This window comes from Ictidomys tridecemlineatus, chromosome 10, assembly GCF_052094955.1.
Source record: "Ictidomys tridecemlineatus isolate mIctTri1 chromosome 10, mIctTri1.hap1, whole genome shotgun sequence".
Classification (NCBI taxonomy): Eukaryota; Metazoa; Chordata; class Mammalia; order Rodentia; family Sciuridae; genus Ictidomys; species Ictidomys tridecemlineatus.
In genome coordinates, this window is record NC_135486.1 from 70,799,989 (window position 1) to 71,022,326 (window position 222,338).

Genomic DNA, 222,338 nt, shown 5'->3' on the forward strand with positions numbered 1-222,338 from the left:
CATAAATTTTCAAACAGAAGAAATATAAGAGTAAGGACCCTGAGCCAGGTTGTTCTGGGCACATTCAGCAAGAGGGCACACATGACAAGAGCAGAATATGTATAGTAGGGAGGAGAGAGAAGGAGACAGTGAAAGGAAAGAACATTCCAGAAGTAAAGAAGGTATAAGGACAGACCATACAGGGTCTTGTAGGGTGTGTGTACTAGTAATCTATTTGATGCATAACCAATGGCCTCAAAATTTAGAGCTCAAGACAGAAATATACTGTTTTACTCACACAGTTTCTGTGGCTATGACTTCAAGCTTTGCTGGGTGATTCTGACTTGGAATCGCCCGTGCAGTTGTGGTCAAGCTGTTGACCAGAGCACATTCATTTGGAAGTTTGATTTGGGAGCAGAAATCCACATCTAACATGGCTCACTCAGGCTGCTGGCAAGTCAGCTGCTGCTTAGCAGAAGTTCCAGTTTCCACGACACAGAACTCTACAGAACTGCTCGAGGTTCCCAGTGACATGATGGCTCACATCTTCCAGAGAGCAAGGTGGAAACCACTGGCCTTAGAAGGCATCAAATATAGGTGATCCATATCAATGTGGGAGAAGAGCACACAAGAGTGTGAGGGGCAGGAAGGGGGATGGATCCCTGGGAGCCATCTGGGAGGCTGCTACCATGCCTTGGATTTGATTCTGAGTGGGATGGATAGAAAGCCATCAGTGGACTTTGAGCAAAAGAGTGACAGGCACATTTTGAAAGGGTCACTCTGGCTGCTGGGCAGAGAAGGGACAAAGGTAGAAGCACAGGGGCCCACTGGGAGCTCATCATGGTGGCTCAGACCAGGAGGGTGATGGTGAAGATGAACATTGGTGATCAAATTGAGGATTTATTTTGAATACAGAGGTGACAGAATTTGCTGAAGGATTGGATGTGAGTAGAGATCGAGGGGTCCAGTAATCTAAGATTTCTGACCAGAGCATCAGCAAGATAGAGTTGCTGGTTCCTGAGATGGAAGAAGAGCCAGTCTTCGCGGGTAACGTGGAGTTGGACGTGGGGTGTGGTAACTTTGCCTTGCTTCATCTTCGGGTTCAAGTGGGATCACAGAAAGAGCCCCTGTCTATTTATTTGGCCCTCACATGCTTAAGAAGACCCTCAGCCCCTACAATTGCCACCTGGCTCACTACTGCCACGAATACTGGGGGATTCACAGGGAGGTGCTGAGATGAACTCCAAGCAAGTTGGGCATTGCCACCAACGTATTAAAGTCCTCCGTGGCAAAATTTTTCTATGTAAATAAGTGAGAATCCTTTGATATCTTTCCTCCAGAGTGAGACATCATGGAGAAAATTCCTCTCTGCCCTTTCTTCCTTGGCTTTCTCTATATAAGATCCTTATGGTTATGGTTTAGATCTGGAAGGTTCCCCAAAGGCCACATGTCAGGGGTCTGTTCACCAGCCTTGGGCACTATTGGGAGGTGTAGAACCTTCAGCAGGTGGGACCTGGGGAGGGAGTTAGGGCACTGGGGGCATACCCTTGAAGGAGATACTGGGAATCCAACATTTTGCTCTCCCATTTTAGCTTCCAGGCCAGCATGGATGCCTAAACCTCTTCTGCCATGTAACACAGCCAAGCAACCATGGATTAAACCCTCTGAAACTGTGAGCCAAAATAAACCTTTCCTCCCTTCAAGTTCACTTTCTCAGGTATTTTGTCACAGCATCAGAAAGATAACCAACACACTCACCCTATCAGTCAGGAGCAGCATCCCCTCTGCCTCAGAGAGTGCTCAGATTCTAGGCAAAAACTCAGAATGAGAACCACCAAAGCTCCTGCTCCTAACCTCCCAATAAGTCTCTTGCTCCCCAACTCAGAAACCGCAGTTTGGAAAGCCAACACTTTTTTATATTCCAAGAATTGAATTATCCAAGAAGGGCTGGGGTACAGCTCAGTGGCAGAGCGCTTGCCTGGCATGTGCAAAACCTGGGTTCCATCTCCGGCACTGCAAAAGAAAAAAAAAAAAGCAAAAAGAGAAGCCACGGGGTGACCCACGATCCAGCTGGCGCCTGCTGCAGGTAGAGAGCTCACGTCTGTTGAGACCTTGTAAGGGTTTGTGAAGGATCCTCCTTAGAAATATCCACCCTTGGTCACAAGTGGCCTATAGGCTGCACCTGAGTGCTCACTGAGCTGGTGTCCCTGGTCTCAAAGGCAGAGGAGCCCCAGGATAGAAGGGGAAATGTCCAGCTTGCAGGAGACAATGGGGTAGGGGACCAAGTTGGAGGGAGTTGGTGAGAACAGCTGGGTAGTGGGCAAGAGGAGAGGACATAAGATGAGTATCCCTGAGGTGTCTGACCTGATCACCTCTATAGTGGGAAAGAAAGCAAGAAGAAGGAGAGAAGGGAATGGAAAGTGGGGAAGCAAATGGGAGGAAAAGCAAGTGTTCTTCAAGGCGGCTGCATGTCTCCCAGTTCTCTTCATCTCTGCTTGGAAGAGTTCCCGTCAACACCTGCCACTGGTGCCCTGCCTGCTCTCCCAGCCGGCCCCCTCCTCCAGTTCAAGCAAGTCTCTCCTGCCTCCTCAAGGCAGGAGGAGGACCATTCCTAGAGCTCCGCAGCACTTTCACTTCACGACTTTCTTTACTCTTGCAGCCAAAAGTGAAGTAAACAAGAAAGGACATTTAATCTCTGCTTCACAGAGGAGGAAGTGGAAGCTCTGAGAGGTTAAGTGATTTGCTCAAGGTCACCCAGCTAGTAAGAGGCTGCCGCCAGAGCCTGGCTGCAAATCCCAGCTGGTGACCTCAGAAGCAAAAGTGTTTTTCCTCATAGAGTCCTGTCCTCCAGGCCCACCAGCCTCCAGCCATAGGGACAGCCCCAGCTCCTCACAACTTCTACGTTCACCAATAGTAGCATTTACTCCTTGAATACATCTATCAGGCCTTTTTTTATTTAATCCATGTAAGAGTGTCATCACAGGTAAGGAAACTGAGACCTGTGAAGGTGAATAACCTTCCTCTGTGTGGAAACGTGAACTCCACATTAGGATGTCACAGTTCAGCTCCAGAGGCCACAACAATGGCCTCTTTCTAAAGTAGAGGCCCATCTGAGATGACTTAGAATGGAATCTTCAGAGGGACACCTTGACCCCTCTAACCAGCCTTTAAGAAACACCCGAGTGCTGATGGCTCCCTTTTCTTTGTTCAGAATTTTATACCTTAATGATGGCCCCAAAGGAATGATTTTGAGCTAGTGGCTTGAAGAATTCTGTACACTTCGTAGACACTTGATAACTGTTGGGTGGATAGTTGGAAATTGGTTGTTGGTGATTGATAGTTGGTGGTTGGATAGTGGGTGGTGGGTGGTTGGTGGTTGGTGGTTAGCTGATTGGTTGAATGAATTAAAGAATGATGTACTCTCAGAAGTCCACCTTCCCCCAAATCCATTATCCACCTGACACAGGTCGGACATTTGTAACGTTGAGGTCTCCAGTTAGAAAACCTGGAGGAAATACAAATATTTTAACTGGATCGCAGAATTATTTACCTGGAAGGTGGGAACTCATACATGAGATAATGGATTATGCAACATTCTTTTCTCCGGTCGTTTTCCCCTTATGACTCCACGGCACCCTTGCAAAGAACTGGCACAAGGTGGATGTTTTGCTGGAGAAGAGGGGAGAAGTAAGAAAAGGTCTTGAATCAAAATTCTCCAGAAAGAGCCTGTTGTGGTGACAGGAAATATCCCCTTCTCCTCTAAGGAGCTGGCTTATTCATCTCTGGACAGTGGCAATCTGTGGACATGTCATCAAAGGAGGATTTCATGGGCAAAGTTTCTCAAAAACATTTCACCAGAAGCTACAGCCCAGAAAAATGGACGCTCCTTCCCCAGCTTGGGGCATGCCATTACAGCAGTCGGTCCAAACCTGGGTTATTTGGGGATTACCTGAGAAGCCCTAACAGAAAGGCTTCCAAGCCAGGCATGGTGGTGCACACCTATACTACCAGCTACTTGGGAGGCTGAGGCAGGAGGACTGCAAATTCTAGGTCAGGTTAGACAACTTAGTGAGACCCTGACTCAACAGAAAATAAAAAGGACTCGGAATGTATCTTGGTGGTAGAGAGCATATGTGAGGCCCTGAGTTCAATCATCTCCAGTGCCACATAAAAACTTACAGGGACCTCCTGGAAGTTTTGTTAGGGTGGAACTGGGAACAGCTCTTTCTAAGAAACCCACCAGTAACTCTGAAGATGAACTAGGTTTGGGAATCTCAGGTGAGGGCCTGGGACATTGTTTGAAGGGTCTGGGAGAAAAGGACCCTGTAGGGCGCCGAGAGCTGTTTGGGAAGCCGGGAGAGGAGGGGCCCAGCACAGCACTAAATTCAGAGGGATGAGGGCAGGAAGCGGCCGCATTGCTTTCATATCAAATTCAGACTTGTCCCCCACCCCCACCATAGGCCACAGGCAGCACAACACAGCAGGCTGGCCTTGGAGGAAAGGGTGGGTCACCAGCTTTGAAGCCAGCCAGGCATACTTCCCCCAGTCACCACTGAGTGCCCTGGGCAGGACACAGGGGCACGAGACAGAGCCTGTCGTGCCAGGCTGTTTCCATCACACACGGAGGGGCAGGAAGCCCAGGCTTGGAAGGGGCCCAGACCTGTGGGAGGTTTTCAGAGCCTGCTCCCAGCTGGGCTGCAGAACCCACTGGGCACAAGGAGGCCTGGGGGAACTTGGTAGAAGGAAGCCAAAATGTCCCTAGGCTTGGAGCACTAATTCTTCATCCTTGACTTTGTCAATGTCTCTCGCTAGTCATTGACCATTCCTGAGCAGAGTCCCAGCCTTACCTTTTAGAAGGCCCAGAGCCTTGTGTTAAGCCTGTCCACAGTAAGTATGGGATGCATGTTTGTTAAATTGAACTGATTACTCCTTTTCCAATGACCTCAGCATCCATCTCTCTTGTTACAGGTTCACTCATGTTGGGGGGGTCCAGCCCATAACCTGCACACAGCACATTCAGAGTGTTCTTGATTTGTTGATTTGCTACGAACATCTAGGATCCTCTCCTCTCCTGGTTGTTGGTTTGCTTCCCATGTGTTCCAATGGACTTTATCCCCGTCGTTGATGCTAGACCCTCTGCCATAACCCCTGCCCTCATCCTCCTTCTTCAACTTCTACTGTAATGCAAACTGTAAATGCAAACAAGTTAGATTTGAGGTGGTTCGTGCCTCCGTCTGACCTGGAGAAAAGCAATGAAATGAGGCATCTCAGTCCTACGCTGTGTGATCTTAGACAAATGGTTCGACCTCTGAGTACTTTACCTCAACTGTGAAAAGGACCTACAAAGTCCACCTTACAGAGCAAGTAGATGGATTAAGGTACTTAAAGCGCATGGAACAAAAACTGTGATTGGTATACAGAAGTAACTATTAGGGCTGAGGGTATAGCTCTGTGGTAGAGAGCTTGCCTGTTGTTCATGAGGCCCTTGTTTCAATCCCCAGAACCACTAGAAAAGTAAAATCTTGCAGAACCAACTGTTACTATATTCTCAATTTGGGAATAGCCCAGCCTCAGGCTTTGTGTCTCAAAGTGTCTCAGAATTGCAGAGCTTTGACTTTCTTACAGCTGTGGACAGAAGGCAGGGCTGAACTCCAGGGTCCAAGCTCAGAGACTCTGCAGGTCCAGGAACTGTGTGTAGAACTCAGCTCTGCGTAAGTAAAGCTCTACTTGTTAATACTGACAGGGTTTAAGCTTTGCTGCATGTTTGTTCACACTCTTACCCAAGTGTGTTTACTATCCTTGCTTATTAAGTGTGAATGGTGTGGTTTTGGGTGGGGATGTATACACTCCAGGCTTGGACACTTGAACAAAGAGCTACTTAGGCCCGGTGCCAGGTCCACATTACAAAAGCCCAAGTCCTTGTCCTTGAGGACCCTGTGTTCCTGAATCACAGCCTTTGTTCTCAGGAACTGGGAGAGGCAGGTCACTGGCCAGCACCACTCCTGAGGTGGTGGAGTTGGAGGGAAGGATCCTTGGAGCCAGATGTATCTATCCCACAAGTATCTATGGGATCTACTGTGTGCCGTGTGCTGGTCTGATCTTCTCAGGTGGATGAGAGACAGTTTAATTGATAACTTTTTTATCATTTGAAGCAAGTCTGTTGACATTTATTAACACAATGTACTGAAAATCAACTCTGGGATTGGTAAGGAGAGGAAGAGGGACTTACACTGGCTGTGACGAGAACTCCAGTCTCAAAGCCCCAGGGGGACCAGATATGGAGAGGACAGCTGCTCCTCCTGATGGCCACTAGGCTGACACACCTCACCACACCTGTTCACACCTTGGGCTCAGGCCAGGGATAATGACGGGCAGCTCATACTCTAAATAAAATCTTGCAGCCTAGTAAGTGCAGTCAGGACGGGGGTTCAGGGAGGAGCAGGAGGGCACCTATGGATCTTAACAGTCCAATTTAGGTCTTTTACCTCCTTCATGCTGTGGACTTAGCAAGGGAAGCCAGGAACAGAGCCATTTGATGAATACCATACTTGTATACAGCTAAAGGCTTGAACAATTTTGTTCCTGATTGTGGCCAGGGATTCCCAACTTTCTCCTTCCTACTCTCCTCCATCCTGAAATTTGATTTTAGCAGCATAAGGGGTTCCTCAGCTTACATCCCTCAGCAGCCTCAGCAGCTGAATGTCCATAGGCAGTTGGAGAGGGAGCATGGCACCAGGGACTTTCTTAGGAGGCCACAGCCAGGATTTCCAGTGACCAGTGTCTGTCCAAGCAGTTAGGGATGCTTCTGCCCTGCAGGGGAGCTCTGAGGGTGTCTGGTACCCTCAAGGCATTCCTGGGTTTGGAGGATGACTGGCCATTGGGCTCATCCTCTCTGTCACTGTCATTTCTCATGCACAAGTACAAGCACATGTGCAGGCCTGGGAGCAAACAGCCCTCAACTCTGTGTGTTGGGCATCTCTCAAACCCATCAAGATCTCAAAGCCACCAGCTCTGCACAGCCCTGGCATTAGGAAGGGCCGTGCTTTGCTTCTCCCTTAATTGGTTCCCGTGGACCCGAGTTCATTCTCCCAGATTCCAGTCCTCCCTTCTCAGGACAAGCACTGAAACACTTCCTCATGTCCCTTCTCGGAACCGGCTCACGTAGTACTTGCTTGGCTTTTGATACAGAGTCTGATAAGTTGTGTCGTGCCTGCCTGTGTTCACCATAGAGAATCTAAAGTTCAGAGGGATTAAATACAACGCCAAGGACACACACAGTGACTGGCCATTGAGTCATCCAGTCTCCCTCGTGAAAGTTATTTAAAGCGGCACAGTCCAGGCTCCTGACAGAAATGAGGTCCGGGGAGAGAGAAACAGGGCAGGTGAAGGGTGGAGCCAAGAATAAATGGTGCTCTCAGCATGGACCAGCCCCCTAGGTGGAACGGTCACTCCATTTGAGGAGATTCCATTGCGTGGCTGGTAATTTCTGGAGCAGGTGTGACAATTCAGCAAGGAGAGGGGCTTGTAGGCCAGTGGACTATCTAGGTTTATAAGTCAGCGTCATCAAGTACGCCTGGTTGGAAAGATGGGGAAATTAATATGCATGTTCAATAGCTCAGCCCGAGAAGGAACTGGTGCCTAAGAACATGACTTGTTGGGAACTTGCCACATGTCAAGATTCATGCTAAGATTTTTCTCTGTGTTGTCTTCTAAAATCTTCACAATAGCCCTGAGGCGTGTGTTCAGTGATTGGAGGACTACCTCTGGCCTTCATCCTGGTCATGACAGCAGATCTAGCCTCTGACATACCTCAGGGACTTCGTCACTGGCATATGGCGCTAACTCTGTGCCTGACATATCCAAGAACAGGGATTTCCTAAGGCTGTGCGTCCACCAATCATCACCCACATTCAGCCCTGAGGTCTGCCAGAGACAGGCTCAGACTACAGGTGGGTGCCTCCGTCCCAGCAGGAGCAGCACAGTGTGATCTAAAGGGGAGAAGATCCAGGCTGACCCCATCTGCTGCACAGCCAGGTGAGCAGGGAGATGCAGAGAGGAGGCTTCCTGAGTCCAGAGACAGGCCTGCCCACCAACTTGACCTCACTCCAAAGACCAGTGAGTGTGGGTTTCTCTGAACCAGTCAGGCTTAGCACAAAGGGGAAGAGAAAAGTGCAGAGAGGTTTTTGGAGGTCACGCCCAGCTAGATAAGAGTCAGAACCCAGGACTTCTGACCAGTAATGGCGGCACCTCTCAGCACTTGCACAGAACGCTCTGTGGGGCATGTGTTGTATGACCATTGACTAAACTGAGTGTTATGGGTTAGACCTTAAATGTCCCTTAGAGACCTTGTGTGGAAGGCTTGGTCACTAGCCTCTGCTGTCACTGGGAGGTGGCAGACCCTTCAGGATGTGGGACCATGGGAAGAAGTGAGGTCATTGTCAGCATATTTTTGAAGGTGGATACTGGGACGGCATCCCCTTCCCCTGTCTCTCTTTCTCTGCTTTCCAGACCCCATGAGGTATACAGATTTACTCTATCACATGCTCTCTGCCATGATGTTCTGCCCTGCCACACACCCAAAAGGCAACCATGAACTGAAACCATAGAGCCAAATAAGTTTTTCCTTCTTATACATTTATTCTCTCAGGTATTTTGTCACAGCAACAGAAAGATGACTAGCACACATATGTACAAAGAAGGTAAACTTCCCAGGGTCACACCAGCTAGTTGAATCTTCTCATCCCAGTGCCATTATTTTTACCCACTCCTGCAAAACTTCTACACCCTTGGCACCTGGTTATGATTGATCACATTCTCCAGGAACCAAAGGGCAAAGGGCTGTGTGCCCAGCTGCTGGCTCACCAGGCATCTGCTGTTTTATGAACAGTCATAAATGCCCTGTGATTGCAAAGGACACAGAATCCTGGAACCTCAAAGGCAAGTCCACAGACGCACAGTCAACCTGTACTGATGCTCAGACACTCCGTTCTCCTGTCCACACTTCTCTCATGGTGCAGGAGCCCCAGAACCACCTGCTACCACTGCCCACCCATGCAGCCCTGATGGCCTTCTCTGCTACACCCTCCTCCAAAAAGCTCCTACAGTTGGTGTTGAGACTAGGGAAAACGACAGGTTCATTCAGGTAAGTAATCATCAAGAAAAGGAAATGGGTAGATAGCACTCCCCATCATCTGGTTGGTAACAACCTCCCTGGGGAAGGAGAAGGATCACATTTCCAATACAAGCAATCACCCCCTGGATGGCTCTCTTTCTGCCCTTTTGGTCACCTAGGCAAAATAAGAGGAGGAGGGGCATGAGAATAAAGGAAACCTAAAACCTATAAAAAGAGCAAGACACCTCCACTCCTCAGGCACCAGCTCTGGACCCCCTTCTCTCCAGAGGAGTTTCTCCTTCTCATATTCTCTCCCCTTCTTCTCTCTCTCTCTCTCTCTCTCTCTCTCTCTCTCTCTCTCTCTCTCTCTCTCTCTCTCCCTCCTAGCCTTTAAATAAAACTTTTTGCTCTTGCCTTGGTGCTTCTCAGTTGCTCATTCTTCAACACAGAAGCAATGAGGCCCTGATCCTGATTTTGAAGACTGGAGGCACCTGCTCCTGAAGAGTCTTCTCTGACCTCCCTCCCATAAGGCCACCTGGGTTGTGATAGAAATGTGGCTTGGCTCCAATCCAGTTCACTAGCCCTGCAAATGTAGGTGAGATGCTTCAGTTCTCTGTGCCTCAGTTTCCCTGTTTGTGAAGAGGGAGACAAGAGTGTGAGAGAAGCAGGCCACAGCCCAACCGGACTCCCTCTGCTCCTGCACTGGGGTGGCACCTGCTCTCACCTGGCACAGTGGGGTGGTCTGTTCTGCTGTGGGGACCCAGGAGGGCAGGACCAAGACAGGTCCTCTGTGAGTGAAGCCTGTTTGGTAGACAGATCATTCTTGATTATCTGTACCAAGTGAGGGAGGAAAACATAAATAACCCAAAATAGAAGATACCGTTTCTAATTACACGATCACTCGAGTTAATCACACTGAGGAAAACAGAAAGGTGCTGACTGCATTCCACAGCTAGAGAGAAGCAATTTTTTTTTCAGTCTTTCCTGGAAGGGTTTATCCTTAGGAGGTTGTTTTTACTCAACTCCCTTTTAAAGTGTGGGGCAGATGATTCACACCCTGATTCTACACAGGATTCCTTAAAGGGAAAGACACCAAAGCTGCTCATTGTTCTCTGACTATGTTCTGGACTTAACAGAAACCAGCTCCTTTCCCTGGGGAGTGCATTGTGGTGACCCCAGAGCAGGAACTGGACAGAGAGACTCTGGATCCATAGCAGACCCTTAACAGATGTTGTGACAGTTTACACTGGGTCACCGGGTCAGCATTTCTCCATCTCCACCTGGTTCCTGAACCACTCAGCAGATCTGTGAACCTCACCTGGGGGAACAAAGGGGCTCCCTGCCTGCTTGTGGCAGCTGTGGCCCAGTTTGAGGGTACAGCTATCCCTGTCTGCCACCTGCCTGTAGGCCAAGACCTGTTCTGCCCAGTGATTCCTCTGCCCCAGTTCAGGGGTCAGTGTAGCCAGGTGGCCTGTGTCTCAACAGGGGCACAGGAGAAGTTCAGGACAAAAGCCAGGTCCCTCTTCTACTGGAATCTGCAGCCTGCTCTGGCCCCTCCTCCCCTTGCCTCCCCAGCTCTCAGACCCTCTCTCTCATTCCCTTCAGTGAGAACAAAGAGGTGCAGGGATGGAGCAGGGGAGAGTGGAGCCCTCGGTCTTCAATGTGCCCATTTGAGTCATGCACACCTCTGTTGGGGCTTCCTGAGCCTTTTCCAGGAGTTGATCAACCATTTCCTCAGAGCCCAGGCCCTGAGCACACTCACCAGGACCTTGAACTCAGGAGAACAGAACATACCCATGTCTGTGCCTCAAGGCTCCCCTGTAACTTGCACATGCCCAGACTCACATCTAAGTGTGCACACACTTGCACACCCACTCACAGGTACACACTGTCACACTCATGAAGACACACTCATACATTCATACACATACACTCAGACATGCACTGACACACTCAGACATACACATATTCATTGGCACACACATTCCACACATTCATACACTAAAATACACACTCCGGCATGCTCACACTCAGACCATTCACAAGTACACATACATACATGTACACGCAGGCACATACTTACAAACTCACACACTTGGGCACACTCACAGACATGTGCTGACACACTCAGTCTCTCTCATATCCCTAGACATGCACTGACATGCTCATGCTCTCACAGGTATGCCCTGACACGCTCATCTGTACACACTTGGCATATACACAAACACATGCACACTTTGTTCCTCAGCATGTCCATGGAGGTAAAGGGGATATATGTGAACCAAGAAAACTACCCTAAGTGCTAGCTGTTTAACAAAATGCCCAATTCAATACACATTACAGAAAAATCAGAAATTATAGATGTCTAAACAGTTATGATCCAAAGCATTTAGTGACCTCCGTGACTCTTTGTCACCCCTCCACTGCCTCAGTCACCTTGCTTACAATTTGGCACATGCTGGATTTTAAAAACTCTGAAGCCCTGGTTGGGATTTACTCATGAACTCACATGAGGACCACCACACCACTCCCTCCCCAGGGCTTGAAGAAATACCTGCATGAGACTCTCTGGGGGCCTGGCATGTTGCCCCTGCTGGTAGAACCTGAGGGCCAGACCTGAGGGTCATTGTTAGGGACCAGTGGAAAGTCAAACTGCAGCCATCTCCCAGCTCACAGGCCTCCCCTTCACCAGACCCTCAAATATTACACCAGCCCACCTCCATCTGGGGCTTCCTGACTCCAGGAAAGGGTGCAGGCTGGTGGGCAGGTAATGGAAAAAAGCTGCCCCACCAGGTTAACAGATGAAAGTCTCTGACTCAAAATAGATCCCGAACTCCCACCACTGCCACTGCAGTGGGACCGCGTGGGCCAGGGAGGCAGGGGGGGACTGTGACTCTCCAGAGGCCTGACAGCATTACAAAAAAAGAGAAAAGGGAGAAACAAGAGACCCTGGTTTCCTTGATCCCTGGAATGGAAATCACATCCAAGTGAGGGAGACACAGCTAAAGGGGACCTTGACGTGTCCATGACAGTCCTTGGTTACAAGAAACGAGATCAAGGGAAGTAGTAGCAGAACATGGGGGTCATGACTGTCTGAGGAAAACCAGAATCCAGGCTGTGGCTGGGGTAAGTCCCAAAGATGTGATGAAAGGTCTCTCTGGAGCATGAAGGTGAGGCCAGCGCTGGGTTTCCATCCCAGAACAGAAATGGGGGGCATGGCCTGGCTCTGGTCACCCTTGACTTATGGTCAGGATTATACCAGTCGGAGAGAGGCGGGCGCAAAGCTGAGGATCAGCTAGCAGACCAAGGGACACAGAAACCAAGGGTGTCAACTGGATTAGACGTCACATTTCACAGTGTCCCCACAGGGGCAGTAGCTGGCCCATGAGCTCAGGGAGGAGGTACATATGCTGTGACCAGAGCACCCCCACCTCCAACTAAAGCAGCAAGAAGGAGAGACAGGGCATCTGCCCCAGGGAAGGTGTGTTCAACAACCACGGGTCATTTTCAACACATTTAAGAGAACTTTCCAGAAAGTTTCTGTTTTGTTACCTTTTTTTTATATTTTCTGGTAACTTTTCATTTTAAGATAATTTCAAAATTACAGAAAAGTTACAAGAAGTTAAAAGAATTCCATATATTTTCACCTAAACTCACTCATTGGTTACATTTGCCCATTAGCCTTGTCATTCTCTATATAGGTACCTTCTTCCTGTATGTGTGGAGGGGGGTATGTTTCTCTCTCACAACCACAACACAATTATCAAAATCATAAACTGCATTTTCAAAAATTATGAATTTCAGCACTGATACCATACTATTATCTAACCTATGACCTATATTTAAATCTCTCCCACTATCCCAATAATGTCTCTCAGAGCTACTTCATTTCTTAGTCCAGGTCCCAACCCAGCTCCATGCATTGCATTTAGCTGTCACGGCTCTTTCTTCCTGTGGCAGTTGTAAAACATGGCCTTGAATTCTTCTGCTCTCCTCCATTTGAGATCTAGGCCTACATCCCCACAATCCAAGTGGACTTGCAGCTGTTTTGAACAATGGAGAAAGTGACACTGTGGCATTGAGGCTAAGAGGAAAAAGGCCATGTGGCTTCCACTTGGACACTAGAATGTTCACTCTGGAGTTCTAAAGCACTTGGGGACTGTCATGATTTGGGGGAGTCCAAGCAACATGGAGGGACCACATGTGGGGTGTTTGAGTTCACCATTGCAGCTGAGCCCCAACCTGGGAATCTTCCCAGCTCAGGCTTCTGGTGCACCCGCAAAGGACAGGCTGGGATTTGCCTTCAGTCATTCAAGTCACCCCCCAACCATTTAAGTATCCCTGGCTGAGGTCCCAAAGTTCAGAGCAGACACAAACCATCTCTGAATTCCTAACTAAAGCCATGAGCACAATGAGATACTTTTGCACCATAGAATTTGGGGGTTGGTGACACAGCAGTGGAAAACCAGACTAGTCTCCTGTCCAGCTCTTGCAACCAGGAGGTGTGAAGCACCTAGAGTTTTCCCACCTGCTCCTTCTGGGGTTCAGTTGCTGTGAGCTGATCAGCACAGTCAGAGTATCCATAGCACGGCAGGCCAAGGGCACCGGGGAATGACCCCAGGTCTGACAACATTGGAGAGGAAGCAAAGCTGGGTCAACGGGGCCAGTATGAGACGCTTGTGACTTCACCAGGGCCTCCCTGACCCGGCCAACTTGTGGGCAGGCTGGCAAAACTTTGTGAGGACCAGTGCCATACTGCAGTTGAAACGGTGACCTGAGGTCAGCGAGAACGACAAGGAGATAAATCTGAGAAGGGAAAGGCATCCCCTGGGCTAGGTTCCCCAAACTTGCCCAAACATGAGCATCGCTTGGGGTGATTTTTCCAAAACACAGCATTTTATTTGCTCTGTCTGAGGTGGGGTTTAAAATCTGTATTCTAAACACAAGTTTCTGAGTGATTCTCCTGATCAGGATATTTTGAGAACTATAAAGTTAACAAAAAGTATTATAACTTCAAGGAATCATTAAAAAAAAAAAAAGCCTGCAAATGGGGTGGGAATGAGAAGAAGAGTACCTATAAAAAGCAAGGTCATGGGCTGGGGTTGTGGCTCAGTGGTAGAGCAGCACTTGCCGAGCATGTGTGAGGCACTGGGTTTGATTCTCAACACCACATACTAATAAATAAAATCAAGGTCCATCAACAACTAAAAAATATATTAAAAAAAAAAAAGCAAGGTCATGTTTTAAGCCTGTGCTTGGACAAGTGAGTTATGCAAGTCTAAACCCCACAGAGGATTCCCTGTGAGATTAGACAGCTAGGGTCAGGCACTGTGGGATGATTGGTACCTTGAGATAGGGCTTCCCTGGACAGGGACAGGAAGGGGCACCTCAGAGAAAAGAAAGGGCTGGGCCCTAAGTATCAGTCTTTGAAGCGAAAACACCCCCCTCTGGTTCTCCAGAATGTAACAGCAACAGTTTACAATGAGCAACTGGAAAGGAATCCACCACAAGACTCCTTACAAAATCACCAACCAGAGAGACTCAAGTCAGACATGGTCTGAACAGGCCAAAGATACTCCCTATGCCATTTAGAGGTCGAGGTACGGAGGCCAATAGCCCACCTATAGACCAGCAGTCACCTCCTCTGGCCTTATTTTCAATTTTACTTAATTTTTTTTTAATTTTTTCAGTTTTTTGATGCTGATGCTCTCACTTGTGGGAAAGAAGAGGAAAGGGAATCCCCAGCGCAGGATGAGAGAAAGGGAGGGAGGGATTGAAGACAGTCAAGTGTGAGGAGGGAACACACACAAAAAACAAAAAGGCTCTACAGGGCCAAGTGGACCCCTGACAAAGCAGACACATAGGAGGCACATACTGGTGGTGCACAGTGGGGTGCTGGATGGGGGCTGCCCAGGCCCCAGAGGGCGGCAAAAGGGATTCACAATTGACATTTGGAACAATCACCCCTGAATAACAACCTTCTCTCACAGTCAACCTCCAACCCTCCCCTCAACTCCTTGACTCCTGAAGGATGGGTCAAGAGCCTCTAGGCTCTTTTTTGTTACCCTTTCTGCACCACTGGTTGCCCTGGCGACCACTGCAGCTGGCCCCTGGACTCCCAAAGCAGGCGTTGTAATGGGAATCTCAGGCAGGTTTGTTCTGCTTGGCCGGTTTTGAGGACAATAGGAGGAATGCTGGCCAAACAGCTCTGGTTGCAGAACCTGTCCCCAGGGACACCCACACACATACCAAATAAGGGGAGAGAACAGAATTTGGGAGGAAAGGTGAGGAAGGGGACAGGTCAGCTCAGAGCGATGCAGAGGAGGAACCTGGACTATGGAAGTTCCCTATGACAAGCTTGGGGGCCAGCAATGGGATGAGCCTGTGGTTGATTAAATCACAGCCCCGGGAGCACTGGATTGCTTCATGTAGTGACCTGAGTGGAAATGGCTGATCAGATCTGCAGATGCCCCAGAGCTTCAAGGGACAGCAAATGTACTTCAGATACATAAAAAAAGACCTCGTTAGCGTGGAACAGTGGGCTTACAGCAACCACTGTAAAAAATGTATTATGGGGAAACTTGGTGGGTGTGACCCCACCGGAATCTAAGGCCCAGAAAGCAGGTGCAATTGGAATAATGCATTTGTGGGCTTGGTTATCATCTGCACCCCCCCTACTTTGCCTAGTGATTGGGAACCCCCTAAGTAAATTATACAGGTCTCAGAAGCAAAGCTGAGCAGTGCCACTTTAACTGTTTCCAGTATTGTGTTTAAAACATATGTACTTACTTATATAACTCAGGGCCTGTATACTGTAGTCAAGAGCAAGATTTTCTAGAGCTAAACTATCTGGGTTTGAATCTTAGCTCTATTATTTATAAGCTATGTGTCCTTGAGAAAGTTACTTAACCCCTCTGGGTGTGGGTTGCCTGTCTATGCAATGGAGATGCCAAGATTACTCCCTCCTCTGGTTTTGGTGAGAAATGAGCCAGCAAAGCACTCACATGAGGAAGTAAAGCCTTATAGTGATTGCTACTGGGGTTACTGACTCAGCTGTGTGCTTTCAAAATGTTGCTGAGCAATTTCATCTGAAGTCCTCTAGACTCTGCCTGACAAGTCTCAAAGTCAAATACTCAAAGTCCTCAGTGTCATTAGGCTGTCTGGCCACTTCCCATGGGGCTATGAGTAAAAGGAACCAGTAGCTGTCTTCCCAGGACAGCCTGAGGCTACAGGCACCATGTTACTCCTGTGGCCCTTGGAGAGACTTCCTGTGGAGAGGTCGGATCCTCTGCTGGCTGGTCCTCAAGGATCTGGTCTTCTGAGGACCTGTGGCTCTGGGAAAGCACATCTTCTTCTAGCAAATCCTCACCAGTAAAGCTGGAGCCATGGAAACCTGGCACTCCGACTTCCTGCTTAGCTACAGACCCCTTCTTCTTCTCACCAGGGCATCTACCAGGGACGATGGAACATTCTATAAACATCTACTTGTCTAGAGGAGAAAAAGCTTGCTTTAGTGCAAACCCTGGAAGATGTGTTGGTAGGACATTCAACACACGACCTGGGACTTCTTCTGGCTCTGGGACCTTGGCCAAGTCTTATTTCTAACTTCTCCTTGTCAATACAGTGGCATTGATTTCAGGAGAGACTGGGAGCTTCCCATCCACACGGACTTGTCTGGGAATGGATTGGCATCATGCTTTGCAAGAATGCAGCCACCATCTCTAGGACAGTGGCTCTCAGTCAGGCAAGATGTAGTCTTTCCAAGCTTTGTACAGTTCCCCAAGTTTCAGAATCACATTCTTTCCCACTTGCCTTCCCCGCAAACCTAAAACAGATTGGAAGTAACAGAAACCATGCGTAAAAGACAACACCCACGATGGAAAACTGCCAAACCTCCTCTTAAAACCTAAATGTGATCTCTTCTCGTTTGTCTTGACCCACATTTTCAATTTTACTTGTGTGTTATTTATTCTGCAAACACTCAAGCATCTGATGCCAGATGCCATTCTACTGCAAACTATGCCTCATTTAATCCTCACAACAGCTCCGTGAAGTAGGTGCTGGTGTTCATCTCCATTTTCAGAGGTGGAAACTAAGGTTCAGCGCATAGTTAGCAAGTAGCCAATCAGCATACAGACCAGGCAGTGAGCACCAGCGTCCATGGTCTCAACCCACCGCCCCAACAGTCACTCTGCTATGCACACGGGCATTTTCCAAATAGACTGGAATCCTCTAAAAGGCAGACACCATGTCTTCCCGAAAATCCTGATGCATTGTGATGATGTTGATGGTCATTAGCTGTCGCAGCAATGCCCAAAAACTCACCTCCAAGTCACTATATGAAAACCACACTGGGAAGAAGAAGACAGCTCCTCTCTGCTGGAGCTCCAGCTTCCTACAACCTGCCCGTCGCTCTCAGAGCCACCAGGGCCACTCCAGGTCTCAGAGAGGAGCCTGGGCCTGGGCAAGGCACAGTCTCAGGACGCCTGCTCCCCAGGGAGAGGCAGCTTTCCCCGCAGTGGTCTGCCTGACCTTCCCCAGACTTGCTCCGCCACACCTCTTCCAGCTTCCTGGACTGCAAAACAGCATCTTCGCTTTCATTGTTCTTTGAGGAAATTTGGCAGCAGGCACAGAACAAATTTCTTGCAGGCCCCCAGCTCTGCACATGAAAGACAGGCTGCAGTCTGCACGCTGTACCCACCCATGCCCTTGTGCCCCGGAGCTCCCGCCTGAGCCTGCAGATTAGGGAGTGGCCCTGTCTCTTTTGTTAGTGTCCCCACCTGGATATGCTGAGTTGGAAGGGAGACAACAGCTGGCAGTGGGCTGGCTGGCTCCAGGATGCCAACTCAGCAATCTGCCTGGCCTGAGCACCCCATGCTGGGGACAGAGGGAAGGGAAGCCAGGAGCACCTCCAAGGGGCTGCAGCTACTGTTCTCAGGAACATCACTTGCTTGATGCCACAGAGGCCTCACATAGGCCATGTACAATGGGAGGGGTGCTCTGGCCTTAATTCCTCTCCTCACTTCTGTCAGGGGATTGGCTTTTAGCACCCGCACTGAGGTGGGTTTTTGTTTGTTTGTTGTGTGAACTAGAGCAAGGTCTGCTCTGAAGGCAATGGCAGCCAAAACTCCTACTAGGAATTCCTACCTTGCTGGGGCTCCTCCCACCTGCCCTCCAAGGCTGGCAGGTGAGACTGAGGCATGACCACACCAGAAAAATGAAGAAGTGACGTGCACCATCAGCTAGCAGGCTGCTATGATACCCGGCAACTCTGAGTTCCATTTCCCCAGATGTGAAGATTGAACCCTGAGAAATGCCCAGGCAGGCGTAGAAATCAAGTTTTATTTGAAAAATAAAAAGAGATTTCTCCCGGGAGAAAGAAAGGGACCGACCCAGAGTTGGTATTCAAAGAAGTGGGGGTGTCCTGCCCCTTTTATACATGTTAGATTTTCTTGGTTCTCCTGCCCTCCTTCCCCTTATCTTGCCTCTTTCCTCTCCCCATCCTGAGTACATAAAGCTGCCAGGGGATGAGCCAAAAGGTCAGAAGAAAACGGGCAGAAGAAGGGTCACCCTGGAGGTGCTTCATTAACAGCCTTTTTTGCAGTTACTGTTCCCTGTAAACAGGTAACCTTGGTAACAGCAGAGGGTGGGCAGAAGGGCTCTGGAGGTATTAGCATTTCAGTCCCCCAGAGGCCATCTCTATCTTCCCAGACCCAGACCAGCTTTCATCTCCCCAATCCAGCCCCATCACCGAGCTACACAAACTGCCTGTCCTTTGTTCTTGCCTCACTGCTTTCTGGTGTTGGACTGTCTCTGAACCTCCTTCCAGAAGCCAGAGGGCATTTTGGAACTGGAGCAGCCCCTCTCGTTCTCCATGCATCATCCGTAGGCATGAGGGTGGATTTTCACAGCGTCCCTGCAACACAGATGGGGTGGGCTTTTATTGTGCCCATTATGCTGATGTGGGAACTTGAGTACCCGAGAAGTGACCTCCAGAATGGTATCTACTCTGTCATCCCCAGTACTTTTCACTTCAACACACTGCCATCAAGTAAGGTCACCCATGCAAAAGGAGAGCAAAATAAGGAGAGTTGCAAGGAATTAGGTAGAAAATATCACAACCCTGGGGGTGGGATTGTCACCCAGTCTCAGTCCTGAGTCTCTCTGGAGTCAGGATAAAGGCAGGACAGAACCCTTTGGGTACCACCAGCCCAGTCATCCCCCAACTCTACTCCTAGGAGAATCCACCCTAAACTTAGCACATGTGTCTTCCCTCTAGAACATTCTATTACTCCCTGCTGCCTGTTCTGCTATAGACAGGAGTCTATTCCAAGACACTCCAGTCAAAAGCATCTTTCCTTAAGAAAACCAAGAGAGACAGGCTGGGGGTGTCATTCAGGGGTAGGGAAGGGCCCTTGCCTAATATGCATGAGGTCCTGGGTTTGATTCCCACCATCAAAAAAAAAGGGAAGAAAGATGAAAGAAGAGAGAGAGAAGAAGAAAGAAGGAAAGAAGGAAGGAAGGAAGGAAGGAAAGAAAGAGAGAGAGAGAGAGAGAGAGAGAGATGGGTGGAGAAAACCAAGGTACAGTTCTATTAGCCCAAGAAGGTGAAGAGGATAGACTCGGGACCCTCAGGGAGGTGGCTGTTCTGGACAAGAAGTGCCTAAAAATAACCATGCACTCCCAACCACTGAGTGACAGCCTCTCCCTGGGCACAGCTGGAACTATGTGGTCCAGCACAGGGGGAGCAAGAGCCAGGGAGACTAAGTGTCCCCAGGGAGCTTAAGCAAGCTATTTGAAGCCAGTTTATTGGGCAGCCACAATGGCTCATACATGCTTTCTTGGTGACCCTCAGAGGCACTTGGTCCGGGGAGATGACAGAGAAGGCAGCTCAGGACAAAGTTGGTTTGGCCAGAGGTGGAAACAAAAGAAGCAGGATGCAATACAGACATGCAGAACGCAGAACAGGCAACAGGCGGCATGTCACCAGAGGCCTGCAGCCAGACTGCAGCACCTTCGGCTGGGAGCTACCGTGGGCTCTAAGGAGCCTCGGGACACCTCCTGCCACTTGAGGGCTTGGCTAGAAAGAGGTTGCCTGAGACTGATTGCTGCAGCAGGTGGGCTCAGTCCCCAGGTGAGCAGGTTCTGCCATGCAAGCTGGACTGAGATGTGCCTGAGGAGACACAGGAGCCAGGGCACTAGCTGTCTTGGAGTACCTGTCCACCCACATCTCTGGCACTGGTGGGTAATTCCCTCCCACTGGCTGAAACCTGTGGCAGTGCCAACTGCCCAACCCTGCTGTGGGTGTATAGAGGTCCCTTGCCACAGTATTCCATAGAAAACCACCGCAGTGCCAAGGTCTAGCCGGCTATCGCCTACTATCTCAGCCAGTTCCTGCTGCCCAAGCCCACTCCCTGGGATTCTGATCTGCAGCTATCAATGAGTCACTGCCTATGACTCCTGTCTATCCCCAATTCGTTGGTAGAGTTCCAGGCCCCCAGATGTGAGGCTACCTCTTTTGAGTCCTCTTTCAGCCCCAATTCTATTGCTTTCCTAAGCCCCCAGGACCTTCCATATTTGAATAAAAAATTCCTATTAATGTTCTGTGTTCTGTGTCCCCATGCGTTGAGTTAGCTGTGACAATGATCAGATTCTAACATCTGTTGAGAAACTATTCATGTGCATGCCCCAACGTTTCAAATGTGCAAGACACGGACCTTAACCAGAATGGATTTCTAGTTGCATAGAATACAGACAGTCAGCCACCTACAATGTTCGGCTTACAATATCTCAGGTTTATGATGGAGTGAAAGTGACCCATTCAGTAAAAATCACACCTCAAATTTTGAATTTGGAACTTTTCCCAGGCTAGTACTCTGCTGTATGATACTCTCCAGTGTCATAAATCTCAGATATGGCGTCGAGTCTAAATCCATGGGCAGTGGGTACTATCAGAGCATAAGGTGGGGCTGGGAATAGGGAGAAGGCAGGAATGCCAAGTGGGGTTTTCCCGGTCAGTCTGGATGTGCGAGGTAGACCATGGAGGGAAAGAGTAAAGGTAGGAGTCACTTCCTGATCAGGCTATGAGCAGAGAGGCGGCAGAGGAAGGGAGGGTGGACCATGGCTTCACTGGACTCAGACCATCAACTCTGATCAAGCAAATCATGCTATGACCCACATGACACCTTCCCCCTGCCCCCATGGTACAGGAGACTGAACTCAGGAGCCCTCTACCATGGAGCTACGTCTCCTTTTTGTTTTTTATTTTGAGGCAGTATCTTCCTAAATTGCCCAGGTTGGTCTTGATTTTGTGATCCTCCTGCCTCAGCCTCTCCAAATAGCTAGGATTACAGATGTGCACATCAGGCTTGGAGTAAGCCACACTCTTCATGGAACACCTTAAAAAGATACCCCACTGACTCAGGAGGCTGAGGCAGGAGGATCTCAAGATTGAGACCAGCCTGGGCAACTTAGCAAGATAACTGTCTCAAAATAAAAAACAAAAATAAAAAGGGCTGAGAATGTAGCTTAATGGTAGAGTGCTTGCCTAGCAAGTGCGAGGTCCTGGGTTTGATTCCAAGCACCACCAAAAAAAAAAAAAAAAAAAAAGCAGAAAGGACCAAGACTGATACCAGGAATTCAAACCTCAGCAAAGGAGAGGCTTAGGGGCATATTGTCCCATCTCATTACCCAGTTCCTATGCACAGGACATGGCAGGGCTGGGATACTGCCTCAGGCCCTGAGGGGCACTGAAGCCCCCTCAGGAAGTAGGGAAAGAAACCCTTCACCTCCACCAGTGGCAGGCCCCAGTTCCCAGCCTTCCATCTCTATGGAAGCAGGAAGGGGAGCTTCCTGCCTTTGTAGAGCTCCGTCTGCTTTCCTGAAGTCCCTGTGTAGAAGGGGGTCGCTATCCCTCTGTTGCAACCTATCCAGGCCTTTTTGATGGGAGTCACATTTTTATTTAAATTTTAATTTAATGCTATGCTGAACTCAATGAGGCTTCCCCCTGCTTTCTGGGATTCTCCACCATTCTCACCATCTGGGTGCCCTAAGCTCTCAACAGCTGCCCCCTTCTCCAAAATGTGCTCCCTGTCTCAGCCCTCCCTGGGCTACTTATCAACTATTTTGTGACTTTCCTTAAACTTCGTCTCCACAATTTCTTTCTCTCCAAAAATGTAATGCAGCTACAGAGAGGTAGAGCACATGGGCACCATAGAGAAGACAGCATATCTGCTGTCCCTCTCCTGGAGGGACAGTGGGTCGGGAGCTGCCAAGGCCACAGAAGGGCTAGGAAACCTTCCAAACTGGTAGAGCAGGTCCCATCCACAGAATTAGGACTGACGTTTCTTGTCACAGCTTTCGGGGTCTCTCCAGTGTACCCCTCCCCCACCTTTATTTCTCCCTGCATGTCAGCCTGCCCTGATGGTGACAAGTCTCTCTCACCCTCGTATGTGGCAAACTTCTAATGTGAAGCTTGAGGCTCTTGACCCACAGATTCTCTGAATTTAGTCAGAATGCTCTCCGTGCAGTTCAAACACAACTGAACTAGGCAAATATTTCTCATAGTTTACTGTTCATGAAGCACCAAGCTAGGCAACTAGAACTAACTCCAAAGGAAGAGGACATGGTTATCCATCTCATGGGATTTCCTTGAAGATTCGGAGGGCGTGGTTGACAAACAGGCCTGAAACCTCAATGCTCTGGGTTGTCCTGATGGTGACAGAGAGGCTTGAAGCCTGAAAATGGAATGTGCTCTTCTGACCCCACAGCCATCAGGGCCACAGGCTCAGCTCCCAGAGGGGCTGCCACACCTGTCCCTGTATTTCAAGGGACCTAAAGGCAGCTTCCCAGGCACAGACTCAGGGGACTTTCAAGGGGAAGATGGCTTTCCCTGTCCATGTGGCTCTGAGAGCCGGCCTCCCACCATGAAATTCTCTAAGCTGGAGGTCGGCTCGGCCAGTATGGGGGTAGCAGGCGTAGCTAAAGGCTTCCTGGGAACAATGTGCTGGGCCTGCTTTCACCTGTTGTTCTCTTCCTGACAGCTGTGGGAGATGAATGAGCCCGAGTGGGGCCAGCAGCTAAGGGAAGGCTGGCTCTAGACCCCCAAGCACGGTCCAAGTGGCCTCAGTGCACGCACCAGGGCAAACCTGTCTTGAAGATGCAGTGGAGACTCATATTGACCTGAATGTAAGGATTCATGGCCTCCAAACCTCAGGAGTCCTCACCCCTGGCATTCATGTGGACTGAACTGGATAGTCCTGCTTTCATTGGGTGAACTTTGAAAGAGATCCCTCTCATTCTGTCTCTAGAGACAGAGGGAAACCCTATACTCTATAGATGTGGTCCTGTGGCTGGGATCAGGATCTGTTCTGGGAGCTCCCTCCAGGCCACACCTGCAACAACTGCTCCTCCACCACCCAGAAGCAAATAGAAACAGGTGACCCGTGACCAGGTGACCCCTGACAGCCATGGTTTCATACCCTTTCCCTGCATGTTTGCCCGCTCACAGGGATATTATCCCTGATGCTCAGAAATCTTTTCCCCATCATATTTGGCAAACTTCACCCCAGATGATTTGAAACCTTGGCCTTATTGATTCTTAGAATTTTAGCATGGAGCTATTTGTCTGGTTGCATTTATTTCTCAAACTTACTATATGCGAAGCACCAAGTGAGGCCATTATAAATAAAGGGAAGATGTTGTATCATTATCCCCTCATGTGGTTTGCTTGAAGATTTGGAGGAGTGTGGCTGACCACTGGACCAGAAACATAAAGAGGACAGCACAAGAAAAAGCATAGCTCAGCACCTACCATAGGCCGGAGGAGTCATGGGGGCCACAGACCAGGAAAGTCTGTATGTTCTAAAGGATGACTGTGGAATTCTATGCAAGGTATTGATATCAATACCAGAATTCAAAAAATTATCTTGCTTTTGGAAAGGGAGCATATAGAATTGTCCAAATCACAACAAAAAGGAAGAAAAAAGGGAGTCACTAACCATTATCCAAGAGCATTTTCTGAATCTGTTGGTATCTCCTCTGGGGCAGGAGAAAACTGAGAAACTCTCCCAGCTCTCTCATTCCTAGTTTACCATTTAGATGTGATCATGAATTTTTTTCAAATTATCTGAACGATAAATGTTCATGGTAGGAAACTTAGCAAGTACAAATACACAAGAAAAAGAAAACATAAATCATGCGTATTTTCATCCATGATGACACACATTCTTCCATTTTCTTATACATATATTTTTGTTAAGTTATAACATGTTGAATGAGAGCATTGGTTTGGGGTATATTTATATTACCTCATGCAATTGCCACAGGTGTACAATGACTGCTTAGACTGGAAAGAGCACATTATTTGTACACCTTGGAATTATTTCTAACCTGGATCTTTGTATGAAGAAAGCTAAGCCCCCCATCTATGGTCTCTTCATTCCCCAACACAATTGTCTACCTTACTAACCCTATTTTACCTTCATTTTCCAACACCGCACGCCTCTGACACATGCTCGTTAGTGGCACACAGGTATGCATGTATAATATTCCTTAAAACTTCGCTACCTTTTATTTAGCCTCTTTGGTTCACTGACTGTCTAAAGAGTCTATCCTCATGACCAGAGAAGGGTACAAAAATATTCCTGTTCTCCCAGAACTGGCTGTGACCTCAGGGGATGGTTGCTCTTGGAAGAGGCAGTCCATAGATTAAAAACAACCATAGAACACATAAAATTAATATGTTCACAGATGTGCACAGAAATGGAGAGAGACAGTGATAAGCTAGTCCCTTCACCACCACCACCACCTTTACCTTACAGATGAGGAAAGTGGTTCTAGAATCAGACTTATCTAAAGGCCCCTTTCAAAGCCTCATCCTGTTTGGTTTGGAGTTCTCCTGTGCTCTTAGTAGTTTGTGTGCCTTCTGATTTGGGTACAGACTGTTCAGACACAGTGTCAATTAGTTCATAGTAAATCACTGGCTCATGCTTTCTTCCTTCAAAAGGCAAAAAACCACCCAGAGAAAGTGATAGGAACTTTCCTAACCCCAAAGGGTTAAGAGGGGGCTGGTGATGTCAGTCTAAGCACACCGCTGCTAGGACAGGAAAAGAACTCAGGGCTGTTTTTCTTTTCTGAAAGCCAATCCCAGTGGAGTCGCTGGGGTTTTTTAAACCAAATGTCTTTACAGCTTGAAATGAATAACTGCATGACCTCAGCCGTCACGCACGCAGCCCCTGCTGTTATACCTTGAGCCTGACTGCACTCTGGGCATCCCGTCCCGTAAATAACCCACGTCTGTGCCGCACATGTGGGGACGGGCTGCCCTCAGAAATGGTTTCAGTTGGGAGGCCCAGAAACTCTGTCTCTGTGAACGCGGCAGTCATCTGGTAGCGATTTCCCTGTCCCCATTAAAGTCAGACACTGAATCCATTTGCATCGTTGCAGACCACCAGAAAGAATTCATTTTTATTGCTTGGATGTGGGTCTCTGAGCCCCATCTCTTAGAGGAGCCCTTTGTGTTGCCGATGGATGAGTGTGAAATGAAATGATGACAATCTTGTTGCTGGGAGAGTTCGCAGACTGATAGGAGATGGAATCCTGCATTCACTGTAAGAAAAGGGGGAGAAACAACACAGATTCCAGGCTATAGAGACAAACTGATCCCCTCAGAATACGAATACCCTAATTCCTATTTGGGTAAATCATTGCATTAAAGTGCAAGACTTGGTTTTAAAAACACAGCAAATCTTTGCTTTGGAATATTCAGACTACATTCAAACCTAACTCTGCAATTGGGACCTGGAATTCAATCCTGAGTTTTGTTTTTTTTTTGTTTTTTTTTTTTGCCAAAGTTACAAAAACAAATAAGATATTGTTGTTATTATTAGTAATAGCACATAAAAAATTAGTGGTTATTAACTAACTTCATGGAGACATTTATAAAACCAGCCATTGTCCCAGCCAAACAGGAGGACTGGATTCTGTCCTAGTCCCTCCCTGAATTTGCTCCAGGACTTTTGCTGTATCATGTAGATTGAGCCTCAGTTTCCTCTTCTGTCAGATGAAGAGTTTAGATTATGTGCATTTCCATGGATCCCTAGGCACCTCTAGGAAGGGCAGAAATAGAAGCATCAGAATATAACTGTCATGTGTGACTCACTGTACTAGAGTGGTGGAGGGTGCAGATTGGACACTCTGAGAGCATTCTAGGAGTATTTTGGTAAGAAAGGCCTGGGCCTTCCCCCAGTGTGCAGATGAATACAACCATAAATGTAATATCAAGAATCCCTGAGCATAGGAATGAATTTGGGCTCTGAACCACAAATGGCTGTGTTATAGAGACTGCTAAGGAGCTGTATTGTGATGCTGTGGGTGCAACAATGTCAGCCTTCAAGGTAGAAAAGCCAGAAAAACAGCAGCAGAAAAGCCAGGACTGTTTATACTGCAGAAGCAGGGAGCCCTGGACAGACAAGGAAAACAGCCTTTTCCTGCAGGGGATTCAAAGAATGGGCTCTACTTGGCCAGAACACACCCCATTTCCCACCCCTTGAGGAGGCTACGGTCCATGACAGTTCCATCAAGCCTGGAAAAAAACGAAAGTTTGCAACCAGAACTCTGCAAACTGCTTTCTTGCTCTTTTTTGTTTTCCATGATTGATGGATGTACTTGTAAGGAAGTTCAGCCTGATAAGTCATTTCCTCCTCCAAAAGAATTTGACTCACCTCTAATTCACCTCCTATGAGTCTTCTCAGGACCAGACAACCCTGGTTTTTTTCTGAATTCTAATATATCATGTTTTTTTTTTACTCAAGCCCCCACAAGTAGTGGGGCCTGTGCAGGAAGCCCAGGCTGGGACTGTGTCCTAATCCTGCTTCTCTGCAACAAATCCAGCTCATCTCTCATTTCCGCTCAAGGGAACAGTAGGATAAAGCTGCTCAGACCCTCAGGACCCTGGGGCCCACATGTCTTCTAGACTACCCCCCAAGTCTTCAAAGTCTTGGAAGAAAGCAAAAATATGTTCCTGTAATGTTTTCTTCTTTTTTTTTCTGCTGGGTGCCTACGTGTATAGAGGAACACGCACACTCACACACACAAATGCACAGGCACACTCACAGGCAAACACGCATGGAGCATGTGCTGTGAGTAGTATCCACCCATTAGCAGACCCATCAGGGTGGGCAGAGGGAGTGATGGATAGAATGAGCTTTGGGAAAGACAGCTCTGCCACACCAGCTCAGCTACATTAAGAGATAAAGTGGCAATTTTGTACCTGTGTCCTATAGAAAATGCTCTCAGCCGGCACAGGGAGGAACTAGCTATACTTGCAGGCTGCTCAACTTTTCACCCACTATTCTGTGAGCCATTACTGACTATCCACAAGGTGTGCCCGCCATGGTCTGTGTGCCCCACAGAGATGGCCCAGAGCAGGCCCAGATGACATCATCCGCCTGCCAGGTAAGTGCTCCCCAGAGAGCATCAAATCCTAGACAAGCAAGGACAAGTGGTGGCTAATGTCATGGAAAACTCCTAAGGCAGCAGGTGATTCACTGAAGGAGAATCAGAGGAGCTGGGGAGGAGGGGCCACTTGCCATCCTTTGGGGAAGGGGATTCTGGGCAGAGGATGGACAGCTTCATCAGGTCCATATCCATATCGGTGGCAGCTCAGAGCCGTGCCAAAGCTTGGCCTAGGGACTTCCTTCTAAAACTCTGCTAATGCTGAGGTCGGTGAGGATGCATCTCACCAACTGAGCCTGCTGAGGAACAGCCTAGGAGTGGACTGTCTGAATGAAATGCATGATGGGTTCTAAGAAAGAAGAGTGGCTAAGAAAGAGAGAGGACCTGGGGGATGCTCTCACCACTGCACTTTAGCTTGAGAGAGAGACTTGGGCAGCCATTGAAGCTGCTGTCCTTGTCCTGGGGCACATGGAAATGTGAACTCTAGAGATGTTTCTCTTCCTGCAGTCTTCCCTTTCCTTTTCCTTCCAATTTTGTACAAAAAATACCAACATTTATTGGGTTCTTACCAGACACATTTATTATTCATCTATTTAATCTCAAGGGAGACCTGAGGCAGGATAGGAAGTAGAAACAGCCTGCTCATTTTTCTGACTTTTGTTACCTAGAACTCTAAGCCCCTGGGAGAATTGGAGAGGTAGAGTGGGCAGAGTCAGCATCTCAAAGATACTAGTTGGGGAGAAGGCTCCACTCCTGAGAAACACATATGTTATTTGTCTTTAAATTTCCAGTGTAACATCTGGTAGTTATTCAATGAATGTTTGTAGAATGACAGTTTGAACCAGAACAAAAACGTGTTGTAGGTGAGGCAGACACAGATATTCAATAGATCAGCACTTCTCAAAGTGGGATACAGGGGCCTTTGAAGCATCCTAGATCCTTTTATAATAATCTTCTGACTATAAGTTGCTTCTTTCATTCTCATTCTCTCATAGTGACGTTTTCAGATGCCATATAATTTTGTAACTGATTGAATATGAAAGGAGTAGAACAACCTCATTGTCTTCTCTTAAAAAGATTTGTAAAATGTAAAATAATGACATTTTTAATTGTTTTGTTTGTGTGTGTGTGAAAATATAATTAATACACTGGTTTTTATATATTTTTAAACGTATTAATATATGCATTTTATTTTTTCTCAGCTTTAAAATGTTTAGTACAGTGTATTTTGACAGATATGATCCATGTAAACAAGAGGACTTGGGGATTATCAATAAATTTTCAAAGTGCAAATGGGTCATGAGACCACCATGTTTGAGAATCACTGATACAGACAAAGACCAACAAGAAAGGGTAGGAAAGAAGGGAGAACAAATTTGCAAGTGGCTCTTTGCCCTTGAGCAAGCCATTCGACAGCTCCCTGGTGTCATCTCCAAATGAAGATGCTGGCCAGATGTGCTCCAAGGTCCATCATCTTTAAGTCTCTCACTCCTGGTTCTTTCCCCAGCAGAGGCAGACACTGGAAATGCAGTAAGTCAGAGACCCTCACTGAAACATGGCTCCCTGAGTACACCAGGGGAATGCCACAGGAAGGGTCCCGTCTAAAAATAACTGCCCTAAGACCTGGGGTCAGAGGGCTCCTCCCTGAGTTAGGAGGAGAGAGATGATGTCAGTGCCAGGAACGGGCAGCATTCCTGGGCTGCTCAGGTCTGTGGCTGACTGCTCAGGAATTCAAGATCCTTTTAGTCCTCCAGAAATGTCACCACTAATCTCCGCCTGAGCCCAGAGCCTGTGCATGTGTGTGTGTGTGTGAGCACACGCTTGCGCACACGCTCCATTGCATTCAAGAAAGTAATCCGATATAGGCTCTGACGTCTTTTCGGGGAAAACTTGCATTGAAACAAAGTTCAGAGCCTTATTTTTCAGAAAGCCACAGCCCTGTTTTGTCCTCCGCAAGCAAAAGTGCTAGGGAGAGGGTGGGGCTGGAAGTCCTGGAGGTGATGGTAACCTGCCCTCCTCCAGCCCCCCTTGCCCTGTCCCCGGCTATTGCTGAAGCCACGCTCCCTTGTGGGGTTCTTGGAGGACTACTCTGAAACACTGTTATAAATACCCAATAATAAACAAACATGAGTTATTTCTGAAATGTACCCAGGAATAGCCAACTGCCCAAATAGTCAAGGTTGTTCTTCAGATCCTGGGAAAGATAGAAATGTGGGTATGGTTTATTTTTCCATTGCCCAAAAAAGAATCATTGGTCATGTATGTCTAATTTTAGTGTTCTGTTACCACTTTTTTAATCTTATCATTTTGGGGAATGAGAGAAGAGGGAGGAGGGAGAGAGATTGGGAAAGAGTTGGGGTCGGGGGACAGAAAATGAAGAAAAGAGCAAACAGGGAAGGAAGAGCCCATAATTCCACTCCAGCACTTGAGATGACATTCAGAAGAACAGGATAGTCTGGGCCATAATGTTCCCTGTTAGTCTGAATTATAAAGACCCAAGATGGCCGGTAAGCCATAGAGGAATGCTATAAACTTTCAAATCCCCAAAGAATCAGACTACAATTGGAAATACAAATAGCTGAGATAAAAAAGAGGAGCCATAGTAAATACTGGAGCTGACTTGGTGCATCAGAAAGTGTTCTCATCTACAGGAAAAGAGCAATGCCCACACAATCCCCACTTTTTGTTTTCCCTTGACTGTTAAGACTCAACATGTTCAGCAGATTTACTGGGGCATTGCCAAGAAAATATTTTCAGTACTGGGTGAGCAAGTTGATACTGGCAATGTTGGCCTTGTTCTTGGGAAAGGCTGGTGAAACACAACTGTGCCCTCCATATCTCAGGGGACACAATCCTACGCAGCTGAAATTCCTCCTGGCCAGGTTCTCCCTTATAAGACAAGGACCCAAGAGTCCTAATACTGGCCAGACATTGCACCATCTTCCTAAGAAGTTGGAGCTGGAATCCTTAAAGCAGTCTCAGGATCAACTGAATCCCCTCCTTTGCTTCTAATTTACTCTCTAGACTCCACTTTCATCCAGCCTGGACCATATCTGGCTATCTCCCTAGCTGCAGTTGGCTTCTGGCACTTTGTGGATTGACTTTGCTTTTGGCCCTCCTGGTCTCAGCTCTCCCCAAAGGATCTCATTGGACACAAGCTTCTTCCTTTCTCCATACCCTCTGCTAAACCAACCCTAGGCAAACAAGCTCTTAATAGAACCCCTTGCTCCTGAAGGATTGGGGTCCTACATCAGTATTCTGCTTTAAGCCCCAAACACGTTATTCCTGTTCTATCCTCTACACAGATCCAACATCTAGGGGTTGACCCTCCTGATGAAGTGTTCACAGGAAGCTCATTCACCTTCCTGGGTATTCTTTGCATTCTGAAAAAGAAAAAAAATTAGTCTCAATGAAGCAAGAAAACATTTCAAGTCTTAACTAAGGCCTTCCTCCGGAGCTGCTCCCATAAATGACACAACCCTGAGCAGCAGCTACCCCAAAAGCTAACACCTGAGACTGCAGGTCACAGAGCCTCCAACAGATCTTGAATTATATGTCCTGACAGGTTGGAATTTGTAATAGATTGTGAGATAATGATGAGCTTGACTTCCAAAATGAAGTAACTGGCCCCTGGTAGAAAAGACAGAAAGAGACCAGATACTCTCATATGATTATTCTTGGACTGGGGATACACATTTGCAAGAGGTCTTGGAGAATTGAGGAAAGAGTCTGTGGTTATAGAGCAAAGTGAAACCAACTGGTCCAGAAAAAATCTCAGACTATGACCTTTGTTCATGAGCCTTTTCGCCACCATATGCAGCCATCTGAATCCCCAACAAGCCATGCAGAGAAAATGTTTTTGTAATACACTCACCTTCTCCTCATCCTAAGCTTGAATGAGTTTGGAGTAAAAGAAATGGCCTCTTCCTAGGACTTATTAATATGATTTGTGCCATTTGTATTCAAAAACCACTCCACTTAATATTATCTACACACTGTGTGTACTGTTTCCCTACTGGCAATTATATGGCTATATCTGGGAGTGGAATAAATCAAGTTTAACACAGACAGTACTTCAGAATATAAGGCAAAGAGTTCATACTGTTTAGGTCGTGGAAGGATGAGTTTGGGACGAGACCAGATAAAAAGACCTTAAATACTGAAATTTGAAAATATTTTCTATGGTCAAGGAGATGATTTTTCTCCCTTACTTAATTTTTAGGAGAGAATTTTTTTCAATAACTAAGCTTGTTATGCTTAAGGGGTTTGCTTCAATTACCGCCTAGAATTCAAGAGAAAAGACAATCCCAGAGGTGAATGGGCAGGAAAAGGCACATGTGATTGCCACCTGAGCCACTCTGCCAGATGTCCATGACAGCCTCCTGAAGGCAGGGTGCAAAGAGAGGCTTTGAGTTAGATCATAATTGTAGCTTCAAATTGGGCAACTAAATTTTAATTACCAAGAGTGACCAGAAAGCTGTGGAATCTGCTCAAGTTCTTGTTGGAGGGGAAGAGGGTAGGAGAGCTACCACTGGGGGCACTTGCTGAAACGTTTCAATGCACAGGTCCCATCATTTGTGAAATTGTTGAAGACTGAAGTGTTCATTAGAGTGTCCATGTTTCTGGGGAAGACCTGGAATGTGGGGCTAACACTGAGGCCCAAGGAGAGAATCAGTATGGGATTTGAACAATGCTCCTCATGCAGCTTGATTCCCAAACCTCAGTTGAAAATACCTCATTAGTTTCCAGAACAGGCATCTGCCACACTGAGTACCATTCCTCATAAAACCTAATAAGCAATACATATCTGCACCTAAAAATAAAATCCAGCTTCAAAACAAGCCTACAGGGTTATATACAGCACACGGGGCAAGGGAAATGGAAAGATTGAGCTCCTGCTCTCTAAAACAAAAACAAAAAACTCTTGCCAACCAGCGAGCATGGACCTTGTGGAGCAGCCCTATAAAGATCTTCATTGTGCTCTTACTGTCTCTTCTGTGACCACAATTTCCCCTAACATAGACCCTAATGATTCCCAGATGCCTCCAGAAGACCTTGCTGGCTTGGTTAATTCGTCTTTTAGCTTCTTCTCTCAAATCCCAGCCTACTTGCTTACAGCACTGAGACTTGGGGAGATCCACACCTGTGCAAACCAGCTCCTGTATACGACATTTGTACTCAGAACTGCTTTAGCAGAAGTTGATGAAGTTGCTCTAAGAATCTTAATGATGCCTAATGGCCTCTCTGGCTTCAGATTGCTTCAACAAATGAGAATCTGTCACATCCCAGCAAAGAAAGCCAAGAGTTAGGGAGGGATGGTGTTGTCTGAGTTGCTTGCAGGACTTAAAATAATGCATATTATTGGAGCCATAAATTCTTTAAAGCATCAAGTATATCCACTTACGTGATGTATTTGTAATGACAAGCCCAGGACTGGCGATCAGAAGACAAAAGCTCATTCAAATTCCATCACTTTCCAGTGTTTATTTTGGGAGTCAGTCTTGTCCCCTCCCTGAGCCTCCATCTCCCTCCGTATAAACTCAAAGGAGAGAATGGGGACCTCTAAGTTCCCTTCTGGTTCTGCCAGTGCCTAGTTGGTCTTCCTGGGTAAATCCCACTCCAGCTTAACTTTTAGCAATGGTGACTTCTGGTGTCCAGTGATGGAGCCGTGTGGGTCCCCACTTCACCACTGCTTCAGTGGCTCCCACTGCCACGGCCCAGGTGTGGGCATGAGTTGCTCTGCTTACGCAGCCTGCCTCCTAATAAATGTCCCCCCACACCTGTAGGCAAGGGGCCTAGTTACAGGCTGTAGCATCTTTTCTTCAGTAGATGATGGGAGTTTTGCAACATAGGAAAGGGGGTTGAGCTGAACGTAGACTGCAGTGAGGTGCTGTTTGTCATTTCCAATCCAAGAATGCAAGGAATGAAGACTCCACACATCATCACCAACTGGGCAGGTGGAGGTTTTCTAAGACTGGGCTCTGAGGAAAATTACCTGTCAGTTTGGTCCTCAGGGTTAAGACTGGTATAAAGAAGCTTTTCTCATGTTTTCCATGGGGAAACTGAGGCAGGAAGGTACTTTTTGACCCTTCTATGGTCACGTGAGCTAGAGTTAATATGTATGCAGAAGGAAAATATCCAGCCCTGCAGGAGGAGGGGAAGAGGTATGCACAAGCAAAGGTGAGCCCATTCCATCCTGCAGGTAGGCACTGGACACCACAGGGGCCCCAGGACAGGGCGAGAAGCTGGACCTACGCCTGCTTTCTTTCCCATATACGAGTTGTACATTTGGACCCAATTCTGACTGTGAAAGGGGGAGTCTTTCTAGAACTGCTGTCTCTTCATTTTCACAAAGAAAAAGTAACTTTCAGGGAAGCCCTCCCTCTCACCCCAACTATCTCTCAAACCCACTTCTTCCCTTGCTGAGCCAGACTTTCAGCCTCAGAAGTTCGGCTTTTGGGGGGCAGGCAGGAGGTAGGGTATTAGCCCCCCATTGTGAGATCTTTCACAAAAATCAGAGTGCTGTGGGAAGGCTATGTATGCGGGCACCTCAAATGTGGCCATTGTGGTAAATGAACCATAAATCCTGCAAGGTCGAAAGGGAGAAAGATCTCTCTGGGTCTTAGATCATTTTCAGTTTTCTTAAGCGTGTTTTTGTTTGGTTTAGTTTGGCTGAAGGCGGTGGGACATCAGAGTACCAAGTGGGGAGAGTTACGGGAAAGGGGATGTGAGAAATTGCTGCTCCTCCAAGAGCAGAAGGAATACAGACAAGGAGGAACACAGTCCAGTATTTCCCTGGGAACACCCGATGGGCCATGCAGGCAAATATCACCAGCGTTCACATATTGGCAATACTGCTTGGGTCCTTCAATGGCAAGTTCAACGAAGAAGGTCTTGTCTTCTAGAAGGTATTCTAAAACCTGTGCAATGAACTCTCCCAACATGAGACATGCTACTTACTGTAAACCCACTGAAATGTATTGGGTAACTGAAGGCAAGAAGCATCACACTAAAATAACGTTTGACAGATAAGGAAACTGAGGCCCAGAAAGAGGACCCCTTACACAAATATCCTCCACTACAGCTCAGGTGACCCTCCCTTCCCAGTCTCCTTGCATCATTCCTGCCCTCTGAAAAGGGCCTAGTTGGGGCAATACATGACTTGATCACTCAAATGTTAGCCCAGGATTTAAGAGACTAGACAAATGAAAAGTACCAATCACCAGGTCACCAGGTTTGATTAGTCTGCTCTAAGATCCATGGAAGTGAACTGAGATTAGAATGAAAAATGTCTTAGAGCTCAAGGGGGGAGCTGGGAAGGGGGGGCCTCCCTTTCCAGGAGATACAGTACCTGCTATCTGCCACTCAGAACTCCTCTCTCCCATTTGCAGCAAAATGGATGGAATTGGGGAGATTATGTTAAATGAAATAATCCAGACACAGGAAGACAAGAACCACATGTAATGCTAAATAAATAAATAAATGTCAACCTGAAAGTTGAATAATGAGTACTAGGGATAGGAAAGGGGCCAGGGATCGTGGCAAGGGAAGATGGAAGAAGGGTGGTTAGATTTGACCGATGCACACTGTATATAAATAGGAACTATCACACTGGACCCCGTATGTACAGTTATGAATTAACAAAACAGATTATAGAAAATAAAGAGAGAGAAAAGTGGGGAGAGGGGCTGGGGATGTGGCTCAAGCCGTAGCGCGCTTGCCTGGCATGTGTGCGGCCCGGGTTCGATCCTCAGCACCACATACAAACAAAGATGTTGTGTCCACCGAAAACTAAAAAAAATAAATAAATAGATATTAAAATTCTCTCTCTCTCTCTCTCTCTCTCTCATCTCTCTCTCTCTCTCTCTTTAAAAAAATTGAATACAAACATTACACCATAATGTAATGTTTGGGGAGAAAAATAATTTCTCTGTCCCTTTCTGTGGCCAATGAGTCACCCTGGTCCCTGCCTCATATCCGGGGCTGCTGGAGTGCCTGATCCTTTCACACTCCTGACCTAGAAAGTTCTAGGTTCACTTATTGAACTGTGTGATCACAAAGGCGCTGTTAGAGCCGTAAGGCAGATGGGAGGGGCTGCTTATCTCATCGCTGTCAACACACAGTTGTTTAGTCACTAAGCACTTGCAAGCACAGGTTCAACAGCCATGACCCACAGCAATCACCAAGGTGTCCCTCGGAGTTGTGAGGGGAGAGTACATGGTCAGGAAGTGTGAGGCAAGCCCTTGTTTGGCAGTTCAGGAATTCGAAGCCAAGAAGAAAAAAGGGAGGGCTTTCTGGCACAGTTTAATATTTAAAAGGTATGAAGGACCCTGAGTCATATCTCAGCTTCCCCTATTTTTCTCCCTTCTGGGAACCTGTGCACGCTGCTCGATTGTTTTCATTCACCTTTGGACAGGTGAGAGAAGGAATGTGGCAGGACTGGTGCATTCTTTTTAAAAGTGAGAAAACCAAGACCCAGAAAAGAAAAGCAGGCCTCTCTCCATACTCAGGGGCAGAGCTGAGCAGAGTCCAACCTCCCCTGCTGGACCTCCACTTACTGCCCACCTAGGGGGCAGCATGGTTTTGCCCGACTCTGAGCTGTTCCTCACCACCTGAGTGACGGCTGGTCTGGCTGGCCATTCCCCATCCAGGACAGGCTCCAACAGTGGAACAGGTCCTAGGTTTGCATTCAGACCTGGAGCTGCATCTCCTAAATCTGTTAATCCTTTACTATATTTTCACCAGGCTACTTTTAGGACCTAAAGAAGCACTCCCTGGTTGATCTCCAAGAACCCATCCATCTCTGATGGATCTAGGTTAAATAACAGAGCTTCTTTCTTTTGGTTTGTGTACTTGGGGAAATTATTTGTGTAAGAACTCGAAATGTGCAAGCTATGGTGTAATGTTTGTATTCAATCAATATACAGATGTGGGCATGGAAGGATGCTAATGTCCCTGAGGGCAGGTACCAAATCTGCCTTGTTCCTTTCTATATCCCAGACCCTGGTCCAGTTCTGCACATCATGGTGAGAGTGCACAGAATATATCTTAAGTGAATGATTGTTCTATATGTGGATAGAACCAATTCAACAGCCAAACAGATTCACTGAGCCCCTAAGTTCTTCGTCTTATTCACAGCCCCTAAGGCATATTGTTAATCAGAATATTTTTGTAGACTTTGGTAGTCTTCATTTCTGCTCATCAATGCTAAAGCCACTTGGGAACCAGGATCCATGTCCAGTCACTTTAGCACCAGAACAGCCCATTGACAAGCCTCGTCTGCACCTCATCTTCACCCTCCAGGCACCCCCCAGGCTCTGGGTGCTGGTTCACCCAGCACCGAGTGAAGGGTGAACACGTCAGCCCTGTGTCACAGGTCTATTGTTGGTGTTCCTGGACTATACATTCTTGTGTGCATGTGGTACTGTGGTACGTGTCTAACACAAGTTCCCAGAAGGCAGCAGCTCTGCCATGGAGAATGAAAGGTCTGCTTCTCTGTGCCAGCTTTGCCAGCGTGAAGGCTCAGTCTCTCAGCCAAGGGAGAGAAAGCAAGAGTCTGAAGGTCCTATCCTCCTCTCTCAGCCTCAACTCCTGACAACTGAGAAGAGACACCTGTTGTCTCTCTGGGTAATTCCCTCTCTCTTGGCCTTCTTTAGTAAATCTAGGAAAGACTCCAAAAAGGAAATCTATTAGGTTTCCAAATAGCATCAGAAAGATGAGAACAAAGAACAGTCTACCTTCACCAGCCAAATTGCCAACCCCCTCCCACCTCCATGTCCCTACCCTGCACGCCCTCTGTGGGCAACTTCTCTGTCTTTCCTTCTCTCTGTTATTTCCTGTCCCTCATTTATTCTTCACTCAACATTTGAGAACTTAGTTTGTGCTCAATTTTATGCTAGTCCCTGAATATACAAAGATGACTAGGCCACATCCCAGCCCTCGAGGTAGAAACCCAAGCCCAGCTAAGAGGAAAAGCTTGCCTTCAAGTCACATTGAAAGGTGGTAGGAATAGAAAAGAGAAGTGGGGTGGAGAAACCAAGTCCATATCTATTTCTTTTTGCACATCAACAGTCTAAAGAGTTGGCCAGTCCCAGAAATCTGGGCTGCTTTGGGGTTTACTTGGAAACATGATGAATTACCTTATAAAAAGAAAAGGTTTATTTTGACTCATAGTCTTAGAGGTTCCAATCCATATTCAGTTGACCTGGTTGTTTTGGACTTGCATTGAGGCAGCACATCATGGTGGGAGCATATGGAAGAACAAACCTTCCCACTTCGAAGCCAGAAAGCATAAAAAAGAGGAAGGCTGGGGTTCCACAACCACCTTCAAAGACACACCCCGAATCACCTAAAGACCTCCCACTAGGCCCCCACTTCTTAAAGATTCTACCACTTCCTACTAGTGCCACACTGGAGACCAAGCCCTTAAAATATGGGCTTTGGGGAGATATTCATAATCTAAACTATAGTATGAGGACTTGAATTTTATTCACTTAAGGTCCTGGTGCCCAACGTCCAAATGTGTGAGGAACCTAGCAAGCTGAGGGACAGGCAGACCCCTAGCCTTGCTGATGAGTAAATACAATGCAAACAAGTACACAACCCATGGAGTCTTGGAAAACCATGCTTATAAGAGGGGCCAGCGGCTTGTGGGTTGTGTTTACAGGTCCCACAGAACTGTGGTGGAGGTCTGCAGGATGGACAGCTCCCAGAGAGACAGTACCTGGTCATTCACAGTCCCTGCACCTGGAAAAGTTCTTCTCCATACTGAGCCCCATAGCAGACTGACCAGGTCTCTACTTCTCCTTCCTGTAGACAGTAAAACAATTCATGCATGTTCACAAGGATCAGTGGAAGGCCCCAGTCCAGGCTGTGACCATGGGGCTGCTTCTGACCTTGTCCTATTCCAGATGAACCCCAGCTGCTGTGAAGGATTGGAGGCTGCAGTTGAGAGACATGCTGCTTTGCCAGTCTGAGTACTTAGATGGACATCCCTGGGGACAAGAGAAGGCTAGGTCACGTCTGTGCCACTCTACTCTCAGGCAAACAAAAGCCTCCACTGGTCTTTCTTCGGAAGCCTTGCTTATCATAGGGAAATTCATCAACTTCAAAGCTGCTGCTTATGTTGTAGGGGGAAGGGAGGGAGCTCATGGCCATTTAACTAAACTTTGGGACCACTTTATGGAAGGTTTTTCAGGAAATGGAGGTCATCCAGGAAGCAGGACCCTGGCTGTGTTTAGCTCTACCCACTGGCCTTGGCAATCATGGAACAATCCAGAAATCCACATAACCGACCCACCCTAAGCTCAGTATTTTGGTTCGGTGTGTTTTGTACCATCTCATCACTAACCCTGTGGTTTTCAAATGCCTCCTCCCTGACTCTGTTCCACTAGGTTTCTCTCTCCCCAGAGGAGTTTGCTGCCTAAAGCCAAAATAAATACTGGGAATTGGAACAGAGGAGGACTTTTCCAAGGGAGTGTCTGCTGGCACCTTTTTCTCCACAGTCCGCACCCCTTCCCCACCTGCACTTCAGCTGCGAGCCCCGGCTAGTACTGGAGTTTCACAGATCTCAGATTTCATAGCCGAAGCTAAGATTCAACTAATGTTCTCCTACGGCAACTCAATGAAAGTACACAATCTTCATAAAGTTAACAGATATTTTTACCACTCTGAGATTCGAATGGCACTCCACTTAGCAATTGGTTTTCATTCTTCTTGGTTGTGATGTTTCAGCTATTTCTTCCTTTTCTTTCATCTTTAGCATGAATATTTATTTTGTTTTTGAGAGTACTTAGATAAGGTGGGTTCCTACAAGCATTTGGTCATTTATTCTCATGTTGTTCAGTGACCACAATTAGCCGGTTCTATCTAGACTCTATCTGAAATCACACATAGGGGGTTTAGTTAGGCCTGTTTTCACTCAAAAACATGAATGTATATGCTAAAAAGCCTTCGGTTCCCAAACAAGTCATTTTGTAATGATGTGGGAAGACTTTGAAGCCTACTCCAAAGTTAATGAAGAAGTGATTCCCAAAGGAGGAATGATAAAAAGCTACCTGATAACATGCAGCATTCCTCAAATGGGCTTTCATAGACACAGCACTAGAGTAAAACTCATTAAATAATAATTAATTTGGCCAGGTGTGTGGTGTCTGCCTGTAAGCTCAGGCTGAGGCAGAACATGGCAAGTTTGAGGCCTACCTGGGAAACTTAGATCCTGGCTCAAAATGAAAGATAAAAGAGCTAGAAATGCAGCTCGTCTGCCTAGCATGTGTGAAGCTCTGGGTTCAATCCCTAGTACTGCTAAAAACAAAATAAGAATAACAATAAGGTATTCAATAATAACTCTATGCCAGTCCTGGGCTAAACAGGTTTATATATTATTTGATTTAGTTCTCCCAATAGCTCCAGTAATTTTTTTTTCTTTCTGTGCTGGGGATTGAACCCAGGTCTTTGCTCATGCTACTCAAGCACTCAGCCACTGAGCTACATCTCTACACCTCCAGCTCTGTAATAAATATTTTTAAACTCATTTCAAATCAATGCATAGGAAGACACAGGGTGACTCAAGGGCATATTCCAGTCTGGCTGGACTACCTAGAATTGAGGCTGGGGCTCTTAACCACTGGGGTCCTGGCTTCTGATTCTGATTCCCCTGGTCATATACTCAGCAGCTGGGATGAATTACTTTTCTCCTAGTAGGGGTGTAGCTCAGTGGTAGAGATGTGCTTAGAATGCACAAGGCCCTGGGTTCAAATCTTGACATTAAATCAGTTCATAATTACTTTTCTCCCATGAGTTCTACCTCTTTATTTTGCAGGAGGCTTTGTTATCAACCATGCACTCAAAGAATGTCAATGGCCTGCACCTGATAAGGTGCTTGGGCAGCAAATAGGAAGCAGCCCCCAGATTGTCATGAAGATTAAATGAGATGATGTGTCTAGATCACTCAGTCCAGCGCCTGGCATATAGTTGGCATTCATTGATGGGAGCTGGCTAGTAACAATAGCTCCTCCAAACCTTCCCGGACCACCCATGGCTGCCAAACTCTCTTCTTCTACACCAACTCCACGACCCTCCTTGAGCACTTGAATCTGTCTCCCACTTGCTGATAAAGTTCAGCTCCGACACACCCTGTACCCATAGGCATCTAGTCAAGTGCTCAAGGCATAGAAAAGACTCAAAAACACTAGCAGGTCAATCCCAAAATGTTCTCCACCGGCAACACCAGGCACCTCTCATCCCCCTCCACTGTGCTGAGTCCTAGTCCCTCTCTTCCTATCAAAGCAAATTGAGACAGTCAGCCCTGGCCTCCAGGTACCGAATGAAATAATTTCTTTTGAACAGCTAGTTCCCTAGCCCCAGTCACTTTTGTCCTCAGGGATTCAAGTATTTTTACAAACCCCTGAAGCTTGATGTCATCAGATGTCAGGGGGACTTTCTCCACTGCCGGTGAGCCAACTTCAGAGCCAAGCTTGAAATCAGAAAATGTAGGAAAGTCGGTGAAGTTTTGCATTTTCTTTGAGCTTAAGATTGAGCAGAGACCCCTGGCCCCCAGTCCCAAGGAGACTTTGGGGGAGTAATGAGATCATGTCTGCAGAGGCCCCCAGGCCCTTGGAAGAAGATCCCTCTGTAATTTTTTTGGAAAAGCCTTCTCCTTCCAGCCATTTCTGCTCACACCGTCTCACTTTTCCTGTCTGGCTGCAGCCACCACCAGCAGCCCGCGGAGCTTGCCAAATTTCCATTGACTGGTTCTCTCGTCTTCTCAGGCTGTTGGGTTTCTCCCCTCGGGATCAGATGTAGGTCTGATCACGTGAGCAGAGTTTAAAATTGTGTGGTCCCCACCAATCATTTAATCCTTCAGAAAACTGTCATAAAGGATGTCTGGGGACTTGGGGGAGGATACATGTTTTGTTATTTTATGCATTCCCTCACTCTGTCTGGATATAAGGATCAAGGGAGGGGGAAGGCAGGTTTCCTTGGTAAGGAATGTACTATGGGGGAGTACAGTATCTTGGACTCTGAGGATCCTTTGTCTGCCCCCAGCTTAGAGGGTTTTCTTTTCCTGGCTTCTCAGTGTACTCAGGTGGCTGTGGGTAGGGAGCCCCAGAGGCTTCCTAAACAACTCTACCCCACACTCGATGGGCCTGGGCTCCAGTTCCATCTCTCCTGTTGATTTTCTTGATAATGGATGGTAAATCCCTTCTCATCTCTGGTTTCCATCACTGATCTGGGAGATGGTCACTCATGCCTGGCCTTCCACAATGTCCAATAGGAATGGAAAATGTTTCTGAAGGGTCACTTCCCTAAAGAGCCACTGGGGCAGGTAGATGAGGACAGCTGTGTACACTGTGAGAGCAGCAAAGGACTGCTGGGGGGCGGGGGGGGGGCAGCAATAGAACAGGAGGAGTGGCGGAGGGTGAGCTAAGCCAGGGAAGACTGGCTTCCCCATGGCCGACACCAGAAGGGACGGGAAACGTAGGCAGGGCCTTTGACGCTATATGAAGGAATTTCAGGTTTACCCTGAAGACCAAGAGCTTTTATCAGAGTATTGACAGAATATGGCAAAAACAGAGGCAGGAAGACTCTGGCAGCTCATCCTACAGAGGTCATAGATACAGAGCAAGTAGAAGACCCAGAGAAACCCAGCAACTCCAAAACCATCAAGCAAGCTAGTGCCCTCAGCCAGGCACGGGGGCACACACCTATAATCCCAGTGACTAGGAGGCTGAGGCAGGAAGATCTCAAGTTCAAGGCCAACCTAGACAACATAGCAAGACACTATCTTAGGGAGAAAAAAAAAAAAACAATTATCTTTTATTTTTTGGAAGTAGGAAGTACAACTATCCCACATTCCTGATGAGGAAGCAGAGCCTCAGAAAGGCTCATCTGGGATGGCAACTGATTTCTCAAATATAGTGGGGAGGTCAGTTCTTACTGAGCCTTAATAAGCAGCTAGTGTTAGAAAGAAGGACAAGAGCTGGGCATGGTGGCCCACGCCTGTAATCCCAGCGGTTCAGGAGGCTGGGTTAGGAGGATCCCAAGTTCCAAGCCAGCCTCTGCAACTTAGTGAGACCCTAAGCAACTTAGTAAGACTATGTCTCAAAATAAAAAGGGCTGGAGATCTGACTCAGTGGTTAAGCACCCCTGACTTCAATTCCCTGGAACCAAACACAAAGAAAAAGAAAAGAGAATAAGAAACGCCTGCAGCCACTGCCTGAGCCCTTGGAGCAGCTGTCTGGGGCCAGTACACTGGGTGGGTGGACTGTAACGGGCAGCTGACTGGGCAAATGCCGTGAAGGCAGAGCCCTGGCTGGTTCTGTGAAACCACAAGCCTGAACTTTTTTGCCACACATTTTGGGAGCTTTAGCATTTCCTCTTTGGAGAAAGGACTCCCAGCACTCCAGGCCAAGGCAGGCGGGTAATCAGTAACAGCTGCGGCCTCTGCTGGCCGAGGGTCAAGGCTCCAGCCCTGCACTTGGCCCTGTGGTTTTGTAGCCTGGCAGAGCTTCCAGGTCCCCATGCACAGAGCCCCATTCTGTTTCAAGCCAGCTGTCTGAAACAGCCCACCTGTCAATCTCCAGAATGAAACTGGAAGAGTGTAGGTCCCTATTCAATGCTGAAATGACGGATAAGCCAGTGAATGAATGAATGAAGTAGGGAGTGAATGAATGAATGAATACATGAATCCACCCCTTCTCCTGTTAAAGGTAGTCTCTGGACAACTTCTGTCTGAACCTAATGGACTTCGCAACACTGTGTTAAGAAGGGACTGCTCAGTTTCAAAGAAGGGACTGCTCAGTTTCAGTACCCAGCCCCAACTCTCACAGATTATAGCAACACAGAGCTGGCTATCGGTGAGACCTCTCCTCCTGCAGGATCGCTCGCTCTCCTGCCCACCGCAGGGTCAGCCTCCACACCATGGGGAGTATAATGTCTCCAAGCCCCAGCACAGGCCCAAGGCCACTGCTGCTCAACACCGCAGAGGAGTAAGAGGAAATCCCATTCAGAAGGAAGCAGAAGACTTGGGTTAGGGAGCCTGGGCCCCACGCGCTGGGACCTGAGAATAAATAGCTAAACTGCACAGGCCTTGAGCAGAACATGTGGAAGGAGTTAACAGGAAAAAAAACCCTGCCAGGCCCTCATCAGAGAGGTTGAGGTTGCCTGGAGGTGAGGAAGGGGTGGTGGGAACAGGGGACTGAAGGCTCGCCTGCCCTCAGCCGGGAGGATGCAGCCTGTTCCTCCAGACACATTTCCTCCCCTTGGAAGGCTTCGTGTGGGAAGCACCAGCCAGAGGCAAAACATTCAGCCCTCCTCCATCGGGCATCCCCTCCCTTCTCCTTACCCGATTCCCATGCCCCTCACGCAGCCCCTTTCTCCTAGGACAGGGAAGACCCCACTGAAGCAGAGCCCCACAGCCCAGGCATCCAGGGCTCTTGACATCATTGCTGAAAGTGGTTTGGAAGTGAATCCACTTCTGGGTTTGTTCTGAGGCCAAGATGCATGTTTTTAGTTTTTTGCCTTTTTCCTTCTCTGTGAACTTGTTGTGACTGGGTTTGGGGCCTGCAGGGGGAAGGAGATTGCGCAGGCTGTCGGGAAAGTGGTCCAGCCCCCTGAGGGGGCTTCATCTTGCAGGGAGGCCTTGGACAGGATCCCTTAGCCTTGTGAACAGGGATGCTGGGGTGGCCCACAGGCCACAGAGTCCCAGGAGCAACAAAAGGAAGGCAGAAGGAGCCACCAAGAAGGCAGGTTAGGATCAGGGTTGATGAGCAAAGGAGACAGAGAAGGGAAAGCGGGAGGAGAGAGGGTCCTGGAGGAGACTCTGGTCTCCTCTTGTGTCCTGGACTGTGCAGAGCTGAGGCAGCATGTCATCCACCTTGAGCCAATAGTTTCTCATTTGCTTGGAATAGCACAGAGTCAGAGTTTAGCTTCTGGCCTCTAGAGCCCACTAGGACAAAAGAAATGCCAGGAGCCCCTGAGACACCCTATGCTTGGTGACACCCACTACCCCCTCCTGGAGGTGACAGCAGGAGCAGGCGGGGCACGTGTGGCCAGGGTTACAGAGAGGCACTGGGGGCACCACCAGCATTCCACAGTGACCGCAGCCTGGGAAATGCCGAAGACACCGCCTCAGACTAAACAGAAGATAGGAAAACACTGGTTCAGAAAAATTGCTATTTTTACATCTCTCTTCCCAGAATTTCAGGGTACCAAGCAGAAGGTGCCACCGAGAAGGCAGGTTAGGGTCAGGGTTGATACAATCTAAAAAAATACAATCTAAAAAAAGAAAGAAAGAAAGAAAGAAAAAGGTAATCAAAAGGATACAGAGTAGGGGGTGGAGGGAAAACCCACTAATAAAAATGATTCATTCCTTCAACACATTTCTACAGCATTATTTTCCCCCTGGGTGACTAAAAGATGCATATTCCACCCCGCCCCAGACCTACAGAACCACTCCAGCATGGGGTGGGTGGGGTGGGGAGACCCCAGAACTCCACAGCAGCACCATGCTGACTGCACCCTAAACAAGGGGCCAGATGTCAAGGCACTGAGAGGTCTAAATGCGACAGAATCCACAGCAGCGTTCTAGACGCACTATAAATAAGCCACTAATCACAACTGCTGGTTGCAATGGCGTCTGAACAAAGCCACCTGAGAGTTATTGTCGGTGACTACAAGTGCTGGAGTGAATGAGTGGAATTTGTTCTGGGGGAAGGGGGTGGGGGGTCTATTCTCCTGCTTTTCTTTTTTTTTTTTTTTCTTTTTTTTTTTTTTACCCAAACTCAGCAGTTCCTCCAGGCTTGGCAGCAGGAAGGTGGAAAGGTCTAGTCTCCAGATTCTGAAGTCACTTAACAGCCTGTGCCGAGTCTCCATCTCCTGCAACAGTGCCATGGAGTCACAAGGGTTGTTGAGGGTTGAGAGAGCAGAGGCCTTGTAGACACAGGCTAGGTCAGCCCAGGTCTAGACAGCACCAGAGCTGACCTGCCCCCCACGGGAGTCCCTTCCGCAGGCCAGGCTGGTGTCCCAGCGCCATCGTGTGACCAAACATCTAAACAACAGGCTGCGTGCAAATCGGGCCTGGGCTGCCTACCAGCTTGACCCCTACCTACACCTTACCCCTTCCCAGGGTCACAATCAGCAACATTAAGGAAGCCTGTACATCAACGAATTAAGACTATAAATTTGTACCTATCTAGAGGCTGTAAAATACTTTGGGATGAGCCTTTGGCTCATTCATGAAAACCAAAGACACAGAAAACCCTGGGTTTAAAGGAGCTTGTTGGCAACACTTAAAAGCTAGCTTTATTAAGGTACAGGGGTGCAGTGGGATAGGAGGAATAATTCCTAATGTTCTATAGCACAGTGGGATAACTACAATTGAGAACATGTAATTGAATAATTTTCCCTATTTACTCAATTAACAAGGTAATTGAATAATTAAGAAATTACTTCTTGAATTGAGTAATAGGAATAGAGGTCATAAAAGCCAAGGGACCAGGTCCCACTATATCATAGGGGTCCCTCAAAGAGCTGTGCCTCCAGCAAGTTCTTATTAAAGTAAAAAAAAAATACATTTCCAGGAATAAGGAGCATAATGAGCCATTTTCCTTTGCTTTGTGGGTTTTCCCCTTCTCTGAGAACAGATCCTGAGGAGTTGTGGCCAGGCCACCACCAGGATGGTGAAGTCACAGGAGAACAGTTGAGACAAAGAGATCCATGCCTCCCCACAATGCAGAAGCAGTGAGAAAGTGGGTCAGGTACAGAGGTCCTCCGCTATACCCACTCTGCCTTAGAATGGAAAGTTTCAGCTCTTAGACCTTCCTGTGTGCAAATTAGGGAAGAGAGCAGCACTTCCCCAATGGGCGAGGTGAGGAGATGTGACACAGTGGGCACTCCAGAGTGGGCACCATCTTAACTGCACACACATATACACACATGTGTGCCTGCATACACAATTTATACCTACACTTGTCTTTGCTGTTGTCTCTCAGGTAGGCCCTGAGCCTCCACCAGTGGCAGGAGAAGCCCCTGCTGTGAGAACAATGCTGTGGAGGTATCAGGGACTGCAGAAGGCCATGCTTCTGACATAAATGTCGTCCCTCTGTCCCCACCTTTGCTGACTCTGGCTGCGGCCTGGTGCTATACCTTCTCAGACCCTCCCTCCAGGCTCTTTGCATCAGAAATCCCAGGCCTCTCTGCCCAGGTGTCCTGGTTGCCCCAAGTCTGAACCATCTCAGGACAGTTACTAATTCACCCATCTACTCGGCACAGTCACTGAAATTCACATTCCAGCTTGAAACTGCAAAAATATTTACCCACTAACCGCAGAAGCTCCTGACCAAGCACTGACCATTGGACCCCTTGGCATCTCCATGGGTTCCCTCTGCTGCCCGCACCAGGTCTCCCCGATGGCTGCATCAGGGCTCAGTGTCCACCTGGAAATGAAAGAGAAAAAATTGCCGAGATGTGCAGAGCCAGGTACAGTTAGAAGATCGAAGGGGACCAGCACACAGCGGGGGCAGCCAGGGACCCCAGAAACCACTGTTCATCCTGCCCCTCATTCAGCAAAAAATTACAGAGCTTGTTCTCCCAGCCAGGCCATGTGCTGGGCACAGGATGATGGGAAGCAGGACCTGGTCCCTATCCTCAAAGCACTCCCAGTATGGAGAAACTTACAGACACATAAATAATTAGAATCAAGTATGAGATGAATTATAGAATTGAAAATCAAGTGCTTTGGGTAAAGTTGTAAGCCCAGGAAGAATTCACACCTTTGAGGAAAAACCTTGGAGGAAAAGTTTACAGGGTGGGAAATGATTTTTGAGCCCTGAAAGATCAAGAGGATTCTCCTCTTCATCCCAGTCTGAAATATTTTTCAAAACGAAATAGAGATGGGCAGTGAACACCTGGACATGTTTCACACCCACAATCCACCCCATTATGTTAACATGATTGTTTGAGAATAGTGTTCAGATTACACTGGAATTTAAAATGTTCAGTCCCTCTAAATTCCCATGTTTTTCTCCACAAATGAGCCCGATTGTAATATCTACCTCATAGCCTCACTCTGAGAATTACTAAAATAATAAAATACAAGCCTCGCTGTTAAAAAAATAATAAAAAAATAAAAAATAAAATGTTCAGTCCCATGACTGGGGATATAGCTCAGTAGGCAGAGTGCTCGTCTCACATGCACAAAGCTCTGGGTTCAATCCCCAGCACTGCAAAAAATAATAAATAAAAAAATGTTCAGTCCCCAAACTCATAAATATCAGAATCAACAGATAAGTCTGCTCCCATTAGGAATTCTAGGCATGGTCTTAGCTAGTGAGTTCCAGCTGCCATTACAAGGTACCATAGACTATGTGGCTAAAATTATAGGCGCTCACTTTCCCACAGTTCTGAAGTCTGAAAGTCCAAGATCAGGACATCAGATCCTATCTGATCAGGACCTGCCTTTATGACCACATTTAACCTTCACTATCTCCTTAAAGACCCTACCTCCAAATTCAGTCACATGGGGAGTCAGAGCTCCAAAAGGTGAATGGTGTAGAGACACAGTTCACTCCATAAAAAACATACCCAGAAATGTAGTGTTGTTTTTTTTTTTTTTAAAAAAGGCCAAGTTGAAAAGAGAGAACATCAGTAAGGAAAGAGCTGGACAGGAAGAGGCCATGTCCAAGACGGGCTTCCCAGAGCGCTGCCAAGATGGGTGATACCAGAAACCCAGAGCACCATCCAGACACCCCCAAACTCAAGGAGAGGCCTGGAGGGTGCAGATCCCTCTTTTCCCTTTCAGTTCTCCTTCACTATCATGCTGAATTGTCCTCAGCCCAGACCCACTCTGGGGATGGGCAGGAGTGATGGGAAAGAACAGAGAGACCACCAGGCTGTGTCCCTGGAGGACTCAGCTCTTTGGGTCTGGGGGCTTACGGACTTCCTACTGCACCTTGTACCCCACAGCACTGGGGGCGGGTATCTGCAGGGTGTCAGCTCTGGTTTGGAAAAAGCAAAGCCTGGGCTCAGAGAAGTCCTGCCTTCTCAGTAAGCACTTCCACATGAAACAGATTAGAGTGGGTGATCAAGAAGCATCTTAGAAACGACTCCCCTAGAAGCCGGGCACAGTGTTACACACATGCAATCTCAGCAGCTCAGGAGACTGGGAGCACACCACTAGCCCAGGTGAATGTCCTGTTTTCCTAAAGGACCAGATGTCCTAGTTTGGGCCAAAGGACCTCTTGAAAAAAAAGAGCATACCACCAAGGACTCACTCCAGGTTATTGCCAGAAGGTAGAGGAACTGTCTCCACCCTCCACTCTTTAGGAAGCAATGGCTTCCCAATATGGGGTGTTCCATCCTGGCGTTCACAGTGACGTGCCAAGGCCCTGACTGCAGGGACCGTTAGCCAGAGGAACTTTTTCGGCAAGTTAAATTTTTCTTCTGCTTCTTAGTATTTTCCCATGTGCAAAATGGAACAGCTCTTACGACTACTGCTCGGGGCAACTTTACAAGGGCCTTGAATGGTTTGGAAATAAGGCAACAACACAATTCAAGGTGGCTTGTCCTCAAGGATTCATAGATATGAGAGAGATTTATCCAAGGTCTTTAGATCTCTCCCATTCATCAATCATTTACTTCAGTGTTCTGAACATCACGAGGAAAATGATTCACACCTGGCAAGAGGTAACCAGCGGTCATCTGTGGGCACAAAGTGCAAATGATTATAGTGTTTGGTTTCCAGGGCTCCGATGCTTGACTGCAGCTGGAAGTCTAACAAGGGGCAACAGAGAGAAACACAATAAGATTCTTTGCAGCCAAGATCTGCAAAGCCCATTTCCAGGGACTCCAGCTCAGGAAACCTAGTTTGGAACAATTTCTCTAGGAAGTAGGAAAGGAAGGAACACAGTCCATAATGGAAAAGGGACCTCTGCTGAGGCCTGACATGCCTAATTCTCTTAGATTCCCACAGAGGGCTCCTTAGAACACTAGACTTCAAAGGCCATCAATTCAAATGAGTCTAGAAACTAAAATGAAAGAAGATGGTGCACAGGAAAAGGCAGTAGATTAGAAAAGTGGTTCTCAAAGTGTGGCTCCTCCCGACACCCAACCTGCACCTTCTGGAACTTACAAGAAATGCAAACTCTTAGGCATCCTCTGAGACTTAATCATTGGGAACTGTGGGGGTGGGGCCCAGAAATCTGTAGTTTAACAAACCCTCCAGATCATGCTGATAATTGGCTTAAGAACCAATTAAATGTTTCTTTTTCTTTCTTTCTTCTTCTTTTTTTTTTTTTTTTTTTTTTTTTTGGTACCTGATATTGAACTCAGGAGCACTGGGCCACTGAACTACATCCTCAGCTCTATTTTGTATTTTATTTAGAGACAGGGTCTCACTAAGTTGCTTAGCACCTCTGTTTTGATAAGGCTGGCTTTGAATTCCATCCTCCTGTCTCAGGCTCCCAAGCCACTGGGATTAGCAAAAGCAGGTGCTCACCAATTCAGTGAGACCCTGTCTCTAAATAAAATACAAAATAGGACTGGGGATGTGTCTCAGTGGCCCAGTGCTTCTGAGTTCAATCCCCAGCACCCCCCAAAAAAATGTGTTGTGGTTCACAAATGGCACCTTCCCACTGTGCCCTTGTGTGACACAGGGCTAGGCAGATTTCCAGTACCTCCTTTATAAGGGCATGGATCCCATTCACAAAACCTCTTCATCACCTCTTCCCTCCCAAAGTCCTGGCCTCCTAATACCGTTGTGCTGGGGGTGAGGGTTTCAACCTATAAGAGCATCACCCCTACCCTGCATGTCCCTGGAGGCAGTATCTGTTCCAGGGCCCACTCCCTCAGAAACAGACTGGGAGATCCTTCAGGGCCGAGAGCTGTTTTATATTTTCACATCCTTAGTGCCCAGCAAGGAACCTAAAATACAACAATGATCAAAAAGAAAACAAAAGAAGGGTGAGGAGGAATGGGAAGGAAAGGAGACAGAGGAGCGGAGTTAACACCCATTCCCTCTTGTCCCTCTTGGCCTCTGTCCCAAGCACAGCGGAATGAGCTAGCTTCAGGGTTCGATTAACACGGAGAAGCAGAAGGAACTGTCTTTGCCAAGAGCTTGGCATACAGACTGGTAAATGAAGGACACATCCTGGCTCAGAGTCAGGGACAAACTCCCCCCAGCTTCAAAATCTCTCTTCACAAGAACCACACACCTGGAAACCATCTTCTAGGAAATCAACTGTTATTTAAGCAAATAAACGTGTGTGTTTGTGTGTGTGTGTGTGTGTGTGTGTGTGTGTGTGTGTGTGTGTGTGTGTGAAAAAGAGAGAGAGAGAGAGAGAGAGAGATCTTTCATGAATCTTTTCTCCCTTTATTATTGTTTGGAGACATTAGGCTTTTACTAAGCACCCTGTTTAGATTGGGCCAACTTAAGACATACTTTCATTCAAATTGCCAGAGATCACAGGACTTTCCTGCCAACATAACTAAGGCCTAGTCATCAAAGCCATGTGGTACTATAGTGGAGAAAAGAGAAAAAGCAAAGGCCCCAAGATCTGGAAATGTTTTCTAGGCCACTGCAGAGACAGTGAGCCGCGCAGAGGTGGGGGCATCATCCGGAGCCTGCCTGCACCTGTGTGGGGCTGCCTGCAGCTCAGCTGCTCCCAACATGAGTGGGCTGAGGAGCTTTATTCTCTGAGCCAGTTATATGCTCACTTTGGTGAATAAAGGAACTCAACCACTTAGGAGGGAAGAGTGTTGCCCCTAGAAAGAAAGCACAAGCAGTCTTCTAACAAAATAAGGGGCAGAAGTGGACATTCTTTTTGTCCTAAGTGACTTCCAAGCTCTCTGCAGACTCATCTAGAAGTATAGATGGGATAATGCAGGTAGCTTTTCTGTAGTCCAGGTAGAGGCCAGACTTCCTCCCCAGCAGACCACAAGCAACCCAGGGATGGGCACCTGGGGCTGGGATCCCATGAAGCCCCTCCCCCTCTCTGCCCCAAGCCTTTTACTTGCAGAGGGCAGGTAGTGCCCAGCCCAGCACTGGCTGGAGACAGATGGTGCAGCTGCGGGGTGGGACCTTATTTGGAGGCAATTTTTGATCTCTCCAAAGGGTAGGTTGTGGCCTTTGTCCAGAACCACATCTAGAAGGCTCCTCATCACCTGGAGGCCAAGGAAGCTAAATCAGAGCAGATGAGGCTGATTGGGGAATAAGACTTCATGCATCACTCTCCTTCAGACAAGCTGAAGGTCATCCAATCACTCTCCAAACTAGATGTTCCAATTTATTCCCCATTAATAGTTTCTAATTGTCCATAAGGTACATCAACATTAGAAAAATGTCAGATCTTTCAACATTTTTTCAAGATGATGGTATATGGCATCATTTTGGTGAATTAAATATTCATTAATTTGCATTTCTTGTGAATGTAAATGTTTTTCTTACCAGCTCAGTCTGCGAGCCATGGGGTATGACTAAGGAGTTTAAAGGCCTCATTTATTTGACAAAGGGAGATCCAAAAAGAGATGGTGGAATAGATCTTATAACCCAAACCACAAACTCACAGCAATAGGAAGCTGAGGGGATTTTTAAAGCAGGATTCAGTTTATAAGAGTCACACAGAGGGGCTGGGATTGTGGCTCAGCAGTAGATCCTGGGTTTGATCTTAGCACCACATAAAAAAAATAAATAAACAAAATGCGGTTTTGTGTCCAACTACTTCTAAAAAATAAATATTTAAAAAAGAAAGAGGGGCTGGGGATGTGGCTCAAGCGGTAGCACGCTCGTCTGGCATGCGTGCGGCCCGGGTTCGATCCTCAGCACCACATACAAACAATGATGTTGTGTCCGCCAATAACTAAAAAATAAATATTAAAATTCTCTCTCTCTCTCTCTCCTTCTATCATTCTCTCTTTAAAAAAAAAGTCACATAGATATCTGTCTCTCTCTTATAAAGACATTTGACCCCTTGTTGCTCCTCCACACATTCAATTTTTATGAAAAAAAATTAAATACCCAAACACATGATAACAGCTCATTCTATTCACTACCCAACATGAACAAATAGCAGCATTCTACCATGTTTATTTATTATCATTTTTTAAGATGGGAATGTTGCAGAGTTAAGTTTCCCTTTGTTCTTATGCATAGAGATATTCCATTCTGACTTCCCAGAGCCAGGACCAGGACACCAGGTGTGGTTTCCATATGTGTGCCTCATATGCATGTATTAGATGCTTGGACTCTTCCAAATTTAAATTTATGCAAAAGGTTCATACTGTAGGAGTTGAAAATGGAGTTCAACCGTCGTTAAGATTACTGTGATCCACTATTCCTCTCCAGTATCAATCCGTCTTCCTCACACAATGATGGAATCTCAAGAGGAATAAAACTATTCTGTGCAAGCTAATCCCTGCTGCTAAACTCTGTTGGCTTTGCAGACATAAGGCAACAATGAGTTCATGAGGAGTTATAAAGCATTGGCAGGCCTGAGCCAACCCTCTCTGAGCATTGGCCCTAATGTTAGCTCTCCAACTCTCCAGAAAACCCATCTTCTGAAAAGACACAGTACAACAAAGGAAGAAAATCCTCAACCTGCATGCCTACAGCAACTGCATCAGACACATGATTGCCTTAAGATTCCTGGAGACTACAGATTTCTTTTCAATGAGCCAGGGTGGAAAAAGAGAAAGTGAAAGCCACATGTTGTGGTCTAGACTAGTACTTCCCTGAACTCAGGAGATTTGCTCCTGGGATTTTTTTAATACATCATGGAGTGAAGACTCAGAACCAGAGAGACTCTCTAAAGACTGCATCATGAAGAGTGGAAGAGTATGGTCATGCTCTGAGATTAAAATAAAAGAGTAGAAGAAATGAGGCTTGATTTCCTGCACCTAAATTTACAAATCAAATAAAGACCCCTTCTGCCTTGAGGAAGTGATAAAACAGGGCAGAACAGCTCGAAGTGTCCTCTGCATGAAAAAACAGAGGAAGGCAGAAATAACAAACCCCTGTTTTTTCATTCTTAATCATTTAAGACTTGGCCATTGAAGCTTTGACTAATCTGTGAAGTAGCTAATACCCCCTAAAAACTCCTGTTCTTTCTTAATGAGGCCAACCTCCTGGAATGAACATGGCTTTCTCCATGTTTTATGCGAAAAACAATAGACCATAGCTTGCAATTACCTCCTAGGAGACTCTGAATGACGAAGGGTTGCCATTTCACTCTGATGATTGTCTCCTTTGCAAGATGAAGATTTTTGGACTGGGTGCCATGGCTCATGCCTGTAATCCCAGTGACTCCTGAGGCTGAGGAAGGAGGATTTTGAGTTCAACCAGCCTCAGCAAAAAGCAAGGTGCTAAGCAACTGAGACCCTGTCTCTAAATAAAATACAAAGTAGGGCTGGGGATATGGCTCAGTAGTGGAGTGCAGTGAGTTCTATCTCAAGTAACACCCCCTTCAAAAAAAAAAATTTGTTTTGGTGTAATACAACTTGTCCTATTTTTGCTTTTGCTTCTTATTCTTTGGGTGTCATATTTAACATGGCTAGTAGATATAAGAGAGATCATTTGTCAAAAGGGTGTAGGCAAATTCAAATTCTTGGTGAATGCAACTGTTATAGAAAACAGCTTGGAAATACCTCCAAAATTAAAAATAAAACCAATATATGATCCAGCAATCCAGCAATCCCATTTCTAGGTATATATTCAAAGGAAATAAAATCTGAATCTTAAAAAGAAAAACAACAACAACAAAAAAAAAAGGTTCATACTGTAGATAGATGTGTGGCAACTTTTTTCATCCACCATTATATTTTTTTTTAGATTTGCTTACGTTAAAACATGTAATTCTAATTCATCTTAAATGTTCCAGGATGTAGACATTATGCAAGTACCTTCTACAACTTAGTCCCCGCTGAACACCATCTTTCACCACGACAAATATAGCTGCAGTACAAATCCTCATGAACATCTCCTTGTGATGTCATTAAGGTATATTTATATCAGAGTAGAGCTCCTGGAGACCTGGGCTAAGCACACTTTTAACCATGCTACCATCCAATCACTCTCCAAAATAGATGTTCCAATTTATTCCCCATTAATAGTTCCTAATTGTCCATAAGGTACATCAACATTAGAAAACTGTCAGATCTTTCAACATTTTTTCAAGATGATGGTATATGGCATCATTTTGGTGAATTAAATATTCATTAATTTACATTTCTTGTGAATGGACATTTGAAGATTCCACTTTCATAAATTCTCTGTTCATCTTCTTCGCTCAGTTTCAAATTGGGTTGTTAAATGTTTTTCTTACCAGTTTATAAGATCTTTTTCTATTTTGATTACAATTATTTGTCATTTGTATTGCAAATGTCTTCTCCAAATCAAGTCAATTGCACACTGAGTTTCAAAATGCAAACTGTAAGGTTTTCTGACACTAGCATCCCCGAAAGCCATAGGATCTATAAACATTAACAAAACCTCAGAAGTCATAGCCACATAATTTTCACACTTGAGGAACACTTTTCAAAGTATCCTTTAATCATCTAAATTCAGCCTCATAAAAACCTACGTGGCTAGCAGGGGCTCATTTCCTCACCTGTGGGGAGGAGGCATTGGTCAGTAGTTGGTCAAGATCCTTTTAATGATCTAGGTCTGACCTGTTATTCCAATTTGGCAGCTGGGACAACCCAGGCCCAAAGGAGTAAGAAAACTGTCTTCCATCACAGCCCTGTATAAGGTGGAGAAGCTATACCTTAGTCATCTGGCCCCTTATACAGGAAGTGAACCGTCTTCATCCACACAGGAGGAAGCCTATCCAGTGTTTCTGCCCCAGAAGAAAAGGGTCACATGAATGCAAGGCACTTTATTCAACCTTTTATTGAGCACTAAGTTTACCGGCACCTGAATATATTAAGATTTATACCATCTGGAGATGATACCAGATTTCATTACTAAAGGGAAGTTTCTATTAGAGATGAAAGAGGCAGAACCCAATGCTTTTTAAAAATTATTATTGTCATTACATGCAGAAACATTGATTTGTTGAGAACAATTTCCCAGTATAAGACAAAGCTTCACCATAACAATGGCTAAAACCTCAGAGATGGAAACACCCGTGGCCACCAGCCTGAGATGCTTCAACAGCTCTGTGGCCTGACCCAAGAAACCATGTGGGCAGATGATCTGGTGGCACCACTGGCCTCACCGTGTCCAGCTCAGTCTCCTTCTATTCCACAATGTGGATGGGAGGCTCAGGCCAGCCTGGAAGTGTCTGATGGCCACCTTGCCCCCATTTCTGGGCATGCTGGCTTTAGAACAGGCATAGCTCACATGAGCATTTCCAAGTGCTGCTTCCTGTTTCCCTAGAAACCAAATATGTCTAATTATGCAAAATTCCAGAGTTCAACTCCTGTCGTACATATTCTTTTTTTTTTTAATTAAGATACAGCATGTCAGCCAGGCAAATGTTATCTGAATACAATACTTAATATTTCACCTCGTAGCCTGAAAACTAGAAGGACTGGTTTCTATTACTATATGACTATTTCACTTTCTTTTCCTGCCTTGCCCCGTGAGTCTCATTCCTACTCAGTTCACAGCCCTGGACCAGTCTTACAGATGACATAGGTTGCATGAGCATCTGCAAGATGAATGAGTAAATAGGTACTGATGCTCTTCAGGGAAGCCACCATCTCCTGCCAGTTTTACTGCTTTAAGGAGTTGGTGAGAAAGGGTAGAAGAATTCATTTGGCAACTGTAGTAACAGTTGAAAAATAGTCCCTAAAGAGTCTCCTAACAGCCCTTTACAATGGGAATCACCAGCCTTGAGAATGTGCATGAAGGGTCTTCCCATCACCTATTGTTTTTATGGCTCATTGACAAATCCTTAGTGTTGCAGCCCATACCTCCTATAAAGGCTCTTCATCCTACATAAACTTTTTAAAAGAGTTGAGACTTAACATTAAAGACAAACTTCCTAAGAAACACTGCTAGTTGGGGGAATTCAAAGCTAGAGCCTTTCCCCACTATGACCCGTATGAAGCCCCTGAGTGGTGGATACACCTGGGTGCAGGTAGGCCTTGGAAAGCGCCAACTGCTGCCCCCCAAAAAAATATCTAGGTGGCAAGACATCACCATAGTGGTCATCCCAGACCACAAGATCAAGTGCTAGGACTTGGAGCTTCTATGGCATGCCACCCAGACACAACAGCATTCCCCGAGTCCCCAGTCCTGCCTGGCCTCCCCTGTCTGTGCTCCTTGAGTCTCCTGTCCTGAGCGAGCCTTTGAGAGAGGTGGGTAAAAAGAGGAAAATTGGACACCTGGGCTCACACAGAGGGACAGCACCAGTTCCAGAGGACCAGAAAGGGTCATATCCACAATTATGACCTGAGACAGGCCTTTCCAAGGCCTTGGAAATCTTCTCTAGGATTTGAGAGAGAAGACCAAACAGGACAGCTGAAAGAGACTCAAAGAATGTTGTTCAATCCTACAGCAATCACGGTGTTTCAGACAAGCAGGCAGAACCCTCTCCAGTCTGGGACTGGGCACAGCAAGGGTGGCAGCCCAGGATAGTGGCCAGCCCACCCCAGGCCATGCTCCTGAAGCTCAGTTGTAGCAGAGATAATCGATGAGCCTGGGAGGGATGTTCAACTTTGCTATTTTCTCCAGTCCTCGAACACCGGTGGCCTTCCTTAAGCTCACTCTGCAGAGTTGTGACAAGGTCAGAGGTGTCTCTGGAAAAGGGAATGAGGAAGTATAGGAGGTTAGTTTCAGCAAGGAGCCTAACGTCCTTCAACCTAAAAGACACTAAGGCAGAATTGGAAAAGCCTCCCTGTCCCCTGGAATTAGAACGTGCCTGCATGCCTCCTCAGCAGAGTTAGCAGAGAGGATGGCCAAGGACTCAAGGAAAGAAGACCAGGAAACAGAATGCAGGGCCCCTGGGGTTTCATTTTGTGGTTTTGGAGCTTTGAGCAGGGTGTTTGTTTTTGTTTTTCTGAACCACTGTGAACATTCTCCACACAGATTTGTCAGCGAAGAACTAATTGGTAGCTGTAGTCCCATTTGTCAAATAGCCAGACAAATGATGCACAGCTTCAGGGTTTATTCTGGGGCATGTGCTAATGGCTGGCAGCACTGCTCCAGGCTCCAGGTCCCAGGCCCTCTTTCCCCAGTGATGCCATGGGCCATAAAAAACATGGGAAGAACTGGTGTGCCTGCACAAAACAGCTGCTGCTGATGGAGTACTCTAATGACATCCCAGAGGCAAAGAACAGGAGCTCAGGACCAACTACTAAGTTCTAAATGGGAGCTCAGGGAGAACTGGCAGACTAGCCTAAGGCCAAGGGTGGAGGTAAGGGTGCCTGTAGGTGGGGCTCACTTTCGTAGTACTCAAAGCACTTGGCTGGGGCGCTGCTGCTCCACGTGTAGTCCGAAGGCTTCTTCCCACGGTTGTCCCGGGCATAGATGTTGCCTCCAAACTGGATGAGCATCTCGATGAGGTCCACATTCTTCACCTTGGCAGCATGGTGAAGGGCCGTCTCATGAAGTTTTGCTGCATTCACATTGGCTCCTGGAGGTCCAGCACAGAGAAAATGTCAAAGGAGAGAACTTGAAGCCAAGAGAAAACTAGCTGGTACACGTGGCACCACGTGCCAAGCAATCCCCACCCAGAAAGCAAAATCAAGGCAGACTCCTCCGTGGCTCTTCAAAGATGCTTTTCAAACTCCAAGGGTAAAATTACTTTTTTTTTCTCCTATGAGAAGGCAACAATAGTAAGTAAAAATAACTGGAAATAGAACCAAAAAGAAGAAAAAACAACAGGCTTTCTTGTGAGTCAACTGTCAGTTCTGATGCAATATGCCCTCAGAGGGCAACAGATGTCTGGAATCTCAGCTGAGCCATCCAAGTATTCTTGTGTCCTGAAGAAGTCACAGTGCTCCCTCCTGGCACGGGCACACCAGGCTCAAATATATAGATCCCCTAGCATCAATAAGTAATCCCTCTAAGTGACAAATTCAAGCCACAATCATAAAATTATAAAATATGGCAGCAGTATGCACTCAAAAAGTATTGAAACATCCTGCTTTCTGATTTAAAATATTTTTAACATCCTAATGAAATTTAAGAACTGTGTTCATGCTGCTAAGAATACAGCAAGCACTCCAATGGGATAGAACAAGAGATGAACACTTTTCCCATTTCTCACAGTCAAAATTCACAGCCAAAATTCAGAGCTCAGGTCAGGAAAAATATCCGTCAATCAAGAAAAAGGCTAGACTAGTGAATTTTTTCCTCCCCAGCATTGGGAATTGAACCCAGGGCCTCATGATTTTTAGGCAAGCCCTCTACTAATAAGCTACATTCCCAGCTCCCCACCCCCACTACACCTTTTTTTTTCATTTTAGTCTGAGATAGGTTCTTACTAATTGTCCAGGCTGCCCTCCAACTTGTAATGCTCCTCCCTTAGCCTCCCAAGCAGCTGGAATTCAGCATGCATCACCACACCTGGTTCAGATGACCTATATACTTAGATTGGCACAAATGAATTACAAAAAAGTATATACAAAAGTAAAAATTAAAGAAAGATTCCCCCTATATTCAACCACTAAGTCACATTAGGGATTTTCTTCCAATGCTTGCTTATAAGAATAAATACCCTGTACAATCATAACTCAAATGTAAATTTTAATGCTAAATGCACACTAAAATGTCCTCAGTATAAGGTCTATAGTATCTAAAGTGTAGGTAGCTTCTCTCCTGTTTTAATTCTGTCAATATTCTTGCCAGCTGGGAAGGAAAGCAATTGTCTCTATTTAACAACGGAGAAAGAGGCACAAGAGAAGCAAAACTATACTCCCAAGGTCAGAGAGGAAACTGATGCTTGGAAAGAACCTAAAAATGATCTCTGCTTGCCATGCTATTTGCCACAGTGACTCCACAGATGAGGCCCAGGTGAAGACTCTTCTAAAGCAGCCTTCCCAAGATATACATTGGGGTTTGTGTTGTTTGGTTTTTGTTTTTCTGCACTGGGGATTGAACCCAGGGGCGCTTAATCCTCAGCCCTTCTTTCTTTTAATTTTGAGACAGTATCTCACTAAATTGCTAAGGGCTTTACTAAGTTGCTGATGCTGCCCTCAAACTTGCCTCAGCCTCCCAATTCACTGGGATTACAGCTGGGTGCCACCACACCCAGCACAATGGGATCTTTCTAAAACGTGCACCTGGCATCATGTGACTGGGTGTTAAAGGAAGAAAGATGAATAAATGAGGAAAGAAGCTGGAAGCCTCAGTGGCTGTTAGAAACACCAACCCAGATGTGCACACAGCAATATGGAATTTGTCTTGAAAACACAGTGCTGGATGGAAAAAGAGACATATATAGCCCCATAGCATTTATGTCCATTAAAGATAAGTACCGCAACTGATAATGTGTATCCTACAAACACACAAAGAGAGAAAACATATATGGATACTCATGGAGGGACAGGGACGGAGGAAAGAAAGAGGAAGGCAGAGAGGAAGGGAAGGAGAGGTTCTGAACAAAGTGACTCTGTGCAGCGCAATAATGATAGCATGCCTTGAACTGAGTAGTATGAGACAGAAACAGAGAACAGGGATGCCGGCAAAACAACCGGTTTCATGTGGGCAACTCTCAGCGTCATGCTTCAGAGAAAGGGGTCATTACCAAAGTCCTGACTTCAAAGCGAAATAGGATCAAAGTGGATTCAGAGTAAGAACCACAGCCGGCAAAGTGAAGGGACTAACACACCCTAGCATGCCACGAGCCGGCACAATTCTGGAACATAAACACAAATAGCTCAATGCAAGCTTTCTGCCACGATAGACGGGAAAAAAATCATGATGAGGACTGGCTGAGAAGGTAGAAACAAAACAGTCCTCCTTTAGCAACTTCAAATGCTTCCAGCAGAGTTAAATATTTACTGGCAGTGCTAAGATCAAAAAATGACATCCCCAAAATAACTGGACTTTCACCCTCACCATTCCTCCTCCTTTGCAAATAGAATCTAGTTCCTTGACTTGGTTGCACTGCTTAACGGAGAACAAAAAGTATATCTGTCTCGGTATCCACCCAGTGCGACGTGGCAGCTCCACAGCTCGGCTTGCTCAGGATGGCGCTGAAATCACAGTGGAAGTGCTGCATGTTCTTCTAGAGGCTTGGAACATGGCTTTCCTTAGATGTTCCAGGGAAAACCAACCCCAACAGTTCAGAATCATACTTTAAGACGATGCAATTTTGAGTATGTAGCAGTATGCTACTGCTTCTTTCTACTTTTCTGTGAGTTTGAAATGTTCCACAATGAAAAACTAGTTTTTGAGGAAAAAAATTATAATAATCCATTTGATCCAAGAAAGGCTGTTAAAGGAGACCATCTGAGAAAATCAGAATGGCCACAGAGGATCACACACAGAGTTGACTGTGTGAGTATCAGCAAGCATTGAGCTAGCACTGAACACTGCAGAGGCTTCCCCAAACCCTGGTCATCTGCAATTTCCCAGGAATATGGAAACTCCCTTTAAAAACTACAGGGTAAGGGCTAGGGATGTAGCTCAGTTGGTAAAGTGCTTGCCTCCCATGCACAAGGCCCTGGGTTCAATCCCCAGCACCACAAAAAAAAACTAGTAGGTAACCTTTTTTAAGGCTATAGTGGACATTATGGTTGTCCCCTCTTCCTTTCCAACTCTCCTCCACTGTGGCCACTTGGCAACATGAAGTGCGGGTACCGGGGTGGAGTGAGAGGACCCACCTAACCTCAGCTGCAGGTGTGAGTGCTCACTGGTTTTATCACCTACCACTACCACAGTAATTAGTTCAGGTGATCTGGACTAGAGCCAATTAGATTTTGGACAAGTTGGGGACAAAGGGATCAGTTCGGGTTTGGACATGGGATCCAGTTTGGGCCAATGGAACACTAGGGGAGGATGCCAGAGACATCTGGAAAGGAGACTTCTCACTCTTCTGAAAAAGCTACCAGAGCTTTAAAAAGTACAGTGTTTAGATATGAAGCCTGAATCTACTACAGCCACCTGACTACTACCCCAGGATATAGCTAATACGTAGGGAAACAGAATTGCAAAACTCAGAGAAATGGAGGTCTTAGTGATAATGTTAAACCACCAAGTCAAAGTGACCCTAGACCTGCTCTTCTTCTCATCCTTTAAGTCCCCTGAGCCAAGAAGTACCCTTTATCATTTCTCCAGTTGTTCCTTGTTTTCTGATTACAGCCAGCTTTCCCTATCCATGGGTTCTACATTCATGGATTTAACCAACCAAGAATCAAAAATATTCAGAAAAAAATGATTGTATCTGTACTGAACATGTAGACTTTTCCCCACCTTCGAAAAAGAGTGAGCCTTTCAGACACGTTGGTAATGGTTGGATTACAAATGATCCATTCTCTTAAGACTACAGACTCCACGTCCCATTTTTCCCTTGTCTCTTTTGGATTCAGACAACAATGCTATCAGGCAGCAACTGTGCATGATTGCCTGTGTCCTCTAAAAATAGTCTTTTGCATTTGATGAGCACCAACCACACACCAAGCACTGTGGAGACATGATTAAGACTCCTCCCAATAACCCTGCAAAATAGATTTTGTTTTTCCAGTTTTATAGAAACGGAGGCCAAGTCCTCCCTAGCAAGTATGAGAGCCAGCTTCAAACCCTGATCTGTTTGACGCTGCTGCACAGCTCTTTGCCAGTCGCAGCATGGCTAAGCCATTCATGCAGGTAAATACTAGCTCAGATAAGCCACCCACGTGGGTAAATACCAGTTCAGGTGATTAACTACGTACGCACCTGCATTGAGAAGCACTTTGACACAGTCCAGGTGCTCCCGCGCACAGGCAACGTGCAGAGGGGTCCCAAAATGGCAATCATGCGCTTCCAGATTGGCCCCGACGTCAATAAGAAGCCTCACACATTCAGAACTCCCTTGGAATAAATGGAAACATCCATGAATATGTGCATTGGAAATAATAAGCATGGCAAACATCAAATGGAACAGATGGCCCTGTGGCTGTGGGCATCCCAGTCCTGCCTCCTGGCTGAACTCATTCAGCCTTTGCCACTATTCAGGTAGCCCAACTTCTTTCTGGCTCCTCTTTCTGTCTCCAATGCAGGTTTGGATCAAGGGCCCTCTGCTCTCCTCTCCTGGCACATCTGCCCCAGACTGCATCTTCACTTTTCATATAATTACCTCTCCATTGTTGGTAGCTACCCAGTTTCCACCTCTAGCCCTGAAACACAACTCCACAGCTTCAACTGTGCTGGCCAGGCTCACCTGGATGCTGTGACCACCACACAGTCCTGTCTCTCCCCTTCCCAGGGGTCCTGCTCCTGGCCAATCCCTTTCAGCCCGCAGAATGGCTCCTAGCTCAAACTTGAGCCATATTTGACCCCATGCAGCTCTCTGTCACACCAAGTCCTATTAATTCTTCTCCAAAACCTTTTAAATAAATCCATCCCTTGCCACATTCCTACTCTAGGCTGTGAACGCTTTACACTGGATCAACTCACCACTCATGCATGCCTCATGCAGCGGGGACGCTGTGTACAGTGGGGGATTGACCTTTGCCCCATAAGACAGCAAGAGCTTCACACACTCAATGCTGCCAGAGGCACAGGCATCGCAGAGAGGGGTGCTGCCGTCGATGTTTCGAGCATCCACCTCAGGGGGAATTAGAAACAAGTGTCAGAGGGCACAGCAAACATGTGCAACTTCTTTCTCATCTTGATGTGCACTCATCTTTGCAAAGACATGTCTTAGAAGCTGGTTTGCTATTATGTACCAAGGCATCAGCCAGACAAAGAAGTTCAAAGATAAAGAGATGCTGTTGGAGGAGGGAATGCCCATCAGCATCCCAAGCACAGAAGTCCTCCCACTGGAGGTTCTTTTCTCCTGGGGCAGGAGAGACCTCTGCCTCACTGCTATCTCAAATAACTAATAAGCACAAAGCAGGAAAGTAGAGGCTGAAGTTGCCAGCTGCGGGGGAGGCAGGATATAAAAATGGGTTTTAGCTGAAACCTCCACTAAAAGGAGGCCCAAGACTGCTTAACATGCCTCCTCTAGTGCAAAAATCATGGGCCAGCAAAAGGCAACTCCCTAAATTGGCAAACTCTACTTATAATTTGTCCAAATTCAGCTTCTATGTGCTGAAACTTGTTCATTGCAAGCTTCTGGGAAAAGTAGATGGTACATCACCTGCACTTCTTTCTACCTGCCCCCCGCCCCTCCCCAAACTCTGAGACCAGAGCCCCACATTCCTTATTAGTCCACTCAGTGGGGGAGGGGGAGGGAATCTGCCAGCTCCCCAGAGCCAGCAGCTAAACAGCCAGGAATTCTGCCAACTGGAAAACGTTGGCGCCTTCAAACCAGCCATCGAGTGAGTACTTACACTAGGGAAGGCACCAAATCAGAATTTTGGTTTTGTTCCTTTTTTTTCTTCCCTCTACCTCCAGAGAGCCAGCCTCTCAAACCAGTCATTCTGAACCCTGGAACCCTGCTCTGAGCCCAGGCCCCCGTTCCTCTCCCAGAGCAGAGCACCCCCACCAACAAACTTTGCTAAAACCCCTCAGAGCAAGATCACTTCCTGGCACTCTGTCCTCAGTGCACAGCACACTTGCTGTGCCTCCCTCCTCCCGAACTTCCAAGCACACCCTGTCGAGTCTTCAGGCCTTTCCTTCCCAGCCTGCCTCAAAGTGTCCTGCATATCGCTGCTTTCCCATCACATAAGGCAAATCCCAAGTCATGTCTTTCCCTCCCTCCAGAGGTCTCCCTATTCCTGCAGCTGCAGCCCAGAGCCACTCACCTGGGCCCCAGCTGCCAGCAGCAGCTGCACGCACTGCGCCTGGCCCTGCAGACTGGCCGCGTGCAGTGGCGTGATGGAGTCCACCGTGACCTGGTTGACGCAGGCGCCGCTTTCAATCAGCTGCTGCAGCTGCAGGCTCTCTCCCCGCTGGGCTGCCTCGTGCACCGGGGTGCGCTCCACCCAGAAACCTGGAGAGGAAATGAAGCTAGCGCTAAGACCCTGACACTTGATCCCTGACAATAAACACACAAAGGACTCCTGGGACCCCCTGACACCCCAGGCAGGATACCTGATCACATAATTGGTCTCAGGACTCTAGTTAAAATTCTTGAGCGATCCCCACTGCCTGGAGGGTGGAGTCCAAACTCCTTGGTGAGGCATATAAGGAAGTCAGTGGACCTCGCCCATCTCTGTGATCCCATCTCCCTGGAGTAGAGCCCAGGTGGCATGCATGCATAGCTCCTGCCTAACGTCCATTCAGCAGCTCATCAAGATGGAATTAATACCCTCTGCTACCATATTCAAAGACAAATAAGATGCAGCAATAGGTAGTGCAGAGTCAGGAGCAAAGAAAATGTAGAAACAATCCAAATCATGGTCACCATGGTAGTGGAAGAACCTTTCAAGTAAGGAGAACTCAGACTTAGACTCTCCCAAGTTCCCAGGGACAGGCAGGGGAAGCATTACAGAGGAGGGGAAGCTGTGGTTATCCAGGTCAAGTTTTGTTTATCCATCTCTGTGTTCCTAGCACTTGTCATGGCCTATGTCTCAAAGAAGACGTCCATGTCCACCTACTTGGTGAAGACTGCATGAACAAATGAATGAATCTAACTGAATTACTAAAATGAATTACTAATAAACATTTTAAATGAAATTTTAGCTTTAAAAAGAAAATCTAATTTTATTTCTTTTTCTTTCTTTTTTTTTTTTTAGCTGTAGTTGGACACATCACCTTTATTCCGCTTGTTTATTATTATTTTTTTTTATTTTATGTGGTGCTGAGGATCGAACCCAGGGTCTCGCACCCAGTGCGAATGGTGCGCTCTACAGCTGAGCCATAATCCCAGCCCTTGTTTCTTTATATGACTTCTCTTTAGAGGAAATGCAACTATTGGTAACCATACTTTCTAGCAAATAAACTTCAGCTGCCCCTGCTGAAGTGGCAACAATTGAGAACAGAGATAAGAAGCAGCATGATAAGAAAAAAAGGAAAGAAAAGCAGAAAGAGAGAAAAGAAAAAAATTTCTCTCCATTAAAGGGCATAGTCAACAAGGTGAAAAGGCAACCCTGAAATGGATAAAATATCTGCAAATCACATATCTGATTAGGGGTTAAAGTCCAGAATATATAAAGAACTTCTACAACTAAACAACCAAAAAGCAAATAATCCATCTGAAAAGTGAGCAAAGAATTTGAAGAGATATTTATTCAAAGAAGACGTAAAAATGTCCAACAAGCATATGAAAATAATCATTAAAGAAATGCAAATCAAAAACCACAATGAGATATGTTCTCATATCCATTAGGATGACTATATCAAAAACAAAAATCAAAAAATCAAAGCTAAGTGTTGGCAAGGATGTAGAGAAAATGGAACCTCCGTGTGCCATTGGTGGGAATGCAAAATGATATAACCCTGTGAAAAATAATTGACAATTCCCCGAAAAGTTAAACACAGAATACCACGAGGTCCAGCAATTACACTTCCTGGTATATACTCAAAAGAACTGAAAGCAGAGATCTGAGATACTGGCACATCCATGTTTATATCATCATCATTCACAGTAGTTAAAATATAGATGTAACCTTAGTGTCCATCAAAAGATGAATGGACAAGCAAAATGTGGTGTGCACATACAATGGAATATTATTCAGCTTCACAAAGGAAGGAAATTCTGACACATGCTACAACATGGATAAACCTTGAAGGCATTCAGTGAAATAAAACAGTCATAAAAAGACAGATGCTGATGTTTTCATTTGCATAAGGCCTCTAAAACAGCCAAAATTAAAGAGTCGGAAAGTAGAATGATGGAAGATTAGTGTTTAAAGGGTCATCCAGTGAGTTTTATAAGATGAAAAGAGTCCTGAGTGGGGGGTGGTGACGATTATACAATATGTGACTGTGTTCATGGCACGGAATTGTATACTTAAAAATGGCTATAATGGTAAATTTTATGTCTTATATTCTTTACCACTATTAATTTTTAAAAAAATTAAAAGAGTAGCAAAAAGATGGAGGAGGACCTGGGGCATAGTGAGGGCAGTCGCCTACTGATGGCTCTCTGCAGGAGACAGCTCTACAATGGGAGTAGGAGGGGGTGCTTTCTGCCTGGGGTGATACCCCCAAGCCACTGGATGGCCCTTCTAGGGTTGTAATGCAAGGGAGAGGGAGCAACTCCCTTCATGAAGACCAGCAGCCAGCAATGCAGAGATGACATCCAAGGGACAGTCCTGGGACAAGGTAACCTTAAATCTATCCCTGAAGAGTAAGCACAAGAAATGTGGCTAACTAATAGACTGACTGGCCAGACCTGACCACAGCCTGGAGTCTGGACCTGGTGTGACAGGATATTCCCTCCTCCCAGCACTATCTCCCTCAGGGAGTAGTGACACCTTGGAAACTTGAGACCCTGCACAGTTCTGGCAAGTTCTCTCTGGGGCTAGATTCCTCCCCTAAATCCCTCTCAGTCACAAGCTCCCTCTCACCCCTCTCCCTCTAACACAGCTAAATCACAAGTTGGTCATGTGGGCCCTGCTCACAATCCTCCAGTGGCTCCTTTCTCCAGCGTAGGACCTGCTTGCTGCTGTGACACAATCCTGGCAGTTTCCCTCCCCGCCCTACTCTTCTCCAACTGAGACAGAAATTTGGGGTTAAAGGAAGATACTGAGTCTCAACTGAAGTGCCCATTGAAATGCAGGAAACACCTAGGAACCACTGAGATGCAGAAAGCAACCAGGAACAATGGCAACCCCCCAGCGACTTGCCCACCGCCTGTGCCCCACCTTGCCCTCCCACAAGAGGGTGGTGCACAAGTACAGGAAAAACTGGCTAAGAATTGTGTCAATCCACCTTGGCTTCACCTCTAGTCGAGACCCCAGCAACTGTCCCACTCTAAATATTGAGACCCCCACACCACCTTTCTACCTCAAGTGTGTATTTCTTGCTTTACCCCAAAGGTGTTTCTCTTGAGGTAGCCCCCCTTCTCCCTTGAATACTCCATCTACTTGCCTAAATAAACATCATTCTGTGCCTTTGACTGGCATGTGCTGAAATTCTTTGCCATCAAAGAATTCCGCTTGTCCAGAGCCACATTCCCCCTTCACTCCCGGAATTCTGCATGATCCTTCTCGGAGGCTTGTCCTCTCCAGTGACACAATATCTCTGAACTCCTTCAGGTTCCGAGTGTCACACAGTGTCAGGCCTCTGTGGTGCTGTTCTTCCGCTGCCTGAATTGCCCTCCCTCAGTCCCCCAGGCCCCAGGTCCACCTTCTTTCCAGCCTAGTGACTAAATTCCTTCTCTACCACTAAGGCCCAGAGGAATGTCTGCACTTTCAAGAAGCCTCAGGAGCAGCGGGTCGTTCACCCACCCTTGCCCTTCATCTCTGTACAAATAGCTAATTCACATTCTTCCCTTCCTGCCTAAGGCAGTCCTTGGGCACCTTGGAGATGGGATCATGGCAGATTGGTGTCCAGCTCCAGCACAGACCTGACACACAAGAATCTGAATGAATAAATATTCCCCAGAAGCATCTTTTACTTGCTGGGCTGAGCTTTTTATCCCTGCAGCTAGTTCTATCCCTGTTCAGCCAAACCACAAACAACTTCCAGCCCCTTACAAATCTACCCAATACCAGACAATAACCTGAGACAACAGGGTTGTACTTGCAGACTCTGGCCAGCCAGCCATACTCAGGAACTGGTGCGTCAATTAAAGAAGAATTTGTGTTGTAACAGGAGAGGAGGCTGTAGCCAGGGCAGGGTGTGATCCAGCTCGGACTGCTGGATTCCAGTTGATTCCTGCCTCTCCCCTTCACTGCAGTTCAGAGTCACGGAGATGCTTACATTGTTCCTCAGGTCACCTGTTGCTTGTAGCCCCACCCCCACCCCCAAAGAATGGCTAAGCAAAAATCTTTGCCTTGAACCTAGAAAGTTCCATGAATGTCATCTACATATCTACTGCCAGATAACTGCTTAAATTCTCACATCTGAGAGTCAGGCCCAGGACCAAGCCTGACCCTCCAGATTGAAAAGCCCTAGCTGAGGATATCAGGCTGCTCAGTCTGCCCTTGGGGAGCTGATGGGTACAGTGACCAGACCCAGGAATCACCCACTGGTGAATTCAGATCAGTCTCTGTCACTAACAACTGGCCCTGTAACCTTGGGCAACCCATTCTTCTCTCAAAGCCTCTGTCTCATCCCTTATAAAATGGAAATATTAATGCCCAGATCACAGGGTGGCCGAGACTGAATGGACTAACACCTGGACATTATTTTATACAGTGCTTAGCCAACTGAAACCACTCAGCAAGTGACAGGTGCTGCGATTATTGAGGAACCCTTATTATCATTATTACTATTTCTGAGTCCTGCTTGGAGCTTGTGTGCCAGTTCTCTCTGTCTTTGTTCCATAACAAGCCCCACCTTGTACTGAGTCCCAGTAACTCAATCCTTGTTGGATCCCCAGCAGGCAACTGACTGAGTCCCTGACCAGTTTACCTGCTCAGTTCCCACCTACTCAGTTTCCGGGTCCCCTGAGATCCAGCCCTGAATCTTTTAAAAGTGATTTTGCTGGGGCCAGCTCCCCAGATCCCACTGCTAAATAACTAGGAATTCTGCTGACCAGACAGCCAGGAAATGAGTATTTATACCAGGAAAAAGAGCAAATCAGAGTTTTATTTCTGCTTCTTTTTCTTCGCCCATCCACACAGAGAGCCAGTTTGCCGGCACCTTGTTGAGTCATTCTGGAGCATAGAGTCCTACTCTTTGAGCCCAATCAGTAACTACTCAGCCCAGGCCAAGTCTACCCTTCCAGAAAGAGCCCTACAAGCAAATTCTCCAGAGATCATCTTCTATGATGTTCTGTCTGTGCCCACTCTGGTAGACCTAACTTGACCATGACCATGATCCAAGCCACTCTTCTCCCAGCTCAGCCTCTTCATGATCAAGAGACCCAAGGACACCTTCAACAGAAAGCTGATCCAGCACTATGGTTTTGAATTGTTTTCAAATATCCAAGATGCACTGTTAAATGTTGTACAGGCTGGGAATCTTGTTCAAAATAAGTCACTAAAGGAAATCTGGGGTCCCAGCAAAAGAACAGTCATTTCAGAACTGAACACAATAAGAGGGTTCTAGTATAAGCCTTCCCCCCACACACAAAAAAAAAGTTCTTGAAATAATGAGGGCTCTCCCACATGCCCCATCAATAAATGTAGTTAGATGTAGTTAGATGGAAGTGGACCCCTAAATGCTGGGAAACCACCACAGAAGCACCAAGATTAAGCACCAGAAACTGCAGGGGATGGCTTTCTGAAAGGTCTCAATTGGCTCATCTTTAGCTCTCAGAGAGAAGTCTGGTATGCTGCAGACATCTAAGTGCTGCAGTGCTGCAGACATCTAAGATCTGTGCACATAAAGACAACTGTTAGGGGCTGGGGAGGTAGCTCAGTTGGTAGTGTTTGCCTAGCATGCATAGGCCCTGGGTTCAATCCTCGACACCACCAAAAACTGTTATAGCTGAGAGGACCTCTGACATCTTTTAGGACTGACACTCCCAGGAAAGGACTGCAAGCACACCATCCTTTCATTGCCACATGCTCCCCAAACTGCAGTACAACAACCATAAAGGAATACAAGTGCAGGTGGGGAGACCAGCCTCTCTGTCTTCATGGATTTAGCCCTGGGCATTTATGGGTTTATCCTCTCTCCCCAGAGCTCAAGGATGACAACACCAACATGGAAGAATCATTGTGGTAACTAAAGACAATATGTGTGCTGAGAAGTAGGTGCTTAATAGTGTTGATCATCATCACCAAACTTTAATCATGCAGTCTGCATTTAAACTTTAACAGACCAGAAATTAGCAGGCACCTTGATTTCCAACGGGGAATTGAACCTAGGGTGCTCTACCACTGGGTTACATCCCCAGTCTTTTTCAATTTCTATTTTGAGACAAGATCTTGCTAAGTTGCCCAGGCTAGGCTTGAACTTGTGACCTTCCTGCCTCAACCTCCTGAGTAATTGGGATTACAAGTATGCACCCAGCTGTCTTTTGTTGCTTTTAAAGATGTTTTCAACCGTGTCTTTTAAAGTGTTTTAATTATGATTCCTAAAATAATCTTTTGTCAGTAGTCTTAAGATCAAATGACCTACAGTATGGTTTTAGGATGTGTTTGATGAGGTTAAAAATATTAAATATTTTTACCTTCTTGGAGAAAACAGTCTAAACTGAATAAGAGTGGGAAAAAGAAAGTGAAACACAGTAAATGAAAGTGAAAGACAAAGAGAAAGGAAGTAAAAATAGATGGCCTAATGAATAAAAGCCAGAAGGAAGGAAAGAAGTTCTCTGCTTAACGGAAAAGGAGCCTTCTACAAAGACCTTGAGGAAAATCCACCTTATTAGACACCTTCATCTCCAAACCTCGCTTTCCTCTCCTCCTCACTCACCCATCCAGCAGCCTGCTACCTCTACTTCCCTTGCCTTTGGCCACCCCAAGACACTTACCAAGAGAGGTTCCCTGTCCCTTGGTTCCCAAGACCCAACAAGGCACACTGAGCCTGGGTTTTGCCTTAGAAAGACCCGAGCTCTGGTCCTAAAGGGAAGCTATTCATTTTAAATCCACTAAAGCCTCAGATTTCTTCTGACTGGCGATATAGTTTCACAGGACCATTTTATGAAGAAAATAAAATAATGATTTACATTATTTTGCCCATGAGAGTGCTCAGTGTTTGTAACGTACTATTATTTCCTTTGATACCTTTTTTGGCCCTAAATAAGTTTTTCTGGCTGTTTGTTAACAAGTTTTCTTTTGAATTCCTATTTTAGAATAAACTTCCTGCTCAGGAGTGGCGTTGTCGCTGGGTGGAAGAGCCCTTGCCTCCCACATGCGAGGCACTGCATTTGATCCTCAGCACCACATAAAAATAAATAAACAAATAAAGATATATTATGTCCATGTATAACTAAAAAATATTAAAAAAAAAAAAAAAAAGAATAAACTTCCTGCTCAAAGTGTGTTTCTCCTCCTTAGAAAATGCCCTGGATTTCTGCCTTATTGAATTCTTTTTTCTCCCCGCCCCCCCCCAGAAGTAAAGAATGTTAGAATTAGATCCCCAAAGATCTCATTCCATTGAGGGCGAAAGAGAAGGTATAAATCCACATAAGCAAAGAAAAATCAAGCAAGTTGGGAGACAAAAGCTGTGGGATGAGTTTGAGAAAATTTGGGAAACTGGACAGCAGACATGTGACAATACCTAAATTCTTTGTGCTTATTGAAAGGCCAAAGTGTAAGACTGTAATCAATACCTCTGTGAGATGTTATATTAAAAATATATAACCTCCCCCAAAATATTTTGCAACAACCAGGCACTGTGGCACAAGCCTATAATCCCAGCAACTTAGGAGGCTGAGGCAGGAGAATCACAAGTTCATGGCCTGTCTCAGGAACTTAGGGAGCTCCTGTCTGAAAATTAATAAAAAGGACTTGGTATGTGACTCAGTGGTAAATCACCCCTGGATTCAATCTTAAGAACAAAAATAAAGTAAATAAAATTATATAACAATAAATTCCTCTATTATGTATAATGTACTCATAAAAATTTTTTTTTAAATGAAAAATCTAAATGTTTGGTTAGAGTACACCACAGATCAGAGAATTTGAGGTCACAATGCTAAAGTGGGTTAAAGCTCCTATGGTGTCCTCCACCTCCACTGGGACAGCAATATTGTTTTGTATCCAACACATTCAGCTTACTCCTTAGGGTTGGTCATTAAAAAGTCAGCAAAATGTGTTTTTAGAGAAATATACTGAATTAAAATATGACACTGTCAAAAACAGCCATGAGTCCAGGGGTTTAGAAATCAGTTAACTAAGAACATACCTTTCTTCTACTGATAAATCCTTTAACTATGCAGAAAACATGCTTGAAGTGCCACCATACTATTTTGAATCCTCTACAAAATAAAATGTGTATTTAAATAGGCTTTGCAAGGAAGGAGAGGAGAAAAGGAGGAGTACTGGAAACTGAATTATAGCAAATCATATTCCATGCTTTTATAATTTTGTCTAAATGAATTTAAATGTTATGTATAACTAAAAAGAACCAATAAAAATACATGGCATAAAAATAAACAAATAAGTTTCAGTGGTTAGCTGTTCACAGCATATTCAATTGAACCAATCAAACACAGATCACGCTGTCAGGGTCAAAGTCTTAAGCCTGCCTACAATGAAATGCCAAGAAAAAACAAAAGTTTTATTAAATGCTTTGACTATTTTGAAGGGGGTTGTTTCTCAAAAACAAATAATATCTGTGCCTTGCTATCTCTGCAATTTCTTTTTCAAATAAATTTACCCTTATGACTTTCAGCTTTCATTTGCATTAGTTTTTACAAGCGTAAAAGTATTTTGGGGCATTTTAAGGCTTTTTTTTTCTTTTCAGGCTTCAAAGTACTTTCTGCGTTTATTTCATTTGCCATAATACTACTTCATTTAAAAAAAAAAAAAAAGGTTTTCTTCCCCTTATCAATGTCCCTTTGCCTCTCTTCCATTTGAGTCTTGAGGGACCCAAATGACAGCGTGTATAACTGATACTCGCTTTATCACCGCGTGTGCTACGGGGTCCCTCATTCTAGAGTCAATTCCCTGCCACAGCCGGCCACGTCCATAGGATGCTTGTGACACTGAAACCACGGTCTCGAAGGCGGCTGGGAGGCGTTGAGGCTCCCACAGAAGGCTCATACGTACCAAGTTCTTCCCCTCACGTGTACAAGGACACCCCACCACCACCACCACACACCCCTCACCTTCCCCAATGTGCGCAAGGCTCCGGTGGGTTTGGGGTTCTGAAACCTCACACTTGGTGCGTCACACGGATGACCAGCCCTTCTTGGGTGAAGGTGCCGGACACATAGCGGAGACTGAGATGCTCAAGATCACCAGGACCCTGCTCTATTCGCGGCCCACCCACCAAACGCCCCTGACCACCAACTCCGAACAGAGCAGGTCACCCATCTCCGGAACGAATGCCATCAGATGCGCCTCTTGGGTCCCCTCTAACAGCTGCTCCCACAGTCCCCGCTCTTTCGCCAGCAGGCGATTTCTTCCTCGCGCCCGCGTCCTCCGTGCCACCCTGCTCATACCCACGTCGCCCAGGAAGCAGTTGTCAGCAGCCTGCGGCTCCATGCGGCTCACTGGCTGGGTGCCGGCACTTCGCGGCCCCGCGACTCCGGGCGCTGGGACCTGATCGCAGACCTGCCCTGCTGCGCCGGGCCACTGGGCGGAGCCAGCCTCGGAGCCGGGCGGTCAGCTGCCGGAGGTGGCAGCGCGCCGGGAGTTGTAGTTCCTACTGTGTTGACGCGATTCCCCACACGGTGGCCACCGCCTGATGCCAACCCTGAGTCCCCCTCCGCTAAGTGCCCCCGCGCTTTGCCAAACAACTGAGGTGTATACTTGCATGTGCGAAACATATCAGTGTGCAAAACACTCGTTCCCGTGTAAACGTTTGCCTGTGTGGAAATTTGTCCATGTGCAAACCGTATGAGTGTGCATGTGCAAAGCATGATCTGCGTGTTTACGTGCAAAACATGCATGGCGCGCAAAACGAGTGTCCATGTGAAAAATGTGTCCAGCTGCCAAAACTCACTCTGAGGCTTTGCACTGATCGCATTCGGTTCACTTTCACGTAACTCTTCCCTTCAGAACTCTTCCCTTTCTTTTGTGTTAGCCACAAAAAGACTGGGAGGATCGCAGATTTCACAAAGCAGCTCAGCACTTTATTCAGGAATAAAGTTTCACGCAGGAGAAGGGGATGCAGGGATGAAATGACGCCATGGTAGGACCCACTTTCCTGGTGGAAAAGGAGCCCCCCAACAAAGAAAGGGCCTGGGCTTAGATAGGTTATTCTCAGAGGTGGTCTACTGAGCATATCAATTTTCTTTGGGCACCCAAGAATTTGGAGTTAGTTCTATCAATGAGTGAAGGAGTCAGTGCTTAGGAATTTAGGGTTTGTTTTACTGGGGAAATTTCTGTAATTTATTGTACTGGACCTGATGGAGGACCTGGGGTCAGTGATTAGTATCTGGAAAGAATTTGTTCACAGGAGGATAATGCTTCGGTCTTTTCCCAGAGACTGTCTTTCCAGGTTTGATGGACACCTCTTCATCAGGGTTTGTTTTATCACGGGGGTGGAGGGGTGGAGGGGTGGGGGGTGGGGGGGGAATGTATAGGGAAAGGATCAATGCTCTCAATGTATGGCTTTCCTTCTCACCCCCCTTTCCCGGGGTCTCACTACTTTGGGGTTTGTCATTTTCCATATAATATTTTATATGAGATTTCAAATCATTCAAGTCTTTTTTTTTTTTTTTTTTTTTTTGTATCAGGGATTGAACTCAGGGGCACCCAAGCCCTGAGACACATCCCCACCCATTTTTAATTTTTATTTTGAGACAGGGACAGGGTCTTACTAAATTGCTCAGGACCTCATTAACTTACTGGGGCTGACTTTGAATTTGTGATCATCCTGCTTCAGTTTCCCCAGCCACTGGGATTACAGGCATGTGCCACTGCCCCTGGTTTCAAGTGCATTTTTAAAAGCAAGTTTTCCCTTAGGAACAGGTTTGAATCCCGTGTTCCCCTAAGAGTCTTAGCAGATGGAACCTGGGACACAGCCTGGCAGAATCTGTTTCTGGTTTGATTCCAAGTCAACATTTGAGTAAGTGAGGTTTTTGGTTTTGGTTTCGTTTTTAAGCAAAGCAGCTTCAGAAGTTTAGAAGATTTAACCTTGCCAAAGTTGGTTGCAGCCTCATGGTCAGATTCACTCACCCTGACCTGTACGAAACCTAAATTATTTGTTTATTTATTTTCAACATGGGGTGCAATGGAGTGCATTACCACTGAGTTACAACCCAGCCCTTTTTTTTTTTTTTTTTTGAGACAGGATCTTCATTAATGAAGGTTTGCTTTCAGTTTCGCTTTCTTATCTCAGAACTTTATCAACATTCCAACCTTATGTCACAATCTTGTCTGCAGGAATCCTGACTACCTTTCCATCCAACTAGTCCATCGCTCTATTTTTATTATATGGAGTTGATCGGCTCTGATGAACAGGAGCTATTGTTTAGTCTAAGCAACTTGGTAAGACACATGCATGAGGCAGGGTAGGAAATAAAGCCACAGAAATTTTCCCTGTCCCCTGAGGGTGATGTCATGACAACCCCTCCAAAGTGAAAGGAAAATACCTGACTCCTCCAACCACTAAGAAAGCAACACAACTCTGAATAAGCTTCCTTGTTTTTTGATGCAACATATTGTTTATTTTAAACGTGTTTATTTTCTAATATAAGCAGCAACTGGCTCTCACTGAATATCATCAGCTTCTCAAAGTGCTGGACCAGGTATGTGTAAAGTTCTGTGGTAAGGCACCACCTTCTTCTGTTGGTTACCCATGTCAATGAAGTTGGAGATTAAATGGATAAAGCCAAAAATTTCCCTCTAACCACTGCTTTTGCTGTGTATTAGTTAACGTTACATCACTGTGATATGATACCTGAGAAAAACAATTTAAAAGAGCTTAAAGGAGAAAAGATCCATCTTGGTTCACAGTTTCAGAGGCTTTAGCCAAGGTTGCTTGGCACACTCGCTTTTCTGTCTACAGCAAGGCAGAAATTCATTGTGGCAGAAGCCTGTGGCAGCAGGGGAAAGCCGCTCAATTTATGGCAACCTGGAAAGAGAGAGAGAAAGAGGGAGGAGTCAGGGACAAAATTATACCCTTCAATGGCATCCCCCCCACACTGCCCCACCTCCTCCAATTAGGCCCTACCACCTAACTTTCCACTACCACACAATAATCATTAAGCTATAAATTAATAAGTAGATTAATCCATTCATGAGGTCAGAGCCCTAATTACCCAATCACCTCCCCAAGACCCCACCTCTGAACACTGCTGCACTGGAATCAAATCTTTTAACACATGAGCTTTTGGGGACATTTAAGATCTCCCAATGGGTCATTGGAAGTGACAAAATTGGGGCCACTTCTTCCATCTCAACCCTTGACTTTCCTGTCTTCCATTCTGGCCTTTTCTGGTTGCAAAGGTATAGAAGGGCCCATCTATTTTGCCCCTAAAACTATCATGCACTATTTGTTTTCTCCGCAACTCCCTTAAGGTTAAACTCCCTTGGCTGCCTCTCTACTTTGCCAGTCACTAGAGTAATTGTGACACCTGGCTTCTGTTACCACCTGCCTCTATTACCTCAGACCCCACCAGACCTATGGATATTAATGAGCAGCTCTGTGACCACCTCTCTTACTGTTAGCACTGAACTACAGAGTCATCACACTTCCACTTTATGCCATGGACAACCCTGTACCTCACAGTTCATTTGGAATGTGCTCCTTCTTGCCATCTGGACAGTGAGTGAACCAATCCTCAAATCCTATACAATATTCTTTCTTCTTAGACCTTTCTTAGTTTTACCTGTATCAGTTCTGGTTCTCTAAAAAAAGAAATAGAAGTGACTTAGTAGGGGGAAATATCTGCAAAGAACAAAGGAAGAGGGAGCAAGCATGAAATGATGAGAAAAATCTTCAGATTGTGGTTCAGATCTGATGTCCACATTTCCATTGTGAATGGAAATGGGGAAGGGAAAATTGCATAGTAAATCTTGGGCTACTGCAAAGTTCTGAGAAAGTCTCGACTAGACTGATGTAGAACTCTGAGCAAAGGTTCTGCATGAGAAGAGGCCTGCTCTGAGCAAGAATGACCCAATAGTAGCATACGACCATGCTCAGTCATAGGCCGGGAACAGCCTGAGGAAAGGATGGCCTCAGCATGAAGTTGTGGTAGACTCAACTGAGTGGCAGTTGGTGTCATCTGTGTTCTCCACAGCAGGTTCTCATGAAGGAGATCAGAGAGGGGTATCTCCATGGCCACCACAGGATGTAAAGCCTATGAAAGAAGGGGGAGAAAATAAAACTGAGCAGGAGGAGATTTGCAAGGCAACAGGATCTCTGCAACAAATTAGGGGAACCCCATTTTGTGCAAGAAATGGATAGCCCCCAGCCCCGAGCCACCACCTTATTCAATCATCAGTAAGGGACTGCCCCCAAGAAGAGCATGATTTCTGCTTAAGAACCAAGGCAACTTCTGAAGGAGCTAATGGCTGGGACATCAGTTAACTAGTTCTTGCACCTGGACAGCAAGTTCTTCAAGGGGGCATTCTATTCCCAACTGGTATGAGTGATTCTGAAACTCACTACAGTACACAGACAGTCAAGAACCACCACTTTTAGGCCATCTACTTACCCATTAGCCTTGCCATTAATTTCAATAATAAGTAATAATTACATCTAGGTCATATTTTTGTTATTGAGGTCATTTTTCTTGGTTGTTGTACTTTGCTTATTTTTGTATTATCTACTTATGTTCTTGTAGACATTTCTCTACATTTGACCAAGTGGTTGTTCTTTCCTTTCAATACTATTCTTTCCTTCCTCCACTTCACTATAGTGTAACACAATATCTAAGTTAACTTTGAGGAGGGAAATTTTATTTGGGGTTCTTGGTTTCAGAGATCTCAGTCCACAGACAGCCAAGTCCATTGCTCTGGGCCAAGAGTGAGGCAGAACATCACAGCCAAAGGGTGCAATAGAGGAAAGCAACTCACCTCGTGGTGGCCAGGAAGCAGAGAAAGAGATGTGGGTGAGGGGCCAGAGGAAACAAGCACTCTTCCAGGGAATGTGACTCCCCACCTCCAACCATATCCTACCTGCCTATAGTTACCACTCAGTCCATTCAGTTACTATGGACTAATTCAATTATAGCTCTTACAATTCATATCATTTCACCCCCAATGTTCCTGCATTAACAAAGGAGCTTTTAAGGAGGGGATATCTTATATTCAAACAACAATACCAAGTTTTGTAATTTGGGCAATGAGTTACTCTTAAAAGAGGTATTATTCATTTCCTTCTTATTGTTTACTAAAAATGACTTATACAGCTGGATGCAGTGGTGCACACCTGTAATCCCAGCAACTACAGGATCCAAGGCAGGAGGATTGCAAGTTTGAAGCCAACCTAAGCAATTTAGCAAAGCCTAAGCAACTTAGTGAGACCTCATCTCAAAATTTAAATTACAAAAAAGGGTGGTGGTGGCTGGGGATGTGTACTTAACTCAGTGGTTAAGTACCCTGGGATTCAGTCTCCAGCAACACCTCTCAAATTACTCAATCCATTTTACTCTACTTCCATTTTCATACTTACACATCTTTTTGTACCTCATCGCCTAATATAGCTCTGTGTTGATATGTGTCTGTTTTGTTATAGAATTTGAAGTTATATTTTTATATATACAGAGAAAAAGTCAGCAAATATCGACTCCATGGAAAACAAAAAATTACATAAAAATTGTTTTATTACTTAGGTACGAATAAAATTAATATAACTATATTGGGAAAATTGATGAAGGCAAATATATATTTTCAGGGTATTGTCTTAAATACCTCAGTCCTCATTTATTTTATGGAATTTTTATCTAAAATTGAGAAATTGAGTTGCAAAATAAATCATTTTTTAAAAGTATCATTTTAAATTGCTTTTTCACTTCTTTTTTCAGGGGTGGCGGTGCTGTTCTAGAGTACACCAGAATGAGCTTTGAATTTACATTAGTTTAATTCAAGTGACATACAAAAAGGCAAATCTGTACAGCTCTGTTCTCTTTTCCTTCTTTACTGTGCTATTGTCATACATATTTGTATAAATATATTAACTATTAATGTTATAAAAACAATATATTGTCATAACTATTATTTTACCATCAGTGTTGCTAACCTTAGCCAAATCAAATATAGTTTTGCTCTCACCTACTTCCTTTGTTACTAGCAAATATTTTACACATATGTAGTTCATTTCCCTGTGAAGCCCAACATTAAATTATATATATATTATTTTATATGACTGATTTTAAAATCAGTTTTGTGAAGAAAGGAAGGAGAATATGTATGTTCATATTTTCATCATTTCACAATCAACTTTACTGATGCTCTTTGTTTTTCACATGAATTCATATCACTTTCAACCTGAAGAACTTCCTTCAGTATTTCTTTTGTTAAGGCAGGTCTTCTAGCCACAAATTTAGTTACTGTTTCTGTGGGACAATCTTTAATTCTCCTTCATTTTGAAACATAGCTTTGTCGAATATAGGATCCTTAATTGATAGTTTTTTCTCTTGAGCCTTTGGAATATGTCATCCCACTAGCTAGAAGCTTCTGTTGTTACTGCTGCTAAGGTAGCTATTAATCTTATTGAAATTCCCTTGTAAGTTACAACTCATTTTTCTTTTGCTGCTTTCATAATTTTTTTTTTTGTACTAGGATTGAACGCACTAATTAAGCATGGAGTCACATCCCCAGCCCTTTTTTTGTATTTTATTTAGAGACAGGGTCTCATTGAGTTGATTAGGGCCTTGCCCAATTGCTGAAGCTGGCTTTATACTCTCAATCCTCCTGCCTCAGCCTCCCCAGCCACTGGGATTATAGGCATGTGCCACTGGATCCGGTTTATTCTTGTTTTTGATTTTCAACATTTTTATATGAGTTCTCTGTTTGTGAGTCTCTTTGTGTTTACCCTGTCTGGAGATTGTTGAGCTTTCGGGTGTGTAGGTTATTTTTTTTTTAATAAATTAAGGAAGTTTTCAACTTTTTTTTCTTCTTTTTGGTATTACTATTACTCCATACTTCTCTGAGGCTTCATTCATTTTTCTTAATTCTTTTTTCTTATCTGTTATCCAGCTTACATAATCTTTATTGATGTATGCTCAAGTTCACTAGTTCTTTCTTCAAACAGTTCAAATCAACTGTTCAATGCCTCTAGTATTCTTTTTTTTTTAATTTTTAGATTTGTTCTAATTAGTTACGGTGGAATGCATTTTGACACATTGTACAATTTCTCCTTCCTCTGACTGTACATGGTGCGGAGTCACACTGGTAGTGTAATCATACATGTATATAGGGTGAAAATGTCCATCTCATTTCAACTTCCTTTCCATCCCCACACTTTCTCCCCTCCCCTCACTCACCTCTGCACAATCCAAAGTTCCTTCATTATTATATTATGAAATCCACGTTTTCCATTAGGTTTTGAATTTTTCTCCTTAGTGATTGTTCTATTTGATGCAACATTTATCATATATCTTCCTTCACTTATATTAATCATATTTTCCTTTAGTTTGGTGAGCATATTTATAATGTTTACTTCAGTCCTTTTCTGTTAAATCTGGCATCTGGTCACATTTGTAGGTAGTTTCTATTGGTTAGCTTTCTCCCAGTGTAGGAGATAATAGTTTCTTGTTTCTTTGCATGCATCATAATTCCTGATTGGAAACTGGAGACTTTAATAAATTGCTCTGATCTGTGTACTACCCCACACACATAGTGTTAATTTTCTGATGTCACTCCTCAGGGAGATAATCACCCAAGTATGACAGTAAAAGTGGGAGGCACTCTTCCTCTGAAAATAGGTATCATCTATAGCTCTACATCTATTAAAATTAAAATCTGTATTTAAAAACCTTTCTAGAGCCAGGAGCTGTGGCACACATCAGAAGGCTGATGCAGGAGGATCTTAGGTTCAAAGCCAAGTCTCTGCAACTTAGTGGGACACTGTCTCAGAAAATAAAAAGGGCTGGAGATGTGATTCAGTGGTTAAGTGCACCTGGGTTTAATCACTGGTACGAAACAAAAACAAAAACAAAACAAAAAACATCCTTCCTATAAAGAAAAATAAAAGCCCTGATGGTTTTGCCGATTAATTCTAGAAATGCTACTAATTTTAATCAAAGTACTTTGGAAACTCATTGCATGAAATCAGAGTTATCTTGATACCCAAGTCAAAGATATTATAGGAAAAACAATACACATTTCAATAGCCTCATGAACATAAGTGCCAGAGCCCTTAACAAAGTATCAGTAATTCATGTCTAGTAATATTATAAAGAGGACAATGTATTCTGACTAAATTGGGTTTGTCCCAGGAACTCAATGTTGGTTTAACATTGGAAAACCAATTGATGTACAGTTCACCACATTAATGGGCTATATAAAATGGGATATATATCCAATTATAAAACACATGATAATCACATACATATATTATATCATCTTGATACAAAGAAAGCATTTGACAAAATTCAACAACCATTTATGAAAATTAGGAATAAAAGGGAAATTTCTAATTTAAAAAAAGGGTGTACAAAATATCAAAACTAACATTATAAATGCTTTTCTTTTATCTGTTATCCAGCTTACAAGGATGTTTGATCCTACTTGAATTAGAAGAGCTTAAATAATGTAAGAAGAGGAGAAATCTAGACTGGAAAAAAAGAAATGAAGCCAGTTTTATTTGCAGAAAATATTTGTCTTAAAAGAGTTTCATTAGAAAACACACAATAGCTACTAGATATATTAAGTGAGTTTAGCAAGTTGTAAGATAAGATACAAGATTAACACTGGAAAATCCATTGTGTTTATATATACTAACATCAAATTTGGGGGGCTGGGGTTGTGGCTCAGTGCTAGAGTTCTTGCTTAGCACTAGCGAAGCCCTGAGTTAGATCCTCAGCACCACATAAAAAATAAGTAAATAAAATAAAGGCATTGTGTCCAACTAAAAAATAAATATTTAAAAAAACCCCAAATTTTTGTATGTTCAATGTCTAAGGTACCATTAAGGACAACATCAAAAAATAAGAAGAGATAAATATAACAAAATGTATGCAAGACTTGTATATTGAAATTTATAAATATACCTAAAAATTTTAATGACCTAATTAAATTTATCATATTTTATATATTTGAAGGCTATTAAGATATTAATTCTCCCCTAGATTTATTTTATCTATGCATTCAGGATAATATCAACAAAAATTCCATCAGGTTTTTTTTTAAGATGAGAAAATGGATAAGATGACTCAGAAATGTATACAGAAATTCAAAAAACTTAGAACAGCCAAAATATACTAGTTGGAGGCTGTCGGAGACCAGCTCCAACAGGGGGTCTCAGGAAACAAACGGATGGTGAGGAGTCCTCGAAAGAGGGTGGAGAAACACCACAGACACCAAAGTGAAGGTATTGATCCTAATCTTTACTTGTGAAGTTGATCATATATACTTTTCATTTTGGCAGGCTCACAGTACTTTGTGGTTACAAAACAGGAATCATTATTCAAAGAAACAAAATGTTACCTAGCTACAATTAGAATAGAAGAATGTATCTTGGCTTATGCATAAGCAAGCATTTGTACTTTCAGTTCACGTTTTGCTTTGAGCTGTTTCTGCTTAGTTAACTTTTAATAATAGTTACAAATGTCCCAAACTATTGGCCTATACCTTGACTATTCTTTCTTGACTTACTGACTGGAACCGGTGCCATGGTTACGGCAAGTGGTTGACTTGTTATTACTTTTAATCAAACAAGAGTAAGAGCACAAACCATTGTGCACAGGAACAAGAACAAATTGCCCAGTACTAAGCACTAATCTGTCTTCTTAACATTAATTTTTCTTCTCTAGATTTTAATTTAATTTCTCAAAAACTTCCTTGACAGGAATACAGGGAGTTTTTCATTAGACATTAACAATTTACACTCCACAGCTGAATCATTGCATTTAGAGCAAACAGATCTATGCTTTAGATCTGTAGTTGCATTAATTGGGAAAGTCATGTTTTTTCCTTCATACTTAATGGTCATATGAGAAATCGCAACTATACTTATTAAAGGAATACAAAAACAAATCAGCCTATTCCCAGAAACATACTTCGCTCCTCCAGAGGATGGACACCTTGCGCCATCCACCTCAGTAGGGCCTTGCCATTGCCTGAGTCAGGGGAGGGGTGCAGCAGGAGGTAATGCAAAGTCAAACCATAATGTACCAAATTAAAAAGCATTGGCAAGGATGTAGAAAAAACTAGAATAAGCTGCTGTGGAGGTGTGGCAAAAGTTAGGCATCATCATCCATAATAAAAACCCAAACTCAGTGGTTTCTGATACAGCATTAATGATCAGACTCATCAATCTTCAACACATCTAACTTTCTGCTAATCTAAGAGTGTTGAGTTGTGATTTGGCATCACATCTATTTCACATAGGGGTTTTTGTTGTTGCTGTTTTTGTACTGAGGTTTGAACCTATGGCTCTTTACCACTGAGCTACATCCTCAGATATTTTTATTTTTTGAGACAGGGTCTCACTAAGTTGCTTAGGGCCTAAAATGCTGAGGATGGCCTCAAACTTGCAATCCTCCTGCCTCAGCATCCCAAATTGCTGGGATCAGAGGTGTGCAACACCACATCCAATTCCACATAGCTTTCTTCTGGAGACCTGGGCTGAAGGGGCAACAGCTACATGAGGCCTGTTTTTGTCATGTGAATCATTTGGGGATAAGAGCAGAGGCAAACTACAAAAATGCACTTAACACTTTCACGTAATGTCTGCTAATATTCTATCATCCAAAGAACTCACTTAACCAAGGCCAATATCAATGAGGAAGAGAATTTGGCCAATAGTGTGTGTTTGAGGGAAAATATTTGCAAAAACAAAAATCCAAATAACCATGTTTAGCATTCCATTAGTAGGTGTATGCTCAACAGAAATAAGTGCACATGTGCTTCAAAAGATATAAATAAGAATGTTCAATATCAGCATTATTTAAAATATTCAAGAATGGAAACAATCTAAATGTCCATCAAAATGCCATGAGTAAAGAAAATGTGCTACATCCATATACATAGTCATGAAAAATGTAAGAACAGGAACACATAAAAACCTAATGAGTCTCATACACATGCAGAAAACTATTTAATTTGTGTTGATTTCAAATCACCAGCAAATACACGATAAAGTTTAAGGAGTCATATTAGGTGGCAATTTTTTTTTTAAGTAAGGAAAAGATCATTAGGTGGAGTCAGAGTAGTGATTAGATTTGGTGGTAGGCCAGAGTGGCATCTTGGCCCATTTTCTGTTGCTTTAACAGAATACAACACACTTGAGTCAATTAAAAACAAGAGAAACTTATTCTGCTTATGGTTCTGGATGCTAGAAAATCAAAGACTGAGGGGCTGCATCTGGTGAAGCCCTTTATGTTGCATTATTACTCGGGGGAAGGGGCAAGTGGGTACATAGGGATGTTATGCTCGAATTCGGGACCCCCAAAAGACCATCAGAGACCAAGATCGATGTAAACAGCAAAGAGGTGTTTATTGCGAGCTAGCTGGGTCCTCTGTGCGAGCACACACACACACACACACACACACACACACACACACACACACACACAGAGCAACCGGTGACGCTGAGAGGCCCCCAGCCCAGGGTTTGCAGCAGTTTTATACATTCTTTGGAGAAGGCAGGGACCCCCCACATACATCATAGCATCTCTTAGCAAATCATCACACACCAAGGGAAAATCAAATAACTTTAAAACATGATTAGCACATTCACTGGCGGGAACAAGTTGGGTAGAGGTGATTGGTTACTACAAAAGGGGGATTCATTTAACTGATTGGTTTAAGCCAACAGGGGTGTTCCTGCTTAACTACAAGGTTTCCCAACGCATTATCAACCATCATAAACTACTGGGAGGGTCATCTGGCATCCCAGGTATTTCCCTGTCTCATGCTGATTGGTGGCTGCTAGGGGTTACTATGGGTCTCCACCTAGCCTGACTGAATCAGGGACACCTGGCGCAGATCTCTCCTGTTATTTGTAGATAAACCACTTAGCAGGGTGGGAATGTGCCTAGAAGTGCTCTGTGGGTCTTTCCAAGGACAAAGGTCCTGTCCCTTCCTTGGACAGGCTTTGCTCTGAGACAGAGGCTGGTTTTTCAGGGAGTGAGAGACCACAGCAGGCATCAGGAACCCATGACTATATGATAACTAAACCTCTCCTGCAACAATCCATACACAAAAGAGTACTTATGACCTAATTAACTAAAAGTTCCACCTCTTCTGCAGGCATAGCGCCCACACCTGTAATCCCAGCAGTTTGGGAGGCTGAGGCAGAACAGCGGGTTCAAAGCCAGCCTCAGCAAAAGTGAGGTGCTAAGCAACACAGTGACAACTGTCTCTAAATAATATACAAAATAGGGCTGGGGATGTGGCTCTAAGTGGTTGAGTGCCCCTAAGTTCAATGCCCGCTACCCCCAACCAAAAAAAAAAAAAGTTCTACCTCTTAGTACTATTGCAATGGCAATTAAATTTCACTAATTCTCAAAGGGAATATTCAACTATTGATTGGGAAACACCAGGGGGAGGGAGCTTCCAGAATATTGGCAAAGTTCCATTTCTTGACCTGGGTGGGGGTTTTATGAATATTTGCTTTAAGATAAATCATGAAGCTATACCTTCTGGTTCTTTGCATTTTTAATACAATTTCATTCTTTACCTTCAATTATTGGAACAAGCTTAATTTCACTTCTCAGAGCCTTTACACTTGCTGTGCCTTCAGGTGTGAAAGCTCTACTTTCAGATCTTCTTAGGATTCACCTGGCCATCTTCATCTTTGATTTTTGAATATCCCCCTTTTCATTGAGATCTTGTAGTTCTTCTTCTGCTCTGGCCTCTGGCTTCCAACTCCATCCACTAGCATTTTCAGTTTGTCTTCACAGAATGTATTATAGGAATTCTACTTCGTTATGGTGTAGGTTTATCTGTTTTTCACCCATCTCTAAATTCGATTATGGCTACGGGGTCTTTGTCCAGCTTGTTCATGGTTGTTAATTCAAGGGTCTAATGCAGCACCTGGTCACAATAAACAGAACTATCCCACCAAGTGATTAAATCTTTGTATTCCCAAACGTGTCAATATACTTGGCTCAACAGCACTTACTCTCTCAATGAGGTTTATCTTGGGTAAGGATACCCCTGAATTAACGTTATTTATGGTCACGTTTGCTCTCCATATGGATTATGGAGAGCTGTTCTAGGGAACTAGCGCAGAGACCGCGTATTACATGGATAAGGGCGAGACTTTGGAAATGTCTTAAGTGGCAGGAGGATCAGGCAGTAGGGAAGGCGAGGAATAGGCGAACTTCACTGGATACCGCACCCAGAGAAGCCACCGCTAGTCTCCAGTCGTTTCCCGCCAGCGTCTTCTGCATCCGGCCGGGAGCCAGTCTCGCGAGATGCGAACTCGCCGTTCTAGCCTAAGACTCGCGCCTGCGCAGAGACGAAAAGCGAGCGCCGCGTGGACGCCAATGGCGGCTCGCGCCTGCGTCCTGGTTTCGCCCCGTGATTGGTTCCCGTCTTCCAGGGGACGCGGCAGTTCAGTTTTCACTTTCTCTCTTTTTCCGCACCCCTCCTCTTTTTCCTTGAGCCACAAGGTTTTACTTCCGGTTGCTGGAGCCCGGCCGTGAGAAAGTCGACGCGGTCTTTCAGGCGGCGGGCGTCCCGGGGCAGGTTGTCGGCTGTGACTCTTGAGGGGAGACCCGGGACGCGGGGAGCGCGGCGTTCCTCTGACGAGGCGCTGTTTGCGCGAGGGCCGGAGACGGCGCCTGATTTCGTGCACACTTGCTGGCCAGCTGGCTGCCAGGCCGGGGAAGGAGGAGCGGACGCGCTGGAAAAGCATGGGAAGAAAAGTGCGCAGTGATCTCAGGTCCTCGGGGCCAGCGGCCGCACCAAGGACAGGTAAACCCCTTTCAGTCCCTAGCGTCCTGGTCGCTCACCTCCGCAGACACCCGGAGAAGAACCGGTCCTGAGGGTGAGCGCACCGCCAGTTGCTCGGGCGTGTGCGCCGCGGCCGGGGGCTGCGTCCCTGGGGTTCTGCGATGATGGGCAGCGGGCGCGTTCCTACCACCTGTTTTCCTTGCGGCGGGTGGGAGGGGTCGGCATTGCTCTGCGTTCTTTCTGCTTTGCCACCTTCCCATGACTGTCCAACCTATGGCCAGTCTCAGTTTCGCCAGCGCACACATCTTAACCATGGCACAGGTCCGTGCAGGGCTTCGAAATTGTTTTCTCCCCTTTTCAGGCAGAAAGTTTGAAACGGTTTAAACATTTCGTTTGGGTTCGCCTTTCAGAAGGCAACTGCATCCTCACGAGTAGGACAGTAAGTTCTTGGCTGTAGTGGCCCTCATTGGTCTGGACTGCCAGGAAATCGTTTCCTAAGGGTTCGTTATGAAGCCTGCTACTCAAGTTTCTTCCTTCAGAGACCATGGCAGTACATGACCTATTTAAAAAAAAAAAAAAAAAAAAAAAGGGCTGCCCATAGGGAAAGTCATTTAAGAACTAGCTGGAATAATGCATAAGGAATGTTCTAAAAGTTGGTCCTTGCAACCCAGCAGTTGGTTTGAAGGCGGCACTAACCAGCACTTTCTGGGAGAACGTGATTGATGAACCTCAAAACTTGAGTTTCAGAATTCTCAAGTTTTTCTTAATTACCACTTGTCTTTTTGAAATTCATGTTTAAACCAGTTTTACCTTTCTTTTTTCTTCCCCTTAGGTAAAATTAGAATGGTAGGGCTTATGAAAATGTGTCTTAAGCTTAAGTATTGTGCAAGTACACGATACTACTTGTAATAGCATTAGTGATCCGAGGCTCCACAGTGATCCACAGTATTCCCCTGAGAAAGCATTGTAAAGGGAGGAGTGTGTGTGAGATAGTCAATGTGGTAGAATCTGAGGCTGGTGTAATTCTATCCGCGAGGTTTATAACAAAGCAAATTAACGGTGTAAGAATACTCTTGACAACCTGCCTTGTAGAAATGGATAACTGTATTATCATATCTCCAATACATCAACCAGGCCAGAAAAAATAAAAGGTGACTTAAGTATCCACAGTTATTTAAAGGAAGGCACAACACAGTATTTGAAATATATTTTCAGGATATTTTCCCAAATGTAATTAATGCTCTTTTAAAAAGATATAAATTATGAGCATATCCTGTAACCTAGACATATTTGCTTAAATGAATTAAAATCCACAGAGTGCCTAAAACCTTGCCTGAGAATATTTGTTAAATAAATATAGTATGATATAGTTAGTATAATTAGACATTGCATGTATTTTGTTTCTCTGCTAGTGGACATTTATTTTCAAGATTTCTTTGTAACAATGCTTCGATGATTGGTTTTGGTTGTTTTGATGCTATTATAAACATGCCTTAAGTGATCAGAGAATGTTTTAGAGTCCTTATCAGAATGATTTCAAATAATTGTATTCTTTTGAGTTCTCAAAACATGTATTAATCTTCCTGCTAGTCGGCAGTGGATAGTAAAAGTATTTCTAAATATTTTACCTATTTAATAATTGAAAGAAAATTCTATTTAATTTTTATCTTCTTTAATGAATAAGAAAGTCAAATATTTTGGCCAGGGCAAAATATCATTTGTGTATGTATTTATTGGGTTCGAACTCTCTTCTTTGAGCCATGTACCGTTTTAGTTATTATAGCTTTATAATATATTTTGGTGCTTTCTTTCTTTTGAAAAAGCTTTGGGTTCTTTTACATTTTTCTTCCAGATTAAATTTAGAGCCATCTCTTCAAGTAAATCTTCTTTGGGATGTTGTTTGAGATTGCATTGAATTTTATAGATTAATTTGAGAAGAGACATTCTTTTGAGTTTTTCCTTCTAGGACAATAGGTATGTCTGTTTCTTCTTCCAAAAAAAAATTGTTTTGTATGAAAAATGCTATTAAAAATATACAGTTTTAAAAAGTACATATCTGTATGTTGTTTAATAGAAAACCACAGGAACCTTAGAAACATTTTGTGTCTGTTCTAGGAGGAAATAATTCCTTGCTCCATCACCATGATTATTATCAATTTTATGTTAATTATTCCCATGTCTTTATTTACAGTTTTATCATGTGTATTTTCTTAACATATTGTTTACCTTCACTTGCTTTTGAACTTTATTTAAATAGAACCATAGTATATGTTCTGTCAGTTATTTTTTATCAAACATTGTTTCTGAAATTCATCCATGTTGAAGAATGTGCCTGTAGTTGAGCAATTCACAAACTTTTGGTCTCAAGATTCCTTTATACTTTAAAACACTATTGAGGATCCCAAAGATCTTTTATTTATTTGGGTAGTATCTGCTGGTAGTTACTACACTAGATGTTAGAACTGACCAATTTAAAATGTATGTATTTGTACCTTTAAAAAAAAGCCCATTACATCCATTATGGATAACATTTTAATGAAACAACCCACCTCCAGTATTAGCAATGAATGGCACTGCTTTACATTTTTGCAAATAATTTTAATGTCTACTAGAATTCTACTTCACATTTTCACATTGAGTCTACTGCAATGTATAGAGAAAAAGTGGTTGGAAAATGGAGAGATACTTGAATATCATTTTGAGGTAGTTGTGTTCTTTTTTGATATTTATCATTTATGTCACTACATTTCATCAATGTAGAATATGGAACAATATTAGTAAACTTCCCTTGCTCTGTGACATTAATATCCATTGGTCTGTATTACACTTTTAGGAAAATATGCTTTTTCTCCTACTCATTTGTCATTTGGAAAATACTGCCTCACTGAATTTTGCAGCTCTTCTGGTTGACAATGCATACCATTATATAGTATTTGAAAGAATCATGTATATTAGCATTATCATCATTTTGGGAACCCCTGTTGTAGTTCATTCATTTGCAATGAAATATAATTTGTTGGTAAGAATAGTCTGAGGGCTGGGGTTATATCTTAGCAGTAGAGAGCTTGTTTCGCACATGTGAGGCACTGGGTTCGATCCTTAGCACCACATTAAAAAATAAATGAATAAAGATATTTTAAAAAAAGAATATAGTCTGTATTTATCCATGTTGGTTATTTCCATCATTAGGCTGTTATAATTAGTGCTGATGGCTCAAAGTGCATATATACAATATTTTTACTCCAGCGCATTAATAGTGGAATTGCTAGGTCCATAGGAAGACTGTGTTGGACTTTCTTAGATGCTATGTAACATTTCCAAAATGGTGGGTTTTGATTTTTTTCTTACATATATGACAATAGTGGAATGCATTATAATAATTATCTATTCATAGCACAATTTTTTGTAACCAAAATGGTGGTTTTGATTTATCATTCAGCAGTAGTGAATGAAACCTACCATTTCTCCAACCTATTTGGCTTTGTTCAACCTATTGATTTTTGCCAGTGTGGTGGAAATGAAATGGTACATTGTCTTTACAAACTATTTCCCTGCTTCCTTAAACAAATTGAAAATCTTTTCATGTGTTTTTTTTTTTTTATTTTTTTTTTAAAGAGAGAGTGAGACAGAGAGAGAGAGAGAGAGAATTTTAACATTTATTTATTTTTTCTTAGTTCTCGGCGGACACAACATCTTTGTTGGTATGTGGTGCTGCTGAGGATTGAACCCGGGCCGCACGCATGCTAGGCGAGCGCGCTACCGCTTGAGCCACATCCCCAGCCCTTTTCATGTGTTTTTAGTCAACCATATGTTTTCTTTATTTAGTCATGTTTATCTCATTATTTCTATAGGGTACTTATTTCCTCATACATTAGGTTGTAGGCATTTTAAAAAATATGTTGCATGTACAAATTGATATATTCTTCTGTTGCTATCCCATGTTTTTTCTTAATATATTTGGAAAACCTCCATAAATAAGAATATAGAAAACATTATATAGCACAGGAAAACAATTTTCCATTCTGTGGCTGTACCAGCTTTTTTCTTTTTTTTTTTTTTTAACTAGGGTACTTAACCACTAAGCCACATCCCCAGCTTTCTTTGAGAAAAGATCTCACTAAGTTGCTTTCAGCCTTGCTAAGTTGCTGAGGCTGGCTTTCAACTTGTGATTCTCCTGCCTCAGTTTCCAGAGCCATTAGGATCATACAGGCATGTGCCACTGGGCCTGGCTGTACCAGTATTTTTTTGTTTTAGCTAGTCTGTAGTAAATGGATTATTGAGTTATATCTAGTATTTTGCTGTTTGTTGGAGTGTAATGTATTTTAATATGCTTCAGAAACTAGTCTTGATAATTGAGTTGCCAAGTACCTTTTCTCTCATGGTTTTTTTGGGGTTTTTTTGTTATTGTTGTTTGTTTTTTAGTAAGCAAATTCTTAATAAGTTGAATTTATCAGTATTTTTCTTGTAAAGGTTCTCTTCTATATTTTCTTCAAAGCCTCTTAGAGATTATTTCACATTTATTTATATACTTGGAATTGTTATTTGTGAACATTTTATTTTATTCTCATGTAGATAACCAATTATGGAATTTGCCATTGAACTCACTTGAGCCTAAAGTATTGTTGGTGGCAGATGTTTAAATAGTAACTCAATTTTTTTAGTGGTTATATTAAGTTATGTTAAGTTATGTTAAGTGTGTTAAAGTGTGGTAAATCAACTTTTCTAGGACTTTGTCTATTGTGTTCAAATTTTAGTACATATCATCAGGGTTGTTGTAAGTGCCAAACTTACAATAGTGCCATCTTACAGTAGTATGATAACTTTAATTCTTATACCAAAGGCAGTTTGCACCAATGTGTTTGAAAACTATATAAATTTCATCTACCAATATTGTTCTAAATGAAAGAAACATCTGAATAAACCAATAATGATGAAAAAAAAAAAAAACCCAAGAGACTAGTCATAGCTCTACTCCCTCTTATAACCTCTTTGTTCCAAATATTTTTTTTTCTTTTTTCCATAATTATAATTGTTATAATATTACCTATTTCATTACTAGTCTTTTCAAACAACCAGATTTTGCTTGCATTGATTTATTAGATTGGATTTTTATTTTTAAATTGGCTTTTTAAAAAATTATTGCTTTTCTCATAAGAAATGTGTCTGCATTGTATACTTTCTGTTTCTCCCTAGTTAGATTTAATAACTTAATTGGAGAATTCAATCTCTTGCTAATAATCTATTTTCTGTACATGGCTTGGTGAAAATAGACCCCATTTAGAACCTTTGTACACCTGCTTCCTCATTAGAAAGAATGTTTAAGACCAATTCCTGAGGCCTCCTTTGTTCAGTTGAGGCACCTCCTTCATCCCTGTGGAAATCTCCTACTTCTTTATGCCCAGGACATTTGGAGGTGGGCTATAATAGTCAAGAGAATCCCAAAGTGGTCTTAAAATGTAACTGTTACTGAGAGAAATTTTTTCTTAGGATTTTTTTGTAAGAGGGATAGTCCACTGAACAATGTCTTATTAAAGGTTTATAATTTAATATTGAAGCACAAATTCATAAACCTAGTTTGATGTGGAATAAGAACAATGACCATTTAACTTTATATAGAAGTCAAAAAAGGTCACCGTACAAGCTTTGAAATGATTCTAATAAAATTACATAATCTCCCATGTAAAAAGTGTGGAGTTTGAAGAATTGGTTGATCTTTTTACAAGAGCATATCAAGAAAAAAAACTTTTTTTTTTTTTTTCAGTACTGGGGAATGAACCAGGGGTCCTCTACCATCCAGCTATATTCCCAGCCCTTTTTATTTTATTTTGAGACAAGGTCTCACTAAATTGCCCAGGTTGGCCTAGGACTTGTTATCCTCCTTGCTATGGCCTCCCAACTAGCTGGCATTACAGGCATGTGCCTCTGTACCCAGCAAGAATAAATTATTATGTGTGTGAGTGTGGTGCTTGGGATTGAACCCAGGGCCTTGTGCATGCGAGGTAAGCCCTCTACCAACTGAGTTATATCCCCAGCCCAAAATAATTTTTGAAAAAATTTTTGTTGTTGTAGATGGACAGAATGCTTTGCTTTTATTTGTTTATTTTTTATGTGGTGCTAAGGATTGAACCCAGGGCTTCAAATGTGCTAGGAAAGTACTCTGCCACTGAGCTACAGCCCCAGCCCCAAGAATAAAATTTTTGATAGGTATAAGATTATAGCCATCAGTCTGATAATCAAACTTTTTAGAGTATTTTGAATTTTGAGAATGTTAAAACATTCAAAAGCTGAGTATTAATTAAACCCTAGAGTAGGAAAACTGCAATTAAATGAAAAAGTCAAGAGTACATAGATAAAATTCATTTTACTCAATGAATATTATCTGAATTTTTTTAAAAGCAGTTTCTTTCCACCAGTTAAATTAAAATATCCTAAGTAAATGTGCTATTTTAAATAGCACATAATTGCTGGGCTGGAGGCTGAGGCAATGAGGATCACAAGTTTGAGACTTACCCGCCTGGCCTGCGACGAGGGGGCTTGTCCTAAGGCCTGGGTGCGGGAGCCAGGGTTCATCTTCAGGAGAGGGTAACTAGTGAAGCCTGGGCAGGGCCACAGGGCAGGCAGGTCTTCGCCATCCAGACTGGGAGTTGAAGGTGTGTAAAGCGCCTCCACTGCTGGTCCTCACTGGGTGGTGCCGTGGTGGTAGGCTCCAAGGAGGACCACATCTTGCGTATGTAGACCTCCCTCCGGTAGTTAAGGCCTCCCAAGTGGACTTTACACTTCAAATAATAGCAAGACATATCTCAGAGTTTATTCTGCTATGTTAAATCTTGACTTCAGAAAATATTTAGATTTTTTTGTATATGGGAGAATTTCCTAAATGAATTTTAAAATTTCTATCAAATTGTGCATTTCTCATTCTGTCATTTAAAGCTTTTTTAATAGAGTTGCTTTGTATGAGTCTGTTTTTTTAACTTGGGAGAAGTACTATTTCTGTTTACATTTTTGTCATTTATGGAAGTTGTACCTTGCTGCTACTTAAAAGCTGTGCTCACAAAATGAAAATAGCCTTATTTCTCCCAAATTATATTTATATTTATGTTTATTTAAAATCTTAGGTAATCCATAAGCTATAAAAATAAAGCAATAAAGGACTTGGCCCACCCAAAGATAACTTTGTATTTTATTATCTGCAGTGGTACTAGGTGGTCTGCTGGAAACTGAGGGACTTCTGTGAACAAGAGGCAGAATTTGTTTCCTTGGATGTTACATTGTAGAGGGGAAGATAGATTGCCCCCCCCCCACCAAAAAAAAGTTAATTGATAAAAATTGCAAGTTATAATATGAGTGCATTAAACAACACCTACTTTAGATGGAGTGATCAGAGTAAGTCAGGGGAATGTGTAACAAGGTGAGGTATAAGAAATAAGCAGGAACCAATTTATACTTGCCCATGGAAGGAAGCACATGTGTTCTGAGGGCAGTCAGAGGCAGAGGGTTTTGTTTTGGTACCAGAGAGTGAACCCCAGGGATGTTTAACCACTAAGCTATATCCCCAGCACTTTTATTTTTTATTTTGAGACAGGGTCTTTAGGTTGGCCTTAAACTTGTGATCCTCTTGCCTTACCTTCCAGAGTTGCTGGGATTATAGGGGCCTCACTAGGCAAATGGTTTTAAGTAGAAATAAATAACGTGTTCGGGGAAACTGATTAATTCATTAAATATTTATTGAATCCTTACTGTGTATCAGGCACTGTTCCAAGTACTGAGAATACAGCATTGAAAAGAGACAACAGCTTTGTATTTTTTAAGCTGATAATCTAGTGGTGAGAAGATAGTCAGATAAAAATATCTGTTATTGATGTGTGTTATGCAGAAGATGACCATTATTGTAATTGTGGTATGTGTTAAAAGGGTTGGTATAGGTACACAATGCTTCTCTTTTGTAATCTGCTTTTCTTTCCACTGAAAAAATTTATTGTAGAACATTTTTCTGTGTTATTAAGTAAGCAGATTTCTAAGATTAAGTATAGTAGAATAACATACACAAAAAATGCTGTGCAGCAATAAAAATTTACATATGAAAAAGCTTCTGCTGGGAAATAATTGTATATTAATTTCTTTTTGACCTGGCAGCTTATAGCTCTTCTCCCTCATTTCATACTGCAATAGCTCTTTTGTGGTTTTTACTTAGTTATAAGTATGGTTAGTTAAATTTATGGATTTACTATTTAGTGGGCCATTTCTCTTATTCCTAGAATCTTTTTTAAAAATATTTTTTTAGTTATAGTTGACACAATATCTTTTTATTTTTTACGGGGTGCTGAGGATCAAACCCAGTGCCTCACACATGCGAGGCGGGCGCTCCACCAGTGAGCTATAGCCCCAGCCCTCCTAGAATGTTTTGTCAGTCAGGTTTTGATATTAGAATTTGACTGCTTTGTGAAAAGAATTGAGAAGCTTTATTTCCAAATTTTAGAACAGATTATTTATCATAAACATTATTCTTGCATTCACTTAACAAATACATATTTATTAAATATCCATTATGTGCTAGCATTAAACTAAATACTAAATAATCCATGGCAAACAAAACACATGATTTCTGTTGTCACAGGCTTTCACTTGTTAAGGAAGAAGACATTAGTTTTTTATATATATTAATCAGCTTTTCATCATAGTGACCAAAATACCTGACAAGAACAACTTAGAGGGCAAAAGTTTATTTTGGGTTCAGGGTTTCAGACATTCAGTCCCTGGTCTGCAGATTCTTGCTCAGGGTCTGAGGTGATGCAGAATTTCATGGTGAAAGGGTGTGGGTTAGGAAGGCTGTTAGCTCTTAGTAGCTGGAAACAGAAAGAAGAAGGGAGAGAAAGAAATTGTATGCATGTGTACAAGAAATGGGGGACAAAATATGACCCAAGGGCATACTCCTATTGATCTGCTTTCTTCAGCCATGCCCCACTTGCTCACAGTTACCATCCAGTAGTACATTCAGAATTCTGACCCATCAAATGACTTAGTCCATGATGAGTTTACAGCTCTCATAATCTAATGATCTCACCTCTGAGCATTACTTTATTACCTAACACATGAGCTTTTCAGGGACATTAAAGATCCAAACATAACATTACAAATTATAGTGAATATTATGAAAAAGTCAATATACTTTGAGAGAATATCATCAAAGATTTACTTTAGATTAATTATACTTTTTGTTGAGTAGTTTTTGATTACATATGCAATACATTTTAATTCATTTAAAATTAATTATATATCTGCTAAAGATATGGTATGTAACTAGGCCAGTGGTAGATACATAAGAAAATAAAATTGAAATAAAATTATATAAGTTGAAATATAAAATGATGACAAAATAATAATTGGCATAGTAGAAGAGAGGGAGAGCAAGGAAAAAGTAAATGAATTCAATAGTTGCTAAACTAGGAAGGAGCTGGGCAAATATTATATGATTTGAAGAATTAGAGAATAGAAAGACTAAACAGGTATGCCAACAAGAAGCAAGCTGATTCTCGCCACGTAATCTTTTGGAAAAGGCTCAACTGGAAGCACAAAATACTTTTCAAGGCAGGAATACAGGGGTGGAAATAGAAGAATTGGTTCTTGGTCTGAAGTAACATCGATGACCTAGTTCTCTTTCTCCACTGTCATACACCCAGAAGGTTGAAAAGCCGAGGTGGAGGTGAAGCATATAAATGGCACTTAGAAATAAGTAAAAATCTCCATGCCGAACAGTGAAATCTGCAACTGTCTTTTGCTAGGTGGCTCCCAGAACTAATAGTCAAGCTTATGTGCCCCTAAATAAAATATTAAAGGATTATTTTCTGGGGAAACTGACTAGCCCATGACAAAATATTTAGCATCACTGAATTCTTTTGCTCAGATTCAACAGGTAGGTTCCCCATCAAATCACCTTGAGATAAGAGATGATGGACAAGAATCGCTGTCAAGCACAACTTTCAGGCAGCTTTTAATGCCTCACACCTAAACAGAAATGTACAGCCAAGATTTACCAGTCCTTCAATAAAAGTTTCTAACAAAAGAGGTCAAATAGGAAATAAACAAGTAGAAAAGAAAAGGAGTTTGGTAGAAATAGTTTTACTGAAGGGAACCAAAGAAACTTCAACAAAATATAGTATCTTTAGAAGAGATTACACTTACGAAAGATGAAGAGGTTCTGATTTTAAAAGAAATTATTCAGAAAATGAGAAATTAGAAGAAAAAAATTTTAAAAAGTTTAGTTTGAGATTTTAGTTAATAAGGTTGTTCTGTCACCCCAGAAAGTTTTCTTGTGCTTACCTACTTGCATCAGTTTTATATCCCTGTCCTTGTCATAGGCAACCACTGGTACCATTTTTTTTAAAATTTTTTAGTTGTTGATTGACCTTTACTTACTTACTTATATGTGGTGCTGGGAATTGAACCCAGTGCCTCACACATGCTTGGCAAGTATTCTACCACTGAACCACAACCTCAGCCCCCACTGGTACCATTTTTATTTCTATAGATTAATTTTACAGGTTTTAGAACTTTGTATAAATGGAATTATGTATAAATGGAATTCTATAGTGTATACTCTTTGTGTCTGAATTCTTTTGCTCAGTATAATGTTTCTGAGACTCATGCTTTATTAGAAGTTTTTTTCTTTATTGCTTAATAGTGTTGTTATGTGAATATACCATAGTTTATCCACAAAAAGGACTGCAAATGAAGTTCAGCACAACATCATACCTAGTAGTCCAAAACTGAAAAACTGCTTTTCCATTTGTTCCTTGTTGCCAATATTTAATATTTTCATTCTTTTTAATTTTGGTCATTTCAACAAATACCATTTTGTTGTGGTTTTAATTAGCACTTCTCTGATAATTAGTTTCTTAATTATGTCTTCTGAAGATCAGAAGGTTTTAAAATTTATTTAGAGCTTGTGTGTTCATTTTTCTTCTATGGTCACTAATTTTGTGTCCTATGAAAACTTTTTGTATCTAACAATAGAGATTTTTTTTTCTGGTAGAGGCTTTATAGTTTTCTCATTTATGTATGTATGTGTGATCTATTTCTAGTTTAAATTTTGTGGTTCACTGTTGCTAAAAATCAGTATCTAGACTCTTCTGTGTTCTGTTGGTCTATATGCATTATCTTTACACTTATACCACATTATCTTGTATTATCTTGACTACCTACTTTGTAGTAGTAATTCTTGAAATTAGGTAGCCTTTTGTTCTTTTACAAAATTGTCTTGGCTGTTCTGAATCCTTTGAATTCTTACACAAGTTTTGGAATTGGATCATTAGTTTCTGCAGATTGTATTATGTTGAATCTATAGGTCATTTTTGTATCCTTCAGAAAAGTTATAAAGCTAAGCTGTAGTATCACAACATACAAGAATGGGTTGAAGCTGGAGGATATAGTGCTCCATGAAGGATGCTTCTAAGAAAAAAGAAACTACTCAGATCAGACCCAAAAAAAAACCCTTCATCCGTCTCTCTAAGGGGATATCTTTAGTTCTCTGGGAAATTTACACATTGAAATAATGATCGATGACTGAAATTTAAACTGAGGCAGTTTTAAATTCAGAAAAAATAAAACATGGCATAAGAGAGTAACTTGACTACCCAGAATGACTCAGCCATGATTGATAATACACACTTAAGTAGTGAAACTTTGAATACTGATATAACAAAACAAGGATTGACAATGAGGAGATAGGATAGAAGCATAGGGAATTTTGTGGGTGGGGAATATGTTTTTCATTAACAGATGTTTAGAATGTATACATGTGTTTTACTGGGAGACAAAGTTTTGCCAGAAGATAAAGCTGAAGTTAAAAGTGGTTGGCAAATGATGCTGGCATATAACAAACACCCAACAAATGGTAACTGTCATTATCATTAATAACAGTAGCTTCCTTGCTGATAAAATACTTAATCGGATATGATTCTGTTTATGTCAACAAATAAAAAAAAATAAGTTACCTAGTGCTTGTGTGTAATGTCTCTGGCATAACAAGCCTTTGTCAGTAGGGCAGTTTATAGAGTCATAATGGTAAAACGGAAAGGAAGTTCAAAGATAGAGCAACTCCAGATAATTGATTCAGGGGCTTAAGGCTTTCATCAAGGATCTAGTTATTATCTGTTAACTTCTATCCTCAGTGTGTTAGCTTATCGGTCCTGACTTGGTTGAAAGGGGTTCAGGGCATAACATCTTGAAATAAGGTTCTGAGACTACATGGTGGAAGCTGGGAGAGCATGCATCTTTTCCTTTTTGCCCTTTTGTAAGAAAGCTTCCCCAGAATTCTGTCTGTGGATGTTGATTTATATCTCATTGTCTAGCATTGAGTTACTGGTTTATTCCTAAAACAGTCTGTAGCCAAAGGGAGTAGAATTACCACAATGAGTTTAATTAAACTTTTTTCAATCCTCTCCTGAAACACAGGATCCACCTATATCTTAGAAATATTATTGTCTTGGGGAAGGGAAGGAAAAAAGGGCATGATTGTTGGAAAGTCAGCAACAATAATTTTCACACCATGGTCCAGATAAAGTTAGAGGTAAACCCTACACTAGAATCCTAGTCTCTTCATTTCCGGTTTAATTTTCCTCTCTTGACATAAGCAATTTATCCTTATTTGCTTAATTGATGTCATCAATATACCTATTTCTAAAAGATCTCCCATATATTCACACAATTCTACTAATAATCTTTTTTGGGGAAAAGGGTATGTTGTACATGCTTCTCTTTTTGTAAAGTGTATTGAAATCCTCAACTAATAATTGTTTAGAACACAATACCCTTATATCTCCTTGGTCTTTTTTTTCCCTCCTCTCTTCTTACCCTCATTAGTCATATGAAGCTACTTGAAGTTTCTTTAGTGTATCATGTTTACACAACTCTGTATATTTGCTCACACTGTTTCTACTATCTAGAAAACATAACACACTCATCCATTCCCTTTTTGGCTTATCACTTAAATATCTCATATTTCAAGTATTAATGACTTCTATGAGACCTTTCTGACTTATCTCCACCTCCATGAGATTATTGGTTTTATACTACTATGCATTCACTATATTATGTTCTGGAGACTCCTACACATTTACCGTACTGATTTCTTTGCATCATGTGTCTTTTGTAGTCTGAGCTCTTTTAACCTGTTTATGTACAATAAACCATTTCTCTGTCTTGATAAATCAAAGATATATCATAGTACTGGATACATAATACCATTAATAGTTTAGTTTAACGAATTCACTGATTTGGGGGGGAATGATTTTTTTCATTGTGTTCTACTTGACTTTGATATTTGGTAAATATTTTTAGTTGTAGATGCACATAATCTCCCTGCCCCCTGTCTTTATAATGTGGTGCTGGGGATTGAACCCAATGCCTCATAGGTGCTAAGCAAGCGATAGAGTGCTTAGCTCTACCACTGAGCTACAACCCCAGCCCTGCTTTTGTTATTTTTAATAAAATAAAGATGTGGTTCTATGATCTGCTTTTCATTTTAAAAGCCCCCCCCCACCCCCCAGTGAGGCAAAAGTGATTCCTATAAGCACAGGAATCTTTCTGTGTACAAATTTTTCATTAGAAGTTAGACTCTTGGAGGAAAATTATTTCAAACTATGCTACTGTTTTATAGGGCAAATTTATAGAGGCACTACTCAAAGGAGGTAAAATTAACCATAGATTTATTACTCTTGCAAATTAGATGCTTGTTTAACATTTATTTATATCATAGAGTCATTCACTTTATGAATTTTTTATTTTTCATTTAGCATTTATGACATTAACAAAGAACAGGACTGCGTCAAGAATTCTGGAGGTATATGTGATATAAAGGAACTAAGACCATCCTCCCAGCTACATTCTCTCTTAGAGAAGATCGAGACAGGGTTCTTATCAGAAAAGAGTGGGTATTAATCTAAGTGCTGTAAATTATTACTTACGAATTCAAAGTAGAATTATAACATTTTTAGTTTTAATTTAGATCATGTAAAACAAAGTTTTCCAAAAAAAATCATTTCCAATAGCTGCAATGTTTTTATAATCATTAATCTAAAATTGATAGGTGGTTAAGTTTTTGAATTACATCATAAAAAGTACATTCTTCTATTTGTATTTCTTCAAAATCATAATTCATTTTTTTCAAAGTTGAGATATTTTAAACGGTGGAAGTAATACATGCTCGTGTAAGAAAAACCTAAATTGGAATAATATATATTAGGTAAAAAATTTAAGTTCCTCTTTTGTCCCCTTCCCAGTTTCAGTAACTATTAATTTAACCAGTATCAACAGTTTGGTTTCCCATCCTTCTATATTTTTTTCTGTATACTTTCAAATACCTAATTTTGCTTACATATTTTTTCTTTTTTGCCAAAATGACAGGTAACATATGTTGTTTCTCTGTAGTATATAATAGATATCTTTGTTTGTTAGTGAATACAAATTTACCTTGTTTTTAATAGTTGCAGAGTGGGGGGACTGGGGTTGTGGCTCAGTGGTAGAGTGCTTTCCTAGCACACATAAAGCCCTGGGTTCAATCCTCAGCACCACATAAAACTGAAATAAAGATATTGTGTCCACTTACAACTAAAAAATAAATATTAAAATAGTTGCAGAGTATTCTCTGTTGATGGCACTTTAGGGTATCTTCATTTTTTTTTTTTGCCGCTAGGGATGCTCATTCAAGGAATGCTCTGTGTGTGTGTGTGTGTGTGTGTGTGTGTGTGTGTGCGTGCGTGCGTGTGTGTGTGTGTCCGTCCGTGTGTCCGTCCGTCCGTCCGTCCTGTTCGCTTATCCCAATATTTCTTAAAAATACATTCCTATACATTGCATGTTTTTTTTAAAGGTTCTGCCAAATTGAACTAAAAGTATACTTATTTTAAACCATCTATCTTTTAGAATCTTAAAAGTAAAGATATAATACATTTTAAGATTAAATGATTAAGGAATGGACTGTTCCCTTCAATTATCAAATGGCTTACTTAGAATAGGTAAGGTTTATAGGCATCATTATTATCAATAGATATAGGTTATTGTCCTTCTGTGGAGAGATGTGGTCATGGAGAGATGTATAAGCTAGTTTTCACTGTGACATACAATTTGTCGTTAGTTTTATCTCATCATTGGCTTTCAGATCAAATTTTCTTTTTCTACCTTTCCCATCTTCTCTTTTGGTACTAGAATTCACACCCAGGGCCTTGTGCATGCTAGGCAAGTATTCTACCACTGAGCTACAATCCCCAGACCAAAAGTTTATATAAAGTGTGCTATGATATAGCACACAGGTAGTTGGTTTATTATTTTCTCATCCCTATTATTAGAAGTTAGAGGTGTCCAAAATCAAACTTAAAGGCTGAGCATGAGCATACACATAACAGAAATGTGCCAAAAGCCAGGTACAACAGGAAAATTCACTTACCAGAACCATTGTGATTGAACTGAACTCACCTTTCTTTGTGTGCACTTTATTGTCACTTAAACATGCCCAATACTTTGAATATTTTACACACAGGCACTTTTCGGTTACCTTCTTAAATGTTATTTTAGGTTTCTTTGTAGAAAAGCCCCCTCTTCATTTACTTAATACTGTAATTTTCAACGTTTGAATAAAGCATGAATATGGCTCAGCAAAATGAGGCCATTCATTTATGAAGTGTTCATGTTGTTCAGTGCAATAGACTCAAGTGAAAATATGTTGTGTGAGGAAAAGCATCAATAATTTTTTCGATAAAGATCTTATTTATAGAGCAGGAAACTTTTGCTCTTTGGAGAGTATAATTGTCATTTTTATGAAATTATGAAAGATTCAAGATTAGCTGTGATTTTCCAACATTCTTTTCCTTCTACTAACCATAAAATTATTACTTATTATCAATATGATGCTGTTCAGATAATGCTGGCCTAAAGGGGAAAGCAATTTTAACTGTAAATAGTTTTAGAAATAAAAATATGTAAGCACAAAATAAATCATTTTAGAGTTGTTCTTATTTGTTTCAAATCATTAGTTTTACTCAAAGCTTCATTGAGAACACATCATACTGATGTGAAATATAGTGTTCTCTGGCCACATGTATTAAAAAGAGCTAAGTAAATTTGTTTTTAAAATTTGCACTACCTCTTGGTTTTCACTGTATTATGGTGCATTATGATGCTTAAAAATGGGAATGTATGTGGTATTCCGTACTTCCCAAACTTTATATCTCCCTGTTAATGTCTTGCAGAATTTGAAGATGTAGATAATCAGAACCTTTATTTCTGAAGCTACTTTTTTTTTTCTTTTTCACTGTAAAAAACATGTTTCACACCTATTGAGCCTCGGTGAATATACAGAAAACTGTTATTTTAACTATTATCTTTGGTGTTTGGCTATTTTTTTTGAGATGGGGTTTCTGGTTGGCTTCAAACTCCTGGACTCAAGCCATCTTCCTCAGCCTTCCAAATAGCTGCGGAGCCATGAATCCTAGCTTAGAATATCCTCATGTTTTACAACACTGGAATTGAAAGAGAAAGTGATTGAGCAAAAGTAAAGCTATAGATCAGATGTGCTAACTTCTGAAAATTCTTAAGTGTTTCATCCTTTTTTTTCTTTTATTCTATTTGCAGCTTTCATTTTGAAACTAGAGAGTTTATTTAAAAAGAATTTTTTAAAATAACTTGAAGCATTGGGACAGTTTAGTTGAAATTAAATTTACTGAAATGTTTTCATTTCCTTTGTAGTATGGTTTTAGTTAATATGTAACAATTTACATATTTTGTTAATTTTTTTTAAATTTTTTTTATTGGTTGTTCACAACATTACAAAGCTCTTGACATATCATATTTCATACATTAGATTGAAGTGGGTTATGAACTCCCAATTTTACCCCATTTTGTTCATAAGTTAATTTTAATTAGGATGCTTCTCTTTAACATCTGAAATTTAATGAAATTGGCAGGTTTTTTTTAAGAGGTGGGAAGCCATTTAATATATTTATTCATACTATTTGACCAAAAATTCTGGTGCAGTATAAATCATTCTTATTTATAAAGAAGTTTGTAAATCCCAGAATTTTGATAAAGAGAATAAAAAGAGTACAAACAAAAGAGAGTAAACAGTTCAAATGGTTAAGCACAGTTTTTGCTGAAATGAAAAAATCTAAAACACACAGTATCATCAAGGAAATTATTGAATTCAAGTAGTAATTCTCAATTAGGAAACATGCTTCTCAGGGAAGGATTATATCACAATCTCTGGGGATAGTGCATGGGTATGTTTTTTTAGAAAACCTTAAAAATAGTTTTATTTTGTAAAATGAAAAAAAAAATTATAGTCCATGGGAATTAAAATTCTATAGATAACTCTTTGCTGATGGGGAGATACCAGAGACAGATGATTTGTATTGTTTGAGTTGGCAATAATTGACCCCTTAAAAAGGACTCTAACAGACTTAGGAATTTGATGAGAGGATAGAAAGAGTGAGTTTATCAGAATGTGACATAGATAAGAGGAATAAAAACCTAAAGGGTAAGAAACATTGACCTAAGCAGTTGTTGACTGCCATCTTGACCCTACAGGTACATCTGCTTTTGGCCAACAGTATTTACAATATAGTGCTCAACTTTAGACCAGAAGATGTAAGGGGTCTGATAGGTCATATCTGAGCTCCTGTAATGAAGTAATTTAGCCTCAGTTGTAATTTATTTATGCTGTTTTCCTCACATGAATGGTCTTTTAAAAATTCATTAAGACAGTACAGATACAGTACCTATACTGCAGTACATCATTAATTTATTACTTATACAGGAAAGAAATAAGTAACATTGAGTGATATTCATTGTGCTCCTCTTAATCCCATCCTTTCATTACCTTAAACAGTGACATTATTTTTATTTGTGTTTTACAGTTTTTGAGACAGTGTCCTTGAGTTCAGACTCTCTTTTCCAGAGGGCAATTTCAGTTCTCCGTACTTCTTACTTGGACTCTGCATCTGAGCATGGTTTTCAGTACAGTCAAGTGACTTTGGTGAAAAATGACATTTTCTTAAATGAGGTGAGGTACTTGGTGTACACTATGTGAGTTTCATTTAGATTTAAAAGAAATAGACTCATTTTTGGTATTTGAGGCTCATACTTCTTGGCTATCATTTTTCAAATGAGGTGAAAGAGCTTTGGAAATATTCACTTACAAGACATTATATTTTAGGGAATAGAAAAAATTTAATTTATTTTTCAGCTGGAGGAGTTCAGATGACACATTTAAAGAATTTATTTGCAAGTGAAAATAGCATATTTATTGCATTTGATTATTCTCTCTTTATACAGTACAAAACCTTTTATCAACAAAAACAAGCAATTAACTATACTCAGGAAGAACTTCAAGAAACTTACGGGTTTCTTCTATTTGAAACTGAAAATCAGGTAAGAGATTGTCAGATGACCAGTTAATTGGTATTTTTTGTTATTTAGTTAAGTGGCAGTATAAATGAAAATGAAAGCTGACATTTTATAGTTTCTCTTTAGTTTTATCTTAAATTTGTAAATTTATGGTAAAAATTGAATTAATTTGGATTAAATGCCCTTTAGTGGAGTGAATAGGCATTTCTCTATTATGAATAATTGTTTACCAGATATTTTCTTTAGAGGCTTTTCAACTTAAAATTACTTGATTTTGAGGATAAGATGAATACTTTTAACGTACTAGTTAATTAGAATTGTTTCATGCCTGTCTTTGAAAATTGAATATCTGTTTTATTTTCTGTACCTAAATTGTGGGATCAAACAAACTTCATAGGATATGTCTCCAAAGATGTGTATGGCTAGTAGTACTACCATCAAAAAGTAATACAAAAGTAATTCCTACGTTAGGCTAATGTTTTATAAAGAATAGGGGCAGATTTGCTTAAAATATAATTGATGTAAAATAAAAAGATTATGTAGCACTACTAGAGGAATTTAATCTCTTTTAACTTAGTCCTAAATCCAAATAAGGTGTGTTATAGGTTTACACTAAATAAAGACATTTTGAATTTAGTGGATTTAAAACTATAATTGGTAGGAGGGGGCACCTTCAAAGGAGTACTTAATTGTGACCTTTGTTTAATTTGGTTTTGCTGGTGATATTTTGTTAAATGTCACCAGTGTAAAGTTTTGTGGAAAACTCTGGACCATTAATCAAAATATAGTTGCTGAACGTGAGCTTGCTTTGTGCCATGAATACATGCAGTGAACAGATTCTGCACTTATTTTAAAGCTTATAGATTATATAGCACTATTTCATTGCCTCTCCCAAGACTAATAATAAGCAACAGTAGTATTTTTTTGTTTAAAGGCCAAATTGGTTTGTCAGCGTGGACTGTGTGTTGGCAGCAGTGCTATTACCACTCTTGGTGATCCAGCCAAAGGTAAGTCTATAAGGAAAAAACAATCTCTTATTTTACAAAAGGAAGTGAGTTTTGTTTAAATTCCTTACTGGGTTTTTGTTCTGTTGTTTTTGTTTTTGTTTTTATTTTGAGGTACTTGGGATTGAACTAGGGCTAGGAAAGTATTCTACTACTGAGCTGCATCCCCACCCAAGATTAGTTAATTTCATAAAATGCTTTTATTATTATTTTGAAAGAGAATTTGATCTAAAGTACATGAATTCCCTGTGGGTTTACACTTCATCTGACCATTGAATTAATGAGAATTGTTAAGAAAGTATAAGAGAATCATAGTAACAGTAAAACACTTATATTAAAAACCAGTTTCATTAATGTCAAACCAATTATAATCTTTAGAAATAAGAACTTTAAGCATAAAAAAAGTTTTTTTTCATAGTACCAAAGATTAGCACTGTCATGAGGATCCCTTCTAAACTATCATAATGGCAATAAGAATGGAGAATAGATAGAACTGATCAAACTTGGCAACTACGGAATGTTAGTAGTAAGAGAGAAGAATCAAGTATAAAGTTTTAAACGTATACTATAGCGATATTACTAGTAGAAAGGAATCACAGAAGGAGAGAAGCAGATTGGTAGGGAAGCTGATGAGTTAAGAGAGATAAGTAATGGCTAAGTCTTCAGTTTTCTCATTTGGAAAATAGATTAAATTACTTTATAGAGTTGTTGTGAGGATTAAGTGAGACCGTATAAAGTACTTAGCCCAGGAGTTTATACTTGTTTTTCTCAGTAAATGAACAGTATGTTAGTGAGTTAAATTTGAGAGATAATGAGCTTTCATAAGTGTTTCTAAAATATAGCTTGCAAGTGGTAAAAAATATTTGGGAAAGGATCAGAATCAGATTTGAGGGTAGGGTATTAGTTGAAGCCAAGATTTTACTTAAGATAGTATAGAAACAATAGATGGCCCACAACAGAACTTTTGGATCATTAATGGGACCAGGGTGTAGGGAGAAAGCCCGTAGAATGAGGAAGGATTGAGAGTAGCCTATTGGGTGGAGAATTGGCAAGTAGAGCTTCACACAAGGAGAAGTATCTCAAGGAAGAGGAGGGTGTTTTGCAGGGTTAAGTGCTATAAGATGTCAAGATATCAGGACTAAGAAGGATTATTGGGCTTCATGGTTGTTTTTTTGCTGACCACTCCCTTTTAATACTTGAATTGAGATATAATTCACATATTGTAAAACTCACCCATTTAGAAAGTGTACCATTCAGTGTGCTTTTTTAGTCTATTCACTATCATTAATTTTAGACCCATTTTTGTCACTCAAAAAAGAAATCCCATGTCAATGAACAGTGACTTCCCTTTCTCCACTATCACCACCTGTAGGCAACCACTAGTCTACTTTCTGCCTCTATAGATTTGCCTCTATGACATGCATATAAATGGAATCTCATATTATGTAGTCTTTTATGAGTAACTTTATTTACTTAGTATACTGGTTTAGAGGTTCATCTGTATTATAGCCTGTCTCTCTTCACATTTTATTTTGGGTAGGGTGCTGAGGATTGAACTCAGGGGCACTCAACCACTGAGCCATATCCCCTGCCCTATTTTGTATTTTATTTAGACACAGGGTTTCTAATTAGCACCTCGCCATTGCTGACACTGTTTTTTGAACTTGCTGTCCTCTTGTCAGCCTCTTGAGCCACTGGGATTGTTGGCACGTGCCGCCAAGCCCAGCTGTACTTCATTTTTTTTATGGCTTAATTTATTATATGTTTATATACCACAGTTTTCTTTATTCATCAATGGATGGGCATTTGTGTTGTGTTCACTTTTTAGCTATTATGCTGTGGCTAGTCTGTGCTATTAACATTTATGTATAAGTTTGTATGTAGACATTATGTTTTCATTTCTTTTGCATATATAACTAGCAGTATAATCACTAGTTCACATGATGACCATAAAACAAAATTATTAGCATTCAACTTATATCTTCTAAAAGATATTGTAAGGGTGATAAATTTAGAACCCCAGGAACAATTACATAAAACCTTTTTTCTTTTCCTCTATTTTTTAACCCCATTTTTTTTTCATTACAAAAGTTCTAACATATAGAAAAGTTAGAGAACCTAAGGCTAACAGACAACATTTTGCATTATGTGATTAGTTTCATTTACATTCTTTTCTGAAGAATTTGAAAGTAAATTACAATAAACGCCTCAGCTTCCATCTCAAAAAATATGAAATTTTTTTTGCATTACTACAGTCGCATGATTTTATTGCTGCTGCTTGAGAGGCTGGCTTCAGTAGACAGGTAAAAGTAAAAGATGGATTATTCTGACAGGAACCCATCCTTCTGAACACATGTAGAGTTTGATAATATAATAACACCACTGCCTTCATAAATTTCCTAGTTTCCGGCTCATATAGAACTGGATAATTATATGTTTAATAGTAATATGTTCTACTAATAGTGTTTCATAGTCTTAGGAAGTATATTAATCTTAAATTTTCCTGAGAATCTGTGGTCTTTGTGTCTGTGAACCAGGCCTACCCTTCTCCCTTGAGGGACTTATTCATAACTGGAAGCCAAGATTCTGTTTATAGATTGTTTTTTGTCACTATAACTTAAGGTTTCTCACCCATTGTGTTTTGTATTTCAAAAAAGATGCCTCATTTGAGTAATATCTCTGAAGTCTGTCCTTTCTCCTTATTTTCACTGCTACTGTGGGGATCCTTCTCTCTCAGTTGTTACTAGAGCTTTCTAATTGTTGTTCTATTCTTTCCTCTTTACTGGCAGTCAGCTTCTTAAAACCTTTAGTAGTTCTCTGCTGCTGAACCCAAAGTACCTACTGGATTTGGGGCTATATATTTTTGGCAAACAATAAATATAACCTTTGCTTTGATAGAATTTGCAGTCTAGCAAAATAAGCTTTGAAGACTGGAACCTTACTTTATTTACTTTTTTGTCACTACTCTCTAGCACAGAACCTACCACATAGACTCTCGGTATTATTAAGTGGGTGTTTATTGATATTTTTTCATAAAGAATAACTTTGAGAGTCAGATAACCATAATATCATAGGCCTTTTGTTTGAGTGATTACACAGAAATCACAAAAGAAGACATTTATGGTTTTTCAAAAAAAATGTGATACTTTTATCTCTTTTTAGTTATTATACCAAACTAGAAAATTGGTTGTCAAACACACATTCTTAACTTTAAGGTTTTGAAACATAGTGATTCTTAAAAAGGTATAAGCAATATCAACATAGCATTTTAAAAATAGACTTTTATCCATTCTTTTTGTAGTATTATTTAAAGATAGTCCTACGTGTGAATTGTGTCTGTTTAAATTGTCTGTTAAAGTGTAAATTAATCTATGTTTTATACTTTTATAGGTATATACATTTCCAAATACTCAGACTGTCTTCATCCAAGACCATGGTATCATGGGAAATCTGGTTATGTTGTAATTTTTAATCTAATTAAGGTAAAGGCCCAGATGTGCTTTTATATAATTTTCTTTTAAAAACTGAAGGTTATCTACTTAAGATATATTTTGTCTTTTGTGTGTGTGTGTATGTGGTGCTGGGGATTGAACCCAGGACCTTGTGCATGCAAGGCAAGCATTCTACCAACTAAACTATATACTCGGCCCCTTATGATATTTTTGTAGAGCATTAACTAAATGTAGTAATTGTCTAAGACAAGTTATTCAAACTCAGTAAAAGAATAACTAATTTTTCTTTTCTTTGAAAACAAATTTTTGTTCATTTAATACATCATATGAACATATTTATGAAAAGAAACTTCAAAATAATAATTAAAAAAAAATGTTTAGTGAAAAGTCTTCCTCTCATCCCTATCTAGCAGAACTCCTTTTTAAATATGGAATAAAACAAGTAGCTGCTTATAAAATAATATGATTACAGTTATGGAATATGGATTTAAACAACATTTATTGTCTGATTTGAATTGTCAAAATAAGAAGTATTTGTTTTCTTTATTTTTAAGACATTCAAAGCCTGTTCACAGCTTCATATGGCACCTTAGTACTAATGTCACAAATCTTAAAAGTCCTAAGTAGTTCAGTTTAAGTGAGGCACTCAATTAGTATTTTCATCCAAATGGCAGGAAATTTGATTTTCTATGTGGGTGGGGTTTTTTAGTTTTACTGACTTTTTAAAAAATATATTTTTAGTTGTAGATGGGCACAATATCTTTACTTTTGTTTATTTGTTTTTATGTGGTGCTGAGAATAGAATCCAGGACTTCACACATATGATGCAAGCACTCTACCACTGAGCTGCAACCCCAGCCCAGTTTTACTGACTTTTTAAAGAGTATAAACTGTTCATATTTTAAAGTTTGTCCCCAAGAACTAGAGGGAAAAATAACACTGACATGATGTACTGTCCTTGCTTGTCTTAAACTTCATTCTGCGCTGTGACAGAATGAAGTTGTAGTTCTGGCAGAAAGTCGGCCTATTAACGCAGATAATAAGCATTTTGGTTTTGATCATGTAGGTTGGTTTGTTGCCAGTGTCTGCTCCCCTGTCTGGCTAGAGATTGCTGTTTAATATTTGCTTAGGTGCTCTCAGTCCTCATTTTATTTCAGAAAAGCAAAAAATGCTCAGTGCCATAGATGTTTCATGGGAAAAGATAGAGGTTGCAGTTATTGAGTAGTATTATTTACCTTTTTTGGCCTCTTAGTATTGTCTTCGGTAGGTCCTATAAGTGAAGAGGCAGGACTTCAAGAACAATAAAAAAAATTTTCTGTAAAAAAATGTAGTTCCAGCCAGATGTGGAGGAACAGTTAAGGAGGCTGAGGCAGGCAGATCGTGAGTTGAGAGCAAGCCTCAGCAATTTAAGTGAGGACCTAAGCAACTCAGAGAGACCCTGCCTCTAAAAGTAAAAATTGTCTATACTCTCATATCTCACATTGGTATGTATGGTGTATATTTCCCCCCATACATATTGATTTCCTAACTCATAAATAAGTTTATGGTTTGTATATTTGCATGCTGATTCTTTTAAAACTTAACATATTATGAACATTTTTCTTATGTCATTATATTATTCAATGTTTTTTTATTGTTTATTCAGGTTTTACATAATTGTAATTCATCATATGGTAACTTTGACTTTGATCCTTGTTGAAGAAAAGTCTATAATGGGAAATACTGTTGGCTGTTCGGTGATCAAGGCTAACTGCCCTACACTTTGCCTAAGCACTTTATACATATTTGTTTGTTGCTGACTTTTGGGCCCTGGCATGATTTACAATTGTTAATACTTTGGTTTGGAAATTCATCTTTTGAAATTTCAAATTTTGTTATATTTTCTGTTATTACTACTAAATAGCCATTCACAGAGTATATCATGAAAGATGGTGGGTAGGGTTGGGGCTCAATGGTAGAACACTTTCCTCGCACACGTTAAGCACTGGGGGTTCGATCCTCAGCAATGTAGATAAAGATACTGTGCCCATCTAAGACTAAAAAAATACTTTTAAAAAATATGGTGGACTGTGTAGTTTTTCCTCTTAAATGTTTTTGTTTGTTTTTTTTTTTAATTTTGAGAATGGATCTCACTAAGTTTGATACTTGCCTCAAACTTATAATCATCCTGTCCTCAGCCTCCTGAGTCACTGGAATTATAGGTGTGCACTACTGCCTGGCAAACAAGATTATTTCTGGTTCTCTTAATTTTGGAGTTATTCCTGTATTCCTTTGATATTGTGATAAAAGCTGTATTTGCCTCTGAAAGATAACCAAACACATAAGATTTTTAAATATAATTTTAAAGGGTTTGTGATAATTGAAACTATTATTGGCCTTAATATATTGTTTTGTTTTGTTTTTCTAGTTGTAGATGGACAGAATACCTTTATTTATTTGAATTTAATTTTATGTGGTGCCAAGGATCAAACCCAGTGCCTTACACATGCTAGGCAAGTGTTCTGCCACTGAGCTACAGCCCCAGCCCAAGATCATTTTTTTTAAAGAAGATAATTCTTACTATAGTTACTGGTGGTGCAAACACAACCACTTCCTTGTTAGGCTTATGAATTCTAGAGTAAATGTTTTTGCTATTTGAAGACATCTGATTAATCTTAATATTTTCATTCCAGGGAAAAGTCAAGTTTGTGTCTGAGAATTATACAACTAACTACACTAGGCCTTCTTTTGGCTATGATTGCCACGTGGCGGCAGATACAAACAAAGTTTCCCACAAGACAAGTCATTTTCGTGCCTTTGAGCTGAGTCAGGTAGAGTCACCTGTGAATAAATAATACCTAAAGTATATTTCTGAATCTAATGTGCTAAATTTTAGGGCTGGGTGAAATAGAGGTAAATTTGATGTAATTCCATAGCACTGATAATATATATATATATATTTTTTTTTTTTTTTTTTTTTCAGTATTACCTCTATGAACTTTCAGGCGACACTGTTATTAAGAGACCAAGACAGATCTGTCCTTATGTAATTGTAGCTTTTCAGTACAGGGAGCCTAAAAAGATGGCAGCACCAGCTCATAATAGCATGTAAGTAATTATATGCATACTTTGTTTTACTGGGATTAACTACTTTTGCCTCTAATAAGAATGTTTTTTTTTTTCTTTTTATAGAGTTGAACTCAGTAAAAATGGTAAGAAATTATTTTATTAGTCTTTCAGTTTTTTGTTTTTAGTAAATGTTTTATTCATAAATAATCAGTTTCCTTTTTTATTCTTATTTCTTAAAGTTCTCTCTCCATGGAAAGGGAGATTAATTATTCAGGGTTGTGTGCTGTGTGATATAACTCTTTGGTCTACTTACGGTACAATAATTCCAACACAGCTGTAAGTATTGTATTTTGTTTCCTTCCTAAATGCTTATATGAAGTTTTATAGGGTTTTTTTTCCCTCCTACTGCTGGCTTTCAAACCCAGAACCCTGCCCATGCTAAGCAAGCACTCCACCCCTGAGCTATACTCCTAACCCTAATTTTTTAATTTAAATTTTTTTAAAAATTCCCATCTGAGGTGTTGCTGGTTGGCATTGGTGTGAATTGCAACAATTATACTTGCTTTTAGATATATTTGAGTAGGAATATAGAGCACAAGGATATGACACAGGAGACCTAAATTCTAATCTATTAATGGGAAAATGGTCTCTCAGAATAAATTACTTTATATTAGAGATTTGACTTTTCCCCAAAGTGAATCAGATTTGCCTTAATAACAAATACAAGATTGTAGCCACTCAATCCTGTTACTAAGTCTTTATTAAGATATGCAGTATCTGCAAGGTGTGGTGGCACACACCTGTAATTCCTGGGGCTTGGGAGTCTGTGACAGGAGGATCACAAGTTTAAAGCCAGGCTCAGCAACTTAGCAAGGCTCTAAGCAACTTAGCAAGACTGTGTCTCAAAAATATAAAAAGAAAAGGAAAAGGGACTAGGATGTTAAGCACTCCCGGATTCAATCCCTGGTACCAAACAAAACAAAACAAAACATAAGCAGTATCTGAGTTTCTAGTTTTTACATGATTCTCTGATGGTGGGGGGAGGGGATGTTAGATAAAGTAGCTGTTACATTTATTTACATTGTAATAAATTATCATAATTAATACTTTCTCCAGGCAAACTGTAAAGTACATCTTATGAAATATTTTCTTTTACCAATTCTTTGTACTGTAAATCATTGAAATATAGACATAGTTGAATTGAAATAAATGGTGAAAACTGGTATGGTATCGATTCAGTTTCTTCCTGTTGGCCCTTTCTTATGAAGAGGCAGAGAGGTATAAATCATAAAATAAGGGGCTGGTGATGTGGCTCAGTGGCAGAGCGCTTGCCTAGCATGTGTGAGGCTCTGGGTTTGATTCTCAGCACCACATATCAATAAACAAAAAATAAAAGTTTCATTGACAATTAAAAAATATTTGAAAAATCATAAAATAAAATAAGAATTTTTTGAATAAATGAGAAGGAAAAATTCTTCCTTAAAATAGAGCACAACTATCAAATGTACAAAAACATGTTGAAGTATAATAATCAAGTGGATGCTAAAAGCAGTAGGTGATTGATTGATATTTGCATATCCCTTTAACTTGCTTATTAATCACAAAAGCGCAGGAAACTGACAAATCCCATCTTAACTAAGGGTCAAGTTAATGTAACTATTAATGGAATAGATGTCAGTTGCTTTCTGGTATAATGCAGAGAGAATGACATTGTATCCCTTCTGTCTGTGGTATTGCTGCTAATATAATCAGGAGGAAGCATTTGACCTACCTAGATACACAGGCATTCTACAAAATGGTCTGTGTTCTTTAAAATATCTGGTTTTTGAAAAGAAAGACTAAGAAATGTTCCAGATAAAAGGAGACCAAAGAGATATGATAACAAAATGCATTGACATCCTGTATAGGAAATTGCTTACTTTTGCTGCAAAAGATCTTACTGAGACTTTGACAAAAGTTGAGTAAGGGATAGGTTAAGTAATAATACTATAACATTGTGAATTTCTTGATTTTACTGATTGGTTTGTCATTGTGTCAGAAAATTTCCTTTTTGAAGAAGTATTTGGGTAAAAAGATATCACATTTGCATTTTATTTTCAAAAGAAATAGAATTAATATGGTTATATAGAAAGGAAGAATGATAAAGTAAATATGGTATGCTGGTGACATTTAAGAAATCTGATGTATATAAAAGAATTCTTTGTACCATTTTTGCACAGTTTAAGCTAGTCTAAACCTTCCAAAAATAAGTTTTGAAAAAGGAAAAAGTAGTTGGGAGGTGATTAAAAAAATCTGCATGTGTAAGAGTTTTCAACTCTTAGATAGCATGATTTTTTAAATTCTCAATCTGCAGTATATATAATTTGTTGAAACATCAGGATATTTTGGTTATATCAAAATTGCATGTATTCAGAAAATGTGAACCAGTTTGCACATTTGGGTCATTTGTTGAAAATCTGTACAGTATATACATATGCATATTATTTAACCTAGATTTTATCACTGTAAGAACTTTTGTGGTCATTATATTTTTGTTTGCATTTATGTTAGAAAACCAAAAATTATGGAACTATATATAATTTCAATATTTATTGCATTGCTTGATATCCTTGTTTTTTTAGACCACAGGAACTTGATTTTAAGTATGTAATGAAAGTGTCTTCTTTGAAAAAACGACTACCAGAAGCTGCCTTTAAAAAACAGAACTACTTGGAGCACAAAGGTCTGTTGAATGTAATGGCACACTGCATGTTCTGGGCTTTTGTTCTTGTTATTTCCCATTTTCTCTTGTAGTTCATGTGCTCTCACACACAAACCTTTCTTCTATTAATCTTAAGAGATTTTCTTTAAGAGTTTTTTGAGAAAGTTCTAGATTTGCCATATTCGTTAGTTCCTTGGAATTCATCCAGAAAATGTTAAAGGTAGTTTATCTAAGATAATAAGACTAGCTTTTAGAATACTGAGAGAATTAAGCAGATATTAAAAATAACTAGAAACTCATAGACATTTCCTATCAAAGATAGCAGAGTTTTTGTCGCTGTTTTTACTTATATTCTTTAAAATGAAAAAAAAAATGTGAGAAGAAAAAATTTTGGTCACTTAGGTTAATCTTTGGAATATTGATGTTTATTTTATTTATATAGTATTTATCTTATTAATCCTATAGCAGTGTCAGTGTAAATGAGCATTGTTTTAAAATAATTATTTCAATAAGTTTACGTTTTATAACTAAGAACACTAAGTGATAAAAGTTTATCAAGAAATAGTCTTAGTTTATCTTTCATTTTTGTGACATACAAAATGAATGAACGAACTATTAAAAAAAACATAAGGAATGTTGTTTTTCTAATTTCCTTTACAGTCTCTTGCCAAGATTTGTGCTTTGATTTGTATGAAGTGGAACTGTCAAATAAACAAGGGGAAAGGATAGATAAACTAACAGAGTACATTAAGAATAAACAGTTGGTAAGAGTCATTCATTTAAAATGTAATTATTTCACCTTAATTGAGTAATTGGTATCTACATATTAGTTGGCTATGCCTAGATTGAAGTTTTTTAATTTGCGAAAAGAATTCTCAATGTGTGGTATTTATTTATTTGGCTAATGGGAATTGAATCTAGGTTTGCTTTACCACTGAGCTCCATTCCTAGCCTTTTTAAATTTTTTCTTTTATTTTGAGACAGGGTCTCACTAAGTTGCTGAGGGCCTCGTTAAGTAACCCAGACTGGCCTCCAACTTATGATCTTCCTGCCTCAACCTCCAGAGTCACTGGTATTACAGGCATACACCATGCCCAGTCTATGGACATAATTTTCATTGACTAATATGTTTTTATCCCCCTTGTACCTCACTTTATGTTGATGTCTCAATAGTTGTTTTTTTTTGTTTTTGTTTTGTTTGTTTTTAATATTGTATGGACATTGGATTTTATCTTTGTTAGGGGTACATTTTTAAAAATGGAAAAGAACTATTAACTTTATGATTTTCGATAATAACTTTTTGATAATTTCTCCTACCACACGAGTGTTGTTTAGGATGTTATTAAAAGGATTCTTCCATTGGATAGTGTTTTTAGTTTCAGGATTCTATAGTAATTGTCATGTGAATCAGTGGGCTACCTGGTAACTTTGCCTTCAGTGGTTTGAAATGGCAACTATCTCAGTGGGGGAAGAGAGAAAAAAGCTTTTTCTGATTGACCTGCTATATAGTTAAGCACTATTATAAACTAACCCTTGCTGTTATAGTTAATATACTTAGAACATGGCCATGATTTTTTTGCTAAGAAACTGGCAATTTCTAAAACTGGGCTCTAAATTCTGTGATTCCTGGAAACATTAACATTTCAAAAAATGTTTAAATTCTTTTGAGCTCAGAATACACTGTGTGGTAGAGGAGAGAGGTGTTAAAGATTCTTTTTTTAAAAAACTTTTATTTTTTGTGTTTTCAGGCAATCATCAAATGCTTAGAAGACCGGGGATTTTTTATTTTACTTACATCATCAGCCTTAATACCAGAACCAAGTAAGGACACTAGTTTTTTGGGGAGAAATATTTTTCAGCCTACTTAACTTTTGTTATATAAGATTGGCAACCTAACTTTTCCTCTTCTGATTCTCATTCTGTATAGATTTGGGAGGTGAGCAGATAGGTCTACATGGGTTGTATTTGTTCCATTCACACCTGTCAACAGGTAAGGACACAGTGGTATTCAGTTCACTTGGTCTGTTGTGTGTTTCCCAGTCCTCTTCTGACTTGACCTCTCAGTAGCACATGAACTATTAAGTGCTGTTTCTTCTTAAATGACTCTCATCCCTTAATTTTCCTAGTTGATCCCAGACCTCCTTTGCAGGCTTATCATTTCCTCTGGGCTTCACACACACATCTCACAATATCCACTGACATTTCCACCTTGATATCTCCAAGGTACTTCAAATTCAGAATGTCTAAAATTGAATTTGTTTGTTACTGAACAACAGTAGCTAGGAGATTGTTTTGCCATAGCCTATCCAGTAGGAGAACTCAGGGTCTTCATGGATACTCTTCTCACTGTTTGGACTATTTTTCTCCATATTTGGCTTATGCATTCTCAGAGTGACATTGAATGCCAAAAGGACCAAAATTTGATTCCTGTGGTGAAAAAATATTTATATTATGAAAACAGATATGTAGTGTATCTTTGGTATTACATTTTTTTTTATGGCAATTAGGGAAAAAGGCTAAGGTGGCTCCTGGGGGAGGATAATGAACAAAAACCTTAAGGAACACTGAACTAACTTATTCATATATGTCAAGTTGTAGTTTCGGTATCAGTTTTATTATAACCTCAACAATGCTTACCATTAATATAATGTAAATATTTACTTGTGTATTTCAATACCTACCCTTCTTGTAACTCTTTTTTTTCTTCATTGTGCTAAGAATGTAATTTAGAGCCTCATGAATGCTAAACACATTATCTACCACTGAGCTATATCCCCAGCCTAGTGCCTGCCTTTTTTATATTATTCTATCTTTAAGGTCTACTGATACCAGAAACCTCAAAAATAATAAATATTTGCTGAACAAATAAATAAAAGTGAATCTTTTTTTTTTTTTTTTTTGGTCAACCTGAAGAAATTCTCACTTGTTTCATAAATATGTGGGGTTTTGTTTGGTTTCTGGAACTAGGGAGCTACCCCAGAGTCTTTTTTTTTTTTTTTTTTTTTTTAAGGAAGGCTTGTTTGTTCATTTATTTATTTATTTATTTATTTATTTATTTTTAAAGAGAGAGGGAGAGAGAGAGAATTTTAATATTTATTTTTTTTTAGTTTTCGGCGGACACAACATCTTTGTTTGTATGTGGTGCTGAGGATCGAACCTGGGCCGCATGCATGCCAGGCGAGCGCGCTACCGCTTGAGCCACATCCCCAGCCCCTATCCCAGAGTCTTATACATGGTAGCTAAGTACTGTACCACTGAGCTTCATCACCTGCCCTACACTGTATGTTTTTTAAACTTCTTTTTAAAAATATTTTTATTAGTTGTTGATGGACCTTTATTTACTTATTTATATGTGGTGCTGAGAATCGAACCCAGTGCCTCACACATGGCTAGGCAAGTGTTCTACCACTGAGCCACAACCCCAGCCTGACACTGTGTGTTTTTTAAACAAAAAATTATGTCTTGAATTTATAAAGCTACAATCATTACAGAAAAGTTTTTAAAGGTTTTGTTATTGTTGCTTGTTTTATTTTTAAAATATATTTGGTGGTGTTAGACAGAATCTTGCTATGCTGCCCAAACTGATCTTTAATTCATTGGTTCAGGTCATCTTTCTACCTCAGCTTCCCAAATATTTGGGACTTATATGTGTATGTCACCATGCCTGACTTAAGTTGATTTTTTAAAACAATTTATTTTTTAGTTGTAGTTGGACACAATACCTTTATGTTATTTATTGATATGTGGTGCTGAGGATTAAACCCAGGGTCTCACACATGATAGGTGAGCACCCTACCATTGAGCTATAACCCCTTAGTTGATTTATTTTTAAATTATAAACTTGGATAAGATCCATTACTGTTTATACCCAGGAACAGCACAAGAATTTTGTTTGAATACTTATTGGGGTTTTGTGTTTCATGTGTTACTCAGGCTCATGAAGACTTTTTTTTTTTTTTTTTTTTTTAAAGAGAAAGTGAGAGAGGAGAGAGAGAGAATTTTTAACATTTATTTTTTAGTTCTCAGTGGACACAACATCTTTGTTGGTATGTGGTGCTGAGGATCGAACCCGGGCCGCACACATGCCAGGCGAGCGTGCTACCACTTGAGCCACATCTCCAGCCCATGAAGACTTTTTTTTAAAAAAAAAATACTAAACCGTCATTCAGAAGTAAAACTTAAGCTATTTGTTTTAAATTGAATAATATTAGTCAGGCATGGTGGCTCATACCTACAATCCCAGTGACTTTGGGGGGGCTGAGACAGGAGGATCACAAGTTCAAGGCTGGCCTCAGCAATTTAGTGAGGCCCTAAGCAACTTAAAAAGAGACCCTGTCTCAAAATTAAAAAGAATTAGGAATGTAGCGCTGTGGTAAAGCACCCCCCAGGTTAAATCTTCCTAGGTGGGGGAGAGTAATATATTGCAGCTAACTTCTCTTTTATAGATTTTTTTTAAAAAAATTTTTAAGTTATAGATGGACATGACATCTTTATTTATTTATTTTTATGTGGTACTAAGGATCGAACCCAGTGCCTCACACATGCAAGGCAAGTGCTCTATGGCCCCAGCCCTCTTTCATGGATTTTTTGATAGTCTATGAGAAATCATATTAGGTTCTGCCTTTCCAAATTCCATCTCGAAATAATGAAATTGCCTTTAAAAGGATACTTTATTGCAAACTGTGTGCTTATAAATGCATAAGGGCTTTTTATTTTTCCTTAATTCATTACTCTTTAAGTGATGAACTTTAAAGAAAGGAATTTTTGTTTCAATATATAGCCACATTTTCCTGTTTATTCTTAGTTATTTTTTCCTTTTCCGAATACTTATTATGTTACTATATTTAACTAGGACTAACTTGGGGTTAGTAATTCTTTGGGTACCTTTTCTTTAAAAAGATTGTATAATTCCTATTTGCAGCTTCTGGCTACTGGAAGTCTGTATATGTAGATTTATATTACTAGTGACTGAAATTTTCCAATATTTTAATAAGCAGTTCAGGGGCTGGGGTTGTGGCTCAGTGGTAGTGTGCTTGCCTGGCATGCATGAGGCACTGGGTTCGATTCTCAGCACCACATAAAAATAAAGACAATAAAGTTCATCAACAATTAATAAGCAGTTCATAGAGGATCTGGCCTTTCCTTTTTCTCACTATTTCTTTTTAAGTTATCCATTTGCTAAAAAATTAACAGAGTGAACCAAGGAAAAGAGGTGAAACACAGGTAATTGGTTTAGTTAATTTTTAAAATTTTGTTTCATTTGATCAGAAAGGTAATGAAATTAGCAACTGTTCTTTCATTGAGATTTGGGGATTATTTAAATCCTTTACTTCTTTCATTTGCATCTGATTTGCATTATATAACTTCTAAAAAGATTTTGATGTGAGTTATATAAGGTACATATAAAATAAGGTATATATATTTTAAAGAAAGAAAATGAGAATTAAAAAGCAGGAAAGCAAATCTGCCCACTGTAATGGCCAGAGCTACTGCTATGAAGGACCAACTAAGCTCCTTCTGAACTGCTTGTCAAGTGAAATGGAGCTGGAGGCAGGGCTTAGCTTATTCATTCTAACCTAGCAATTTTATGTCAAATGATTCTTTTTCAGTTCAATGTGTGCATTTAATATCAAATATATGGACATACTTATTCATGAAGTATATCTGTAAGTCTTTTAAAATTGCTATTTAGGCTGTCATTTGAAACATAGCATATTTAACCATTTCATCTAAATATCTTTTTTTCTTGTATGTTTTATTTAAAGAGAAAAAACAATTTCAGGTTTTTAATATATGACATACATTTTAGGGGTGAAAGATTTGAAAATTGAAGATGATATCTCACTGAAAGTGATACCTGTTTTACCTGCACTTAATTATGCCCTGCTCGAAGCAAAGAAATCACTTCCTGAGGAAGGAACCTGTCCAAGCACATTAGTAAAGCACAATTTTCAAGAACTGTACAAGACAGATAAAAGCCCTTCATTGACGGTTGCTCGGGATGGAATGAAAAAGACTGCATTCTTTGGGAAATCGTCCAATGGTTTTGACTTGGTTCCTCCACCTGAAAAGTGCCCATTACAGTTTTTAACTCAGTTGAAGTCTTATTTTTCAGATCCTAGTGGTTACACTTTGGAAGTTTCTGCTGCTTTGGATTTGTTAGCAGAGCGTCCTCAGTCTCCTTGTATTTCAGATGGAATTTGTGATGCTGGATTTTCTTTAGTTATGACTCCAGATTCTGAATTTCTTGACTCAGAGGTGGAAGTAAGGAAAGAAACTGAAACAGAAAAGAATTCTGAGGAAATATCGACAGCAAAAAAGGGAGTGGTGGTTCCACTGAATCCAGCATCAAATCTGAGAGTGCAGCCAAAGAGAAAAGCCAGCATGCCACTCCTGGTGCAGAATAAAAGGGTTAATCTGTGTCGCCCTCTTCCTAAAAGAACTGTACCCGGAACAGACAGTGGATCGCACTCTCCAACAACCCTTAAATTAGTTAAAGGACAGTTTCCTCAGAAAAGAAAAAGAGGTAAGCATGACTTGTGTGGATTATTACTAGTTAGTTGTATTTGAACACTGTTTCTGTCAAGATTTGGTGGTTTGCAGCTTGGGCAGTGGGTTAGAAGTTTGTTAGAAACACCAACATATCTCCCCAGGTATTTTGCACACATGCTAAGCTTGAAAAGCAGTGACCTAGATAACCCCTGCAAACCCAAGAAATGGGAGAAACTGAGGTACCTCAAAAGTTTGTGTTTCACTTGTGTTTCAGTGGATTACTGAATGCAGTTTGAGAAAAATGGCATTGAGTAATCAATACAAACAAAATATCATTCCTGAGATGGTAACTCAAAAGCTTATGTTTCACTTGTGTTTCACTTGGGCTAGCTTTCTCATCCTTTCTGTGTATCAGAATATTTTAAATGATCACCTGGGTCTTAGGACTGAGCACCTAAAACAAATAAGCAATGACTTAGAAACACATACATTGAAAAAGTTCCATAAGCAGTTTGGATGCCCCGAAAAACTGAGTGACAGGGTCTAGAACCATTTACTCTATTGACAAATATACTTTGGCTAGCTCAGGACAGCAAACCATATGACTTTGGCATAGAGTAATCTCAAATTATGTACAGTATACATTCTCTAAAAGTATAGGAAACTATACTTAGCAAAAGGGTCAACACACTTTACCCAAGAAGCCAGAGTCATACCTGTATCAATCATCTGACTCTTCTCACTCTACTTTGACAGTGTTGAGCAGTCATGACAGAGACTATTTGGCCTTCAAAGCAGAAAATAATGTGCTTTTTGGCCTTTCACAGAAAAAAATTTTTCAGCCCTGTCTGTACTATTTTGAATTAGAAAATGCTGATGCCTAAAGAAGAAACACAAGATTTAGGGATCTCCAAGATTCTGAATAAAACCTTACCCTATGGTTTAATAAATAATAATTTCTGGCCTATTATGGTTTTCTGGTTTGAGAAATGGTGTGGGTGGTATATGTGTATTGAAGAGGGTGCTGGAAAGTATGGCAATATGAAATATTGAATCCTTTTTTTACAACAAGTTTTTAAAATAAATCCCAGGCCAAACATACTGTTTCTGTTCTATGTAAACTAATTTACTTCAACGTATCAAACAATCTGTAATTCAATATTCATTTTTACTGTTTCTCAAACAGTTTGTTTTATAGTCTACCCCAAATTCATACATGACTGAAATGATAATTTCAAAAATTTTGTTTTACGGTATACAATACATTTATTGTATATAATACAATCTGATGATTTCTATTTCATTGAGTTTATTTGACAACCTACCAGTGGATTACTGAGTGCAATTTGAGAAACATGACATTGAGTAATCCATACAAACAAAATGCCATCCTTAAGAATCACCTTGTTTCATTTTTCTTTTTCTTTCCTCAGGACCTGGGTTTGTGAGAGACCTTCCTTTCCTGACTGTGCAAATGTTAGAAACTTTCCCCCTATGTGTTGGTTATCTAATTTCTTCTTCTTTTTTTTTTTTTTTTTAATTAAATCTTAACCATTTTCCTGCTTGATATATTTATTTTGCCTGAGTGCTGAAGCTTTTAGAAAATAACTGGAATGGAATGAGAGAAGTCTTACTCTTGGAAAAGACTGATGTGTTGCTTCATTTCCTGTGATAGTTTAATAGGGAAAAATAATTAGACCCTGGGAAATGTAGAGATTATTCTGAAAGCTGTCTTTAAAGTACTGGTTCTCTAATTCCAGAAGAATAAATGAATCTCTATTTTATCCTTATAATTCACTAATGCCATATAGTTTATTATATAAATACCGTTTATTGTTTCAGTGAGAAATGCTATTTTCTGTATATTATAACTTTAAAATTCTTGACAACATTCGTTTCTGATAATTTTATGTATCTTTGTGGCTAAACTTTCTGGTGGAAACAACTAGATTTATGAAAAGTCCATGGGGAAAATGGAGTATTTATTAACATGTTTTTAACTCTTAAAACGTTTGAAACTTTTATTATGTAATGTTTAGGTGGGCAGTATTTTCCCTTCCCACCTAATTTCCCATCTTAAGCTATTTTCTTAATTTCATGCAAAAAGCAAACAGCATCATATAAGACAGATTTTTGTCTTGTTTTGTTTTTGTTTTGTAAATAGATTTGTAGAAAATTAGGTGCAGATTTTTGTCAGTCTTCCCCTATATTTTCTTAAAAATTATCTTTCAGATGGATTAAAATTTAGATTTGGGCTGGGGTTGTGGCTCAGCAGTAGAGCACTCGCCTAGCATGTGTGAGGCCTTGGGTTCGAAGATTGTGTCTGACTACAGCTAAAAAATAAGTTTAAAAAAAAATTAAAAATTCAGATATTTAGAAACAGTAAAGTAAAATATATAGTGTGGTTCTTTATAATCATACTACAGAGATTGTACATTCATAATTTTAACCATATCACCTTATGAGAGCTGTGTTGTTTTCTGTTTAAATATAATTATCCATCTCCTGGGATTGTGAATTAACATATTCTTATCTGCTACATCAATCAAAAAAGTTTGTACACATTAAAAAAAATTTTTGTTCCTTACTTTTGTAAAGTTATTGGGCTGTATTTTTCTTCTTTACCCAATGAGATTATAAACAGACACTTATCAATTTTATTTATGTATTTTTGTATGTATTTATTTATTTATTTCCAGGAATTGAACCCAGGACTTGCTAAGATTTACCACTGAGCCATATCCGCAGCCCTTTTTTCATTTTTTTATTTTGAGACAGGGTTTCTCTAACTTGCAATCATCCTGCCTCAGCTTCCCAAGTCACTTTTTTTAATGTGAAAACTTTTAGCTCCTTTAAAAAAAAAAAATCTTAATGTTACCCCAAAATATAGTTTATTCCCCTTTAGTAAAGTTATGCCCCAAAATGAAAGAAAGAAAGGGAAAAGCTATGCTAATAAATATCTGGGGCCCCATCCCTTAAAAAATGGTGTCTTTTCTATATAAGGTGCGGAAGTGCTGACTGCACAGTTTGTACAGAAAACCAAATTGGATAGGAAAAACCAAGAAGCTTCTATTTCTAAAGATGTTCCAGTGGCAACGAATGCTAAAAGGGCAAGGAAACAAGAAAAATCTCCAGTCAAAACTGTTCCAAGGGCTAAGCCACCTATGAAGAAATCTCTACAAAAACAGAGGGTAAATGTAGTAAAAGGCAATCAGAATCCCAGAATCAGAAAGCAGCCACAACCTGGTAAGAACCATTCTTCCTGCAAATGTAAACACTACAATACTGATCTCATAGAGATTGCAACATAATATGTTGAAATAATATTAGCAGTTGAAATTTATCAGTAATTTGTTTTATATTCTGACACTAACATAAATAACTTGGTTTCCTAGTGTAAATACACTAGAAAAGGGCAATATTTAAATCACACAATAGACCCTACTTTTTAATTTGCATAAAGTCTTACATAAATTGCTTGTAAGCGTTGAAGTATAAATGGCCTGATTCATGACTACATGCATAAGCAAGTAGTATCTAGCAGTATTTGACTGAGTCATAAGCAGTTATAAAAAGTAGAATATTATAAATTTGTCTAAAGGAATTTTAAAAAGATTGCTCAAATCTGTCAGTAATCCAGAATCCTGTATTTGGTTTAAAAGACATTAATTTAATTTTAAAAGTTATTTTAATTTGCTAATTTTAAGTGGATAGTAAAGTTTAATTACGTGAAGAAAACCGGACTGCTCTACTTTGTATTTGTTAGACATAACCTCTTAACTGTAGAAAGTGTTGTTTTAACTCAGACTTTACCTCTTTGCAACTGAACACACGCCTCCTCTACTTCTGGGTTTGCTTTCCTTCATGACTTTGCTATGTATGGTATGCATCCTCTGTACCAAACTGCAGTGTGGACACTTATATGACCCTTTACCTTTGGTACTGAGTCCTGTTGTAGTATATGTGTTGTTGTTTTTAACAAAGAGATTGAATTCCTCATATCTTGATATTTCAGTTAGTTTTTAAAATCTGATTCCCCTTATTCTGTTTTCTCCCTTATCACTAGATTTTTATGTGTCTCACAAGATAGTGGAAATTCAGAGAAAGTATTGTTTTGTTGGGGGCTGTGAAATTATAGGTCAACTTATTTGTTTTTAAGTTCCTTTATTGTCTTATGACTGAAATTTTTTTAAAAAACTCATCACACCATTTGAAAATGATCCAGTTTTGACTTCCATACCAAATTTGAACCTTTGTGCTTATTTCTGAAGGAAATTCATGGTGTGGTCCTACCATATGTATCCATATTTACTCCAGCTGTTTCTTGACATGTCCCTCCCCTCTTAGTCATCCGTGCCTCTCTCTGTGCAGCATAGGTGCTTTTTACTCTTGTGCACTTCCCCCTCTGCCCCAAGTTTTACACTACTGAGTTATACCTTCACAAAGAGAAGATTCCTTACACTCTCTCACTAATCTCATTTCCTGTTGGGAGTCTCTTACTTATTTGTTTGCAGTAATGGGGATTGAACTGGGCCTCACACATGGTAGACAATCATCCCATCTCTCCAGTAGTTTTTAAGTTTTATTTTGAAACTAGATCTTGCTAAATTGCTTCAGGCTCCTGAGCAGCTGAAATTACAGGTATGCACCACCATGTCCAGTTTCTGTTGGGTTTTAGAGAATGTTAAGGAATTTATCTTATTTTTTATTAAATATATTGTGGTCCTATTGTTCCAATTAGTTTGTAAACATTAAAATGTATTTTTCCTAGCACTTTCTTGAATTCTTTGTACTGAATTGGCTTTTAGATATATATTGACAAATTGAACGGAATTATTTAGTAGGATGGTGACAGAAAAGTAAGCCCAGAAAATTGAGTTTTCAGAATATATGTTTAGTGGGGCACAGTGACGTATGCCTTTGTAATCCCAGTGACTCATGAGGTTGAGATAGGAGGATTGAAAGTTGAAGGGCCGGGGGCTGGGGATGTGGCTCAAGCGGTAGCGCGCTCGCCTGGCATGTGTGCGGCCCGGGTTCGATCCTCAGCACCACATACCAACAAAGATGTTGTGTCTGCCGAAAACTAAAAAATAAATAAATATTAAAAAAAAAAAAAGAAAGTTGAAGGGCCAGCCTCAGGAACTTAGCAAGACCCTGTCTTGAAGTAAAAATAAAAAGGGCTAGGGATGTGTTAAGTGATACAGCTGGTACCACACAGGTTCAATCCCTAGTACCCACCCCACTGCCCCCACAAAAAAGAATGGATGTTTAAAAATAGGCCCACTGTATTGCAGATATTTATGGATTATGCAGCAACATGCCAAATTAAAGTTTTTAGGTTACTACCTTTTAAATTAGTCTCTTAATTTTTTATTTCTTAATCACCTGTACTGATCTGTTTTATTTTTTGTACTTGAAATAATCAAAAGTTTAAGAAGGCAGATAGGATATGGCCTTGCTGACCTCAATTTGAAAATTATTGATGTTATTTAAACTGAGACTAATGATTTTCTGTCCTTTTAAAAGTTTTTGATAGTTTTTTATTCACTGAATTTATTTAGCATTGTCTTTTCTTATCTGTATGACTTACAGGTATATTATGACATTTTATTTTTAATGAAAAACTGTACTAGGTCAATAATTAAGTGACTTTACATGAGACTGTATTTATTTAACTGTATTCTTTTGAATTCAACACAAGTATTCTTCATGTTAGGCTTAACTAATATGATATTTTGTATAAGAGATAGACAAGTGTATGGAAGCCATCGTGTGAACAAAATAGAATGAAATTCATTCTGTTTTATTATCAGTAAATGCACCAGATCATAAAATAAATTGCAAGTTTTAATATACCTGTGGGGATGAACAAGACAGTTCTGCTTTAAGCTCAAACCCCCCATTGGGTTTTGCTATTTCAAATAAAAACTGGTTAGTAATTGATTGATTTCACCTTTCCCCTACATATTTCGTCATTCTGATTGATGACATTATAAGCTGTAGTTTTCTTCTCTTTAAATGTATTAGTTATTGACTTTTGAAGGTATGTTATCAATTGTTTTCAGAAGTACTGCAGTTAATTATAAAGAGAAGCACAGTTGGCTTTTCTGTTCATTCATTTACCTGCATCAGGTAATCATTGCTTGGAATAGTTGTGAACTTTATCCTTCAGAACAGCATGTAAAAGAATGATTAAGTAGTGGCCTGAAAATGCATAAACAAACCACTATAAATTATAAATTTTATGATTAAGGGAAAATAGAGAGATTTCATTATCTATAGAAAGAAAATTTTTCAATATATTTGCTTTTTTTTTGCAGATAAAGGGATAATGTTTTCATGACTGAAGGTATAAGAAATGATAAAATTAGTTGGTGATTCTGAATACTCTGCCTTCATTGATTTATTTTATTCATATTATGACTTTCTAATTTTATATTCATATTACATTTTATAAAGATAATATAGTTTAAAATCATCTCTATTTTGAACTTAGGTGGCTTCTTTAATAAACCACTTATTAAGGGAAATAATTTCTGAGAAAGTTACTTCTACATTCTTACATCCTCATTAGATTGTAAGCCCCTTGAGAGCAAGGACTGAAAGTTTTCTTTTTTTTCTTTGTATATTTCTTGATGTGAGCAGTACACCTTGTGTGTTATTTAATACATGCATTTTGGAGTGATGATTTTTTAAAAATTAAATGTTCTTTAAATTTTGTTCCATTGAGCAACACATTAAAATAGATCTGAGTATTGAAAGAGACCTTAGTCTGATAGCAAACTTCTAATATGCAATCTGTATAATATAGTTTTTCTTGGATTTGTTGGCTTAACCATTAGTACCATTAATTTTCATTAAGACATAGTAATATGCGACAGAATTCTATGAAAAGGAAATGTTATATGTGTCCCCCTTTTTTTTTTTCCCTTTTATGCTGAAGCTAAGGGAGAAACTGCCTTACAGCTTCAATCAAAAATTTCATCAGATGGCCAAAAAGATGGAATTAGTATAAATACAGATCAACCAGAAAGCACCACAGTGGCTCATAAAGATCTTCCTGAAAACTCCATTATGAACTATGACTCCCAGGCCCTAAATATGTTAGCTGATCTTGCATTAAGTTCTGCTACCTCTTGCACCCCATCTTGTGAGCCTAGAATTCTTCCCTGCTCCTCTGAATTGCCACAGAATGATGTTTTACTCTCTAAAGAAAATTCACTGCATGGTACCTCTGACCATGAATATCATAGGGGCATTAAAAGTCAAAAAGGTGTACTGTTACCCAAACTGTCCTCTGATAGAAAGAGTAACTCAGGGTTAGACTTAACAGTTAGCCAGGAAGACGAGTGCTTGGTACCTTGTCAGGCTCCTAATGAAGCCCAATCAGCATCCCCTGAGGAAACAGTAAAGTCTTCAGATGGAAGCCAAAATTCGCTGGTTGCTGTGGAACATTCATATGCCCTGCTCCTTGTGGAACATTCAAAGAAACATCTACAGCCGAGAGGGTTACCAGGCCCTGCTTTTGCCAAGAATGGGACAAAAGGTCCTGATGCTGGAACTCCAGTGGGAAAAGTCATGCCTTTTCGGCATCTACAGAATACTTCCCCTCTTCAAAAGGTTTCTGAGGATTCATTGATAAAGCGCAAAAATCGATTTGTATCTTCCCACCTAAAAGATTTTTATTGCTCCCATAGTGTGCTTAGCTGTGATGGCTCCTTTAAAGTCACTTTCAAATGTGAAACAGAATATTCATTCAACTTAGATAGCAAATATACTAACAATCCACTGGAGAAAACTGTTATAAGAGCATTGCATGGGTAAGTGTGAGTGAAACTTGAAAAAAATGATTGTAACTTTTCTGTTGAGTTACACAAGATATTTATGCAAGACTTTGCAAAGAGAAAGAAATGTGTTTAAAACCAGTTATTATTTGGTAATAATACCAAGCAGATTTGTTTACTGAGTTTAGAGTAACAGGCAGGCTTTGCTAGTATTGGTGATTACATGGAGAGTATTTAAAAATACCTTTAGCTTCATAAATGGCTTTCCATTTTGCAGTACTCCATCACCAATTGTAGTCTTTGAATTATTATAGGTTTTTAGATGAGATCTTTATGTAAAACAGTATAAGACATAGAAATAATGCTTTTTAGGCTAAATTCCAAAAGAGACATTTTTTTAAATTGTTAAGTATTAAAAATTGCTTCTTAATAATAATCAGGTTGATAGAAATGAGTGATTTTTACATAGGCTTGTTCTAGAAATCTTCCTTAAGAAGGTTTCAAGGGAATAATAACAGAATGGTTAGATTTTAGACTAGTGTAGGCTTGCATCTAAGTTCTTTCCATTTATTACCTCCTGTGACCCTAAGCAAGTTTTGTGTTTCTAGACAGTGCTTACAATCTTTATTGTGTATGTAGCTCATTTACAGATCTCACTTTGGTGTTTTCTCTTTTGGGGTGAGGCCTGAGAGGTGGCATTTCTAATAGGTTTGCAAGTGATGTCATTGAAGGATGACAGTGTCTCGGTAGCACTTGTAAGCATGGGTTTAGCAGTAGCTACCTACTGAGGTTGTTACACATATTGGGCTTTTGCACAGTGACTGGGCCATCATGATAAATGGTAACAAATATACTAACATCGCTGTTAGAAGCATTAGGTGTAATGTTTTCTTTCAGTTCACATGTGACTAAATGGACTTTGCATGTATCCGACTTCTTTCCTTACCCATGTTTGTGTATACTTAGGAAACTAGGAATTAGCTATGTTTGGATCAGAGTTCTGCCACACAATGTTGTGATTTGAAAAAACTCACTTAAATGTTCTCACTTCCCTTCTCTTTAAAATGGATTAGATTTAAATTAGATTAGATTTCAAAGGGGTTTGAACTTCATATTTACTCATTTTTTCATATCTATATAATTTTTAAAATAAAAACAAACAGAAACTATAGTTCTTATGGAGACAGTTGTTTATGATAAGAAAATCAAATAACTATTTCAGTTATTTTTTGTTCTTTTAAATCTCAGGCCCTGGAACACTAATTTGCCTGATAATGTGGAAGAAGTGAAGCTTTTACTTCACATGTGGGTAGCTCTGTTTTACAGTAATCAGAACAAAGTCATACGATCATCCCGAAAAGTGGTAGAGCACAGCAACCCAGCAAAGTATGTGTCCATAAATAGCACTTTAGAATCTTTTGAACTCAGTGAAATTGAGGAGTCCTCCAGTGTGGAAAGATGTTCTGTAGAACCTATGTTGGAGTCGAATGAAACATCCAGAGGTCATGCTACAGAAATGTCCTTCCCTGGCCCTAACTGCTTGCTTCCTTTGATTAAACCACCACCTGCCAAAGGTTTGGAACTCAGTGTACAGAATGAACAGAAAGAAACTTTTGCAAGAGAGTGTCATGCAGACACCTCAGAAAGCCAGAATTTCATCTATTCCTGTAATAATGAGGTAAGAAAAACTGAATATTACTAATGTTGGCATTATTTTAGAAGTAATTTCCTCCATTTTTTGTTTGTTTTTGTGTATGTTAAATCACATTCAGAGTAAGGCGTTGTTTTAGGAAAGTGGCGTAAAGGATTTTAATGCCAAAAAATTGATTTTCATAAAGTGTTGCTCTGCATTGTCCTCAGTAGTTTACCTACCATCCTAATTGTAAAAGCAGGAATAAAAAAGATGATGGAGGGGTGGCAGGCAGGTGATCTAGGGGAGCCACCATAATTGTGTCACATACTAATTTTATATTGCTCCAAAGCAAATCACTTGTTTTCACTGAGCGTTTTATAAAACAGGTGATGCTAATACTTATCTAGATATTAAGAATGATACCTTAGTAATAAACCTTAGAAATGCTTTGTTAAACCTTAAACTAGACTTGATTATACCAGAATTAATTTTGAAGATAGATAATTTAATAGTAGAATACTAGCTAGGCCTGTGAGAGGAAAACCATTGCAGTTGATGATTTCTGAAAATGGAAAACAAACTTTTTTTTATATTATTTTTTTCAGCTGATGCTCAGCCAGACCAGATAATCAGATTCTAACTGAACCAATCAAAATGTTGTAACAAAATTCTAACTAAATAGATTGACAAAATACCCAGATTTGTTCTGGAATAATTTTGCATGGGTTTGGCCAACACTTAAGAGGCAGGTAGTGTTTCTGTATCTGAGGTTACTGATCACTTGCAGGTCCATGGTAAACCTCAGAGGATGAATATCTTTAAATCATCATCATTATCATCATCATCAGAGTTAAGGTTTCTGGAGCACTGTGTGCCAGATAGTGTTTCACTGACATTAACTCAGTTAACTGGTCTCAGAACAAACCAGTGAGGTAAAGACAATGAGTAATCCACCATCCTGTAGATAAAGGAAACTTAAAAGACATAGAGAAGTAAGAAAATTGCCTCAAGTTGCATAGTAAATTGTCAAGCCAAGATTCGATTCCAGACAACCTACAAATTACATGGGTATATTTGTGTGTGTTTGTGTGTGTGTGTGTGTGTGTGTGTGTGTGTGTGTGTGTGTGTGTGTGTGTTTTAGGTATGGATGTGCTTTCTTTCTGAAGATGTGGTTCAGGAATTTTTATCTGATTCTTACTACCTTATGAGAAAATATTTACAGTTAGGTGAAATTCCTTTACTACCTATGTACACACTAGTTTCATATATAGTACTTTTTTCATTTTTATTTTAATTATACATGACAGTAGAATGTATTTATGTACTTTGATATACATAGATGGGCTATGATTTCTTGGGTTTTTTTAGTGTACATGTTGCAGAATCATATTGATCATGGGGTCACATATATACATTCAGTAATAATGTTTGTTTCATTCTACTGTCTTTCCTATCCCATATCCCCTCCCCTTCCCTCCTATCACTTCCCTCTATGTAATCTAAGGTAATGCTAATTTTCCCTAGTGCCCCCTCTCCCACTTATTGTGAATTAGCATCTGCATGTTAGAGAAAACATTCGGCCTTTGGTTTTTTGGGATTGGCTTATTTTGCTTAGCATGATATATTTTCCCAACTCCAACCATTTACTGGCAAATGCCATAATTTTACTCTTCTTTAAAGCTGAGTAATATTCCATTGAGTATATGTACCACATTTTTTTTATCCTCTATTGAGAGACACTTAGGTTGGCTCCATAGTCTAGCTATTGTGAATTGAGCTGCTATAAACATTGATGTGGTTGTGTCACTATAGTATGCTGATTTTAAGACCTTTGGGTATAAATCAGGATTGGGATAGCTAGATCAAGTAGTGATTCCTTCCATTCCCAGTTTTCTGAGGAATCTCCATACTGCTTACCATAGTGGTTGTACCAATTTGCAGTCCCATCAGCAACATATAAGTGTACCTTTTTCCCCACATCCTTGCCAACATTTATTGTTGCCTGTATTCTTGATGATTGCCATTCTGACAGGAGTGAGATGAAATCTTAGAGTAGTTTTGATTTGCATTTCTCTAATTGCTAGAGACGTTGAACACTTTTTCATGTATTTGTTGATCAATTGTATTTCTTCTGTGAAGTGTCTGTTCACTTCCTTAGCCCATTTATTGATTGGGTTATTTGTTTTTTTGGTGTTAAGTTTTTTGAGTTTTTTTAATATCCTAGAGATTAATGCTTTTCGGAGGTGCATGTGGTAAAGATTTTCTCCCAAATCTGTAGGCCCTCTCTTCACTTTATTGTTTCCTTTGCTGAGAAGAAGCTTTTTAATTTGAATCCATCCCATTTATTGATTCTTGGTTTTACTTCTCACGCTTTAGGAGTCTTGTTAAGGAAGTCAGATCCTAGGCTGACATGGTGAAGATTTGGGCCTGTTTTTTCTTCTATTAGGCTCAGGGTTTCTGTTCTAGTGCCTAAGTCTTTAATCCATTTTGAATTGATTTTTGCGCAGAGTGAGAGACAGAGGTTTAATTTCATTTTGCTACACATGGATTTCTAGTTTTGCCGGCACCATTGTTGAATAGGCTATCTTTTCTCCAGTGAATGTTTTTGGCACCTTTGTCTGGTATGACATAACTGTATTCATGTGGGTTTGTCTCTGTTTGTCTATTCTGTGCTTTTTACTATGGCAATGTGTAATTACCACTGACAGTGGTAATCTTTGGAATGATTTTTGGCAAACATGAAATAGAATATAAAGAAGAATAAAGAAATATTAAAAACCAATCTCTAATATGTACTGGTTGTGCATATCCTTTATCCAAAATGTTTGGGCCATAGTATTTCAGATTTGACAGAATTTCAGACTTTGGAATATGTGCAGACTTTACTGGTTGAACATTTCTAATCTGAAAACCCCAAATCTGAAATAGTCCAAAAATTCAAAATGTTTTGAGTGTTATAACAGTATTCAAAGTTTTAGATTTCACAACATTCTAGATTAAGGATGCTCAGGCTCTCCTTGCAGAAGTTTTTTTTTTTCTTCTTCTTTTTTTTGGGGGTCATCTTGTTGGATATTGTGGCTGCACCAGTAAAGCACACTTGTATTATGCCACTCCATCCTCATAAGTGGGCACACTGGGATGTGAAGTGTATTGTAGCACAGAAGGCACTAGAAACCAGTAGTATATTGCTTTTAATCATCTAAAGAACACTTTAAATCATCATACTTTATTGTATTTAGACATTATATACTTATAGTCATATATTCATGTGTGTGTGTGTGTGTGTGTGTGTTTTGAAACACGGTTCCTGACTCCAAACACATATGTGCCAAGACATGGTAGGCAGTCTGTGAGCATAATGGTCCAAACGTTGCAGGGTTATGGTAAATTACGTAAATCGGTCCCTTCTACCATATACTAGGTAAGACCATGCTGGAGGCTTTCAACAGAACAAAACAACGTCTTTATGGAGTAATCAGAAGTGTCCTGACATAGTTCTGCTAATATTTTACCTAAGTTGTTCTTTCTATGGTTTAAATCATTCCCTTTAGTTTATAAGTGTAAACAACATTGATAAATTCCCTGTTGCTCTGTGGAATAAGAGGTATTAAAGTGAGATTATCCTCAGGTTTAAACAAAGAAGATATCTCAGGGGTGAAGGACCTTTATTTTACCAGAATCAGTTATTTGGAGTATGGAGGATAATAATTAATTTATTCTGTCTCGTGAAAGTTCCAAATGAAGTTGTATTTACAGTCTAATTTAAAACTGGTAAGAAAAGTTATTCTTAGATTTCAAAGTTACCTTTTGCTAGGTACAGTGGATTACTCCTATAATCCCAACAATTGGAGAGGCTGATGCAGGAGGATCACAATTTTAAGGCAAGGCCCCCCAAAAGAGCAAGGTCCTATCTCAAAATTTTAAAGACACCTATTTAGGGGGGAAAAAAATTAGGTTGGGAATGTAGCTCAGTGGTAGAGCACTTTCCTAGTATGCTCAAAAGCCCTGGGTTCAGTGATCAATACATGAAAAATTTTTAAAAAGTTATTTTTTAATCTCATTAAGAGCAAAGTTGAGTGCTTTTTCTTTAGTGCTATATTTCTGAGTTGAGTCATGCTGTTTGGCAAACAGCATCTAGCTACTTTTCCTCCAAATGGGTAGTTTTGTTTTATTTATTTTATTTATTTATTTTAGTTGTAGTTGGACACAATACCTCTGTTTCGTTTGTTTATTTTTATGTGGTGCTGAGGATCGAACCCAGGGCCCCGCACGTGCAAGGCAAGCGCTCTACCACTGAGCCACAACCCCAGCCCCAAAAGGGTTATTTTAAAAAAATAATGAAGCTGGGTGTTGTGATGCATGCCTGTAATCCCAGTGGCTCGTGAGGCTGAGGCAGGAGGATTACAAGTTCAAAGCCAGCCTCAGCAACTTAATGAGACCCTAAAACAACTTAGCGAAACTGTCTCTAAATAAAAGATGAATAGGGGCTGGGGATGTGCTCAGTGGTTAAGTGTATCTCGGTTCAATCCCTAGTGCCCAAAATTAAATTAATTAAAAGGCTAAACAATTAAAGTTTTGGAGTTCTCATCTCTGTATGGGGGGTACCAGGGATTGAACTCAGGAACACTCAACCACTGAGCCACATCCCCAGCCCTATTTTATATTTCATTTAGCGACAGTTGCATAGTGCCTCGCCATTGCTGAGGCTTGCTTTGAACTCGCGATCCTGCTGTCTCAGCCTCCTGAGCTGCTGGGATTACAGGTGTGTGCCACTATACCCAGCTATATATACTTTTAAAGAAAAAAATTCTGCTCTGGGGGCTGGAGCTCAGTGAAAAAGAAAAAAAAAAACCACATTTGATGGTATTTTAAGCTTAAGATCTAAAAAGAGATGGATTTTCTTGATCACTACCCTGTGGTAATCTTATATATTAGAAAACTCAATATATAAGATTATATATAATCTTATATATTTCTTGTCTCAAGAAAATTTGGTCCTTGACTTTTCCTTTTTTTTTTTTTTCTTTATTGTTGGTCGTTCAAAACATTACACAGTTCTTAATACATCATATTTCACAGTTTGATTCAAGCGGGTTATGAACTCCCAACTTTACCCCGTATACAGATTGCTGTATCACATCAGTTACCCTTCCATTGATTGACATATTGCCTTTCTAGTGTCTGATGTATTCTGCTGTCAGTCCTATTCTCTACTATCCCCCCTCCCCTCCCCTCCCCTCCCCTCCCCTTTTCTCTCTCTACCCCTTCTACTGTAAATCATTTCTTCCATTTGTATTATCTTGTCTTACCCCTCCTTTCCTCTTATATATCATTTTGTATAACCCTGAGGATCGCCTTCCATTTCCATGCAATTTCCCTTCTCACTCCCTTTCCCTCCCACCTCTCATCCCTGTTTAATGTAAATCTTCTTCTCAAGCTCTTCGTCCCTACCCTGTCCTTGTTTACTCCCCTTATATCAAAGGGGTCATTTGGTATTTGTTTTTTAACGATTGACTAGCTTCACTTAGCATAATCTGCTCTAATGCCATCCATTTCCCTCCAAATTCTATGATTTTGTCATTTTTTAATGCAGAGTAATACTCCATTGTGTATAAATGCCACATTTTTTTTATCCATTCATCTATTGAAGGGCATCTAGGTTGGTTCCACAATCTTGCTATCGTGAATTGTGCTGCTATGAACATCGATGTAGCAGTGTCCCTGTAGCATGCTCTTATTAGGTCTTTGGGGAATAGACCGAGAAGGGGAATAGCTGGGTCAAATGGTGGTTCCATTCCCAGCTTTCCAAGAACTCTCCATACTGCTTTCCAAATTGGCTGCACCAATTTGCAGTCCCACCAGCAATGAACAAGAGTGCCCTTTTCCCCGCATCCTCTCCAGTTGACTTTTCTATTCTAAACATATGTAATTGTGTTTTTACAAAATCTGTTTGAGGGCTAAGGTTGTGGCTCAGCCATAGAGTATTCACCTAGCATGTGTGAGGCCCTGGGTTCAATCCTCAGCACCACATAAAAATAAATAAAATAAAAGTATTGTGTCCAACTACAACTAAAGAATAAATATTTTTTAAAAATCTGTTTGATATTTATTTATGTATTTACTTTAATTTTTGTCATTTCAGGTAATTGGAGAGAAAGCCAAACAAGAATCATCAGATCTAGAGACTTCTAATCTTATGCTTTCTGGTATTGAAAGTATGCAAACTAATGGACCTTCTATTTCTGATGAAGAAAAAACCTTTCAGTTAGATGATAATATTAGAGTGGCTTCTTATAATGATACAGTTACACAAGCCACATTCACTACCACTTATAATGGGGCCAATAGTCACTCGATAGTATGTCAAAAGTCTGTATACGACACCCTTGAAAACAAAGTTGATGTAGGTCATGCATCAATGCAGACAAAAACAGGTACTTTACAGGACCTTACCCAGCATAGCAGCCCCATAAACAGTGAATGTCAGTCCTCCTTGGAAAGGGCAGATGATAATATGGGGTATGTGATGATTAATCTGGAACCAGTTACTCCCACTTTTGAAAAAAATGCCTGTGTACCAATGTATTCAGAAGTAAATAGACCTGATAAACCCACAGCCTTTGATACAGAGCTGATGAAACAAGTGTCTCCTCCTGCAAGTCCTAGACATCCCATATCTGCATTGGAAAAAGTACAAACACAGGATCTTGGGGATGTTCCATCTCTTGCAGTGTCAGGACAGAAAGCCACTAACCACCTTTGTGCCTCCTCAGTTAATAGAGAGACACTTGCTCAAGAACTGTGTTCATTACAGAAAGAGAAGCCTCTTCCAGTCTCATCACCACCATCCAATAAAACATCAATAATGGAAGCATTAGCCTTAGTCAAAAGTTCTAGTTATACATTACCCAGTGAAGAAATGAAAGGCTCTCAAGATTGCAGTTTGCAGACTCGAGGTGTCTTTAGCATATCTTCAGAAGAGATTATAGAGCCATCCCAGGTTGAAGTAGTCTCATCATCAGCCTCAGCCACCTTGGGAAAAGGGTATTCTCTTAACTGTATTCCACCAAGAATTACTATGTCAGATGGCTCTTTAGAAATAAGGAAGAATGACAAGAGTAATCTAAATCATGAAAATACAAATGTGGAGTCGTTTACTTCGGTATTTGCCCAACAAATTAGCCCATCTATGGGTAGGGAAGAGACCAGACTGGAATTGTCAGAGGAAGATTCTGATATTGACCTAACTCTAACAATATCATCACCTACAAGTCCCAAGGAAGAAATGGTAGCTGGTGAAATAGAGCAACTTCAGAAGGCCCCAGTATCAAATTTAGAACTTCAGGATACAGCTGAAGAAATAGTTGAGCCAGAAGAGGTAACCCTTGTGGAAAACAGAGGAATTAGTTCAGCTAATTATATGTCAGTGTGTCCTGTGGTACCAGAAGAACCACTAGAAAATAAGGAAAGAAAAAGTAATAGTTTACAGCCGGTTACTTTAATACTTTCTAAAGAAAATTGTACCCTTGAGATTGCAGAAGAAATTAACGTTACTTCTGATTTCCCCTTTGATTCTCTAATTGAAGAAGTGTCACCACCTTCTAGTCCCGATCCCCCAGTACCAACCAAAGAAACACGACCTTCTCAGGCTGTGTCTCCATGTAGTTTAGAAGTTCATGGTATACAGTGTGAGAAAAGTAACAAATTGTCCCAGATTGGTTCAGGAGATTTAGCTGTAACAGAAAAAGAAAATTCTTTTGTTAGTCCTAACCATCCAGTGGGACAGAGTGACTTAACTCAAGTACAACAAACTCAGCTTTCTGCTGAAATGCCTCTAATGTTAACCAATAATCCAGGAAGAAAAGGTAGACCAATTCTTCCTGGTAAAGTAACTGAGGGAACTGTCCCAAATGAGCATAATGAGGGTTTCTCTTTCTCAGAAAAGGTGCAGTGCTGTGATGCAGCATTAGCCAAGTCTGCCTCAGCTGCCAGATACAGAGGTAACTTCAAGCCTTCTGTCGAAAAACTGGTAAAATCAGGAAATCCACTGCAGTCAATTAGCATAGAGAATAGAAATTTGGACTTAAAACATCTTGTCTTAGAGTCCAGTGAACCTCCATTTAGTCCTAAAAAGATTGTTGAAAATAAGTCTTCAGCTGACAGATTGGTTTCTACAACTGTTGTAAGTGGAATAGTAAATGTGTCATTAAAACAAAAGACCAACCCTAAAAGCATTACAAAAAATCTTTTTGACAGTGATTTGAAAACAGATAGTGGAGTGAAGTCCATGGACTCTGCCTCCATTGATAGAGCTGGTGTTATACAGACATACATGCCCCCAGAGAGCCCAAAGCTTGGTTCTTCCTCAGATAGCACTACATTCACCCATTGTACACAATCAGGAAATGTGGAGCCAGGGTTTCAAACACAGGAAATATCAGTAGTCAGAATGGCCAGTTTACTTAAGAATAGTGAGACTAAAGCTGAGTCACCTGAAGAATCAAGTATAGATCTAGGTACTGTCAGCCTTCAGTCTAACTCTACATCTTCAACGAAAGTTGAACAAAAAATCCACATGTCGCAGGATATGGCAACATGTGAGAGAAAGGATCTGTTGAATGGTGGATTTTTTCCTATGTATTCTGGTTCAAACCAGAATGCAGCAGACAACAGTGAAAGTATCAGTAAAGAGACTTCTGCTTCATCTGACTCTCTTGTTTGTGGAATCTCTAAAGAGCATATTGACAATAAGATCCCTAGTGAGGAATACAGGGCTGAGGCTGATTTTGAAACTCGGGGTGGAGAGACAAAGATGAGGGTGAATTCAGATATGCATTATGAACCACTTTCTGGAGACTCTGATCGAGACTTTCTTGATGACTGTAGAAATCCCAAATTAGACATGGAAGATTCATGCACTTTGAGAAGTAGTCACACCAGCAAAAAAGAGGATGTTGTAAAAAATAGTTATGAATCTTTCATGAACTCAAACAATAGTGATAATGAAGCTTGGGGTTATAATAGAGTTCCAGAGCTAGAGACTAGCATTCCTTCAAGAAACAGGTCCATTGGATTAAAGCAAGAAGATAAGTGTGTGCCATGCTATGTCCAAATTAGAGATCTCCATGGTATCCCCCGGACCTATGATAACTTTACTATAACAAAAGAATTCAAAGATACATCTAGAACTTTGCATAGCCTGAAGAGGCAACCAAGTTTTGCTGCAAACTGCAGCCTGCTCAGCTCCTGGACAAGTACTTGGCAAGTGGCAGATGACCTCACCCAAAACACATTAGATCTGGAATATCTGCGTTTTGCACATAAAATTAAACAAATAGTAAAGAAGAAGGAGGATTCTAAGAAACCTGCCTCTTCCCCCAACATCTTTCCAAAGGAATCACCTACCCAAATCATGGTTGGAACTTTACCTTTGACAAAAATATCCAAGGCCCCAGTTCTGCATCCTGCATCCAAGAGCAGAAGCCCCATTCTGGTAACAATTATGCATCCAGATGCCAGACAGCCAAGTCAGCACAGAAGAGGCCATACACCCAATCATATGGACAGCACTTACTCCTTTTGGAAGGAGAGATGTAATCACAACAGAAATCTTACAAATTCTCAAAAGAATCAGAGTGTTTCATTTCACCTCAACAAACTGAAATATAATAGCACTTTGAAAGAATCTCGGAATGATATTTCACTTATTCTCAATGAATATGCTGAATTCAATAAGGTGATGATGAATAGCAACCAAGTTGTTTTACAAGATAAAGAGTTAAATGTGGCTTCTGGAGAAGCCATGTCTCAAGACATGTATCCATCTCTTCCAAGACAGTCAGCTTCCTATGAAGACATGATTACAGACTTGTGTGCCAGCTTGCATGTCAAACTAAAAAGCGTTATGAAAGAAGCTTGTAAGAGTCCCTTCCTGTTCTACCTTGTTGAAACGGAAGAAAAATCATTCTTTTTAAGAACAAAGGTAAAGTTGTCAGCTTATTCTTAACGCATTGTGTTATTGATTGCCTTCTAATTTTAGTTTATTTTAGAACTAGTGTTCAAAATAATGTTTTGGCTTCAAAGAGAAATCATGGTATGGGGTGTTTTTTTGGGGGGGGGTTCATAGCTTAGTCTTTATCTGAAAACTAAATGTTTTTCTACAAGAATATTTGATGATTTATATGTTATTAAAAAATTGGTGCAAAGACTAATTTTCACGTTAGCAGTGTACACGATCCCATGTTCAAATGTATATACAAACATTTCCAATGATAAAATATGGGTTTTTCAGAAATTATTACCTGTGTTTCTCTTAGTAGTATGAATCATTGACAGGAACTTCTTTTGGTTTAGGATGTCTTTTTTTTTTTTTAACATTTTCTTAGTTGTAGATGGATATAATTTCCTTCCTTCCTTCCTTCCTTCCTTCCTTCCTTCCATCCATCCATCATCCATCCATCCATCCATGTGGTGCTGAGGGCCTGTGAGGCAAGAGTTCTACCACTGAGCTACATCCCCAGCTCCACAGGATACCTTTTCAAATTTGATCATAAGGATACCTGTGACTGCATAGTCCTTTAATTTAAGTAATATAATGTTGGTAAAATTCTGATTTGGAAGAAGCCAGAATCTGTCTTGATTACCATTAGGTTTTTTATTTTATTCTTTCAGAACTTCAGTCTGACATATTGACACCATTTATTTTTAAAATAATTCAAAAGTTTACATGAAGATTATAGAAATAGTACTCTTCACCTAAATACTGCAATATTAATATTTCTGAACCATTTGAAAATGGCATACAGTGTTCCATTACCCTTGATATTTAATTTATATATTGGGGTACAGAGTATTCTTCTATATAGTCACAGTATGACCCTAAAACTTGGGAAGTTAGCCATCTGTTCCACAAACCCATTGTAGGATCACAGGTGCATGCTTGTGTCTTTAATCTGAAACAGTTCCTGTCTTGTTCTTTTATCTTTTATGGCCTTGGCTTTAAAGACTTTAAAGCTAGTTATTTGATAGAATTTCCTCTGATTTGCATTTACTTGTTATGTCCACATGATTTAAGCATTTAAGGTAAGAAAATCCAAATCCAATGTTGTGATCTTCTCAGTGCATTGTATTAGAAAGCAGTTTGTGCCTTTACTAATGTATTAGCTTTTCTACATGGTTAAAATGATCTGTCACATTTCTCTGTTGTACAGTTAATTAGCAGGTTGTAATAATTAATAAGTATTGACACTTTATAAATAATTCACTTTCTCATCATACCTTCACCCACCCCATTTAACATCCATTGATGATTTTTGCCTGAATCAGTTATTACTCTGATGGTTGCTTACCACCTGATGGTATTCTCATTCTGTCATTCCTTCTTCATTTATTAATTGGCATTCTGCATAGTAGACCTTTCCCTTCTTTCCCATTTTTTTGTTCATTCATTTGCTTTCATATATCAGTGTGGAATATTGGACCATTTTATACTAAAAGGATTACTATCTGTTCCTTCATTATTTTATTAATTTATTTTTAGATATTTATTTTTTAGTTGTAGTTGGACACAATACCTTTATTTTATTTATTTGCTCTTTTTAAGTGGTGCTGAGGATCAAATCCAGGGCCTTGAACATGCTAGGTGAGCACTCTACCACTGAGCCACAATCCCAGCCCCTCCTTCATTATTTTAGTACTCAGGCCTACCAATGGGAGTTCCCATAAGCTGGTTTCTGTGTCCTCTTGACAAGTCTTCAGTAATTCTTTGTGCACTTTCTTACTTTGTAGTGCAGCTCCATGTTCCAGGTTTGTCTTATGTTTACTCTGCCCCAGCATTGAAGTCAGCAGTTTCTCCAAGGAGCCACGAGTTTTTTTTAGTAAAGTACTGTATTTAGAACTAAGGTCTGGGCACTGGGTAAACTCAGTGCCATTGAGTGTCACTTCTTCTAGGACCTCTTAGCACAGAGAGCCAGGAAATTTTATATATGTACACACCGATATATATATTTGCATCTCTGCATAAAAAGCAAAAATGAGTTCTTGCTTTTGTTCCAATCCTGTACCACCAAGTTTGTGCTAGTCTTTCATATCTGGTGTTCCCCTTGTCTTGACTTCTTGACATACTGTCATTCCCACTGTCCCCTTTGTGATCAGACCCTTGCTTGGGGCACTTGCCAGAGCTGGGCCCTAAACTTACCAGCTACTCCCCCACCCCCCAACCCTTGTAACAGAAAGTTGCTTTCAGATGACAGCAGTCTTATTCAGTATGTACAGTCCCAGCATTTGTTGGTGAGAGTGAGAAGTATTGTCTTTTTGTCAAGATCCTTACAATGTAACAGGACAAAAAAAAAAAAAAAAAAAAAGATAAAAGAACCATGCAAATTGATAAAAGGCTATGGCAAACACAGTGATGCTGGTGCTTTGCCCATGTTTTCAGGATGAGGGGCCTGGTTGGGGAGGTCTTTTCTAAGGAAATGATGCAGAGCATTCAGCTAAGCAGACCACTGCACCATGTAAGAGGTAGACATTAAATGCATTGGTTCTAAATGCTCGGCTAGATCTGTCTCTGATTTAACCATGCCATCACTTCCTGTGATTTTAACTATAGAGTATCTGCCACATGGTAAATCGATGTGTATTGAATCACTAAGGAACTCTTTTTTAAAAAATATTTTTTTTAGTTTTTATAGTTGGACACAATAGTTTTATTTTATTTATTTATTTTTATGTGGTGCTGAGGATTGAACTCAGTGCCCCGATGTGCTAGGTGAGTGCTCTACCGCTGAGCCACAACTCCAGCCCCCACTAAGGAACTCTTAACTCACTCACTCCCCGCCCTCCACCCCTTTTCGACATCTGAGGATGTTCAGATAAGCACAGTGGCCTCTTTTTGAGCTGCATAAACGTTTTTGATTTGCTCTGCTAGTCTCAGTTAGGTGCCAAGTTGGTAAATAGTTACATGAGGCCCTGGAGGAGAAAATACAAAGCTCAGTAGCTGGCAGTCTGGCCAGTGAGGGCAGATTCAAAGGTCTCAGTGCTTTAGTGGAGAAGTATGTGGGGCACTGGGGAGCCAGAGAAGAGGGGCTGATTAGCACAGTTGGTATCTAAAGTTTACTGTGATGGAATGTGTTTGGATAATTGAGAAGGGGCCATGTGAGGAAAGGCCTCATTCAGTCACTTTAACACATTTAGACTATCCTGTGGCCACTGAGGAGCCACTGAAAAAATATTTTTAAAAGATAAATAAGCAGCACATTACCTTTTAGAGAGATTTCTTCAGCAGATGGAGAAGAGATTGGGAAAAATCGAGGTAACAGGGCTAACTTGAACACATTGTTGTGTGAGTCACATTTATTTTTCTGTAAATTGGCACCTATATTTAAATTTTGTCATTTAAATGTCAAATTATTTAAATTTTTTCCAAATTTGTGGAATCTGTTTTTTTTAGCATAACTGTTTTGTTTCTTCCTTCCCCTGCCAAAGATCCTTCTGTTCTCAAAGGTTCTTAATAAATGGCTGCTGGATTTGATATTGTTGTATCCCCCACCCACTTGTATGTTCCAAGTTCCTTCCCATTTTGGGCAGGCAGTGTAATTGAAAAGAAAAAATACTGAATGACCTCAGTCTTTCTGAGGTGTTTGTTCTTCAAAGCAATCTGGAAATACCCAGACAGACATGTACTGAATGGGGAATCAGCTGAGTTGGCATCATGACCGTGTCATGTATCTGTTTTTTCACAGTGGGCAAAATATTTATCTTCTCAAAAGCAACAAAGCAATCATCTTAGTTTTCACTTCCTTTTCAGGGCAGATGATACTGATTTTCATGCCAAAGGCAGATCTTACTAATACATTTTATTTGTAGGAGGAGTACTTCTAGATGACATGCCTTCTATAATACATACATTGTTTCATGATATTTTATCATGTGGCCATTGTTAATAACAGAAAGTAATAAATTTCTTGCAAAGTAAAAATCTTCAAATGGATACATGCTAAAATAAACTTGAATAATGTACTATCAAGAAGAAGATGTTATTACAGCTCAGAATGTATCCTGAATAATTCTGTTGTGGACAATTCTGAAGCATTAATTTCTGTTTATATGTAAAAGGAGGATCTGCAAGGACCTTTATTATTATTGAAATTAGAGTACATGACAGAAGAGCCCAGAATGCCACATGAATTATTTCAGTAATGAAAATGTATTCCTTCTAATTGTTTATTAGTAAATAAAGGACAAAATTTATACTTATTTCAGTAGGTTTTTTTAAAAAAAGCATATTCATTTTGAGTGTGATTTCGGTTGTTTTGGGATCCAAGGCCAAAAGGTCCAATTTTTTTGATTGAACTCGGGGGTACTCGATCACTGAGCCACATCCTCAGCCCCATTTTGTGTTTTATTTAGAAACACTCACTGAGTTGCTTAGCACCTGGCTTTTACTGAGGCTGGCTTTGAACTCAGGATCCTCCTGTCTCAGCCTCCCAAGCCGCTGGGATTACAGGTGTGCCACCACCGTGCTCTGTTCAAGTTATACTCTATTTTTAAAGAGGAAGTATCAATGATTGTCATGAGTGTTTTCGATATAACAAGGATGTACAGTGAAAATCCAAAACCCTTCAACAGAAATTGATTTCGACAGAAATTGATCAAGTCAGGAGGGAAGACAGGGTTGAGGTTCCTTGATAACACACATTTTACCTTCCCAGTCTAGCTATTCTATGTGATAACAGTAAGCCATGTCACAGCTGTGCCTCACAAGCACTTGCAGTTTAAACTGTATCACGCATCATATTCAAAGATGTAGATCCAAAGGACCACTGACTCTGAATCAGTTCTAGTTAGTGATAAAGGAATGCACAGGTTTTTGTTTTTCAAGTTTAACATGTTTTGGCTAGAGGTGGCACTTAAAAATCTGGTATCCCAAGATATCGTATTCCCTTGAAGAAACTTATATAGATTTAAAAACATCCATTTTTGATACTTCATGGACAATAAAAGATTACAAATTACTTTTGAAATAAACTTCTAAATCCAGTTGTGGTGATAAATAAGAGTCATTTCTTCTCTATATATAAAAGCTTAACAAGACCAATTGCTCTTTCTGTTCCTTTGTTAAGATATAATTTAGCAAAAGGATGTGCTTTTTATGGCTTTATTTGTTCGTTTTAGATATTGATGGCTTATTTTTATAAGCTATAAGATAGTTCTGTGCAAGTATCCTTTTTATGTATTTATTTTTTTAGTTTTAGGTGGACACAATATCTTTATTTTTCTTTTCATGTGGTGCTGAGGATTGAACCCAGTACCTCGTGCATGCCAGGCGAGTGCACTACCACTTGAGCCACATCGCCAGCCCATAAGTATCCTTTTTTAATGGCTATTTATAAATCTTTCAGAACATTCTGAGGAAAGGAGGCCATACAGAAATTGAACCTCAGCATTTCTGTCAGGCTTTTCACAGAGAGAATGATAAGCTAATAATCATCATCAGAAACGAAGATTTATCATCACATTTGCATCAGGTAGGTTTGGAATCTTTCTTTCAAAGAAATGTATCCCCAGGAACTGAAGTTGTTCCTGTAATATCAGACTCATGCCTGCCTTTCTCTGTAGGGAAAGAACACATCACAACCATTGGGCCTTTAAGTGGAAAGATAATAAGAATAAGGTGATGCGTGCACTGTGGAAAACTCATTTCACCAAAGTTATTTGTAGGGCAGAGGAAGTTTCATAGTGTTAAGAAACCGTCTGCATTATCTAAGGGAAAATTATGAAGAGGTGAAAGATTGCTAAATTTTCTCACTTGAGATAAATCTATATATCACATGATGTCTAAAAATCTTGCTTTTGAAGGACTTGGAAATATTTTCTGAACTCTGCTATGATATTTACCTTCTAGTTGACAAAATGTGATTGCTTATTCCCAGAAGATCCAGTTTATGGACATAGCTAGGTGCATAATCCTGCTTGTCAGTAGGCAGTGACATTAGCCTGGCAATACTGACACCTATCTGTGAGCTGGAGACAAGACTGAATTTATGTGATCTGCTGATTACTTCACAGGTTCTCAAAGCCTCAGATGTACCTTCCCTCAAGAACAATTATTTCCCCCAACCCTTGAGACCTCTTTATTTAACTAACTTTAAGAGTTAGCTGCTGATGACAAGCTTATGCACAACCGGGTTACCAGTCAGTAGTCCAAATGTGTTTTCACCTGTTCCTGGACCTTGAAACCCTTGGATAGGAAAATGTGCCTAGTGTGCCTCTCTTCACAGGGCCCTTTTCTGTCTAACAGATTCCTTTTCTGCTGAAACTGAAGCATTTCCCCAGTGTCATCTTTGCTGGAATAGACAGCCCTGAAGATGTTGTTAACGACACCTACCAAGAGCTGTTTCGCACAGGAGGCTTCATGATATCAGATGACAAAATATTAGAACATTTAACATTAGGTTGGTCTTTTATTTTCCTTCCTTTGAAATCTAGTCAAGTCCATTTTTTCTCACCTAGTGACCCAAATACTATCATAGCAGAAATTATCAACTAAAGAATTTCAGTTGCCACCTTTTGAGGGTTTTTAGTTCCTGTCAAATACTATACTAAGCACTTTTTATATAGTAATTCTCATGGTAGTGCTCTTAACCTGTTTTTACCTAATTATCTTTTTCACCAAACCTGCTTCTGAGATCCTTCTTGATATGGCCAAACTCCCATTTATACAAATTTAATAAGGTTTTTGTATTTAACCCCTTCACTTGCCAAATCAAGTCTGCTCTTTAATAATTTTGCTTAGAATCAGCCCTGTTTTCCATTTTCACAGAAAGCTAAAAAATACTGTTAAGTCATATTTTGTAATCATCTCCTTGAACTTTCCCACAGTTTACGTCTCTCATGGCACACACTTTTACGTGTAATCCAAACCTGACTCATCTTCTCATTAGAATTCAATGTGGATACTACTTCTGGATGAGATTAATTATCTGCTGAAGCATGAATTCTGCATGGAAACTGGGGTTAAAACTATTGGTAGATTTTTGTGTTTATGAAACTCGACCTGCCTTGTTCCTACAGCACAGGACTCCTCCTTTTCTATTGTATGGCTTGTCCAGTTAAGCTTTTACTTGCAGACCACCATGCCCTTGTCTCTACACAGTTCTTTCATGTTGTAGTATATGTAGGTGGTAAAGGGGCAATAGGTTGTGCCTTTGTGAGAGTTGATGCTGCCCAACCACTTCAGTGGTAATGGTGGTTATACACCCAACCACGGATCTAATTTTTTTACTTATGATCTCTCGCCACACTTTCAGTTCAACTGAAGGATATTGTCAAAATTCTGGAAAAACTAAATGGAAATGGAAGATGGAAATGGTTACTTCACTACAGAGAAAATAAAAAGCTAAAGGAAGACATAAGGTGAGTACTTCTGGGTGGGCATAGAAATGCCCTTGTGCTGTGTGTGCTCTATTGTCCCTCCAAACATTGCAGCCTGATGAGTTGCCACTTTGATCATGGTTTTTAGGTTTGATGTCTATCTGATGTATTGTTTTTGTAGCAGGACATCCAATAATGGAAACTGTAAACAGTATCAAGCCATGCACTTCTCTAGGTTAATAGAAGTCATAAAAACTCTATAGTTTGATTCTGGCTCGACTACCATAAATTATAAAAATAATTATTTGTGGGTTAGATATTTACTCATAGAAAATTTTGATTCCATGGCTAAAGAGTTCTGAGGCCTATGGGTGTTCCTACCTATCCAAGGTATGCCTCCCAGTTCTTCTGAGACAGGAAGAAGAGTGAGCTGGGAGGCAGAGTAGAAAAGTGTTGATTGGACAAATATTGTTAACTGTTGAAGATGTCAAGTACTGGTAGGCGCTTTACATCCATTGTCTCTTTGAAACTTCACCTAGAAAGTAGAAAAACAGAAAAACTATTCCAAGGTTAAGAAGTCATCAGGTTTGAAATGAGTTTATTTACCTCTTTTACCATACTGCTTTTTCCAACAAAGTAGGAATAAGCATAACAAATTGTATGAGGTATGGAATCTTTAAAGGAGGGAGAAATAACAAATTTCAGGAAAGGTTTTCCCTTGACAGAGGAGCTAGCTAGCAAAGCAGATGGAGTTCTGAGGTCTGAGCAATCCAGAGAGAATGGAACCAGGTTCAGAGGATCTTGTTGATCAACAGTTTTAAGGGAAATTTTAAACTTCAATCATTAAACTGGAGAAGTGCATTAAAGCTCTTAAGAGCCATATCCTACCTGTAAGTTATTAAAACGTAAGGATGCATTTTCCTCTAAAAGAGGAAGAAAACAGGTAGTAATAGGATTTTGAGATATGTAAGAAAACTACATAGTTTTAACAAAGTTAATGGTTATAGAATAGACATTTTAGATATACAGAGATACGAAAAATTGTGCTCTATATGTGTAATAAGGATTGTAAGGCATTTCACTGTTGTCGTGTATTTAAAAAAAATAGACATTTTAAGAGATCTGTTGGCAAACAAATATTTAATGCAGGCAGAAAGGCCCACTACAAATTAATGAAAGACTTGCTCTAGGCCACACAATTTAAAGTGGTAGTAGATAAATGTACAATGTCTCTCTGGCATGGAATGAGGCCCAAATTTATAATCTTGTATTTACAAAGTCATTACAATAGTGACAGTGACTTCTAGGAGGCCAAGTTGTGTCATAAAAAAGAACATTTGAGAAGCAAAGAGCTGGATCTCTCATGAGTTTGAGTTATAACACTGGTTAAAACAAAGGATAAGAAAAAGTCCTAGGAGTGAAACAGTTGAAAATAACTGAATCTTAATTTAGTGATTAACATTCCTATGTGGGCTGGGGTTGTGGCTCAAGTGGTAGCGCGCTAGCCTGGCATGTGTGCGGCCCAGGTTCGATCCTTAGCACTACATACAATGAAACATTCCTATGTATTTTCCAGAATGGATTCAATTGCACATAAAAAGAATTTAATTTTGAAATCATATCAGAGTGCAAATATCATCGAATTGCTTCACTATCACCACTGTGACTCTCGATCTCCAACAAAAGCAGAAATTTTGAAATGTTTGATAAACCTGCAAATTCAGCATGTTGAGGCCAGATTTGCTGTCTTCCTAACAGGTAAGTTCACATGCTTTTTTAATTTCCATTACTTAATGCTGAAATAGGTTGGCTCTAGAAATTTCCTTCCCAGTAGTGTATAACTAAGATAAAGGTAGATAAAACTTCCACATCAGACAGCCAGGAACAATCTTTAGTTCGACATGTTCTGACAATGCACATAAGGCCAGAAGGGGGGTTATGGTTCAAATTTATTTAAAAGCTGCAGGAGTTGTCACTGTTGTCAGTGTTCCTTCCCTTCTTCCACTCCCATGGATGCAACTTATCTTTTTCTAACATTGAACCAGACATTTTTCCTTTTATTTCCCACCTTGTACATAAGATGTTATTAAGAACATGAGATTTCTGACTTTTTAAAGTTCTCCTATTTGATGTTTTTCACTAATTTTTTTCTTCACAGATAAGCCTACTGTCTCAAAAGAAGTCTTTGAAAATAGTGGAATCCTTGTTACAGATGTAAATAACTTTATTGAAAATATACAAAAAGTAGCAGCTCCATTTAGGAGTAGCTATTGGTAAGAATACTTTCTGTGTAACTCTTCCCATGTAAGTTGGAGTTGTTGGCAGCAGACACTCACTGTTTATGAGGCACAGTTGTTCAAAAACTGCTCTTTACAGTATATATCATGTGATAAATTTAAAGTATTTAGGAGTGGAATTGCTTTTGTTTCCCTAATTATCACTAACCAATGTACTTTGAATTACTCAAATGATGTCCATTGTCACTTGTGTTAACCTGGGTTGTCAAAAGACAAGACAGTGTAACTTTAAGATGCATAATTTGCCCAATTAGATATAACAACCGATTTATAAAATGTTTGGTCACTTTTCTATCATCAATTTTGTGTTCATATAGGTGATTCACCTGCACCTGCCTAGACATGGAGGATGCCAACAACAAATTAGTATTTTCCAGTTTTTTTTAACTCTGAAACACACATGCACAGTCTGTCATAATTGAAAAAAAATCGATGTTCTACACCTTAGAATGTTTTCCTTCTTTTTCGTATATTTTGCTTAAACATCTTGACTTCACAGTGGCACAAGAGTTGCTATTAGCCTTGGGTTGCAGTGTTGAATATTGTTTTAAATTACTTTCATTTTCAACATAATGCCTTCAAAGCTATTGAGCTTAAAATGTAAACAAATTCACGTTTACATAGTTGGAGCAAAAATAAGTCTATTTTAACAAATAGCTTTGTTTTTGCATGTTAATGTCAGAGAGGCACATGAAATGTACGTTGTGGTGTTCTAAAGGTTTTACTACCCTTGTTTAAAAAAAAAAAAAAAACCTGTAATCTTAAATGGTTTTATTTGCTGTTATACAAGCAACACTACACAAAGTTAACACATTTTGTCCTAAATGGTACAGATGTATAAACTGTTGTTTTTTCACTTATTCGGTTTTTGTAAATACTGCACTATAAAATCAACCTCTGAGGAAGAATAATCATTTATTTATGATATTAGAAATAATTTCTATAGTAATCTTTAAAACACAAAGCCAAGCAACATTTGTAAGATACATAGTATCTATTTGGAGCAAAGGTTTTTATAACTAATTTGTTTCATTTTCTAATAAAGACAACTAAAAATTATTCTACTGTTTCTGCAGTGCTTTTATACCAAAAATTAAAACTTGTATGGGAGATCTTGACAATTTTTAGGCTATTTAAACAGGAATAATCAGCCTGCCTCTCTGTGCATCTTGTGGTCTTCTTTCCTTCACCAAGTCAAGTATGCTTGAGCAGCAAACTACAGAAAGGAAATTTCAGCTGGCCTTATATATAGGGCTGTGCAACTCATTCTACTGCTTTGTACCATTCCTTCTTAACACATGCACCAATTTTATTCTTTAGCATTAGTATTCTTCTTCACTTAGTGATTAAATCATGTCTGTAAGGGACCGTAACTATATTGGGTACAGTACATTAATATGCTATCTGCCTGGCATACTACCTTACAGATTACACCTCATACATTTCTCTCCCCTTGCTCAAAAAGCTTCCAGAATACCCATGAAGTCATTCTTCTGTTTCCATGCTACCTTTTGTATAACTTGTAATACTTGAGTTCCCCCAGAGCATGCACTTTCATCATCTCTGTGAATTTCATGCAGGAAAGGCACCAGCTGGATTAGTGATAGATGAAAAGGAAGATACCTCACTTTTCTAATATGCTGGGCCAGTGGAACACAATTTTAGAATATGAAGGGATCAACAATGGTTCTCTATTAGAAGCATCTGAAAATATCTGGAGGAGGCACTTTCAGTGGCTGATGTAGGGCAGGTGCTGTTGGCAGCTGCAATAAAAAGTGATCTGGCTCAGCGGGAAGTTAAAAGACTCTGAGCTAAGTCATCACACGGACATCTGAGTAACACCCTAACTTGCTTTACCAGATCATCCACTTCCATCTCTTTCACTTAAATAGCAGCATATACATTGAGGTTTATCATTATGAAGGAGAGAGCCAGCTCTATCATTTAGAGTACATAAAAAGTACTAATCTGCCAGACATGGTAACACATTGCCTGTGATCCCAGCAACTTGAGGGGACTGAGGCAGGAAGTTCAAGTCTAGCCTGGGCAACTTGAGTTGTTTTGGGGGGCAGGGATGACATGGACTACAGTTCCTACTCCACCTGGCAGATTTCACTTATTAAAATGCTGATGGGCTGGGGTTGTGGCTCAATGGTAGAGCGCTTGCCTAGTATGTGTGAGGCATTGGGTTCGATTTTTGGCACAACATATAAATGAATAAACGTACAATTTGCAAAACTGCTATAAGCAAGGTTTAAGGTAAAAACGTATGTTTTTCTGGAATAAGTACTATTTTTTAAAACAAGTACTTAAACCGTTACTAAAATTACCCAAGAATCTAGTCATTTTGTCAGAAATAATATAAGAGGTATACTCACAGCGAAGTCAGAGGATAGGCTGCTCTGATGTATTCAGACCAGAAGCTACACCATGGTCCCAGCCCAGCATCACTCCTGGCTCTCCTGAAAGCAAGGCAGTAGCTTTGTTGTGGCCCTCACAATCAGGACACAAACAGACTGATACAGAGGGCAGTGGATTCCAGAGTTTGGCTTTATTTTGCAGTACAGAAATCATTTGGAGCCATTTTGGGATAGACATCATTGAAGAGAGGCTCTGTCAAATCAATACTGCATTGCAGCTTGGTCCATTGAAGAAGCCACACCTGGGATACAAAAGATGCTTCCACATTTTACCTGCTTTTTAATGATAGGTTCCTTTCCCCTTCTCTCATCAACTTTATTAGGTTAAAACACCACATATTGGCTTCCTCCAAAGGAATCCCTAAGTCTGGAGTTTGGTTAGAAGTTTATGCCCACATAAACCAAACTTTTGACTACGGTATTTGGGCCCTGCCATAATACTTAACACACAATGTAGTTATAGGGAATATTCAATTTAGAATCTCCTTAATGTCAAGATGGCACACAAACTGTATGAATCCAGCTCTTGAGCAGCAGAAGCACATAAATGCAAAGTCTACCCTGATTAAAAGATACAAATACTGTATCAAGTTTTCTGTATTGATATCACAATGTTTAAAACTGCTCCTTCACTAGAAAAAAAGCCAGTCCAGTTAAATTGAACAGAATGTGGTAACTGGCCAATTCTGAATAGCCACTCCAGGAAAACAAGTTAATACATGATATTAGAAAGATGAAGGGGAAGAGTATTTACTGGTACAATGCTCTTCAATCTCTCCATTCTGATTACAAAAGCAGGCCTTACAATTTTGATTTCATACAATATGCATTATTTGTCAAATTTTATATTTGTCCTAATTAGATATTAACATGTACTGCTGTTAGTCTTCCCCATAGATGTCATTTTTCTTGCGCTTCATTTCCTCAAAATCAAACTCAGATCCTGTCATCCTCTTATAGATGTCTTTAATGTCATCACAGGTTGTCTCAAAGTGAGTTGTGGCATCATATGTGCGGGAAATAAAGATCTGGAAATAAAAATTACAAATATTTTTAAGTATTTAGGGGATGTTCCAGTAAAGCCTAAAAATATCCTTTTCAGATTTCCACACTCACCTGGCTCTCTCTTCCCAAATCTTTTGGTACAAGAAGGTCACTGATGCTGACAAATCTGAAGGGAAAAAATAGATAAGTAGGCAAGTTAGTTGGTCCCACACTCAAGTCACTGTTTTGCCTGAATTTTTAAGCCCCAAAGGTAAGACTGGTAGAGATGAGACATTTCAAAATTGCCCACACAGCAGCCAGAGTCTGCCTGTGTTCTCATGCTCACCTTACCATAGCACCAAAATCAAGTCTCAGTTTGGATGGTAGCTGACAGAACACAACACTCACTTTTGTTCAATTGGTTCCAAGAGCTCCAAAGCTGGTCTGATTTCTTTTTCAGGTTCCTTGGTTTCCACAGTTGTACTAACAATGGCAATGTACTTTCCTTGAGCTGCCACGTTGTGTGCAGAGGAGATCATGCAAACATAGATATCTAGAAATAAACAATAGCAGCTTGAGAACTGAGGTGGATAAACCTGGGACATGAATGCTCTACAGGTTTTACTATATTTCATTCAGTTACTGCTCTTCTAAGCTTAAGTTCTATGTGAAAGCAAACTGGGTCATGATGGATATGCAAATATTTAATAACCGAATTTCTTTTAACTTACTAGGGATTAAGGATTGATGTGGCTGTGAACTGCTAAACTTGGAAATAAAATTCCTTTCTGGCTCTGTCAGAGCACCATATTATCTACTCTGTGTTTTCTTTTCCACTCTGTACCCTGCACATTTGGAAACGTTTTGAATAGCTAAGAAAGGATTTATTAAATATCTATTTCCTCCCTTATTAAAAATTGCAAGTCAGTAAAAACTATTTTTAAGTTGGCAGTAATAAATAATTTCTGATCTTGATGTATATATCACTATTCAAAGTAACTATATTCTCAAACAGAAAATTATTGGGCTCCTTTTTTGTACATTTTCATAGACCCAGCGACCTGTTAGGGAACAATAAGATTGTCAAGTCCCTTTGTTCTACTGATAATGTTCTGCAATGTGATTTACTTACTGGGGATTGAACCCAGGGGTACTTAACCACTGAGGCACATCTCCAGCCCTTTTTATTTTGAAACAGGGTCTCACTAAGTTCCTCAGGTCCTCACTAAATTGCTGAGACTGGCCTGGAATTTGCAATCCTCCAGTCCAAGCCTTCCAGTCACAGGGATTACAGGTATGTACCACCACACCTAGTTGCAATGTTATTTCTTAAAGGGGAAAAAAAAGAAAAAATAATAATTCAGATATTTCTTAATTAGATAAATAAGATGTAGGGCTACTAAATCAAAAGATGGGAACACCAAATAGTTAACAACAACTGGTTAAAGCAAACAAATTAAGAACTGCACTTTCAAAGCCAAGTCCTGATGTGAATCACAAACATTGAACAGTTTTCTAGCACATTGCTAAAATGAAATGTAAGAAGTTCACAAATGATGACACAGCTCAAAAATATAGTAGATTCAATTGAACTTATCAGCATAAACCTCCAGTCACTCATGTTAGAGCCAGGAGATTGTGAGAATTCACCTAGCCAATCCATTCATTCTAGAGGAAGAAACTGAGGTCAGAAGTGATGGATACAAGTCCAAAGCAGGGCTTCTAGTTTACTTCAACACAATGCTGCAGGATCCCTAGAATCTAAAAGGATCATATTATGTTTCCTACATGTAAACTAAAGTCTCTTGATACGACACATAAAGTTAGGAATTTAGGATGACACAAAGCAATCTAACATCTGCAGGTCTTCAAAACTCACCAGACTTTCGATTGACTTGGTTCTGTGGAATAATGATCTGACAGGAGTTGGCATCATTGGTATTCTTGATGGGGTGGCTGAGGATGCATATAACTCTGATGACCTGGCCCACTTTTTCTACCCGATCTTTTACATAGCTGGGGTCACAGATGAGCTGCTTACAGCGAGCAATCTGTAACAAGACATTTAAAGATCTTATAAAAACATAAATACATGGGAAATCCCATGTTCATGGATTAGAAGACTTAATGATGTTGTGGTAACTAAATCCATCCTAAAATTCATGCTGAATCATAAGGAATAGCCAAAACAATCTTGAAAAAGATCAAGATGGGACTCACTTAACAACTAGGTAGTAAACACAGTGGTACTAGCATAAAGACAAAGACAAGTGAGATGGGAAAGAGCCCAGAAATAAACCATCACAGTTACAAACGATTCTTGACAAAGATGCCATGGTCAATCCGTAGGAATAGGACAATCTTTTCAACAACAGCAAAAGAATGAAGATGGACCCTTATCTAATACCATATATAAAAATTAAAATGGATCAACGACCTAAAATAATGAAAACTCCCGGAAGAAAATGTAGGGCAATAGCTCCATGGTATTAAATTTGTGATTTCTTATGCATGAAAGACCCAGGAAATAAAATAGACAAGTCTTCACGAAAAAATTTTTGTACCACAGGAAGAAAACAGTATAAAAGAGCAACCCACAGAATGGGAGAAAATGTACATGAATACATCTGATAAGGGATTAATATCCAGAATATATCAAGAATTCCTAAAACAATAAAAAAAAATAACTGCTCTATTCAAAAATGAGCAAAGGGTTTGAAAGGACAGTTCTCCAAAGAAAACAAATGGCCTATTATTAATAAGTGTAAAGACACTAAACATCACTAATCATCAGCAAAGTGCAAATTAAAATTACAATGAGATACCACCTCCTACCCATTAGAATGGCTACTATCAAAATACTATGTTGGCATAGATGTGAGAAACTGCACCACTGAAGGGAATATAAAATGGCACTACCACCATCAAAACAGTATGGTTGTTTCTTAAAAAAAAAAAATTATTGTATGATCAAGAGATTTAAATTCTGGATATACACCCAAAAGAAGTGAAAAGCAGGGTTTTGAAGAGAAAATCTGTACACCAACATTCACGATAGTATTAATCACAACAGCTAAAATGTGGAAACCACCCAAGTATCCACTGATTAGTGACATGAGGTTTACACATACAGTGGAATATCCTTAATAAGAAAGGAAATTCTGACTTGCTACAAATTGGGTTAACCTTAAAGATAGTAGTGCTACAAAAAAATATAAATACTGTTTATATCACATATTTTAAAGTAGCCAAAATCATAGAGACGGAATGGGATGACGGAGTGGAGGGTTACTGTTCAATCATACAGAGTTTCAGTTTTATAAGATGAAAAGACTACAAGAGATGTGTAGTGGTGATGGCTGTAAAATATTATTAATGTATTTAAAAACCACAGAACTGTACACTTAAAATGGCAAGGATGATAAATTTCAAGTATTATGTAATTTTATCACAACTTTTTAAACTGGCAGGGGGGAGCACGATTTTTTAATGTAATATTCAGTGTTTATAGTGTTTTAAATAGTATTCTGAGCTGGGGATGTAACTCAGTGGTAAAGTGCTTGTCTAATATATGCAAAACCCTGAGATTGAATTCCGGCTCCACAAAAACTCCAAACCAATACATTAAAATATAATTTTCCCTTGAATATAATTTCTTATATTCATGAACTAATTAATATAAAAGTTAACCATAGATAACTAGTAAAATAGCTTTTCCAACAATCCCTATAAATTCTTTTTGGACAGTTGCATAGTAGTCAGAAGTATAAGTTTTGTACATAATGGTTGTTATACTTGCATGTTCTGGCAAAAAAATAAAAGAACACATAAGACTAGCATTATTGGGCTGGGGATGTGGCTCAAGCGGTAGCGCGCTCGCCTGGCATGCGTGCGGCCCGGGTTGATCCTCAGCACCACATACCAACAAAGATGTTGTGTCCGCCGAGAACTAAGAAATAAATATTAAAAAAAAGTTCTCTCTCTCTCTCTCTCTCTCTCCCTCCTCTCTCACTCTCTCTTTAAAAAAAAAAAAAAAAAAAAAGACTAGCATTATAGACCAAAATCATAATCTTAAGACTATATTATAAGCAAGACTTTAGCTCCAAGAGTAATGTATTATAATCCTTCTCTTTCATGGCAAAGCCCTGAGGTTTCGTTAAAAAAAGGGAGCTTTCTTGCTGTGTGCAGTAGAGTGAAATCAAAGAAAAACCTGCAAGAGAAAGAAACAACCTGAAGCAATCAGATTAACACATTTATCCGTATCTCCCAAACAATGATTGTGCTGAAAGCACAGGTAGTTATGACAGTTCAGGTGACCAACTAGTAAAAGGAGATTATTTGGTGTTTAGCCCAGGAGATATCACCAGGAACACCAAAATAATTTTTAAACTTAACTTTTTGAGTTTGTCTTGTGTTTGGCTCCATTTGTAAGGATTGATAGTTCATGATTTTTTTCCCCTTAAAGGTCTTCAAAAAAAAAAAAACAGAAAACATCTACCTTACATGGCCAGTGAACCCATTTATATATGTAGTATACATGGTGAGATCTGAATAATATTTGTCCTACCTTAAAATATTTGGCCATTTCATCATTTTAGGAGTTAATAAAAGAATGGCAGTCAAAGCACTAGTAAACAAAATATCATCCTTCAGTTTCCTATATCATTCTACAGTGTCCTATACATATTCCATCTTCTTATAAGAACATATAAAAAAGATTAGAGACTACCAAGATTATTTTGTAGTCACTGTGGTAAACCAATTATACTGACAATCAAGATAAAAGATTATAAAGAAGTAGCCTGGAAAATATAAAACCATAAAGACTCAACATCTCAGAAGATAGGAGGGACAAAGCTAACATTTCCTAACATATATCCCTAGGTGTGTTACAATTCCAGCACAGCCATTCAGTCAGCTGTGTCTTTTATTTATATGTACCCAAGAAGCATTAAGCCCTGTCTCTTAGGATCATTGGGAGATATACATCATATTAAAGAAAAATCTTGCCTCGTGCTTTGCTGTTAGACTCTTATTTTCCTAAGCCAGGCCTATATTTTCTCTCCATTATTCATTGTCTTCTCATTCTGGCTAGTAAAATCTTATCTCAAACCTTCATTTCCCATGCAATCTAAACAAGAAAAAATAGACCACCTCCAGGATGTCTCTGCATTCCCACCTAACTCAATGTTTAAATGTTTAAGATAAAGCTTATATTTTTAGAATTTTAGACATAATACGTCAGGCAGTAACTTAGAATGCATTCTCTACTGCAAGAGCTGTTAACTGAGTGAAATGAAAGAAAAATTAAGTAGTATAGTAATAAAGGAAGAGGTAATACTTGATTTTTAATGTGTGGTTGGCAGGCCAGGAGTATTATGACCTGAGTAAGAGAGCTTTCAAGAAAAGGCAGAGTTGGGCTGGGGATGTGGCTCAAGCGGCAGCACGCTCGCCTGGCATGCATGCGGCCCAGGTTGGATCCTCAGCACCACATACCAACAAAGATGTTGTGTCCGCCGAGAACTAAAAAATAAATATTAAAAAGTTCTCTCTCTCTCTCCCTCTCTTAAAAAAAAAAAGAAAAGGCAGAGTCCCCTCAAACCTTCTGAATTAGAATAGATATTATAACCAGCTTCCAGTGATCTACCTACAATTCAGATTTATAAAACTACTCAGAACTCCACCTGTGGAGATTGCCAACTCCACAATTTGTGGACAAGTACCAGTCCACACCATTTAAATATGGAATACTTAACTGTTAAGTATGTAGAATTACCATCCATAATGCTGGGCATTTGGGTCTTAAGTAACAATTGACACACTAGAAAAGTTGTTTGTTTTTAAAATAAGACAAAGAAACTACATTAGTCCTTAGCTATGATAAAACCAACTTTCCTGCAGAAATCTCATGTAGTCTGAAATCTAGCATCAATGTCCACAGTAAAATAGGTACTCAGTAGATAATACATTTTCTTCACAAGAACACAGTATTTTTAAAATTGTATAAGTTACTTACCTCTCCTTCGGACTTTACCCCAACCACTTTTCCATTATGCACAATGATTTCTTCAATTGGTTTATTCAACATGTAAGTACCTCCATAAATAGCACTCAGCCTAGAAAGTTTTTAAAAATCTCAATTATAATAAATGTTTCAATTGCTCAAGTCTCCCTCCTTAGATCTATATGAATTATAGGCAATATATTTGCTCAATTCCCATCTAAAAGGATATTAGCTTGATTTATTACAGTATGAATTATAGAACAAGAAATGCAAATTTGTTATACAGTTGAATACTGAGAGGGGAAAAAAAAAAGCCCTGACCAGCAACAGGAAGAACTTATATTCATTGGTCTTCTCCTCCTGAATATTAAAAACTAAACACTATCAGAAGGCCCTAGGGAATGCCTAGAGTAGGCAGAAAATGATGAACAGACTTGACAGTAATCAATTGGCTAAGATCCTGTGTGGTTTATACTGCTTTCCCCAAGGGAACTACAGGAAGGCTGCAGCCTTACTGACTTTGAAGTGCCACAAGAGATAAAAATCATAGTGGGGGGAAACCTCTACAAAGGAAGGAGCCAACAAATCTGTGATAAAAATCTCTTCAAATCTTAACTAACTCAAAAAATGTTTTCCTTCTATTCCTCCCCACCCCGCAAGTACCAGGATCAAACAGGGCTTCATGCACGCTAGGCAAGCATTCTGCCACTTGCTCTGAGCAACACCTCCAGCCCTTCTGTTCATCTTTTTTGCACTCCACCAACTGAGCTACATCTCCAGCCCCTTGTTTACCTCTTTAAAATGATTATTTAATGCAAAATAATTAACACTGTACTATGGGGCTTATAAAGTATGAGAGAAGTAAAAATATAGACAAAGGCACAAAGGAAAATGGTAAATAAAAATGATAGTGTTGCAAAGCTCTTCTCTTTACATAATGTGGTACAATATTAACTCTAAATATAAACTATAATAAATAAATAAATAAATACAATTTGTAGAGTGAGCAATAAAAGAGGTAAAGACAAAAACCCATTAGAAGAATTAAGATGGGGGCTGGGATGTGGCTCAAGTGGTAGCACACTCGCTTGGGTTCGATCCTCAGCACCACATACAAAACAAAGATGTTGTGTCTGCCGAGAGCTAAAAAATAAATATTAAAAAAAAAATCCTCCCTCTCTCTTTAAAAAAAAAAAAAAAAGAATTAAGATGCAATACTAGAAAATATCTGATTAATCCAAAAATCAGGAGCAGGAAACAGCATGGGTTGATGAGTAGCAAAAACCTAGACCTAACCCCAACTGTATGGATTATTATGTTAAATGTAAATGGACTAAATTCTCCAATTAAAAAGCTAACATTGTCACAATGGACCCCCCCCCCCAAAAAAAAGATTCAACTATATGCTGATGCTGTCTTCAGGAACAGTGTTGATACAGGATGTAGCTAGCTCAGTGGTAGAGTGCTTGCCTAGCATAAGCCAGGCACTGGGATCAATCTCATGCACCACACACACACAAAAGAAGAAAACTGATAGAACTAGAAAAAGACATATATTTCAATCTTTCTACCAGTTCTCTTTCTCTTTTAGGTACCAGGGAATTCAGCCTGAAGCATTTTAACAATGAGTTATATATCCCCAGCTCTTTCTACTTTTTATTTAGAGACAGGGTATAGATATATTGCTTAGAGCCTACTAAGCAGCTGAGGTTGGCTTTGAATTTGCAAACTTCCTGCCTCAGCTTCATGAGTTGCTAGGATTATGGTGTGCTCCATGACACCGGGCTACCAGTTCTTAATATTCCACCAACAAATGCAGAGTACACATTCTTTTTTCAGAGCGTATTCATCACTAAGATTACATATTCAACCATAAAATATGTCTCAATTTCAAGGACTGAAATTGTATTAAGTTTGTTCTCTGAACATAATAAAATTAGACACTAATAACAATAAGATATTTAAGAAAAATCTCCAAATGTTTAGAAATAATTATTCTTCCAAACAACTCAAGGTTAAAAGGAGGGGGTGGCAAAAGAAAGAGGTACCAAGGATGGATAACACAGATTTAGAGGAAAATTAAACTTTTAACTTATGTTACATGTGAAAAATGTAATATCAGCCACAAGTTTCAACCATAAAAGTCAAAAAAAGGGGGAAGAGGACTGAGATTGTAGCTCAGTGGTAGAGTGCTTGTCTCGCAAGCATGAGGCCCTAGGTTCAATCCTCAGCACCACATAAAAATAAATATAAATAAAATAATATATAAAAGTAAAACAAAAATAAATTAAATAAAAATAAATAATTTATATTATTTTATATAATATATATTATACATTTTTATATTATAATTAAATAAATAAAATAAAATAAATATAAATAAAGATATTGTGTCCATCTACAACTAAAAAAAAAGGTGGGGGATAAGAAATTTTTAAAAAGCAATTGATAAAGACAGAAAGCTACAGAGAAAATTAATAAGCTAAAAGTTTGGTTCTTTAAAAAAGATAAATGATATTAAATCCTAGCAGAAGAGAGAAAATATAAATTATCAATCACAGGAATGAAAGAGGGAAAATCACTAATGATCTTACATACATCAAAAGTGTTAGCACAGCTTTTTACAGTAAATTCAAAAACTTATATGAAATGGTCAAATTCCTTGAAAAGCACAAATGAAAACTACAAGAAGAAATAGCTTATATGAATCACCTATTTTTATGTGGGGCTGAGGATCAAACCCAGTGCCTCATACATGCTAGGCAAATGCTCTGCTACTGAGCTATAGCCCCAGCCCAAGTAGCCTAATTTCTATTAAAAGAAAATTAATAAGGGCTGGGGATGTGGCTCAAGCAGTAGCGCTCTCGCCTGGCATGCGTGCAGCCCGGGTTCGATCCTCAGCACCACATACAAAGATGCTGTGTCCACTGAGAACTAAAAAATAAATAAATAAATATTTTTAAAAAAAGAAAATTAATAATCAAAAGCCTTGTTACAAAGAAAGTTCCAGGCTCAGATGGTTCATTGATCAAGTCTATGAAACATTGAAGAAAACCCATAGCAATCTTCACAAACTTTCAGAAAACAAAGGAGGAGGAAACTCTTCGAAACATTTTATGGACTACCAAACCTTGATACAAATAAGAACACTCAAGCTTTATAAGACAATATCATTAACAGAAACACACAATCCAATCATCTATTATCTGCATGAGTTGCATATGCACACGCAATGAACAAATTAAATCCAACAATAAATAAGAAAATGCATCATTAATATGGAGCTTATTATCCCAGAATTGAAGGTTTTTTTTCTTAACATTAAAAAATAAATTTGTAGGGCTGAGGATATAGCTCAGTTGGCAGAGTACTTGCCTGGCATGCACAAGGCTTCAGGTTCAATCCCCAACACCACCAAATAAATAAATAAATATGTAATTCAATATTTTAACATACAAAAGAAAAGCTGCATGATTAACTAAATGTCAATACCTTTAATAATAAAAACTCTCAGCCAACCATGAATAGAAAGGAATTTAATCTGATAAAACCATCTATCAAAAAATTACAGAAAATATTTAACAATATTACATTTAACACATCATCCCTAATTCAAGGAACAAGACAAGAATGTCCATTTTTAGCACCTTAACATTGTTCTTGAAGACCCAGCCACTGCAATAAAGGCAAGGGGAAGGGAAGACACGTCAAGATTGTTAAGAGGAGAATTTAAACTCTAAACTCACACATAACACAATTGTGTACATGAAAATTTTAAGAAACCTATAACAGTAGTAGAATAAGTGAATTAGTTTAATAAACCAGTCATGAGACATAAATATAAAAAATGAATTTTATTTCTATGTATTAGCAGCAAATAACTTTAAAATAAATAGAAAAACTCACTATGATGATGAATATTTCCCTCAAATCTTAGGCTTAACTCAATTCAATCAAAATCCCAGAAAATATTTTTTCTGGAGAGAGACAAGCTGATTCTAAAATGTATATGGAAACGCAAAGAATCTTAGTAGATGAAACAAATTTTTAAAAAGAACACAGTTGGACTTACATTACCTGACTGCAAAATTTACTACAAAACTATATCAAGACAGTGTGGTAAAAGTATAAGGAAAAAAACACACAAAATCACTGGAAGAAAACTGGATCCCAAAGTAGACCCATATACATGGCTAAATTATTTCCCCACAAAGATACCGAGACTACCTGGGAAAGAAAGTCTTTTCAATAAATGCTGCTAAAAATACTAAATATAGGTATAGTAAAGATGAACCTCAAGCCCTACCTCATTCCACACACCAACATTATTTCAAGATTAATGACAGAGTTAAATGCAAAAATAAAACTTATAGAAAGAGATAAAAATATCTTTGTGTCCTCAGGGAAAGCAAAGATTTCTTAGGAGACAAAAGGCTTTAAACATAAAAAGATAATTTTGAAATATGGCACTTTATCAAAATGTAAAAATTACAAAAGACAAGCCAGAGACTAAGAAACTGACAAAAGACTTGGCACCAGAATACATCAAGATCTACAAATCAAAAATTAAAAAGACAACCCAAATCTTTAAAAATCTGCAAAGACCCGAACAGTCACAGAATAAAATTATACAAATGGCCAATAATCTCATGAAAAAGTAGACAACTTTATTTCTCAGGAAATCCAAATTAAAACCATATGATATGACATTTTATACTCACTGGGTGGTTAAAATTAAAATGACTGACAGGGCTAAGGATGTAGCTCAGTGGTAGAGTGGTTACCCAGCATACCTGAGGCTCTAGGTTCAATCCCCAGGGCAACCAAAATATTTAAATATGTTAAGCAAAAAGTAAAAGCCACGGCCAGGCATAGTGATGCCCTTCTGTAATCCCAGCGGTTCAGAAGGCTGAGGCAGGAGGATCACAATTTCAAAGCCAACCTCAGCAAAAGTTTGGCCCTAAGCAACTCAGTGAGATCCCCTCTCTATAAATAAAATACAAAATAGGGCTGGGGATGTGGCCCAGTGCCCCTAAATTCAATCCCCCTTAAACCCCCCTCCCCCCAAAAACAACATAACGCAAAAGCCAGAGACAAATGAATGCACACTGTATTGTTTCCTAGATAAGAACTTCAACAACAGGCAAAATAATCTGGTGGTAGAAATCACAAAAGTAATGCAAGGGAGAGAGGATGTATTGTTTACAAAGCAAGGAAGTTTTCTGGGATAAGGAAAATATTTTGGTTGTGGTTATACAGGGTCAATACATTTGTCAAATTTTTTCTTTTTTTTAACCAAAGATGTTTCATTGTACATAAATTTCACTTTAATAAAAATAAAAGGACTGGGGACAAGGCTCATAGGAAGAGCACTTACAAACATGTGTATTACACTCTTAACACCACGGGAAAAAAAGGAAAACTATGAGACATACCTTGTCTCATTGGTAAAATTAAAGCTCACGTACCTATTTGAGATAAAGTTCAGGATCAGTGAGGTATCAGCTAATCAGTTAAAAATGGGCTCTTACCTTGCAAATCCTTGTGGCAATTCTCCAAGGCCATAAAGTGGATAGAGGTATGGGCTTTTGCCATATCTTGCCAAAGACTCACTGTAAAGTTTAATTCTATTAATGGTTTCACAACATGGTTGATCTAAATAGCTAGAAAGAAAATGAATATTAGAAAAGGGTTTTAGTTTTTTTAGTTGCTCAATTTAAAAATCTTTTATTGAAAAGATTTTAATCTATTTACTTCCTAATTCATTTAAAAGGTTCCAACATTAATTTGAATTTAGAGCCTCTTCTTTCACAGTGTAACACAGTTATATATTCTGTTAGAATTTCCAATTTGGAAAACTGGGAAATTCAATTCAGTCAGCATTCCAAGAAAAATACAAATCTTAAAAACCAAAAAACTTACTCATCAGTTCTGTAGAGTGCAAGAGCATGACCAGTAAAATCTATAACATCTTGGCCCAAATCAAATCTCTTATACACATCTCTCATTGTGGTTTTCTTAGGATCGATACCCTCAAAAGTTCTAGGATCTTTTTCATCAAAGTTGGCAACATACACTAGGAATTTTCTGAAGCGACGTTTTTCAAATAGTCCCATTAAACCTAAAAAAGAATTTTTCAAAAAGTATACACTCACAATAGGACACTGAGAGATAAAAAAAAAAAAAAAGAGAGAGTATGAGAGGAAAATTTAAACATGAATATCATTAACTTAGCCCCTCTAAGGCAAAATGTAAATTAAGATATGAGAAATTTGGATAACATCACCTCCAATTTCACAACACTTTAAAATAAAACCCACACAATTAATATAGATTAGTTATAAAGTCTTTAAGTTTACCCCCAGTTATAAGTAATTACAGTCAGTACTTAAATATAAATTATGTCTCTTTTTAAACTTTTTTAAAAAGTATTTATTTTTTAGTTGTAGTTGGACACAGTACCTTTATTTCATTTATTAATTTTTATGTGGTGCTGAGGATCGAACACATGGTCTCGCACATGAGAGGCAAGCGCTCTATCACTGAGCCACAACCTCAGCCCCTGAATTATGTCTCTTATTAGATACAAAGAAAGTAAGTCTTTGAAAAAAATATGATCTATGAAGGGAACAATATCAAAGTTCTTCCTTTGATAACCAATCAACACTTAACCAACTACCTAAAATGCTGAATGCTCTTCCTTTTCCTCTTCTGAATGCTAAGACATATTCTGGCATCTAACAGAGAAAGAAATGTGGATATTGGTTGCCCTGTTGGTCACTTACCTTAGAGAAACACTAGATAATCCATTCACTCCATTTTATACTAAAAGATGAATAGACAGCTATAAACTACCACTTTATAGACCCTCAGCTCTTCCTACTAGCAGCATGCAGTTATAAGAAAGACAATGAAACAGAACCTTCTCCCCTCCCTAACCATACAGAATGTTAAAGATCACTAATGTACTCTCTTCTGCCTAGAACAGTGTTCTAGCACATAATAAGGCATTCAATAAATATTTGTTGACTGGATGGATTGATGTCTGATATTTCTTTCTACTATATAATCTAATTATACTGAGAAGATAAAATGAATGTACTTACTAGATGCCAGGGCTTCTGCTTCAGTGGAAGGAACCTTGTAGATTTTTCCTCCCTTATAAACAAAGCTCCCTTCAGTCACTTTGAAATCTAGATAGCGAGTGACCTCTGTGTAAAGTAGCATCTTAACCAGCTGACCTAGAAAAGTCATAGAATTCAAATTTTAACTTAAATCTTGCTACCACTAAAAATTAACAGAAATAAACGCACATTTACTAATACTAACGGCTTCCCAATTTCTTCTTAACATTGTCCAAAAGCTCTTACAAAACAAATCTGCAAAGCCATATTTTAAATGGTAAACCAGGACACATACCTACTACACAGTTAGAAGTTTCTTTTCTAACATTATGACTTCAGCGTTAATAATTCTTATGAACTTGCTTTGCCAAGGGTAAAAGATATTAGAGGCATGAGATTTAGAATTGCAGTATTACTGCAAATGGATTTAAGCTGCTTAACAGTTTCTATCATATTTCAAAGAAACAACTCCCAAAATATTTCAGTTTCCAAGTCAATTTATATTTATTAAAGTGAACATCAACACCAGATATAGAAAGAGCCAGGCATGCAAGTTAAAATATTACCTTCCTATAAGCCTAAAAATTCTTATGTAAAAAACAGCAAACTTGTGAAACCAAAATTTTATTTTAAAGCTGATTTGAAGATACACACACTAGGGTTGTCAAAAAGATCAATTTTCTTTTTCTTTTTTGAGAGGAAGAAATAAAGTACTGAGAGACACAACCGGATATTAAAATATAATTATAGTTGTACAGATATTACTATACAATTATATTAGCTGGTCCCCAAATTGGGGAAAAATAATATGTAGATACCATGTGTAAAAATGTAATGTGTTAACAAATTAATGTTTGTTAAAATTTAAAATCAAGGGGCTGGGGATGTGGCTCAAGCGGTAGCACGCTCGCCTGGCATGCGTGTGGCCCGGGTTCGATCCTCAGCACCACATACCAACAAAGATGTTGTGTCCGCCGAGAACTAAAAAATAAATATTAAAAATTCTCTCTCTCTCTCCCTTCTCTCTTTAAAAAAAGAAAAAAATTCTCTCTCTCTCTCTCCTCTCTCTCTCTTTAAAAACAAAAAATTTAAAATCAAAATAGGAAAAAAAAAGAATGTATTGAAGGACAAGTGGTTGGCCATTTTGAATAATAAACTTCAATCTCTACTTATTTTGTGTATGGCGGGGTGCGTGCGTGTATATGTGCATGTGTTCCCAGAGACTGAACCCAGGGCCTCATACATGCTGGAGAAACACTCTACCATTGAGCTACATACACATTCAATCTCTACTTTTCAACCAATAGGACAACAAAGCAGATATATTTCATACAATAGATGAAAATATTAAATGGTAAAATGTAAAAATTTATGACAAAAAAATGAAATTGTCAAATCATTAAAATAACCATTAGTATTATAATAACTTGAGGCAAGGTGAAAAGAAAATTTCAAAAATAAACCACCTGCAAATAAAAACCAATGAAACGAAAAAAGATCAACCAATATGAAATGAAAAAAGCCTTGAGTATAGAAAAAATTTTAATGATTATTAGGCAAATTGCATAACTTTAAAATGGTAATCTTAGTTATAAAGAGCTCTTTCACATCAATAAAGAAAAACACAAAAAGCTCAATGGAAAAATGTACCAGTACAAGGCTGGCCAATTTACTAAAGAGGAAAGTCAGTCAGTATGTAAACCTCATTCTATCCTCTAAAAAAATAGATATTTTTAAAGTTCAGATTTTACCTCTCAATGACAAAATATCAACCAAATTTACCTCTCAATGACAAAATATCAACCAAAATAAGGGTTGATAAGATACTAGGAAATGGGTAGGATAATATCACTGGTTAAAAATAAAATGTGGCAATAAAAAGGAAAAGACTTTTGAAAAAGATTATTATCTCTGTCCCCATAATACAATTCTGAGTATAAAACGGGGTTTCTCATGTGTGCATGCACGTTCATAACATACTGGCTCAAAAAAAAAAAAGTTAATTGGGACCAAAACTACTATGTCATACACCAGAATATTAACTATAATTAAATCTAGATGGTGAGATTATAATTAGGTAAATTTGCTTTTCATTCTACTTAACTGCTTACTCGTTTAAATATTACTTAAGCAAACTTTTTTTAGAATTTACCCCAAAAGAATTTAGCAAATTTTAGAGAAAATTCAAATAAGGTCTCTTTCTATTAAAACAAACAATGTAATAGAAACAAAAGAATAAAAGGAAAGGGTAACACATATTTTTATTCATAAAACATAGACTTTGATAACCAAGAACTTAGTTTTCCAATGTCACCTCAAGTACTAATAATTTTAAAAGATATTTCATGCCTCTATGATGAGAAAATTAATATGAAAAATAATTTTAAAAGCCTACACACACAAAAAAAAACATTAAGATGACTCAGTTTTTAAAGAATCAGTTATCTAAAATTGTCCGCAAAGCATAGAGAGAAAAGTCAGTTACAAATGTTTACAATTCTGGTATGTACTATACCACATCCTAATTGTACCAATGTTTATAGGTATGTCAAATGCTTCCAATTTTATTTTACAAAACTTACATTTACAAAATGCTTACAAAATTTTGGCATGTATCTCACTACATCTTAACTGAGGCTGGGGCTCAGCAGTAGCACATTTGCCTGGCATGTGTGAGGCACTGGGTTTGATTCTCAGCACCACATATAAATAAATAAATAAATTTTAAAAAATATAAATAAATAAATTTTTAAAAAAGGTCTGTCAACAACTAAAAATATATTTGAAAAAAAAAAAAACTTTGTTTCTCTATAGCCATTTAGTAATAAACCACACGCACTTCTCTCCACTATTAACTTACTAACTCCAGACACCTCTAATGGACTATATCATTAACCATAATATTGCAATTCAACAAAATCCAGTTCCTCACACACATAATAATATTCTCTCTTTGAGAGGTAGTTTCTACCTCCAAATAAGATCCAGTATACTTTCATAAATTAAGTTAGAATTCTTTACCATTAGCCATAAGAAACTTGGGAATTAAGTCAACATTCCAGTCTCTTCCTCTCCCCATTGATGTTGGTGGTGGTCCTGGTAATTTAAATCTTTTGTATAACTAAAAACAAAACAAAATGTAACAAAATTTAATTTTCCATTATTTTATATAATACTTTTGATTATGTGGTTTTGGTATAATAACAAAAAACTACTACAATACGGTAAGGTAGGAGGGCATTTCATATTTTACCAGATAAAATGTTTATCAAGGACCGAATACATATATAAATAAGATAGATTGATCAATTTGTGAATGCTAAAATAAACAAAATATTACATAAGTTTTGGGGCTGGGGATGTGGCTCAAGCGGTAGCGCGCTCGCCTGGCATGCGTGCGGCCCGGGTTCGATCCTCAGCACCACATACCAACAAAGATATTGTGTCCGCGGAGAACTAAAAAATAAATATTAAAAATTCTCTCTCTCTCTCTCTCTCCCTCCCCCTCCTCTCTCTCTCTCTTTAAAAAAAAAAATTACATAAGTTTTAATTTTTTTTTAGAGACAGAGAGAGAGAGAAGAGAGAGAAAATTTTTTAATATTTATTTTTTAATTTTTGGCAGACACAACATCTTTGTTTTACATGTGATGCTGAGGATGGAACCCAGGCCGCACGCATGCCAGGCAAGCGCTACCGCTTGAGCCACATCCCCAGCCCCTTAGTTTGTTTTTTAGTAGCAATAAAACAAAACAGGAGACTATTTATTAGTGACACTAGTAGTTCTGTAGGTACATTCCTTATTGGTAGAACTCATTCTTCACCCACGTTAAAAGCTAACAAAAGATTTATGAAGCTGTTTAGTAGTCTTTTTGTTTTTCAAACCACAATTAACTAAAGGTTCAAGCATTGCATTTTTTTTTTTTGTTTCTTCTTATTCTCATCTTCATTCAAAAGTTTTCTCACTTTTTTTTTCTTTTGAGAAGATTAGGCTAGTTTGTAAGAAATTGTTGTTGATTACATTACACTGCATATTAGGGGCCATATAATGTCCAGTTAACCCACCCTAACTTTGCTTCTGTAGTTATATTAGGAGTTAAAAATAAATTTTGGATCCTTCAAACTAGAAAAGATAATTAAAACTAATTCTAGTTAACATAGCTTTTTAAGTTTCATTAAGATATAACTGATATACAAAAAAAATGCACACTCTTAATGTATATACTCTGATGAATCCAGAGAAAGTATGTGGCTATGAACACCATGGAAAAGTATCAAATATCCATCACTCCCCAAAACTTTTTTGTGTTGTTTTTTTTCTGGGAGGTTTTGGTTTGGGGTGTTTAGCAGTAGGAACAGCTAACTTATAATTTCTAAATTGAGTAGAAACTTTGATAAAAGGAAGCCTGCAGTTTAAAATTTGAGATTATTATTTCAATTTCATGAATCTTACCGATAACATAAAACAAAGTTGGTAGATACATAATAAAAATTCAAGTATCTGAATATATTCACCATAAGAAAAAAAATTTAAAAAGAAAAAGAAGAAGAAAATGGTTCAACTTATTAAAGATCAGCTAATAAATGTGCTCAGTGAGGAAGGAATGGTGACAGCAAATCCCTCCACAGACTGTATATAAAGAAATTTGGTGGCCATCACCTGAACCAAGAGGTCCAAGTTATAAGCATCATTAATGGTGGATACATGTAGATGTTCAACAAGCCCCACACCGAGAAATTTATAAGTGAGTTTAATATAACACACTTAGTACTTCATGTGCAGCTGGGGATGTAGGTCAGTGGTAGGGAGCTTGCCTCGAATGTTCAAGGCCTAGGGTCTGATCCTTTAGCACCAAAAAAAAAAAAAAAAAATTTTTAATGTATGTTTCAAGTGGCCTTATCCTAAAAAGGCAGAAAATAGACTACTAAAGCAATGGGAACCAAGCTTAGAAATGTACAACACAGGTTCACAACCAAACCCTGAGATTTTAACCACACAGAGACTATTTTGTAGCCTGAAAAACGGGGATAAAAATATGCCTTTGAGTGACTGAGAGAATAAATAAGACCAAGTGGAAAGCACTGGCATTGTGCTTGGTATGTTAGGCCCCCTGTTATCAATCTTCCTAGTCTATATTCTGTTAGCTTTGAGAGATAATAGACACTAGATAGCAACAAAAGGTCACAATTAAAACTTCTACCGCCCCCCAAAAGAAGCTCCTACGAAATTATGTGCTCCAGACTTTCTACTTAGTAAATTTTAAAAAATAAATAAATAAAACCATCTCTCGGGATTAAAATTAAGATTTACTAGGAAAACATTCAAAATACAAAAGGTTTATTTTTATTAACACTTACATCTTCCAGTGGTGTTATAGATGCACTCTCTCCTCCATAATATGGGTTTCGATCCATATGAAGAACCTTCTTTCCATTCACTGACATTATACCAGACAGAATACATTCCTACAGGGAAAAACGTAAGTATCTTTAAAAGAAGGCAAGTCCCACAACATATTTAAAACCTTCAAAAACCAGTCACTAAGAAATTAAGAATTCTCTTAGTTAAAAAAAGAATTCTCAGGCTGGGATAGCTCAATTGGTAGAGTGCCTGCCTCGCAAGCAAAAGGCCCTGGATTCAATCCTTGGCACCAGAGGGGGCAAAGAATCTTCTTAGTAACTAACGGTTATATTCATGGAACATGACATATTCTATGAAGAAAGCTCTAAAGTAACCAAGATTCAAAGTGTGGTCTTGGATCCCAGTGGGTCCCAAGATAAAACTATTTTCATAATAACACCAAGAACATTGAGTCACTTTTCAAAAACTAGGTTTGCATTTGCACTGATGATGCAAAATCAATGGTGTTTTGATAAAACAGAACAGAGGCTCTAAACTAGCAGTCATTATATTCTTCACTAACAGGCACCTGCTTAAGAGATACCTATAATGAAGCATAGAAATTAACTATTAAAATGCATACCCCTTAATATGTCTTTTTATCTTCTGTATAATAAAATGAGAAATACACATTTTAAATTACTTACACCTCAGGATTAAGTAAGCTGAGCTAGCTATTTTTTTCACAGATCATCATTTTGATTTTAAAAACCAACTGACTGACAAACTATGATTAATTGGGCTTAGGTATTTGTCAGGCATTTTCTCAAAAATGAATATAAAGGAAAGTAACTGACATTATTTGTTGCCAATAACAAGTTAAAACTGTGAATGATAATTAGAATTTTTGAAAACCTGGGCATGTATGTCAGGTCCCTAATACTGACTTTTAAATGACATTTCAGTAACAGAATTAACAAATATGATTTTTTTAATTGGAAAATGAAATGTGTTAACATTGGAAAGATTTGCGTATTTTCCAAATGACATAGGAAAAATGTTATGAAATCATGCAGGAGAAAAAAGGGAATTCACAGTGCAAACTTTACCAATGAATTTTAATGTGTCAGAATATCAAACCATTTCTGGGCAAGGTGGCACACGCCTGTAATCCCAGCGGTTCGGGAGGCTAAGGCAGGAGGATGGCAAGTTCAAAGCCAGCCTCAGGAAAAGCCAGGTGTTAAGCAACTCAGTAAGACCCTGTTTCTAAATAAAACACAAAATAGGGCTGGGGATGTGACTTAGGGGTTGAGTGCCCTGGAGTTTAATCCCCGGTACCACATACAAAAAAAAGAATATCAAACCACTGATGAGTTGTTGGGTTATTATTGCAATTCATCTTTTCAAAAATTGATGCTAGTGTTTTCATGTATGTAAAAAAATTTCAACAACAATCTGAAAGACTGTATTATTATATTCCGTTCTTGATCCACCTACACTTTTGTGTGGTCTGATTATTTTCATAAATTTCTGATAGACAATTATCACAACAGATTGAATACAGGAGTTTTTATAAAGTCAGGCATTAAAGAGATCTGCAGAAAATGTAAGACAATAATGATCTCATAAATCTTTTTTTTTTTAAAGATAGAGTGAGGGGGGGAGAGAGAGAGAGAGAATTTTTTAATATTTATTTTTTAGTTATCGGCGGACACAACATCTTTGTTTGTATGTGGTGCTGAGGATCGAACCTGGGCCGCACGCATGCCAGGCGAGCGCGCTACCGCTTGAGCCACATCCCCAGCCCGATCTCATAAATCTTGATTTTGAAAAATAGTTACATTTAATAAAATTGTCAAGCATGTTAACATGTAATGGATTTATTACTGTTTTTTAAAGTAGATTAATTTTTTTTATTTCTGTTGATTTCTAATATTGACAGAAACAATCCTTATAAATAAGCTTTTTATGATCTTCAGTTTTAAGAGTGGAAACAGAATCTATACCAAAATGTTTGAGATGGGCTGGGGATGTGGCTCAAGTGGTAGCGCGCTCGCCTGGCATGCGTGCGGCCCGGGTTCGATCCTCAGCACCACATACCAACAAAGATGTTGTGTCCGCCGAGAACTAAAAAATAAATATTAAAAATTCTCTCTCTCTCTCTCTCTCTCTCTCTCTCTCTCTCTCTCTCTCTCCCCTCCTCTCTCACTCTCTCTTTAAAAAAAAAAAAAAATGTTTGAGAAATAGAGCCCTAAGGAAGAAGCATCCAGAATAAAAGCATCCAAGATAAAGGATAACCATTAATAAACTGACAACAGAATTCCTTATACCAGAATTTTGTGGATCAGTGATTAATTTTTTTTTTTAAAGAGAGAGTGAGAGAGGAGAGAGAGAGAGAGAAAAAAATTTTTTTTTAATATTTATTTTTTAGTTCTCGGCAGACACAACATCTTTGTTTGTATGTGGTGCTGAGGATCGAACCTGGGCCGCACGCATGCCAGGCGAGCGCTCTACCGCTTGAGCCACATCCCCAGCCCCAGTGATTAATTTTTTAAGAAGACAAAGGAAATTCCACATACATTTATAAATTTTAGAATTTCTCAAATTTGCCTAAAATACCCTATATAGCAGAGAAGTATAATCTCATTCCCCAAATAATCTATTTGACTTTGAAATATTTATTTCTTAACTCATACAATTTTCAATTTTCCTCTATAATGTATGTATTCATTTGATATTTCTTAAATGATTAAAACTATCAGATTCAATTTTAGTATACCAGTATGCATAGTTTTTTATGACTCAAGAAACAAAACATTATGTTTGAAAGTCACTCATGCTGTTTCACTCATAACCACCATCATCATCACTCTTATGGCTTCTAACAGCAACAATTTATTCTGTTTTTGAACTCCATATAAAAGGAATCATGTGGTATTTATTTGATCTGGCATCTTTTATTCAACATTATGTTTAAAAGATTCATTCATGTTTTGTGTGAGGTCTAATTTGTTTATTCACATTGTCACAAAGCAGGGATCCCTAAGGTACATGATCCAAATTCAGCATGCATACTACTGTTTTTAAATATAGTTTTATTGGTAAATATCCATGCCCCATTTATGTACATATTATGCACAGTTATTTTCACACTGCCCTAGTTTGGTAATTGTGACAGAGATCATATGGCCTGAAAAACCTAAAATATTTACTGTTCTATACTAGTTCAGAAGGAATATCTAATCCTGCAAGCAAAGAATATTGAAGTGTAGATCCTGATTTGGCATGTCCTAAGCAGATCCTGAAGCTTCTGAAACTTCAGTTGATTTATGGACCATACACTGGGTAACAAAGCTGTAAAAGTCTCCCCTGAATGGACATACCACATTTTTCTTATCCTTTCTACTATTGGTCCACACTTGGAAGTATCCAGTTTTTGACTATTACAAACAATGCTCTATGAACACTCTAACATAACTTTCAAGTATACATTTCTGTAGCTAGCTATCAAGGAGAGCAAATACTGTCAATCAGCTTTCTAAAATAGTTGTATAATTTATGCTTTTAAGTATTATATGAAAAATGTCCTTGGAGTTTCAAATCCTTGCCCAAAACTTTATGTTGTCTTTAATTTTAGCCCATTCTCATTAAGAAGAATTTCCTGTTAATTAATGAAGTTTAGTACTTTTGTATTTGATTAAGACTAGATATCTTTTTTTAATAAGTTTCCTTTCAAGTTTTTTACTCACTTTTTATAGGCTTCCTGTCATTTTCTTATTGCCTTATGAAAGTGCTTTATATATTCTGTTAAGTCCTTCCTTGGTTACATGGAACACAAAGATTTTCTTCCATTTTGTGGCTTAATTTTCATTTTCTTAATGATATCTTGGTAAACAGAACTGAAAGTATTTTACAACTACAAAAATCAGCCCTAATATCATCTAAAACAGCTAACTTGCTAAATAAAGTACTAACATATATAGTTCAAAATAATATGTGAAAGCAAAATAGTATTTATGTCTTGAAAGTAGGTTCTTAAAAAAATTTAAAAAACAGGAAGACCTCTCATATTCCCAGCTAACAAAGTAGACTCAGGGTTAAACTTTTGAAGAGAAAAATCACAACAAACAACTTTTGAATGTTGCATAGCTTCCACATATAACTTTTCACACTCCACTGCAAAAGAAAGTATGACCTACTGAATCTAAAGCAATCACTGAAAGCTGAGAATTAAAATAAAAGGGCCCAATAATTGAATTATGCAGCAGAATCAAAGAGCTGACAGTAACTACCTTCAAAGTTATCACCTAGAACAAATACAACAAAAGTTAACTGAAGCTAATAAAAAAATCTGCAAATCCATTGATTCTTCTAAACCAATAATAAAAGATTGTTTCTACATTGCTAAAAGAATATATTATATAGTACAATATGGACCCTATCTCTAAATAAATATGGCTGGGGATGTAGTTCTGTGGTATCCAATCCCCAATATGGGAAAGGGGTGGGGGATCCAAGTTCCTACAGAGCTTACTAGGTCTTAATGGCTTCATTCGGTTATAGCTTAAGACAATAATTAATCCTCGTGATGTGAAATCTTAGTTATAAAGTAAATTAATAATGTTCTTTAGTTTGTTAAAGAAGTTTTGATATCACTTAGAAAGTTTTTTACCCAAAATCTATAGTTCTTTAAAGGGATAACTCACAATTCCTTATATAGAACACTCATTTTTTTAGTTTTTACCAAATCATTTTAGGTTTTCTTTATTAAAGTTACTATCAATATCTGTGGATTAAATGTAACTAATGGATGTTATCTCGACAGCAGGCTCATATTTTACAGTTTTATACTATTTGTAACATTATTGTACAACAGTCCTAAGACTCTTTATAGTATACCTTTTAAATTTTGGAAATGTGTTAAATTTTTTAATTCAATATGAGCTACAGCATGTTGTAGCAAATCTATTGTTTGTAAAAACTAACAATAAGTAAAATAAAATGGAAAAAAAATTGTAGATTAATATGAGCTAATTAGACTTAACTGATGTAAACAATGCCACTAAAGCAATATACAAATCTCCAACAGTTCTTCACACTTATTTACAAGTAAAAGTTTCTGACAGTCAAAGTACAGACAAAAGGGAACATCATGTAATATGTGGTATCCATACATCATAATATATGCCTTTATTAGGGTCTTAAATCTTAGGCACTAAATATTTATAAGCCAAAAATTAAGGAAATAAAGTTGCATGTTAACTCTAGAAACTCAAAGTTAATTTGGAACTGAAAGTTTTTAACTTTGGAGATCTCCTCATTGAACTGCCAGTCATCTAAGTCCTGGTATCACTAAAACTCAGAATCCCCCTGTTGTGACTACTCCTACCAATGATGGTAACAATGTGATTACCCTGAATTGATATAATTCTCAAAAGAACATCTCACAAAATAATATAGGAAACTAACAGGAGATTAAAGAGTTATCATCAATAGCTATGACAACCGAAAATGGTAAGTATGTATCCACCATTCATCAAAAAATTCACAGTCCAAATGCAAATTTAAATGAAGTATATTATCTTGTTTGTTATCCTATAAGACTGTGTATCATCTTTGATACAAAGTGATGTTTCTGAACTAGGCAGGTGGAAACCTGCATGATGACGGATTTGTACTCACTTGTCTATGTTTAACTAACCTGAATCATGAGTAAATTTGAAAGACTAGCAATAATCATAGAAAAAAAAAGAGTGGAACTAACTGGCTCTTACAACACGCTGGCAGCAACAGTACACACTCCAACAGCCAAAATCCACCACAAACTACTAAATTCAGCTTGAGATCCCAATTAAGTACTTAAAAAAACAAAAACAAAAAACCTGCAGTGGGTAGGCCTATTCATTTAGGCATCCAACATTCTTCCCAATTTGGCATAAAAAAAGAAATTCAACCAAATTCCCCACATTTAAACGACCAAATGATTTTCTGGAGAAGTAACTGCATCTGTTTGGTACTATTTCCTAGACTGTCACAAGTCTATTTCTGGACTGGTCAAATATAATAAAGTATTAAGAAATGAGTGTTCAACAATCATCATAAATCACTATAAACAGAAAGATAACTTTTTCCTATAAAAAAAATTAGCCAAATACAATGTCAAAAGTTTTCTCTTACCTAGAGAAATCAAAAATAGTTATTTTATAAAGTGTAAGCTTTATAAAAATTAATTTGATCCTGAGAAAACATATTTCAACAAACTTGAAGAAGTGATTTACATTAAATGACTCAGGCATTTGAAGTCCGACTATAAGGAATTCACAAGATTTACATCAGTGTTCATCTGGATCAGTATTCATGATGAAGTAGCCCTGTCAAAATTTCAAATTTCTCCAAAAAGCTGATAGTTAAATGTTTCTGTCTACAAATTGGAATTCTTCTGCAAGAACAGTCCTTCTTTTCTTTTAAAAAGCAACAGAAAAGGTACTAGATACAAAACCTGCCTGCATTGTTTGCAAAATATTATCTAAAGATCTCTAAGCAGACAGATGCACAGAAAAATAAACATACTATGGTATTAGATATACTTCGCATTTGTGTATTAGTAATTCACTCTTCATGTTATTGATTTATCTTCTAACTCCCTGAAGGGAGTTGAGTAGTAGAAAGATCTTGGCCTTTAGCAATCCATCACCCATCAGTTTCTTAATACAAAGCAGTCCGAAGAGACAGTGGAGGCAGGAAGCAAACCAAACAAAAGGGAAAGATGGCAAAAGTCAGGTGCAAAAGCATCTGACATCCAAGTTTTGAGAAAGCTAACTTCCAATTCTATTGATGCTCAGTAAGTGGGTTGACAAAGTGCTTTAAAGGAATCAACTTACTGGCACGAAGAGGTATTTAAAAAAGAAAGAAAAGCTAATTTCTGCATTTTCTTCAAAAACTTAAAACTCTAGCAATTAGAAAGAAATAACTATTCAATAACTTGTCACGAAACCTCCCTGGTTTGGCAGCCAATACTGAGTAGCAGTGGCTGCAGACTAAATAGGAAACGCCACTGCGAGTGGTTTACACCCTCCCCCCTCCGCCTAGTGCTTCTCTGCTTCCAATCGGGATAGGTCACAGACCCAATAGGGAAGTAAAGGAGCAGCGGCACCCCAGGGCAAGGTTTTTTCCCTTTCCTCTTCATTTCTGCATAAGGGTGAAGCTTCTTCTCACCTGCTTTTATTCGGCCGTTACTACCCGACCGACTAGCTCCACAGATGCACCGCCAGGGTTTCCATTTCCTGCTGTTTCGCTGCAAACTTGGAGAAAGCCCGCTTCCTTCAAACCTGTTCATTTCCACTAGCCTCGTCCCCCTCCCCGAAAACCAAGGCCGACGACAAAAAGACAGCCCTCGAGGGGACTCAGGCCGGCAGGTCTCGGACGCTGGACCGTCTTGTTGCCCGGGGGAGTGCGTCCACCGCCACCCGGGCGGCCGGTTGAGAAGGGAGTCGACGTCAGGCCTAGAGACCGGGCGAGGGGACGCCCCCCGGGCCTGCACATCGCTGGCCGCCCCGCACCCTCCGCCCGCAGCTCACCGTCAGGCCGGTGCCCAGCACGATCACGTCGTACTCCTCATTCATGGTGGGGCAGGGCGAGGATCGAGGATCCGGGAGCAGAGAAAGCGCAGAGGCTCTGCGGCCACCCTAAGAAGGCGGTAAGGTGTTCAGGCAGTTTCGGGCCCGAGAGAAAGGGAAAAGCGGAGGAGAGGTAAAATGGAGCTGACCAGGAGGCGAGGCCGACCGCCACCTCAGACGGGAAGAGTTGAGCTGGGCAGGGCGAGGAAGGAGGGCCAAGAGGAGAGGGCGCGGCGGGCGGTGACCGAGCCTCCGCAGCCGGGGCGGGGCCTGCAGAGAGGCCGCGAGAGCCGCCAGTCACGCGCGCCCCGTCCTCTCATTGGCTACGTCCCTGTCGTTCGCCCAACCTTCTTCTTTTCTCGCCAGTCGCGAGAGGAGGGCGGGATGTCGCCATTTTGGCTTCCGGTTCCCCGCCCGTCCTCTGCCACCGTGGTTTGGGCGGCGGCGCGCCGGCCGGGAGTTGAGTTGCGGGAGAGAAGTGGGACCCTGACTGTGGTGCGTTTGTCACTTTCATGACTCCCGCAGCTTGGGCAGGAGCTCGCTAAATCCAAGGGCCAAAGCCAGACCGCTGCCCTTGGACTTTGAGCTGGTGTGAGCCGTTAGGTGCGTGTGTGGCCACGTGGGTGCGGAACTCCGATCTGGGCCGCCTCTTGGGGCCTGCCAGCTTCGGTCGCACGCTGCAGCTTGGCGCCTGCTCGTGTCCACATGGCAGAGAAGAGCTCAAGAATTACGTGTTTTACTTCGTGCCCCGTGCTGTTCTTATGGGTTCTGGGAAGTAAATTTGACTTGAACTGGTTTCCATGCTGGAGAAAATTTGGCCCAAGTAGCCTCCAAAATGAGAGACGGGCACCCTAGCTTGATGTGCACACAGGTCGTAACCTAACTTAAGAGTATACCCTGGTAATCAAGCAACTGAGCCTCAGCCAGTCCCGGGCTGAAGGCTGCCAAATTGCGCCCTAATTAGGCAAGTGCTGAATTGCACTACTCTTTGTACATTTCCTGTTTTTCTGGTTATAAATACAGTTCACCACGTTGTAGGTGCGGGGCATTCTGAACCATTATTGGCTTGATGCACTGCCTAGTTCCATGTGTTTGTTGTTTAAATAAGCTTTTAAAGTTAACTCAGCTTGGTTTTTTCTTTTTAACAAATTGGCATAGTTACTAGGGCCCAAAGTAGAACTTATAGTGTGTCCCAGAAGCATCAAGCCTCTACACGAACTACCCACAACCACACTTTGGGCCTGGTGATGTCTTATAGCATCTAAAGGCCCTGGGTTAAGTTTCTTGGATCTCATGCTTCCAGTCATTTTGGATTCTCAGCTCTACAAGTTTATCTGAGCAAACTTTGTTATTCTTTTCTCTTTCTCCCCTCACCCTACTTTCTCCCCACCCCACTTTCCTGAATTGGATTCAGATAAGATGCCTCAATTGTTTTTTAACAGACAAAATATGAATTGGGTTTCAAGTCAAATTGGATTTAACACTTTTAACTGGAATAGATCCAGTTAATGGACTCAGATTGTTTTTTGTTTATTTGCTTATTTTGGTTTTTCTTTATTTCTTCAATTATTTATAGGCTCTTCACAATTAAAAAATTGCAAGACTCCACTTTCTGGGACTCACATCTAGATTCATGTATTAAAATTATGGGCCCAGAACATGTGCATTTGGGGGATAATGGATTAATCTAACTTTAAACAACTTAAAAGCAGTGGTGCTGATTTTAATTTGGAGAGAATTACAAGTCATATGTGAAAAACAGATTTTTTAATTTTAAACCCTGCTAAAAGTCAGGTACCTAGGTTCATACCTGTAATCCTAGTAGCTCAGAAGGTTGAGACAGGAGCATTGTGAGTTCAAAGCCAGCCTCAGCAAAGGAAGGCGCTAAGTAATTCAGTGAGACCCTATCTCTAAATAAAATACAAAGTAGTGCTGGAGATGTGGCTCAGTGATTGGGTGCAGTGAGTTCAATCCCAGCACCAAAAAAAAAAACAAACTGCTAAAACAGTACTTGCCTAGCATGTACAAGACATTGAGTTCAATTGCTGGCACTGAAAAGGAAAAAAAAAAAAACTGACAATACAATAGGGTATATTTTTTAATTCTTATGTAGACATATCTAGAAAATCTAATGCATCAGAAATTGCTTCCTTTTTTTTTTTTTTTTTTTTGAAAAAGCAGTTAAGGGTTAGGCATTGGGGCTCAGTGGTGGAGTACATGCCTCACATGTATGAAGCCCTGGGTTCAATCCTCAGCACTACATAAAAATAAATAAAGGTAAAAAGAAAGGTAAATAAAGAAAAAGGAGTTAAGCTTTAAGCAACAAACTAAGGGCATGATGAAAGAAGTCTGTACTTTAATAACTGAACTAAAACTCTGACTCTTCTCTCTGTCTTTATCTAAATACTCTTGATTCCACTAACCCTTTATCCAGTTGCCTTTTTTTTCTGAAGATAAAAAGACAAATGCTAAATAGAGTGATGCCTTCTGACCAACCAAGGTTACCTGTCATCTTTTCTGCCCCATGTTCTGAGACAGAATGTAGAGCCAGCATAAGAGAATCCAAATCTAACAGAAATTCCTCAAAAAAAATTTCCAGACCTTTAGAATTCTCATAGGAACTTAAAATCTGAGACTCCCTGACCTCTACTACCTTATGCATATGACATTGGGACCTGGGGAAGCTTGAAGTGGATGACAAAAACAGAATGGAAAGAGGATATTAATAACCCTTTCAAAACGTTCAAGGTGGGACCAAGGAAAGGTAGGAAATTGTTGACTTTTAGATTCAGTCTCTGAGGTTTTTTTTTTTTTTTTTTTCAGAAGATTAATTCATCCATTATATAATCCTGCAGGCAAGAGAAAGAAGAACCAGTGCAGATTACAGAGCTCACTTAGAATCACAGTGAAGCATCTGGACTCAAAATATATCAAAGACCATTTCCTGCCACAACTAAAATGCCAGAAAAACCAGGCAGCCATAAACCCTGTCGGGAGAGAATGGACTCTCACAACTATAACTTTCCAGTTATTTTCTAGCAATTTCTACAGGGAACAGGGACCAAAGGATCTGTAATTGGTCCAGTAGAAGAATTCAGAAGAAAAGGAAAGGACTTTAGGGATCTGGTATGGCATGGGAGACTCACTGAAATAACCCTTGGGATTATCTTTGTGCTTCTTAACCAATGTACTACATGCCAACTTGACAGCTGCAGAAGTCAAAAGGTGATCTGCCGGGACTGGGGATGTGGCTCAAGCAGTAGCGCGCTCGCCTGGCATGCGTGCGGCCCGGGTTCGATCCTCAGCACCACATACCAACAAAGAGGTTGTGTCCACCGAGAACTAAAAAATAAAGATTAAAAATTCAAAAAAAAAAAAGGTGATCTGCCTGCATCATGTCTGAGATGAGCACCACCACAATTATTTTATCCCCCAAGAAACTGCAGAAGATAGAACAGAAATAACACAAATTGAAGTTGTATCAATTTGCAAGTTTGGATATGATGTACTATTTGGTATAGCAATTGGTTCTTCAGCAAAAATAAGAAGCAGTGTCAAACTAAGTCCAGAAGAGATTTAACGCATTTGTAACATCTATTGAAAATCAGATCTTAAGGATTCTGCCAGTTTATTAATTGGTATGTGTTCCATCCTATTACCAATTGGCTCAGCAATCAATCATTAGGTAGCTAATTTTTATATGGAAGTAGTTGATTGAGCATACATGAATGGTTTCCATTTATATCCAAACAACTACATGTAACACTATCTGACATAAACAATTCATGAATAGTACAGTTTTACTTCATCCTGTTGCCAATGAAATTTCTGCTTTCTTGAAGCCTTCAGAAAATGTCAAAAACAAATTAGAGGGCTGGAGTTGTGGCTCAGAGGTAGAGTGCTCGCCTACCATGCATGAGGCACTGGGTTCAATCCTTAGGACCACATAAAAATAAAAGATATTGTGTCAACCTATAACTAAAAATATTTTTAAAAAATGGATTCTGTTTAGAGCAATTTAACAGTCTGCAGTTCTAAAATTATGTCTTCAAAAGCTCCCCAACCTCTCTACTGCTACAGACAACTAGATAAAAAAGCACACTCCATCCTATAATGCTTTTGTTCCTCCTGAGAGGACACTAGGATCAAGTTTAAGAGTCTCTGTACTTGTTATTGCTTCTGGTCAGAGGATCCCTTATGTAAGTGATGAACATGGTTTGAGTCCAAATGATTAAAAAATACTGGTGGAATAATTGTCTTATAATTGCCAAAATTATTTACAATCAATTTTTGGTTTGCCAAACCCATAATCTTGGGAAGACAACAAAAACTTCTGATGGTGCATTTCCACCACTTAATGGACCCTTCAAACATTTACAGTTGGACTTAATTCAGTTGACACCCTCAGTGAGTGTTATAGTCAGCTTTTTCGCAGTTATGACTAAAATGACTGGACCAAAACAACTCTAGAGAAGGGGAAGTTTATCTGGGGCTCATAGTTTTCAGTCCATAGATAGCTGACTCCATTGCTCTGGGTCCAAGGTGAGGCAGCACATCATGGGGGAAAGGCCCAGTGGAGGAAAGCAGCTTAAGTCAAGGCAGGTGTGGGAGGTGGCTAAGGGGAACATGCACCATTCCAGGGTATGCATCCAAAGACCCACCTTCTCCAGTCATGTTCTGCCTGCCTGTAGTTGCCCCCCCCCACACTCCAGGTAGTTCATTCAACCTACGATAAACAGCTCTCACCCTAATTGTTTCACCTCTGAATATTCCTGCGGAAACAGGAGCTTTTGGGGAGACACCTCATCAAAACCATAACATGAACACAATTTTAAAATTGAAATTAGTAAAGTCAGCCAATTGTATTGCCTTGGCCAAAGGTGTTACCACTGGCTTTAATGGCAGTCATACCCACTTCCAACTGAAAAATGTAGATTGCCCTTTTATGAAATAGTTACTGGAAAATCCATACCCAATTTGTTAATAAAGCCTCAGGGCTGGGGGTTGTGGCTCAATGGTATGGCGCTTGCCTAGCATGCATAAGGTACTGGGTTCGATCCCTGGAACTATGTAAAATTTTTTTTAAAAATTAAGGTATTATGTCCATCTACAACTAAACAATATTTTAAAAATAAAAAAAAATAAAGCCTCAAACATCTACTACTGTCCTGAATAAGTGCTGTAAGCCTTTAATGCCAGAGTATATTTTCATCCAAGAATAGAAGCTCTTTGTGACCTACCAAATGATGGTAACCAGACCTTTCTCAATCTGCAACCTAGAGACTGCATCTTCTGCAAGTGACATCAGAGAAAGATTGCTCTTCATTGGAAAATACTCTACCAAGTTGTCATTATTCACACTGTCCCATAGTTTCAAGGCCTTGAATGTTGGTTCTACATCTCACAACTCAAAAGGATCTCTCCTGACACCTGCAACTGTACACCTGTTGTAGACCTTAAAATAAAACCAGGGAAACTTTTTTTTTTTTTGAGAATTGTGGCATTATATGACATGATAACTTTCCCAAGATATAGAAAATTTGTCACCATGAAAGCCTTTTCTCCTGTTTTCTGCCATTCTAATCCCTTCCGTTTCCACACAGGGAATTCCACAGAATAGTAATCTTTGGATGGCTTTAATGTAGCAAAACTGATCTTGCAAGAAACTAGAGTGATTGTTGATTCCATGGGTTCATGCCAAAAAAAAAAAAAAATCAAAAAACTAATCTCTTAATGCCAGTACCTCTTCATACTACAAACAAGAAACAGGAAAGGAAGAAACTCCCAAAGAATAGAATGCTATCCTTGGAATTTTAAATATTACTACTTTGCAGGGCATGGTGACATACACCTGTAATGCCAGCGGCTAGGGAGGCTGAGGCAGAAGGCTTAGAGTTTAAAGCCAGCAAAAGTGAGGCACTAAGCAACTTGGTAAGAACCTGTCTCTAAATAAAATACAAAATAGGGCTTGGGGATGTGAATCAGTGGTTGAGTGCCCCTGAGTTCAATCCCAGTACCAAAAAAAATAAATAAATAAATATCACTTTTTTTTTCAACGCTTCTGAAAAGAAATATTGCAACCTTTATGGTCAATAACCTGATTGTTATTGGATATAGAAAAACTGTCTGGTTGATGCCTCCCTGATGTATTTTGTGCTTCCAAACAATATTTAAGACTTGGAAACTACCTAAGTAGATATGAATGATTGCTTATATCATGCCCAGGAGAGGAAAGCTTCTCAGCTTATGACAGAATTAAGAAGTACAGGGTGGGAGGGGGGGTTGGGGAGAGGGGACGTGCAGTGCACTCTTCCAGGGCATGCCCTCAGTGACCCATCCCCACCTGTCTATAGTTACTACCCAGCCATTCAAACTAGGATGGACTAATTGAATTACATCTCTCATGATCTAATCATTTCACCTCATGGGAGCTTTGGAGGAATGCCTCATCCAAACCATGATATTCCACCCTACCCCCCAAAAGCTCATGTCCATCTCACAATGCAAAATGCATTTAGTTCATCTCCAAGAGTGCCAGAGTCTTTTTTTTTTAAAGATAGAGTGAGAGAGGAGAGAGAGAGAGAGAATTTTTTAATATTTATTTTTATTTTTTGTTATCGGCGGACACAACATCTTTGTTTGTATGTGGTGCTGAGGATCGAACCCGGGCCGCACGCATGCCAGGCGAGCGAGCTACCACTTGAGCCACATCCCCAGCCCGCCACAGTCTTAATAATTTCAGTATTGTCATAATCCAAATCCAAAATCTCATCTGAAGGTCAAGACAAACTCAACTGTGAGCTCAAATCAAAAATAACTTACATGTATCCAACATATGCTACAGAGTAAACATTTCCATTTCAAAAAGAGAGAGATGGGGGCATAGAAAGAAGGGTTAAACCAAGGCAATACCAAAATCCAACTGGGTAAACAAGTTCTGTAGCTCCATGTACAGCATTTAGGATATTTGTGAGATTTTTTTTGGCGGGGGGGGGGGGTTGTTTTAGTGCTGGAGATTATACCCAGCCTTTTTTTTTTTTTTTTTTTTGAGATAGGGTCTCACTAAGTTGCTTAGAGCCTCACTAAATTGCTTAGGCTGACCTCAAATTTGCAGTTCTCCTTGCAGCCTCCTGAATTGCTGGGATTACAGGCATGCACCACTATTCCCAACAAGATGTTATTTTCAAAGGGCCTGGACAGCTCCAATCCTTGGGTCAGTTGTAGCATACATTCCTCTCTTTTACCCTGGTTCTCTCTGCACCCAGCAGCTTTTCTCGGCAGACAGTTCAAGTTACTAGCATCTCTTAATTCCTGAGGTCTCCATTCTAGATTTGGCTTCACCTTTACAGTTTAGCACACTGTTTTCTTAGGGACATCCTTCAGGGAATTTGACCTTATGACGCTTTACCTGGATTTTTAAGCCTTCCTTTGAAATTTCAGTGGAAGCCTCTATGACCCCTTAACTTGAGCATTCCTGCAGAACTAGCACCAGGTGGATAATGCCAAGGTCTACTGCCAGCTCACACACTACCTGGGCTCCCTGGAATCATAGCTGCAGTGGCCTTTGAGTGCCTGCATGACTCAGAAGGGTGGAACAGCTCCTAGGTACCACATGCAATCAGGGCACCCCTATGATATTATCCTAAAGGAATTTTCTATATGGAAACTGCAATGGGTGTATTTTTGGTCTATTCCTATTATCTCTATATGAAGTACTTAGAGTCTCTTGAGGTGCTATAATTTCTTCAACAAGCACATCTTCCTCAGCCACAGCGTTACATGCATTCTTTCATCCAAACTGCAAGTTTTTAAAATCTTTTAGCCCTAGGAACTGAACAGGCACTTCACAGAAAAAGAAATATGAATGGTCAATAAATATATGGAAAAAAAGCTCAACATCTCTAGCAATTTGAGAAATTCAAATTAAAACTACACCAAGATTCCATCTCACTCCAGTCTGAATGGTCAATTATCAGAATACAAGTAACAATAAATGTTGGTGAGGATGTAGGGGGTGGGGAGTACTCTCATATATTGATGGAGGGATTGCAAATTGTTGCAACTACTCTGGAAAACAATAGGGAGATTCCTTAGAAAGTTTGGAATGGAACCATTATTTGACATAGTTATCCCACTCCTTGGTATATACTCAAAAGACTTAAAAGCAGCATACTATAGTGATGTGACCACATCAATGTTTATATAGCAGCTCAATTCACAGTAGCTAAGCTATAGAACCAACCTAGGTGCCCATCAGCATATAAATGGATAAAGAAAATGAGGAATGTATGCACAATGGAATACTACTCAGCCTAAAAAAGAATGACATTTGCTGGGAAGTGGATGGATCTGGAGACTATTATGCTGTGAAATAAGCAAATACCCAAAACCCAAATGTCAAATGTTCTCTCTGATATGCGGATGCTGACACACAATAAGGGTGCGGGAGGGAAGAATAGAAATTCATTGGATTAGACAAAGAGGAATGAAGGGAAGAGAGGGGGATAGAATAGGAAAGATGGTAGAATGAATCTGACATAACTTTCCTATGTTCATATATGAATACACCACCGTGAAACTTCACATCATCTACAACCACAAAAATGGGATCCTAATTAAAATAAGTTATACTCTATGTATGTATAATATATCTAAATGCACTTGGGGCTGGGGTTGTGGCTCAGTGGTAGTGCACTTGCCTAGCATGCGTGAGACACTGGGTTCAATTCTCAGCACCACATACAAATAAATAAAATAAAGATCCATCAACAACTAAAAAAAATTTAAATGCACTCTACTGTCATGTGTATCTAAAAATAACAAGAATAAAATTTTGCCCTGTTTTCTGCACGAGTCTCAAAGTAAACCTGGCTCAAAGCTGCCAACAATATCCATGCCGACTGAATGATGTGCTGCCTTGAAATTTTCTCCACCAGAGTAGTCCGTCATCTTTAAATTAAGCCTCATAGAAAGTCTCAAGACATAGGCAAAATGTAGTCAAGTTCTTTGCTACAATACAGCATAAGTGTCTTTTATTTCAATTCCCAATAGAATCCTCATTTCTCTTTGAAACCTCATGAGCATGGTCTACATTCCTATCAGTATTCTTATCTTCTGAGTTCCCACCAAAATTGCCTTTAAGTTCTGCTTACAACATTCTAAAATTTTTAGAATTTTACAGCTTGCATCTCTTAACCTTTTTTTTAAAGATTTATTTATTTATTTTTGGTTAGACATAATACCTTTATTTTATTTATTTTTAATGTGATGCTGAGGATCGAACCCAGGGCCTCACACATGCTATGTGAGCACTCTACCACTAAGCCACAACCCCAGCCCTCTCTTAACTTTTCAAAATTTCTCCTACAGCTTCAAATGCTTCCAAACCTATATGTACAAGTTGCCAAAGAAATAACCTTATTCTCAGTACCAATTTCTGTTTTAGTCAGCTTTTGTGTCAGTCTTACCAAAATACTTGACAAGAACAGTTAGAGGAGGGAAATTTTATTTGGGGCTCATAGTTTCAGAGGTCTCAATCCCTAGACGGCCAACTCCATTGCTCTGGTTCCAAAGTGAGGCAGTGCCTCATGGGGGGAGGGCCCAGCAAAGGAAAGCTTCTCATCGTGGAGTCAGAAAGGAGGAGGGTGTGGGAAAGGACCACAAGGAACATGCCCCCTTCTAGGGCATGCCCAGATGACCCCTTCCTCCAGCCATACATCACCCTCCTGTAGTACCACTAGTCAGTCCATTCAAACTAGGATGGACTGATTAGGTTACAGCTCTCACAGTCTTATCTCTCTTCTGAATATTCCTGCAGAAACACAGGAGCTTTGGGAGGATACCTCATATACAAACCATAACACTCTTGTTTCTCAATTTCCATCATACTTCAAAAACTCTAATCAGTGGGCCACAGATACTTGAATTTTTAATTGTTTGCTATTGATCAGTTGATTGATAGAGACTCCTCTTGCAGTTTCTTGGCACTCTTTGTGCTCACCTAAAGTGTTAAATGTCCTTACATAGCTGTTGTTTTCACATTGATCTCATAGTTAGAATAATAATATAAGACCTATGAGTCATCTACTACTGTAAGATTGTGGACACAATACTGAAATCAAACAGATTGATTATGGTGATTGCAGAATCTGGTGTTATGGCCCATGCTCATCATTTTTATCAATCTCTCAAGGATAAGATGATGACCAAAGGGAGGTGGGAGAATTGTAAATTGAAATAAATTTAACCTAAACCTAGCTCTCTACTTGAGCAATAAGATTTGACCCAAAGTATCCTCCATATTTAAGAGCCTACTACTATCTTCCTTTATAAGCCTTTAACCTAAGAATAGGTTGTTGTAATCTTTAACTTAAGAATGTACCCTGCTAACCAAGGAACTGAGCTTCAGTCAATCTTAGGTTGAAGACTGTCAAATTATATGCTCCAATAAAGCAAACAATAAACCGAACCAATCAGGTAATCTTTGTGCATCATTTTCTGGTTTTCTGGTTATAGATACAACTCACTACCTTATACATAAGGGCATTCAGAACCATATTTGATATAGAGTCCTGCCCTATTTCTTGCTCAAATAAACTTTGTTAAATTTGACTCATGTCAGTTTTATCTGTAATAGTGCATGCCCAAATGAGTAACTTAGGAAGGTTGGGAGGAGCAGGGGAAGGCTCTTTTTAAAAACTCACATTTAGCATAAATAAACTGGAAGGTCAGATTTGACTTGGAAGCAGATATTCACCAACTGGAAACTATAATTTAAATCAGCTATAAAAATGGCAACTGACCAGTACACAAAAGGTTTAAGCCATGAGCACAGAAGAAACGCTTCCCTTTTTTCCTTCCTCATCTCTCCCCACACCCCTTTTTCTAGAATTATTATTGAAATTTCCAGCTTTGGTGAAGAGACAGTTAGTAACAGATGTTTTCAACTCAGAAGCAGACTCTGCAGAGGTCTTCTAGACAGCGATTTTCCTACAGGCATTGACAGTTGGAAAAATCAGTGTTTTCAGCATGTGATAGGTCTGCATACCCAGCAGCCAGTAAAAATTTGGTATTGCCTTCAAAATTTACTCTTAAATATAGCTGGATAAGAGCTATTTAAGACAAATCTTAGTAGAACTTCTTTCATCACACTTAAATAGTTCAGATTGAAAAAAGAATATAACCATTTTTTTTTAATATTCTTCACCCCATAGGAGGATGTTATATTGGCCAATGAACCTTGTAGAGGGATGGGAAAGAAGAAAGTCACTTAAATTTACATACAACCTTAAGTGGATTTTTATATATTTGTGACCAAATTAAATTTCTTAAGATAAATGCCAAGTTCAAATCCTACAAGACTACTAGATTTGGTTATGTAACAATTGGTGGAACAATTTTTGATTGACTAAATAGATGATGCCTTAAGAAGATACTAATGGCTTCAAGTTATCAGAAGTCATGATACCTGTATTATTCTATGGGACAGGGAAGGGTGCTAGAGATTGAACTCAGAGCCTCCTGCATTCTAGGCAAGTGCTCTAACACTAAGCTATAACGCCAACCACTTTTTATTTTGAGAAAGGTTCTCATGAAGTTGCTGAAACTAGTCTCTAACTCACAATCCTCCTTCCTTAACCTTTCAAGTAGCTGAAATTACAGGCATGTGTCACCACTTTTGAATTTACATGAAATATCCATTTTTTTAAACTACCAGTAACACTAAAGAGCCTTCTTCACATTTTGCCATCATCCTCTGAATGCTAAAAAGGCTTTTTTTAAGCATGTCAGCTGAATTGTGGTACCTTGCTTAATTGAAGGTTATTTCATGAATATTCAGACATAGTTATTGAGAAATTTAGAGGCACCAAGATAAGAGAACTGGATTTAGGGCAAACAAGGATGCCTTACACTAACGTTTAGTTTTGTTGGCAGTCCAGGTCCTATGACCCAGCTGAACAACAAAAAGTAAAATAAAAAAGTGGATTAATCTTTAACAGAGTCCCTAAAAAGTCTTGTACCTCTTCTTGTATCTTCCATTCCTATCTATTCCAGTTGTCAAGGAACTTGTCAGACAACAAATTATTTATGGTGAAGTGGCATGAAAGTTACTAATTGGTTCAGTGGATTTGCAAGACCACAGATGTTCTTAGTTCCTGTTAGAGTGAAACCTCAGGTTTAGGGGAAGTAGGTTGATCTGCAGAGAAAAGTAGAAAACACCATCAATCTCAAAAAAGATTTCAAATATTTACACAAAGCAGAAGTACATGGGAGTCTTATTTGTATTTGGACACTTGAGGATAATTGGCAATCTGTTTCTACTAAGCCTCCATCTGCACTTTACAAAGATTGAGTGTAAGGAAAGAGAAAATTAAGAGTGAGCTTTTGCTCAGGCCACTTTCCTTTCTCCTGGACACTACAACAGTTTCTCCTCAGTTTTTTCCACTTCTCTTTTTACCCTATCAGTTCTGTCCGATATCTTCTTAAAACATGAATCAGATTATATCCAGGTTTCTGCAAGTTGTTTATATTTAGAATAAAAACGCAAATTCCTCAATATGGCCTGCACAGGATTGTTTACTCTGTATCTCTCTCCAACTTTATATTGTATGCATGTGTTTCTTAATCATGAATCTATAAGCACACAAGTCTTTCAGTTCCTTGGGTGGTTAAAAATTTTGTGACCAAACTTTTAACAGTCCAAGGGCCTTTGTACTCTGGTTGGTCTCATGGCTACCAACCCTGTTCCTCTTCACACAGCTAGCTCTTTCCACTTCCCTCAACCACTTTGTTAGTATCCTGCTTATTTATCTATTTGCTTTTTCAAATTGCTAATTATTATTTTCACTTGTCCTTTGCTTGCCAGTTAGAATGTAAAAACACCATAAAGGCAGAGATATCATCATCTCTCACATTTATGCCCGTGATTCCCAGAAAATGCTGAGCATTTGGTAGATGATGTGTAAATACTTGATAAATGAATTAGAGACCTGGAAGTTGAGCCCTATATTAACAGGGACTAAATGTGGTGGAGTTAGTACCAGTTCCTCCTGATATTTTTGAGAAGGGTAGCTTTTTTTAAAAAAAAAAGAAGATACATTACTGTTTTTTTAAATATTTGTTTTTTAGTTGTAGTTGGACACGATGCCTTTATTTTATTTATTTATTTATTTTTATGTGGTGCTGAGGATTGAACCCAGGACCTTGCACACGTTAGGTGAGCACTCTACCACTGAGTCACAACTCCAGCCCCAGAAGATACAGTACTATTTTAAGAGATATTAGAGAGAGGGATTTATAAAATACAAATCTGTTTAAAACCAGATTGCTAATGCCATAGAGAAAACTCACATTACACTAGAGAAAATTTTTAATGAAGTTCCAAAATATGTATTTCCTACTATGATGCATAATTTGTCCATACCCATTCTCCCCAAAACTGTTCATATATATGCTTCTCGTCTTCATCTCAGCAGTAACTGATTAATTTCAATCTCTGCCAAAACCAAAATTCTAGATACCATCCTTGATGCTGCCTTCTCCTATGTCTATTTTGGTTTTCCATTGCTGTATGACAAAATGCCCCCAAATTTAGAGGCTTAAAAAAAAGAGTGGTGGCTTAAGACACAATGTATTATCATCTCTTAGATTTGTGGGTCAGATTGGCCAGCTAGGTGGAAATTGCTTGGACCTATCATGCAGTTTTGGTCTGACTGGGGCTATATATAGTTCTTTGGAGGCTCCACTGGATTTGACATCCAAGATGGCACACCTAACATGGCTGATCATTGACACTGTCTGTCAGTTAAGAATTTAGCTGGGACTGTCAACTACAGCAACTGCGTATGTATGGCCTTTCTTCCATTTGGCAGGCTCTTCTCAAAATATGGTGTTTGTATTTCAAGAGCACACATTCCAAGAAATAAAAAATGGAAGATGCCTGGTAAGGCCTGAGTCCAGAAACTGGTATAGGGTCACTTTGGCCATATTTGCCAGTGATCCAGAGAGCATACTCAAATTCAGGAGAAGCTATAGAACAGATCTCTCAGCAGAAAGAGTATCAATGAATTTGTAGTCTTTAAATATGTCACAGTACCCCATTAAGGTCTAACTATTCCATCTCATAAAAATCTTTCCAGTCCCTTCTCTTCAACCTCACTACCATTATTCTAGTATAAACCACTAAATTCTTTCCTAAGGTATGACAACAGCTTCCTAATTGGATACCTGGCCTTCGTTCAGTTCAGACTCAACCCTGATATAGTCCAAGTGATCTTTATTAAAATCAAAATTGACCATATTGACTATGTCTTTAAAGTATTCCATGAGTCTCCATTACTCTTAGACAAGTCCAAATGCCTGATCATTTGCTGACATGAGCTTGCAGGATCTATTGAACCAAATCTCTCCCCACAACTCTCTTTTTCCTCTCATCTTATTTTCTAATTTCAGTTGCTATATTAGTGTAAAATACAAAGCTACTTGATAAGAATCTACTCTAGGCAATTTAAGCAGAGGCAATATAATATAGGGAATTGGTTTCAGAACTGTTAAAACATAGGGGCTAGGGATATAGCTCAGGTTCAATCCCTGCACCACACACACACACACACACAAAAAAAAAAAAAAAAAAAAACCTGTTAAAAAATAACTGGAGAGACAAAAAAGATAAGGTTGCCCAGTGACTCAGAACTGCATGAACACTTGACACTGGTGTCACCCATTGACCGTGTGCTGCTGAAGTTAAATGAAATTCAAAGGCATACACTACTCCATTACTGCCTCTGTCACTGAAGCTGTTGATGTGACCACTGCCACAGCTGCCAGTGGAACCAAGTAGCCCCTGCTCACTGGCCGCTGCAGTCCCCACAAGGGGAGATACTACCAAAGTGAGGGACTATGGCTTCTCCCTTCCTCCTGTCTACAGTCTTCCACAAATGCTTTCCATTGGCAGAATCCAGCCATAAGCTGGATCTGGTAAATGTGACTTGCTAGTTTTCAGCTTGCTGCAATGCAAAGAGAAGCAGGAATAGAGCTGAGAGTCAACAGACAAGCTACTGGAACAACTACAGCAAACATTCTTGTGTTCCAGAGACTCACCATGCTGATTCCCTTCTGGACATGCTTTTCCCTCTACCTGGAACTTTCGTACATATACCCGAACTTCCTGTTTGGCCCAACTTGTCCTACTTGCTTGACAGCTCAGTGTTGATGTCTCACCTTGCCATGATAGCTTTTAATTTTCCTATCTGAGTGAGAGTCTTCTATTCTGGGTTCCCATAATACTCTCTATTATCCTTCTCTTAGCACTTGTCACCCTAGATTGTAATTGTTTACTGCTTTGTACTCTTTCTACATTTTGTACCTCTCAAGGGTAGAACTCTACATTATTCAGATTTCCCCCTCACTGTCTAGTTCATAGTAGGCATGCTATGATAAACACAGGGGTTTCTAACCTGGGAGTAATTATGTTGCCTCTAAATGGCCTATGAACTCACAGAACTATATGTAAAATAGTGTGCATATGCATTTTACAGAAAGAAGATCCATTATATTAAAGGTCAATGACCCCTAAATGATTAAGAAACCATATGTATGAACAAAAGAAAGAGTTCACAATATTCCTGAGACTTAAAGAGAAAGATAGCTTCCAGGAAGAAACTAAATATCAAAAAGACCATTTCCAGTGACTTGTAAGGATCACAATTTTTATTGAATTCCTGTATAAAGGAAAATGAAATTAGCACCCATCCTTATAATATACTTGCAAATAGAAAATAATATGCATAGTAGAAATCATTTGCAAGTATGTTATTAGTAGCAGCTCTACAGGGTGCTTTGTACAGAGACAAGGTGGCAATGGGTGGGGCTTGTGCATAGTGGCAGAGCTGGTCATCCAGGTGTCCTGATTCCCAGAAAGGCTGATAAGCACTGCATAAGCATGTTCTACATCCATTTGCCCTTTGAAAAACTTCAACTTGCTCTAGCACCTAACTGTAGAGAAGATATAGGGGAAAATAGCATTCGTATCATGGAAATGTAATGCAATTCACTATTGTTTTATTTTTTGTATTATCCTAGAGACAAAAATAAAATAATCCCAATATAGCCTAATGTTTCTTAGATCACTTAAAATCATTCACTTGAAAATTTCTTATATTAACTAAAATTATTTTTTCTGCAAGTAATGAAAATCATGTTTTACGTATAAAAGAAAGTTTACTAGAAAGATAAAGGGACAAAAATGTAGTTGGGTTCTAGAAGGAATTGGAAAACTGTGTCTTTAAGTTCAGCCTCTCTCTGTGCAACTTCTTAATTATTTTCTCTCTCTGTGGTTGACTTTTCTTCCCTTACACATGGAGAGTAGATGAAGGCTGGTGGTTTCCATCAGCTGAGTTTATATTATCTCTGACCTACAACAAAGTTTCTCAACCTGACAAAAATTAGGGCAGATGGCTCTTTGCTGTGGGGCTGTCCTGCGCAGTGTTGGAGGTTCAGCGGCATCCCTAAACTCCACCCACTGGATGTCAGGGGTGACATCCCACCCACCCCACAAAACTGTGGAAATCAAAATGTCTCCAGGTATTGCCAATGTCCCTGCTTGGTTGAAAACCACTGAACTAGATTATCTTGGCTTTTACAATTCAATATCAAAAATCCAGAAGGGAGAGACCAGTTGGCTGACCCGTCTTGGGCCCTGTATCCAACTTGATCCAGTTAACAGAGCCAGGACACAGAACATGTGGCAAAAATAGGACTACCAGGAATTCCCTCCTGTGGAGGTTTGGGCACTTCCCAGAAAAGAGGGGTGGACAAACTTTCCATAGGTGACAACTGCAATTCCTTTATCCTAAACATGAAGTTTTCCACCCTAAGTCTACACACCTGGACACTTGGGTGGTTTAGGGGAAATGTTTACAGAGATATATTTAGAGATACCTTTAAAATTATTTTAACCCAAACTTTTTACTTTAAAGTAAAGGGCTTTAAAGGTATAAAAATTTATTAAGAGGGGTACTAAGGATTGAACTCAGAACCTTGTTTATGGTTGGTAGGCAAGTTCTCATCCACTAAGCCACATCAGCCCTAAAAATATATTACTTTTAAGTTTATTTCTTTCAGAAGTACTTGTTATATCTGCTGTTCACCAGGTGTTGGCTAGGCCTTGGTGGATAGGAAGATTGGGTCCTTTATAGAGGTTACATTTCAGTTCCAGATTGATTTAAGGATTGGAGTAGAATATCTACCATATGCTCTACTTTGGATTAACACTTTTATATTTTTAGGGTCATTTATTTATTTTTTTTTAATATTTATTTTTTAGTTTTCAGCGGACATAACATCTTTGTTTGTATGTGGTGCTGAGGATTGAACCCAGCCGGCACTCATGCCAGGCGAGCGCACTACTGCTTGAGCCACATCCTCAGCCCAAGGGTCATTTCTTCTTTCATTATCTAATTATTTTTTTATTTAAGTTTTTAAATCAGGGGCTGGGGATGTGGCTCAAGTGGTAAAGTGCTAGCCTGGCATGCGCAGGGCACTGGGTTAAATCCTTAGCACCACATAAAAATAAAAAAATAAAGATGTTGTGTCCACCGAAAACTAAAAATAAATAAATAAATATTTTAAAATTCTCTCTCTCTCTCTCTCTCTCTCTCTCTCTCTCTCTCTCTCTCTCATTCTCTCTCTCTCTTTAAAAAAAAAAGTTTTTAAATCAATTCACTTCTTTATACCACTGTGGTAACTGCTTGTCAGAACTGAATGTTTGTCCTGGTGTTTTTATCAGCAATTCATGAACAAATGGTCCTGTTTTACTGGAATAGTCACAATTTTGAACACTAAATTTTCCTTGCCCCAGGCTCATTCTTGACTCCTACTAGAAATAAATAACAAAGTCTTAGAAATGATTTTTTGTCTTTTCTCAGATAACAGAAAAAGAAGTTGTACTAGCCAGAAAATAAGGATTCACTCTGCAGTGAAGGCTATGTAGATGACCTTGTTAAGTTGAAAATAAGCTAAGTTTACAGAAACTGATCTCTCCCTATCTCCCAAAACAGTGTGCTGCTCTTTTCTTCCTGCCTAATCCACACCAGGATCTCCAGCATATTCTGTGAGACAATAAAGCCTCAAGATGCTGTTCAAGGAAAGTGTTCCAAAATTATACAAATTTGAGAAATGCTGCACATTACACCCTTCTTGGGGATAGTTGCAATGCCAATTGACATGTTAAAGGCTCTGAAAAGTTTTCATAGCTGTTTTGTAAAGAAAATGGTAGTATTTCATTAACTAAGTTTATGTGAATCTTATGTCCCCACATTCTATTCCTAGGTATATCCAAAAGAAAATTTCCTGGTATGTAAAATGTACTAAAATATTCAGATGGTAAATATGGTAGCAAAGAGTTACTTACTTGTCCTTCCTAAAAAAAAAAAAAAAAAAAAAAAAAAAGAAGTAAAATGTGATGCACAATGACACTTCTTGCAGCTATCAGAAGGGTTAAATAAACTACAATGTAGCAATGTGGAGAAAGCTGAAAAATGGTGAGACAAATGAGAATCAAAATGAGATTTAAATCACACTATGGTTATTGTAGAAACACATATTTGTTATACATTGTTCATTATATACTTATGTTTAAATACAGAATAAGGTTGAATCATAAAGGTGAAAACAATGACAAAACCCAACTTAACAAGATATCTCACAGAACGAACACATGCCTTTTTCTTTTTTTCTTTTTCAGGTACTGGGGATTGAACCCAGGGGCACCTTACCACTGAGCTACATCCCCAGCCCTTTTTGTTGTTGTTGTTCTGTAACAGGGTCTTATTAAATTGCTTAGAGCCTCGATAAATTGCTGAGGCTGGCCTAAACTTTCAATCTTCCTGCCTCAGCCTCCCAAGTCACTGGGATTATAGGCCTGTAACACTTGCACCCACCTGCCTTTTCTTGATTTTTATAAGAAATGGCACTAGAAAACATTTTTGCAAATATATTAATCCATAAGTTTAAATGTAATAGAAAAGAAGATTTAGCAGTTGAAAGAAGTTAGTAGAATCTTAAGAGATAAAAAGCAGTGTTGGGGCAGTAGTTCAGTGGCAGAGTGCTTGCCTAGCATGTGTGAGGCACTGGGTTCAATCCTTAGCATCACATAAAAATAAACAAATAAAATAAAGACATTCTGTTCATTAAAAAAAAGAGAGATAAAAAGCAGATGATCAAATATAACTGACTTGGACCAGAGAAAGCCAAACCACAAGAGCCAGCACAGAGGTACAGCATAGTTTAGAGCCTTCATAGTTATACAACTTAGAGGGCTGGTATGGTGGCTCAGTGGTAGAGTGCTTGCCTAGTGTGTGAGGCACTGCGTTTGATTCTCAGCACCAGATATAAATAAATAAATAAAGGTCCATTGACATCAAAAAAATATTTTTTAAAAAATCACACTTAGATCTTGACCATTAGAAAAAAGCCATGAAGAAAGATACCTCACCAAGTTGGCAAATGGAGAAGTTTGAAGCAAGAGCTGAATTGAGCTTAAGCAGTTGTAGTGATGCAGGGGAAACCATGAGGGCCACAGATATGGGGCAGATATGGAGTTTCCTGGGAATGATCAGGAACTTCCCACAGTGACAAGATAGTAACAAAATACCCAGGAGAACAGACTGTAGGGTGAGGGGGTGAAGCAACCGCCAGAGGCAGGCAGAGGGGGAAAGCATCCTTTTGGTGCTGTTTCCCGACTGATCAGGATGTGGGTAGATCAGAAGAGGATGATCATGTTCCAGATCAAAGGAAGGGGAAGACATTATGAAAAATAATGATTTTTTTTTTTTTACAGTTTTCTGACTCCTTAAGCAAATGATCTTTACATTTAAAGGGTGACCCTGTACCACTTATAAACCAGTTCTTTCTGACCTCCCTTCATGTCAAAAGTTTGAAGTTCACTGATCTCAGAGCCCCTTGTCCAGCTAGGAATATGGATACTTCATCTCAGCCACGGAGCCAGTTTCTGATCTTCCACAGCGTGGGAAAAAAAAATCTTTTTGTTTCGTTACTTCTCCTTTCAGAGTGCTTCTTTTCCTGTAGTCACCTGATGATTTTCCGTAAGTGCTAGCATAAAACATCATGACTATTTTGACCAAACGAACAATTTACCCTTAAAAAAGTCAGGCCTCCTTTGTACCCAGAAGACTACTTAAAATAGCTTGGGAAATAGGAAAGTGTGCTGGATATTAGAATGCACCAGTCAGATTTCTCGTCATAAATAAATAAATTACTACTCAAATGCTAGCAGACCCTCAGCTGAAGAGAAGAGCTTTCCCAAGGCCCAGCAAGGCCCACAGCCAGTGACTGGTGGCCCCAAAAGTACAAAGACTAGCCCTCTTCCACAGAAGGACTTTCCTAGCTCTCCAAATCTCCTGTGGGGCTGGCCCAGCCGGCCTTGGGCTCCTTGGAAGTATGGCTTCTCCCTCCACCCACTCTTGCTTCCTTATCCTTCTTTCCATAGATGTTGATCCCAAGAGAGTCCCCAATAACCACCTGCCTGCTAATCCCCCTGGGGCAGGGAGCCTACTGGTTCCTATGGCCACTGGCAGAGCAGCACAGCTAGCCTCAGGAACCTGGGGCCACAGTACCCACCCTGAGCTAACCGCTCACTGGCCTGCTACCAGCCTCAGGGCTCTACCACCAAAGAAACCAGACAGACCTCATCCAGTTTCTGCCCCAGAGAAGGATGCCAGGAAGTGCTCCTATTGGTCAAGTTTGGGTCTGGCCCAGCTCCAGTGCTGGCCCAGCACTAATCTTTCATCTCAGAATGTAAATGATCAGTAGCCGCCCAAAGAGATAAAACCTTCCATTGGGCATTGACATATATATGTCAATGCCCTGACATTTTTTATTTTATTTTTTGGTACCAAGAGATTGAACCCAGGGGCGCTGAAACAACGAGACACATCCCTAGCTCTATTTTGTATTTTGTTTAGAGGTCTCTCTGAGTTGCTTAGTGCCTTGGCATTGCTGAGGCTGGCTTTGAACTCCTGATCCTCCTGCCTCAGCCTCTCAAACTGTTGGAATTATAGGCATATGCCACCGCGCCTGGCAGGCATTGAAATTTTGATAGGGATCAGTGCCTTAAATTAAAGAGATTTAATTCTAGAGAAAGAATTTCAAGTGTCTGCTGGGATTCCACTCTCTAAGTAATCTAGAAGCTAAAGGTGACCTGCCTTTGTCTAGGAGCAATCCCCACCCAGTGAAGCTAAGGCAGCATGAGAATCCATGGTTGTCTGCAGAAGGAAGGGCTGGGCTCTGAGCTCTAGGTCTCTTTCATCTCTCTAAGTAATCTAGAAGCTAAAGGTGACCTACCTTTGTCTAGGAGCAATCCCCACCCAGTGAAGCTAAGGCAGCATGAGAATCCATGGTTGTCTGCAGAAGGAAGGGCTGGGCTCTGAGCTCTAGGTCTCTTTCATCTGAAGACACTGATATTCCAGTTCCCTCATACCTGCCCCAGGGCCTGGCCCAGGACAAGCACTTAGCAAGCATGTGTGGGTGACTGGGTAGTGAGTGAACAACCTTAAAGGATTCCCTGAATGCAAGGCCACCTCAGATAGCCAGTGAGGGCAACCCAGGAAATTCCCAAGAAAGGGAAACAATTTCAGAATTATGCTGATCTCCTAAAACATTATTATAAGTGAAGGAAACCAGAAGGCATAGATTGTGTAATTGCATTGATATAAAAAAACCCAAATGAGCTAAACCATAGAAAAGGAAAATAGACTGGTTGTTGTGAGGGGCTGGAGGTGGGAGGAGCATGGAGAGACCTTGCTTTATGAGCACAGAGCTGAACGCTGGGGTAAGGAGGATGCTTTGGAACCAGAGGTGGTGATGCACACTATGCACTGAACTGTACACTTTAAACGTCGCTTTTGTGTTAAGTGAATTTCAGCTCAATAAATAGCCAGGGCATATGAAGTTGTATTACACTATGTAAAGCCCATGAAAAGACAGAAGGAGGGGTGACTGACCCCATCTGCGGGGTGAGGAAAACCTCTCTGAGTCACTCAAATTGTCCCTGGTGGTAGATTTTATCTGACCTATGAAGCCAAGTGCAGCTGGGTACAGTTCCTGTTTCCTTTGAAAATACAAGGAGGCTCGTGCTTCTCCCGTGGAGGTAGGTCTTCATTTCAGGATCAGACCTCAAAGCACTGGTTGTGTTTGCCAGAGTCATTGTCAGCATGTTTGTTACTTTGATTCAGAGGCTGGGATAAAGGGCCATTATCAAAGGACTGCATGTTCCCTGTCTGATCACTATAGGCCTGGGCAGCATCCCTGGAGGCCACAAATTTACTGGACAGGAACAAAAGGACCATTGTTGTGTGGATAAAACACTTAGAAAGTAGATTTTTCTTTGCTGTCACTGTGAAGCAGGGATACGATTTTTTTTTTCCACATTTTTCAGAGCACTTTCATGTCTGAGGAGTGTGCAGGCAACACTGTCTACTCAGGTCCAGGGCTACCTGCCACAGAAATTGGGGAAAGGGGCCTATATCGTTTATCAAGAGTCCAAAGCTCTCCTGAAAACTCTGGATGATGGATGGAGAGACTCAGACAAAGGTAATGAGATGTGCAGTTCCCAAGCTAACGCCAAGAATCCCTGGAAGGTCTCACACGTCACAATTGGTTTGACAGGGCTTCAGCCCCTGGAGGTTTCAGTCTGTGACCACCCCAGGTGGAAACCAACCGGGCTTGTGAAATAAGGCCAATCTGTGCCCAGCCCTCACACCACCTTGCTACCCCTTTCTTTCTTTTTTGGTTTCATACTGGGGATTGCTTTACCACTGAAGTGCACCCCAAACCCTTTTTATTTTTTAATTGCAATAGAGTCTCACTAAATTGCTTAGGGCCTAGCTTAATTTGCTGAGGTTGGCCTTGAACTTGTGATCTTCCTGTTTTAGCTTCCAGAGTTGCTGGGATTACAGGCCTGCTCCACCATACCCAGCTGAAATAAGAGATTTCTATGGTAGCTGTGGTATATTCATAGAGCAATGGGAAAAATTTGGATATGTTTTTTTCATGGGTTTTGTATTTGTGTATGTGAATTCCACTCCTAGGTATATCCAAGAGAAATGAAAACATGTGTCCACACAAACACTTGTAAAAGAATCCTTGTAATAGCAACATTAATCATAACAGCCAAAGGAGGAAAACAATCCAAATCCATTTGGTTGATGAACAGATAAACAAAATGAGGTATATCTATATAATGAAATATTGTTTGGCCATAAAAAAGAATGAGGTATTGACCTGCTGTGACATGAATGAACCTTGAAAATATTGTGCTAAATCAAAAGACCATGCTGTGTGAGTTCCTTTATATGAAATTCCAGAACAGGCAAATCTAAGACACAGAAAACAAATGAGTGGCTGGAGATGAGAGAGGTGGGTAGTAGAGGGTGTGGTACTAATGGGCAAGGAGTTTCTCTTTGAGGTGATAAAGAATTCTACAATTGACTGTGGTGAAAGTTGTACATATCTGAGAATATACTAAAAATCAATTATATATTTAAAGTGGGTGAATTATATGGCATGCAAATTACATCTTTTTTATTTTTATTTTTTTTAGTTACAAGTGGACACAATACCTTATTTTATCTATTTATTTTTATGTGGTGCTGAGGATCGAACCCAGTGCTTCACACATGCTAGGCAAGCATTCTGCCACTAAGCTACAGCCCCAGCCCCACAAATTACATCTTAGTCAAGCTTTTTTTTTTCTTTCTTTTTTTTTTTAAAGAAGTTTCAAGCCAGGTGCAGTGGTACATGCCTGTAATCCCAGCGATTCTGGAGGCTGAGACAGGAGGATTTCAAGTTCCAGGCCAGCCTCAGCAACTTAGTGAAGCCCTCAGTAACTTAGCAAGACCCTGTATCAAAAAAATTTTTTAAGGGCTGGGGGTATGGCTCAGTGGTTCAATTCACAGGACAAAAAAAAAAGAAAAGAAAAAAGAAAAAAGGAGAAGAAGAAAATAAAGAGCACTTAATATCATTTCCTAAGTTTTCTAAAAATATAAAAACTATTCTCATAATAACCCAGGTCTATGCTTCTGTCTTTATCTTTAGGAGTGACGTGTTTGTAGCCCCTGTACCTGTCAGGGCTTGTAGGGTAGAGGGGCCCCTAACAGTCCACCTCCTGCCCAGCCCAAAATGGTGGGGTGGGATGACTGGTGAATCACAAACCAGGGGCCTCTGCATCTAGTACCTGCTCTGCCACCTCAGTGTGGTGACAAGTGAACAGTTAGGACTCACCTCAGACAAAGGAGAGGGAAAATAAGTCTCCCCGAGAGAAGAACATCAGATGAAAATATTTTCAGAAGATTGTTAAAAGTTGCACAAATACATTTACTTAAATTTAACTTTAAATGACAAAGCAACTGAAAAGTCTTCAAAAATGAAATTTTGGCATGATGGTTTTGCTTGTATGTCTTGCCATCCTCCTCACAAAACTAGCTAGGTTAATTTTCTAAGGTACAGCAGGACAGCCCTTAGAATGAAGGATTCAGTAAGCTTTTGGTTAGATGAATGGTAATAATCAGATACAGGAAGAAAACTAAAAACAATGTACTTAAGTAATGAGAGTATGACTAAAGTGAATCCTTTAAATTTGCCTTTAGGCATTTTTATAATACAGTTCAATAAAATTCAGGTTAAAAAATTATACCCACTCCATAGGACCCTATGGAGAAGTTATAAAGTATAAAGCATGTCTATAAAGGACAGAAGTGGAAAGATGTCCAAGTAAGAGCAGGAGATAGCAATGTGCTAGGCACATGGGGTCAGGGCCCCCTCAGGAGTTTACAAATGGAGTGGACAGCTGGTCACCAGTGACTCCATCCCAGCCTGGAGGTGTGCACAGGAATCCTGAGCCAGTCCCTGAGGCAAAGGTGCGTGATCTGCATGCTGATTGGACAGGGGGCACTAGGACCCCCGGAACTCTGGTAGGACTGGACTCAAAGACCCAATTTTTAAAAATCTCTGGCTTATGGTTTTCAAGGCCACCCAACTCCCTTTTAACCCGACAGCAGACACTCCTTGGCAATCCTCCTTGGGACGGCTATCCCCTCATGAGCTCTGCTTTCTATTACTTTAGTAAATCCTGCTACTTTGCTTTCACCATTTCTTTCTGTGGATTTCATTCTTCAAATTCATGAGACAACCAACAGATCCTCCCATCTCTTTAGTTATAATTATGAGAAAAATAAATTCCCCACATAAAGTATTGAAGTATGATCATATTTTTGCCTCAAAAATTAGTCAAAACTGGAAGCTGGGGTGGTGGCAGCGGTAGAGCGCTCTCCTAGCACGTAGGAGGCCCTCTGTTTGATCCTCAGCACCACATAAAAATAAATAAAATAAAGGTATTAAAAAAATATCAAAGATGGGCATGGTGGCACATGTAATCCCAGCTACAGCAGAGGCTGAGGCAGGAGGATCACAAATTCAAAGCCAGCCTCAGAAACTTAGGCCCTAAGCAATTTAGTGAGACCTTGCTCAAAATAAAAAATAAAAAGGGCTGGAGATGTAACTCAGTGGTAGGGTGTCCCTGGGTTCAATTCCTCTGTACCAGGAAAAAAAATTAATAAATAAAAAAAATCATGTAAGTCTTTGATTGTTCTACAAAATCCTCAATTTTGAAGCCTGGGAGTTGGACTCATTGGATTCTAACACTCTTCATATTATATGTATCTTAACCCCAAACAAGCCACATACCTCAGGATATTTACTCTTCCCTCTTTGAAGATAGAGCAAACAGAATACAGTTATGATTTTTTTCAAGTATTTGCTTTAAATGCATACTCTAAACCATAAGCTTCATCTTAATTTTGTCACAAGTATTTTTTGAGCTTTACTGTGGAACAAAGTATTTTATTTATAACACAGCCTTGAAAACATATGCTTGTGATCTGACCAGGAAGATAATCTGTATTGTAATTTACCCTGTGGCAATACTGATAGCTTGTGATTTTGCCTGAGGAAATAACTAAGCTAGAGAATGATCTTTTTTTTTTTTTAACCTGATGAAAATATAAAGCAGATCTGATTGCAGATGTTTGTGGGAGTTATGGCTTGGATATGAGATGTCTTCCCAAAAGCTCCCGTGTTAATGCAGGTTATTCAGAGGTAAAGTGATTAGATGACCTAATCAGTCCATCTGAGTTTAGGAGGACTGAGTGAGTGGCCACTATAGGCAGGGGGTGTGTGGATGGAGCCGGTAGGTTTACTGTAGGTTGCTAGGGGTGGCACCGTTGCTCCTCCCCCTTGCTCTCTCTGCTTCCTGCTACCTAGGATGTAGCAGCACCCCTCCACCACACCCTCTGTCATGAGGCTCTGCTTCAGTCTGGGCCCAGAGCACTGGAATTTACCCACCATCACCTGAACCTCAGAAACCATGGGCTCAAAGTAAGTTTTCCTTCCTCTAAGTTATTCTTGTCAGGTATTTTGGTCACAGAAATGAAAAGCTGACTGTCCCAGTAGGTTAATCATTCTGAAGTACATCTCTGAAAGCCAGCAAAATTATTTGCCTATGAAGTATTCCAACTCATCTTTGGGTTCAGATAAAAGGGAGAAATTACTGTTTATCTCTGGGAACTGGAGACATTTTTTATTTAAGCCTGTCTCATTTTTGTATGCTGGCAGATGGGAAAGATCAAAAGAATAAACTGACTAAGGCTGTTGCAATAGGTCACAAACCTGGGGAATTTGATAAATTAATGTCTCAGCTTCTTTCTCACAGACCCCTCTGGTCTCTTGGAAAAATATAGTAAAGATAAACTAACCTCAGTAATGCAGATGTTGGCCATGGTAGATCTATAGTTACATGAACTGGGGGGCTGCTCTTGGGTCACTAGCAGTTCAGCCTCCTCATGAGGTTCTGTTGACATGGCAAAATGAAACCAAGTCAAAAGCCAAAATACAGAGCAGGGGAGAAGCAGCAGAAGCCATTTGAATCCAATCTTGTTGTTTTTAGCAACTCATTTTTTGGTCCAGATTGATCTCTATACAGTAAAAGTGTTTAATATTACTATGGGGGGGTGCCATGTTACTAGGACCATTGAAAGAAAATTTGGCCCCACTGAAAAGTAAAGCATAGTATTTGAGCCAATGAGAAAAGGGCATAGTACATTTTTCAGGTTTTCTTTCATTGAATTATATTCAGGCAAGTGGAATGGGAAACTAAAATTCCAACTTTGGCATAATTGTCACTGATATTTAAATGTGATAGAAAGGAATTTTCTCACTTGATCCAAAGATGTAGGAAATATTACCTGATCTTTTAACATGGAAATGTCCACATGATAGCATGGACATTTGGCAAAGATGGCAGGGAGCCAGCTATGTGTTGAAACCCTTAGTTATGTGATTTCAACCAGGTTATTGAATTTGGTTGAAGCTCAACTGGATTGGATGGTTTCTTAGATTTATAACCTTAAGTTATACTGCTAGTACTGTTCTGCATTGCTATTGGGTAAACAAATACCACCCAGAAAGCCATGGAAATATTTTCAAAGACAGATTACAAATAAAATGACAATGCTCCAGTAAAAACTCTTCTATGTGCCAGGCATTATACTCTTACAGGAGTACAACAAAGTAGGTGTTTTTATCTTTTTTACAAATGAGAGAACTGAGATTCAAGGAATAAATCCAGTTGGTCCAAAATTTCATAGATAGTGAAAGGCTGGGTTGTGTTTTATACATGGAGATCTTTAGTGCCAAATCCTGGGTCCTTTCATTCTACAACCTTCCCTTAATGGCAGAGAATTCTAGAGCCCACAGGTTGATGACATTTCCAGGCCCTTCCTATGTCTGCGTAAAGCTACATGTCCAATCCTGCTAGTGGAATGTGGCCAGCATTGCCTTATGCCCTTTACAATCCTGTGCCCAGAAGGACCGCATGACTTCTCGCACTGTCTTTTCCCAGCTCCTGTTGACTAGAAACCAAGGACTCAGAGGTGATGACATTGCACAGTAGAAGGAACGTGGCTCCTTGAGTCTATTTCTTGCAGAAAACTGTCCAAAAGGACCACCAATCAGGAGCATTTCCACATCAGATATTTCATAAATGAGAAACAAGTCATAATTCTGTTAAGCTCCTCAAATTTGGAAGTTGAGGATTTCAGCAATAATTGAGAGGATGGACTCCAATTTCAGTTCATTTTTTTCTGAATTCAGTTAAGATATCAAATTAAATTTTTTTCTTTTTAAAAAATTTATTCTAGGGATTCCACCTTTTGGGTCTCCTTCTTCCTCCGGGAGAAGTCTTTTCTATTGTCCTTTAATAAATTTCTAATCTCTACTCTGGCCTTGCCTCGGCGTGCTTCTTTGGTGTTATTCTTCAACATCGGGGAGCAAGAACTCGTCACCGGTCAACAGCGGTAACATATTGGAGGTCCCATACCGAGATATTCTGCACCGAGAAAGTCTCAAATCAAACTTCCAACCAGCTTCTGCTTAAGCACCACCAGCCTCTGACCGATGGACCCCCAACATCTTCAAGAGAACAATTCACTCAGTGCTGAAGCTCCCTACCAGGCACGATGGAATGCAGCGGACATGGGGCAGCAGGAAACAACAAATTCAGAGAACCTCTTAATCTGCCATCCTGGATTCATGAGTCTTTATGTCCTTTTGAGCTTCCTCATGGTCCTTGGTCTCTTTCCTGTCAGCCCCCCAACATGGAACTTCTGCCAGAAATTGATCTTTGCTCTAATTTTTATCTTCATTCTGTTTTTATTCGCTCTGATCTTCTTCAGGTGCTGGTGATGATATCTGGAAAAACTTGCCAATAGACGGGTTGCCTGCCATTTATCCAAGCCCTGCCATCTCCCCCTTAGTCATTTCTTTAAAAGCCAAACTTGGTTAGCATAAAATCATCAATGTAATTGTGATGTTACTAATGTGTTCATATCTTCCAGGTATACAAGTCTATAAGGTAAAAGCTTTACAAACTGGTGTTCTAAAGTTGTATGGTAATTTTAGGTTCAAAAAAGAGGAAAAAAACATGTTAGAGATTCAATTATATCATTTGTGTTCTATAACTGGACTTCTTATCAATAAGATATATAAAGTTCCATGTTACTTTTTACACAGAGATACAATTTTAGATGTATTTTTAAGTTAATGAGGTTTTATTGCAAAACACAAAAGTACTTTGCTACTTTTCTACAAAAGGTTAAAAGCTTTCAGCCTTTCTTTAATTCATGTTTTAGATGTGATATTATGTTGTGTTAGCTAATATTCATGTAAACTTGAGCAACAATTTATGTAGGCTTTGTAAAATGATGTCTAAAAAGCAAAGATCAGCTTCAGAATTATAGTATTTAAGATTTATGAAGAGCCCCACCTTGAGATTGAGATAAGGCTCTATGTCCCATCTCACTATATGTGAAAGTGACTATGAAAGAAGTAGGCCAAATTTCAGTACATTTAAAGTTGTGTCCAAAAGTTTGTTTTTGTCACGATTGCCAGGATCTCAAACAGGGGATTATAATGTATAACTCTGCCAGAATTCAAGGTAGCTACTACATAAACTAAATATGTTTTTATCCTAGTTAGTTTTGTTTTGTAGTTTGCTTTTAGATGGTCTAAGGATTGCCTGTTAAATGTTTTAAAGAGGTACTGCTTTAAAAACTCATAACCTGGGTTAACTTAGGATGGAGAGTTATCACCTACAGGATAGAGAGATAGGTACTAAAGCCCAGTACTTAGTATAAGGCTGTTGAAGTTTATTTGCTGGATGTTTAAGATTAAGTTTTAAAAATTAAAGTTAAATTAAAGGGGCCAAGAAAACCAATATTTGGCTCTTGCCCTCTGAGTCAGTCTGAATCAGGGATAGGGTCTTCTCCAAAGGGCTCTGCAACTCTAGGCCACATAACCTCCTGATCAGGGAGATTAATGAGACCAGTGGAGGACAGAAAGCCAATCAGTGCATTTGCTGTAAAGAGGAGGGTCATCAGAGAAGGGAGACATCCCTGATGCTTCCGAGGGAAGGCACATGGTCAAGCAAGGCCTGGACCCATCCTAGCGCAAATGGCACTAGCAGAACTGAGAAGCTGCTGTGAAGTTCCCGAGGATTCCCAGAGACTCAGCTGACTGTTAACAATAGATGAAAACAAAGTCAGTTTGACTTGCTTCATCTTAAACACTTAGCAAAGACAGTCAAAGCCAAAACATAACTATTCCTGGACATTTTAAATAATTATAATAATTAAATGTAACCTCCAACAATAAGTAAAACTGGAGGCTACAAAAGAGATTCTTAGGTAGGAATGCCTGATAACTATCAAAAGGAACTGCCAGAGTAGTTTTTAGTTTAAGGCCCACAGATATTCCTAACCTACACAGGTAGGCTTGGTGTTTGCTAGTATGGTTATCCAGCCCTAGGTAACAAAATTTAATAGACACAGGTCATACTAGTAAAAGGATTTTGCAAGATCAGATGATATTAAATTATTAAACTATCCCTTAAGGGAAAGGACATCTGTAACCCTAAAAGTTAAATGTTGTGTTTACATCGCTGACATTTCTGGCAATATGACAAATATCCTTAAAGATTTACATGCTCAGATAGAAGCCATGTCCTCAACATGGAAACAATATCTTAACTCCTGGTTCTTGGTACTTCCTGGTGGTAAACATTGTTAGCCTTTGTCTTTGCCATCATACTCATTGGCATATTCCTGTGCTATGGCATTTATTGCTGCATCAATCTGGTTCCACTACTAATGAATTCTTGTTTCTCTTATAGACCACCCATCACTCGAATGGCCCTCCAGCCTATTACTTCTCAATTGGACTTTTAGCATGGACCACTCGATAGACCCGATATTTTTAAAGGGGACTCCAAACTGCTTGCCCCGACATCGCCCCTTTTGTCAGCCTGAAGAAGCCAGAAAGATTTTCTTCGCCCCCTTTCCTTACAGCAGTAAGGAGTTCCCAAATTAGAGGGGGGAATGAAGCCAGATTTAAAGTTAGGTAGTTAGTGTAGTTAGGTAAATCGGGTCTAATACCGAGTGAAATCTAAAATGGAGGCCATGCTGGGAATGACTCAGGGAAAACACAGAACAACTCATGGAATGTTAATGAAGTTCCGAAAAGGCCCTAGGCCAAAGTCCACCTGGAAGTATTAATGAACAGCCCCCAACAGATTTGAAGACAGCCCATCCCAAAGAAATGTTAATGAGCCCATCACAAAGAAGTGATAATGAAGTCCTTCCTGCTCAGACTACTTCTTTGGCCCTCCTGTGTCCCACCCCTGGGGCCTTCCAACCTACATTCCATCACTGAAAGAACTATAAAAAGGGGAAACAACCTCACTTCCACGGATTCCACCTTTTGGGTCCCCTTCTTCCTCCGGGAGAAGTCTTTTCTTCTGTCCTTTAATAAATTTCTAATCTCTACTCTGAAAATAAATAAATAAATAAATAAATAAATAAAAATAAAATAAAATAAAAAATTTATTCTAATTGTTATATATGACAGCAGAATGCATTTCAATTCCTATTACATATTTTTCATATCTCTGGTTGCACACAACATAGAGTCACACCATTCGTGTCTTCATACATGCATTTAGAGTAATGATCTCTATCTCATTCCACTGCCTTTCCTACCCCCATGTCCCCTCCCTAAGTTGTTTTTTTTTTTTTTTATATAGTAGTGGTGCTAGGAATTGAACCCAGGGCTTCATGCATGCTCCTCAAGAGCTCTGCCATTTTTGGCCTTTAAAAAAGAGTCAAAGCTTGCCAGGTGAATTAGCATCTCATATAGGAAGTTGTCAAACTTAGCAAAGAAAAGAAATAAAATTCGTACTTCAATTTGAATGTCTGACAAACAACATTTACTTTTATAACATAAGTACATTCTGTTAAATATTTGAGAGAATCTTATGCTAAAAAATTCATTATTTATCTGAAATTCAAATTAGAGAAAAGCAAGAAGTTAAAAGTAAGCAGGAAGAGACTACCTTTATTTAATTTACATATCTTTAAAACAACTTAAATTATGATTGGAATTCAAAAATCTCTTATGTATTCAATGTGTGCCACTTGATATTTGGGGATCAGTAACCACCCGTGAAGCCATCACCTTAATGCAAGCCACAAACATGTCTATCATCTCCAGACATTTTCTCATGCCCTCTTTATTATTCTTTTTTAAAAAAATTGTATTTTTAGTTGTCAATGGACCTTAATTTTATTTATTTGTATGCAGTGCTGAGATTTGAACCCAGGGCCTCACACATGCCAGGCAAGTGCTCTACCACTGAGCCACAACCCCAGCCCCCTTTATTATTCTTTGAAATAAATACACTGTTGTGTTCTGAATATCCTCCAAATTCATATGTTGAAATTCCAACCCCCAAGGTGATGGCATTAAGAGTTGGGTCACTGGGAGGCGATTAGGTCATGAAAGTGGAGCCCCCACAAATGGGATTACTGACTATATAAAAGAGACTCCTTCCACCATGTGAGGACGGCGAGAAGGCTGCCATTTATGAGCAGGAAGTGGGCCTCTCCAAGCACTGCACCTGCCAGTGCCTTCTTCTCAGCCTCCTAAACTGAGAGAAATAAATGTCTGCTGTTAATGAGTCCCTTAGTTTATAGTATTTTGTTAAAGAAACCTTAGTGTACTAAAATACTTAACGTAAGATCTATCACCAAACAAACTAAGTGTAAAACAGTATGCTGGGAACTATAGGCACTAAGAGAGATCACCAGGACTTATTCATCTTGTAGAACTGAAACTTTACACTCCCCTTCACCCAATCTCTGTCAGCCACCAGTCTATCCTTTGGTAATATGGATTTGACTTGTTTAGACTCCACATATCTATGAAGTCACGAGACATTTGAGTACTTGCTTCCCTATGCCTAGCTTATTCCAATTAGCATAATGTCATACAGGTTCTTCCACGTTGTCACATATGACAGGATTTCAGGAAGGGCTTTTAGAAGGTGGGGATCAGAGGACAGCTTCTCTCAGGGATTCATGTTTATTAGCTGCAACTGGAAGACACAGGAGTAAACCCTGTCACAAGTCAAGGAAAGACATCTCCAGGAAGACACTGAGGTGGGAGAATGTTTGTCCTGTTTTGTTTGAGGAACTGAAAGGAGGCCAGTACCCTACCAGTGTGGCTAGAGCAAAGGTTCCACAGAGGGAGAGGCAGCAGGGCTGGGTCGTCCCATGGTGCCTTGTGCAGGGTAAGGCTGGACTTCACCCCAAGGACGGACACCACCTACTGGTGGAATCTTTTCCAAGGTGCTGTGAGAACTGCATGAAGGGAGGAACAAAAGTGGAAGTAGCAAGAGCAGTAAGGAAGACATGACAGCAATTCAGGCAAGAGGGAGGTGTCACACAGGATCTCTCAACCCACGTGTTCTTCCAGAATGCTGCTGCTCCCCATCCAGAGGTAGATCAGGGCTTGGGGTGTAGCTCAGAGGTAGGGTGCTTGCCTAGCATGCATGAAGCCCTGGCTTGGATTCCCAGTACCCACCCCCACACACAGAGTGGATCCATTTCCTTCCCCTTAAACCTGGAGAGACTCTTAACTCTCTTGACAAATGGAATGTGGGGAGGTGATGCTGCATGACTTTTAAAGCTATGTTATGAAAGGCTCTAAGACCAGAGCTCTTTCTCATCAGCTCACACACGCCCATGTGGAGGCACCTCAGGGAGCAGCCCATGCAAAGAGGAACTGAGGTTGCCAATCGGCAGCTGCCAGACACCTGATTGATTTTAGCTGTCAGATTTTCCAGTCAAGACCCCAGTCATGGGGAGCAGAGATTTGTCTAAATACCTGACTTGTGGAACCTATAATCATGATAGTTGTTTTATATTGTTAGATTTTGGGGTAATTTGCTACACAGCCATAATAACTGGAACAAGAGGACAGTGACTGGATCTTGTGTGGTGGCAGTGGATTTGGAGAGAGTGGATCTGTTGAAGATGCTGAATGGAAACAGAATTAACAAGACATAGTCAAGGAAGGGAGAGAAAACAACTTAATTGGGAAGATGTTACAGGGGAAGGCCAGGATAGAATAAACTTTTGAATCTTTTCTTAAATTTTAAAGGATGCATACATTTAATCTTGAGAGCTTTATTCATTTTTTTTAAAAATAATTTAATCTCTGTTAAAATATAGATAACTAAGGGATTGGTACAACCATAAAAATTTTCATTCATTAATACCTTAGTATGAATAAAAACTGAAATGAAGTTTTCTTTTAGATAACGAAAATGGATCCAGGCTATTCGGGAGGCTGAGGCAGGAGGCTGAGGCAAGGTTTGAGGCCAGTCTGGGCAACATAATGAGACTCTGTCTAAAATTAAAAAGGGTTAGTAATATAGCTTAGTGATAGGGTGCTTGCCCAACATGCATGAGTCCCTAGGCTCAATCCCCAGTACTGCAATTAAAAGAAAAGGTACCTGAAGATTATTGAGAAGGAAGGAAGGGAAAAAAATTAGACACACAAAATACAGATGGCCTTCATAACTACTTTCTGTAGTTGAGCCCTTCCTCTTGATCTTGGACAGCTGTTGACTATGATTTTTATTCATCTTTGACAACTTACCCCATTAGGCCACACACTCAATTGGTCTTGCTATGTTGAATGATAACAGTAATTACATGTGTTGGGTGTTTTCTGTGCGTCAAGCATCATATGCGTCTATTTATTTACTCTTCCCACGAACTTGGGAAGGAAGTCCCATTGCTATCCCTCCCTTTACCATGAAATAGAGTCAGGAAGTGTAATTTGCACAAGTTCACAGCTGGAAAGCCACAGTGTGGGGGTCTAGTCCTGGCTCTCTGTAGGTGCATAGCCTTTCCTCAACCTTGAATACTGTATTCTAGAATGCCTTTAAAGTTCTTCACAACTTTAAGCCTATAAATAAATGAACTGCTTTCTGCTCTCTGGGGCTTTGAAACAGAGAGTTAGAGAGAAAAAAAAAAAAGTAAAAACAAACAAAAGAGAGTTAAGAAGTGCTAGTGGCAGGGGTGGAAGGGTGGTACTTAATCCTAGCGACTCAGAAGGATTGCAACTTGAGGTCAGACTCAGCTAATTACCAAGGTCCAAGCAATTTAGATCCTGTCTCAACATAAAGAAACAAAATAAAAAGGGTTGGGGATATGGCTCAGTGGTTAAGTGCCCCTGGGTTCAGTACCAAAAAAAAAAAAAAAAGGAAGTGCCGGGAAGGGAGAGGAAGAGAGGTGATGAAATGTTGAAATGTTAGTGGGTCACATAATGCCATCCAAATAGTCATAATCTTCATAACTGATAAAACCATATTGCTAGACCAGAGACTCTAATTGTGCCCAAATTTCAATTCTCTTCTAGTGGTCATGTGACTGAACTGTGGCCAGTGGGATGTGGTAGATGGAAATGACGTATGTGCCTTTTTAAAAAAAGGGAGCATGACATCAACCTTGTCCCCGCCACAGGATAGGGAGCAATCTCTATGGCACAGGAGGGGTCAACACACTCAGGATGGCAGAATGACCAGCAGGAGGATGGATCTGCAGATACCAGCATCTGCAGAGCTTAGCTGTTCAGCCTGAACTCTGAGTGCATGAGAAAGGAAACCAAAGCTTATGCCTAAAGTTATTTAGGTTCTTATAGAATTTGTAACCTAACTGGTATTGGCCATAGTTGTGCACAGTACTATGGAAGCTCTGAGAAGGAATACTTAGGTGTGAAGATATTTATTTTGACCCTCCTGTGTGTATGTGCAGGCCTATTTGTGTGCATATAAGGTCAATCGAGTGGGGATTTTTGAGAAAAAAAAATGATGTTCACACAAATGGTGCAGTTGGCCATTTTTCTTAATATTTATTTTTTAGTTTTCGGCGGACACAACATCTTTGTTTGTGGTGCTGAGGATCCAACCCGGGCCGCATGCATGCGAGGCGAGGCGAGGGCGCTACTGCTTGAGCCACATCCCCAGCCCTTTCTTTGCTTTCTGAGTGGGTAGGTTTTTCTTTGCCAGAAGACCTCTCTTACTGAGAAACTTTTGTTTCCATTTAAGATTCCATTATATAATTGAATTACCTACATCTATATCAGCTCAAAGAGAGAGGATGCTGTATCCCCAGAGCTGTACATCCAAGGGGTAAGATGAAGTTGGATGTTGTTCCTTATCTTTTATGTTCAGTTACATCTTGGTTGATTGTGGCTTTTCAGCACGATTGGGCAAAATAAAGACTATGCAAGTTGGAGGCAGGCACTGAGGGTCAATTTAGTTACTACATACTGTACTCAAAACAGGAATACTCCACCCATCTAAGGAGTCTGTGCCATCCTGCTCAGGGAATTTTAGTTACCTCTGTATGTCCGCTGGTTTATCTGAGCACCCCCCCTCAGATATTGAACATAGGGGCACTTAACCAGTGAGCCAAATCCCCAGCCCTTTTTATTTTTTTATTTTGACACAGGTTCTCCCTAAATTGCTTAGGGCCTTTCGAAGTTGCAGAGGCAGGCTTTGAACTCATGATCCTCTTGCCTCAGCCTCCTGAGCCTCTGTGATTATAGTTATGCACCACTATGCCTGGCTTTTTTTTTTTTCCTTTCCTTTTTCTTTTTTAAAAGAGATATATAAATTACTTCTGCTATATTGTAGTCTATTTTTTCCACTTATAACTGTATACCCAAAGTTTTATTGTCACTATTTAAAATTATGTGGAGAGCTAATTAAATACAGAAAGGATCTTACAAGTTAATAAGATAAATAAAACAATGGTCAAACGATAATGCAAGAACTGATTTCTTTAATGGTCTCTGTCAAAGGCTTCTCTATATCCAGGCCTTTGGGATGTTTCCTCCTTCCTACTCTGTCCTGGGTGAGACCCAATGACTTGCTGTGGCCAATGGGATAGGAACATCTGCACAGAGCAGACACTAGGAAAAGCATCTGGGTCTCTCCTCCCTTTCTCTCTTGAATCTGTACCACTCTCATGAACATCAGTGTGGGCTGGCCTGATGGAAGAGAGTCCTGGGGAGAAGAGCCAATGTAGACCTGCCATTGCCATCCCACACCAGTAGCTCTAGTGACTCATCAGCTGACGGACGATGCTGAGCCCAGATGAGATCAACTGAGGCTAGGCTCAGCAAAACAACCCAGATGGGGTTGTGGACTATGGACCTGTAGACTATGTTTTAATCTACTGGGTTGTGGTGGGGGGTGAGGGTTGTTACTTACTAATACTGACAGAGATAAAAATAGGAAAATGAACATAATGGCCAATAAACAAATTAAAGATCTTCAATCTGATTTATAAACAAAGAAAAATGTAAAACTCAAACACTGAGATATTATAGCAAGTTAGGAGACATTAATTTTGATGATGGCGTGGAGGAATCAAGCACTTTTGGGAAGGAGTACTGGAAGTAGTTGGTAGAGTGCGTGGTACTGGAGATGCAGTCCAATCTTGCCTGTCTTACATGATTTCTCACTTGCAGAAGCATGAAGGTTACCAGCTACATTCCCCTGGCTCTCTAGAGAGCTAGATTTCTGGATATGAGTTGCATTCTGCTGGTTACTTGAGCTCTGGAAGGCAGAAGAGGAAACCATACTTTGCTGCTTGAGCCAACAAACACTGTCAGGAAAGTGACCCCCTGATTGTTTTGGCTTCCTGACTAGCAGAGGCAGCATGCTTTTGGAGTTTATGGAAGTCAAGACAGCAGCTTCCCAGTTTGGCAATGACTTTCCTGATTGAAAAGGTAATAGCTCTTTCTGAAGCTTAGGCCTGCAAGTGTGGCTCTTGAAGTCATCTCTGAATGTTCAATGTAGATTTGTTCTTGAGCCTTCCCAACAACTCCTCATTCCATCCAGTAGCCTGTAACAAAACTCCCCTTAAGCTGGGTGGAACACACACTCTTCTCAGCTAACTGAACTGTAATTGATACAGTTATCAACATAAAAAAATGCATAGATCCTCTGATCCACTTCTAGGAATATATCTTCTTAGAAATTTATCTTTCAGTCATTCACAAAGAAGTACTCATTGCAGCACTGTTTATAACAATTTAAACAACTCCAGAACATTCTAGATGTCCATAAGTAGGAAACAGCTTAAACAAATTGTGGTACATCTGAACAATGGAATGTTTAAAAGAATACAATGCAATGTGAAAAAGAATGAGGTAAATCTTTAAGAACTAAGAAGAAACAATGTCCAAGAGGGCCTAAGTTTAAAAAGTTGCAAGAGTATGTATTATGTTCCTATTTGGAATAGATTGGTTTCATTTGTACTGTTTGAATTATTTTTCCCTATGAGCAAGAATTACTTTGAGATGCTCCAGTGTTACACCATATATAACCTTATTCAAGTGCACAGATAATGCCTTTAATGTATAATATGTGTAGGCACTGTGCACAAGTCTTCCAGAGTTTATGAGGTAAGAAATAATTACTGCCCTTCAGGGGTGCAAGACTTAGTGGTCTTCGCTTCCACATATATAAGTAGTTCTAACCTAAGTAAACCATGTGATAATTGGTAGTAAGTATCAAGAAAGAAGAGGGTAGGAGAAAATAATTCTAAATGCAAATCAAGAAGAGGCTCTGCTGGGCTTGGATGGTCAGATATTGTGCAAAGAGTTAATTTTCAGTGAATGCTTTCCATTCCTCTGGTCTTTAAGGATCCTCAGCATTTGCTGTTTACTGTATGCCACCCCATGCTAAGTGATTAGGATGCATTTTTTTTTTAATGATCCCAATAACTCTGTGAAGGAAGAGTACTTATCTCATTTTCAGATGAAGAAACTAAAACGTAGAGACATTAAGAAATCAGCCCAAGGACGTACAGCTGGACTCAGGCCTGCCGGGCCCAGAGCCTGGGCTTTCAACCACCATGCTGTACAGTTAGATAGGAGAATTGCTGTGTGTGGGTTGGGAGGTGGGGTTGTAAGGAAGAGCTGGTGGCTAGATAATAACAATGAAAATTTTTGAGCATATAATATATCCTAGACATGGTGCCAAACAAAGGATTGTTTGTCCCCCATCTTGAAGAAATTTAACTTGCCACCTCCTTTGTACCTGAGCAGCTGACCCTGGTGAAGAACACAGGACAATGGACTTCAGCTGACTGCTGGGCTGCCTTGAGAGCCAGCTGCATTTCCCGTTCCTGGTAGTTCTCAAAATGTGGGTTGTCAGCACCCACACCAGCATCCAGAACTTGAAGGTACTTGAGGGAAATACAAATTCCTAGGGGAGAGCAGGGTGCCATTTGATGGGGACAGTTTTAGTTATAGAAGATGAATAAGTTAATAATACTAATAATGCACCTAACAAGGTGAAAAAGGATAGGTCTGATGTTAAATGTCCATAACACACACACACACACACACCAAAACAAAACAAAACAAAAACAAAGGGGCATGGAGAAACACTTGGAGGCTTATTACCATTGACTGGTTTCATGGGGGTATGTACATGTTTAAACTCATCAATATACACTGAGTATGAGCAGATTTTTGTATATTAATTATGCTTCAGTAAAGTTGAAGAAGGAGGAGGAAGAGAAGGAAGAGGAAGAAGAAAGAAAGAAATGCAAATTCCCAGACTCCACCCCACACACCTCAGACCTGCTGACTCAGCCTCCAGGGCTGCCTGGCCACGGGTGCTCAATAAGCCTCCCATTAAGTTTGAGAACCTCTGTTCAGATTTCTGCTCTCCTAATTTTTCACACTTCTTTCTATCTCCTCAAACCTCTACACTCTCAGCTGATCAGAGAAAATGGAAGCAATCAGAAGAGACCTCTATTTCTCCTAGCATATCATCTCCTAGCCCTTCCTCCTTGCTTTTCCATTCTGCTTTTCCTCTTGCAACTTAGGGTGGGAACTGTCAATGCTAACAAACTTTTCCCTCGGTGCACTCAGAACTACTCAAGGTGTGGTCTTTGGAGCAACAGCAGTAGTAGCATGGGAATTTGCTGGAAATCCGGACACTCAAGGCCCTCAAATCAGAATCTGCATTTGACAAGACTGTCTTTCAGATGGACACACGCAGCTTAAGAAGCACTAGATCCTGTTCCCTCCTTCCTGCTCGAGGACCTCACCCACACAATGGTCCCTTTCTTCCTCATTGCCCCTCCCCACTGATTCCTACCCTCAGCATTCAAACAATAAACTGTAAGGCGACTCCACACCATGATCCATAGTTCTTTCTATTGCTTCATTTTTCAGCTCCAGTTCCAGTCTTCTTGTTCACTCTTGAACCTTTTCTGATCAGATTTTTTGCCACTTCAAGGAGACCACATTGGAAGGCTCCCAGAGCCCATGCTGTGAAGTCAATCAGCTGGACCTCCCTTTCCCTTACTCACAGCACTGCCCCAGCTGGACATTCCTCCTCCATTTACCATGTGGCCTGGCATTGGCTCTTAATCTCTTCCTCCTTCCTGCTACTTCTTTTTGTCTCTTTTCTGGTCTTCTTCAACTTCAGGGGCCCATATTCTGCAGTGTCCTGAGTTCAGTTCTAATCAGCTGCTCTTTGCTTATGCCTTTGATGATCTCATCCATTCAATGCCATCTCTGCATGACTCCTGAAGCTGACCACCCTGACCTCTCCTCTGAGCTCCACCTCTTCTTGCCAGCTGTCTCCTGGACTACTTCACTTGGACCCCTAAAGGGCAGTCCACACTCTGCGAACATTCAGACCCACATTGCAGACCTTCCTCCACTCCAGGTTTTCCTGACTCAGCAAGCAGCAGTTCCACCCTCCCATTTGCTCAGGTCCAATACTTGACCCTTTCTCTCATCCCATCCACCCATTAGCAAATCCTATTGGTTCTACTTTCAAAACACATCATAAAGCTTCTGATCTTTCTATCCCGTCATCCTGGACCAAGATACTTTTCTGTCTCTTGGCTTCCTAACCAGGCTCTTTGCTTCTGCTCAACATCCAGAATGATCTTGCTATTAAAATAAATAAATAAATGAATAAACAAACAAAAAACCACCCAGGTCAGATTTAATCATTCCTCTACTCAAAACCCTAAAATGGCTTCCTCCCTCTTCCCAGAGGAAAACAGTCCAGAAGGACCTATGCAGTCCAGCCCTGACCTCAGCCCCAGCCACTTGCTCCCTGCTTACTCATTTCTGCCATGCTGGCTTCCTTCCCTTTTCTCCAACACACAGCCACTGTTGACTTTGTGTGGAATATTTTCTCACAGCTAACAATGTTTTCTGCTCAGAGAACCAACCCTTGGCTCTTCCTGCCCCTTCTCTACTTTATTCTCTTCACACTAATCACCGCCTGGTATATAACCACCAATCTGAGGTCTACAGGCTGTCTCCCCTTAAAACTGGAGTTTGAGATGAAACTTGATTCTCTGCTTCTGTTGGCTGGTGGAGTCTGTGTAAGCTGCAGGCCTTTGCA

General features: G+C 40.0%; 5 protein-coding genes and 1 long non-coding RNA gene across 11 annotated transcripts; 3 read left to right on the forward strand and 3 right to left on the reverse strand.

Moving 5' to 3' along the window:
* Positions 1-55,544: 55,544 nt before the first annotated feature.
* On the reverse strand, positions 55,545-73,898 carry Asb13 (ankyrin repeat and SOCS box containing 13). The gene is made up of 6 exons (XM_005320311.5): positions 73,744-73,898; positions 64,379-64,566; positions 63,087-63,237; positions 62,367-62,501; positions 57,928-58,119; positions 55,545-57,283 (listed from the first exon to the last, which is right to left on the reverse strand). The coding sequence occupies exons 1-6, from the start codon at positions 73,784-73,786 to the stop codon at positions 57,156-57,158; spliced, it is 837 nt and encodes a 278-aa protein (XP_005320368.1). The 5' UTR covers positions 73,787-73,898; the 3' UTR covers positions 55,545-57,155.
* A 1,982-nt stretch (positions 73,899-75,880) lies between these two features.
* Positions 75,881-87,221, reverse strand: LOC110597676 (uncharacterized). 2 transcript variants are annotated; one of them, XM_078023165.1, is made up of 4 exons: positions 86,040-87,221; positions 77,456-77,550; positions 76,973-77,098; positions 75,881-76,322 (listed from the first exon to the last, which is right to left on the reverse strand). In XM_078023165.1, exon 1 carries the CDS (start codon positions 87,219-87,221, stop codon positions 86,718-86,720), a length of 504 nt encoding a protein of 167 aa, XP_077879291.1. In that variant the 3' UTR covers positions 75,881-76,322; positions 76,973-77,098; positions 77,456-77,550; positions 86,040-86,717. The 2 variants fall into 2 exon arrangements, with proteins under 2 accessions (XP_077879291.1, XP_077879290.1); XM_078023164.1 differs by having other exon boundaries at positions 76,973-77,550.
* Positions 87,151-152,961, forward strand: Tasor2 (transcription activation suppressor family member 2). Of its 4 annotated transcripts, XM_078023162.1 has the most exons (24): positions 87,151-87,280; positions 105,160-105,305; positions 105,578-105,673; positions 106,584-106,656; positions 110,044-110,135; positions 112,778-112,915; positions 113,068-113,192; positions 113,277-113,296; positions 113,393-113,489; positions 115,775-115,875; positions 116,515-116,618; positions 117,603-117,675; positions 117,782-117,844; positions 121,664-122,380; positions 125,350-125,592; positions 129,290-130,166; positions 131,379-131,808; positions 137,906-141,745; positions 147,162-147,287; positions 148,061-148,214; positions 149,070-149,175; positions 150,710-150,891; positions 151,292-151,406; positions 151,748-152,961. In XM_078023162.1, exons 1-24 carry the CDS (start codon positions 87,220-87,222, stop codon positions 151,749-151,751), a joined length of 7,983 nt encoding a protein of 2,660 aa, XP_077879288.1. In that variant the 5' UTR covers positions 87,151-87,219; the 3' UTR covers positions 151,752-152,961. The 4 variants fall into 4 exon arrangements, with proteins under 4 accessions (XP_077879288.1, XP_021578728.2, XP_021578731.2 ...); XM_021723053.3 differs by having other exon boundaries at positions 151,292-152,961; XM_021723055.3 differs by lacking the exon at positions 87,151-87,280 and adding an exon at positions 101,053-101,183 and having other exon boundaries at positions 151,292-152,961.
* Positions 152,962-153,962: 1,001 nt separating this feature from the next.
* On the reverse strand, positions 153,963-181,019 carry Gdi2 (GDP dissociation inhibitor 2). The gene is made up of 11 exons (XM_005320308.5): positions 180,878-181,019; positions 173,318-173,425; positions 170,984-171,083; positions 167,945-168,079; positions 166,761-166,959; positions 166,370-166,501; positions 160,851-160,950; positions 156,714-156,885; positions 155,243-155,387; positions 154,967-155,021; positions 153,963-154,878 (listed from the first exon to the last, which is right to left on the reverse strand). Exons 1-11 carry the CDS (start codon positions 180,920-180,922, stop codon positions 154,732-154,734), a joined length of 1,338 nt encoding a protein of 445 aa, XP_005320365.1. The 5' UTR covers positions 180,923-181,019; the 3' UTR covers positions 153,963-154,731.
* A 35-nt stretch (positions 181,020-181,054) lies between these two features.
* On the forward strand, positions 181,055-186,070 carry LOC144367330 (uncharacterized). Of its 2 annotated transcripts, none has more exons than XM_078023167.1 (2): positions 181,055-181,411; positions 183,740-186,070. In XM_078023167.1, the coding sequence occupies exons 1-2, from the start codon at positions 181,055-181,057 to the stop codon at positions 183,761-183,763; spliced, it is 381 nt and encodes a 126-aa protein (XP_077879293.1). In that variant the 3' UTR covers positions 183,764-186,070. The 2 variants fall into 2 exon arrangements, with proteins under 2 accessions (XP_077879293.1, XP_077879292.1); XM_078023166.1 differs by having other exon boundaries at positions 183,772-186,070.
* Positions 186,071-202,291: 16,221 nt separating this feature from the next.
* Positions 202,292-211,905, forward strand: LOC144367331 (uncharacterized). The gene is made up of 2 exons (XR_013426667.1): positions 202,292-207,364; positions 208,887-211,905. It is a non-coding gene; the product is annotated as an uncharacterized LOC144367331 (long non-coding RNA).
* Positions 211,906-222,338: the final 10,433 nt, after the last annotated feature.

Coding starts and splice junctions, on each gene's coding strand:
- Asb13 (XM_005320311.5), bottom strand. CDS start 73,786: ATGGAGCCGCAGGCTGCTGACAACTGCTTCCTGGGCGACGTGG. Junction 64,567..73,743: donor CTGCTTCCTGGGCGACGTGG/GTATGAGCAGGG, acceptor TTTCCTCTCCAG/GTTTCTGGGTGGAGCGCACC. Junction 58,120..62,366: donor CAAAGTGCTTCTCAATGCAG/GTGCGTACGTAG, acceptor CTGGACCTCCAG/GAGCCAATGTGAATGCAGCA.
- Tasor2 (XM_021723053.3), top strand. CDS start 87,220: ATGGGAAGAAAAGTGCGCAGTGATCTCAGGTCCTCGGGGCCAGCGGCC. Junction 105,306..105,577: donor ATGACATTTTCTTAAATGAG/GTGAGGTACTTG, acceptor CTCTTTATACAG/TACAAAACCTTTTATCAACA. Junction 147,288..148,060: donor TATCATCACATTTGCATCAG/GTAGGTTTGGAA, acceptor TCTGTCTAACAG/ATTCCTTTTCTGCTGAAACT.
- LOC110597676 (XM_078023165.1), bottom strand. CDS start 87,221: ATGCTTTTCCAGCGCGTCCGCTCCTCCTTCCCCGGCCTGGCAGCCAGC.
- Gdi2 (XM_005320308.5), bottom strand. CDS start 180,922: ATGAATGAGGAGTACGACGTGATCGTGCTGGGCACCGGCCTGACG. Junction 155,022..155,242: donor TTGGAACCAATTGAACAAAA/GTGAGTGTTGTG, acceptor TTTTCCCTTCAG/ATTTGTCAGCATCAGTGACC. Junction 154,879..154,966: donor ATTTGGGAAGAGAGAGCCAG/GTGAGTGTGGAA, acceptor TTTTATTTCCAG/ATCTTTATTTCCCGCACATA.
- LOC144367330 (XM_078023166.1), top strand. CDS start 181,055: ATGGAGCTGACCAGGAGGCGAGGCCGACCGCCACCTCAGACGGGAAGA. Junction 181,412..183,771: donor GAAGTGGGACCCTGACTGTG/GTGCGTTTGTCA, acceptor ATAATCCTGCAG/GCAAGAGAAAGAAGAACCAG.